The 288,358-nt window shown below is 45.9% G+C and overlaps 3 protein-coding genes across 3 annotated transcripts; all 3 read left to right on the top strand.

Moving 5' to 3' along the window:
- The first annotated feature begins 54,549 nt into the window (after window positions 1–54,549).
- Hephl1 (hephaestin like 1) lies at window positions 54,550–124,518 on the top strand. Its single transcript, XM_059266664.1, has 20 exons — window positions 54,550–54,719; window positions 71,919–72,163; window positions 83,718–83,930; window positions 84,516–84,695; window positions 86,908–87,162; window positions 90,280–90,448; window positions 91,516–91,655; window positions 91,782–91,913; window positions 95,736–95,947; window positions 96,429–96,579; window positions 99,043–99,255; window positions 102,438–102,651; window positions 107,472–107,611; window positions 110,672–110,812; window positions 114,582–114,688; window positions 115,815–116,037; window positions 117,817–117,956; window positions 122,921–123,083; window positions 123,622–123,693; window positions 123,787–124,518. Exons 1-20 carry the CDS (start codon window positions 54,550–54,552, stop codon window positions 123,987–123,989), a joined length of 3,483 nt encoding a protein of 1,160 aa, XP_059122647.1. The 3' UTR covers window positions 123,990–124,518.
- Window positions 124,519–132,800: 8,282 nt separating this feature from the next.
- Panx1 (pannexin 1) lies at window positions 132,801–170,382 on the top strand. The gene is given in 6 exon segments (XM_059266662.1): window positions 132,801–132,932; window positions 132,934–133,034; window positions 149,988–150,127; window positions 165,112–165,332; window positions 166,928–167,586; window positions 168,703–170,382. Coding segments are annotated over 6 exon segments (1,278 nt in total). The 5' UTR covers window positions 132,801–132,855; the 3' UTR covers window positions 168,783–170,382.
- A 101,622-nt stretch (window positions 170,383–272,004) lies between these two features.
- Window positions 272,005–274,208, top strand: Izumo1r (IZUMO1 receptor, JUNO). The gene is made up of 4 exons (XM_059266661.1): window positions 272,005–272,142; window positions 272,755–272,943; window positions 273,686–273,821; window positions 273,940–274,208. Exons 1-4 carry the CDS (start codon window positions 272,005–272,007, stop codon window positions 274,206–274,208), a joined length of 732 nt encoding a protein of 243 aa, XP_059122644.1.
- Window positions 274,209–288,358: the final 14,150 nt, after the last annotated feature.

The following is a 288,358-nucleotide window of genomic DNA, read 5'->3' as shown; positions in this document are numbered from 1 at the left end:
TCCGGCGCACACAGTTTCCCTATTGTTGAGAGGGTACATGCCTCATATGCATTCAAGTAAATTATAAGTGATTGACAGACGAGCATTAATGCCATGCTTCATTGGTTGTCCTCCGCATGGAGCGTAGGCCTCAAAATGCACAGGAAGCTTTCCGAACACTTACTTTTAAAGAATGCTAACCACATTTTTATTTGTTTACCGTATGTATGCATGCACAAACATACACACACACTGTGTGGAAGTCAGAAGACAGTTTGCAAGAGTCTCTTCTCTACTTCCACTGTGCGGTCTGGGGATTGAACTCAGGTCATCAGGTCTTTAGGTTTGGAGGCAAGCATCTTTACTCACTGAGCCATTTTGTCAGCCCGCAAACACTTTCCCATCTGCTTAGAGAGTGAACCAACCTCTACCCACAACTCTTTCTTTCTCCTTTTTGCCCTCACCTTCCTTCTGTGACCACACCATCTTGGGTCCTGGATCACTCGGTAGAAGAGGGAAAAGAACGATGCCGGAAGAGGTCCTTTTCAGGATGCAAACAAGGGTAAATCTCCCAGGACCCCTTGCAAGGGTCACTAGGCTCAGCAGTCACTCCTCCACTCGGAGTGACAGGTTGTTTGTGGGAGCTCCTGGGCTCAGTTTACCCACGTGTGTACTGAGTTAATAGCACCCTCCTCTCCCTCCCACAGGAACAACATAGGGTGATGCTGGAACACGCACCTTGGTCTTCAGATGAAAGCCACATATAAACCCCAGCTGTTATTATAGGCTGTGGCCTGTGGGAGGGGCCATGGAAGCCACGGAGTTGGAAAGTGCAATGCTGGACCCAGGGACTTCTTGGCACCAGGACCTGGGGGCAATCTGTGGGAGTCAAGATCTGTACATTAATCAAAGGACTTTAAAAAGAAAATCGGCAGTCACCCCAGAGAAAACCCTAGAATCCCTTGAAAAATTAAAAATGAATGCATAAAGGAACTTCTCTTGTTTTTGTTTTTGGTTTTTTTGTTTCTTCAGTTAAAATAGTACAGAACTCTCCCGATAAAAAGCTACATGTCCTAACTCCTGTCCCTCCCCTCGGGGCAGGCCCTGTCAATCTCGTGTCCTTTGATGCTGATTGCCATGTCTCTACATACACATTTATGTAGGTAACTTTTGAATGGTCCAGTTTAGATATTGGCTGTTGAACCTCCGCCCTTGTTTAGTAAGCATTTTAAAGCCGTATTATCCTGTCCCCTCAACTATTTATTTTGATTAGGTAATTTTCATTTCTTTTTCGACTTCTTTGAAGTTTCCAGTCATTTCTTGTTCAATAGTTAGCAGTTTTTGTTTTTGTTTTTTTTTAAATCTTGAGGGATGACAGCATGTTCATCTCAACTTGCTCTAGGCGCTCCTTTTCGCTTTCTGCCTCCCATCATCCATCACTTGGACTACTACACTGTCAAGGATGATGACAGTCACATCCTGCTCTGAATCCTAATTGTGTTCTGTGCTTTGACTAGGGGATTGGTCTAGGAGCTGCAGGGCACTCATTTGTTTTGTTTTGTTTTTTATTTCACCCTGGTCTTTCTTTTTTTTTTCTTTTTCTTTTTGTTAATTCTTTTCTCATACAATACATCCTGACCATAGCCTCTGCTCCCTCCACATCCCCCAGTTACCTTCCCCAACCCCCCCTCTCCCCCAGATCCAGTGTTTCTTCATTTCCCTTTAGAAAAGAGCAGGCTGCTGAAGAACATTTTAAAGAATTTAGCAGGGTCTAGTTTTGTTCCACAATCATGTTTTCTTTGGGGGGGGGGTGTTTCTCACAGTCTCAAATTCCCTTTTAATTCTGGCATTTAAATTAATGATGACAACCATGATGACGATGACGATGATGATGACGATGATGATGATGATGATGATGATAACTATTGTGTTTGGGCGTGCATGCCACATGCCATAATGTATGTGCAGAGGTCACAGGACAATTTTATGGAGTCGATTCTCTCCTTCCCCCTCTCATGGGTTTCAGGAATGGCACCCAGCTTGCCAGGCTGGCACAAGTGCCATTTCTAGGCAGTCTGGCAGGTTCTGGTACTGCTGGCTGTTTTTATTATTTATTTGGAAGACTAGGGCTCAACAGGCTTCCTCAAATGTTCTTCTTTCTCCCTGATGCTGCACCAGAAACTGCAGTCATCCAGAATTTTCTCACTACTTCAGTATTTCAGAATCCATATTTCTCTCATTCTTAATTTTTTCTCCAATAGCTTGCAAAAATTTCTATTAAAGATAAATTCTTGGTTTTGAATCTTCAAATTTTATGTTCAAACTTTGTGATAATTTTTCAGGGTGAAGAATTCACAATTGCAAATCCCTCCTCTTCCAGATGCTGGAGGCTTTGTAGATCCCCTCCAGATGCTGGAGGCTTTGTAGATCCCCTCCAGATGCTGGAGGCTTTGTAGACACCATCTAGGTGCTGGAGGCTTTGAAGACACCGTCCAGATGCTGGAGGCTTTGTAGACACCGTCCAGATGCTGGATGCTTTGTAGACCTCCTTCCAGATGCTGGAGGCTTTGTAGACCTCCTTCCAGATGCTGGAGGCTTTGTAGACCTCCTTCCAGATGCTGGAGGCTTTGTAGATCTCCCTCTAGATGCTGGAGGCTTTGAAGACACCGTCCAGATGCTGGAGGCTTTGTAGACCCTCTCTGAATGCTGAAGGCTTCATTGCACTGTCTTTTAGCTTCTGGTTTCATTAGTGGGCAGTGACCTGCTTTTGCACTTTCTGGACTCTAGGGCTTGGCTACTGTTTTGAAACTTTACATGGATGGGCCTTAGTGTGAGCGCTTTGTTGTACAAACTTAGACGTTTTCTTCTATCTCTCTTTCTCTTTTCCTACCTTCCCCCCTCCCTCCAGTACCCATGTTGGCAAACACTGTACCATCTCAATTTAGAAATGTTTAGTTTTTAGTCTGTGGTAACTTCTTTCACCACTTTTGTTGATAATTTTCTCTTTTTATGTTTCTTAACTCTTCTTTTACTCATCAAAACGAGCAGATTGTGTCCCACCAAAATCCACTGGTGAAAGCCTTAACCTCAGACCATGAGAATGTTTGGGGCAAGGCCTCTGGAGAAGGGACTAAGTTAAAATTAGTCCATTAGGGTGGGAAAAATTTCAATTGGATTGCTGTCCATTAGGGAGAGAAAAGTTTTACACATATAGAGAGACAACACACAGACAAAAATCATGCATGAGGACACAGTAAGTAGATAGCCATCTGTCAGCCAAGCTCAGAGTTCCTAGAAGCTAAGGCTGCCAATATCTTGATTTCAGAATTTTGTAATGGTGAGAACATAAGTTTCTTTTACTTAAGCCCCCACTGTATTATTTTGTTTTTGAGGCCCTAGCGAATAGTCCACTGGTCAATCAAGTGATATAAGCAAACCTAAGTCAGCTCATCTTACATGGGAAACTTGCTGGCTTCCTGTGCTAGCTAGTTTTATGTTGACTTGACACAAGCTAGAGTTATCTGAAAAGAGGGAACCTCAATTGAGAAAATGTTTCCATAAGATGCAGCTGTAAGGCATTTTCTCAATTAGTGATCAATGGGGGAGGGCCCAGACCATTGTGGGTGGGGCCATCCCTGGACTGATGGTCCTGGGTTCTATAAGAAAGCAGGCCGAGCAAGCCATGGAGTGCAAACGAGTAAGCAGCACTCCTCCATGGTCTCTGCATCAGCTCCTGTCTCCAGGATCCTGTCTTGCTTAAATTCCTGCCCTGTGCTGTGAGATGTCTTTCTGTATGCTGTGAATATGTGTTGCTCTGATTGGTTCATAAATAAAGCTGCATTGGCCTGTGGCAAGGCAGCTTAGAGGCAGGCAGAAATCTAAGCAGATAGACAAGAAGAGAAAGGAGAGGTAGGGAGATGTCATCCCACCGTCCAGGGAACAGCAGGCAATGGCACACAGGTAAAGACACGAAACATGTGGTGACATATAGATTAATAGAAATGGGCTGAGTTTAGTTATAAGAGCTAGCTAGCAAGAAAATTGAGCCATAAGCCATGCAATTTGTAACTGATATAAGCCTCTGTGTGTTTATTTGGGTCTGAGCAGCTGCAGGACCAGGCAAGACACAAGAAAACTCCCGACTACAGTCCTGGCTCCCTTCAGTAATGAACAGTAATGTGAAAGTGTAAGCCAAATAAACCCTTTCCTCCTCAGGTTGCTTTGGTCATGGTGTTTCATCATAGCAATAGAAACCCTAACTAGGACATCCCATATCCAAGAGGTCAGGGTTGGAAGAGCTGGCTGTCACCACTGCTTAATTTAGGGGCCTAAGCAATGTCACTGGGGTGTTGTTTCCTTCCAGATCTCTGCTCTGTGGTTCACTTTCCATCCTTACTCACAGGATCTAAGTGTTGTACCCAGAGTCCCCCAAAGACCACCAAGAGACCAAATCTGATGCAAAAGTAAAGAGTCTTTTTATTGTTTTGAGTTAACTTGGGCCTCTCTGTCCATCTGATGCAGCAGCAGAGCAGAAAAGACCCCAAGTAGCAATGGGGCAGGGTTTTTATGGGGGCAAAGCAAGGAGAGGTCTTGGGGTCTACAGACTACATAGGAACAGACTCAGGATTGGTTTATGCGAGTGGCAATCATGTTAGTAACTTTTAATTGGCTAAGGTTAGTTGGGGGTTATAGTTATCCATTTTTGGGCAGGCCTGGACAAGTCCCAGGCTTTGTCCTTGAGCTGCCATGGAGGCTGGCTGGCCTAGCACATAATGACTGTGGGTGATGGCTCAGTGGCCCAGGCTTGGTGCATCCTATCTCCCTGTCCCTGCTGGCAGGGGCATCAGTGCTTAATTATCTTTTGTTCATGGCCCTTCCAGAAACTGCTTGCTTGCTTAGTCTTAAGAAACTGAGATTGAGGCCTGATCTCTGAGAGAAGACTGAGCAGCCTATTATAGTGTCTGCTTGGTCCTTTCATTCCCCCCTTGAGTAGTATATCATATCCAATCTTAGAGATGTTTCTTTTTGGTAAAAGATTTTATCATCAGGGTCGTAGAATATTTTGGAGACTAATTGGACCAGGACTTAAGGGTTTCTTTTATTTTGATCTAAAACTTGAACATTAACATAGGGGGTCAAGCCAGAAGTATATGTACACCAGGTATCCTCCAGTGGGATCAGGAAGCCAGCTCCCACTGGATTCTGAGTGAGATTACAGAAGTGAGAATAGCCATGTAGAGGTTGTTCCAAACAGAGACCATTTCCCATCATCAATGGCCAAGTGAGCTTCCCCTTACTCAGTTGTTGCTATCTGCAAGTGTGTCATGGGTTTGGTCCAGGGGCTGATATTGGGATTATAGCATCCTCAGTTTAGTGGTACCCAGACGGGAATTATCATCTAGTTAAGGCATCAATGACACAAGAGCCAACAGCAATTAGCAGAAGCGGAAGGGCTAAAAGCCCTGTGATGGCTGACAGAATTCCTTATAGTGAAAGAACTCAGAAATGAGAATGGGGACCAGTTATTATTTTATCTCAATTTCCCTATGACAAGAAATTCCCTTTTGATCTGACATCCTGGGAGGAGGGGGTAAGGGTGACGTTTTTATTTCTGTAATTATTTCCTGCTGACATTGGGATGTTGTTGTCAGGGCCCTGGAAAGCCAGAATTTTAGTCAAAGGCATGGAGAGAACATAGAAGCATCTGGTTCATTGACCAGCTGAAGGGATAGCATTTACATCACCTGGATTGGTCCATGCCGTGGGATGTTCTGTATGCTGTGAATATGTGTTGCTCTGATTGGTTGATAAATAAAATGCTGATTGGCCAGTAGCCAGGCAGGAAGTATAGGCAGGATAAGAAACAAGGAGAATTCTGGGAAGAGGAAGGCTGGGTGAGGAGATGCCAGCCCACCATCCAGGGAACAGCACACAGGTAAAGCCATGGAAAACATGGTGACATATAGATTAACAGAAATGGACTGAGTTTAAGTGTAAGGGCTAGTCAGTAGTAGGCCTGAGCTAATGGCCAAGCAGTTTTAATTAATATAAGCCTCTGTGTGTTTACTTGAGTCCAAGCAGCTGCAGGACTGGTGGGTGAGAGAGATTTGTCCTGACTGCAGGCCAGGCAGGACACAGGAAACCTTCAGTTACAGGTCCATATCAGACTTCAGTGAGTTCAGGACTTGCAGTCATTTGGAGTAAGTTGTCATCAGCAAATGATGCTTGTATGTGTCTGTCAGCCAAGAGGAAACCTGTTGAGACAGATAGAAACTAGCAAGAGAAGTTAAAATTTATGGACTTATTTGGGACTTTGAGACCCATAGTCTCAGTAGTTGAGGAAGGGGAGGAGTCCCAAGTCCAAGAGAGAGAAAAATATCATCCTCAGGAATAGACAGGCGGGGAAACTTAGGCTGTGTTTATCTGGAATCCTTTTGACCTGTGAGAAGTGGATCCAAGTTTTATGGCTTTCCTGATTTTTTTGAAGTTTATGTGAATTCCCATTTCATGAAAAGACATAAAAATTCCAGATATATTAGTATTATCAATATGCATTGAAATCCATACTGTAGAAAAAGCAGGTAACAGGTATCTGTAAAACAGCAGGAGTATTCATATCTTTGAATCCTAGCAAAATCTACAGATTTCGGTTTAAAAAAAATGTGTATTTTTCTTCTGTCCAGAGAGCCAGGTATAAATTGGACTGAAATGTCTTTATCCTGATGAAAAGCATCTGTAAGTCTATATTCAAAAGACAACCAAAAGAAATCTAAAATCTTAAGCTCATAATCCAAACAGTAAGCAGTCATTGCTCTATTAGATTGTCAGAATTCTGTTAATGTTAAATTCTGAACTTTTGAAATTTCAATACAACGATAGTATGGTGAAGGAAAGAAATTTCATAATATCTTTTATATATCTTTTTTAGGTCTTTATATTTTTTAGACTCTTAGAATTTATTATTTATTAGAAATATAAGCAGTTATTATTTAAGAACATCCATTTCAAATTATCTTTGAAACCTGTTTATTCCTTAATATGAATCTTATGAGTAAGGCAAACCTGTTTGTTTTTTTTTTTAAAGAGGCCTAGTAGCTCTAATTAATTAATGCATTGATCAATTAATTAATAAGATGGCTGCAAGCTGTGGAAGATTCTGGTTGTCTGATGTTGCTAAGCTGACAAAGCTGTAGCTAGCCTATTGTCAATGCCATAAGAGATCTGAGAAGAATAAATTTTATCTGAGTGCAGATTAAGCAGCTTTCAAGTCTATTAAAAAATGACAGACTATCCGTTACCCAGACCGCCATCATCCAAGGCTCCTCTGGTCTTCATAGCATTGGCAGGACATGTGTCAGGACAGCATCAGTCTTGGCTGCTGGGTCTATAACGTGAAAGTTTTTCCTGTAGAGGAGTAACTTGGGGAAGACTGATCTTATTTTGTTAGTGTCTCATTTGTCATTCTGGGCCAGATCCCTGGCAGCAGGTGTTGAGTCAGGGCATCATGCCCACTGGTCAGTATTGTCAACAAATCAGGTGGCATCATCATGCCATTATTCCATATCTTCTTTGGAGACCTTGGGAGTCATTGCTAGGAGCTGGGCGTCTCTGTTTGTTATAATAATTTTTTTATTAACTAATTTAAACACCATATTCATCAGATCTTTGACAGGTTTGAGGACCATTATTTATTAAATATATCTGAGCTAAATAAATCTAGGCCTGATCTTGAAAACATCTCTAAGTATGATAACAATAACCAGGCCAATTTGTTATCCTGTAGATATATTAGTCCAATGGACCTCTCAGGTTCTGCTTTTTTTTTCTTATAGGTATATTTTATAAGCATTTTTCTACTAATAGGCATTATAGTTGCAGTTAAAATGCAGCTTTCATTTATAGACCATAGATGTGATGTTGACAATTTTTAAGAAACAGGTTTGTACTTCTCTATGAAATTTTGAATTTGTCATTTCATAGGAGGCCAAACATATAGAGAATCCTGTAACCCAGAGGGCTGTATTATAATGATTAATTATTAACTCATATTTTGGACCTCAGTCCTCCTCTCTCTTTTAAAGAGCATGATTCCATTTTTAATATAAACATTCTGCAGTGAAGAATCATTGGGTTGTTTTTTTATTCTAAATGAAGAAAACCAACCAGAATTAACCCAACATGGTTAAATTCCCAACATATTTTATAGTTTTTCTTTAAAGTCAGCATAGTTCATATTCCTTCCAGTCTTTTATAATTTTCCATGTATCTTTAGGTCAGGTCTTTCCCTATTTTGGTATAGTCAGACATAGATAAATTCCTTTTTCCCTTTCCTTTCATATTCCAGTCTTTTGTCTTCTCTTGCTTTTCAGACAACATGCAAATTTCCATCAAAGTCTTTTCCTGTGGTTTCTTCCCAGCAGTTTAGAGCATTGCATAAGTACAATATTTTAAATAAGAATAGAAATATATATGCATATGTTATAATAAAAATTATATTTGCATTAATATATAAAAACCTGTATCAATGTGAAACATTTGATATTAGCAGCAGTTTTTTTATCCTAATCAATAGTAATTTGTAATCAATTTCTTTAAATGATGACAAGCATTTGTAGTCCATTGAATCCAAATGACCAAAATCCATGTGCTTTTTTCTTTTCCTGTGGAAAGAAAAGCATACTTTTTCCCAAATATAATGTATCTTTGACTTTTATTCTAAAGTCAAAGCTTTTTAAAGTATGCAGGCTGGTAATTTAACATTTTTTTTTTCAAGCAGTATCAGGACAGAGAAGGGTTAAAATGGAAAGCTGCTGGCTAGGAGAAGAGACCTTGACTTTATCACAGTGAAGAACTTGGTTTAGGAATGAAGGGAGGAAGATATGGGCCCAGAGCGTGTCCTTGGCTGCCAATGTTCCTAAAAAGAAAATTTGTTAACTCCTCTGACTATAATAATTAACAATTAATCCCAGATTGTCTGTTCGGTGTTTGAGCAGCTTGTCAATTGTAGGTAGTAAAGTCCCTGCCACCCATAGTTCCCATCTCTGCCCTCCTGCACAGAGAGCAAGTACCCCCACCCTCTGTGAGAGCCATTAACTGGCTGCAGGCCTCTCCTGCAGGCCAAGACCAGCTCTGCCTGTGCTGCTGGCCAGATAGCAAGAGAGCTATGGAGGGAGGTGGCCCTTGCTGTGCCTCTCTCTCCTTTTCCAGGAGAACGAGGGAGGTTACTAGACACAAACAAGTAACACGACGTAGACGTAAGTACCAGTACATCAGCACTGAGACAACTGACAGGGCTCCGTTAGCGAGCTCCTGTCTAACAGATGGCTTCTCTTGCAGTACACAAGCCCCACCTGGCAGGAGCTACCTGCTTATCTCAGTTCAGTCACGGGGACCTAGTCCTTTTAAATATGGAACAGAACAGTAACATAGTAACAGTCAGAACATAGGCCAAGACAAAGACAAAGAGCCTTCATTTATCTATCGGCCGTGCACAGATCTGAAAATGAGTCACTGGACTCTTGGCTTGCAGTTGCGACCCTCTTAGATTCTCCAGAGAAACCAGGGGAATCCAATCCCCCTCAGAAGGGTCTCCTGATTCTGGGTCTCCTGACCCACCAGAGGAACCCTTAGATGTCTCCTAGGACCCCAACCTGTGATCCGTTGATGGGTCCACCATAGAGCTTATGTGGGCTTCACAGAAGGCGCTCCCTTTGCCATAAATGGCTAGAAACAGAAACCAGAAACTGAAAAAGCTTGCTGGGCAAATCTGAAAGTTACCTGATAGTAGGCACCATAAGACTCAACGAACCTCCAAAATGTTGTGCCCAGAGTCCCCCAAAGACTACCAAGAGACCAAATCTGATGCAAAAGCAGAGTTTTTTTTATTGTTTCAAGTTAACTCGGGACTCTGTCCATCTGATGCAACAGCAGAGCAGGAAAGACCCTGAGTAGCAATGGGGCAGGGTTTTTTTAGGGGGTAAACAAGGAGAGGTCTTGGGGTCTACAGACTACATAGGAACAGACTCAGGATTGGTTTATGCGAGTGGCAATCATGTTAGTAACTTTTAATTGGCTAAGGTTAGTTGGGGGTTACAGTTACCATTTTTGGGCAGGCCTGGACAAGTCCCAGGCTTTGTCCTTGAGCTGCCATGGAGGCTGGCTGGCCTAGCACATAATGACTGTGGATGATGGCTCAGTGGCCCAGGCTTGGTGCATCCTATCTCCCTGTCCCTGCTGACAGGGGCATCAGTGCTTAATTACCTTTTGTTCATAGCCTTCCCAGAAACTGCTTGCTCAGTCTCAGGAAACTGAGATTGAGGCCTGATCTCTGAGAGAGGACTGAGCAGTCTGTTAAGGCATCTGCTTGGTCCTTTCATAAAGGTGTCAGTAACTTCTCATTGCTCTGACAAAACACGTGGCAATGCAGCCCCAGGAAGAAACGACTCATTGGAGCTCTGTGTGTGAGAAGGAATGCAGCCCAGCAAGGCTGGGGAAGCGTGGAGATGGAAGCAGATGGGAAGTGGGTGGGGCTACAAAACCTGAAGCCCCACCCCCCAGTGTCCCACTTCTTCCAGCCAGGTTCCGTCAGTTCTACACATTTCCGGCAGCACCAACAGCTGCGGATGAAGTAGCCAAACACGTGAGCCTATGGAAGGTATTTCCCATCCGAATCCCGACAGTTGGTCACATGCTCCAAAGTCTAGGCTGAGTGGAAAAGAGCCTACAGATTTAGGAAGAATAAAAAATGGCTCTTGATTTTCTTGGTTTCATTTCAATCAGCTTTAGATCTAACAACTGAGACAAGAACGCATGCTCTGTTGGTCAGTCCTGGGTGTTAGTCTCCTGTTTCCAGCTGGGTGGATAGGGTCAACACTGTCCTGGCTGCAGTGTGAGTGGGAAGAGGGTGGTTGTCACCTAAGATAATAGCAGCAAGGGTTTACACAAGCAAGGTTAAAATTATTAACTCTTATTTTTAAAATATGTGGTAACAGGAGCATAGAGGCATTTAATTAACATAAACCTAGGCATAAAGATGTAATCAGGTTAACATTCAGTGAGCGTGTACTATCTATCTTAAAGGTCAGTATAGAGGAGGACTAAGTATAATTTTGTCTAATCTTCAGCTAGTGTGTGGTCAGCGGAGTGTCCTTGTGTGAACACCTAGATCATCACACACATTCTGTAATCTCTGCCTTTGAATGGGATGGAGCAGTCAGGTGCTGGCTATTGCTGACTGCTGCTATTACTATTTGTTACACAGTGTTGGTGCTGGGGTTGAACCCAGGGTCCCTCAAATCTAAGCATGGCCTCTACCACCAACATCTAAGGCTCCACAAGAGTGAAGTAGGGAGAGAAATACAATGCACGGAATTGTAGTTCGAATAACCATTGTGAATTGCACCATCCTTACCTCGCGGCTTCTTTCTAGCATGATCAGTGAACATGCCCATGCTCCTTTCTTTGCCTGATGCCTTCAAGCTGAGGCTGGAGAAAGAAGGACCCTCGCTCCTTAGGAAACTCACAAGGCTTGATGAGATCTGAATACCCCCTGTAACTCCCCCTAAGACCTCCATTTCTGGGCTTGCTTCCAGGTGCTTTTACTGACTCATCAGGTGACCTTTGGTTGGTAATTCTTCAGCTCATTGCCTCAGTTTCCCCATTTGAAAACAGGCCCCAGCCAGACCTGCTTTAGTTTTTGCTTTTTCTCCTTTCCTGAATGTGTTCTCACTACTGACTGATCTCACGAGGGACGCGGTAATAACAATAAATAATATGAACTGACGGCAGTGGGTGTGGCTTGTGCCACTGCATGCTTTCTACTCACCGAGGGGTCGTTTCAATGTCATGGCAACGCTCAGTGGGATTACCATTGTTTAACATATAGGGAAACTGAGGCCCAGAGAGGTTGGCCTGAGTTGGCTTGACTATGACACATAGTTCTTTTTCATTTTTTAAAAAATTTTATTTTGTTTTGTTTTGTTTTGAGACAGGGTTTCTCTATGTAACAGCCCTGGCTGTCCTAGAACTCATTCTGTAGACCAGGCTGGCCTTGAACTCACAGAGGTCTACCTGCCTCTGCCTTCCAAGTGCTGATATTAAAAGCATGCACCACCACTACCTGGCCATAGTTATTAAAAATTAAAACATATTTTTAAAAAATTAGTTCTTTGAGAATATTTTAAGAAGTGTTTTGATGATATTCATCCCCTTTCCTAACTTCTTTCAGATCCACCCCACACACATCCAACTTTGTGTCTTCATCAAAATTCCAACACAGTTCTTCACAGAAATTGAAAAAACAATCTTCTATTTCATTTGGAAACACAGAAAACTTAGGATGTCTAAAGTGATTTTGAATAATAAAAGAACTGCTGGAGGTATCACTATCTCAGATTTCAAGTTGTACTACAGAGCTTTAGTAATAAAAACAGCATGGTATTGGTTGTAAATTAGACATGTTGATCAACAATAGAATTGAAGATCTAGACATAATTTTATATACCTATGGACATCTGATTTTTGACCAAGAAGCCAAAAAAAAACCACACATGGTAAAAAAGATGACGTTTTCAACAAATGGTGCTGGTCAAACTGGTTAGCTGCATGTAGAAGAATAAAAATATGAGCCGGGAGGTGGTGGCACACGCCTTTAATGCCAGCATGTGTGAGGCAGAGGCAGGCAGATGTCTGTGAGTTTGAGGCCAGCCTGGTCTATAGAGTGAGTTCCAGGACAGCCAGGGCTGCATAGAGAAGCCCTGTCTTGAAGAACCAAAATATAAAACTAAAAATATGTCCACATCTGTCCCCCTGCCCAAAACTTTTGTTTGAAACCCATCAAGTAGTTTGTGCTGTCTGTATACTCTTAGGCACATGACCTTCCACTGGCATGCGCTTGACCTACCAGGAGCCGCACTGTTAAAGCCAACTGACTCTCCCTCTCCCGCGGTCGTCAGGTAGCAAAGCTCCTTGGCTGAAGGTAGGACTTCATGCCCACATCCACTTCCGATACTGGGCTTCTGTCTGGCTTGAGCTTCACAGGCCTTGTGTCACAGCCATGTCTGTTCATACATGCAGCTGCCTCGCTGTGTCCAGAGAACACTGTTTCTTTATAGCCACGCACTGCCTTTGGTTCCTACATCTTTCCTCCCCTTCTTCCACAGTGATCCCTGAGCCTTGGGAGGAAGCAGTGGGATACTGATGCGACATTTAGGAATGAGCATTCTTCAGTCTCTTTCTCTGCACCTTGACCAGTTCTGGGTGTCTGTGTCAATCGACATTCACGCTGAAAAGAAGCTTCTCTGATGAGGGTTGAGAGATGCACTAATGATGAGTCCTTAGGAATCAGTGTGATGCTTTGCTCACTTAACACAGAAATAGCAGCAAGCTCTCCTGGGGGGCCTGTGTCCTGCCTAGCCACAGGCTCTTGGCCCCTATAACAGTGCCTGTATTAGATAGGGGTTTCAACTTGTGGGATTGTCCTTAAATCCAGCAAGAAAGTGGGTAGTTACTCCCATGAAGTTCTTACCCATTGGTAGGCATGTTTTGACAAGCTAGTCTGGAACTTAACTGCTCTATGTTGCTACTTTCCTGAATAGCATGAAGCCACAGACACAATACATTGTCCTAGTCCAGGGCTTCCCAACTTTGATAGCCAGAAATCTAGAAGGGCTGGGAAATTTGAAGCTTCAGAGTCAGAGGGCTTAATCCTTGGTTTGTGAAAGGAAAGGAAATGGAGGTTAAGAGTCGAGTGCCTTTAAGCTCATGTATAATAAGACTTCTCTGTTAGAAGGGGTCTTTTCACACTTTTTCTAGTCAATATCATTCACACATTGTTAGTGAATGGAATGTCCTGCTTCTGTGCTATGGGGAGTCCAGAGGAATGTTACAATGCTTCCTTTTCCTATGTGTGTTTTCCATGTCAAGAACAGACATCTGCCCTTCATTGCAGTATCTGCTTCCCTCCCCCAAGAAAAGCCCCAACAGAATTAACAGAACGTTGGGGAATATTATTTTAAGACATGTTACATTTGTTTATGCTGTGGAACACTTGTTTAATGATGCAAAGATGTATTGCATTCCTTTATATTGCATTTGTTAAACTCTGTGAAGCTGTGTTACTTTGCCTCTCTAAAACACCTGATGGTCTAATAAAGAGCTGAATGGCCAATAGCAAGGCAGAAGAAAAGATAGGCAGGGCTGGCAGGCAGAGAGAATAAATAGAAGGAGAAATCTGGAGGAAAGGAAGAAGCAAGAGAACAAGGAGAGGAGGATGTCAGGGGTCAACCACCCAGCCACCTAGCCAGCCATGGAGTAAGTGTGAAAGTAAGATATACAGAAGTAAGAAAAGGTAAAAGCCCAGAGGCAAAAAATAGATGGGTTAATTTAAAGTGAAGAAAAGCTGGCTAGAAACAAGCCAAGCTAAGGCCAGGCATTTATAATTAAGAATAAGCCTCCATCTGTGGTTTATTGGGGGAGCTGGGTGGTGGGCCCCCTAAAGAGTAAAAGAGAAAAAAAAAACACCCAACAACGGGACACAAAAATTAAATTCTTGTCCTTCATAAACTTTATTAAACGTTTCTCTTAAAAAGTTCATCTTTGTGAAACATAATTAGAAAAACTTTATAAATAACATTTTTGCTATAGCCACCCTATTTACTTATAAATCTTTCATGGTAAAATTTATCTTCTATAAGCCTCTTGAAACTAGATAAAACTTACATAATTCATCTAGACTTTTTAAACATAATCCTCAAGACCATTGTATGCTTCAGTGCCCCTCATATGATTTGTATTTCTTTTACAAAGTTTTGGCTTGAAAGAAGGAAAAGAAATAGCAAGTAAAATTAGGTTCTTGAAGTTTAAGAATCCTTTTTAAAAAATACATTATTATTATTTTTTGAGACAGGGTTTCACTGTGTAGCCCTGGATGGCCTGAAACTTGTTATGTAGACAAGACTGGCCAAGAGTTCAGGATCCATCAGCTTCCGAGTGCATCCTGAGTGCTGGGATAAAAGGTGTGTGTCTCTAATACCCTGCTGTGTTTAGGAATTCTGATGTTCTATTTCAAATAACAACTATAAAACTCTTTATAACTTTGGCTCATGTCCAAACTTGGGGTGTAGCCTCATATAAATATTGGTGGGTGAATTAATATTCTTATAAACTTATATCTATATCTCAGAGAAATTATGGGTATTGTTTATGGATGTGATCATTGTATTTATTTATAAGGGTAACATATTTGGGGGGTTTGAAAGTCTTAGCTTTACTTTTTAACCTCCAAATCTTTTTGTCTAGTGCTGTCTGATAGCATGCAGATTTATGTCACACAAAGAATTATGTGTTTATATACAATTATGGGAAAACAATACAAAGAATAATAAATTTAAAGACATTTCTATTGTGTTTCATCTGTTAGTAAACTATTGTCATTGTATTACATTATGCAATGTCTACACCAGAAGGGTTTGTGGTACTATAACATCTATATCTATATCATCAAAAACATTTCCTGTTGTACATTATAACATAAAATTAAATCCACTGATTAAATGAACCTTTAGACTCTAAAGTTAATACTGTATTTTTGTGAATACTAGTTAATAATTTTAAAATAAATACATACCAAATTAGACATTAAAATGTCTAATGACAAATCATTGTAACAAGATGTATCACATCTATTAGCAGTGAATTAATAATGACACAAAATATGTGGTACTAGACTTCTCACAGGGTGGACTTCCTGTTTCAGGTGGATTAGCAAGGTATTACCAAGGTCTCCATGGTACTAGACTTCTCACAGGGTGGACTTCCTGTTTCAGGTAGGGTTAGCAAGGTATTACCAAGGTCTCCATGAAGACTGGCACACTCTCCATGTTCCAAACTGCTTGATTTCCTGTTGCTCTGTTCCTTTCTCAGGCAGGTCACATGGGTCTCTGGCAAGTCTATGCAGCCTTGTTCCGAATACCCACTCCAGGGCGGGAAACTGTGAGGAGGAGTCAAGAGTGCTTCAGTCCAGGTCTATGTACTGTTGTTGGTTGTTTTTTCTTACTCTTTGACTCTTTTGGGTCTTTGGGAGCCTGCCACCCAGCTCCCAAATAGATCACGAGGGGACTTATTATTACTTATGAATGCCCAGCCTTATCTTGGCTTATATCCCATCTACCTTTTGCCTCTGGGCTTTTTCCTCTTCTTACTTCTGTATATCTTACTTTCACTCCTACTCCATGGCTGGCTGTGTGGCTGTGTGACTGTGTGGCTGTGTGACTGTGTGGCTGTGTGGCTGTGTGGCTGGGTGGCTGGGTGGCTGGGTGGCTGGGTGGCTGTGTGCCTGGGTGGCTGGCCCCTAGCGTCCTCTCCTTGTTCTCTTGCTTCTCTCTCATTTTTTCTCTTTTTCTTCTTCTATTTATTCTCTCTGCCTGCCAGCCCAGCCTATCCTTTCTCCTGCCTTGCTGTTGGCCATTCAACTCTTTATTAGACCATCAGGTCTTTTAGACAGGCAAAGTAACACAGCTTCACAGAGTTAAACAAATGTAACATAAAAGAATGCAACACACCTTTGCATCATTAAAACAAATGTTCCACAGAATAAACAAATGTAACACATCTTAAAATAATATTTCACAACAGTATACTAGTTTGTTGTGTATGGAGCCTTCAGCGCCCGTGGTGTCTGATGTCAGTCTCTGACACAGTTTGGGGCTCTGTGTCTATGAGGCCGCCTTGCCTCATAGACAACAGAGCCCTCACATCTCATCTCTATCCTGAGGCTGCCTTGCCTCCAAGAGTCCCTCACATCTCATCTCTATCCTGAGGCCGCCTTGTCTCTGAGAGTCCCTCACATCTCATCTCTATCCTGAGGCCGCCTTGTCTCTGAGAGTCCCTCACATCTCATCTCTATCCTGAGGCCGCCTTGTCTCTGAGAGTCCCTCACATCTCATCTCTATCCTGAGGCCACCTTGTTTCCGAAAGTCCCTCACATCTCTCATCTCTATGCTGAGCAAACAAAATGTGGTAAGGCTGATTCTTGTTTGCTCATTTAAAATAGTTCTCTACTGGGCTGGGAACTCACAGGGTTCCCAATAGGGTTCTTCCTTGTTTTTTCTGACCTTAGCAGAGAACCTGGCACGTTGTTGGGGGGTCAGTACATCTTTTTGGAACAAATAAATAAAGGTCTGTATATGTACTAGAGACTGAAAACAGCATTTTGGAAGACTTATTTTTGTAGTTTTTTAAAAAATTTATTTATTTATGTATTTTTTTAATGTACATTGGTGTTTTGCCTGCATGTATGTTTCTGTGAGGGTATGGAATCCCCTGGAACTGGAGTTACAGATAGGCTTGAGCGGCCATGTGGGTGCTGGGAATTGAACCTGGGTCCACTGGAAGAGCAGCCAGTGCTCTTAACTGCGGAGCCATCTCTCCAGCCCCTATTTTTGTAGGTTTTTTGAGTGCTTCAAACTCACTTTTTAGGAGTATGACCTTGAACTTCTGGTCCTCCTGCCTCCATCTCCTGAGTGCTTGGATGACCAGCAGTTATCACCATCCCTGGTTTATGTGATGCTGGGTTCCAACCCAGGGCTTCATGCATGCCAGGCAGGCACTCTACCAACTGAGTTACACACCCAGCCCTTGGTCTGAGATTTGTAAGAGACCTCAATCTAAAGCCACATTAGTTCAACTTTTCCATTAAGAATCAATCTGCAGAAACCTCCTGCAGGGAAAAGCAATGGCTTTAGGAGCACAGTGATGGTACCTAGTGAAGGGCTGCTTCTGACCTGGATGAATGTGGTTGAATCTTGGGTAGAATGTTGGTAGCATTGTTTGGATAAGTGGCTGTTTCAAAACCAAGGGGCTCTTATTATGAAATGCTTGGGTAAAAGAAGCCTTTGATGAAGGTGTCTCCTTTCCACAAATGGCATGAAAGATGACAGGCCAGATGTGGTCTCACACCACATGAAAAACATCTGTAGGAAGAAGTATTAATGTATGAAAACCACATTCTCCGTCTATGCACCTTTCATTAGGGTTTATTGTGGTATCGCTTACTCCCAAGCCTTTGTGAAGCACAGCACAGGGGCCACTGGGGGCCATGAAACACAGCAGACTCCAGGTTCTGCAGGAGTGGCTGCACAGATGAGTCCTGGTACAGGGCAGCCCAGTCGTACCTCAGCAAGCAGTCAGGCACACAGTGGGGGGACACACCAGGAATCTGAGGTTATTGCGGGAGGTGCTCCTGGGAGAGCTCGTCAGAACATGCACCCCAAAGGAGATGGATGCGGGAGACTAGAGGAATGGTGAGCTTTGAGGGAAAAGGCTCCGTGAATAAAAGCATATAGCATTAAAATGGAACTGGCAAAGCATTTGGCTAGCACATGGGCAGGATGGTAGGGTGTAGACTACAGAGGTGCGGGCTCTAGGAGATGCAGGCCGTGTGCAGCTGGGACGGTGGAGAATGGTGACCTCACTGGACAGTGTAGACAGAAATGATAGTCCCCTTGGGAAATGCTGAGTACAAACCCCACATGGGAAACAGTTTGAGAAGAGACTCTGGTAGCAGTGGTGGCGATGTGGGATTGCTGGCGGTTAAAGACCACCATGATTGTTGGGTAGTGTGTCCTAGAGAATACAAGATGTATATAATTTTGTTGAATTCATATTGAAAAAGAAACTAATTTAAATAATATATTTATGATTAAGTTCCAGTTTTATTCAAATATATAAACTTATGGCAGACAACATTGAGTCCATATGAAGTCATTAATAAAATATTTAACAGTTTTTCTCATATTAAGCCTTTGAATTGCAGTGCATTAATACTTAGAATACTTTTTTAAAAAACTGAGTCTCAGGTAGCCCAGGCTGCCTGGAGCTCTGTATGTAACCACGAGTGACCATGAACTTCTGATCCTACAGTCTCCACCTTTCTAGTGCTGGGATTGCAGGTTGCACTACCACACCTGGTTTATGTGGGACTGAGGATAAAATCCAGGGCTTCATGCATGCTGGGCAAGCTCTCTGTCAACTGAGCTACATCTTCAGCCTTGATCCATCCTAATTTAAATGTTAAGTGTTCTGTGGAAATACTTGATTTGTGCTTGGACATTTTATAATTAATAGCTGGAAAGTCTATTCACCCAATGAAGTTTCCCACATTTCACTATTACTGAACAGAGAATCACTTATTAAGTTTAATACAATTGAAATGTAAAACTACAGCTTCTCCATATGCTAACCATTCTGTACGTGCTCAAGAGCCTCCTGTGCTAGCGGCAGCCGTGTTGGATGGCTCATGTCTAGATACTGGGGAGAGAGTAGGGGAAAAGATAAATGAGGGAATATTTATTTGCTTTTGGGGAAATAGGAAGACAGCATCTCACTCTGTAGCCCTAGCATTTACCATGTAGTTCTGGCTGCCCTCAGACTCAAATGACACAGTCTTCCTGCCTCATCCTAAGTGCTGGTATTGCAGGGTTGAGTGAGCTTATCCAGATTATGAGTAGAGTAATTTTCCAATTTGAATTATTTTGGATACACTAAAGAGCAGAGTGAGAGTATGTTCATTATAGAGGGAGGGGGGAGAGGGAGAGAAGGAGAGAGGGAGAGGGAGAAGAGAGGGAGGGGGAAGAGAGAGGGAGAAGAGAAAAAATGGCTTCCACACATGTTCTGAAATGTTACCTAGCATGTTCCCTGAGCCCTCTGCTCATCTCCTCAGACCCTAACCCAACACAGGGCCTGGTGTAGGGGAAGCACTCACTTCAGTACTGACTGAGGAAATCGTCTCTGAATACTCTAATTCTATTCCTCCTTCTCAGAGCACAATGGTTTGGTCACCAGTGTCTGAACTTAGAATCCACAGTTACCTTGTGGCCATCATCGGCCTCCAACCACAGGAAGAGGCCCCAACACTGACTTCAGTGTGACTCTGAGGCTCAGCTGGAGTGCTGAGCAGATCCAGGACCAATGAATGTCATTGGAGATCCTTCATCTAGTGATTGATGGAGGCAGATTCAGAGACCCAAGTACAAACACTGGGCCGTGCTCCAGGAGTCCTGTTGAGGAATAGGAGGAAGGATTGTAGGAAACTGGGGGAATTCGGAATATTGCAGGAAAATCCACCAGCCTGGCTCATGGAAACTCAGGAGTCTGAACCAACAACCAGGGAACCTGCATGGTACTGACCTAGGCTCTCTGCATACATGAGACAGTTGTGTAGCTTTGTCTATATGTGGGCCTTCTGGCAATGGGAGCAAGGGTTGTCCCTGGTGCTTTGACTGGCTCTTGGGAACCTATTCCTCATGCTAGATTGTCTTGCCCAGACTGAATACAGGGGGAGGTGCTTGGTCTTATGGCAGCTTGACAGGCTGTTTTGCTGATGCCTAGGGGAGGCCTGCCCATTTCTGAGTGAATACAGAGGAGGGGTAGATGGGGAAGGTGGAGGGAAGTGGGGAGAGAGTGGGAGGAGAGGAGAGGGAAAAGATGTAAAAAAAAAAGAAAAAAAGAAAGCAGGACCTGGCTCAGCCAGTTAATTCCACAGACAGCTGTGGAATATTCCTTTACACTGTGTGAATATATGTCATTGTGATTGGTTTAGTAAAGAAGTGACTGGCCAATAGCTGGACAGGATAAGGTTAAGCAAGAGAGCCAAACTGAGAATGCTGGGTAGTAGAAGGGCGGAGTCTCTGGAGTAGCGAGCAGACACAGAGAGAAGCAAGATGAACATGCTGTCCTAAGAAAAGGTACTAAGCCACGTGGCAAAGCATAGATAAGAAATATGGGTTAATTTGAATGTAAGAGTTAGTTAGTAACAAGCCTGAGCTATTGGCTGAGCATTTGTAATTATTATAAGCCTCTGTGTGCTTAACTGGGACTGGAGGCTAGGAAACAAAAGTCCACTTACAAATGGTACCCAATGTAGGGGCCAGAATTTCCACCTAAGACCTGACAAAGTTTAAAAAGGGATACTAAACACACAAAAATGGAGTCAAGCGTGGCTTCTTGGTAACTGACATTTCTTAGGTAGACTCTGTTTGCTAGAGATAAGCAGAGACATGGCTCCTTTAAGAGATGGCTATCTGGTTCAGTGCTATTGGCAAAAATGGGCATGGCTCTTTTAAGAGACCCTGCTACTGAACACTTAAATGAGGTTTATGAGTAGTGGGCTGTGCACTACTTGATGTCAGCATGGACTCAAAAACTCTCCAGAGTTGGGGTGGTAAATGTGATTCACTCTTGCCATTACCTCTGCCATGAAGCTAGGCTCCCAGGGAACCAAGTGGGGTGGAACTAGCTGCCAAAGCATAGGCTTTGGTTCTAGCCACACTGATTAACAGTTTAGGGACACATGTGGTCAGAAAAAAATTATAGATACACAATAAAGAGAGATTCAGGTGGAAACAAAACCTCTAAATGAGTTTCAAAGTGTTAGAAAATATACATAGGCTTGGGAGAGAAAAGAGAAGATATAGACAGTCATAACAAAGAAATATATAGTTTTAAAATAATAGTAAAGTCCTTAAAAATGGAGTAAAAATAAAACCACATAAAGATAGGAAATACACAAAGAGTCTGAATTCTATATGTTTTTGTTTTGTCTTTAGATTTTTTTTTGGCTGCTGAGAGACACTGATTATGAAAGCTGATAGATCAAACCAATCTGTATATTTTAAAAATATCTTGACTTCAAAATTTAAGTCAAAAGATTTGTTACTCTCCAGTTTTGCTTTTATTTCCACAGGAAATGAGAAGCTGTGGATTCATTCTAGATTAAAGAAAATCAGGTTTGATTAAGGAAGACCTGCCCCCTAAAATCCTGACACAGACATAAAGAAATAAACCTAAAAAAACCTATAAGACACATGATGTATATTTTACCTGCTCAAACACATAACAAAAAAATCATCTTTGGCCGACTTATGTTCAATGCACAGTCTATACTTGTATTAATACAAATATGTATGTTACCTTTGAGAGTTTATGCATTTTCAGAGCAAGGGGACCAGACACCAATAAAAATAGATGGCCCGAATGATCCAGCATCCAGAACAGTTTAAAAGCTGCTGGCTGAGATGGTTCAGCCTCTCAAACTATTCCAGCCAAGACCTAACAATTATCCTGATTTTCTCATGGTTCCCCCAAAGATTATCAGTGCCCCCAAACAACAGGAAGTAGTCTGGAGAATGATACCCACATTCCCAAATGATGGGTTATGGATATTTATTATCATTAAAGGGAGGTTGGTTACAAGTTGTTGTTGGTAATGGTTAGAAAAAAAGCCAAACAAAGGAGATTAGGTTCAAAGAGCTCTTTCTGAAAAGAAAGAGGGGGGATATAGAAATGATAGGATAAAGGGGTAGATTATTGAATCTACTTTTAAACCAAAAAGACCTACTAGTCTTAAATATTTTACATTGGTATGGATTTTTGTATATTGATACAAATTTAAAATTAATTTTGCTATTTTATATATATATATACATATATATATACATACATACATATATATATATATATGTTTCTGCTCTTATTTGGAGTATTGTGTTTATGCAGCTCATTTAAAAATGTAATGTATAATTAAGAAATACAAATTAATAGTTATCTATAATAGTCAAACTTATAGTCATATTAGGTATGTTTTCAAGGTCATATATAGGTACATTTAGATAGATAGATGGTCTTTAAACACTTCAAAGACCTACAGAATATGGCATTTAATATGTTTAATAACCTAAGGCTTTTTATGACAGTTAGACACATCTACTTCTGGCAGCACCAATCTGCTTCAGAGAAGGTGATAGGCATCAAAGAAACTCCGTAAGGAGTTTGTTTTCTTTATGGTAAAAGCTAGCCATTTGGGCAAAAAAAAAAACAAACTGCCATTGCCTCAATTGCTGACAATATACTGTCTGAACTGGACCAGCAGGATGCAAGAGAAATGGGTTGCCAAACTTTGCCAAGATAAGGTAGGACAGGCCTTCAACATTCTCTGCTTCTCAGAAAAGTCTGTCAGATATACTAGGCCTATGGGTCAAAGATGGATGCTCCAAAGTTACAAAAGAACTTTGGGTGACTGTCCAGGCAGCCAGATGTCCCTGTTGTTAGGTAACATTTTACCCTTCTGAGGTCTTTGACAGAGTTGAAGACTAGATAGTCATAGTTAACATTTTCCGTATTTATGTTAAAAGGTAAATTAGGTATAAAACTTTAGAGTCACAAAGGTAAGATAAATAATAGAGTATTTTCTCTAAATTTGCCAAATACAAATATACTGGATATTGTAACTATAATTATTACTTAATAACTATTTTGTTGTATATAATTTTACTATGTTAATATTAAAACCTTCATTTTTAATTAGAGAAAAAGGGGGAAAGGTGGAATATTCCTTTACACTGTGTGAATATATGTCTTTGTGATAGGTTTAATAAAGAAGTGACTGGCCAATAGCTGGACAGGATAAGGTTAAGCAAGAGAGCCAAACTGAGAATGCTGGGTAGAAGGACAGAGTCTCAGGAGTAGCGAGCAGATGCAGAGAGAAGCAAGATGAACATACTGTACTGAGAAAAGGTACCAAGCCATGTGGCAAAGCATAGATAAGAAATATGGGTTAATTTGAATGTAAGAGTTAGCTAGTAACAAGTCTGAGCTAATGGCCAAGCATTTGTAATTAATATAAGCCTCTGTGTGGTTACTTGGAATTGGTGGCGGGGAAAGAAAAGTCTGCCTACAGACAGCCATGGCCACTGGTCTGTGAGAGGACATTGGTGGAAGCACAGTCTTGGGAGGTCCCTCTACCCTTCTCCATGACTACACAGTATGTCTGGGTGTCTCCCCTCTACTATTCAGGTCATTCCAATCATCATTAGGCCTAATCACATGACCATATTACCTGGACCTGGATCTTACTGTCATACTAACTGGCTTCCAAAGCAAGCTTCAGGTTTGGGTTTTACACTTTTTTTTCAAGATTATTTTATTTTATGCATGTGAGTGCTTTGCTGTACATATGTCTGTGTACCATGTGTATATCTGGTGTTGAATGAGGTCAGAAGAGGGTATCAGGGCCCTTGGAGTTACAAGTGGTTGTGAGCCACTATGTGAATGCTAGGAATTGAATCCAGGTCCTTTGTAAGAGCATCAAGCACTCTTAATCACCAAGGCATCTTTCTGGTCCCCATTTTTTTTTGTGTTTATTTTGAGACAGAGTCTCATTTCACAGTCTAAGCAAGTTCAAACTTGTGATCTTCCTGCTTCATCCTGGGTCACAAGCATGAACTTCCAACCTACCTTTTATACTTTATAAAGACTTATTTTTCAAAGCACAGTTTTGGATTTACAGAGTAGTTGAACAGGCAGTGCGCGTTTTTGCATGCCTACCTCTTCCACCTCTCACCCAGTATCTTCTCTGTTAACATCTTACACTGGTGTGACACATTTGTTAAAACCGATGAACCAATATTAATACATTTCTATTAGCTGATGTCTATTGATTGTGTTGGGGTTCACTCTGTGCTGAGCAGTCCTGTGGGTTTTGTAAGTCTTTGTGGTGATGGCTGCCTACTATTGTGTCTTATGAGGAAGAGCTGAACCACACTCCATCCCATGAGCTTATGTTAATCAAGAAATCACAGGACAGTGGGAGCCTTCCATGGTCTAATAAGGAGTAGCTGTACCTCCCCCCAGCTTAATTTAATCAAGAAATCAAAGGACAATGATATTTCACAATGCATGGATATTATGCAAATTTCGAATTACAGTAGTACCCATTTATTGGGACTTGGTCACCCCCTTGTCTGCCTCTTGTCTATGGCTGCTTTCATTCCACAACAGAATGGAGCATTACCATGGGAACTCTTTGTTCTGCCAAACTAAAAACATTTACTATATAGCCTGCAGGAAAAATTTGGGGTTCTCTGAACACCTGGTGTCAGCCCTTCTGTGCTCACTCATAGCTAGGAAGTCCAGGTCAGCCACACTTCATACTGGATATCCATATCAGTGCCGTATTGTCTAAACCTAAACTGGCCTCGTGTCCTGTTCTTAACAGGGAGTGACCCATACCTGAATTCCTGAAGGTTCTGGGCCATCTATTACCTCCCTGGATTGGGTTATTATAGTTTAGATTTTACCTTAATCACAGGATATGGTAACACCAAGAGATGCCCTGAATGATCTTCAGGCTTACCGACAGTTCTTTCTTAGTCTGTCAAATCAATGGCATCAGAAGCCCAAAGTGGCCTCGATCTAGTGAGCTCCTGCCTCTGCTCTTCAGCATATCCTAGGATGCCACCGCAATCAACATCCATATCAGTTATCAGTCAAGATGATCCATTATGAGAGGTTTATTTCTTGTGGTCTTGAAGCCTAATTAAGTGCTCTCTGGCTCCCTCCATACAAGCCCGGGCCTGGCCATTCTCCCTTATGACTCTGCCTTTCTCTCGAAGCCCTCCCTGGGACGTTCAGTAGTGAGAATGTGAGACTCTTTTGTGGGAGGACTTTATGAGCTAACCCTGGGAGTACTGCATTGCACTTCTGCCCACATGCCATTTGTCAGAGCTTGCACTGAGGCATGCAGTCTTGCTGTGGGTTGAGAGGGAGGAGGGGGAAGACAAAGATTTCATGATCGGTTAATCAACCTGTACTGGAGTACCAAGAAGACTGAGTATCTACTCAAGTTGGCCTGTGTGTGTGGACTGTTCTCCACTCTTCATCCCTTTCATCTGCATGTCTCACTGGCTTTGGTACACAATTTGATTGAAAGATACTAATCTTATATAAGGTGGCATCTGCTCTCTGTGGGAAGGTATATATGAATATATTCCGAACCAACCATGGTGGCCAGAACATGCTTCCTGAGGTCAGAAAATTGGAACCAAGAAACAGTATGAGCAGTCTAATCACCCCTAAAACTTCCTTTCACATACTCCACCCCCACAAGGGGAAGAATTGCCCTCATACATTGGGGGAATGCAAGCTTGCTACTTAGTCAAGCTCCTGTCAATCAACCTAGTAATACTCGGACACTTCTTAGAAATGCAGAATTTCAGGCTCCAGCCTGGCTGCACTGAATCAGAAGTTTAACAAGATCCCAGATGATTTGCATGCACACTGAAGTTCGGGAAGCAGGAGTGTCCTCCCCAGAGTTAAGACTTTGCCCAGCTGGAATCAAGCTTCCAGCCTGTAACTTCCGCATGTGAGTCATGCCTTGTCTACGTGTAGGTATGTGCACATGGTGCTTGTGGAGGCCAGAGGTGACCGATACCCCACAGCTGGAATTACAAGCAGGTGTGAGCCTCCCAGTGTGGCTGCTGGGAACCAAATTGAGGCCTCGACAAGAGCAGTACATGCTTTTAATCATGGAGCCATCTTTCTAGCCCCTCTCTTGACTTCTTAAATAAACTCCGAAATTGGACAACTGGATCATGACCTTGGTATTTCTAATTACAGCAGGAAAGAGGAAGGAAGCTAGGAAGGGGAGACAGAAAGTTGTGATTGAGGGGAGAGAAGGGAAGAGGAGGGAAGGGAAGAGGAAGGTCAGCTTCCTTCACTTCTAGATCTTCCCAGTCTCTTGTCGGACAGAGATCACCAGCCCTGTTCAGCATTAGAGGGAAATGCTGCCCCAAAGCCAGAATGCGCTCTGTGCTCTGTGCATCAGATTGCCTGTCTTGGCTTTCACATTTAGAATATGGGCAAGGGACTAATCATTGTCAGCGTCTGAGATGACCAAACTCTGATTTAATTGTTTCTTATCTCGATGCCTATATACTGATTCCTATTTGGCTCCAATGTGAACTCTCCTCTTTTTTCAGTGGGAGGCAGTAATAGAGATTGAACCTAGGGTCTCATGCATGTCAGATAAGCACATTACTACTGAGCTACAGCCCCAGTCCTTCAAATGCTTGTTCCTGAATCCAGAGCTCATCCAGGCTATCAGTCCTTGTCTGGACTGACCCTGAAGGCCAGACGCCCCTTAGCTCTTCCACTACCTGCTTCTTCCTCTACAACATGTTATAACCCAGGCTGACCTCATACCCTATATTTTCTTCACAGATGTGGATGCCGTGTGGATCCTAAGCACGTTCAGGGGCTAGCATCTGAGGCTTCCGGGTTCTGATGAGTCCCGGAAGAGTCTCATGGCTGAAGTTCTGCTTAGGTAGAGATGCAATGGGACAGGGGTACAGGATCTCATTTTTGTGCTGCTGGTGGCCATGGTCTTCTCTGTGGACTAGCTTTTGCTACACACAAAATCAATTTTGTGGTGGCTTGGGTCTCTCTCAACCAACATAAGTCGATTATTCTGTGGTGTGTACATCCACAAGTCACCTGAGGATCCGATCAAGTCGGCCTGTCTGTGCAGATTCCTCTCTGTCTAGCTCTCCCATGTGCCTGTCTCACCTTGCCTTGTTCATACACAGCTCAATTTAAAGACATTAACTGATCTAGTACAGTGGCACCTGATTTCTGAGGCGGGAGAGGTGGTATATATAGGAATATTTTCTGAACTGACCAGGGTGGCCAGAAAATGCCTCCTGAGGTCGGAGAAATTGGTACCAGGAAGTGGTCATTAACAGATGGACGATTCCTAAGCCATTCTTTTGCATATTCCACCCATGAGGGGAAGAACCTTTCCCAAGTCCTTTGGGTAATGTGTGCTCTGCTGCCCACTTCAGCTCTCAACCTAGGGGATTCGTGAGTGCAGCTGTGTGTGTGTGTGTGCATGTGTGTGTGTGTGTGTGTGTGTGTGTGTGTGTGTGTGTGTACTCAGTTATATGTTCTAAGTCCAGGGGCTGGTGCAGAAATATCAGCGGGTATACACATTGTTTTCTCTAACTCACTTGTATGTTGACTGTCTTAGAATTTAACGTGATCAGTTTCTTTTATTCCCTCACCCAGCCGACTGAGAGATGATGTGCTGAACACATTCAGAGTAATAAGCTCTCCCTGCGTGCTTCCCCTCAGGAATTCATGAATTTGAGCCACTCTTGCCCACCCCTGCCCTAGGGAGACTCTGAATCCCCTTCCTTTCTATTTTTATTTTTTAATTAAAAATAAAATGGATGGTCAGTGGATAAGCAGGGAGAGTCAGATTTTCTGCCACTTCCCCATTCTTCTGTAAGACTATCTTCTACTTGCTTTTTGCTAATTACATTCACACTTACAACATATTTTGATTCTATCCAGCTCTTAGTACCTCTCTCACCTTCCCCCCAATTTCCTTCCACCTTCAGATCGTGTATGTGCGTGTGCGTGTGCGTGTGCGTGTGCGTGTGCGTGTGCGTGTGCGTGTGTGTGTGTGTGTGTGTGTGTATGTGTGTCAATCTAGTTAGTGCTGCCTAGTGGAAAGCCCAATCTTGTTGGTACCTTGAATCTTGTGGTGCCTTTATTGCAAGTGATGAGTCATTGTGGGTTAGAAACTCCCTCCAGCCCAGGGGTCACAGTGGGGTTCCCGTGTCCCCATCCTGTTGTTGCATTTTTTTACTTTTTTTTTCTGTACTCTTTGGGGGCCTGCCACCCAGCTCCCAAATAAACTGCACACACAGGAGTCCTTTTCTTACTTACAAATGCCAAGCCTTAGCTTGGATATTTCTAGCCAGCTTTCCTTAACTTAAAGTATCCCATCTACCTTTTGCCTCTGTGTCTTTTCCTTTTCTTACTTCTGTATATTTTACTTTCACTCTTACTCAGTGGCTGGCTGTGTGGCTGTGTGGCTGTGTGGCTGTGTGGCTGTGTGGCTGTGTGGCTGTGTGGCTGTGTGGCTGTGTGGCTGTGTGGCTGTGTGGCTGTGTGGCTGTGTGGCTGGCCCCTAGCGTCCTCCTCTCCTTGTTTTTACTCTTCCATTTCCCACCCACCCCCAGATTTCTCCTTCCATTTCTTCTCTCTGCCTGCCAGCCCAGCCTCTCCTTTCTCCTGCTTGCTATTGGCTGTTTAGTTCTTTATTAGACCATCAGGTGTTTTAGACAGGCAAAGTAACACAGCTTCACAGAGTTAAACAAATGCAGCATAAAAGAATGCAACACATCTTTCCATAATTAAAATAAATGTTCCACAGCATAAGCAAATGTAACACATCTTAACATAATATTCTGTAACACCATCCTACAGGACATACAGTGGTCCACCACTGGTGGGCTCCAAGAGTGCTTTACTGTCCAGAAACTCTCTGCTGTCACCTCTCTTTTTGGGTTCATTTAGTTTTTAAATTCTCATCCAAAATAGCGGGTTTGTCATGACATTTTCACTAATGTGTAGCATTGTACCTTGTGCTGTATCCCCCCCCCATTGCCCTCTTCTTCCCCTCCTCCCTCCTAATGGCTCCTCTCCTCCCCAGATAGTCTCACTGCTATGCCCATGTCATATATGCACACGTATTCTAAGTCTAGATTTCACATCTTAGACAAAGCACTGATGCTTATCTTTCAGAATCTCAATTATTTGGCTGAACAGTTCTGCCCATTTTCCTGAAAATCACATAACTTTGTCATTTATAAATGAATACAATTCCATGTTGTGTCTGCACCTGTTTTCTTTATCCGCTCATCTGTTGACAGACACCTAGTTGGCTCCATCTTGGACACTGTGAGAATACAGCCACGGTTAACATGGGTGTGTGAGCATCTACTCCAATGCTGGCTACATTTTGTCTGGACCCACAGCCAGGAGTGGGGCAGCTGGACCGGGTGGCATCTCTGCTGTTGGTCCCTCCAGGAGCCATCACAATCATATCTTGCTGTTCTGGGCTCCACCCTTGCCTCCTGAGCCCATGCAGCAATAAGGTGAAGTCACGTTCACTAGGCTACAGTCAAGACGGGGTGGAATTTAGGTTACCATGCCCTGCCTCAAGGATCTTGTCCAATCTATCATCCAGACAACCCTAAATCTCCACCATACTAGAAATCGATCCTGCCTGCCTTATGGAAAGGGGCTGTGTCTCCAGATCCAGAGTTACAAGACACAAACAGAGCAAGTGAATGCTTGGCTTGATTGCCTTAGGGAATTTCTCAAGAAACATCAGGTTTTAAAAAGTGGCTTTTCTTTAATGTTAGTGACTCATTCCTCCTGGATGAGCCAGAGTCCTTTAATGGAGCATTTTGTGGATGTAATTTTAGTGGTGTGACTGTGTATCTAATGAACTGATAATTTATGGATGCGCAGAATATATGAGGCAACACTGGGGGCCAGTTTGGTGATCCCGGAAGCAAACCATGAGTCTGATTTAGATGCTGTCTGTCCCGAGGTCCTATTCTAACACTCTGGGCTCTGGGCTCTGGGCTCTGGGGTCTCTGTGCTTATGAAGAACCCTAAAAATACATTTTGTCTTTTGGAAGGAAGGTAGCAGGGCAGCCAGCCAGCAGTCATTCCAGCTGGCCAGTTTGCCCCTGAGATGCTGCCTGCAGGTTCCTGAGAGCTCTGCTCCTTAGGTGGGCATTGGTCATCACAGGCCAGGACACAGTACACTTCTGCACAGGCTGAGGGGCCAACCCAGGCAGCAAGGAAGTCAGCCTAGCCTTGGCTGTTTTCTGGCAGCTCTCTGCCCATCATAGGCCTGTAGCTCCCCTCGTGCCCTGAGATCTCAGCCCCTGCAGTACCAGGAAAAGCTCCAGGGGAGGCAGATAGACAAGGAGCTGTTATAGTGGCCTGATTCTTACTTCCTCTCTCTTCAGTCCTGTGCCTTCCATGTAATCACTATTAATTCTGACTCTCCAATGTGTGCAGGATCCTCTCCATGTCTCTGCTGCTCTTAGACTGGGAATGTCTCTTGTCAGGACTGATGATAAAGACACCCAGGTAACATTTCAGTGTCACAAAACCAAATTAACTTCTTCATGTAAAAGCATCCCAAATATCACATGGGTCATATTTACCTGAATTTCAGGTGTGGTTGGGTGGCCTTGTATTAATAATTTTTTGTCTCTCTTGAGCCCCTTCCTATTGGTATCCTTTTAAATTTAGTTAATGTAGTAAAATACATGTAATATAAAAATTGCTATTTTATTTGTTTATTTAAACATTTTAAGTTACATTTATGTATGTATGTATGTATGTATGTATGTATGTATGGGATGTACACGTGTGAGCCAGGGTGGGGTGTGGAAATCAAAGAACAATTTGCAGAACTCAGATGGTCATTGATTGATCCATCACACTGGCCTGAAGATTCCATATTTTAATAACTTTCTGATGAACAATTCAGTGAGAGTAAGTGTATTATTGCACAGCTCCCAGCACTATCTATTTTCAGACCTCTTTCATCATCTCAGACAGAAACTGCATGCTCCTTAAAAATGTCTCCTCCCTCCCCTAAGCAAATCTACTGATTTCCCCTTTATTCTAAGTAAGTTGGCAGAAATATGGTCATATGGTATTTGTGTTGTTTTGGTTTCCAAAATGATCTCAAGGTCTGTGTTGCAGCATGCATCAGGGTTGTTTCCCTTTTTGTGGCTGGTTGCTGTTTTTTTCTATGTGTGTAGGGCATTTGTTCATCCACCAAATTGTTCACAGGTGTTGGGATACCTCCATGTTGTAGTTATCTCCAGGAATGTTGCTACAGACATTAAGACATATAAATCTGTTCCAATCTTGTGTTCAATCTTTGAGGGACATCTAGAAATGGAATTACCAGGTCACATGGCAGTTTTACCTTTGACTTTAAGTGGCCCTGACAGATTGCTTTCTGCATTAGTGGCCCAAGCCCTGGCTATTCTGATTTTTTTAAGACCTCATCAATTCTCCTTATGGGTCCCTTTAAAAAATAACAGCCTCTTAATGGGTGGGAATTAGTATCTCATTGTGGGCTTTTCCACAAGTAGTATCTTCCTTGTGTTGCATTTCCACAACACTTAGTGGTGCGGATATTTTTATGGGCTCCCTGGGCATTCATACATCTTTGGAGAAGGACCTATCCAAGCCCTTTATCCAGCTTTTAACTCAATGGCTTTAACAGTGTTATAGGGGATCTTGACATGCTCTGAAAAATCAATCCCTTATCAATGTATGACTTAGAATATTGCCTTCAATCTGTGAGTTGTTTAGGGGTTATGTAATTTTATTTGTTAAATCTGACCTCTCAGTGTGGTTGGATCCTTCAACACTACTGATTCTCCGTCAGATTTGTACCAAAGGGGCATCTAGAAATGTCTGCAGGCATCTTTAAATGTTTTCATTTGGGCAGCAAGGATGCTGCTAAATACCCACCAACCACAAAGTGAAATTCTCTAGTCCCAGTGGGGCCAGTGCCCAGGCTGATGCTTCTCCAGAATCAAGTGGAGCTTCTGGGTTCTGGGGTGTCCCTTTGCCCCAGAACTCCTTTTATATCTTCTGGGTTAGGTTCTCCTGGCTTGACATAGGGAGGAGAAACCATGGCAGCTGTGGGAAGCACGTTTAGAAAAATGCCTGTTCTGGGGAGGTATGCTAACTATAAACACATTTTTGTAACTTGTTAAGCACTTCGTAAGCTGCACTTCTAAGCCTGTGTTCTTCCACATTCAGCTTACAGACTAAGGAGCAGGACAACGATAAGCAGCATTTGTCAACAGGTGAATCACACAGCAGCCGAGTGGAACATCAAGGCTTGCCTTTCCAGTTCCACTGTGAGGTCTCTGGGAACTGGGCTCATCACTGTGCTCAGTAGTGGTTTGTATACCTGAGCATGCTGGCAAGAATGCTTCGGGTGTTCCAAACTCGATTATTTGGACTAAAGGGAACTGAGTATCATTTGGGGTCAAATAACTCCCTGGGACATCAATGTCTTGTATTGATCTTTGTACTTTGAAGGTTTTTAAAAATTATTATTATGATTTTCATCATGTATCATCACATCAGGAGACCCTCTCTGGCAGTGGTTCTTAGTGTGTGGTCCTAGGATCAGCAAAGCCAGTCATGCCTGAGTATTTGAATTCCTAGGTTAGTGCAGATGATCTGAGTTTCCTGTAGACTCCCTACCAAATCAGAAACTGTAGGATGCGGCTGAGGTCCTCAGGTTTGCATCAGAATAATTGCTCCACAGAAGTCCAGATGTGTCTGTGCACATTCACTCCTTCCTGGACACACTGCTGGTGTTACTAGACCATCCATTACATTTCCAGACAATTGTAATTATTACAACATATACTTAAAGCCATGTCCCCTTATTTACAGGGGACATCGCCTAAGATTCCCAGAGAACACCCAAAAGCAAGAACTATGTTTAAACTATGTTCTTTTCTGTTCATATGTACTTATGAATTTAAATTATGTTATATATAACAGGATATTAGCAACAACCGATAAAAAAGAGCTACATACTGTAACAAAAGCCACAGGAATGTCATCTCTCAAGTTATCATTCCAAGCACTCAGGAGACAGAGACATGTAACACAAATTTTAAAAGGTCTTGTAATAAAAAAAAAACCTGGAGCCAGATATTGGGGTGAAATCTGAGAGATCAGAGAAGCAGAACAAGCCAGCCACAAGCTCTTAACCTCTACAAAATCCTCAGTCTGAAGAGAGTGAGTTCCTGTTTCCTCACGCCTTATATACCTTTCTCTGCCCTGCCATCTTACTTCCTGGGATTAAAGGTGTGTGTGCTTCCCAAGCAAAGGCATGAGATCTCAAGTGTTGGGATTAAAGGTGTGTGCCACCATGCCTGGCTCTGTTCTTAGTGTGGTTTGAACTCACAGAGATCCAGATGAATCTCTGCCTCCCCAGTGATAGGATTAAGGATGCGTACCATCATTGTCTGGCCTCTATGTCTAATCTAGTGACTGACTCTGTCCTCTGATTCCCATATAAGTTTTATTGGGGTACACTTTATATCACCACAGAGACAGGCAGATCTTTGTGAGTTTCAGGCCAGCCTGGACCACATATCAAGTTCCAGGCCAGCCAGAGCTACATAGTGAGAACCTGTTTTTCCCACATAAAAGAGATACCTTATTGAACTATACTCTTCCTTCTATGTGACACCGTGAGATTATTGATGTAAGTGGTGTCCTCTAGAATTGTGGCTACTTTGATTTTTTTTTTATTTTATTTTACAATATAGTTTAATTCTACATATCAGCCACGGATTCCCTTGTTCTCCCCCCATTCGCCTACTTTGATTTTTTTATTTGACACAGGTACTCACTCCCATGACATTCTCATCTGATAAACTGAGGTGGTATAGACTAAAGGGAGGGTACCTATACACTATGGATACTCTGGAAGAAGGGATGATCAGGATGGTGTGAGTTTCATCAGACCATTCAAGCAGTATATGGCTTTAAACTAACACATTGTTTTATATTAATTACTTGCCTCATTGCAACAAAGTACCCAATGAAAGCAGCCTATGGAAGGAAGGGTTTATTGTGGGTTATAGTTCTGGGAGATATGGTCCATCATGGCAAGGAAGGTGCAGTGTAAGGAGCAGGAGACTAGTCATGTTGCATTCCGTCAGGGAACAGAGCAATGCACACTTATGTTTGGTTGCTTTCTCCTTTTCATTTAACCAGGACCCCAGCCCATAGAATGGTACCAACCACATTTAGGGTGAGTCCTTTTTACTTCAATTAGCTTAGTTTAGAGAATCTCCTGACGTGTGTAGAGATTTGTTTCCATGGCGTTTCTAAATCCCATCAAGTTGACAAACAAGATTAGTCAGTACGTGTTTGTCTCTATAAATTTTTATTTAACGTGGCTGACTGGGTAAAGCTGAAACTGCAGATGGAGGGGTATGGGTGACTACTTTGAGGCAAGATCTGTCCTAATTCCTACCCGTTGGCCTACTTCTTCACACTGGAGCCAGTCGGAATGAGGGTTCACCCTCCAGAATTCTCTGTGAAGACAGGCATTCCTTTTGAGACCTTGCTCTGGTGTGAGTGAGATGAGGGGAGGGCAGGCAGGGGCACCAGGGCTGCAGCCAGATGCTTTGCTATTCGCCTGGTCCTGGACCAGACCAGCTCGAGCATCGCAGGTAGAATTCAGTTACTCACTCCAAAGCCTTGCCTTCTCATCTCCCTCCACTCAACTGAGCTCAACCTCAAGCGGCCCTGAAAAGCTGATCTCTATGTTTTTTGCCTCTAATTTTAATAAAATCTCATATTCTCAACATGGGAAAGAATCTTAGTGGCCACCAAATGTCCTTTATGGATATTAAACAGAGGCTCATAACCAAGTTAACTTCTGACCCCAAGATAGGTCTCCTATACCAGCTTTATTTACTGCCCTAAAAGTCATTGCTCAGCTAATTTGGGGGTTTCTGCAGACACTCGTGTCAACAGAGTAACGACCTATGTGAGGCGAGAAGGAAATCTGGTTCAATACGACATATAAGGTAAGCTGGTGTTGTTTTAAATTGCTGCAGTCTGACACTGGGCAGTTTATTTTAGACATATTTAAGCACAGTACAGCTTTGGAAAAAAAAGTTTCCTGGTGGCAATGATCACAATAAAGCCTTAGGAGTGACTATAACTCTTTTGAAAATCACATGTGACCTTTTCATAAGGATGGGTTCTATTAGCTGAGAAACAAAGCTAAAAATGAGGATCTAGGGAGTAAGAGTCTGGAATAAACACAATAGTCTGGGGGACTCAGGTGTGGCCTGGCCCTACAATAGTACAGATCGCCAAGCTACTAACTACATCCATTCCCAGCTTTCCAGGTGAAAACGAGGTATACATCTCCATTGAGGAGATAATTCTGCATGTCTAATATTCCTGGTTTTCTTATTGCTTCTCTGTGGGCACAGGGACCTCATGCCCTTTATACCTAATGAGATGTTTAGCAGCTTTACTGAGATATACTCACAGGTTGCAAAATTCTCACATTTAAAATGCTTCTTACCCTCTTATATATTTTTAAACTTTTTAAACTTTCTTTTTTTACATTTCTCCTCCCTCTACTCCTCTCAGTCCCCCTCCTCCCCTCCCTTCTGGACACACTCTCTCTGCTTCCTGTTAGAAAAGAACAGGCTTCCAAGAGGTAACAATATAACATAACGAAATACAATAGTGGAAAACAAGAACCGTCACATCGAGGTTGGACAAGTCAAACCAACAGAATGGAAAGAGCTCTCAAGAGAAGGCACAAGAATAAGAGTCCCACTCATTCACATACTCAGGATTCCCACAAAAATACTAAACTGAAAGCTATAATATATAGGCAGAGGACCAGGTACAGACCCATCCATCCAGGCCCTGTGTTTGCTGCTTCAGACTCAGAGTTCATATGAACTTTGCTCATGTAGATTTAGAGGGCTTTGCTTTCTTGGTGTACTCCATCCCCTCTGGCTCTTACATTCTTTCTGCTTCCTTTTCCATGGGGCTCCCTGAGCTTTGAGGGGAGGGATTTGATGGAGACATCCCATTGAGGGTTGTGTGTTCTAAGGGTCCTCTCCATATATATAATGTCTAGCAGTGGGTCTCTATATTTGCTCCCATTTGCTGCAGGAGGAAGTTTCTCTGATGATGGCTGAATAGACACTGATCTACAAATATAGAATATATTGGTACATTTTCTTTTTTAAGGCCAGTCATATTTGATTTTACTCTAGGTCTCTGGGCTATCTAATTTCTGGTTCTTGGTCACCTAAGCAGTGTTGAGTATGGGTTCCATCTTGTGGAGTGGGCCTTAAGTCTGATTCAGATGTTGGTTGGTTACCCCACAAATTTTGTGCCACCATGACCCTAGCATATTTTGCTGGTAGGTAAGTATTGTAGATCAAAGGGTTTGTGGCTGGGTTGGTGTTTACATTTCCCTTTTGTTAACCTGAAGAGTACCTTCCTGTACCAAAGACACTAGAACATAGGAGTGAAGGTTCTATGTAGGCATCAGTTCAACCTCACCATGTTCAACGGGTTGTGTGGGTGTTGTCTTCCCCAACAATGGGGCCTGGCTGTCAGTTTGTGGGGAACAACTTGTTGTCTTGGCAACAGCCTGTGTTGTTTGAGAATTGCTATGGGTTCCTTCTGGGCAACAAATCAATTGAATGTAACCCAGTCCAGTACTGGAAGCTTCATTTGGTGACAAGAGATGGCCAGTTGGGACCCTGCCTCCCCCTTTATTTGGAGACTTCATTAGAATTGCCTTCAAATGTTTTAGGAAGTTTCCACTGCACTAGGTTTCTGTACCACCCCTCAAATGCCTCACAATTCTAGCTGTCTGTCCTCACATTCCCTCCCTCAACCCCATCTCTCCTCCCCTCCTGAACCTCCCATTCTTGTCCCCTCTCACCCCTACTCCACCCATAAAATCTATTCCATTTCCCCCTCCCAGGAAGATCCGTGTGTTCCCCCTAATCCCTTCCTCTATACCTAACCTCTCTGTGTCCACAGATCATAGCTTGGTTATCATTTCATTAATAACTAAAATATCCACATATAAGTGATACATATCATATTTATCTTTCTGGGTCTGGGTTACCTCACTCAGGATGATTTTTTTTTCTAGTTCCACTCATTTGCCTGCAAATTTCATATCATTTTTTAAACAGCTGAGTGATACTCTGTTGTGTAAATGTACCACGTTTTCTTTATCCATCTTCTGTTGAGGGACATCTAGGTTATTTCAAATTTCTGGCTATTACGGGTAGAGCAGCAATGAACAAGGTTTCCTCTATTGAGAATTCTCTGTTTAGAACAGTATCCAATTTCTTTTCTTTTTTTTTAACTTTCTGTTTATTTATTCTTTGTGTCTTTCACATCATGCATCTCGATCCCCTTCAGTTCCCCATCCCTTCATATCCACCCTCTGCCTTTGCAACCGCCACCCCAAAGTAAAATAAAACTTAAGAGAAAGAAAGGGAAAATTTTTGTCATGGAAGCTGCAGTGTGACACAGTGAGTCATGCAGTAAACACTTTTATCCATATATCTTTACTTGCGAGTGCTCATTGCAAAGAGTCATTGGTCTGGTTCAAGGCCTCTGGTTTCTGCTACACAATCAATGCTGGGCCCTCACTGGGACTCCTCTTGGATATCATGTTGTTGCCCTGTGTCATGGAGATCCTGCAGCTTTGGGTCTGCAGGACGGGCCCTTGCCTGTGCTCTGGCAAATCATAGATGGGGTGGATGTTGGGGTGCGCCAACTCATAATCCTGGTTCTGGGCCTCGGTGGTTGCAGGGTTGGTCAGCCCACCAGCTCTCCCCTGTCCTCACCCCCAGGGTGAGCTCTCCAGCATTTCCATGGCTAGTTCACCCTTTACAGCAATGGGCAAGGGGTGGGGCCAGTTCTCCTGCTCCTCCTTTAGGGTCAGCACTCCCACACCTGGACCATCAGAGGCAGCTCTACTGTATTGCCCAGGCGAGGTGTAGGGGACACTCTCCTGAGTGCTGGGTCAGGGACAGCTCTCCTGCTCTTATGACCTCCGGGCCAGCTCTCTCACCTGCCTCAGGCATTGATGGGCATATGGGGGTGGGTCAGCGGGTGTTGGAGGTTCTCTCCCCATCCACACAATCATATGGCTGATGAGGGCTGCGACCAGATTATAGGAATGATCACATTCTGGGGCCGGTTCACCCGTACTGGTCAATAGGGTCATCTCTGCTGTGCTGCCCAGGTGAGGTGCAGGACCCCTCTGTTAGTTTGTCATCCGTGGCAGGCATCAAGGAGGAGGGGGAGGTGGGGCAAGAGCAAACATCTCTACCCTGCCCCTGCTGCAGCATGACAAACAAGTAGCAAGTGGTGGGACCAGCCCTCCCCGTTCACCTCTTCGGGGCTGGCTTGCCCACACCTCCGCCAACAGGGTCAGCTCTGCTGTGCTGGCCAGGCAAGGTACAGGGCCTGCTCTCCTGAGTGCTGAAGCTGGTGAGGGGCAGGGGAAGCTCTCCCACTCTCATGGCCTCAGGACCAGCTCTCCCACTCAGGAGTTGTGGGGGCAGGGGGGCATCTCTTCCCCGCCCTTGCCTCCATATGGCAGATGAAGGGCAGAGTCAGATCTCTCATGCTCAAGCTCTTGGGGCAGTTTCACCTGCCTCCTGGTAAACAGAGATAGCTCCCCTGTGCTGCCCAGACAAGGTACAGGACCAGCTTTTCCGAGTATTGCAGCTGATAAATGTCCCCAATATCTTAATTGGATTGTTTGTTTTATTGATAGTTTTTTGAGTTCTTTATATATTTTTATATATTTTATATATATTTATATATTTTGGATATTAGTCCTCTACAGGATGTGTAGTTGGTAAAAATCTTTTTCCATTCTGTAGGCTGCTGCTTTGTCCAAATGATGGTGTCCTTTGGAATACAGAAGCTTTTCTGTTTCTTGAGGTCCCATTTATTATAATTGTTCATCATAGTGCCTGTGCTAATGGTGCTCTGTTCAGAAAGTCTTCTCCTGTGCCAGTTAGTTCAAGGCTCTTTCCCACTTCTCTTCTGTCAGATTCAGTGTATGTGGTTTTATGCTGAAGTCTTTGATCCGTTTGGACTTGAGTGTTGTGTAGGGTGATAAGTGTGGATCTACTTGCATTCTTTTAAATGTAGACATCCAGTTTGAACAGCCCTGTTTGTTGAAGATGCTGTCCTTCTTCCAGTGTGTATCTCTGGCTTTATCCAATATCAGGTGTCCACAAGTGTGTGGATTTATGTCTTAGTGTTTAATTCAGTTCCACTGAGCAACATGTCTGTTTTTGTGCCAATGTCATGCTGTTTTTATTACTGTAGCTCTATAGCACAGTTGGAGGATGGGGATGATGAGACCTCCAGCAGTTCTTTTACTGTTCAAGATTGTTTTAGACATATGAAGCTGGAAATTGTATTTTCAAGATCTGTGAAGAATTGTGTTTCAGTTTTGATGGGGATTGCATTCCATTTGTAGAATGCTTCAGGTAGAATGGCCATTTTTACTACATTAATCCCAATGATCCATGAATGTGGGAGATCTTTCTATCTTCTGATATCTTCTTCAATTCTTAAAATTTTTGTCATACAAGTCTTTCAATTGCTTGGTTAGATGGAGTTACTCCAAGATACTTTGTATTTTTTGAGGCTATTGTGAAAGGTGTTGTTTCCCTGATTTCTTTCTCAGTCTGTCATTTGTACAAAGGAAGGCTATGGATTTTGTGAGTTAATTTTGTATCTAGCTACTTTACTCAAAGTGTTCATTAACTGTAGGTGTTTCCTGATGGAATTTTTAGTCTCTCTCTCTCTCTCTCTCTCTCTCTCTCTCTCTCTCTCTCTCTCTCTCTCTCACGCACACACACACACACACACACACACACACTTTCATAACATCTTCAAATAAAGATACTTTTACTTCTTCCTTTCCATTTGTATTCCCTTAATTTCCTTTAGTTGTCTTAATGTTCCAGCTAAGACTTCAAGTACTGTATTGAATAGTTATAGAGAGAATTGACAACCTTGTCTTGTTCCTGATTTTAGTTTCTTTAGATTGCTTTGAGTTCCTCTCCATTAAGTTGATTTTGGCTATAGGCTTGCTGTAAATTGCCTTTATTATACAAGGAAGGTATGTTCCTTGTATGTCTAATCTTTCCAGGACTTTCATCATGAAGGGTTAGATTTTGTCAAAGGTCTTTTGGGCATTTGATTATTTTTTTATGTTTGTTTATATGGTGGACTATATTGGCAGAACCATCCCTGCATCTCTGGGATAAATCCTACCTGATCACATTGGATGATCTTCTTGATGTGTTCTTGGATTCAGTTTGCAAATATTTTATTGAGAATTTGAGAAATTGATATGTAATTCTCTTTGTTTATTGGATTTTATGTGGTTTGGGTATCAAACTGTGGCCTCAAAAAATGAATTGGGCAATATTCCTTCTGTTTCTATTTTAGGAGTATTCACATTAACTATTCTTTGAAAGTCTGGTAGAATTCTGAACTTACAACCATTTAGCCCTAAGCTCTTTTGGTTAGTAGACTATTAATGACTTTCTATTTCTCTAGGGGTTCTATGTCTGTTTAAACTGCTTATCTGATCTTGATCTAACTTTGGTAAGTGGTATGTATCCAGAAAATTATCCATTTCTTTTAGATTTTCCAATTTGGTGGATCACAGGTTTTTAAAGTATGTGCTTATGATTTTCTGGATTTCCTCTGTGTCTGTTGTTATGTCCCCTTTTTATGTCTAATTTTGTTAATTTGGACATTCTCTTTCCACCTGTTAGTTAATCTGGCTAAGGGTTTGTCAATCTTATTGATTTCTCAAAGAACCAACTATTTGTTTCATTGATTCTTTATGTTGCTTTTGTTTGTTTGTTATTTCTTCTCATCTACTCCTTTTGGGTGTAATTTCTTCTAGATCTTTCAGGTATGATGTAAGTTGCTGTACGAGATCTCTTATTTTATTTTATTTTATTTTAATGTAGGTACTTATTGCTATGAACTTGCCTCTTAGAACTGCCTTCATTGTGTCCCATAAGTTTAGGTATGTTGCATATTCATTTTCATTCAATTTTAGACAGCCTTTAATTTCTCTCTTGACTAATCTTTCATTCATTAGTGAGTTGTTCAGTTTCGACGAGTTTGTAAGATTTCTGTTATTTTGATATCCAATTTTAGTCTGTGGTAGTCAGGTAGGATGCAGAGTGTTAACTTCAGTTTCTGTGTCTGTTGAGACTTGCTTTGTGTCTGCATATGTGGTCAATTTTGAAGAAAGTTCCTTAGGTACTAAGAAAAAGGTATATTCTTTTGTGTTTTGGTGAAATGTTCTGTAGATATCTGCTGAGTCCATTTGGTTTACAATGTCATTTAGCTCTAGCATTTCTCTGTTTAGTTTTTGTCTGGATGACTTGTCTGTTGGTGAGAGTGTGGTACTAGTCTCCCACTATCTGTGTGAGTATCAACATGAGGTCTAAGCTGCAGTAGTGTTTCTTTTATGAACTTGGATGCCCTTGTGTTTGGTGCATAGATGCTAAGAATTGCAATGACTACCTGGTGGATTTTTCCTTTGATGAGTATGTAGTGTTCTTCCCCATCTCTTCTGATTAGTTTTGGTTTGAAATCTATTTTTATCAGATATTAGAATCTACAGAAGCTTGTTCTCAGGTCCATTTGCTTGGTATACCTTTTTCCATCCCTTTACTCTGAGGTGCTCTTTTTCCTTGGTGTTAAGGTGTGTTTCTTGGATGCAGCTGAAGGATGGATCCTGTTTTCACATCCATCCTGTTAGTCTGTGTCTTTTTGCTGGAGAATTGAGACCATCGATGTTGAGAAATATCAATGAGCCATATTTGTTGATTCTGTTATTTTGGTGTGTGTGTGTGTGTGTGTGTGTGTGTGTGTGTGTGTGTGTGTGTGTGTGTTTCCTCTCTTTTGATTTGCTGGTTTGAGATTACTTATTCCTTGTGTTTTCTCAGGTGTGGTTAATGCTTTAAAGATTTATTTATTTATGTATTTTTATGTATATGAGTGCCCTATTTTGCTTGTATTACTGCATGACAAAAGAGGGCATCAGACAGACAGATGAGAGCATGTTGTAGAATATTATTTTAAGATGTGTTGCATTTGTTTAGGCTGTTGAACATTTGTTTAATGTTTCAAAGATGTGTTGCATTCTTTTATGTTGCATTTGTTTAACTCTGTGAAGCTGTGTTACTTTGCCTGTCTAAAACATCTGATGGTCTAATAAAGAGCTGAACAGCCAATAGCGAGGCAGGAGAAAGGATAGGTGGGGCTGGCAGGCAGAAAGGATAAATAGAAAGAGAAATCTGGGAGGAAAAGAAAAAAGATCAAGAAAACAAGGAGAGGATTACACAAGGGGCCAGCCACCCAGCCACTCAGCTATATAGCCAGCCATGGAGTAAGAGTGAAAGTAAGATTTACAGAAGTAAGAGAAAGATAAAAGCTCAGAGGCAAAAGGTAGACAGGATAATTTAAGTTAAGGAAAGCTGGCAAAAAACAGGACAAGCTAAGGCCTGACTTTTATAATTAAGAATAAGCCTCCATGTGTGATTTATTTGGGAACTGGATGGCCAGCCCCCAAAAGAGCAGAAATAACCAACAACAAGGGCAGCAGGCAGAAGGGACATCAGATCCCCCTATAGGTAGTTGTGAGACACTATGTGGTTGCTGGGAATTGAATATAGGACTTCCAGAAGAGCAGCCAGTGCTCTTAATGGCTGAGCCATCTCTCCAGTCCCGATTGTTAACCTCTTTAGGTTAGCGTTTTCCTTCTAGCATCTTCTGTAGGGCTGGATTTGTAGACAGATACTGCTTAAACTTGGTTTTATCATGGAATATCTTATTTTCTCCATATATTGTGATTGAAACTTTCGTTGGGTCTAGTAGACTAGGCTGGCATCTGTGGTCTCTTAGAGTCTGTAGAATATCTGTCCAGGTCCTTCTGGCTTTTAGAGTCTTCATTGAGAAGTCAAGTGTTATTCTAGTAGATCTGCCTTTATATATTATTTGATCTTTTCCCCTTGCAGCCTTTAATCTTCTTTCTTTGTTCTGTACTATTAGTGTTTTGATTATTACATGCTGAGGGAAATTTCGTTTCTGGTCCAGTCTATTTGGTATTCTGTATGCTTCTTGTACCCTAATAGGCATCTCCTTTTTTAAGTTAGAGAAATTTTCTTCTATGATTTCATTGAAAATATTTTCTGTGCCTTTGACCTGGGTTTCTTCTCCTTCCTCTATCCCTATTATTCTTAGATTTGGTCTTTTCATAGTGTCTCAGATTTTCTGGATTTTTTTGTGCTCAGAGCTTTTTAAAGTTTTAACATTTTCTTTGGCCGATGTATCCATTTCTTCTATAATGTCCTCAATGCCTAAGACTCTGTCTCCAATCTCTTGTGTTCTTTTGGGAAAGCTTGCCTCTGAGGTTCCTGTTTGAGTTCCTAAATTTCAGTTCCGGATTTCCCTCAGTTTGACTTTTCTTCATTGATTCTGTTTCCACTTTCAAGTCGAACTCTTTTATTCATTCGTTTGTGTTTTCATAGATTTCTTTAAGGAATTTGTTCATTTCCTCTTTAAGGACCTCTATGAAGACTATTTTAAGGTCTTTGTCTTGTATTTCAGCTCTGTTGCAGTTCTCAGGGTCTACTGTGGTTGGGTTGCTGGGCTCCAGTGGAGACATGGCTCTGGCTGTTATTGATAGTATTTTTATGTTGGTGTCTAGACATCTGGGTAGGGAAGATTGTAATTCTAGGTGCTGATTTATGGTCTTGTCTTTATTAGGTGGATGTTTTGTTCCTTGGTTTCTGTTGTCCTTTCTGATTCTTAGTAGGGTAAGGTGGATGTGTGTTGCCTGGTAGGGAATTCCTCTGGGATCCTGTTAGGTGTGGCCACTGGGGATTCTGGTAAAATGTGTTTCTAGGTATTGGGAGCTGACACTTAGGAATGGGATTGGGCTAGGAGAGGCGAGATGATGCGGCAGGAATCCACAGGAGGGAGGGAAGGAGGGTATTCCACCAGAGTTTGTTCAGTCCCCCCCAAATGAGGGCAGAGAGTGAGGAGAGGTCAGAACAGGTGGTCTGCTGCAGAGCTGGGGATGAGACAGGGGCAGGAGAGGAGAGAGAGTTAAGATCCATAGTGCGGCAGAGCAGTGGATGTGCATACACCTTTAATCCCAGCACTCAGGAGGCAGAGGCAGACAAATCTGTAAGTTTGAGGCCAGCCTGGTCTACAGAGCAAGTTCAGGGATGGCCAAGTCTACACAGAGAAACTCTGTCTCCAAAAACCAAAATACCAAAAACAAAAACAAAAAACAAACAATACAACACAACAACAACAACAACAACAACAACAACAACAAAAACCCACCTTAGTTAGGCTACCTGTTTCCCCAGCTGAAGTGGCCTGCGGGTTCCCAGGGAATGCCTGCTGATGTTGGGGGGCTGGGATAAGTGACAAATGGGGGGAAGAAGTTTGGAGGGGAAGATCTATGTGACCCACTGGAGGAGGGGAGGGTGCAGGGGGTGGTCTGCCACAGAGCTGGGATGATGAGACTGGATTTGATGATGGCATTGGATTTGAAAAGGTGAGGACCAACAATCAGCCTAACTACTTCTCTGGCCGAGGGTCAGTATGCACTTCTTGATGAATGTACGAGTGAATGAATGGTAAGCCAAGGATTCATGATGATGAAACACTTTTTCATTGAGTGGAGAACTTATTGGAATTCAGGACTCACAAAAATACATACCTGCAGGCCAGGCGTTCTGAACTGGTGATGCGGACTAGCACATGACAGGCATTGTGAGGTCTGTGATGAGCTAGAAGAAGCATGTCCTTGATGGAAATCCAGTTCACATTCTTTGTTGGACACTATTTTAAAGCAATTGAATATGTTGGAGTCAGCCTGTGAGCTGACAGTTGATCTTCTGAACTCGACAGTCTTGAGTTCCCTGTGATTTGAAACTGTCTTAATGGGCGCCTCATGCTCTCTCAGTCCCTCCTCTTAATCTAACCCTGTTCCTGGGAAAAGACCTAATAAAGCCATCCATTCGCTGCAGACACACCAGTGAGATCAATACCGTGAGATACTTAAATGTTTTACAGCATTCATCTTATTGCAAAGAAAGAGTGCTCTGATGGTGGAATTCAGGCCTCAGTGAGGAGGCCAGGCAGAGTCTTGGCTGTGTTTCAGACTCATGCTGCGTGTATCTACCTGCCCACACCTGGAGTTGGGAGCTGAAGCCCTGCAATAAAGCCCTTCTCCCTGAACGGCTGGTGCTTTGATGGCCAAAAGTGTTTCTCCTGGGAATCTGCGTCCCTGGGAGATCTCAGCTCAGACAGCTTCTACTTGCTGCTAGCCCTCACTATTAAAGAATATCTCGTGTGTGTGTGTGTGTGTGTGTGTGTGTGTGTGTGTGTGTGTGCGTGCACGCGCGCGCGCGTGCGCGCGCACGCGTGCGCACACACATAATCACTCATGTTCATTTGGATGTGCATGTGTGAGTGTACACACATAGGCCAGAGACTGAACTGTACCCGAGGCTCATAAATTTGGCTAAACTGACTGGCTGGAAAACCCCAGGGATCCTCCCTTCCTTGCTTCTCTCTCTTCAATAAGAAAACAAACCCTACAGCCTGGACTCTGGGGGCGAGTGGGAAGCCTGAGCCCAATGTTACCCTTAGACCCAGATGATGAGGGCCGGTGCTAAGCAGAAGTCCTGGGAGTCCCTTGTTCTGAGTACTTTCCTCTAAGAAGGCTCCCTCTGCTTTCTGGACCTGACTGTGCCATCCAAGCAAGCCATTCTGAGTCCAAGCGGACTTAACACTGGCCTTGGGCTCTGAGGAGTCCCTGTCTCATTTTCCTCTCTGGAGTACTTGTGCCCCAGGGTGGGCAGATCGGCACTCAGGGACTAGGGTTACAGGCTCGTTCCAGGGCCTTCTGGCTAACTCCAGCTCCAGCGGGTGTTCACAAGGACTGAGAACTGGTTGTTCCTTCGCAAGGGGATGATGCTTTTGTGGGACCCTGAGATTGGTTTACTGGGACAGTAACTGCAACGGTGCTGATACTCCATGGTTTACGTGAGGCCACTCCGGCCCACACACCTGATGGTTGCACTGCTGAATTCCTCAAGATCAGGCCTCACAGGGCCGTGGGTGCTCCCCAAGCTGAGGTGCTTCCTCTGAGAGGAGACAGGGAAGCAGCCAGGTCCTGTGCTGGTCCTTTTCGAAGCTGGAGTTCTTTAGTCTCTTGCTGGGCTGTTTGCCTGAGGCTTATAGAGTGTGAGGTACTTCCAGGTCCTTCCCCAGCGTGAGAAACAAAGATCCTCACTTCATAATAAAAGCCCTGGTGACTCTGTGTACTGATATTGGAGCAGCCTATTTTGTAACTTTGCAAAGTGAGGTGTCAAGCCAGAAGCATAAGCTCCACGACTGAGTACAGAGAGGAACTGTTTACTTGCTTGAAGATTTATTTATTGTATTTTATGTGTATCTCTGTGCCTGCTTGACTGTGCACTACACGAGTAGCGGTGCCTTGGGAGCCAGAAAAGGGCACCAGTGTCCCTAGAGCTGGAGTTACAGGTGGATGTGAGCAGCCCAGGGTGGGTGCTAGGAACCAAATCCAGGTCTTCTGCAAGGGCAGCAAGTGCTTGTCATTGCTGAGCCACGGCCCTAGCTCCGGAGACGAGGTTTTAAACCCCAACAGCGCAGACCTTCCTCTCTTCTCACCACTTCTCACTTAGCTGAATGTCTTCATCACAGGACTTCATCTGGTGGGCAGTTTGCCCACGTGCTTTGCAGTTCTGTTCCTTTAAACGTCACGGTTCTTGCTTATGTTGGAGCAGACTCACACAATGTCATTGTTTCCTTCCGTGAGAAGGCCCCAGGCCTTGGCTTTCAGTATCACTCAGAACTAACTATGTGTGGAGGGCCGTGATCCTGGATGTGGGCTTTGGATTTGCATCCTGACTCAGCCATTTTCACTGTGTGTGGAACCTTACAAGATTCCCCTCCCTGGGGTTGATGTGTGGTCTTTTCCTTACAGGCTGTTACATCTTCAGAGGATAAAAGAGATGAGGCATGTGAAAGCTAACTCACTGTCTCACTCATTAAAAGTTCCACTAGGCCAGGAATGCTGTTTCCTTGGGGTTTGCTGCATGCCTGGCTCTGTGCCAATCACCCACCATTCAAAGATGGCCGTCTGCTCTCCACATCCTGGTAAGGCAGCACCAGCCATGGGTGTGAAGATGAGGCAAAGCTGCCTGTCAGTCCTCAGCCTGGAAGAGACACAAATGAAAGGCAGAATCATGCAGTCGGGTGGGGAAGTCAGCTCCTCCCCACATCCCGGGGGCGGGGTGGGGGCGAGGGGAGCCTAGGGAAGTGGGAGTCTAGTTAAGAGCAAGAGTCCAGTCCCAGGGACCAGGGGCTGGCAGATGGAAGCTGGGTGGCCCCTGAGACCTCCTGTGTAGGAGGGCAGTGCCAGAAGGCTGGTGAGATGCTGTTTCCAAGGAGATGCCAGTGTGTCAGGGAGAGTGATGCTTAAGCCATCAAGAGGATAGACAGGGTGAGCAGGCCAGCCCACCCACTGCATAGGAAGCCAGGGGAAGGAGTGATTAAGGCAGGTGGAGGAGGCGGTGTGGTGGGTGTGGCAGGAAGTTGAGGAAGCATCTAGGAGGATTGGAGAGGATGGGAAGGAATTTCCTGGGGGTGGAGGGTGGGGCCGGGTGGAGGGCTGGGAGTGAAGTGGAAGAATGGAAAAGAAGGTATATTTGAGAGCTTGTGGATTTCTGTGACCCTGAGGGTTTTATCTGGACTGTCAGGAGTGGATGGGCTGCACTCGAGAGGCAGTTTTGGGGTCCTTCTACAGCTTATAGGAGTGTGAATAGCCTGGGCCCAGTTTTCTTTACAGAGAGTGGATTTCCATCAGTGGTCTGAAAGGCACAGTGGGTACTCTGTTACCCTGTTCTCTTCACTGGACACCTTTGTAGGAAGGCTGGCTTTGGAGACTAAAGGGAGTGAGGAAACCACTTGACCATTCTCAGCCTCAGCATCAGCCCTTGTCAGACAAGGACAAAACTGGTTCACACTCTAAGGGTGGTATACTAAGTAACTGAGATAACACGTATGAGCATTGCCAGACTCAAAATGGAGTTACTTCTATTACTCTAGAGAAATAAGTAAAGCCTGGAGACTATAAGTGAGACTCATGAATATTTGCCTGAAAACAAGAACCGTAACCCAGCAGGAAGAGTGCTTCTGCTGGGGCACCAGCCCAGCAATGGTCTGTTCTCTCAGAGCTGAGCTTCTTGTAGGATGACATAATTTCCTTCCAGGAAAGGGTATGAGACAAGTAACTCCATTTGACTTGCCTTCTCTCTTTTATCCTGTCTATGGTGGCTTGAATGAGAAGGTCCCCATAGGCTTGTGCATTTGAGTATTTGGTCCCCAGTGGGTGGAACTGTTTGGAAAGGATTAGTAAGTGTGGCCTTCTTAGAGGAAATGTGTCACTAAAGGGTGGGCTTTGAGTTTTCAAAAGTCCACAGTGTTCCTAGTTAGTTCTCTCCCCCACCCTCTCTCTGCTTTGTGATTGTAGATCAGACGGATGCTCTCAGCTACTGCTTGTTCTTGTTGTCATGCTCCGCACCATGATGTCATGGACTCTAACCCTCTGGAACCATGAGACCCCAAATTTAACACTTTCTTTCACAAGTTGTCTTGGTCATGGTGTGCTGTCACAGCAATAGAAAAGTAACTAAGACACCATGCAAACTTAATAGCCTGTGAGGGAGATGCTGCACACTAAATCTGAGGGAGGTGAATAACCATTGAAGGTTGTAGATACAGAAAAAAGCTGAGTTAGGATTCAAATACGAGTCCATACCCCAGACCACCACACTCAGTATATAGCAGAGGAACTGGGCTGAACAGAAAGCCAAGGCCAGGCCACCCTATCACAGGAGGAAACAGTAACATCACACCAGAGGTGGCACTAGCATGAGGGGGACTAGACCACTTCCAGGTAGATATCCCTGCAGAAGGACTCTTCCTGCTAGGCTGTGATCTTGGCAGTCTCCTGTCATCTGTCCTTGTTATCAGGCAGACTGCATGTGGCTGTCCCTGCTAGTCTACAGACTTAATATTTCTACGGTTGATACAGGGAACTTCATTTCACATACTTTGAGATGAATTCTTGTTTGTGGTTTCAAAATAATTTTTGTAATCTTCCTCATTTTTATTATTTAAAGGGCTCCTCCTTAGATACCTAGATAGAGCATGCTTAGCATGTGTAAGGCCTGGGTTCAATCTCCAGCACTACTGGGAATAAACAGAAAATGAGGAAAGAGGGGAGGGAAGGAGGGAGGAAAAGAAGGGTGAGTATCCCTTGATTCTGCCTCAACCTCAGCCTCATACAAGAGCTGCTGTGGCCTGTCACTACACTCACATCACAGATTTTGCAGGTCCATGGATGTCCCTTGTTAAATCCATTTTGAGTGTTTCTATTTGTTATTTATTATCTAGGCTAACTCACATAAAAGGTTTAGTACAGAGATTGCTATATAACATGTGGTTGCGTTTCTGTAAGTACCCAATGCTCATTCATTCACACATGCTTGCTTTTACCATGTTACCAGTGTCTCAGGGTTAGATACCAGAGACACAGGGATGAACAGCCCCTGTCTCTGCCCATAAAAAAACCATCTGTGCTAAGATTACTGTGCCCTGGAATAAATGTGCCCCCAAAAGACTCTGCTATGATTGGAGCACAGATGAAGGGCACAGTGGTTGCCATTGCAGTAGAATGAGAGTGAAAAGAAATCCCCTTGTCCCTGGGAAGCATGTCAAGATCAGCTGTAGACTCAAGTCAGGCCCTGTAGCCTTTGTCCTGAAGGCCACAAGGGGCCACTGAAAACCCTTAGGTGTAGCAGGGTCCTGTGCTGTTGTTCCCTTTGGGGAAGGGAGCCAAGTAGGTGCGGAGTCAATGACACAGACTCTGGGAGAATGTCAAAGCAGCAAGCTCGTACCTGTCATTGAATACCAGCCCTTGAAGAACATCAATCCTGGAGAGCTAGTGGGTGGGGGGCTTTAGGCAGTAGCCTTCTGTATCTCAGTGAGCCATATGCACATTACCTTTCTAGGAGGACTTTGATCTAGGTGTCTGAGAGCCAATAAAATCTGTAGGGTTGCCTTTGAGGCAACCCTCTGTTGGTGAACCTGTTGCAGAAGACATTTCAACAGGAGAAAAATTAGTAAAAAATTCAGTCTCAAGGACATGGGTGGGACCCTAGTCATATTTCTGGTGATGCATCAGTGACCTTGTAGGGGGTGAGGCAATTGCTTGATATTTAGGGTTGCATGTCAGTGATGACATGACCTTTATTAATGCTGCAGTAGTGGAGCAAATCATACATTACCCCTCTGAAGCTTCTTCTTTGGCCAATGTCTCTTGGTCTGTTGCTGGGTACTCATCTCTGAAGGGTATCTGTATTGGTGTGGTGGTATTCTGGGGGTAAAATGCAAGCATACCCTCACCCTTGGGTTAATAAGAGAGCAGGGGGTTCCCATTGAAGGGTGATGGGATCCCTCCAATGCAGCAAAGACAATGGTGTTTCTTGAGGCAGGTAAATAAGTGTGTTGTCCAATTTGGGCTTATGTGACAGGGTTAACATATGATCTTTGGCCCATGAGCATCTGAAGAGAAACAGCAATGTTGTACTGTATATTAAAAACAAGCCTGAGTCTTTGCCTGGTCATCATAGGCAGCACACCAGTTAGGAAGACCACAGGCTCTAACACAGCCTTCATCAAATGGTACCAGTCATAATAAGTCTGTAAACACATTGCCCATTGCCATAGGACTTGCTCAAAATATGGCAAGTCAGGATTCAATTCATTAACAGCTTTATGAACCAAAGATAGGTCTATAAGACTTAGGTGGTGGAGACACCAGGTTCTGTCCACATTGGGAAGCTGACTCTGGCACCAGTAAAAGAAGGTAGGAAGTTGGGGCTCCACATAAGAGATAAAGAGGCTCCATCAAAAATGTTAGGGTCCTGATGAGGCTGGACAGCCATGGTCTACTATAGCACTTCAGTGAGAGGGCTGGGTTGATGGAAGGTCATGGTTGGAATTCAGGATGTTAGGACTCTCTGAAGCAGAATTAATCTATTTCTTAAAAGTAGTCTCAAGACAGGTTGTTATAATTATTATTTTAAAATGACACATCAGACCGGGCACATGGGAGGCAAAAGCAGGTGGGTCTCTATAAGTTAGAAGTCAGTCTGGACTACATACATAGCAAGTTTCAGGCCACCCAAGGCTACACCTTCTCTCTCTCTCTCTCTCTCTCTCTCTCTCTCTCTCTCTCTCTCTCTCTTTCTCAATCAATAAATCAATTAATCAATCAATCTAAAAAGGACAACTTGGCCAAGGCTACTTAGAATATTACTGGTCTGATTTGGCTTCTCTTGAGCCAAATGTGTTATTTAATTTCCCTGAGTTTTAGGATTGTACTGTCAGTCAACTTTCAATCATGGGTGGGGGGAGGGGAGGCTCCACCCCTTCTTGAGGAGCCACTGCCGGTTAATGGCTACTGGGGGAGGGGAAGTCATTTTCTTCAATGCTGTAGCCACTGATTAGTTGCCCATGCTCCATTAAATAACCTACTATTTATGCACACGTAAGCAACCCTAATTAAACCCAGGGCTCACACTGAGAAATTAGGCACAAAAAGGGAGGAAGACTTGATGGGAAGAAAAAAGGGTTCAATGGGACTGGGGGCAATGAGAGGGCAATGGGGGTGAACAAGATCAAAATCCATTCTATACCTGTGTAAAGTGTCAATAAATAGATAAAAATATGTGTGCTGTATTTCAGAGAGATGTATGGTATCGTATCACCGTAGCGCCACCCCAGTGAGTTTACGGAGATCAACGGGGTTACTCCATCTATCTGAGGACAAATGGCAAGGTTCCTGCTTTGTTTATGCCATGCAGTGCCAGGTGGAGCTGAAAGTGAATGTTACTCACAGGCTTCCTAATTGAATTCTTGACATCCATGGTAACCACATCTTGTCCTGTCAATCACATTACATGTTTTCTTCTGTGCTCTAGTAGCAGGGAATCCTCTCAGGCCAGATTCCTTTCTTTGGGGCACTCAGATGCCATTTGAACAGTATGTTTACTGCCCTGGGTAGAGAAGTTTTCAAACTTCCAGAAAGTTTTCCAGGAATCCCGTCATTCATAAAATGCTCTTTCCCCTGTCATTTGCCCTTCAGTAACTAAGTTCTGTTCTACAAAGGGGCTCAGTCTGTCAATTATATCTACTACAGCAACTCTGGTTTATCCTCATGTAGCTCAGTTTTTTTTTTTTCATGTAACCAGGCTGGCCTCAAATTATCTGTGTAGCCAAAGCTGGCCTTGAACTCTGTATCATCCTGCCTCTTGGATGCTGGGATTCCAGACATGTCCCATGACCCACTCTACAGACCTGGCTTTGAATCTGAGACAGCATCACAGCAGCTCATGGTGAGCAGAAGCTGGAAGGGTAGCTCTTCTCTTCTTGATACATGTCATTCATATTTCTTGTTTCTGTTATTTGGAAGAGTTTATCCCATTGGAATTTGCTTTGAGAAGGTTTTTGGTAGGCCCAGAGCAATCTGATTTCCTGGATTATAAACAAGAATTTGTTTGGCTAGGATATTCCATTTTCCCAAGGCTTCCAACTCTTGTCAGAGGTATGCTCACAGGCCACCCTGTGAGTTCTCAAGAGTGGCTGGAACTGTCCCAACCCCACGGAAACTTCTGGAACCATAAAGTCAGAAGTAGATTTGAGTGAAAGGAAAATGTGCTGTGGGAATTATTCTACTGGGGGTGGGTATCAATAAATTCAAGCCATGAAGCATCTTGCTGTGGAACAGTATAAGCAGCGTGTATTTTATTGGGAGAGGTAATATATAAGACATGTGCTAAGGAATCGCTATGGTGCATGTTCAGTTTACAGAAGGCATATGGGTAGGAATTTGGGAAGAGCAGAGAGAAAAGAATTTTTTGGAGAAACAGAAGTAAAGTGAGAGCTAGGGTGGTAATGGTATAGTCTCTTAGTGCTGTGGGGATGAGGACTTCAGTGGCTACTGAGCTGTGCTAGTGAGCTAGTGCGTGCTGTGCTGGGGTGGAGGCAGGCCCTTGGCGGACATTGTCCTCTTGAATCTTCTGGAGAGTCCCTCCATCTTATTTCTCAGATAGAGTCTTGTAACAATCAAATGATTCCTCAATGCTGTGAAGTTGGCAAGCTCTGGGGCTTGGGTTCAAACCGCAGTCTGTCCAGCTTCAGAGCCCTGGGGCTGTTCGCTTCACACCAAGGCAGCTGGCTCAGGAACGTCTCTGTGTGACGCTCACACTGGCTCTCCTCCAAGTTGGACACAGTCTCTTTCAACACGGAGATTCCAGGTCACAGCTCACAGCATATGGAAACAAATGCTTGACACCTTTTTATTCAAAGATCTGCTTCTGAAATGTATCCCTGTGGTCTGGAGGGGACCTCCTCCTCTGACATTGTCAGTCATCTTGAGGAAAGATGATTGATTTAGGGGTGGCAAGGTCTAAGCTCTGGGTTGACAGGGAAGCCAAGCCCCTCAACTTTGCTGGTGGGGTCCAGGAGTATTTGGGGGAGATGAGTGAGCTGATGGGTCGGTCAGTGGTGGGTTTTATGGTGCTGTTGGGAGCTTTATACTTTGACATGAGTGTTTCCTGTAGCCTCATAAAACAAGCTAGAAGGCATTACATCATCCCCCCTGCTTTCCTAACAGAGACCAAACCTTTTTCCATGCTTGGAATGTTTCCTGATGGTCCACTCTGGCCAGCCCACTTTTCCAATTTACAAAGCTCTGTAATAGTTGTGGAGAAAAGGCGAGGTGGGGAGAACCCTTCAGCTCAGGTTGTTTCCTTGCCGTTCCCGGGAAAGACGAATGACTCACGTTAGAGCAGAGTACCCAAAACTCTCAGAAACAGGCCCGTTTAGCTTGGGCACTAAATGAATAAGCCAGTTATGCATCTCTTGGGTGGCTGGCAGGTTTGTCGTCATGGCAACTCTTGCACTGAGGGAGGTCTGCTTGCACAAGTTGTCAGCCTCTGTCCCAACCCCAAGCTACCTGAGGAGGAGGGGCCAGGCCAGTCCATTCCTTATTTATAACTCGCTCTGAGTGAGGGGGAGGGATCACCGGTTGACTCCCTTGGAGGCTGCCTGCCAGAGTTTCATCCACAAATGTCGGAGCAGCAGCCGACTGCTGGCTGCATCCTCCTCTCCTTCCTGGGTCTGCTTGGGCTGGTTGGTGCAGTCACTAGAACATACTACATTGGGATTGTGGAAGAATACTGGAACTATGTGCCTCAGGGGAAGGATGTTATTACTGGGAAGAGCTTCTCAGAAGACAAGTGAGTGAACATGGGGTCCTCACGGACTCCCTGGGTTGACCTCTTTTTAGCTCTGTGCCTGGGAGGTTGTGTTCCTTAGGTGGCTATGATGCAGGTGAACTGACTGAGGTGGAAAGGCAGGTTCCGCTTCTGCCTGAGGAGCCCTAACTGAGGTGGATCAATAACTTGTGAGAGAAATTCTCCTCTGTGTATATCCATTGAGCCATCTGCTACCCTTAACTGTGACGAGATATCCACAACCAGGTGTTTTGAATAGTAGCTTTTCTTTGGCAGCTTCTAGACTCTAAAGGATTCTGGGACTCTATTAAAAAGAAAAGCAAAGGCAAACTTGTGAAATTTGAGAATTTCCAAGAATTAAGTGTCAAAGCTGCTGTCTTAGTTCTGTTCGTGGAATGTGGCGTATTAGCCATACTGTACATGGGCATGCTTTTCTTTTGTGGTGTAAGATGTAAAATGCGGTGGTTAAAATAGAAGTGGTTGTATGTGAAGTGTCCTTGAGTCTACTTAGGAATGGGTCTTCCTCTGCTGAACAGCTTGTTCCAGCCTTGATCCCTTCATCCCACAGGGCTGGGGCTCACGACACAGTTGGAGAAGATGGTTCTGGAGTGTCTCTGGCTTTTAATTTTAGTGGAGAGCATCCCTCCACTCCAGGCCCAGCATCTCAGGTGTCTTTCTTGTTCCATGGTCTCCCTCTGAAGTCACCCACTGGCTCTGGAAGCTATGATGGTATGCTTTCAACTTCATGGTTCTCAGAGCACTTTGGATCTAGCAACTGTTAGGAAACTGAATCCGTATTCCTTTCTTGAGGGACAGAACCCACTGTATCCAACACCCACATTCTATTTCCTACAGATGAGCTTATTTGCTCAAGTTCAGGAATGGCATGGGGTCCGCCAGTAACTCTTCTAGAGCCCGTTCTCTCTGCCTAGAGGGAAGATCTAAGATCCAGTTTGCTTTGTTTTCAACTTCCTGCCTCCTAACAGCACAATTGTGCCAGTCATGCCCTGTTTTCTAAAAAAAAATAAAGAGGGTCCTGCCAATTGGTGGCTACAGATTTTTCCTTGAGCTTTATATTGAACAGCTTTTTGTAGGGTTATTTCCAAAGAAAGTACTTGATACATTCTAAGACCATGGTCACAGTCTTTAACACATGAACAAGACATTACAAAGTACCCTAACTGCAAGAGTCATCTCTGAAATTAGAGCTTTGCCGACAGAGAAAGAGGTCACTGGAAAATGGCTAGTGTGAACAGATATAGGACATTAGAATGTTCAGAATATGTACATGGGACATGGATAATATAGCTGTGATCATTTTTTTTTTTTGACCCAGGACTTGTATTAGGGACTTTTAATCCACTTGTGCCCACAGATGTTATTATTCCCATTTTCCCAATCAGGATGGAGGCTCTGAGGTTGAATACTTGTTGTAGTTTACCAGGCAAATGGCCTCATCAAACACTTGGCTTGGGTCCCAGGGTTCATGTGTCCTCTTTCCATGCAACCTATTTCTTGGAAAAGTTGACCATTTCTTACTGAGCTAAATCCAGCTTTGAAGGAAGGGAGAGCTCTCAGTGGTGTGAATCTTCTAGGAAAGTCTTAATTCTGACCATGGGTGTATTTACTCTCACCTTCCTTCCTCTCAGAGAAAAGTTGGAAATGGTCCTGAGTTGGTCACTGGCCACACTGACTTCCTGAATTTGTTTAAAACTTCCAGATAACTTAAACACTCAAGACTCAAATGCTATTTACACAAAGCCAGATACAAGATCTTCTTTGAAGAAAGGGCAATACCATGGATGAGAGTTCATAGGTGAAAAAGAAACTAGACACGTGGAAGCCGTTTCTGTGGACCAGATCTGAGTGAGGCATCCTTACACCAGCTTTGGCTCCACGTAACTGGGTGCCGGCTTTGGAAGCAGCTGGCACAGGTGATGTCACATTGATGATAGCTGGATTCCAAGGCTTCCCTTTTCTCAGGGGGACGTCTCTTGCAAGGAGAGTGCAGGTTAGCCCACGGTGCTTACTGGAAAGTTGCAGGCTGTGGCGGGTGGCCCAGCAAGAGCCCCTCAGGAAGTGTCGTTGTAGTTGGCAGATGTGATTGTAGGCTCCAGTACATACCCAGCTGCACTGGAAGAGGCCACGATGGTGGGACATAGATGAGCCCCCATGTACACTCCGGAATCACTCAAGCACCAGGATAACACAGGAGAAGGCCTGGATATACTGAATAACCTTTCTTCCAAAGAACCTTGTCAGTGGCAAGATCCCATGGGAGACAGAGAAAAAGGCAGGTCATTTGGATCTTTAAAGCAAAAATAAGTCACTTTATTGGGACGGACAGACTACATCCTGGCAGGCCATTGTTTTGGGCACTCAGACAAATATTCAGCATTCAGAAGACCCAGGGGTCCAAGCACCCAATGTTCCACCAGAGTGGAACAATCTTGAAAAATAATCTAGACTTCTAGTTCTTGCTGCCTCAACTTGCCATGTGGTGCTGAGCATGCTGCACTGTCTATTGTGTTTCTAAATGTGGCCAAGGAGGGAGATTATATCATCCCTAACATCATGTCAGCATCAGATTTTATTTTTGAAACTAAGTGAAAAAATTCCTACCTGGTTTTCTAGTTCTAGAGAGGTTCTCACAGAGATGAGTGAAACAGAGGTGTGATTTTCAAATGTCCAGTCTTGAAATTGAAGCCACAGAAGACATAGGAAGGGGAGTCTGCCTGTGTGACTGTTTTTGGAGTGTTCTGTATTTTATTTTATCAATTCCCCCAGCATTAAAAAAAGATTAAAAGCAATGTGTGTCTGTGTGTGGGTGTGTGCATTGGATTCCCTGGAGCTGGAGTTACAGGCAGGTGTGAGCTGACCACATGGGTGCTGGGAACTGAACTCAGGTCCTCTGCAAGAGCAGTATATACTCAACTGCTGAGCTGTTTCTCAGGGGCCCCCTTCATCTTTTGATACCACTAACTCCTCATTTTATGTTTATAACATTCTCTCCTACAACTCCAGGTGAATCTAGGCTGTTTCCCTTTTAACCCGACTGATACACATAGATGGGCTCTTTTCCTTCCCTTTGAATACAAATACTCTGTGCTTGTCTAAGGCACACACTTACCTCTCAGGCCAGAGTCAGAGCTCCAGGAGGACAGAGGGGAGAGGCCCAACATATTAACCCTCTTTCACTACACAGAGCCTTGTCATCAGCCAATTGCATGTGGAGCAGACCAGAAGCCAGACACTCTGAGCCTCTGAAGCCAAAGCAAGTCACTTTGTCTATGTGGCTGTTCTGACTGCTTTCCCTTTGGATAAGAGAAATAGAAAATAATAATAATAGGAAAAAATAATAGGAATAATAGGAGAAAAGAGAGTGAGCGTCAAAGTTTCAGCAATGCAGACTTTCAGAACCCACAACTCAACAGAGTGGAGACCCTTGGGGTCCTACAGAAGAAGAGATGGGAAATAAGTGGAGATTCTAACAGCTGGACAGTGCAATTTAACTTCCCAGTGTGATGCCTTTGCTTGGTCATGGTGTCCAAACATGTACCTGGGAGTGTCAAGCAGTAACGTTTCCTAGAAAGTATAGAATTTCAGAAGTGTGTTCTATTTAGAATCATTTTCTCTGTGTGCTCCTCTCCCTCTTCACTGGGTGGGATGGGGACACCAGCCTCCTTTGATTTGCCTGGGATCTGTGTCAGCATTTTGATCCATTTATGCCAGGCCTGCTGGGGCTCATAAAGAACTTAATAAGGCGTGACTGTGCTTCGGTGGTAAACCCTGCTCTTTAATGGAGCTGAGTGGGTCATCTTAGTTAAAGCCAGGGTTTTACCACAGACCTTATTAGGCAAGTGCTATACACACAGCTTCTTCCCAGTGGGATGCAAGGCTGCCCATGGATGTGAGATGCCCTTGATCCTGATTGTGGATGGTTTCTGTCAAAGCCCCTGCATCGGAGGGGCTACTAGAGAAAGGTCCCCTCACCATCACCGCAGCAGCCCATTGGTAGGGCAGAGCTTGAGTCTCTAGGAGGAGGGTTTATGATGCGTATGAGAGAGAGAGAACTTCATCTACCTCAAAGAAAGGCCGATAGAGGGAACAGGATGGTGGCAGAGATGATCCCATAAGATCTAGAACAAAGGCAAGGGTTTCATTTCATTAATGTTTGCTCTTAGATGAACAGCAACTTTCAAGTTTTAACTTCTTTCCTATTGACATCAATTGCAAACTTGGACTGCAGAAATGGTTCTGCGGGTAAAGACTTGATGTGTGAGCAAGAAGAGCCGAGGCCAGATCTCCAGAACACACAGAAAGGCAGATGTAATTATGGTAGTGTGCACCCAAAATCCCAGCACTCCTGTGGCGAGATGGGAAGAGGAGACGGCGAACCCTTAGGAGCTTAAAGGCCAGCTGGTCTCACGTATGTCATGGTCAACAAAGGGGGATCTTCCCTCAAACGAGGTGGAAGTTCAGGATGGTTGTCTTCCATATGCACACTATGGCATTCTCTCTCTCTCTCTCTCTCTCTCTCTCTCTCTCTCTCTCTCTCTCTCTCTCTTCACACTGTGGCATTCTCTCCTTCTCTCTCTCTCTATGGACACTTTTGCATTCTCTCTCTCTCTCTGCACACTGTGACATTCTCTCCCTCTCTCTATGTACACTGTGACATTTTCTCTCTCCCCCTGCCCCTCTCACACATACACCACAAGATTTCTAAAAGCCGTTAATATCTTGGAGCTGCTGTTATATCTATATTTATAAGTGCTTGGCTACAGATCCCAGAAAAGAGCAGATTGAACAAATTAGGATATTATATTTGCTAAAAAGCAGTCCAGATGTGAGCAGCCTAACGTTGCTAGACAGTCTGCATGATGGAGATTTAGATGCTGTCTGTATTTTGGGGTCAACCATCCTTAGCATGAAGCTTCTTCTGGGATATTCATGCTGCATCAGCCTTTAGAAGACTGTCATGGAGACCTCACCTAAACACCTGGGAATGGAGCTCAATGGTAGGGTGCTTGTCTGGTACCCATGGGGCCCCAAGTTCAATCCCCAGTACATGGCGTACATGAGGCCATCCAGCCAATTCTGCTACACTCCCTGGATATTCATAGGAAACTGGAAAATAAGATCATTTAGCATGTGCTTTCTAAGATGGATTTCAATTCTGCTATGAAGCAAAAAGGGGAAGGAAGCATGGACACTGAGAGGATCTGGAAGCCTCTGTCTCCTCTATTTCCCAGCAGTCAGGGGCATCTTATGGTCCCCTCTCCCTCTTCCCGCCTCCAGGGCAGGGCCCCTGAGATCTGGAGAACACACAGTGTGACAGTTAAGGGTCTAAGAATCCTTCCTGCACATATCACACAGATGCACATGATTCTTGTCACACAGACCCACATGGTCCTTGTCACACAGACATACATGGTCCTTGTCACACAGACACACATGGTCCTTGTCACACAGACCCACATGGTCCTTGTCACTCAGAACCACATGATTCTTGTCACTCAGAACCACAAGATTCTTGTCACACAGACCCACATGGTCCTTGTCACACAGACCCACATGATTCTTGTCAAACAGACCCACATGGTCCTTGTCACTCAGAACCACATGGTCCTTGTCACTCAGAACCACATGGTCCTTGTGAAGGAGACTAGTAGGTATAGGTAGACTTTCCCCAGTGTTACTTAATTTTGCTCTTCAGAAAAATGGGCACAGCAATACTTGGAGGTGTGTTGGTTCCCCACGCCCGTGACCAAATGGCTACAAACCAGGAGCATTCAAACACCAGCAATTTACTCTTTCCTAGTTCCAGAGGCCACAAGTCCAAAATGAAAGCCACACTCCTCATAGGATCTAAGGGAGAGAGCATTCCTGTCTCTTAGAGTTTTTGAAGGAATCTTGTATTCCTCAGCTTGTGACCACATCTTTCCAATCTAGATCTCCATTTTCACAAGGAATGGTCATTCTTTTATCCCAAGGACTTCTGGAGACCAGGAAAGAGCAGACTCAAGTGGGTATGTGCCCTTTTAATCTAGGAAAGCCCACTAGAAGTGAACACAGTTAACACTGGGTGGGCTGTGTTCTCCCAGACATTCTTGTGAACAAAACTTTGGGGATTTTCTTTTGTTTAAACACAAGTTCTGTGTACTCTGAGGTGCTTCTGTGAAAATCAAGGGAGACAAAGTAGGACCCATGCTTTAGGTGACACTACAGGAATCATAATAAAAGAATTATATGGGAGCACATAACCCAGATGGCTTTTAGAAATTACCCATCTAATTAGGGAAGGCGTGGCTTCTGAGTCCTCGTGTGGAATCTGCCTCCACCCTTCTCGCCCAGTGCTGCTTGTCGTGATATGGTCCTGTCTTTATTTTTGTCTGTAGCATCCTTTGCAGGCTCAGATGACACTGTGCCCTTTTTGTGACTCTGAGGAGCCTCACTCACGTCTGCTCTGGTCACATATCCTGCTAACATTAGTTTGTGACTCATCTTCCCCCCATATCCACATGCCTCTGATTCTTAGGCTCTGTACAGCAGAACTTGCATTGATATAGAAAACACTGTGTGTAAAACACTGTGTATTTACCAGTGTGTAGACTTCCCAGCCAAATATAACTCTCTTGAATACAGGGACTGAGAGTGATATACTTGGCCTCCATTTATAGTTCCAAGGCTCAGTTGCTTCATGATGAGTGATGGAAAAATAAACCCAAACTGTGCAGGGGATGGACTTCTGGTGGGGTGCACACACCTTGTGAGCCATGAACTCCTCAGATCCTAGCGTGGACACCTGTCTTAGCTCTGATAGATGGTCTCTGACTACCGCCAATCTTACTGGCTTTTGGAGGTTGTCTGCATCACAGTATGGCCCCTTGGCCTTGGCAGTGTCAGCTGAAACCCCTACCTTGCCTTTCAGACAGTTGCTATTGGGGAGCTTCTGGGATACAGTGGACTCAGATGCCACTCTTAGTGTCCCAGCTGCATGCTCTGCTCAGCTTCCCAGTGAGCCTCTGCTCTTTGCTTGGGGAGGATTGCTGTCTAGAACTCACAAGAGGGGGCTTCTGTCCTGTGACTTCATGCACACACTGTGTGTTTGCAGATGTTTGCTGTGTAGATGCTCAAAGAACTCTTACTTCTAGTTCCTTGCTTTTCTTTCTTTTTTCCTCCCCTTTTGAATGTCTTTTTAAAAATACTATTTTAAAATTTATTTTTGTTTTTTGAAATGGTCTCATTTGTTTTTCACTTTTAATATTTTTTCAATTAAAAAGCCATGTGGTAGTGGTGCACACCTTTAATCCCAACACTCGGGAGGCAGAGGCAGGCAGATCTTTGTGAGTGACAGAACAGTCTGGTCTACAGAGCGAGATCCAGGACAGCCAGCACTATATAGTGAGACCCTGTTTCAAAACAAACAAACAAACAAACAAAAATAGTCACTACAGATTTTGTTCTATGCTAAGGACAACAGGGATGATTTCTAACTTTGGCTACACACTGGAATCATGTTTTCACCGTAGGCCAAGTTCCAGGGCCAGTGACAGCCTTCACATTTCAAGGGCTTCCCATCACAATCCCTCAAGTTCATGGAGGGCCATGTGCTCCAGGAACACACTTTGCTCTGGAACCTGGAAGTCCTGGCTGCTTTGATCTAGAGCTGTGACTCTTCACAGATGGCCCCTGGTAGCAGAGGAGCAGGGGTCTTACAGAGACACATGCCCTGACCCAGAAAGTCTGTGTACCACTTCTGTCCACGCCCTGTGTGCTGGGGGCCCAGTGTTCCGACTTAGTGCAGGAGCAGGACCTTTGCACCCACAGGCACATAGGCCATCTCTGCAAAGTGCTACCAAAAGAATAATTTGGTAAGACTGGGAAAAATATGGATGCCATGGCTTTGCCAGGAAGTCTGATTCAGCTGTCCTGAAAATGGAACGAATGTCCCTAGTGATTCCAATGCAGACAGTGCCCGGGTGACCTCAGAGAACAACTGCTAGAGAGAGCCCAACCCCTTCCCTGGCTGACTGTCAGCCATGCAGAGACAAGCCTGGACTGACATACATCTAAGAATGTGCAAAGCAAGTCACCTTGTCACCCCGTGGTCAACTATGTGGCTCGATACTCTGCCTAGGAAGCTGGCCACACTTCCCTCTATTTGGTGCTCGGCTCCCTCTCCTTGGTGGTTTGCCAGGCCAGTCATAGCAACATCTGTGATCCTAAGGGTGGTGGGGAAGACTCTGGTGGGGTTTGGGTCAGGATCTTCTAGATGCTGTAGTGTGCACAGAACTGTGTGAGCATGCCTGCTCAGCTCCGGCTACGTGCAGACACACTCATCGGCTCTCCTGTGTGTTCCAGGAGACGGTGTGGAGAAATGTGGAGGATCTGCCATCGAAGCCTGTTGGAGTGGCCAGGACTTTTGTGCAACCTCGTTGTAGCTTTTACCGGCAGTCTGAGCCCAGAGGCAAGGCGGGGAGGTTGTCACCACCCTACTGGGTGACCCAGTGTCAGTTGTTAGTAGGCAATTCTGCCCACACTGGTGCTGCTTGGCAGCATGTGGGTGACTCATTCATTCCTCTAAGAGCCTGTTCAATTAGGAGCTCTACTCACCTGCTGCTTAACAGGAACCCCCCACTGCCACCAACACAACAAAACAATCCCCACCCCAAATAGTGCTTTAAGTGCATTGAGGAAATTCTGTTTTCATGTACACAAAGCAAAGCTGAAGTTTGGTCATAAGAATCTTTTGGTTTAAACTTTATCAACCCTAGGGTATAGCCATAAGCCTAGACCCTCTTTTATAAGTAAGGTGTTTTTACATTTTTTTTTATAATTTTCTTTTAACCATGGAAGTGAGTACATATGTACAGAATAAACATTCCCACGTGATGGATAAGTGATCCCACTCCCTACTCTTGCCTGACAGTCACCCAGTGGTAGTACTCTTGTGACTTTTAAACACTTTTTTTTTGCATGTACTGATGTGTATATTGTTTAAAAAAAAACCCAAGTGAATGGGCTGTACTTTATACGTTGGTCTGAAATGTGCTGTTGTTAGTATTTTGGTGACAATGTGGCACTGGCACCCCTCGCCCCAACACATAATGTGATATGGCTTTGTCACCCTGTTATTTACCAGACACTAGCTGAGGAACACGTCTGGCCTCTAGACTTTCCCTATCACAACTATTCTCTATGTTCCAAACAAGATCGCTGCTTCTGGGGGTCTGGCCCTGTGGCTCCTCTTCTCTGAGGGGGCTCTGCTTCCTCCAGGGTTGGTCCTGAACCCATTGCTTCTGCCTTCGTCACTGTAGTTCTCCTGACTGGTTTACATCAAGGACAGACAGGGTTGGACATCCCAGGGTCCAGGGAAGAACAGTGAGGTAGTGCCTGGGCAGCCAAGTGGTTTGGGGCTCAACCAGCTGACAAAGGCATGTGTTCAGCTCTCACTTGGAGGAGAGACTGATCCCTGAGGAGTGGAAGCTGCCTGGTGTGGAAGCTCCCAACCTCCCTTCAACTGAGCCAAAAGATGCTCATCCTGAGGTCCACAGGCCAGTCCTCCCTGGAGTAGGTTGTAGTGGCCACAACCCTTGGGGTCTCCCCGACCTGTCCCCTAATTTCATCATAAGCAACTAATCAAAGCCTTTTTCTCAGCCCTGAACAGTCCTCATCCCAGAGAACTTTTGGAAGTTGGAATTCTCTTTTTTTTTTCAAAGTCATTTCCAAACATTATCCTCCTGCCCCATGGTACCTCTAGCTCCCAAGTGATGTTGTAGGCTCTTTAAGGTGAGACTCGGCAGCTCTGACCTTTCAGAGGACTCAGTTGAGAACCCACAAAGGTCCTGGTGTGTTTGACCTGAGGACACGATCATATTAGATGGTTTAGGACAGGCTGGAGAAATAATCATGTTTTTAAATGAATTAATAAGTGTGTGTGTGTGTGTGTGTGTGTGTGTATGTGTGTGTGTGTGTGTGTGTGTGTGTGTGAGAGAGAGAGAGAGAGAGAGAGAGAGAGAGAGAGAGAGAGAGAGAGAGAGAGTACTCACGTGAAGGTCAGAGCGTAGCTTGTGGGAATCAGCTCCATTTCCACCTCGTGGTTTCAGGGACCCAGCCCCAGTCTTCAGGCTCACCAGCACCTTTGCTTGCCAACCTGCTTACTGGCCCCAGTGCTTTAGCTTGCCTTGAATGTCTTCTTGTACTCTGTTTAAATGGTTTTCTTTTTTTATTTCGCTCCTGTTTGTAACTGATAGAAAGGCAAGGTGACTGTAAGAGGTCAGCAGGCTTTGACAGGCAGACCCAGCAAGCTAAAGCCAATGACAATGTGTTGGATTTCTGAGATATGATGGCCACAAGGTGTACCCTGGAGCCAGGCATCATGGGATAATGTCTGTATCATTTGAATAGCAGAGGCACTGAGTGAATGAGCGTGGAAGGATTCTTCCCTAGACATACCATTCCAGGAAAACGACTCAAGTGTGTGCCAGATATTATGTCATCCATGTGTAGGCAAGCCACGCTTAAAGGTCCTGAAGCATAATGCTGTCCCCTGTCTGGCCTGAGCACCGGCAAAGTGCAGTTCCACAGCAGACACCCTTGTGTCTCCCTAATTTTCTCATATGATGCAGCTCAGCCCTGCCTCCTTTTCTAAGCAGTCACTACCAGCTGCTCAGATATCAAGCAGAAGACATGCCGGCCATTCTTAAATATCTGGAGGATATTTAAGCTCAAGCTGTTTTGCAGATATAGCTTGCAACACTCTCCCAGCTCTGACTTGCCAATTAGTGGCAAATTCATGAAGGTTTCATTTGCTAGTTTGTTTGTCTTAGGTCCCAAAGCAAGCAGCATCCCTTCCCAGGCATTCGCAGTAGAAAACTGGGCATTAGGAAATTAGTGTAAGTTAGGGATAGGAAAGCTATTTCTCTTTAATAGGCTTACCAGCCAAGGATAGGCAGAGCATGTTTTGGAAAATGCTATTACTGGTCTGATGTCTGAACAGAGCACTGAATATAGGGAGAAATGAGAAAGGAAGGATTTGGGGCTGGAGAGATGGCTCAGTGGTTAGGAGCAGTTGTTGCTCTTGCAGAGGACCTGCGTTGGATTCCCAGCACCCACATGGTGGTTCACAACCATTATAGCTCCAGTTCTGGGTATCTGATACCCACTTCTGACTTCTGTGGGCACCAAGCATGCACACGGTCTACATACACACATGCAGGCAAAATACTCTCCCATAAAATAAAACATATACATCTAATTTTTACAAAAGGAAAAAATTTGAACTGACCTTGAACGATGCTTTGAAAATTAGACATGGAAAAACAAAACAAACAAACAAAAACAGTGTGGAGAGGGAGGATTTATTTAGAATCACCATTTAAGGGCTACTGTCCACCACTACAGGGAAGGAATGGAGGAGGGAGCTGGCTGTGACTTGTTACATCTTGCTGAACCAGGAAGCAAGCAGGATCCCCAAAATTCCAATGTCTGCCAGATTCATCAGTCTCCAAATAGCACCACCAGCTGGGGACTGAGTGTTCAAACATGTGAGCCTGTGGGGAAATTCACACTCAGACAGCTGTGTTGTGTGCCAAGAGCCGTGAAGGAGACGAGAACTTGGAGCAGAAAGGGAACCAGACAGGGACGGAGCTGGGGCCTGGTTTCCCCGAGGGGGACTTAAGTAGCCCAGACCGAGCCTCTGGGTCCTTGGCCTCACTCAGAGGTCTTCTCTGTCTGCCTAAATGCTCTGCCTTCTAGGAAGTTCCTCTTCTGCTCACCAGAGGTTGGGGTCCTGGCTACTGGACATGACCTGTAGTCTCATCACCCTGAAATACCTCCAAGGTGGGCAAAGCCACTATTTAGAATCAAGACTGCTGGGAGCTTGCAGCTAGCCAATGCTGTGCTAATATTTAATAATCCCTTTAAAGAAACAGAAATGAAGCCGGGTGGTGGTGGCACACGCCTTTAATCCCAGCACTCGGGAGACAGAGGCAGGCAGATCTCTGTGAGTTCGAGGCCAGCCTGGGCTACAGAGTGAGTCCCAGGAAAGACGCAGAGCTACACAGAGAAACCCTGTCTCAAAAAACCAAAAAAAAAAAAAAAAAAAAAAAAAAGAAAAAAAGAAAAGAAAAGAAAAGAAAAAAAGAAGTGAAAATGAAGTCCCCAAGTTACCTCTGGTTGTTGAATCTCAGTGAAGCTGATGTCACGGGCATCAGACTTGGTGTTGCTCCAGCAACAAAGGGATGCCTCTGCTTGGATGGGGCTGTTCATGGGCAGAGGGGAGGAGAGAGGAACTGAAGTAGATAACGGTGAAGTAGAAGGAGATAGTAAATTCAGCCCAGCTGGTTAAAACCAGACCTATACCTGGCCAGGCAGGCGAATGCCACATCTGGGCCGTTGAGAGCAGGGAGCTCAGCTGGGTCAGATGCTATAGAATAAAACTCCCAAATCAGGCCAGAGCATGAGCAGAGGCCTGAGCAGCTGCACGGATGTCCTGGCTGGATACCCAGAGGTGGAGGCATAGGAAGGCTTGGTCTAACAGGCAGAAAGCAGATGGGAAAAAAATGATGTGGTCGGGTACGGTGGTGAGAAGCCAGAGAGAGGAGTCTTGCCCAAGCTGTCATTTTAAGATACATCTGGCCAAACATCCCCATCTGAGAGCCTCCAGAGACGCTTATTACAGATGTTGTGCCTACTAGCTTTCTCCCAGCACCCATCAGTTCCCCTCCCACCAAGCTTCCTGGCCATATAAATCTTCTTTTTTCCCCCTGAACTGACCTCTGACCCCTGACCTTGACACCTGGCTTAAACAACCTCTTCCGCTTGGCATGGCCATCATCACCTCCTTTCTGCCTTGTCTTCTGTTCAAGCCTTAGAGCTCCTGTCTCTTCCTGTCCATCGATGCCCTCATCCAGGGACCTCGCTCATTTTGGTATCCTAAGCACCTAGGCCAGCACTTGTATGTACTATGTCCTCAGTCTGTTCTTGGAAGTGGACAGAATGGCCTTCAAGGTCATCTAAGACTGACATAGAGACACGCATGTGACGTGCTGGGGGTTCTTGGAGCAGCATGCATGCTGATATGGGAAAAGACAGAGTCTTCCACTGGTCCTCATACAAAGTGACCTTGTCTCTTCAGGGGCTTGTCCTCCTGTGTGGACACAATTGTATATGGCTATGGACTTTATCTTGGCTTAAGGAATCTGTCTCAATCTCAGGAGAAGCATGGTCTGTCGTTGAACAGAAGAGGAATGTGGGGAATTCTGGCTAAGGGGCATATAGATTTTATAGCAAAGGTTAAACAACTGGAGAGAGAACAGAGAACATTCAGGTGAACTCTTCTGGGGACAGTTATCTAGTACCAAAAACTCTACCAGGCATGGCTAGCCTGTAGCCAGTATGGCTATAAATGTGTCCTAACACAAAAACATAAACTCACTTAAAACATTTTCAATAGTTTGCTAACTCGATCGCACTATTCTCAAGTGTGAATTTTGTAGGTGGAAAGGCCATATTCATCAAGGTGATCCTTCACAGATTCCCAGATTCTCTCAGACTAGGCCAATTGGCCACTCTGTCTGTCCCTGGACGCTGTGGTTAGGGTGGTCCTGGTCTGGGTCACAAGTCCCATCTGATGATGTGCTCACAGGGGAGTATGATATACTCACAGGGGAGGCTGTCACCTGCTCTGTCACTGGGGCCCCATCTAAAACAAACAGGGTGAGAACAGGCGTGTGTGTTCTTAGACCAGAGAATGGAGTGTGGGGCTATGCAGGCAGAACTGCAGACCTCCAGACCAGCCTTTCCTTCTTTCTGGTCTCCGTGACTCTTCTTTCCTAAAGCTCCCTGAAAAGAAGTTCAGCGGGAGCTTATTTTAGGCATCACCATGTGTAGAAAACCTCTCCTCACCTCTTCCACTCAGTACACAATCTCTGTCCTCACAAGTCTCCCTCCCCAAATGGCGCTCCTGCAAGGCAGGGGCCGTCTGCCCTCTGAATCCTGAGTACTGGGGCCAAGGCATGTCACAAGTGGTGTGTGTTGAATGAGTTTGGGAATGAATGCATGAACATTTCAGGACTGTGTCCCAGGCTGGCCTTGACCTCTTGCACCCACAAAACATCTGCACTTAGAAACGCTAGAGTTTGGGACAAAGCCTGTGCTGTTGGGGGCCAGGGCTGCTGGGGCTGGAGCTCCAGGTCGCTCATACAGACTGAGTGTGAAGTGACTTCATCTTCCCTGGAGAAGCTGCCATGGCCCTGAAAAGTGGCCTCAGCAGTGCTCCCAAGTGCTAAGGATGGAGTCCCCAGGAGGCTCTTGTCAATCCAGTGCTAGGATCCTGGTTCTCTTCCCCCTTCCTCTGTCCTCACAGCCTCTTGGCCCCTCATTGTGTTCTTCCCTTTACCTCTCTCCTCTGAAATCCCCACACCACCGCCATAGGCGGAATCTTTAAAACCCGATTTCCACAGCACTCATACCGTGAAAACCCCAGGGAGTTGTCAGTGCTTCCCAGGTCAGCTGTAAGTTCTTTAGACTGGAAGTGAGCTTTTCATCTCTGTCCACCCCGAAATGCATGCAGCCAGGTGGACCCAGCCTCTCAGGCCTGTACCCGGTGTGTGACCCACCTCCCACCGGCCGCTTGAACCTCTCTTCTCATTGCTTGCTCTGTCCACAGCCTGTGGGGACCTTCTCACGTTTTCTTTCCTCATAAGCATGCTCTTCTTTGAAGTCTCCGTATTTCTGGAAGAGTTTGCCCGAGCTCTCAGACCTCATCAGAGAAGTTCCGTTGTGCAATGCTGACAGTTAACGGAGAAACTCACAAGTGATCAAAATGTAGAGTGTTTGTGGAGTGCTCAGCCAAAACCAGGATATCTGTATCATCCCTGCACGCGCGCACACACACACACACACACACACACACACTCAGACACACACACGCTCAGACACACACACACACACTCAGACACACACAGAGACATAGACACACACACATACACACACACACATACACACACACACTCAGACACACATACACTCAGACACACACACACACACTCAGATACACACACACACACACACATACACTCAGACACACACATAGACACACACACATAGACACACACACATACACACACATACACATACACACACACACTCAGATACACACAAACACACACACATACACTCAGACACACACATACACACTCAGACACACACACACACTCAGACACACACACATACACTCAGACACACACACACAGACACACACACACACCAACACACACACATACACTTAGACACACACAGAGACACACACACAGACATACACACACATACACACACAGATACACACAGACACACAGACACACACACACACCAACACACACACACATACACTCAGACACACACAGAGACACAGATACACACACACTCAGACACACACACACATACACTCAGACACACACAGATACACACACACTCAGACACACACACACAGACACACACATATACACACAGACACACACACACAAACACACACAGACACACACTCAGACACACACAAACACACACACACTCAGAGACACAGACACACACACACAGACACACACACTCAGACACACATACACATACACACACACACAGACACACAGACACACACAGCCCAGGAAACATCACGGGGGAGGGCATGAGAAGACTGCGAGCCACAGGTCAGGAATTCCAGTGTTGAACCATCACAGCAGCTGTGGTCGCCTGTCTAAGACTCACGCAAGATCAAGCCAGTTAACATTCCTCATGAAGCAGGAAAGGCTCATGAGCCCTCCCCTGAATGGAGGCTCTAGTTACAGTGAGTGAGAGGGAGGGACAGTTTTTCTTCAGGGGTTGTGGCCTCAGGTAGTCAGCCATGCTCCAGGGCATGGTCCCAGACCCAGGGGTATATGGGCAGCATAAAATGGATCTGGTAAGCTATACATTTTTTAAAAGAGGACATGAATTTGGGAAATGGAATGGGGGTGGGTAGGGCTGGATCTGGGAGGAGTTAGGACGAGTGGGGGTGAATATGATCCAAATACAGCAAATGCACACTTGAAATTCTCAAAGAACTAATGAAAACATCATACTAAAAAGGAAAAGCTGTGCCTGTGTTTGTTTTACCAACCACTCAGTTAACATTGGCTTCCCACTGCTTCGTCCAGTACTTCATTTCCCCATTAGAATCCCTTCGCACCCACAAAGTGCTGGACACACATCCAGAGCACAAAATGTGAGAGCTGAGCGAAAACTGGAGGGAGGGGCTGGGGAAACGGCTCATCAGTAAGTTCTTACCGCACGGGTGGGCTGTGCTGGGAGGGGAGACTGGCAGATCACCAGGGCTCACTGTCAGTTCTTACCACACGGGTGGGCTGTGCTGGGAGGGGAGACTGGCAGATCACTGGGGTTCACTGTCAGCTTCTTACCACACTGGTGGGCTGAGCTGGGAGGGGAGGCTGGCAGATCACTGGGGCTCATCAGTAAGTTCTTCCCACACTGGTGGGCTGTGCTGGGAGGGGAGGCTGGCAGATCACCGGGGCTCACTGTCGGCTTCTTCCCACACTGGTGGGCTCTGCTGGGAGGGGAGGCTGGCAGATCACAGGGGCTCATCAGTAAGTTCTTCCCACACGGGTGGGCTGCGCTGGGAGGGGAGACTGGCAGATCACCAGGGCTCACTGTCTACCAGCCTGTTTGAATCACCAAGGTTTAGATAACAGCAAGAGACCCTGTCTCAAAAAACAGTGGATAGTGACTGAGGAAGATACCTGAAGCTTGGCCCAGGTCTCCATACAAATGTGCACATATGTGTACACAGACCAGCACACGCATGTACACCTGAGCACACTACACAGACACACACAATAAACAAGCAAATAAATAAAAACTGGAGGAGATCCTGTGGTCTGGAAGGGGTGAGTGGACAGTGCGGCTTCAGAAGGCTTTGCTTTTTTTTCAGTTTGGCTGTGGGTACTGTTTATGTCTTTTGACTTGTCAATCAACTGAACCTCATTTCCACACTAGCAAAGTAAACGTAACCTTGCTGAGTCTACAAAGGTCAGTGATTATGTGAACACCACATTAGAACTGGGCGCATGCATTTGATGACCTTTGAAGGACAAACTGTGCAGGGATCTCCTTGAACTGCAACTTAAACATTCTCCTTCTCACTTCCAGACTTGCAACCCTATTTCTCGAACGAGGGCCCAACAGGATAGGCGGCATCTACAAGAAGGCAGTTTATAGACACTTCACAGATGGCAGCTACTCCACGGAGATCCCCAAGCCCCCCTGGCTGGGGTTCCTGGGTCCCATCCTGAGGGCGGAAGTGGGCGACGTGATCGTTATCCACCTGAAGAACTTCGCTTCCAGACCTTACTCTTTGCATCCTCATGGTGTTTTCTACAACAAGGATTCAGAAGGTGATTCTTCCTTTGAAGTGCTATCCTAATTAGTCTTATTAAATAAAAACCTGGAGTCAGATATTAGGGTGAAAACTGAGAGATCAGAGAAGCAGAGCAGCAGCCACTAGAGACTTCTTACCTCTACGAAATCTCAGACAAAATGAGGCTGAGATCCTATCTCCACCTGCCTTATATTCCTGTCTCCACCTCCTGAGTGCTGGGATTAAAGGTGTGTGCACCACTGCCTGGCTTCTGTGGTTAACTAGTGGGTAGCTCCACTCCCTGATCTCCAGGCAAGCTTTATTTGTCAGATCACAAACAAAATATCGTACATTTTCCCCTTTTTGTCTAAATAAAAAGCAAAGGTTTTAACTAACATAGAAAAACTATATACAATAAGTACAATAACTATATACAAATATATAAGGCAATGATTACATTAACAATGTGTAGTCCATTAGAATTAGACAAATTCAAAGAAAATACTCCATAATCTCTGCTATCTTGGTGAGTCCAAAGTGTTGTACCTAATTTACTTTCTATCCTAACTTGCATTACCAACCCAAAACTATCTTTTTATGTCTCTCAACCTTATACACGTTACACCTCTTTAGTGAGTTTCTTTTCTGAGTCTGGTAACAAGAAAAACTATAACTATCTGTTCTTCAAATCCATCAGAGACCTGAAAAGGATATATTACCTGAGTAAACAGGAAGTGCAGAGCAAACAACTTCCAAAACTAAGAAATGATAGAAACAGCTGGCTGCCTGGACAGTCACCTAAGGTTCCTCTGAAACGTTGGGGCATCCCTCTTTGGCTTACAGGCCTAGAATATCTGATAGACTTATCTGTGAGGCGGGATTTTTGGAGGTCTGTCCTGCCTAGTCTTAGCAAAGTTTGGTAGTCACTTTCTTTTGTGTCCTGCTTGTCCAATTTGGACAGCATACTGTCAGCGGTCAAGACAAGGGCACTTTCTTGCCCAATGGCTAACTTTTGCCACAAGGAAAGTAAACTCTGTATAGATTTTTTTCAATGCCCATCATCTTCTCTGAAGTAGATTGGTGTTGCCAAGAGCAGACATGTCTCATTGGCATAAAAATACTTATGTTATTAAAATATCTTAATTACCATATTCTGTAGCTCTCTGAAGTATTTGAAAACCACTTGTCTATCTAAAATATATCTCTGTTTGACCTTGAAAACATACCTAACATGACTACAAGTTTGATTGTAATAGGTAACTAACTACTGACTTGAATTTCTTTATTATCCTAAATAGTTTGTAATAATAACTTTCAAGGACTAGAAATTTACATTATATTGTTAAATGAGCTGCATAGGTACAATACCTTTAACAAGAGTAGAAATGTATGTACCATATGTTCTAAAACAATAACCTTAAATTTGTATCAATATACAAAAATCCATATCAATGTAAAATATTTAAACTAGTAGCTGCTTTTTTGGTTTAAAAGTAGATTCAATAATCTACCTTTTATCCTATCATTTCTATAACATAAATACAGTATAACAAAAATAACTTCAAATTTGTATCAGTATACAAAAATCCAAGCCAATGTATTATGTCTAAAGCTAGTAGTTGCTTTTTAAAAGTAGATTCAGTAATCTACCCTTTTATCCTATTTCTATATCCCCCTTTTTGTTTTTAGAATGAGATCCCTGAATCTAATCTCCTTTGTTCACCTTTTTTTTCCTGACCATTACCAATAACAACTTGTAACCAACCATCCTAAACAATAACAAATATCCATAACTACTAAACAACCAAAAACCACCCACTCCAGCTCTTGGGAACATGGGCATCATGGTCTTAAAATTACTTCCTGCTGTCTGGGGGTGACGGCATCTTTAGGCAACCCTGAAAAAAATTGGGATAATAATTGTCAAGTCCTGGGACAGCTAGTTATATCAGTTGTTGTCCAGTCTCCTTGTAATGGGAAAGTGCAGGGCTTATCAAGTCCTGGCTAGAGTAGTCTGTGAGGCTGGATCTTTTCAGCCAGCCATCTTGAAATTGTCCTGAGCAGTTTGTAGTCCAAAGCCAATCTTTAGGTGATGTTTGTCAGCTTAGTGGCATTATCATAATCTGGTGAAATCATTGTTGTGGGGCCTCATCATCTTTGTGGAGACTTCAGAGATCCCATTAGGTCAGATTATTCCCTTTCTTGGTAATTTTTTCCAGGTAGTTCTCTCTTCTCCTTTGGATGCTTATTTGTCCAAAGGTCTTTAAATTCCTCAAGATGGTTATTTTTATTTTCCTGGAAAGACAAAAACAAAACTCTGCCCCAACCCTAACTTTGGAGAGGTTCCCTTTTGGAAGTTATATCTGATCAAATGAAAAGAATTTGTTAGTCTTATAAATTAATTTGGAATTAATGGTCACGCTGGTTGATAAACTATCATCTCTTCTAATCAAGATATCTCTCTTGTTCAAATCTAATCTTTATAATATTTGCTTTATGGTTTCTCCTGAAATTTTTGTTTTATCTTCTAAAGCTGTTCTATCATCCAGAGCAGTATGACTTTTTTTACAATAGGCATTAGGTCCTTTAATTGCTCTTGGAAGGAGTTTTCCCCATGGTGAATGACTGAACCAAATTTGACATGGGGGCCTGAGAGAGGCCTCCCGAGGCATTTCCCAATGGCAAAGGGTGACCCTGTCTGTCCCTGGTTGATCTGCACTAATTGGTCCAATGTCTGCCTTTGCCACACTGTCTGCATACTCCAGAAGGGAAGGGCATTCAGTCTGGATTATTCCTAGAAAAAAACGTTGTTTCTAGGAATGCCCTGTACAGTCTCTTTTTAGGTGACCTTGCTTGTCACAGTTGCAACACATAACATTTTGATTTTTCTTCAAGCCTCTGGAAATTACTTCTCCTATCCAAGCATCATGATGGTTATGAGATTCGTTGACTGTATCTCAGATCCATTCCTCTATGGGTGCTGATCTTGCATTTAAAGGCATAATTACCCTTTTGCATTGTGAATTAGCATTTTCAAAAGCCAAAGATTCAGTTATTATTTGCCTAGTTTCTGAATTTGGTATCATTCTATCTACAGTTGAAGTCAATCTTTGTAAAAAAAAATCAGGGAAAGTTTCTTTTGGGGCCTGTATAACTTTAGTAAATGACTCAGTTCACTTTCTGACTTCTTCAGTTCTGTCCCAAGCATTCAAAGCTGCTGCACGGCATAGAGCCGGGGTGTGGACATCACATAGAGACTGTTTTTGTATATCAGTATCCCTTCTCTGTTGCTGGGGCCTTGTTTCTATTTCACCAGCCAGATAATTCCAATTGACACCACACAGGATACAAAGAGCATGCTGATCTAATGCTCACTGTCTCCCTCTGCTCTCTCCTGTTTCCTTTCTGTTTCTCTCCTTTATTCCCTCCTTCTTGATTTTCCTTCCCCCTCCCTTTTTTTGAGGCAGGTTCTCATAAAGCTAAGGCTGGCCCTCAACTCTGGTCCTTCTGCCTCCACTCCCAAGCGCTGGGGTTCCAAGTGTGCAACATCACACCTGGTTTATGTGGTGCTGAGGACTGAACACCAGGCTTCACACATGTCAGAGGAACAACTGAGCTACTTCCCCAGCCTCCTTTCTCCTTTATTATGTTGACCCCGAACAGGGTTCTGAGCCCACCACACCCCCTGAAGCTGACCAGCTTTCCTCCATGCCCTTCAGTAGTATCTGGGAAGCACGGACAGGTTGCAGGTAGCCTTTCCTGTCTGTAGTCACAGCGTAGGCTGTGGGGTGACTGTCTCAGCTGCTGCCTCTGGAGTTTCCTTTGTGCAGCATTCCTGTCCTTCTCGACCCTCAAGAGTTTCTTAAGTCCTCATTAATTTAAAAATTGAAGCAGTGTTGTGCTGGACTTTTGAGGTACAAAGATTTTCCATATATATATACATATATATATGTATATGTATATATATATGTATATGTATATAGATAGATAGATAGATAGATAGATAGATAGATAGATAGATAGATAGATTGTGTGTGTGTGTGTGTGTGTGTGTGTGTGTGTGTGTGTGTAACTGTGTTAGTTTTTCATCATGGTAACAAATACCTAGGATGAACCAACTCCTATAGAGAAAGAAAAGATTTATTTCGGCTTCCAGTTGGGGAGGTTCAGTCATGATCGACTGGCCCCGCAGCTGTTGGGCCCATGGGGAGGCTGCACATCCCCATATGGAGCACATGGCCTAGTAAAACCACTTCTCCACGGGCAAGAGGGGGAAAGACAAGAAGGAAGAACTGAGTCCACTGTCCCCTCCAGTGACCTGTGACTGTTCCGTCACAGTCCACTGTGACCTCAACACCTTCCATTAGACTCTACCTCAGCTACACCAAAGGAACGTCACCTTCCCTCAGGAGGACAAGCCTTCGGGGGCATTTCAGGCCCACCATGAAATGGTGCCACCCACTTTCAGGTACCTCAGTTAAGCCAGTTAAGATAATTTCTCATAGGCGTGTCCACAGGCATGTCTCCCTAAATTCTATCAAGTTGACAATGAACACTGGCCATACCATCTACCACACCACATGGCCAGGGAGGTAGTTCAGGTGACAGAGTACTTGCCTAGCATGCATAAAGCACTCTCTGATTTCTAGCACCTCAGAAAGGTGATGTATACCTGTAATCCTAGCACCTTGGAGGTAGAGGTAGGAGCACCAGGAGTTCAAGGCCAGCCTTAGATAAATGGTGAATTTGAGACTAGTCTGGTCTACATGTGCACTATGTGTGTGTGTGTGTGTGTGTGTGTGTGTGTGTGTGTGTGTACATATAGTAAAAATATATTTATATCACAAACCCCTAAAAGCATCTGTGAAGATCATGAGCCCCTGCCTCAGAAAAATAGATTTGTTTTAACTCAGTTCAAGGGATTACTAGAACCACTGAAATCCTCCATAGGTTCCTTCTTCAGGAAGCCTTCTCTAGACCATCTTCTACGTTTCCTATATTGGGGCCCATTGGCTTATTCCATAACACTTACCAAACAGGTACAGTAAAAGAGACCATTTGTTCTTACTTGCTGTTTGTACCTGTCTCTACCTTAGAACATAGGTTTCCCTGGGGGCAGACACCAAAGTCATTGTCCCCAGATCCTGACCCAGGACTTGGTAAGTATTCTCTTAATACTGCAAGCACCTCCCCGACACAGGTAGGTATCACCATTTTAAAAATAAGAAATCAAGATTCACGAGGAAAAGTGTGTGGACCAAGTTCTTACAGCTGGTGACAGTCGAGTTATGTTTGATTCGGGTGGCCTGTCACCTAACCCCCACCCCCATCACTGTACACGAGTCTCTTGCCTTGCCCTTCCTGTGTACAAACGCATCGGACTTGGCCCTTAACCCTGCCGGGGCTTTTGCTAGAACTCAGTGCAATGGTCAGGCCAGGCCTCTCTCCATATGATTATGGGCCCTTGATTGACTCTTTTTTCTTTTTAGATAGTGTTGCTTGGTAGCCCAGGCTAGCCTGCACTGGCAGGATCCTCCTGCCTCAACATCATGAGTGTGAGGGTTATAGGCATGCACAAAATCACTACCAGGCTCAGTTCACTTTTGCTCACAACAGTACACAGTTTATTCACAGATGTCTGATCAAGTACTCAGGAGGTCCAAGAGACTGACTTGGTCTTGGGGAGAAGAGATGAGTGAGTCACAGACTACCATCAGTGAGCTTAAGTGAAAGGAATTTAATTGAGGGTCTCAAGATGCTCTATTGATCTATGTTTATCTTTACACCAACCTTATTCCTCTCTCTCTCTCTCTCTCTCTCTCTCTCTCTCTCTCTCTCTCTCTCTCCTTGTTTTTTGAGGCAAGGTTTCTCTGTGTAATCCTGGCTGTCCTGGAACTAGCTCTGTAGACAAGGCTGGCCTCAAACTCAGAGATCCATCTGCCTCTACCTCCTGAGTGCTGGGATTAAAGGTGTGTGCCAACACTGCCCAGCTATAATCTCTTGATTATTGAGCATTTATAGTAAAATTTAAAATTGAATAACATAACTCCTTCAACCTGCTGTATCTAAATGTACAAGGAAAACTGTACCAGTCTGAGATGCTGGCTAAATGATGCCATAGGTATAACTCCACACCATTATGGTGTCGATTCCTTCGTCTTCCTAAATTCAGAACTCTGTGTACAGAACAGTTAAACACAGCAAGTGCAGCAACCCACGGACCATGATAGCCCTCCGGCAGCTGTTGCAGCTCAGATAAGAATCCAGATAAGTTGGATCCTCTCCAAAGGTGCCAGTGGGGGTTGTCAGACAAACTTCCCGCATGGAGCTCCAGTCAGCAACCAGCTGCTAAGAGAGCAGAGATGGAAGGAAAACCTTCATAAAGCCCGCTGAGAAGATGCCACTTTCTTTACAGCTCCGTCTGGTGCTGGTAGTGGCTGTGTACCTCTCGGCTCTTTAAAAAGAAGAGCTCTGTGGAGGATATTCTCCGGGTGACTTGACCAAACATATATCTAATCTGAATTTTTCTTAAAGATGCTTTCAATTTCTTTCCTTCTCTCAGTATGATCCACTTCAGACTGTTTACTGCTTTCCCCTCTGATGCCATGTCTGTCTGTCTCAGAGGGAGTTACTGTCTTGTGGTGTGTAGAAGCCAGGTGGACCATCACAGTGAGAACTCTGGGAGCTAGTCCCTCCAGCTTCATACTGGTCTCCTGCAGGATGTCTTTCGTGTTGCCATAGGAACAGAAACTGAGGCCCAAGAGCAGTTCTACCCAGGAGCCCCTGCGGGTTCTCCTTCTGCAGCTGTGGGACCCACACTGCAAATCTGCAACCAAGCCTGTGCTGTGGTACAGAGGGATGCACGCTGCAGCAGCCACTTGACACCTCTAAAAATTGCTACAGCTCTGGACTGCGATCCCTCCCCTCTTCCACATTGCTGTTTGCTCCCACCCCACCCCACCCCCCACCTCCCTTGTTTAGAGAGCTTCCAGGCCGAGTCTGTGGAATCTGTTTGCCCTAGAGAGCTGCCAGGCCGAGTCTGTGGAATCTGTTTGCCCTAGAGAGCTGCCGGGCCGAGTCTGTGGAATCTGTTTGCCCTATACCGTATGTTCATTATGCTTCATTTAGTTTTTGTTTTTATTTTAAAGACTGGATTCTACCGTCTGCTTAGCTTAGTGGCCAAGCAAGTGATTGGATAGAGGGCATGCTTGAGCATCGTGAGCCAGGGGGTCCTGTGTTGTGTCAGTGGGTCTGACAATGCCCTTCACATTCAAGCTGTTTTCATCTGCCTTTACGGTTATAAGTATGTGTGTGTGTGTGTGCGCGCGCGCATGCCCAAATCAGTCAGAAGAAGGCATCAGATCCGATCCTCTGGAGCTGGAGTTACTCAGTTGTGAGCTATCTGATATGGTTGATGAAACAAAACTTGGGTCCTCTGCAAGAGCAGCAAGTGCTCTTAACCACTGAGCCATCTCTCTGTGCTTTTTCTTTTTGTATGCGGATAGTCTGTGTCAGCCAGGAGGGTGTCAGTGACTCAGGTCCTTCCTAGTCTCTGCTGTCTCAGCCGGAGATATGTTAGCTCCACCATAACTATCACCTAGAGCTAGGACAGACAAATCATTCCTTCTAAATACATTGCAATGAGTGTAGGCAATGCCCACCACTCCAGAACAAACAATTCCTTCATTTACCACGGCTGCAACAGTTGGATCTTGTTTGGGACCATTTTGAGCAAACTACCTCTCCAGCAGAGCTGAGTGTCGATGGGAAGTGAGACAGGAGCCGCTCCAGTCAGGAGGGCTGCAGAGCCCCTGCTCTTCTCCAATACTCAGCAGCTGCTCCAACACCAACAGGGCTAGGTGCTTTGACTCAGTTTCCAGAGCACTGAAACCAGTTTGTTTTTCTTTGATCGGTTGTTACCTCCAACCTCCCCACCCTACCCCCATCCTGGGAATAAAGGAGGCCCTTGCGCACTTGAGACTAAACATTCCAGCAGCTCCCTGCATCTCCAGCCTTAGAGTCCTCTGGATTTGCTGACATCCTAGCTGTCCTTTGATCAATTTTCATCTTGGTTCTGTGAACAAGCTTCATAGTCTTGAGGTCTCAGCTCAATGCCGCTCAGTACTCACTGGGAACCAGACACCGCTGGGTGGATCGTAGGGCTGCAACGACTAACCACACAGTCAGCACCTCTAAGACTTTCTTCCAGGGAAGGAGTAGAGAAAGGAGCTTGGAAGATGATCAGTGCTTGGACCAGCATCACTTTCCTACTACGTTTTCACACTTAATTTTGGATCCCGAATGATATTCTTCCTCTTGAAAACAGGCACCAAGAATTTTGGGGGGGCCCTGGCCCCCTCATTTCGGTGACAGCCACCAGAAATTCCCCATTGGGACAAAGCTCACACAGTGAATCAAAGAATTGTGATTCATACCCGTATGTGTTACATAATCAAAGGGAGACCAGGGATCCCAGCTGAAGCTTCAAGACAAGTTCCACACCTATCAGCTCTCTTTACATCTGCTCCCATGTCTGTCCACATGTAAACCCTGTCTTACTTACAAGGCTTTGGATAATGACACCACAAGGCAATGGCGTGGACTCATTCTTTATTCAAAAGACATGTGTTGAGTAGCCCTCATAGTGGGCACTGGTGTAGATCCTGTGGGTATAATCATGAGTGAAAATAAACCCTAATCTATGGCTCTTAAAGTCTAACATGAAGGCTGTAAATAAATCAAGTGGTTACGTGCTGTATGTGCCATTTATACATATATTTTAAAATGAGCAATATTAGGACTAAATGTCAGGCACAGTGACAGGCTCTTTTAGATGTTTCGTCAACAAGCCTCTATGACTTTATGTGGTAGGTATTTACTTTTTATTATTTTACAGTCTGAAATTCTTTTTAATAAGGAGTTTGCTGGATCATCTAGCTAATATATGATAGAAAGGGCTTGATTCTAGGCTGTTTAAGTCCCGTGGCTTTGCCGCCCTCTCTCTGAATGCTTTCGAGAACTGGCCTAGTTGCAGGGGTTCAGGGCTTCATCTCTGCACTTGAGAAAGGTTGTGGGATGACTAAGTAGGGAACAGTAGCATTGGAATCAGGGTGGAAAAGAACGCTCCCCACAGAGACAAAGACGCGGGAAAGCCAATAGGAAGTGACTGCAGAAACACACGTGACAGAGGGTGACAGTTTGGGTGAGTGCTGGCATGGTGGGGGCGGCAGAGGGCTCTGTGTGCTTCAGGGAAGAGTAGGGCTTTGCTGCAGACCTGTGACTGAATGCTGGTGGTGCCTTCAGAGGAGGCTGAAGAGCAGGCGTGGCCACTGACGCACCCTGGGAAAGGCTCTGTTTGAGGAAATTTACATCAGAAATGTCACACCGGAAGGTGTCAGTACAAAGTGCAAGTGTCTTAAAGCAGAGGCGACAGGTGGCCGGGTGGATGGCAGGGAGGGCGACTGTCGTGCCGGGCTGCTTGCTGTGCTGGGCTTAGGAAAGTGGAGCCAGCATTGTATTCTGAGGAGCTCTCGTGATGAATGGCAGGTAGAGATGAAAGAGCTATGTTGACTGAAGAGAAAGCCCAGGAAGATGATGAGTCTGCCGGACGTGTCTAAGTGGGAGGGAGCCAACACCATTGAGGCTGCCCTTACAGGGAAAGTGGAGGGACTCTTTAAAATGACTCCGGGAATTAGTGGTTGAGAATAGCTTTCCAGATTTTTTTTTTTTTACTTTATTCCTTTGTAAAATTAAATCCTTATCAAGTTAAAAGTAGTAAGTCACAGTGGTTTAACTTTGAATAAAAACAGCCTTGTCAAAATACCCTTACCTCCTATTGAAAGATGATGCAAAACTCATCTTTAAAAGAAGGGACGTTTTACATCTATTCTTGAGAACACTGAAAATGTATTATGTTGCTGAATAATGTCCATATGATCACCTCTTACATGTTTTTTTTCTCAGAACCTCTCACTAGCAATTGGTAAGTTCCTTTTGCGAAAAGAGAAATAATATAACTTATTTATATTCTCTAATATACACCAAGTCTATATCTAATAGTATAACCCAAATACAACCTTATTCCTGACAAGATCTAACTAATTGAATTTATTTCTTGCTTTTTTAAAGAAAAATTTCTCTGGTTCTATCAACAGATATTTAGGTATTTCTAGCTTTTTTTTAATCTTTAAGTATTATGTAGCATATAATTAATTTCAACACTAAAACTTATTGAAAGTTGATATCGAAAAGAAATTTAGTTGAACGAATAAGTATAAAAGAGGTCCACAAACTCTTCTCAATAATTTTGGTAGAAAGTCAGACATAAATTCACTCAAATCTGACTCACTCATGTGGGGAAAGTGCTTATGAAATAGTACTTTGGTATGTACTAGATCAGGTTACGCTGAAGAACAAATGTCTGGATGAAGATGTAGCTCAGTGGTAGAGCACTTGCTTGGCATGCGTCAGGTCCCCAGTTCCATCCTCAGGACCACTGTACTTGGCATACAGTAGGGTTAACTATTGTTTTCTTCTAGTATCCTTCTCCAAATATCAAATCATAATTTTATGGTAAAATGTGTTAAGAAAATAACATTAGATTTGGATCCTATGTCTTCTTAGGCTTGCTGTCTTATCTGAATTTGACTTGTAATATGAATCCCATCCAAAAGTATGTGGTCTATATCCAATTCATGCTGGTGAATGAGCAAATGGGTGTGTGAGTGATGAGGATAGACCTGGAGCATGTCCATGTCCATCCCACCCTCTGTCCCTAAGAGTCCTCCCTGCTTTTCAGTAATAGAAAAGTCCTCCTGGTCCTTCGGGTCCCTTGAGTCCCACCTCCATTATGAAGCAGATCTATTATCATCTGATGATGATAACATGCTCAGATTGGTCACTTGCTTTCTGCATGCATTTTCACATTGTTCCATGCAATATTTTCCTTAACTGAATATTTCCATGCAGGAATCTTAGCTTTAAAATGTAGCTCAGAGAAGCTCTACACACCTTAACCACTGTGCTGTTGACATTCCTAGGTCTCTGCTTGTGTATTCTGATCCAAAATTACATTCTTCACACTACTTTGCTTTATTCTCCAGCTGTCCATGTGTCCATAATACAAACCCCAGTCTGTCCTACAAGATGGAAGCCTTTGGAAGCCAGGAGAAATCCTAACCCCCCTTTCTTATCTCTCATGATACCCACATGGGGGATGAATTTGTAATAAGTCCCCAAGTGGTGCTCATTATTTTCTTCACTGCTTGTCTGTCTTGTCTCAAGACAATGGCCAAGTGAGGAGAACTGAACTCCTTTGGACTGGTACAGTAGGACCATCAGCATCTTTATTAGGAAGACTGTGGTTCTGGGAGAAGCAATCTGTATGCATTTCCTCACTGAGTTCTCCTGACTTTGCAGAGGTATTCTGGCTTTGCCAGTGAAAACCGGGGCATGAAGAACTCAGCAGGCTTCACCTTACATTCCACAGCAGATACATTTAAACCCATTCACATTTGATTTGAAAGTTCTGCCCTCTCGATTGTAACATGAAATCTCTGGGTTTTAATAGCATCTTTTCTTTTCGGTGAAAGGAGCCTTGTACCCAGATGGGACATCTGGAAAGAACAAGGATGATGACATGGTCCCCCCTGGCCAAAACTACACCTATGTCTGGCCGGTGAGAGAAGAATATGCACCCGCCCCAGCGGATGCCAGCTGCCTGACCTGGGTGTACCACTCACACATTGATGCCCCGAAGGATATCTGTTCTGGGCTGATTGGACCCCTACTGGTGTGTAAGGAAGGTAGGCAGTCTCTCCACCCACAAAAGCTTCTGTGCATGAATGGGGAGGGTGTTGAAAGTGTGCATAAGATTCAGGTCTTGCTTTGTTACCTTCCTTGTTTCAAATTGGATGTGAGTCTTCCACTAATCTTCCTGTAGGCAACATGGAAGGTCATGCTGACACTATAGCAGAGCAGACAATTCAGACACTCTTCACAAATCATGGCAGAGTTCTGAAATTCATGTATATTGTTTAATAAAAATAAAATTCCGTAAGACTACGTGGAGGAGAGTGAACAATGCAGTCAACTGCCCAGCGATGCCTTCGGTTTGCTCTTGTTGATTCCACATGTCTGTACTGTCTATACTTGCTCCTCGGGAAGTGGCCAGGCCTCCAAGTCCTCATTGCTCAAGACTTCTGCCTTGTGACTTTTCTACAGTTCTGTCATTTGCAACAGAGCAGGCTCCTGCTTGTATGTTGTAGGATGTGGGTTATTCTGACTTATCCCTGTCAAGCCTACTGAACGCTGTTGGCAGGAGAGACTCTTCACTTGGGTTTAATTTACCTCTAACTGCCTTTTCTTCACTCTCTTGGTGTTCCTGAAAGGTATGCTGAACAGATACTCAGGGACAAGGATTGATGTAGATCGAGAGTTTGTTATCATGTTCACTCTTGTGGATGAGAACCAGAGCTGGTACCTGGATGAAAACATCAGGCATTTCTGCACTGACCCTAATTCCGTTGACAAAAGTGATGCCGTTTTCCAGAGGAGCAATAAGATGCATGGTGAGTGTGTACCACGCTCTCAGAAGCACAATGGAGCTTTCTGAATGATGAGGTATTTCAGAGAAGCAAGACATGGAAACCCTGGACCTTATTCTGCAAGATGTGTAGATTCAGAAGACAGTGGTTTGAAAGTGAATAAGATACAATACACCTTGAATCCTAATCATCTGAGACAGGGCAAGGCCGTGTACGCAAGCTACATTGAGTAGGATGGACAAGACAGTGGCATAGAAAACAGAAGGGAAACATTATCATCAGGAAGGGACTAGGCACTGAAGTAAGCCCAGAGGATGGATGGATTTAGACTGCCAGAAGGGAGAATAAAATCTCACCACATAACAACTTTCTGCTTATCCAGCAAATGCCTTCCAAGCCTTTGCCAAATTCTCAGAACTATGTTGTACATGGAGTTGAAAGGCATGCTTGTGAATTTGTTGTCTCCTGTGTATTCTTTAAATCATCAAGATTTAGTGAGCACTCACTATACACCTTGTGTTCACTATGAACCTTGTGTTCACTCAATTGTAGAAATCATAAAAGAAAGAGAAGGAGCGGCAGCATGTGATGCGGGCAGAGTCTGATGTCAAGACCATCAATGACAGACTGAGGCCAGGGGGTAATCTGTACCAGAGAGCTGCCTGAGAGAGCCTGAGTGAGAGAGAAAGCCCACAGTCAATGCATTTCCACTTGGCTGCCTTTGCTTCTAACACACAGGCCGGCAGGACCATCAGTCAGAACACACACCATCTCTTATATAACATGCCCTCCATCTTCTCTCTGGTGATATTTCATCAATCTTGTATGTAGTGGTGCTTGGCAAGTGTTTTAGGAGGGAAGGGAAAGGAAGGAAAGAACAGGAAGCAAAGAAAACAAGGAAGAGAGGGGTGAACAGGACCTGAGTGGAAAGCATTGCTGGGACCAGTTTTCTCTCTGCTCTTCAGGATGTGGGGATGAGACCCCAAACACTGCAGAAACCCAGAAAGTTCAAGACTCAGCTACCCATGCAACCCCCTGCCATTCAGGACTTATTCTTTTGTAGTGAAATGCACCCCACAAAGAAATAAATTGTGTAAGCAGAATTAACTTACTCTTAGAATAAAAAGCAGTGTGTGTGCAGAAGTAGCAGTTTGCACATAGTCAGTCCTAGCAAAGGAGACACACCAGTTATAGAAGAAATAACTTGACAAGAAACTGATCTATAAAAGGTGTTAAATCAATATAAGGTTTATTGATCAATTAATGTAAATTCACTAGAATGACTTAGAATAAACAGGGCTGTCTGAGTCAATACCGTATTAGGAACAATAGCTTTTTTAAAAAGTGTATATGTATTTTGCGTGCATGTATGTCTGTGCCTGGCACCTGAGGAGGCCAGAAGGAGGTACTGGATCCCCTGGAACTAAAGTGACACAGTGTTGTGGGTGTTGGGAATGACATCAGGTTTTCTACAAGAATAGCAACATCTCCTAAATGCTGAACCATTTCTCTAGCCCCCAAATACTACTTTAATTTATTCTTTGAAATTTTCATAAACATATACAATGCATCTTGATCATATCTACCCCACTCTCTGCTCTAAGGACCTCTGTCACATCTCTGTCCCAGCCTCATATCTTCATTTTACATTTTATTTATTTATTTTTAACCTTCTGAGTCCAATTAATACTGTCCATATGTGCCTCAGCATGCTATGGCCACTCACTGGGCCACGGACAACCTATCAATGACTATACTTCCAAAGAAAAGTGACTTTCTCTCCCTCAGCATCCATCAACTGTGAGTTAAACCTCAGACACCTGAGTCCCTACCCTTATCTATGCTGGACTTTTTAACTGACTTAATCTTGTACAGGTAACCACAGATGCTGAGTTCATGAGCACTACAGCCACACCATGTCAAAACGCCAGCACTTCACAGCTCCCTTTCTCATTCTGTCACTCTTAAAGTTCTTTCTGCCCCCTCCGTCACAATGTTTCCTGAGCCTTTTCAGGGGAGGTTGATAAGATGTCCCGTTTAGGGCTGAGCACTCAGAGCCGCTTGTTCTCAACACTTTGAGTGGTGAGACTCTTTCATATTGGAGATTGCGACAGGAAAACATTATAGCAATGGCCCACACTGATTGTCCAGCCTTGCTGGTGGGTATGTTGCCAAGGCTTCGGTCCTGCTCACATCTGCAGGGGAGTGTCTTCCACTGGTGTGTTTGTGTTTGCAGCCCTCAATGGATTCCTTTTCGGAAACTTCCCCGAGCCTGAGATGTGTGTTGGTGAATCTGTGTCCTGGCACCTGTTTGGGATGGGGAATGAGATAGACATCCATTCCATCTATTTTTATGGTAACACCTTCATCACCAGAGGGCACCGGGCAGATGTTGTCAACCTGTTCCCAGCCACCTTCCTCACAACAGAAATGATAGTGGAGAATCCAGGGAAATGGATGATAACCTGCCAAGTCAGTGACCATCTGCAAGGTAAGACAGATAGAGACTGTGTGGAGAGGCTTGTCATTGTGCTCTGAAGTAGATTCCCACATGCATTGCATCTACTTAACTATTTAGCATCTGCAGGACACAGTGTACATTTTTTAGCATCCTCTACAGATGTTTATTAATGGTGCTCTTAAGAATAATCTGAAACCTTAAAGAAACTTAGGAGCTAGTAGTTAGACATTTACAAAGTACACAGAGTGTGCAACATTAATTCCCCATGGGTGTGCCTGTAAAGCAGTCTATGGTACTTCTGAGGAGTGAACTCCTAAGCTGAGCCCCTCTGTGAGGGGAGGAAATGGATAGATGAAGGGAGGAAAGACCACACCCACTGAAAGTGTACATATTCTCTTCCAGTGACTGGAAATAGACATGGAAAAGCCCTGACAGAGATCAGGACTCATCCCTACCCAATCCTTGAGTTTCCTTCTGAGTATCATTAGTGCTGTGTCAGCTCAGCTCAGCTCTGAACTGCTGTTAGAACATTCTTTAAATTGAGACAAAAATCCATTGGCTTACACTGTTCTGTGTTCAGGGTAGGTAGATTTAAAAAGATAAAGTTGGCTTATGTGTGCCTGTCTTTGGGTAGGTAGATTTAAAAAGAAAAAGTTGGCTTATGTGCCTGTCTTGGTCTTGGTTCTTTGAAACAACCCAAAGTACATCTTCACTTGACATAAGATTTGTGGCAAAGAGTGATGAGAGAGACTAGGAAGGCAGATGGACCCTGTAGGAAAGGATTTAAATGGCCAGGCTGAGAAGGTGGCAGGGTGTCTGCATGGAGGTGTGATATCCACACCTTCAGGCACTCTGGTGCTGTGCTATGGTCAGTACAGTGGCTTGGAGTAATCAACATGCACATGCAGAACTACCCTGTGTGTGTGTGTGTGTATGTGTGTATGTGTGTATGTGTGTGTATGTGTATGTGTGTGTATGTGTGTGTATATGTGTGTGTATGTGTGTGTATATATGTGTATATGTGTATGTGTGTGTATGTGTGTGTGTGTATATGTGTGTGTGTATGTGTGTGTGTGTGTGTTTGTGTGCATGCACGCGTAGGGGGACTCTGACCACTGTGCCAGCCAAGGAGCAGTAGCAGAGTTATAATGCACAAAGGGTCTGTTCTTAGATGGTGAAAACAGGAAGAGAAAAAAGATGCCAGTGACATAAACTTGGAAGAATAATGTCTGGTTAAATGTGGATGCTGCTACTACACGCAGATGCTAATAGAGTCCTGGCGTTCGGGTGATGTTGATAACACTTTCTTGGTTCCATTACCTTTCTGTAGCTAGTCCTGGTGTCAGTCAGCTGGGTTATTCCGACTAAACTCAACCCAGTTAATATGTTCTGGACACTAGTATGCAAAGACCAGATGAATAAGACAGGTTCCTATCTTTTAAAAATTCTTTTTAGGTTTATTTATCTTGTTTGTGTGTATATGTGTGTTTGCCTGCATGTATGTCTATGTACCATGTGTGTATCTGCTGCCCACAGAGGCCAGAAGGAGTAGCCATATCCTCTGGAATAGGCTTTAAGGATGCCTGTCAGCCACCACGTTGGTGCTTGGAATTGAACCTGGGTCCTCTGCAAGAGCAGTTAGTGCACTTAACTGCTAAGCTATCTCTCCGGTCCCTAGGTTTCTAGTCTTAATGTTGCACACGCTTTTAAGTTTGGGAAGAAACTTTCTGATGTATGAATTCCAAATTTAGATTTAAACTAAGATAACAACAGTCATTTGAAGCTAATATGGCAGCTTGATCTAGCTAGTAGTTGTAACCATAAATGAGTATTTATACATGACCAATATAAAATATTTCTTGAATTGCCCATACCCTCAGAAAACATTATTATAAAACTATAAATTTATGCAAATGTATTTTTTAAAAGATTGATTCATATTTTATGTGTATGAGTGCTTGTCTGCCTGTATGTATGTGACTAATGCATAAAATGCTCATGGAGGCCAGAAAAGGGAGTTGGGTTCCTTGCGACAGGAGTTATAGACAGTTATGAACCACCAGGTGGGCGCTGGGAACCAAACCTGGGTCTGCTGCAAGAGCACCAAGTGCTCTTAACTACTAAGCCGTCTCTCTGGTCCCTGTAGTTTGATTTTAAAAGCCAACAATCAGCCTTTAATCCCAGCACTCGGGAGGCAGAGCCAGGCGGATCTCTGTGAGTTCGAGGCCAGCCTGGGCTACCAAGTGAGTTCCAGGAAAGGCGCAAAGCTACACAGAGAAACCCTGTCTCGGAAAAAAAAAAAAAAAAAAAAAAAAAAAAAAAAAAAAAAGCCAACAATCCCATCTAGAGATAGCTCCGTACTTTATGAGACCCAACAATCCCATCTAGAGATAGCTCCGTACTTTATGAGACAAAGCTGATGTAGTCCACCTCTCTGCAGCCCACTCTCCTACTCATCGACATCTGCAGCAGTGTTTCCGTGTGAGCGAGGACAGAGTGACTTTATCAACGTTGGTGCCTCCAATGTCACAGACCACACTGGCTTCACCAACGCTCTACTGCTTACCGCTCCCGCTTGGTCTCCTTTCTGTTGGAACAATTTACAGATTCCTTTTCTTAAACTCCTGGATTCGGAATTCTTGGATCAGAATTGGATTTTTTTTTTTTTAAGCTTCAGACACACACTGCTTAATTCCCTATCAGACATTGTTACTCATCCACCCACAGCATGTGAGCATGTTCATCCTCCATCTGCCTGATAACCCTGGGAATTAGGACTTGTAGATTGTATCAGTCCTATTAATGAACAATGGAGCTGCATAATTGTAATTAAGATAGAAACCTTTCCATTTGTTTATCGACTGGTGTTATTTCTTTTCTGAACAACCCATTTTTGTGCCTGTCCCATTTTCTATTGGAGATTTACTTTTTAAATTTATGTTTAAAATGATTAACTTTTAATTTGTTAATATTTGTTGTGTTTAAATATATTAAAACTCCCCTCCACACACACCATTTATCCTTTCTTGTTAACTTGGTTTGTTGTCCAATTTTCTGTATAAATTTTCAAATGCTGATGAAGCCAAATTTGTCTGTTTCCCTTGGTGTTTTATCCACGCCTTGCCCTGTGTGTTTCCCCGTCTGCAGCTGGTATGCTGGGACAATACAACGTGGGTAACTGCAGAAGTGATGTTCCTCACCCAAAGATGCAGGGTCAGCAGAGGCACTACTTCATAGCAGCTGAGAAAGTCCTTTGGGATTATGGTCCCCAAGGCTACGATAAGTTCACTGGATTTCCCCTGAATTCGTCTGGCAGGTAAGAACTCTGCTGGTGTTTCCAATTTCTCTCCAGAAAGGTGTGCAGTAGGCTATTCCCTATGATCTACATCACTATGTCTCTGATGGCAGATATCATGATGTCATAGCTTGTAGACTCCTTACTTTTCATTAAAATTTTTCATTCATTTTACATACTGACCACAGTTTCCCTTCCCTCCTCTCCTCCTGTTCCCTCTCCTCACCTCTTATCTACCCCCCATCCAACTCCTCCTCTGTTCAGAAAGGGGCAGGCTCCTGAGAAATAGGAGAGTGATTATTTGTGATTGTTGGTTAGATGGAAACTCTAGAAACATTCTATCACTCATTCACTAACTCTTCATTCATTCACTCACTCATTTATTCATTCACTCACTCACAGATTCATGGACTCACTATTCATTTTATCCATTCATAATTCACTCATTCATTTACTCACTCACAATTCATTCACTTATCTATTCATTATCCACTCATTAATTCATTCACTCACCCACTCATTCTCTTATTCATTAACTCACTCATTCATTCACTCACTCATTTCTTTATCAAACATTTCCTGAGACCCTCTTAAGTGCAAACAACAGTGGTTAGGGTCATTTGAGGCACTGCGCTACAGAATAGAAGGCCTTTGCCCTTGTGGAGCAGTATCAGAGAGGGAATAAGATGACTCTGGATGGAGATAAGCTGTTGAGGTCTAATGGGGTTCTTGTGTAAACTATACAGCCTCTCCTTCCTTTTCCTCCATGTCCAGTTAAATGCCATTGTTTTGAAACCCAAGCCTAGTGTTGCTTCTTAAGTGAAACCTCTCCTTCCCTAGTCTTGAGTCTCTGGGCTTTCACAAGACATAGTATTTTTCAAGTTGATGTAAAAATAATTTTATCTTACATGTATAGGTTTTTTTACCTATATATATATATATGTTTGTTTACCATGTGCAAGCCAGATGCCTGTGGAGGCCAGAAGAGGGTGTCTGATCCCCTGAAACAGATGCAAAATGGGTTCCATGATGAATGCATTTGGGAGATGAATCTGGATATATTCTCAGATTCCCACATCTTTCCACAGTGACTCTGCAGTGTACTTCACACAAGCTGAAAACAGAATAGGAGGAAAGTACTGGAAGGCTCGGTACACGGAATATGTTGATGCCACTTTTAGTAGAAGAAAGACACCCTCTGAGACTGAAGCCCATCTTGGAATCCTTGGTACAGGACATGCTTTCTGATGTTTTAAAGGGGATGTGTTCACCTGGGAGCAGACATCTCTGCAGAATGACTTCTGCTCTGATTTATTTCTCCCATCTCTTTTCATCCTCTTCTCTGGCTTCCCAGGTCCAGTCATCAAGGCAGAGGTGGGTGACACCCTGCTAGTGACCTTTGCTAACAAAGCTGACAAGGTCTACAGCATTTTACCCCATGGTGTGTTCTATGACAAGGCGTCAGACGCAGCTCCGAATATAGATGGTGAGTCTCAACCCAGCTTATCAAGGAAATAGGATGAGTGAGGAAAGGATTGAGAAAGAGACAGAGGTCCTGGGAAGATGACTCAGTGGGTAGAATACTTATTGTGCCAGCGTGAAGGCCTGAGTTTGGATCCTGAGAATCCATGCAGAAGCTGGGAGCAGGATGGAGCATGTCCACACACCATCGCTGGTGTGTGTGGGGTGTGTGTGTAAAAAGCAGATCCCTGAAGCTCATTTGTAACATGAATTGCTAAATGGCCTTTTAATAAAAAACCTGAAGCCGGATATTGTGGTAAATGCTGAAAGATCAGAGAGACAAAGGAACAAACCGCAGTCACCTCTTACCTCTAGGACTCCTCAGCCTGAAAAGGTTCTCCAGCTGAAAAGGGCTTCTGCCGGAAAAAGCTCTAGTTCCAGTCTCCTCACGCCTTATATAACTTTCTCTGCCCAGCCATCACTTCCTGGGATTAAAGGCGTGTGAGCTTCCCAAGCAAAGGCATGGATCTCAAGTGCTGGGATTAAAGGCATGTGACTCCCAAGTACTGAGATTAAAGGTGTGTGCCACTACTACCTGGCTCTGTTTCTCTCCAAGACTGAGTCAATCTCATGTAGTCCAGGGTGGCTTTGAACTCACAGATCTCTGCCTCCCAGTGCTAGGATTAAAGGTGTGTGCTACCACTGCTTGGCATCTATGTTTGATCTAGTGACTTGTTCTGTTCTCTGATCTTCAGGCAAATTTTATTAGAGTACACAATATGTCACCACATTTCCCTCTTTTTGTCTAAAATAATAAAAGGTTATAACTAATAAAAGAAAAACTATATACAATAAGTACAATAAGTATATACAATACATACAGTTAAGAATTAATTAACAATGTCCAGTCCATTAACATTTGACAAATTCAGAGAAAATACTTCATTATTTATCCTATTTTGTTGAGTCCAAAATTTTGTACCTAATTCACTTTCTATCCCAACTTGTATTACCAACCAAAAAAATGTCTTTTGATGTCTCTCAACCTTATACACTTTACATTTCTTTAGTTTCTTTTCTGAATTTATTAATAAAGAAAACTATAACTATCTAGTCTTCAATTCCCTCAGAGACCCAAGAAGGAAATAATATTACTTAAGTAAACAGAAGGTGCAAACAAGTGACTCCCCACCCCCCAGAAAATGCGAGAAATGACAGAAACAGCTGGCTGCCAGAACAGTCACCCAAGATTCCTCTGCAATGTTGGGGCATCCATCTTTGGCCTACAGGCCTAGCATATCTGACAGACTCATCTGTGAAGCAGGATTTTCTAAAGAGCTTCCCTACTTTGTCTTGGCAAAGTTCACAGTCCTTTCTTTTGTGTCCTGCTTGTCCATTTGTACAGCATACTGTCAGCAGTTGAGGCAAGGGCATTTTCTTGTCCAGTGGCTAATTTGCCTTCGATGCCTATCATCTTCTCTGAAGTAGATTGGTGCTGCCAGGAGCAGACATGTCTCATTGCCATTAAAAAAAAAATCTATGTTATCCAAACATCTTAAATGCCATATTTTGTAGATCTCTGAAGTGTTTGAAGATGACCTGTCTATCTAAAATATATCTGTTTGACCTTGAAAACATACCTAACATGACCTACAAGTTTGATTGTAATGACTACTTTTATTTCTTTATATCCTAATTAGTAGGTAATAATAACTTTCAAGAACAAGAAAATTGCATTACATTTTAAATGAATTGTATAGGTTCAATACCTTAACTAAGATTAAAAATATATGTACAGTATATTCTAACAAAAATAATCTCAAATTTGTATCAATATACAAAATTTGTATGCAATATACAAAACCCAATCCAATGCAAAATATTTAAAACTAGTAGTTGTTTCTTTAAAGTAGATTTAATAATCTACCTTTTTATTTTATCATATCTATATCCTCCCCTTCTTCTTTTTAGAGTAGATTCAATAATCTACCTTTTATCTTATCATATCCATATCCTCTTTTTTTTTCTTTTCAGAGTAGATTCAGTGTAGAAATCAGTGAGCTACATGTTCAATGAGAGACCCTGTCTCAAAAACTAAGGTGGAGAGTGATGAGGAAGATGTGCAAAGTTGACCTCTGACTTCCCAATGAATACACCCACACTGCATCTCCCCACATGAACAAGTACATCCACCATAAACACAAAAAGGAGACAGATTTGGCTCAAGTTCCTGGTCCCTTCTTTCCCAATTCCAATCGTGTGAATGATTTTTTAAACTGTGAATGTTGTTCTTCTTGCTGATCAATTACAAATATTAACAACAACCTTACAGGGCTGAGAGCATTTAGGGCTGGGTTAAGCCCACAGTCATCTCTTAGAAAACGTTCATTTCTTTACCCTCAATGGCAAAGAGATTCCACAGTCTCTTCCAGTTCTCCGACATGGAGAGCATGTCTACTGCGAGTTGAAGGAAATTCTGCCAGTGAGAGCTGAGGCATCATTTTGTTTACATAAACATCTCACACATGGGCTCTGTTGTATCCACCAGCAGATATTTATTGAAAATCAGTATTGTGGGCCAACATCTACAGCCTCTGTCTCTCAAAGAGCAGGGAGTATAGGCTCTCTGCTCACACAAGGGGCAGTGGGAATGATCCTTGCATTGCTGGTATTGCTCATGGGAAACTCCAGTTTTTTGGTACACATCCCTATTCTACACTAGACATCATGGCTGCCTGGGATAACTCCTTGTGATCTTGAATGAAGCCAGACCAGTGGGGAGCAGGCTTTATAGTGATGGCAAAGGGTTGAAACAGAACAGAGGAGGGAGGTGCTCCCTCAGATCCACCCCATCTCCTACAGCAGAACTTCTGTGCTCATCGTACCCCCTGCCTGCCCTCCTCACCCCCAATCCAAGATGGTCAGAGTAACTGTGGTGAGGTCAGTTCACAGGAAATACGAGAGACAGTGAGAATGTTTGAATTTTCCACTATTTTATTCAGAAAACTCACTGGGCACCTTTTTGAAAAGCAAAAGTCAGATGTAGAGTAAACTTGTAGCCTTGTTCAAGTCAGAAAGACCAGTGTGCTTGCCTGGGATTTGGAATCTTAATTTCAACCCAGGCTGTCTGTTTAGCAGCTCTGAACCCTGGGCACTTGCTCATAAGCTCTGGCTTTTGTTGTTTGATTTATTTGCTACATTTGCCTCCCGGATTTCAAGCTTGTTAAAGATAAGGTTCTATTTTGGTGATTTATTTTTAAATTCTTGTGTGTGTGTGTGTGTGTGTGTGTGTGTGTGTGTGTGTGTGTGCGTGCAGGTCCCTACTGAGACCAGAAGAAGGCATCAGATCTCCCGAAGCTGGAGTCACATGCTGTTGCAAGCTGCCTGATATGGGTGCAGGGAACTGCTCTCAGGTCCTCTGCAAGAGCAGCATGTGCTCTTAACTACTGAGCCTTCTCTCCAGCCCCCAAAGGCAGAATTCTTGCTTACTTTTCAGGGCATCTTCTTCAGGACTGAGTATGATATATTTCACATAGAAGATATTTAGTGGTATCTTACAGACTTGTATTTAATTGTGTGAATGCAACACTATCATTTGTTTAAAACTGGCTGGCTAAACATGGTATGAGAACAAAATAGGATACAATCTGCAAATAAAGAAACACTTCTATTTTAGCTTCTATCTCATAAAATGGCATCTGAGGTCCAGGGTTCTCAGAGTAGAATTTGTAAGAAAAAAAAAACAACTTTCCTTTTGTAAAATATGTCATCAGAGAGAGCCAACCAGGACAGGAAACCCAGGCTTAATGTTCTCGGCTGTGTGCAACTATTTCATTTGCATCCTCAGGATTTCTGAAACCAGGGGCTCACGTCAAGCCAGGTGAAACCTTCACCTACAGGTGGACAGTGCCTGAGAGTGTCAGCCCCACAGATGAAGATCCCCCCTGCCTGACCTATCTTTACTTCTCAGCAGTTCAGCCAATCAAGGACACTAGTGCTGGGCTTGTGGGGCCTTTGCTGGTCTGTAAAAAGGGTACCCTCAACGCTGACGGGACACAGGTAGGCCATCAGTGCCACCACATTCTCCCCAGGGTTGTAGGTGGGAGGGACCAGCAGTGTACTGGAGATTAAGCAGCAATGGCCAGTGACAAAGCAGTGTCTTTTTCTTCTGAAACTTACTTGTGTGGTTATGAGGGTTTGTCTAATTTTTGAAAAGTTAAGACCATGACCAAAGACAGAAATATGTAGAATACAGGAAGAACAGGTGGGTAGGAAGGGGACCACTGAGCTTACATAATATCATTGAGAGAGAGGCAATTGGATAGCATTGCTAAGGATCCCTGTGAGGCAAGCTACAGGATAGAGACTGGCTTGGATAGCACACGTTAGGCATGAGGACAGCAACAGACAGACCACACTCAGAATCCTGACTTAGGAAGTGATGGGTGAGTCTACGCTAATGTTGATGACCCACTTTGTGTGAATTTTAGGACTAATTCAAGCTGTATGTTGTATGTCTTTGTTTCTTCGTTTTCTCTAGAAAGGAATAGACAAGGAATTTTACCTACTGTTCACAGTCTTTGATGAGAATCTCAGCAGGTATCTTGATGAAAATATCCAGAAATTTACTTGGCATCCCTTCAGTGTTGACAAAGAAGACAAGGAATTTGTGAAATCCAACCAGATGCATGGTATGAAAAGCTGAGGCACTCTGGGAAATGTGGTGGTGCCCGCCTGACTTCCTAACTTTGGTGTCTTTGGTATTGTTCATGGTCGGAAGGTAAATCATTTCATGCCTTCAGCTCCATGAGCTCCCAGAGATACTGTGAATCTGACACTTCTATAACATCATGCCATCCTTAGACAAAGCAATACAGAGTCTGAAGTAGCAAAGAACACAGAAGATCCAAAGTGTGGAAATGACTGATGGAGTTCCCACATCTAGACTCCCACAGGAGACGATGGAGAGTAATCATACTAATTATTATCTAATCAATTAGAATGAGTGACTGCTGCAAGGATTAATTCCTCAAACACTGGTGGTTCCCACCTCATCTTAATGTGGGAGAAATGACTTAATTCTTTTTCAGTTTCTCTTTATATCATAACGGCAAACCACCCAGTGATTGTGACTAACAGGGGATTCTATTGGTCTCAGCTATGTTGCCTAATGCAGCCAGGCAGCGCCAGACACCAGAACCACAAGAGTGAGCAGCTGGCCACTTGCTAGCATACTGTAACATGTCAGTGTGGGGCTGTGAGGGCTCCCATTTCAGCTCCAAGCATAACATTTTTATTACCTTTTAAAACAGTATAGAAGAACACATAAATAGACTCTCAAATCCCTCCCTTGTTCCCAAAGCCCAAGGTTACAATAACCCGCAGCACTCAGGTCACAAACTCCCATGATCCTCAATGCTCAGGTCCAACAGAGCCCCCGCTTCTTGGAACTGTGGAATTCAGGGAGCAATGACCTTCAATTTCAGCTTCCAGGAGAGCTTTGCTATAACTGGACGTGAATTTGTTTCTGATGTTTGTTTGTTTGTTTGTTTGTTTGTTTGTGAGACAGGGGCTCGTGTATCCCAGACTGGCCTCAAACTTTGAACGCCTGATTCTTCTGCCTCCACCTCCCATGCTGGGATTACAGGCATGCATCGTTATGTTTTTTAGTTGACAATAAAAGGGAGAAGCTAAGCTGTGAGTGAGGACATGGTCATGACATAGAGGAAAACCAAACTTTAAAAGAAAGGTGTCCTCTGAGACGCCCTGTGTAGAGAATATAACACAATTGATGGGTATGTCAAATCCAGCCTAAGCGTAGTTTGGACCACATGACACTCATATTCCTACATCATCAAAAAGCACATTTCAGGAAAAGTAGTATTTCTAGGTTCATATTTCATGTTAATTATAAACTGGGTTCTAGTCCCAATATTTTTTGTATGGCAAGAAAAGGAGAAACCCAAAAAACTTATTTTATAAGCTGTATTCAAATGGTATTTGATAAATGAATGAGTGAATAATGAATTAATTAATTAATTAAAGGTCTAGAAATGAAAGCATTAAATATATGTCTAAAGACAGAAAAGATTCTTTTCCAACTCATCCAAGTGCTAACATGAGAAAACTCTAGAGGAATATGGGAACGTGGAAAAGTCAATTGATATTATTTTGAAATTTATTTTTATTGTTCTATTATATGAATGAGTGTTTTGCTTTCATGTCTGCCTATGGACCATACAGCCTATGGAAGGCAGAAGAGGGAGTCAGATTCCCTGGGCCTAGAATTACAGATGTTTGCATCACCATGTGGATGCTGGGAATTGGACCTAGGTCCTCTGAAAGAGCAGCCAGTGCTCTTAACCACTGAGCTATCTCTTTAGTGATTTTTGGAATTACTGTGTTAGAATACGTATTGCTAAATTTTATAATTTTAGTATATTTTTAGATTAATTGTTAATTCTAGACACCATGTGTCTTTTTCCTAGTAGCACTCAACCTCTAGTAACAAGATCTTATGGGAAGATCACATGCTTGAGATTCTCCACGAGCACACTGATAACCGCTTTGTGAGATGATGCTTTCAGTATGACTGCAGAACTGCAATGGGCACTTCTAGTTTTTCTTTTTTAACTCTTTTGGGGGCAGGCCACCCAGCTCCAAAGTAAATTTATTCTATGCCTGGCTTTAGCTTGGCTTGTTTCTAGCCAGCTTTTCTAACTTAAATGATCCCTCTTCTCTTTAACTACATTTTGCCTCTGGGCTTTTTAACCTTTCTTTATTCTATTTATCTTTCTTTCCTTCTTACTCTGTGGCTGGCTGTGTGGCTGGCCCCTGGCATCCTCCTCTCCTCCTTTTCTCACTCCTCCCTCTTCTCTCAAACCCAGATTTTTCCTCCGATTTATTCTCTCTGCCTGCCAGCCCCACCTATCCTTTCTCCTGCCTTGCTATTGGATGTTCAGCTCTTTATTAGACCAATCAGGTCTTTTAGATAGGCAAAGTATCACAGCTTTACAGAGTTAAATAAATGCAACATGAAAGAATGCAACACATCTTTGAATCATTAAACAAATGTTCCACAGCATAAACAAATGTAACACATCTTAAAATAATATTCCACAACAGGCATTCATCATTTTCTTCCTTCCATTTAGCTATTAATGGCTACATGTATGGCAGCCAGCCAGGCCTCAGCATGTGCAAGAAGGACAGAGTTTCCTGGCACTTGATTGGAATGGGCACTGACACAGACATGCATGGAGTTTACTTTCAAGGCAACACCATCCATCTACGAGGGACTCATCGTGACTCCCTGGCTCTGTTTCCCCACATGTCCACAACGGCATTCATGCAGCCGGACCATGCAGGTAAGCCTGGCAGGGCCATCTCAGGTGATCAAATCCCAACTCGTCCTCATACAGTTCTCGTCCAGGAAAAACTGGTAGACCTTGGCACTTCAAAAACTCCGGAAGCAGATATAGTTTTGATTCAAATCAGAATTCTGGCTATTTCAGTGCAAACACATAAAGTGAAAGATAGAGGGATTGTTAACCAAGACGCACAGTTGGGATCCTTTACATGGCTTTGTCCACAAATCCCAGATGAACCACATTCACACGAACCTAGGAGAATCCACATAAACCCCAGATGAATCCATGTGACCCCCAGATTAACCCACATGAACTGTGGGAGAATCCATGTGAACTCCAGGTTAACCCACATGAACCCTGGAGGAATCCATGTGACCCTCAGGTTAACCCACATAAACCCCGGGAAAATTCATGTGAACTCCAGGTTAACCCACATGAACCCTGGGGGAATCCATGTGACCCTCAGGTTAACCCATATGAACCCTGGGGGAATCCATGTGACCCTCAGGTTAACACACATGAACCCTAGGGGGAATCCATGTGAACTCCAGGTTAACCCACATGAACCCTGGGGGAATCCATGTGAACTCCAAGTTAAGCTACATGAACCCTGGGGGGAATCCATGTGAACTCCAAGTTAAGCTACATGAACCCTGGGGGGAATCCAGGTAACCCTCAGGTTAACCCACATGAACCCTGAGTGAATCCAGGTAAACCCGGATGAACCCTATGTGAATCCACGTGAACCCCTGATGATTCACTCTGGTGAATTCCCATGGATTTGAGACAAATCCTTGTGAATACTAGGTGAATGTGTTAATTCATAGCCATGAAAAAAAGCTCTGTAAAAAACAGATACTTCTTGCTTTCATAAAGCACAAACATAGCTGAAGTTATTCTTTGAAGCATCTACCTGGCATGGACAGCCTAGTGGATGCTTTGGGCTACGAAGCTGTGGATGTGGCTGTTAGTGGAGCCTGGTCTCCTTTCCCTGGGGGTGGATAGTGGTTTGGGGATGAGTTATTTGAGGACGTCTTTATTTTCATTCCCTTGAGCACCTTGCTTTCCCCAGAAGGTAAGTTGCACTGGGTTTGGAGTCCATGTTGCCCCTGGAACCTCTTCTCTTAGAGATTCCCAACTAAAGAGACAATTAGGACATTTTTACAAAAGATACAGAGAAATACATAAGAGCACGGATGCTCACCAGAGAGGATGACAACTGTGATGGGCATTCAACATGTTTCCTTCTCAACATCATCATCAGTCTGAGCAAGAGCCCAGACAATGGCCCCTGAGATGAGCCCCTGATGGACATCTCCCCTAATCATGAACTTTCTACTTCTTGACTTCCCTTTGGAATCACAGCAGAGATGGTTCTGTGTGATCAGTTAATAGCTTGAGGCTGGGGCTTCAAAACCTTTGCCCAAGAACTTCCTTCCGTAGCAAATAGAAACTCTGTATTCTTTGTCTCGAAATGCTCCTACAGTGTTCCACCTGTCTGCATGAATATACTCGATCGATTATGAATCACCCAAACCAAGAGCTGCCTTGAATGTAATGCAGGTTTTCAAACACACACCAAAAAGGAGCATGGACTGAGAACAGCCAAATTGTTCTAATCCATAGAATCCGGGACTCAAAGACAGCGCTGGCTGCCATACACTTAGTGATCTGTTTCTCATTCCAGTGCTTTGGTATTTACTCATACACCCCATGGGCTTGTAAGGATCATCACCTAGTGATGTTTCTGGCTTGTGTTTGGTGGGGAGCATGTATCAGTGACTGGCAAATGGCCTGCTTATTTCAATAATTACCAAGGTGTCTTCTCTATGGTGTAGAGAGAGGTTTTCCCAAGGTGTTTTCTCTATGGTTTAGAGAGAGGTCTTCCCAAGGTATCTTCTCTATGGTGTAGAGAGAGGTCTTCCCAAGGTGTTTTCTCTGTGGTTTAGAGAGAGGTCTTCCCAAGGTGTCTTCTCTATGGTGTAGAGAGAGGTCTTCCCAAGGTGTTTTCTCTGTGGTTTAGAGAGAGGTCTTCCCAAGGTGTCTTCTCTATGGTTTAGAGATAGAGAGGTTTTCCCAGGTATCTTCTCTATGGTTTAGAGAGAAGTCTTTTCATGTGTCTTCTCTATGATTTCATATTATACCTTCCTAGCGTCTATAACACTAATAATACCTTTTGTATTTACTTTATTGGGATTCTGTTCAAAGTGGGTGCAATGGACCCATTGAACAAACCAATTCTTCTCATCCAGAAATGACAGTCAGTATTTAGACAACAGCTCCATATGGAGCAAGAGCAGAGCTCTCTCTGTACATCATAGGTAGTTATGGAAAACTAACCAGTTGCCTCTAAGAACAGCCTGTTAGAGAATGGGAAGATTAATCCAACAATTTCATTGATAGTTAATATCTCCAATGATTTTATTTCACATATTTTTATGGTGAGTTTAATTTGAATCTTTCTCTATATATGTATACATATGTGTGTGTATGTATTCTAAACACACACACACACACACACACACACACACACACACACACACATCTCAGATACCAACATAGCTAGAAATTCAGTTTTTAGATTACATAAATCTCCTTCAGATACCATTGTTGATACTCTGTAGAGAGCTATAATTGATCTCTTTCTTTCTCTGTTCTCTCCAGCATGATACACAGGAGCCCTCCCTGGCTCAAGGCTGTAATGAAGTAATCCATTTGACTTTCATGCTTACTTGCTTTATAATTTATGAAATCCTTCAGGGAAAAATCCCTAACCATGGCCTAATTTGAACATTGTCTAGGTCTTTCATCTCATAGGTAATTAGTTCCCTATAAACTGGGCTGGGCTGAGAGAGTCATAAGAATCAGTAATTTTCCAGGAGTGACTGTAAGCAGGTGTGTACTAATAGGGATGATCCAGAGAAGTCCTTTCTTGGTAATAATATTCTGATTTTTCCCCCTACTACAAATGAATTTTATGTAGCATTTTCCCTCCAAAAATATTATAATCAAAGTAATTTATTCCTCACGAGCTCTGCTTTAAAAACACCATGAGGTTGGTATTCTAAAAGTCCACATTACTGGTTACTGATGTTGGGATAAGATGTGTAAGTTTGGTAAGATCATCACCACCATAAATATCAAGTCGTGGGCACAATGCCAAGCCTTTTCTCCTCCAGGTATTTTCAAGGTGTTCTGTTCCACTTTGCACCACTTCGTGAGAGGCATGGGTCAGATCTATGAGGTCAGCAGCTGTGGCAACAGGGACCCTTCTGAGCCGCCCTACGGGATGCTAAGAACCTTTTTCATCGCCGCTGAAGAGGTAGAATGGGATTATGCCCCTAACAAAAACTGGGAGTTCGAAAAGCAGCACTTGGACGCAGGAGGGGAAAGGTACCATGGGCGAAGCCACGGCTCTTCGGTGGGAATGCGCGTGCTCTGTGGGCCTTAGCACCCTTGGAAACCAAGTGGCCGGGTTTTCTGTGCACAGTTCTGCAGGCAGAGACTTTTCCTTATGAGTATAGAAAATTAGTGACACTCTGTCTCCTCACCTGGAAGCAGGTCACCCTAAGGGCACCATAGTGGATTCCTGTACCTCTCCTAGTCCCCTAGCTTTGATTGGTCTACTTCATGCCTGAGGAGAATGAATGGATGAATGGATGGATGGATGGATGGATGGATGGATGGATGGATGGATGGATGGATGAGTGGATGGACAGACGGATGGATAGACTTTTGAAAGAGAATGCAGATGGAAGTATTTAGAGGAAAAGGGGGACCCACAACAATGGTGGGACTGGGAAGAAAATGAACCAGATGAGGCAGAGGAGGTGTGTGGATCCAGGTGAGAAGACGGGCTACTGTAGACCCCATTAGTGCAGGGAAGGGGAGTGGAGGAAATGCTTCTGGCAAACATGGATCCAGGTGGGGACATCCAGGGATGATCTGAGGCTACTGCCTTGAAAGAGATTCCTGAGTCAGGGTGGGAAGAGAAGACCTCCAAGGCACCCAGGAAATTGGACAGACTGACACTTTGTTGGAGTGACACCAGCCAAGATCACATGTCGAAGCATCGGTGATGCTCAAGCCACACAAAGGTTATGAGTCTTGGTCCTCTACTGTCTTATTCTGGAGTTCGGGGACCAAGCTCCTTGGGGCCCACTGGGAGAGTCTGGGCACCAGGAAGGCATCCTGCACAGACTGTAGACTTCCCCACCTTAACACTGTCTGCTTCACAACCTCCTGCTGCTTGGATACAACTGCCCTGGCATGCAGAACACCTCCTGCTCCTTGGATACAACTGCCCTGGCATGCAGAAAACCTCCTGCTGCTTGCATACAACTGCCCTGGCATGCAGATGAGGGAGCCTGGTAGGAAGAGTGGGGGCATCCAGCTAGTCTTTAGCTGAGCAGGAGCTGGATGCAGATCGTCCCAGGGAGAATCTGCATTCTCTCCACCACACCACGCTGTCTCCCTACTGCCTTCCCTCCTGGCTCTTAGCACCGATCCCAGGCTCTGGTTACCACCGATCTACAAATCCTTATGTCTGCAGCACACAGGCACCTCCACTGCTGCTTTCCTTGCGCTCAGCACGTCTGTTCTTTTCTTATTTGCCAGCCATTGTTTTGGGGAGAAGCTACTGTAACACTGCCACCTTAGAGATAAATGAAAAAAAAAAAAAAAATCAAAGTGACTATGGAGAAGGTTTGTCCTGAGGGCAAGAGCGTTTAAAAAGCTACTCAACTATTCACGAACAATTTGCTAATCTACACATGCTGCTTTGGGACAACTCCTGCTGCCAGTCCAAGTTGAACACTGATGCTCTCTGTGGAAAATGAAAACTAACTTGGCCGTCTCTAAAGCGGTTATTTCACTCTGCATCACTACAGAAGCTCCAGTGGGTCTGAATGAATGGTGAAGTCTAGCTTCGGGCCCTGGGACTCAGCGACAAGCGGTATAGAATAACAAGAGCGTGCTGGTGGGAAGGATGGACAAAATGAATGAATTCCCCACTGCTCTGGTTATTGACCATAAGTCAACAAAAGTGAGGTGGGATACGGACCCTGCCACACATTCAAAGTGTACTGAAGTCTATAGTTTTATCGGTTTATATGAGGCATGGGGACAGCAAAATAGCTCAGTAAGTAAGGGACTTGCTGCCCAAGACCCATGACCTGTGTTCAGTCTGCAAAACTTGTCCTGCTCTGACAGCACCCATAACCCCACACATGATGGTGTGTGCATGCCCTGTGGCACACATCCACAGTGCCTCCAGTGATAGGAGCTGAGAGGCCAACGCCCTCTACATGCCAGCTTTCGTGCCTAGGATTTTTTTCAGTACTGGGGATCAAACTGAGGCCTCCTACCTGCTACGTAAGCACTCTATCACTGATACCAACAGCTGCTTGCTTGAGACAGGATCTCATTGAGTTGTCCAGGTTGGAATTTCTTCCTCTGCTTCAGTCCCTGAGAAGCTCGAAGGTGTATCCGGCCACACCTCCGGCTTGTGCATCTGACTTTGCCCCAAGGCTATTATTTTTGACCCACTTTCTGGCACTAGTCATCTCTGAGACATTTGTTGTCCTGATCAGCATAGACCCTCTTGGTGCCTGACTTTCCTCATTGGGGGTTTCTTTAGAGTGTGGTGGGAAGGCAGCCGGATTCCAGAAAAAAGACACATGGACCCATCAGCACAACTTCACACCAGATTTGTGCAACAAGAGGAAATCTGAGAAAGTAGATTAAATTGTTAAAGACAAGTTACGGTGCTAGCACTGTCGAGCTTGAAGACCAGTATGTGTATAATTTAGCAATTCCAGGAGTCACCATAATGAACATCTACTGAACAGTAATTACACACCAGGTAATGCTAAAACTTTTATAAACAATGCGTCATACTGGCCTCACAGCACACTTGACTCATTCAGTCAGCACCTGCCCAGCCTCGGGTTTGATAAAGTTCTCATACAGCAATTTATGTGTGCCTCTTCCAGCCGAGGAGAGCTGGCGGCTAGTAAACAGAGCACAACCTGGGTCTGTGCCGGTCACAAGCGTGGCTAGGACCCACTGGCTACAAAAGCAGGCTCTCTCCCTTTGCCACAGCCAGGGCCAGAGGTGCTACTGCATCTGCTGAATTTCCTCTGTGTGAAACTGTGTGGAGAATAGACTGGGGCTTTCCCACACAGAACATGTCCCCAAGGATAATGCTGGAACAAGCAGCGGGGGCCACAATCTCTAACAGACAGGAGGTTAGTGAGAACTCACAGTGGAGCACACAGCCCCATCTGGGGGATGGTGCGGGAGGGGATAGTTAATGAAGACTTCCTGGAGGAAGCAGTCTGTGAAATGAGATGTGGAGAGTAAGACAGTACAGAAGAGGGAAAGAATTCTTGGTAGAGCAACTAACATATCCAAGGATAGGATAGGTCAAGGACTCACCGTGCTCAAGAGAGCAAACATTTAAAAGGACACAGTGTCTGGGGGTGGGAAGTGCCAGCCAGTCAGGTTCAGGAAAAACAATAGTGCAGGGACTGAGCCCAACTGAGAAGGTTTGCAGAGAGCATCACTGAAAGGTTTCCCACAGGAAGAGAGGGTCAGCCTCAGAGCTGGGGACCACTGTGTGTGCAGAGAAGAGAGCAGGAAGGAGGCTGTGTGGGTGGCATGTGGACTGTTCTTGGATTAGAGCACAGGTGGTTAATTTGGGAGACGTGGAAGGACATTAGATTCACCTTACTTTGGAAGTGAAAGTGATTTTTGTTTTCTTGGGGACAACATCTCACTGCGTAGCCCAGCCTGGTCTTGAATCAGCCATCCTTCTGTCTCAGCCTCCGAGCCGCTGAGATTATAGTTGTGCCATGACATCTAGCTGTTTCTGAGTTTTCTTCTTCATCTTTTGTGACTGACTTCAGTGACAGACACAAAGAGCTGGTCATTAATTTTCACAGGCTTCACATTTACAAATGTGCCTGTTTGTTAAAATATGTTTGTCACGCCCCACTCTTGGAGAATGGTGTCCAGGAAGGCCCTGGGGACACACAGGAAGGGAGCACCCCCCAGAGTATTCCCACATCACTCAGAAACACTTGAAGTTCCTGTGATAATCTGATGATATCTGAAGAGCTGTGGAAACCTCAGAGGCCTAGTACGCACATCCACAGCCAATGGTAACTGAGGCAGATCTCGGAGTCCTGTCTCAGGCCTGCCATTGTGAAGAGGTGTTCTTGGCCTGCTTCATGCCACAGCTTGTGCATGTGTGTGCTTTATGTCACTCTTGGAAAGAGCGGGGGTGTGGAAGCCCTGTCTCGGGTTCCCAAGCACAACAGGGCTGGGATATGTTTACGGAGAAAATAAAGCGGAGAAGCTGCTGCAGACTGAGGCCAGTGCTGTGAGCTGAGGCCAGTGTTAGCACACACTGGCATCTGTTAAAGCATCTCCAAACAGGGACACAAATCCACTGTTTGGGTGGGTTAATAGAACATAAAATAACAAGACCACACATTTGTACATTCACAGTACACACCCTGCAGGCTTGGTCTTCAGAGGGGGAGAATGACCTGGAGGATTTCAGAGCTGAGGAGAGAGTGTGTGTGTGTGTGTGTGTGTGTGTGTGTGTGTTTATGTGAGAAGGGTGTATGTGTGTGAGAGTATATTTATTGTGAGGAGTATGTGTGTGTTTGTGTTTATGTGAGGAGAGTATATGTGTGTGAGAGTATATTTGTTATGAGGAGTGTGTGTGAGGAGGGTGTGTATGTATGTGTGTGTGTTTATTATGAGGAGTGTGTGTGTATGTGAATATGTGTGTGTGAGTGTGTTTTCTGTGAGGAGGGTGTGTGTGTGTGAGTGTGTTTTCTGTGAGGAGGGTGTGTGTGTGTGTGTGTGTGTGTGTGTGTGTGTGTACCAGGCAGAGAGGCACAGCTGCTCTTGCCCGTTAGGACTCTCTAAGGTTAGCCCAGTTTAGAGCCCTGCAGCGGGTGACAACGATGGTCTCCAAGGGTGGCCATGGGTCCGCGCTGGGTTATTTTTATGAGGACATGAGCACTCTGAGGTGCTGACTGCTGACCCTGTTCTCAGAGGTGTTGCAAAGGCCAACTCCCTGGGAGACCCTGTCCCAGCTGGGGTTGGGGAGCACCACCCCAGAGCACCCCAGATAACAGAGACACTCTCGGTCTTCCTGCCTTCTGACAACCTTGATTTCTGATGCTTCTTCTTTGCAGACATGGGGATATATTTATGAATCACACTGAAAACTGGATTGGCTCTCAGTACAAGAAGGTGGTTTACAGGGAATACACGAATGGAGAGTTTGTGGAGATTAAAGCCCGGCCACCGAGGGAGGAGCACCTGCAACTCCTGGGTAAGGCACTGTCAGCCCCAGCAAGCCAGGGAGCGTGGGCAGGCCTCTCCCCTCCGCTGCCCAGCTCCACCTCTCACACACACATCAGGATCCCTGTCATCTACCAGGTGTCTCAAGCTCTTGAGCCTCTTTCCAGCCTCTCTACTGAGCTGAGAAATTTTCAGTTTAGACAGTTTGATGACTCAGCACATCAGGCAGTGTGTCTGTGGGACCTCCTCAAGGTCCTGGCTCAGTGCGCACAGTGACATGGAACACTCTGAGTGCTAGCCGAAGGGAGCTCCCTTGTGGAGGTGGACTGAGAGTGACAAGTCTCAACCTGGCCTGTGGACCTCAGAACTGACCATGCGTATGCATGGGCTGGGCTGGCTGATGTCCCAGCTGTGTGGCAGCCATCAACAACGGCCTTCCTGCTCTTCTTCCTCCTTCTCCTCACCTGGAGTCATTAGACCCACCCCACTTGAAAAGAGTATTTTTAAGGCAGAAGCCTAGAGGATTTGGGAACTACGTTTGTGCTTTTTACACCACAGGTAACTTTGTGAGTATGGGTTACACAGTATTTTCAATATTATAATACTGATGTGACAACAGCCTGAGGATGATTACGTGCTCCCCTCCCCCACACCTCCATGGTGACTCACCAGCTTGTTTGTTACTTCCACATGAGTAATGCATGAGTCACTCATTAGAACTGTAAGGGCACACAGAGCTCCAAAGAAAAGGGTTGGGCTAGCGGAGGGCGCTGGGCGTGCTCCTGAAGAGCCTAACTTGATTGGCAGCAGAGGGAAATGAGTGACTTCTATCAGGGGCAAGTTAGCAGCCATCACCCAGTAGAGAGTGAGGCCCTTTCACTCATCTGCAGCTTACAGTGGCCTGGACTTCCAGTAACTCAGTGGGCACGTGGCAGGTCCACCATTGCCCCGTGTCCCATCACGTTGCTCTGTCCGCTGGAAGGCATCATTTTAACTAGTATAGCTTGTGTACAGGCTTGTGCAGTGGAGTGCTAAACAGTAATGAATGATGATTTTAATGCGTGCAAAGTGTCTGAACTATACCCACGCTGACTGCTTAAACACATAGCAGTTCCTTTTTACTTCTGGAGATAACTATAGTTCAACAGATTTTAGATGGATTAATGGCTTTAGCCATGTTTCTCAGAATCCAAGCTGGAGCTTGCTCCAGTGACAAATGAATGGGTGTTGCCACACCATTGACCATCCAAGGGCATGTCTCTGGATGAATGTAGAACACATCAGATGCCCAAGAGGGAACCTTAGGGATCAGGTGGGAGATGCTTCTGCAAAGAGTCTGAAGATGGCTGTGAGCCCCACACCCTAAGGTGTTGGGGTGTTTCCCTAGCACTGCAAAGCAGGAGGCACTGGCATGAGGAGGGCATCGCCGTCAGGCACAGCCTCTCCGGCTCCAGCAGATGCAGACTCTTCTGCATGGACACAGAAGCTCACAGGAGAGGCCGGAGAGCATGTGTGCGCTCAAGGCATCTGGCCTGGTTTCATTTCTGTTGCTGTGATAAAACAAACAAGCAAATAAAAAAAGCTGGCAACAAGCAACCTAGATAAGAAAGTTTATTTTAGCTCACAGTTCGGGCTACAGTCTACTTGATGGAGAAGTCACAGCAGCGGGAGCTTGAGACAGTCCACACTCAAGAGCAGAGAGGAAGGAACGCATGCTTGATGCTCAGGTTGCTTTCTGTACTCTCATACAGTCCGGGGCCCCAAACCAAGGAGCAGAGCTGTCCACTTTCAGGCTGTGTCTTCTTATATCAATGAAGGCAGTCAAGAATGTCTCCAAAGACAAGAGCGCAGGTCAGCCCCATCTAGACAATCCCTGCACTAAGATGCTTCTCAGCTGATTCTAGGTTGGATCAAGTTGACAGTTAAACTAACTATCACAATATGCACATACTGAGAGTCTGCACCAGACATGCAGTAGTGACATGCCTGTGCTGTCCTGAGTCCCTTTACTACCCATCATTCCATGGGAGCCTCGTCATTAGTGCCAACCCCATTTCCTAGATGATAAGCAGTTTGGGTCCCTTAAGGTTTCACACAGGTATTGGCATTTGTTAGTTTTCTGTTGCTGTGAAAAACACCATAACCAAGGCAACCTGTAGAAGGAAGGGTTTTCCTGGGTTTACTGTTCCAGAGGGATAGGAGCCTGGCATGGCACGGCATGGAGGCATGGCAGCAGATAGGAGCCTGGCATGGCACGGCAGGGAGGCATGGCAGCAGATAGGAGCCTGGCATGGCACGGCAGGGAGGCATGGCAGCAGATAGGAGCCTGGCATGGCACGGCAGGGAGGCATGGCACGGCAGGGAGGCATGGCAGCAGATAGGAGCCTGGCATGGCACGGCAGGGAGGCATGGCAGCAGATAGGAGCCTGGCATGGCACGGCAGGGAGGCATGGCACGGCAGGGAGGCATGGCAGCAGGCAGGAGCCTGGCATGGCACGGCAGGGAGGCATGGCAGCAGGCAGCAGGCGGCAGGCGGCAGGCGGCAGGCGGCAGGCGGCAGGCGGCAGGCAGCAGGCAGCAGGCGTGGCAACAAGAGCAGGAAGCTGAGAGCTCACGTCTTTTAGGGCAGGCACAAAGCAGAGAGAGCAATCTGGAAATGTGTAGATTTTAATCTCAAAGCCCATCCCTCCTGACATGCTCCAGCAAGGCTATACCACCTGAATCGCCCAAACAGCGCCACCAACTGGAGACCAAATATTCAAATGCCCAAGACTCTGGCGGACACTTCTCATCCAAGGGATCACAGATTACAACTGAAACTCTGTTGCTCCGGAGCAGTAAGAAGTTCAGCATTCACTGAATACCTGGCTTCGTTGGACAGAAATAATCCCTACAATACACACGCAATGCTATTTAATAGTTCTATGGGAACAGTCCTAGTGAACCCATTCTGCAGATGAGGAAAATGAGATTCGGATTACATGATTCACCCAAGGCCTTCTGTTAAGGGAAGGTGGAAGAACTTGAACTCAGGTTGGCTCCACTGCTGAGCATGACATATTTGTGATGTCCTGTTGTGTTTTGCCTTTAGGCCCAATGATCCACGCTGAGGTGGGGGACTCCATCCTCATCATCTTTAAGAACAAAGCCAGTCGGCCCTATTCCATCACAGCCCAGGGTGTGGAGGATTCAAACAGTGGGAAGCGTCTTGAGGTGCCTGTTACAAAGCCGGGTAAGTCATACACAAGGTCTGCTCCATCCTGATGAGGTCACCAGGATCTCCTCTTCTGGTCTTTGAGGGTCTTGGATAGTTCTCTTAGGTGTGTCTCAGCCGCTGCCTAGTCTCCAGGGCTATGAGCTCATCATGTATCCAGTGACCCAGAACTTGAAATTCTTAGGTCCCTGTCACAAACCTCACAGGGTAGTCAGGGACACCAATGACGAACACACCCAGTGGTACCTTGGGTCAGACATCATATTCTACGTTTGAAATAACAAAAGAACAGAGTGGCAAATAACTAGGCCAGGACCTTGGTGGACGGCAGTGGTGACTCTGTTCGACCCCTTCACCACACATTGCTCTGAAGTGAGCAAGTTGAGCTGAGGGAACAGAAGGGGACACAACGAGCAATTTCAGGAGGAACATGGATTATACATAAGTTCTAAATGGTAGATAATTTTTTGAAATATTCACGTGAAGGTTTTTATGTAGTCATAAATATTCAACTCCTTTGAGTACATACTAAGGAACACAATCACTGGCTTGTGTGGTGAGAATATGGTAGTTTTTAAAGAAACTGTCAAACCGTCTTTAGAAGTGGCTGTACTATTTTGTATTCCCACCGTGAATGAGAGGGCCTTCTTGTCCCGTATCCTCACCCGTATTTTCTGTTTTAGACTTTGGTCATTCCAACAGGTCTATGGTGGCATCAGCTCACTACCTTAATTTGCAGTGCCCCAATGACATATGACTTTGATCATCTTTTCACTACATGCTTGCCCTCTGCATGCCTTCCTTGGTGAGTGTCTGGTGAGTCTTCCCTGAGTTCAGTCCCTGGAAGAACTCATGTGAAAAGTTAGATGTGGTGGCGTGCATCTGTTATCCCAGTGCTCGTATGGTGAGATGGGAGGCAGACAAAGAAGAATCAGCAAGAAACTATAGTCCAGCTCAAGTATGTTCCACAGCAGAGACAGAGAGAGCCCCAGCCTCAATAAAGTGGAAGGCAAGAACTGACTCCTGATAGTTGTCTCCTGACCATAGGCATGCCATGACACATACCGCCCATACTCACACACATCATCATCATACACATGTACACGCATACAGTAATAATAAATACATTTTGTAAAATAAAAAGTAAGCAGCCCCTATCAATTTTGGCCTTTTAAAATCAAGTCATTGTATTTAGTACTTTTTGCTGCTGTGATAAAACACTGTGTCTAGGGCAGCTTAGAGAAAAAAGCATTGATTTGGGCTCACCGTTTCCGAGGGACAAGATCCATAATGTTGGAGGAGGCGTGGCATCAGGCAACTGGAGTGGGAAGCTGAGAACTCACATCTTCAGACACAAGCACAGAGCAAACTGAAAGTGGGGTGTGGTTATGAACTCTCAAATGCACCTCCAGAGATGCATTCTCCAGCAGGGCCCCACCTCTAAAGGTTCCTTAACTTCCCAAACAGTGTACCAACTGGGGGAACAAGGTTTGACTACATGAGCATGTGGGAGACACTTCTTATTCACACCTCCACAGCCATCATTCAACAAACATTTACTGAACACCTTTACTTTGCTACTGGATAAACAACAGGTTATTCCAATTTAAAGAACACCACACCTGCAGCCACTTGCCTTTCTGAAGCTAAATACCAGCTGTTTGTCTGGTCATTCATACGGCAAAGGAGCTTCAAAGAGACATAATAGAAATCACACCTCAAGTTGTATCCCTACCCACTGTTACATCAAAAAAAAAAAAAAAAGAAAAAAGTGAAGTTCCATGGATGCATCACTTCTGTTTTGCTTTGTGTACAGACACTAAGGCAAAGGTTCATTGTTCCGATAGGATGGAAATGGGGTGTAGATGGTTCCAAGAAGCTAATGACTGGGAACAAGCTCAGTTGAGTCTTCTGCAATGTGGCTATCGTGCTGGTTAATATGGATATATTGACTCGGCAAGATCCTGGGCCAGCCACAGTGATGTGTAGATATGGTGCCTACTCATAGGGGGTGTGTACACTTGTTATTAAAGCATAAAAAAGTCAACTGGGTGTGGTGGTGTGTGCCTGTGAGTACTCGGGAGGGTCAGGTGAGAGTCCTCAGTCTGAGGCCAGTTTAGTCTGTCAGCAGCAGCGGGAGATACAGCCGTCGACCTCTTACCCTCTACCTGACGCTGTTGCCTATGGGGCTCAAGGAGGAGTTCTTTCCAGTAGCCTACACATGGGTGTAGCAGGGATCATGACTTCTGCATGGAAAAGAATTTCATGATCAGCATGGAGCAAAATTGGAGTTCGTTAAGAAGAGGACCGCACACCCAAGGGGTTGGGATGCGCTTCTCAGGGGGCTACAGAGCCACAGCTGTGTACGTGGCTCTGTAGCTTCTGATGTCACGTTGTGCAAATGATGCAATTTACAGCCAGGTTCAAAGATGGAGCAAAGTTTAAAGATTCAGTTTAAAATGAAACTTACTTAATTGTCTTTCTGTAAAGAACTTCCTCTCGTTATATAGGTGAAACCGAAACATGGTTTATGGTGTGCTGTTGGAGTTTATGAGGGGTACTGATAAGGATATTCAAGGGTCACGGGGTTTAAGACACCCTTAAGCCTGGCTCTTTACCGTTCAGAGTATGGACTCCACCAAGGCAGCCTACACAGTGGGTTTTGTTGTTTGTATGAAGCATGGAACTGAGGGACTTCATTCCCTTCTGTGACCCCGGTTTCCTGTTATTTTGTCTTCATTTGGTGCTACATTGGGAGACTTTGTTTCAGAAACAAAAACACAAACAGAAAGTTAACATTTATTGACCACTGGTAGTGTGAAGCATTGCCTCCATGTATTTAATTATATAATTTCAATTAATCCTTTAAAAAAATCTCAAAGCGTGAAGACTAACCCAGTTTACTGGTAAGGAAACTGTAGACCAGTGAAGTTAAGTAGTTTGTCAAGTATCAGTTAAAAAGTTCCAGCCAGATGTGGTCATACATGCTGAGCAGTTCAGAAGCCGAGGCAAGAGGATTGTGAGTTTGAGGACAGCCTAGGTTATATGGTAAGACTTCCCCCTTGCCCTGCCCCCGACAAAAATAGTCTGGGGAAGAAACTTAAGGAAGGAGGAGCTCCAGGTCACAGTTCATCATGTCAGGGAAGTCATGGTAGCAGGAACATGAGATGGTGGGTCTGCATCAGTGGTCAGGAAGCAGAGAGAAATGGATGCTGGTTCTCAGCTTGCCTTCTTTTTATTCTGTCCAGGATGCAGCCCATGGGACAGAGCCACCCAAAGTGACACTTCCCACCTCAGTTAACAAGCTCAAAGTGGACAAGCTCAAAGGTTACCCTAATCTGGATAACCCCTGTTATCTAGGTTGTATGGCACAGGTCTAACTAGACTAGATGCTGTAGACATGCCTGCAGCCTGTCTGCTAGGCGATTGGAGATCCTCTCTAGCTGGCAATCAGGGTTAATGAGACATCATGATATTAGAGACAAAGATGGAGATCCTTGAGGACAAAATGTGCCAAATTCAAGCAGGATAAACAGTGGACTGTGAAATACATCTTTACGTCCTGAATGTTAGTTGACAATAGAAACATGGAAGCTAAGGGAAGGCAGGACCCTGAAATCACACAGATGTGCCCTACAGTTTGAACCCGTGGGAATCAAGGTGTGAGTTTAGTAAGAACATGTCTGGAAAATGAGAAATTATCTCCACTAACTAGAATATATAAAGATCTGCTTGGAGTTCTTCAGGTAAATCTAATAACCAATTTCAATTTTCTCTTTAATTTCAGGAGAAATAAAAACTTACAGATGGAACGTCCCCAAGAGATCGGGTCCCGGGCCCTCTGATCCTAATTGTATCCCGTGGGTGTACTATTCAACCGCAAACTTTGTCAAGGTAAGGTGGAGAGAGGAACCGGGGTGGTTGCAAGGTGACTATTGAAGCCATCCCCGTTCTGTGGGCACATGTAAAAGCGGTATGACTTAGAACAGGGGTCTCAAACGATCACCACTGGCCAAATCCAGCTGCATCCATCCATCAACACCATCCACCGGTGTAGCAGAGGCAGTATGACCCACAAAGCAAAAAAAAAAAAAAAAAAAAAAAAAGTTTAATATACAGTTATAAAGCATTATATACTTTATATAATGCTTTACAACTGTTTTAAATTTTATAACTGCTGGTATAGAAAAATAAAAATGAAAAACTATTTAATTTCCAGCTACAGAACCTTCAAGATAATTTGAATCACATGAGAATTTGCCAGTTTGAAAGGAAACAAGTGTCATCTAGTAGAATTTGTTTATGGTTTTGGGAGGCAGGAAATCTTTTCCTTTCAATTACATTTATGTCTGTGTACATAAACACATGTTGCATGCCACAACTCACATGTAAAGGTTAGAACACAACAGAGAAGTAGGTTCTCTCCTTCTGCCATGTGGGTCCCAGGGATAGAGCTTGTGTCATCAGGCTTGGTGGCCAGTCTTTCCTGGCTGAGCCATCTCACACTGCCAGGGCTCAGGGACAGAAGCACACCCCAAGTTTAATTAAAACTACAGAACCTTTGGATCATAAATAGTCTGAGGAATAAAAAGATTCAATGCCGACTTTGAGTTATGTACCCTTGTATGTAAAACTACAGTGATGTTTAATCATGTGACATAAACCAAAGCCCAAACCACAGTCATAGCCTATGCAAAATGTAATCATTTCTAAAGTGAGGCGTTATCTTCACCTTCCTCTCTCTCAGTGGCACATTTCATATTAGGAATCAATGACCTAGAGTTCAGGAGATAAGCGCACACAGGTAATTTGGAAAAGTACATTTGTATATGAGGAGCATGGGAACCTTATTTGTTATTCCAAGTATAAATCTCAAACCTATTGAGTACTGGGGATATGCAAATTACAACTGACGTGGAATCAGCCAGGGCCAGAGGAGGCAGTGTCTACACTAGAATGGCGGCAGGTGGGACGATGTCACATTTAACCCCTCATTAACCTTGGTTACTTTTTCCTCCAGGATACGTACAGTGGTTTGATGGGGCCTCTCATCACATGCCGAGAAGGGATATTGAACGAAAAGGGAAGAAGAAGTGACGTAGACTACGAATTTGCTCTGTTGTTCCTGGTGTTTAATGAGAATGAATCATGGTATCTGGATGACAATATTAAGAAGTATCTCAATAAAGATCCACGGGATTTCAGGCGCACAGATGATTTTGAAGAAAGCAACAAAATGCACGGTATGCAGGCCTTTAAAGAGAGGCTGGTGTTGAGACAGGTCACTGCTGAGACCCCAGCCCCCTCCTCTGAACCCTCCTCTCCTCCAGGGACAGGGGAAGAAAGCCCTTTCCAGAGTGAACCAACCTAACCACTGAGCCAGTTTGGGGAAAGCTGTCGCTGAGACCGTTAAGCTGTGAAGAAGTAATTTTTTTAAAGATCAAATTGTCACTTGTTGATAAGTTTTAATGTGAATCCATGACAGCTTCTGTGCAGTCAAAATTAAGGGTTTGGATGAATTCTCTGGAACATGAAATGTCACTCGTGAACTTTATTTAGTGTGTGTATGTTACTGAATTGGGTGTCATTTAAGGAAGTTTGAGTGGTGTGTTTGCATCGACACACTCACACTCACCATGATCTACATTTAAACCTCCAGGTTTATGAGGATTAGAACGTGGTGGTGGGATCCCCCATCCAGATGTTCTTTCTTACCCATCTCAGCAGTTTCTCAGCAGGTTCTCAGTTTTCAGCAAATGGAACTTACTTGGTTGTGCCATGACACACAGACTTAAAGGTTGGTAGGAAGCGGAGGTGGAGTCACCACTGTAGAATCCAGCCTGCTTTGCTCACAAGGAGGATTGTTTAGCCTGCCTGATGCTCTCTTTTTAGAGACCCAGTTGTGCTTATTCTGGTTCTTAGAAAGTGAAGCATTAAGAGTACAATGGACACAGATCCAAATGGATTCATTTTGTGTGTGTGTGTGTGTGTGTGTGTGTGTGTGATTTATCTTTTACATATACATATGTTTTGCATGCACATACATGTGCTAGATTCTTTGTGGCTTAGTCTACTCGGGTATAGTATGGAATAAATCTTACTTCTCATCAGTACATTTGCAGTCTACTTCCTAAAGAGGCATGCAGAATAAATGAATAAGCACCTTGTTTGTAGTTGGAAGATTTCCTGTGTCCTGCCTGGCTGTGGTAGGGACAAATCTCTCACTCACAGCCCTGCAGCCTTTTATAAAATAATTACACAGAGACTTAATATTAATTATAACTGCTTGGCCATTAGCTCAGGCTTAATACTGACTAGCTCTTACACTTAAATTAGCCCATAATTCTTATTTATGTTTAGCCACATAGCTGGTACCTTTTCTGAGTTCTGCCTTGTCATCTTGCTTCCTCTGTGTCTGGCTGCGACTCCTGACTCAACCGTCTTCTTCCCAGAATTCTCCTTGTCTTCTTGCCTATACTTCCTGCCTGGCTACTGGCAATCAGCATTTTATTTATCAACCAATCAGAGCAACACACATCCACAGCATACAGAACGACATCCCACAGAACCTGTTATTTGAGATGTAGCTCTGGGAAGCTTTTTTTTTCCCCCCAGATCCCTACATGCAAAGATTTCCTGGTTATCTGAATTTTGGATCTAGAACGGTGGGGCCATTGGCAAGCATGAGTGAGGCTGGCTCCTGTCTATCAGGCAGATTAGAATACTAGTAGTGAGCTGGAGAGATTAATCAGCAGTTAACAGCTCTGGCTGTTCTAGAGGAGCCGGGTTCAATTTCCAGCACCCATATGGCAGCTCACAACTGTCTGTAAACTCCAGTTCCAGGAGTTCTGATACCCTAACGTAGACATAGATGCAGGCAAAAAAATATCAGTGCACAAAAAATAAAAATAAATAATTAAAAAATCAGAATACTAGTAGCCTAGACCTTGAACCATTTCTACCACTGGGGTAAGCGGATTGTCCTCCACTGACCTGAAGCTATTTTATTTTCATCTTCTTAGCCATTAATGGAAAGATATTTGGAAACCTCCCTGGCCTCATAATGATGGAAGACACAATGACTAACTGGTATCTGCTGGGAATAGGAAGCGAAGTGGACATCCACACCATCCATTACCATGCAGAGAGCTTTCTGTTCAAAGTAAGTGTCCGTGAAGTGTTCGAGGGCGACAGTTAAGGCCATTCAACAGGAAGGGAGTTAATTGGCTATAAAGCCTATGGCAGGCTCATATTAGAGACTAGAACAGGGTGGCCACACCCTTGCCCTGCTGTGTATTTCTCAATGTTTATGCCTATATCATTTCTCATAACACACCAGCTTCTCTGAATTTCAGATGAGAGTTTTTCCGTCGGTGGTCTGGCCATAATTGTGACCACCGTGGAGTATGCTGCTAACACTGTATGTGAACTCCCATGGTGTTTGGGGGCTTTCCCTGATCCTTCCCTCTGCTCCCCTTCCTTCTCCTCCCCTTCCCTCTCCTCCCTTCCCCTTCCCTCCCCTCCCCTCTCTTCCCTTCCCCTTTCCTCCCTTCCCTCTCCTCCCCTCTCCTCCCTTCCCCTTCCCTTCCCTTCCTCCTTCCCCTTCCCTTCCCTCCTTCTTTCTTTTCCTTCCCTCTCATCTCTATTTCCTTTTCTCCTCGACCAGTTAACAAAGCAGCCCTATCTAGCAAAGGAGATATGTGAGCTGGGCGTCATCTTGACTTCTGCTCGAGAGCTGGGCTGCACCACACGTGAACTTCTGCTGTGTGGGCAGTGACGGCTACACAGTAGAACCGCCTTCGGAGCTGTTTAAAGAACACACCTCATCCCAGACCCGACAAATCTAAAGTCTAAACACTCTGTCATCTTGGGTGCTGTTTCTTTCTACAAGAAAGTGGAAACAGAGCCAAATCCGATGCACAAGGAAGCAGGACCAGTCCCACACTAGTGTACAAGAACCAACAATAAGCCACTGAAACATCCATGTTTCAAAACACATCAGGTGTTAGCCATCAGTGATTAGAGTGTCACAGATTAGTTTTCAGAAAGTGCCTTTTTCAATATACATTTCTAATATTAAGTTAAAAAATCATAAAATTATAAAAAGTTCATCTACACATTATATATGTTTAAAATGAAGATTTAATTCACATTGCATAAAATCCCACTTGTTGTAAGATTCTTGTTTTTTTGTTAGCACAGTGGTCTAACCAGCAATCGAAGCAGAGAATCTCCATCACCACCCACCCCACTCCACCCCCCGCTACCCCTGCAGGTCACTTCAGCCAAGCCTGAACATTTGACAGCACCATTCTGTTTCTATCTCTGCTATAACCTGGATGTGTTTCCCCAAAGTCACGTGTTGGAGACTTGATCCCCACTCCTATCATGGGGGCAGCTGGGGCCTGATGGAAGATGACAAGTTTCAGGGTAGAGTTCTCATGAATGGAGAGATGCCAGTCATGTTACTGAGGCTACGAATTTGACCTGTTGCTCTCCACATTGTATCCTTGTGCCTTTAGCCATGGGACAGTGCAGCAAAAAAGCACCTACCAGGTCAGGCCCCTTCACCCTGGACTCCCACCCTCCCAAACTGCAAGTAAGAAATCCCTGTTCCTGGGCCTTTCAGATGGCTCATCAGGCAAAGGTGCTTGTCCTGCAAGGCTGATAACCTGAGTTTGACCCCCAGGACCCACAGTGTAAGCAGAGAACCAATTCTTCCCTAGAGCTGTCCTCTGACCTCTACACATGCACTATGGCATGCTTATGCATACACACAGACAGACAGACAGACAGACAGACAGACACACACACACACACACACACACACACACACACACACAGAAAGAGAGACAGACAGACAGATGTTAAATTCTAAAAAGAAATTAAAATAAGAAATTTCACAGATTATATATGTAGAGTTCCAGTATTCTGAATATTGTATAGAAGCCATGCAACTTGCAACATATGAAGTCTGGCCTGTTTAGTTCAGCATAGATGTTTGGTCTCATGCATCTGGCATATGTGGCAACTTTGTTTTACTTGATGACTGAGTCATAACTCATCATATGGATACAGGGCAGTTTATTACTTTTCCCAATAAGAACTGTGAGAGTTTTTTCAAGGAGGGTCAAAGTCATTATAAACAGATGCACACATTTTTGCACGAGTTCAAGGTTTTATTTGCTAGAGAAAATGTGCTAAATTGCTAAACCATGTGGTAAATGTGTAGTTGGAATTCTCTTTGGGCCACCAACCAGTTCCCAAATAAAGACAAAGAGAATTACTATTAATTATGGATATTAGGCCTAGCTTACACTTGTCCCACTAGCTCTTTTAACTTAATTTAACCTGTTTCTATTCATCTACATTCTGCCTTGGGCTTTTTACCTTTCTTTCATTTGAATGTCCTGCTTTGCTGCTTCCTCCATGTCTGATTGGCCCCTCGCATCTCCTTGTCATCTCTTTTTCTTTCTTCTTTAAGCCTAAATTCCTCCTCCTCCTTACTTTTCCTGCCCAGAAGTTCCACCTATACCTCCTCCCTCGCTATTGGCCATTTAGCTTTTTATTAGACCAATCAGGTACCTTAGGTAGGCACAGTAATACAACAACACATCTTTACATAATTAAACAAATGCAACACATCTTTGCATAGTTAAACAAATATTCTGCATCATTTCCCCCTTTTGTCTAAATAAAAATAAAGGTTTTTAGCTTTAACACATTAAAACTATATACAATAAGAACAATTATCAAGTAAGAATTACATTTACAATATCCAGTCCATTTGCATTTGGCAAATTCAGAGAAAATACTCCATTATCTATCGTATCTTGGTGAGTCCAAAGTCATGTACCTAATTTACTTTCTATCCTAACTTGTATTACTAACCCAAAATTATCTTTTTAGACCTCAAAACGTTTTCTTAGATAAACAATTTAAGCTTTTATGTTTCTCAACTTTATAAACTTTATATCTCTTAGGTAAGTTTCTTTTCTGAATTTGGTAACAAGGAAAACTATAACTATAACTATCTCATTTTCAACTCCATCAGAGACCCAAAAAGGATATAATATCACCTGATTAAATAGGAAGTGCAGAACAAACAACTTCCAAAACTATAGAAATGATGGAAGCAGCTGGCCACCTGGACAGTCACCCAAGCTTCCTCTGTACCATTGTGGCATCCATCTTCAGCCTACAGACCTAGAATATCTGACAGACTTTTCTGTGAAGCAGGAAAATTGAAGGACTGTCCTGCCTTGTCTTGGCAAAGTTTGGCAGTCTTTTTTCTTTGTGTCCTGCTTATCCAGTTTGCACAGTACACTGTCATCAGTTGCTTTATTTGAACTGATGCATAAAAGCATAAATAATGTACATTTCTAGGGTACAGTGTGGTATTCTCATTCATATACACATCGACTAACGTGCAAATCAGGGTGGGACCATCTGTCTCCTCAAACAGCACTTGTTTTGGCAAAACATTCAAGATCCTCTCATCCAGCTTTTTTACTATGCAGTACCTGGTTATTGTCTGTAGACAGCCTGTTGAACAAGACAACACCAGCACTTCTTGCTTCTGACTGTACCTCCCTATCAACCCTCTCCGCTCCTGCCTTCCTCATACTCTTCCAGCCTCTGATCACCACCACGCCACACTCAGCCTCTGAGATCAGCTTCTTCACCGTCCACTAGTAAACACTTTTTCAAATCAGAGTAATATCAGTTCATAAAGGGAGTTTGAAAGTGTTCTTTTTGCCTCCAGCTTCTGGAAGAGTCTGTTTAGGATTGCTGGTACTCTTCAACTTTGTGATTGAACTTGTCAGCAAAGCCATTTGGACTTATTGGAAGGTGTTAATATGATTTGTATTTATTTTTTACAATCAGTACTACTCAGGCCACCTACTTCTTTTTCTTTTTCAAAAATCTATTTTATGAGCTGGGGGTGGTGGTGCACACCTTGGGATTAAAGGCAGGAGGATCTCTGTGAGTTCAAGGCCATTTTGGTCTATGTAGTGAGTTGTAGGGCATCTGGGACTACATAAAGAGACACTGTCTCAAAAAAGAAAAAAAATGTGTATGAGTTTTTGCCTGCAAGTATGTCTGTACACCATGGGTATGCCTGGTGGCCACAGAGGTCAAAGGCGGCACTGGATCCCCTGGAACTAGAGTTGCAGATGATTGTGAATCTTCTTTCTGCAAATGGTCTTAGTCACTGACCATCTCTCCAGCCCCCACCTATTTTTTCTTGAATGGTCACTGATAGCTGTTTCCTTTAAAGTTGTTGACAGCCTATAAGTTGTAATCTGTGAACACAGAGCTGTTTGTTTGCAGTTCTTGTTTTTCATAGTAAGATCTTAGTGGTGTTCTTTTTCCTTCCCCATAGCTGTGGTTCTGTCTTCTCCCTCCTTCCTGCCCTTCCTCTTCTTCCCCTCCCCTGGGTCAATATCTGGAGATTTGCAGTAATGCTTTATTGCTGTATAACAAATCACTCTAAAGCTCAGTGGCCCAAAACAATAAACATTTACTATCTTGGTCTCTCTGGGTCAAGAGTCTGGAGGAGTCGGGCTAGCTGACCTGTATTTTGTGTCTCTCATGAGGCCCAATAAAAACATCTAGGCTTTAGTTATTAATGGTTTGACTGGAACCGCAGAATCCATCTGCAAGCTCACCTATGTGTCTGTTGACTGAAGGCTTAATTTCCCATCACATGGGTATGATGAGGGAGCTGGCTTCAGCCAGACTGACTAAGAGAAAGGAGAGCTAGAGAAGAACTAACTCATCAATATGTCTTTTATGGCTAATGCTACCATGTACCACATACCACACACACATGCTAACCTCCTGCGACTCAAGAGGGAACTGTGAAGGTTATATGAGTATCAGGATAGGAGGGGTGTTAAGGCCACTGTGGATGTTCATCACTGCAAGTTTATTCAATCGATCTGTTAAGAGAACAAAACCCAGCTCTACCTTCCTTCATCTCTGTTGTGTTCTGCTCTTGCTTTCATTGATTTTTGCCATTTTTTCATTCCTTCCTTCTGCTTACTGTGCCTCTTCACTCTTCTTTTTCTTCTGCCATGCTGAGGAAAAGAAGCCATGGGCTACGTCTTTTGACTTTTGCAGATAGATAAGTCCTACCGAGAAGATGTGTATGATCTCTTTCCCGGGACCTTTCAAACCATTGAGCTGTTTGCTGATCACCCAGGGACGTGGCTGCTGCATTGCCACGTCTCTGACCACATTCACGCCGGCATGGAGACCACCTACACTGTCCTCCGGAACATAGGTACTGTCTGTCAGTGATGCCAGCTCATGGCATCAATCTTCCCATAGACCTGGAAAACAGGAGGCATGAGAAAACCACAGGTACAGACCCCAAGGGGCTCAAAGTCAAGTAAGAGAGACAAATAAGTGAATATGTAACCACAAGGGAGAAAGATGTGCAGAAACAGAGTGCAGAGAACAGGGTCCAGAGGCAGTGGGAGGAGGGCATGTTTGATAGTCTGGGGTGTTAACAAGGCATAAGATGCCATGATCTAAAGAGGGATCTCAATGGATGAGCAGACACCCGGGAGGTGGAGGGAGTGGTACTTGATACTGCTGTTAAATGGCCCGGTAGGAATTCAAGAAGGATGGCACAATTGGGGTAGGGGTAAAAAGACACAACTTTCATGTGCCATGAAAAGGGTCTCCATTTCTAATTGGTCAACTCATATATATAAATATATATTATATTATATTATATTATATAATAAATAATAAACAGTATATTATATTATATATAATAAAATATTATATATAAATATATATGTATATTTGTCCAGACAACAGGATTCCATATTCCACCAAGTCCCCTTCTGGAGCAGGGTCCCATGCTGTCACAGTGCCCTCCAAAGGTAATGACATCCTCTCCCAACCCTGTGTGAGTGCCCCCGTGTTTACTACATAAGGGAGGCAAGTACCTGATGCTCCACTTTTCTTTCTCACAGAACAACCTGGCAAGGAAGACCTCTATTTCTTTGGCAAGAACTTGCGCCCAAGAGGAGCCAAGGCAGCCCTGGTCATCCTGTTCATCCTGGGACTCCTCCTTCTGGTCGCCACTGTGATTCTCTCCCTCAGACTCCGCTCTTCGAGGAGGCAGATGGCTTACAGGGAAGTCCAGTCCTGTGCACTCCCCACAGATGCTCTGTGAATGCTCTGGTCTTCCTCAGCGGGAGGGGTCAGGTTCCATGACTGGCCACACAGTGGCTAACAGGGAAACTGGACCAATGCATTGTTCACCAAGGAACTTTGACACTGTATCCTAGATCAGGCTTCTGAGCCTCTGGAATGTCATCCAAAGCAATGTGCTTTTATTTATTTATTTTTTTAACTGGCTGTGAATGATTCTCAGGTATAAAGTACATGAAAAAGGAGAATGCACTGAATTGGGATCTACCAACCACCAGTCTGTTGGGTGAACAAGTCACTCAGGGGGTACCTTCTGAAAGATGTTTTTATAGTTTGAAATCAAACAGTGCTTCCTCGGCTAGCCACCACGGTTTCCAGATGAGTGGCTTCTAGAAAATATCAGGGTGCCTGGGACAACTGTCTGTCTGGAATCACACTAACAAGTGAGATTGGCCCCTCAGTTGTTCAGGGTGAACAAGTTTCTGAGGAGTTCGTGGGAATGTCCCAGTCAGTATGAGCTGATGGAATGGACCACATGAATCTTTCAGGGGCTTCCGGTAGCTCTCCTGGCCTCGCCCCCTTGGATGCAGAGACCCTGTGCATTGTTCGTTATACAAGCCAAAGTTATATGGTTATTTATTTCATTGCTGCTATTTTCAACTCAACCTGTAGGAATACTTGAATGTTTACAATTCACTTCGTGCTACATTTTCACCATGTGCCTCCTTGGCAACGTCTGTATTTTCAAAAATCAACTAGAGGATTTTTGTTTCAGGAAGCCGGAGGCTAGAAGCAGTGAAGGAGCAGGCTTGGCTTCCTCACTGTAAGCCAGAGACTCACTGTCTGGGCTTGAACCCTGAGTCTGACTTTTCATTCATTTAGGGGGCATTTTTCCATATCTCCATGGTCTGTGAAAGTTACAATTTCATCAATGCAACTGATTGGCCGGGGGGAGAAAGGATCTCTTAAAACCCTGCATTCCGCGCTTGTTAAAGACATAGTCTTGAGAGGAGGGAGGGCAGCTAGAATTGGGGAGTCCTGGTGGATTTCAAACCATTCAATCAGCTTCGGAAATAAGGGTTCTAGCTGCCAAGGCTCACAGGCAAACACGGAAGACTGAACAACAAAGCTAAGCACCTAAGGACACAATGCATCCTCTCTGTAGGTACCCTAGACATTAGATGAAGATTGATAAAAGCAACATTGTTTATTACTAGACTGGGAAATCTACCTTAGCTCAGGACAAGCTGCCCTGGGATGCTGTGGCCAGACACATGATGTTAGACCACTGCCTCAGCAGTGGGTCACTTGAATGTCCAGGTGAACGAGTAGGACCTAGTAAATACTCTGGTGAAGGGATCGCTCATGCTTTTGTTTTCTTTAATCTTCTTGGTGAAGGGAAATGGATAGAAACCACAGTCTTAACATAAAACAGAAGCAACTGCTAACCGTTCTGTTTGTAGTTTGCTTAAGCGCCTTGTCAAACAGGGTACCACATGATTTTGAATTCCAGCCTGCTAACCACTGACAATGTGATTTTGTAGCTTACTGAAGTGCCTGCTCTGTGGAGCTCATGCATGGTAGGCTGTACGATTACATGAGAAGTATGGTGAGCACCTATGACTTACCTTTAGTAAGTCAAAAACTTGTTTGTTGTAAAAGTTCTCTTCTCCTTTTTCACTTATTTTTTTTTAATGAAAACAAACCACAAAGTAGTTTTATCGCACTATTTCTCTTTTTAATAAAGTTTCATATATTCTAAAATGGCAAATTTGCTTTCTTTGTTTTCACTCAGGATTACCTGTCATTTAAAAAGTGGTTAGAACAGACTATTGGAGCTGGAGAGATGGCTCAGTGGTTCAGAGTACTGGCTGCTCTTCCAGAGGACCCAGGTTCAATTCCCAGCACCCACATGGCAGCTCACAACTGTCTGTGACTCCAAGATCTGACACCCTCACACAGACACACATGCAGGCAAAATACCAATGCACATAAAATAAAAATAAATATATTATTAAAAAAGGAAAGAACTATCTTAGATATTTATCCTCTATAACTATGTCAGTTGTACCTATTAAAGGGAACAAAATCATATATCATCACAAATACTAAAATGTGACTCATTCTTCTGAGATAATCACCATTTCCTTCTCTCACCATAGAGGAGGTGTCCTTGCTTCTGGCAGGGCCAGGCTCTCTCTACTTGGCCCTGGACCTCACCCCCTTTTGCTTTCTCAAAGACCTCCATTCCCTCTACCATCAGTTTTTTCCTTCTACATCGTTCTATGAAGTAAGTTGCCATCCACGGCCACCATTAAGAATGGAGAGCAAGGAGAAATTTTCCTTAACTTATAACTCAGTGTCTCTCTTTAGTGCAGACTGTAAAGAACTGCTCACACCTGCCTCCTGTACTGTTACCCCAAGCACTCTTTAGGCAACATCAATGGCCTCCTGTATATTAACCCAGGCACTCTTTAGGCTACATCAGTGGCCTCCTGTACTGTTACCCCAAGCACTCTTTAGGCAACATCAATGGCCTCCTATACTGTTACCCCAAGTACTCCTTAGGCTACATCAGTGGCCTCCTGTACTGTTACCCCAAGTACTCTTTAGGGTACATCAATGGCCTCCTGTACTGTTACCCCAAGCACTCTTTAGGCTACATCAGTGGCCTCCTGTACTGTTACCCCAAGCACTCTTTAGGCTACATCAGTGGCCTCCTGTACTGTTACCCCAAGCACTCTTTAGGCTACATCAGTGGCCTCCTGTACTGTTACCCCAAGCACTCTTTAGGCTACATCAGTGGCCTCCTGTACTGTTACCCCAAGCACTCTTTAGGCTACATCAATGAACTAAAATCATCCAACCAGTCAGGAAGCCCAGCCTTGCATCCCAACCAGGTGTCATCAAGAGGATATCCCCAATACTGTTTCCAGAGGCTTCTCCACTTGTATCTTACTCTCAGGCACGAGGAACAGTTCCTGCCTTCCGGACAACTTTCTAGTCCTCTGTCTCTGCAACATGGCTCCCCAGCCTTCCATCTTCATTTCCTCTCATTCTTTGGCTAGCTCCTCCCCTGACCTCTGAACGCTGGCATCCCCCAGAACTTGACACTGGGCCCTTTGTGCTCCTACATCTTTGAAAAATTACAAGTTTACTATCCTTATTAGTGTGTGTGTGTGTGTGTGTGTGTGTGTGTGTGTGTGTGTGTGTGATGGCGTAGGTGTGTGGATGTGTCATGGCATGCATGTGGATGTCAGAGGAAAACTCTTGAGAATCAGTTCTCTCCTTCCACCGTGGGTTCCAGGGGCTGGACTCAGGTGTTCAGGCTTGCGACCCAGTACCTTTCTTCACTGAGCCTTCACACTGGCTCTGTTATAACTCAGTGTCTCTCTTTAGTTATCCTCACAGTCAGCAATGCTCCTTAAGATTCCATACCCTCATCCCCAAAGCTCTGAATGGGATCTTGGAAAGGGTTCTGTAGGTGTGTGATAAGCTAAGGATCTTGTTGATGATGGAGAGTTTGTCTTGGATTATCCTTAAATGTAACCACAAGTATCCTTATAAAAGAAAAGCAGTCAGTGGGTCTGTGGCTCAGTGGAAGAGCTCTTGCCTAGAATGTACAAGGCCCTGTGTTCAACCCCCAGCCCTACAATAAAATAAAACCATCAATCAGGGTGTGGTGGCTCACACCTTTAAACCTAGCCCTTGGAGTCAGAGGTAAGGGAACCTCTGAATTTGAGGCCAGCATGGTCTATATAGTGAGTTCCAGAACAGTCAGGACTACACAGAGAGAACCTGGCTCAAAAATAAATAACTAAAATGATAACATAAATTTAAATATAAGATAATAAAGCGGAAGGTGGATGTGCATGACTACGCAAGACCCTGCACTCCTGACTCCGGGAGGGACGAAGGGCCAAGGGATGCAAGCACATAGGCGGAGAAACTGTAAAGGGCCCAGATGCATCCTCCTGAAGGCTCCTGAGACATCTGACCTTAACACCTTGACATTTGGTTCCAACTTGAGAGGTCCAGGGTGCTAGAAGAAACACGATCACTGAGTTTGCTGTGTCTGCCTGCCGTCCTCACTGTGCATCATTCATCCACCCCATGGGTCTGAAGTTCATCATACGCTAATAAATTCAAAACCTTTTCTCCAACCCTGGCTTTGATTGCAGGCCCGTGGGTCCCGTTTGGTAGGGTGTTGCAACAGCTCCCTGCACAATGCCATTCTCGTGCCTTCCACGCACTGTCCACAGAGCTGTCTGTTGCTATGCTCTTCCAAATCCGGTCAGCTCACTTCCTGGTGAGCACTCTAACATCTTTCCATTACACTTTTAATGGCTCCAGACTCTTTACCCAGGTCTGTGAGGCCCAGCCTGGGGCAGGGGGGCCATGCCCACCTCTCTAGCTTCTTGGGTTCTCTCCTGCTCCTGCTTTTTATCAGTTGCTGCTCCTGGGAGTTCTTGCCTCAGGGCCTTTGCACATGCTCCTTTCTGTGACTTTTATTCTCTTGGCTCTCTCCAGGATCCTATTCCTCTCTCTTAGGTTTTCACTTCAGACACGAGTTCCCCAGACTGCCTTCTCCACTGTGGTCCCTATCTCTGTTATGTCCCATCTCTGATGTTCTCCTTTGTGGCATCCTCATGGTACGTAATCATTTCGTCTGTTAGCTTCAGTTTTCTCTGTTGTCTTTGGTGGGCGTGGAAGCTCCCTGGAAGTGAGAACTATTGATCTGGTCTGCTTGATGCTGCACCTACAGAGCAAACATCCATGCACTGCACAGCAGCTGCTCAGCAAATATTTCTCCAAGGAGTGCGTGACGACGTACACAGCTCAGGCAGCCCGGTGAGTGGGACTGTTTTGGCTTCGACGGTTTTCATTGCTAAAGATCTTGTAATCAAATGCCGAGGATGTCAAGCAAGCACACCAGTTTGCGGGGCTGGCTGTAAGGCCACACCCACCCTGGGTCACTCTGCTGCCAGGAAGGGGTAGGGGCAGGGCAGACTTGATGTCATTTACTCTCCAAGTGCTCCTTATCATTATCAGAAGGCAGTGCCATCACAAAACAAAGGACATGAGAATCTCTCTCTCTCTCTCTCTCTGTGTGTGAAAGACACACACACACACACACACACACACACACACACACAAAATATTTCCATAGTGGCTCATTACTGGCGCCAACATACAATTCTATTGCAAGATGGAATACTAGGAGAATTTGAGTACAGGAATGAGGGTGTATAAGAACTCTGAGTCCTTTGACCGCTTTTTCTGAAAATCTGAAAATAAACTAAAACCAAATTGAAATCTGGGCTTGGGGAGATGGCTCAATTGGCAGAGTGATTGACCCACAAATATGAAGACCTGTGGTCACATCCCCAGCAGCAACAAAAGGAACCAGGCATGGTGGCACGTGCCTATAACGGCAGTGCCGGGGAGGCAGAGACAGGAGGACCTGGTGCTTCTTGGTCAGCTGGTCTTGCTAACCCAATGTGCTTCAGCTTCAGTGGGAGAACTTGTCTTTAAAAATAAAATAGGGTGGGGAATGAGAGAAGAACATCCCTGACTAGACCTCTGCTTTCCACACACAGACACACTTCAAAACCTAAAGTCTACTTTGAAAAGAAGAAAAAAACCAACACTGCCCATGTTTTCACTTGACTTGTTCAAAGTCCTGAGATTGTTAATGTTAAGGGTGTACAATTCAGGAGAGGTTATTAAGAAATGGCATCCCCTCTTTGGATGGTCTCAGGTAGTCCAGGCTGCCCAGTGTTGTTGCTTGTTTTACTTTTTTGAGGGACCCACCACCCAGCTCCCAGATAAATCACACATGGAGGTTTATCCTTAATTAGAAATGCCTGGCCTTAGCTTGGCTTCTTGCTAGCCAGTTTTCCCTAACTTTAAATTATCCCATCTACCTTTTGCCTCTGGGCTTTTCCTGTTCTCTTACTTGTGTGAATCTTACTCTTACTCTGTGTCTTGCTGTGTAGCTGGGTGGCTGGCCTCTAGAGTCCTCCTCCTTATCTCACTCCTTCTTTTCAATTATCTCTTCCCAGATTTCTCCTTCTATTTATACTCTTTGCCTGCCAGCCCCACCTATCCTTTCTCCTGCCTCGCTATTGGCCACTCAGCTCTTTATTAGACCATCAGGTGTTTTAGACAGGCACAGTAACACAGCTTCACAGAGTTAAACAAATGCAATGTAAATAAAAGTAACACACCTTAAAATAACATTCTACTACAGCCCAGAATTCACTGTGTGGACACAGACAACCTTGAACTCTGGTCCTTCTGCCTTCCCCTCTCAAGCGCTAGGATTGCAAGTTTGTGTTCCTACACTCCTCTAGATCCCATTTGATTCTAAGGACAATCTTGGAGGGAACCTACAGGACCATCCTTATTTGGGTGACAAGTTCAGGCTTACAGATCTCTAGTGAAACATCCCTGGTCACACAGCATGTAAGAGACAACCAAGCACTGGGCTTATTGTTTTTACCTTCTGGTTTCTTCCCAAGAACGCTGGCCCAGGCTAGGAATTTTTTCACCCGAGTTTTTGGAGTAAGAAAAATGGTTCCCTCAACTATCATGCCCTGTGTACCATTCATTTCTACCATTGGTTGAAGGCTTTCTTTACTTCTCATGTACACATTGAAAGCCTCTTCACATCAATTCCCATTCCAATCCTCAGCACAGTGTAGGAGCATGAGTGTTTTAAAGTAGAACTGTCTGTATTATTTCCCTCTATACACTACCTCCTGTCTATTGACAAAGTTCAGACTATGTGCTGGTCTTTTCACCTTTGACCCCACAGCAGTGTCAGGTGTCTCTTCTTCCTGGTTTTAAGTTCACCGATCTTTGATTGATGCCTTAACCAATGCACAGGAAAGAAGGCAGTTTATAAAACAGCCAAGACTCAACCTCAAACCTCAGAAGTTCATATGTGATTTCAGAGCAGATATCCAAGCCACCACCATCACCTGCCCAGAGTGAGCTGGATGCCAGAGAGTTAGGAGGCAAGTACCAAGAGAGTGACCAGCTCATTCCAACTGGGGGGAGGGGCCATTTCCCTTCTTGGATGAGTTGATCCTGCAGGAAGAGGACAACTGCCTTTATGACTGCGTGTATGACTTACTGGTTCCTTGAAAACAGTCACTGCAGCTCGGCCTGCCCCAGACAGACTCATCCTCCCAGGCCCCACCAGCCTGGCCTATCGCTGTCCCCACATGCCATGAGAGGACTAGACAGAGGAGTGGAAACCGGGCCACGCAAAAACATTCTAGTGACAGATTCATTTTTTGACTACTTGAATGAAATTAATAAAAGCATGCCACTTTTATTCCCAACACTTCACAACCATTTGGAGAACGGCTTGGAGGGTCTGGAGGATATCTTCCTGTGGGCAGTTAGACATTGGTGGGGTAAACTGGGGTGCTGGTTGCTGGGTGTGCAGGTGGGGAGCTGTGCTAAAGAGAAGCCCAACAATTCAGGCTTAGTTGGGGCAGCTATCAAGAGTGATGGAAACGCTAAAATTGTAGCTCTAGGCTTCTATCTTGGGGCAAGCGCCAACAGCAATGGTTAGGGAAACGTTGAAGACTGTTGAGGTTGAGGTAAGGATTGATCGTCTGTGAGCTTCACCAGTGCAGGGCTGTGGAGGTCTTCTGAGGGCCTTAGGACTAGTTCGGTGGAGAGGTACTCGCAGGCCTTGGATTTACCCCCTTAGGCCCTGCTGATGTACACAGCCCAGAGAAGGTGTCCGTGCCTGGCCCTTCACCTTCCAAGGCAGCATTCTTGACTGTCTCATTATCTACTTCCAGTGAGGTATTCAGAAGCAACTCTGTAGCTCGTCAACCACACATCCACCAGTTGGTACTCCTTTGCGGCCTTGACCACTGCTTTGGACAGAAGGGTAGAGGAAAGAGCAGAGGGCTGGGCTTGAGACCAGTCACACACTGCTCACCCCATTCTCTGTCTCTCACCCTTACAGAACTCTGGAAAGGTCCAGGGCCCCCTCTCACATACTTTCGGTCAACACCAACTTTTTATGGCACAGGCTGTTCCTTGAAGCTCTTACAGAACCCGGATTGCATCTTGGGCTATGGCACTCTGGTAGAGCACTTGTCTAGGCGGCAGAGGTGCACAAGACTTGGGTTCATCTTCAGCATCACACGCCCACACAATGGTGGGCGAGGCTTAGAAAGGGGCTAGCTCGTGCTCAGGGGAAGGGACTGCCAGCAGAAATGACTGAAAAAAAAAATTTTTAAATCCTGTATGTTAAGAGTTAGGAGCGCAGGGATGGGAGGGGCGCGACTGTCCTGAGGGCGACAGGGTGGGGCGATCCTTCATCGGTCCGGACTCCAGGGTCGCGGTGCAGCCGCGCCCACCCGGCCCGCGTAAGCGCGCTTCCGGAAACTGCTCGCCTGGGAACCCGGTTTCCCGGAGCAGGTTCCGGAAGAGCTCGGTTCCCTGAGCCGAGTGTGCAGTGCAGCCACGGGCTGCTGTGGCCGCTGGGGCGAAGTGCTTTGTTCCTGGCTCGTTGTTGCCCCTGCGCGCGCAGAGAGGCCGAAGTCCTGGTGGCGCGCGCGCCGGGGACCCGCGAGGGCTGAGCACGGGGTGCGATCGCTGCAGCCGCAGCTCGGGAGCTCGTGCACCCTGCGCAGCCCGGGGCGGTCCCAGGCCGCTGAGGCGCCCGTGCGGTCCCTACAAGGCGGTCTCAGCAGCGCCTGCCAAGGCGGTGCGATGCTGGGCCCGCCCGGGAGCCCGGGAAGGGAAAGCGGAAGCCGCGCGCCCGGTCGCTGACCGCGAGGACTTGGCGCCTGGCCCCGGCTGCCCGCAGCACCCGCGCCTGCCCTCGGCTGCCAGTCCCGCGGCGCGTCGTGACCATGGCCATCGCCCACCTGGCCACGGAGTATGTGTTCTCGGACTTCTTGCTGAAGGAGCCCACCGAGCCCAAATTCAAGGCTGCGGCTGGAGCTAGCGGTGGACAAGATGGTCACTTGCATCGCCGTGGGTCTGCCTCTGCTGCTCATATCGCTGGCCTTCGCTCAGGAGATCTCCATCGGTGAGGCCAGGGGCGCAGGGACAGCCTAGGCTAGGCTGGCATTGTCTGGGGTTGGCAGGGCCTGCTAAGGGGAGACCTCATTGCGCACAGCCGGCATTTCCGCACGCCCCTTCTAATGTAGCCACCCTGGTCATACGGGATTTTGAGTGCAATCTGGGTACCTCTGTTGACCCTCCTAGCATCCTCCCAACAGTTCCTTTGTCTCCTGCGCCCCATGATTGTGGCTTGGAGTTCATGTCCAGCCTGTTGCCTCTAGACGAGCCAAGAATAATTGTGCAGTCACCTACAGTTTCCAGGGAGGATGTAAAAACAAGCATTCCCTGTACAGGGTGCTGTTTCACTGTCTTGCTTCTGAGTGATACTTGAGTTCCGTCTTAGGGCTGTGTGCAATGGGGAGTAACTGCCCTTGGAGGTAGAAGAGGCCCTCCACCTAGGCCTTGCTATGAATGAAAGATGAAGAGATGACCTAGTCCCTTTCATAAAAACTCTCATTTCATCTTGATGGTTATGTGAGATCCGAAGTCTAGCGTTTGGGGCGGGATCGTGAGGCAGAGTGAGTGGTCTTATTTACCAACTATCCTGACTTTGATAACCTGAGTGAGCATGTGAACTGTAGGTTAGTGTAGGGTACTTGCAGGTGGGGCAGGACCTTGCAGAGTATCTGTGTCGGGGTGGGTGGAGTGTGGATAAGCCCAGATGAGACAGTTGCCAGGATTTTGAGATGACAGTTACGTTCTCTCAGAAGGGAAGCTCAGGGGGCTGTGTGAGCCCAGAGCAGGGGACTTCCTGGGGGGCTCTAGGAGCTGAGGGTATATGGGCCTGGGTCAGATTACTTACAGAGAGACAAATGCTCACTCACCTGGGATTGGGAGGCTGTTGATTGACAGAGTGGTCACAGCAGCACTCAATAAGTAAGAGTGAGGCACCTGGGTTCTGGATGTAGGAGGGGACATCAGCACTCAGTAAGTAAGAGTGAGGCACCTGGGTTCTGGATGTAGGGGGGACAGCAGCACTCAATAAGTAAGAGTGAGGCACCTGGGTTCTGGATGTAGGGGGACATCAGCACTCAGTAAGTAAGAGTGAGGCACCTGGGTTCTGGATGTAGGAGGGGACATCAGCACTCAGTAAGTAAGAGTGAGGCACCTGGGTTCTGGATGTAGGGGGACAGCAGCACTCAGTAAGTAAGAGTGAGGCACCTGGGTTCTGGATGTAGGGGGATCTGGGCCCGTGAATGCCCTGAGCTGGGGCAAAGTTGAGGTCTCGTGCATGGGTGGGGGAAGAATGGAGGAGGGAAGAGGCGGGGTCCTTCTGAGAGATGAGGGAGCAGTAGGAAGCACCTGGGTACCTAGATTTTAACAGGCTGTGGAGAGAAGACAGTGGCCTTACACAAAGGCAGCCTGCACACCTGAGTGAGCAGAGGTGCTAGTGAGGCAGGGCTTGGTTAGGAAAGCGCATGGTGAGGGTGGTTCTGTGACACGTGGCAGAATTGGTCAGTGCTGCAGAAAGTTGCTGGAGCGATGGTGTAAAGTAAGCTTTTGGTTTTCCTGGTTCTTGGGCGGGGTGATCCTGCTAAAAGGAAAACCACAGAGTCGCTTGGGGGCTGATGATAGTCTCTGCCTTCCAGCGTGGGCTGAACCAAGTGCCAGGCATCAAAACCCCGGGAATAAATGTCCCTGTGCTGAAAAAGCAAGTCTTGGACACCTGGTGTGGGCAGAGGCCAAGAGGGAGGAGCTGATCCCCCTACTAGAAGGACTCTGGAGGCCCCTGCCCCTGGGGTCTGTTATGCAGGTCCAGGTGGATGCAGTGTGTGAGAGGCATCCTGGGGGGCATGGAGGTGGGTCCAGCCAGCAAGGCTCTGTGGGCTGTCTGTGCGCTCTGCTGTGCACTGTGGGAGATAGGGAGGGGTTTCGAGGCATGGTCCTCTCTCTACTCGTGGGAATTTACCATTCAGCTGGACACTAGTCTGCTACCAGGTGACACCTGCTGCCGGTGTGATGTCAGGATAAGGCAGCAGGAACTCTTGAGCACCAGGCTGCCTGACTCTTAGGTGAATACTCAGGCAGACGCCCTTGTCTTCTGAAGGACTCAAGAGTTTTAAGGGGAAGACAGGTGTGTGTGTGTATGAACTCAAGTGAAGTCCTAGGAGATTAGTGTTCACAATCCGTGATTGATTTTGTGTAGTTTAACTGTGTGCCATCAGGGGCAAAACACCCCCTCCCTCCCAAAGAAGGAATGAGAATGAAAATTGTAATCATTGTAATAACCCCAGTGTGCTGGCTGGTTTTATGAAACTTGGCACAAGCTAGAGTCATTGGGAAGAGGGAACCTCAGCTGAGAAAATGCCCCCACCAGATTGATAATTGATGTGGGAGGGCCCAGGTCCCTGGACAGTGCTTCCACTGGGTGCGTGGTCCTGGTATATATAAGGAAGCAGGCTGAGAAAGCCATGGGAAGAAGCCAGTAAGCAGCACTCCTCCATGGCTTCTGCATGCATTTCTGCACTGATTTCCTGCTCTGACTTCTCTCAGTGATGGAGGGGGCATCAGAGCTGTGACCTGAAATAACCCCTTTGATTCCCAAGTTGCTTTTGGTCACAGTGTTTATCACCCTGAAATGGAGCCATTTCAATGAAGCAGGCAGTTTGCCCACCACACTGTCCGAGAGGACAGTCCCAGGAGTGTGGGGCAGGACTGGGTAGCTCCAAGCATGGCTGAGTGACCCTCTCCTTGCACTACCCCTCTCTCTGTTGTCTGGAATCCTGTCACATAGCCTGTCCCTGTGCCTGTCTCACCTGTTCTATGCTTAGTCTTGTGTTGATCGATTCCTGAAGGCTGTAGAGGGTGCCATGATCCAGGTGGCTTTGGTAGCTTTTGCAGACACCTGGGGCTGGGGCTGCTCTCTGGTCCTAACTGACCATACAATGGGGACAATGACAGACACAGACCCTCTGGAAGGAGCTTTTCAGGGATGCTCTTATCTTCCAAATCCTGGCTCACGTTTTGAAGATGAGTTGGATGGAATGTAAGAACTCAGGACTCAGTTGGGCAACTGCTGTGGTTATCCTAATGCTTCCATTCTGCAGAAGGCAGTTGGAATGGGATTGTGAACCGGGGGTGGAGAAGGGAGCGTCGGCACCCAGTGCTCTACCAGCCGTCACCTTGCCTGTCTCTCACCTAGCTGTCAGTCTTCTGTGTGTGCTGGATATTCTAGAGAAGGCCTTGCGGTCCATGCTCTGCCTTCTCTCCTGTCTGCTCTGATTTTCAGCCCACTGAGATGTCAGCAAGGAGCTGCCACTGCTGTGGAGATGCCTGCTGCCATGCCTCTCCTACCAGGAGGGTCTGTGATCCAATAATCCTGTCCCTTAGGTAGCTACAAATAGCTGAGGCTGTGTGTGTAAGCATGGACTGATATCAGCTTCCCAATAACAGCGCACCCTCAGCTCACACGCAGAATCAAAGAGCCGGGAAGAGGCTGTGGGGTCAGGGAGGGCCTCCTGCAGAGGTGTTTGACTTCATCTGTGTTTCTGGAGGATAAGTAGTCAATTCATAACCCTCTTCTCCTCTGCGTCCACGTGTGTACATTGTGCTTGTTAAACAGGCCCCCCTATGCCACAGAACCTGTTTTCTCTACTTATACGTTTTGGAGTGCTTTTTCTATCGTAACACAAGTGTCACCTCACCGGGTTTTTTATTGTTGTTGTTTTGTTTGCTTACATGTATCTAATGCATCTGTGTGGGGGGGGCACATGCATGCCACACCACGTGTATGAGTGTTGGTAAGAGGACAGCTTGCAAAAGGGGTTTCTCTCCTTCCTTCATGTGAGGCATCAGGCTTGGGAAGCAAGTGCCTTTACCCGCTGAACCATTTCACCCCTCCCTGGCTTCTTAACGGCAGAATGAACGCAGGAGCATAGTATGGTCCAACCATACATCATCTGGGCAGTGTCCGGTGACAGACACTCAAATTCTTTCCAGTTTCAACTCTGACATGTACAGTTTGCTTGTAATGATCTCCACAAATGTTTCCTTTCTCCTCTCTCTGAGGGAAAGATGAGAACAATATCAGTTTCCAGAAAGATGAACTCATCTCCCAGAATGACTTTGCATTCCTCAGTTTGTGTTTCAGCCAAGTGTAAGAAAACACACACTGGGCCTGTCTAGGCCTGACTTCTGCACATTCAGCTATCAGGTACTCGGCCTCCATATGAGTGCAGAAGCACACCACCACCACCACCACCACCACCACCACCCTGGCACACACACACGGGGGGAGGGGGGAGGGAGAGAGAGAGAGAGAGAGAGAGAGAGAGAGAGAGAGAGAGAGAGAGAGAGAGAGAGAGGAATGTACAAATCTTTTAAAAAAGAAACCTATTTTATTTTTTCAACTCCGTTATTACTAGAATGCTATCTCACCCTGGTAGCAGGTGACGATTTCTTTTTTTTCCTAACCATCTTCAGTGATTTTATTTTACGTTTACCACTTGGTCTGTTTTGTCCTCTCAATAAGACATCAAGACTGTTATTGATGTCTCTCCACTGTCACTGGGAAGCCTCGGATGCTGGCTAGTTCTGTGTTAACTTGACAGAAGCTAGAGTCATTGGAGAGGGGGAGCCTCAGTTGAGAAAATGCCTCCACAAAATCAGCCTGTAAGGCATTTTTTAAAATTAATAATTTATATGGGAAAGCCCAGCCCATGGTGGGTGGTGCCATCCCTGGGCTGGTGGTCCTAGATTCTGTAAGAAAGCAGGCTGAACAAGCCATGATAAAAAGCCGGTAAGCAGCACTCCTCCATAGCCTCTGCATCAGCTCCCGCCTCCAGGTTCCCGCCATGCTTGAGTTCCTGTCCTGACTTCCTTCGGTGATGAAAAGTGATGATGAAGCGTAAGCCACATAAACCCTTCCTTCCCAGCTTGCTTTGGTCATGGTGTTTCAGCACAGCAGTAGGAACCCTGGCTAAGACACTATGCCGTTGATGTACCGTGATTTTCCTATAGTTATCTTTGGGTAGATGGTTCTGTTTTAGGTCCCTGTTCTTTGGATAGATCTATTCATTCCTATACAGGACCTGACTGTTCTGTTGCTGGGTTTATGCTGGTTTGTCAATTAAATGCATTTCACATCAGAATCAGAAGACTTGGGAAGCATGAAAGAGGACACCAAAGCTCGGTAGCTGCTGCACCTGGCATGCATGCCACCTGCTTAGATCCGTTGCTCACAGCATGTCAAGCATCTGAAAGGCAATGAGGTACAGGGAGAAGCCCTCAGTGGGCCATTAAAGTTGCCTGCTTATTGGTTTTGTTTGTTTGTTTTTCTCCAGTGCTGGGGATTCAACCCAGGGCCTCATGCATGCTAGGCAAGCACTTTACCACAGAGCTATATAGCTCCAGCCTCTTTTTTCTTCTTATTTTGGTCATGGCTGTTACCAGCCACTACCAGTTACTATGATTAAATTTTTAGCAGTCTGTCTTGGTTCAGGTTTCTATTGCTGTTATAAGCATGACCATAAGTAACTTGGGGACGAAGGGGTTATTTTGCCTATACTTCCACCTCACAGTCTGCCAGCACAGGAAGTCAGGGCAGGCACTCAAGGCAGGCACCTGGAGGTCGGAGCTGAAGCGGAGGCCATGGAGGAGTGCGGCTTGCTGGCTTGCTCTCAGGGCCTCTCTGCTGTGCTTTCGTAGGTCATAGCCCTGTGCACTGTTTGTGTGCAGTGCAGGGCTGGAGTCTGAAGGTCACAGTCACAGACGGCCTGGAGGCTAGCAAGCTGCTTCCTCAGAATCTACTAGAGGTTCATCTGTGGAAGGCTTCCCCCTACTGGGCAGGGGGCACAGATGTGAAAGCCACTCCTCCAAATGCTCTTTTCTTTCCTTTGGACAGGTCAACAGGTTTAATTATAGTCCGGCCCTTAGTTGCTCTGGCAGGAGGTGGAGGGTGCTTTCACAGTTCAGATGTGAAGCTCTCTTCCTTATGCCCCTCCTGGTTCCTTAGAGTGTCATTGATCCTCTCATCTGTGTGGGTGGGCAAGGTGACCTGGCTCACTGATTCCCTCAGTTGGCCCTGTTACCGAGAGAGGGCTCACTGGGTGTCTCTTTCCCCATCTCCTCTGAGCTTTACAGAAGACCTCGTGGTCTTCCCTCTTGTGGTGGAGCTGGCCTGCCCCACTGCTGCTTCTGCTGGTTCTGACACCTAGAACCGTGTTTCCACACTTTCCTCGGGGTTGGACTAGCCACTCTCTGGGTCTTTCTGGGCTCGGGACACCAGACTGGGACCACTGAGGCACCCTGGACTGAGTGACAGCAGGTAACCGCTCCACAGTGAGCAATTCCAGGACTCTTCTGACTGTTAACGCTCCCAGTCTCAAGGACCAAGCACCATGTTCTCAGTGTCTCAGATGTGATTTTTGCCATCGTTACAATTTTAAATTCTGACATATATTCACCCCCTAGAGGTTCTGTTCCCCTAGAGAACCCTGACTAAGACAGTTCTCTCAAGGAAAGTACGATTTCCATGTTAGCAGATGCTGAAGACTGATTGGAAGGGTGTGCAGTCAGTGTGTGGCCTGTGTGGCCTGTGTGGCCTGTGTGGCCTGTGTGGCCTGTGCTGCAGCTGGTGGCAGGCAGTTGCCAGTGCAGTGCGACTGGCCCACTGTGTCCTTGCTGTGAGCCCCAGCAGGCAGGTCCCTGCTGTGCCATGCGGTTGTGGCAGTTCTAGAAAGATTTTCCAGCTCTTGTGCAACTTGTCCTGGGGAGAGGTAAACAGATTTGTTGCCTCTGGATACAGGATTGTGGGTGACAAAAGCCTCATTCCTGGCCTGTTGTGCTGTGAGTGGGAATAGCTCCCTGTCACGTGTGATGGAACTGTTTGGGAAGGATTAGAAGGTGTGTCCTTGTTGAAAGAGGTGTGTCAGTAGGAGTGGGCTTTGGGGTTTCAAACCCCATATCAGGCTCAGTCTCTCCCTTTCTGCCTGCTGCTTGTGGGTCAGGATGTAAAGCTCTCAGCTACTGCTCCAGCACCATGCCTGTCTTCCTGCCATAATGATCATGGACTAACCCTCTAAAACTGCCAGCAAGCCCCCAGTTAAATGCTTTCTTTTATAAAAGTTTCCTTGGTCATGGTGTCTCTTCACAACAGTAGAACAGTAGCTAAGACACCAGCTCGGCTTGCAGATGTTCATTGCTTATAGCTCTCAGGGCAGGGCCTTCTAACTTTATCGTGAATCCCCCTTGCCTCCCTGATTTACTTCTGGAGGAAGGGCTTCGGTCCAGAGGAAATAACTACACATCAGTTAACTGCACTTTGCCAAAGGCTGTGTGTCTGTATGTACTGAGGTGTGTTTGTTAAAGAGCCAGCCTTGGTGTGTGTACACACCCGAATCCCATTCTCTTGCAGGGGTAACTACTCTGTCGAGTAGGGTATGTTACACTTCTTTTTGTTGGGAAAACATCATTCTGGTAGCATTTTAACACTATTATAAAATTTAAACAGGGCCAGGAAGACAGCTCAGCAGGTAAAGAAGCTTGCTGCAAATCCTAAAGCCTGAGTTCCGTCCCCTTGACCCTCCCGGTGGAAGGAAAGAACTGAGGCCCTCAAGTTGTCCTCTGGTCTCCACATGTGTGCAGTGGCACACACACACACACACACACACACACACACACACACACACACACATACACACACGATAAACAAATGCAAAAAGTATTAAAGACTTAAACAATAGGCATGTAGACTGTTGCTGATTGTTCATTTATCTTTAATGAGCCTTGGAGATGGTTTCACACTCATGCCTGTGTGTGTGTGTGTGTGTGTGTGTGTGTGTGTGTGTGTGTCCGCGTGTGTATACGTGTGTCAGGCAGGCATATGTGAGCCTCTTTCATCTGTGCAGGCAGGCTATTGCTCTTCCTGCTCTAGGCTCCAGCTAGCTGGGCCTGCAAGCCAGGCACTTTCCCGTCCAACTCAGGTCCTCAGGCATGTGCAGTGGGTGCCCACCACTGAGCCGCCTCCCTGGCCCCACCTCATTCTTTTTAAGTGGGCTAGGACTTTCTTAGAGGGACTGTTCCTCACTCTCCTTAGCTGCTCTGTCGGATGCATCAGCTCAGGGCGGCCTTGCCCGCGCCGCCTTGGCCAAGCACTTCCCTGGAGCAGTGGCTCGCAGAGTCTCTGGTCACGTGCACACTTTACCCTCAGGATTTTGTTAGGATTCTAAAGAAGCTGTTGTTTATGATTTATAGCTTTTGACATTTTACAAGAAATTTAAAAGCTTTGAAATTTAATAAGTAATAATACTAGCACCTTTGCTTGTTAGTATATGTGATATATAATACATTTTTATAAAAAGTAGCTTCAAAAGCATGAATGGCATTAGTTCCCATTTGTATAAAGCCCTAGCAGACCAGATGCTCCTATCTCCTGCCGCTCATCCCTCTGATGCGCATGTCACAAGCCTCTGGGGACCCCCTTCACATATGAGAAAGTAGCCCTGGAAAGTCAGACGCCAGTGTAGTGTCTCTGCAAATACGTGTCAGGGCTCCTTCTGGAAAGGGGCCCTGGGTCCCTTCCAAGGTTGCCAGGCCACTCTTTAGGGCAGTTGCTCTGGGGCAATTCAGATTTTAAGGAGCACTTCTGGAGCCCTTCAGAATCCCTTGTTTCCTGTCAGCAGGTTAACGGCTGTCCAGTTTTGTGCTTTTCAGACTTAAAAGTTTACGTTTTTTAAAAGGTGTGTGTGTGTGTGTGTGTGTGTGTGTGTGTGTGTGTATGTGTATGTGTATGCACACGCATGCCCCTTGTTCATACTTATGGACACTTTAGGGAGTCAGTTCTCTGTGGTGGTATTGTGTTCCCCAAAATATTGTGTACCCTAATAAACTTATCTGGGGCCAGAGAACAGAAAAGCCACTAGATACTTAGGCTAGAAAATGATGACACACACGCCTTTAATCCTAGCATTCCAGAGGCAGAAATTCCTCTGGATCTCTGTGAGTTCAAGGCCACATTGGAAATAGCCAGGCATGGTGACACACGCCTTTAATCCCAGAAACTGAACCTTTTAGTCCCAGGGAGTGATGGTAGAAAGGAAAGATATATAAGGTGTGAAGACCAGAAGCTAGAACATTTGGCTGGTTAAGCATTCAGGTTTTCGAGCAGCAGTTCAGCTGAGATCCATTCGGGTGAGGACTCAGAGGCTTCCAGTCTGAGGAAAGAGGACCAGCTGAGGAACTGGCGAGGTGAGGATGTGGCTTGTTCTGCTTCTCTGATCTTCCAGCGTTGACCCCAGTAACTGGCCTCAGGTTTGATTTTATTAATAAGACCTTCTAAGATTCGTGCTACAGTTCTCTCCTTCCTGGGGTCTGGGGATCCAGTTCAGGTCGTTTGGGGTCGTGGCCTTTACCCGTGAACTGTCCCGCTGCCCAGCCCCGTCCATTTTTAGTTTGTTCTTACAGTTGAAGTGGCATTTCCAGGTCTGTAGTTCCCTGTCACACCATTGCACTGAGATGTGGCTGTCACTCTTGGCAGTGTCAGGGGACCGTCCCTTCCCTTCCGGCTGGCACCATTTCAGACTCTGCTTCTCATTCCCTTGTGAATTCTTTCCCATCCTTCGGAAATCAGTCATCCCCCACCTCTGTCCATCTGTCTCCACTCCCCTCCCTGCCTCCCTGCCTCCCTCTCTTTCTGGCTTTTTTGAGACAGTTTCATGTAGCCTAGGCCAGTTTGAATTCACTATCCTCCTGCCTCTGCCTCTCAAGTACCAAGATTGCAGGTGTACAACACTATTCCTGCCTGAACTTCAGTTTTGTTTTCAAGTCAGGGTTTCTCCGTGGAGCCCTGGCTGTCCTAGAACTTGCTCTGTAGACCAGGCTGGCCTTGAACGCAGAGATCTACCAGCCTCTGCCTCGCAAGTGCTAGGATTAAAGGCATGCACCACTACTGCTCAGTGAACCTTTTTTATTTTAAAACCAAAAGTCTTTTGAGAGGGAGAGAGAGAGAGAGAGAGAGAGAGAGAGAGAGAGAGAGAGAGAGACTTTCGCTTCCTAGCCCTTTTTCCTGTCTACGTTTAGTCAGCTCTTTGTAAAACTACTACATGAACTTTAATAGGAAGTTAGAAAATAGCTTTGAAAGTTTTCCTTTAAGTGTAAATTGGTCTAACCTGGGCTTCCTGAGAGCTCACAGGGCTGGCAGCTAGCTCCCCTGTGGAAACCCAGAGCAGCTTCTCCTAGACCGTGCTCTGGCTGGGAGGCTGACCTCCCTCTCTGACAGCAGACCAGAAGGAGCACCTGTTCAGCGCTAGAACCAGGAACCAAAGGCAGTGGTAGACGGTGGAGCCTGCCACCCCGGAGGGAGGGAGATGAAGGGCACACAGTGGGGGGTGCTTGGTAGACCTGTGAGCTGCCACAAGCCGACACTCCAAGTTTCTACTCAGGCTCAGGCCACTGAGTGGGATCCCTGGCTCTGCTGAGGGGAGACCGGGAAATAAGGACTGGCAAGTGCCTGTCTCCCCTGGGTGACCTTACAGGGAAGAGAGCCCACGGACTATTGCTCCCCACACTCTCCCCTAGTAAGGCTTCACTCCTCTCCGGAAAACTGTTTGCTCCTGGTGCACACTTTGGAGCAGAAGGTGAATCCCCTCTTAAGAAGCAAAGGAACGTACTTAAGGTATTTATTCCCAACGGCGAGAACCGGCTGTGTGGCTGATGAGTGGCCAGAGGCGCCTCTCCTGAGGTCAGTCTCGCTCTGTGAGGGCACTGCACTAGTGTTAGTGAGGAGAGGCACTCCAGGCCTTCCCGCGGGAACTGTGGTTTGAGCAGGTTCTGGGCTGCCTAGCTACTCATTATTTCTCTCTCTCGTTGCCGGTCTCATGTGTGGACATGAGCCACCTCTGCTGCATGCTAAGACCTAGCTGCACTCTGGTGTCTAGACACAGGAAGAACACGGCCCTCAGAAGGCCCCATCCCCAGGCTCTGGCTTGTGTAGCGTTGGCACGAGATCTTGGGAAGGGTAACTACATCTCATTTGGATGCAAAGCTTGTGAGTCCCTTTTCTATATCGGGGCTCCTTGAAAATAGCGTTTTTCATCTGAGTGTCTTAATCTGTCCTGTGAGACCCATGTGATCTGTGTAGAATGTCCTTGGGTTTGCCGGAGTCTCATGACACTGTCCTCACAATGGGGACAGTCACCGTAGCTTCTTTTCATTTGGTCATGGTCATAGTCTTCCTTTCAGTACGGAGTGGAGATGGTCAAGGCCTTCTCCACAGGAACTGTATCAGGAATTATAAAAGCTAACTTTTAGACAGCATCTTTGAGGGAGAAATGATGAAGAGGGGCTTACTTAAGCCTAGTCTTACTCCAACCGGGGCATTTTAAAAATCCACCTTCATGGTGGTGGATTTGCTACAGAATTTAAAAAAATAAAACCAGTAAATAGATGAGAAATTAATCATGTATGCACTGAAGAAGATAATACAGCATGACTCAAGAAGCCAGCATCCTCTTCCATGCTGCCTGACAGAAATAAAAATTAGCTGCCATTGTGTGTGTGTGTGTGTGATTTACAATAAATGAATTATAATTATTTTTGTTTTGTGAAATGAAAACATTTTGTTGACTTTAAAACTGCAGAAAATAGCTATCAGCAATATAATCATACTTACGTAGTTTTCCTCTTACGCCTCCCGGAACAGCAGCCCCAGCATGTCTTTCCCCTGCACAAACTCTTTCCCAGTCCCCTGTCTCAGACCCAGTTTTATCCAGTAACCTGTGCCTTCTCGTTCCTCTTTCTTTGGTAAAATGGGGAGGGTGAGTTTCTGTCTGTCCGTAGTCAGGAGTCTTTGTGGCTCCCTTTCCTCGTGGGTGAATGGCGTGAACTGCTAACCACGAAGACCACTTCCCTAGGCCTCTGCTGCCCCCTGTGGTCTCTTCCGTGTGGTACTTCCTAGACTCCTACGCCTTTTTGAAAGTTCTCTGAAGATCTAGCTGACTAGATTTCTCTACTGATGTTTTAATTTTTGTTACATTCACTGTTTTTGATGCGTTTCCTTAGCTCCTCAGGAGGCCTGCTTCTTACGTCTCTGTACAGCCTCTCAGTTTGCAGCATAGCAAACTCACCTCCCTTGGGGAGCCAGGAGGGACACCCTGCACCCCACTTCCCATCTGGCCCTTGCTCTCCTGTCATGTTCAATGTCAGTATTGTGTACAAACTAAGAAAGAGGGGAGCAGTAGCAGAAGTAGACCAGCCCCCCCCCCCCCCGAAGATGGAGGCAATCCCAGCTGGCGTTAGTGTCCCTGAGAAACCTTGGCTGGCTCCGTTTGTCCCCCTGCCCTGGACCTGCTTCTTGGGCCACACTGCTCCCTGTTTTTTCATAAGCGAGTGCTGCTGCAGCCGCGGTAGATGTAGGTCTAGACGGCGGTGGGTCACTGGGCTGGGGCAGAAGGTGTGATCGTGCTCTGGGCTTGAGGTGGAAGCACCTGCAGGGCGATGGGAGACCTCTGTGGCTCAGGCTCTCTGCTTAGCAAGTGAGACTTCCTTCATGGAGCCCCAGCAAGCACACATTCAAGACCTTACCATATTTTGCCAGCTACATGAGTGCAAAGCCCATAGCTGTCCCTGCATTTCAGCCAATCAGAAGGAGTGGTTTTCATTCTTCCTGGCATAAACCTGAAACTCCTGACTTTTCCCTGCGTGTGCTGTAGTAATTCTTTCTCAAACGAAAGAACCAATGACCCAGTTCCCTCAGAACGGATGGGTGTAATTGGACTCATAGTCTCACAGATGCAGTCTGTGGGTGCCTGGCTAGACCCTCTGGCTGTGGGAGAGTGGCGGGGAGAAGGCAGAGTGAGACTGGAAGGGGCAGAGAACCCGTTACATCCTACAGAGGCACACTCCAGTGACCTACCTCTCCACAAGACCCCACAACACCAAGTCCAGAACTTCCCAAAAGAGTACCACCAACTGTAGATTAACGGATACCTGAGCCTGTCGGGACGTTTTCTGTTCAGATCGCACATTTATGCAGAGTGGCGGACATCACACTACTGCCATGCCGTAGAGACTGCAGTGTCCTCTCCAGCTGAATGTGGTGTGGAACCTGCAGGTCTTGCTGAAGGGCCTGTGTGGGGCTCTTTAGTCGGGTCCCAGGTCCCAAGCTGCTCAGCCCACAGCCGAGGCTGACCTGATGGGCGCCTGCAGGTCGGACTGTCCCCAGGGGAAAGATGTAGGCTGCAGAGCTGGGCGCCCATCAGTGCTGCTCCTTGGTGGCCCTCCTTTTGCTCTGGCTTTTCTCTCTCAGTCCTCTGTCGCCCCAGCTTGACTTTTGGCTTCTCGGACTTAGTTTCTGGGTCCTAGGCAGAAAACACCAAGTACTGGGGGCTGTATGCATTCATTTCCTGGAATGTCCTCAACTCTTGCTAGAAGGTTTTCTGCTTCCTGCCGAGGCCAGCCTATTCTAACAGGCCCTCGTGGGGACTCCTCTGGAGGGGGCTTGTTGGAGTAACTGAGTTCAGAGGCGTGTGCAGAGAGGGGTGAGCTTTAGTTCCCTCTAGGGTAAAGGAGGATTGGCTGTTTCTCTCTGTATGACTGAGGCTTAGAATAGGGGACTATGGAAGGACCTGGTGGTGTCCTGCAAGTGCCTGTTGTCTCTCTACTCCAGATGAGGGGTCTTCCTTAGGACCTCCAGTTCTCCTTTCTGTGTTATAAAAGCTTTGCTGCAAAATGTCTGGATGTTTTTCTTTTTCAAGAGTTTCTGCTACTGCCGTGGGGAAGGCCCCTGAACCCCAAACTAGAGCTTGAAGCAGTTTCCTTCAGGGAGAATGTTCATAAATGTTGGAGATGAGTGCTCCAAAGGTGATGTCCAAGGAGTGTTCTGAGCCAGGCAGGCCTCCATGGACTCCTAACAGCACTGTCCATTTTCATGAGCATTTGGACAGATGATCCCAAGTGGGTAGCTTACCAGCAAATTTAAGAGAACCTGGGGACTGCTCATCCCACCTGTCCATCATTATGTCTCGGTAGGTAATGGTGCAGGAGGCATTAGCAAGGTCACACTGCTGCAGGGACAGTGTGGGGAGACCCATGCACCCCGACACTCTGGTTTATAAATGCAGGATCCGAATTTAATGGGGTCAGGGGAACCTAGGAATGTCCTACCCATTCCAACTCACACTTGACACCCTCACTTGATGGCAGGAACTGCCCTCCTAGAAAACACTCTACAATGGCTGCTGACTTCAGGGTGATCTCTCCCAAGCCGTGCTGTGAAGTTCTTTCTTGATGTCTGGGTATCAAGTCACCTGCTGAAGAAGAAGGGGTGCTCAGGGCCTTTACCGTGCACCCCATCACCACCTCCAAAGTCCACCCTCTTGACACTGTAGATTTCTCTTCCTTTTCTTAATACAAATGTGTGGGTCATCCCTTCCCCAGGGGCTGGTGACCCCTGGAGGCCTGTTACATTCTAGGGCATAGGGAGGTCCTGCTCACTCTCTCTGCCCCCTTTCCATAGAGTAGAAGAGACCATGGTGGGCTGCTGTAGTCTTTGAAGCAATGCCGGAAAAGTCAGCCCATCGCTTCCTGGCACTCACAGAGCAACCAGTGAGAACCAGGCACGACAGTAACCACTTGGCTGCCTCTTTTCCCTCTCTTCCCAATAACAATGTGCAGTGTTGATGTTAATGTCATCCCCATTAGAGACCCAGGCTTAGAAGGTTAAGTGAGTCACCAGCAATGAGGCACCCAGCACCACTCACCCTGCGTGGGATGTGGGAGAGAGCTTGCCTCATCTGTGGGGGGACTAGAGAGAAAAGGGGGAGGCAAGGGGAACCAGGCAGCAGCTGGTTCTTATGCCTGTGACGCATCCCTAGTCCAATAAACACTTGATGGGGACAAGGGAGTGAGCTAGACCAGGGACTCAGCTCTGCTGGACCCCAAGGCCACATGAGTTGAGTGAGTACTGCTCAGAGTCCAGCACACATGACAGCTGTGTGTGCAGAGCAATGCATTTCTCATTTTGCTGTGGACAAAGCCTCATCTCACAGTCCCTTCCCAGAGGAACACATTCACAGCAACCCCTGAGTGGGACCTACTTCTTCTGTCCTCATCCCCACACAGCCCCATCTCCTGTTGGGAGACCTGTAGTCTTGGGCATTTGCCTTCTAAATCTAAACCATTTAGACAACCATTTGGTTTATGCCATTTTTTTCTTTAGAAGAGATGGAAAATTACTGCTTTGTGTACTAGTCATCTTTGACCAATGCCCCATTAGACTTCTCTTTCTTGGGACAAAGAAGTCCTTTTCCCTAGGGCCTGGGGAGAAAGCTCACTGGGGAAAGCACGTGCTGTGTGGGAATGAGAATCTGCCTTTGATCCCCAGAATTCACATAAGAAGCAGGCATGGTACATGCTTGTATTCCTAGTGCCAGGGAGGCAGAGGCCAGTGTCAGATCCTTGGCCTCGCTGGCCAGCTAGCCTAGCCTAATCTGTGAGCCCCAGTTCCCAGTGAAGGTAGATGGTACCTGAGGAGGAGTATTCAAGGTTGACCTCTGACCTCCACATGCATGTGTGAACCTGCATTGAATCGCTCTTGTAGCCTGCTTACCCATGGGATGCCCTTCTCCTTAGACCTCCTAAACACAGCGTTTCTGTCCATGGTGACTGGCTTTTTCCTGTTCCCTGTTCTTTTTATGATCGCTTGATTGCTTTCTAGAATTTTCTCCCATCTGAGACAAAACTGCTGTCAGGGCCAGTGTCGGTGAGATGTACCTCCACGGGGCTCAGTTTTAGTATGTGCTGGGGTGTATCCTACTTCCTTCTTCTCCGTCATCCCCTCCTCTGCCCTGGTGCTCCACAACCTACATCAAGCTTCTTAAACATTCCCCACTTGTGGCCATTAGGAGGACCCAGGTGTGTAGGTATGTAAAATGTGTGCATAAATTAAGTATTTACTCATAAACTATACATTTATTTAACACCATTCATATATATATATGTATATATATATATATAAAATCTTACTACTTATTAAAGATGGCAGCAAGTTGTATACCAATGGGATGGATGTGCTTGTTGCCTTAATTCAACCCAAACATGTGCTGATTTGATCCTAACATGTGATAGTAGGACAATACTTAGTCTGTTCTCCATAATTTAGCCGTGATGCTTCCACAAGAGTAGAAAGCGTTGTATGCATGTTAAAACACTGCAGTTCCTAACTTCCAGTTTGCTTTGTAGAGCTGTGATAAACACCATGACCAGAAGCAACTTGAAGGAGAAGGTTCATTGGATTTACTTCTACATCATAGTCCATCACTGAAGGAAGTCAGGGCAGGAACCTGGAAGCGGGAACTGAAGCAGAGGCCTAGAGGAATGCTTCTTACTGACTTGCTCCTCCTGGCATCGTCAGTTACCTCTTACTTATGACCCAGGCCCCCTCTCCGGGGTTGGCACCTCCCCGGTCTTCTGTATCATTAAGACTGGGTCTTCCCGTATCATTAAGAAAATGCCCCAGAGACATGCCCAGAGGCCAGTCTGTTTGAAGTAATTCCTCAACTGTCCTTCCTCTTCCTACATGACTCTAGCTTGTGTCAAGCTGACAGAAAAACTAACTAGTACGATGACATACAGTCTTGGCTGTGAGCTGAGGCGCTTCAGGCAGCGTTCAGGGCGCTGTGTGGTGTGGAGTATGCACTGTGCGTTCAGAACTCAGGTGGCTGGGAAAGCATGCGGCACTACATGGATGAGCACTTCCAGAAAGTCTTGCATTTGTTACCCATGGGAGTTGGAGTTTTTGGTCATTGCATATTCAGAAACCTTTACTGTCAAAGGTTTTCGATGTCCGTATTCAGTTGGTGTGTGATGTTGTGACTCAGTACAGGAAGCTTTGACTTGGACAGCGCTTAAGATCCCGGAGTCAGTGGGGATGGGGTGCAGGACCATGCTTCATTCATTTGGAACTATCTGCTTCTCTTCCCAGGTACCCAGATAAGCTGCTTCTCCCCAAGTTCTTTCTCCTGGCGACAGGCTGCCTTCGTGGATTCATACTGCTGGGCGGCCGTACAGCAGAAGAGCTCCCTGCAGAGCGAGTCCGGAAGCCTCCCACTGTGGCTGCACAAGGTAATGAGATAGGTCTCACCTGCCAGACTTGCTTTACAGATACGGAAGTGGAGGCCTGGAAAGGCTGCCCCCCTACAGCCATGCAAGTGTGTGTGGTCAGCACACTGGAGGAACCTCAGCAATGACTTCAGACGTCTCTGGAGCAGACAAGAAATAGGAGCTCTTTGAATTGTAGCTTTTCAGTGACAGGCATCTTGTACATCATTGTTTCCTTTGTGTCCTCATTTCCCCTGCAGAATGTCTGGCCCACGGTGGGCCCTCGGTACCTTTTGAACATCCAGATAAGCAGAGCTGGGGTTTGAACATTGGCTAGAGCCTTGTTTGTGGCACCTGGGGTCACTTAGAAAAAGTACAGACTAACATATGGTGGAGTTGCTTCTGGCCCTTGTGTTGCTGGAGCACCCAGAAGCCTGGCCATGAATCCTGGGTGCACAGCTCTTGATGGGTTTCTGGTGAGTGCATGTACTAAAAGGAAGGAGAAATACTACACAAGAGGCGTTCTTAACCAGGCTGTTCAGATTAGAGAGAAGGGTGAGGGCAGGGCACTGCTGGGTGGGAGTAGACAGAGATTAGAGAGTAAGAAACTGCAGCTAGAGCCAGCAAGTGTGTGCAGAAGAACACTCTTACACTTTCAGTCTTCTCTGGCAGTGGTGATGTGACATCCATGAGTGATTATGTGACACCTTGGATCTTCTCTGTGAGTGAGGATGGACACTTTGGGTCTTCTGTAAGTGTGATGTGACACCTTGGGTCTTCTGTAAATGATGATGTGACATCTTGGGTCTTCTGTAAGTGATGATGTGACACCTTAGGTCTTCTGTAAGTGATGATGTGACATCTTGGGTCTTCTCTGTGAATGATGAGACATTTCAGGTCTTCTGCAAGTGATGGTAGACACTTTGGGTCTTCTCTATGAGTGATAATGTGACATCTCGGGTCTTCTCTGTAAGTGATGATGTGACACCTCGGGTCTTCTCTGTGAATGATGATGAGACATCTTAGGTCTTCTGCAAGTGATGGTGGACACTTTGGGTCTTCTCTGTGAGTGATGATGTGACACCTCGGGTCTTCTCTGTGAGCGATGATGGATACCTTGGGTCTTCCTGCACATACGAAGCGGGGCTCTGCTTTAACCTGTCCTTCATCCCCTGGTTATTTTACCCTTCATGAAAAACAAGTAGAACATTTGTATCTTCTGATGCTCTCATCTGCTGTGGGAAACACGTGGTTTCTTCTGCAATGCCAGAGCTGACCATAAATCCTCTGACAGCCCGTCAGCATTCTTCTCCGAAGCAGACCTTGTTCTGCATGCTGTGACTCATGCTGGCTCTGACCCTATCTTCCCCCACACCTGTTTATTGCACGTTTGGCTTGGGTACCACACGGTGACTAGGTTAGGCTTTTCACTTTGATTTGCAGCCTGAGTGCTGGACAGGTCCTTGTTAGTTTTACGTGATTTATATATTGCATTGTAAGAGACCTTCAGCCCAAGTGGGCACACTTGCAGGGGATAAGAACCTTTGTTTGTAAATCTCAGTCCATGCTGCTATAGTTTAAGTCCATGTTAAAATGTCACTATGGAAATGCCAAGTTGTATAGGGTCTGGGTTGGCATTGGCTGAACCTCAGCTTGTAGCTGGGATTGCGTAAGGTAAGAGTTGGCAGGTGTGGTAGCCACTGTGGGACTGCTGGAGCAAGAAAATCCCAGATGTTTTTCACAAGAAACACTAAAGGAACCTTGAGAGATGAGGCCCAGGACCATAAACTAGTCTGGGCTATACAAACAGAATCCAGGTCTGCAGACTCCCGGCTCTGTGTTCCAAGTCAAGGAAGTGGTGTGGGTGGCTACCTGGTGGGATGAGCCACTGATACAGCTGAAAGTTTTCCTGTGTCCTGCCCAGTCCCAAGTTAACACACAGAGGCTTGTATTAGTTACCAACAGTGTGGCCTATGGCTTAGGCTCATTACTAGCTAGCTCTTACAACTTAATTCAACCCATTTCTATTAATCTGTGTTTTGCCACGTGGCTTTATGGCATTACCTGTTCTCTCACATCTTGCTTCTCCTGGTGGTGGCTTCCAGCCTCTTTCCCAACCCTGCCTTTCTCCTCTCTCTATCCCTCCTGGATCTCCCGCCTCACTCCATTCTGCCCTGCCATAGGCCAGTGCAGCTTTATTTATTAACCAGTGGGAGCAACACATATTCACAGCATACAGAAAGACATTCCCCAGCACTTCCCCTTTTCTGTCTAATCAAAAAGGAAGGTTTTAACTTTAACATAGTAAAATTACTTATAACAAAACAGTTATCAAGCAAGAATTACAGTTACAATATCTAGTCTATTTGTATTTGGCAAACTTAAAGAAAATACTCTATCATGTATCTTATTTTTGTGAGTCTAAAGTTTCATATCTAATTTACCTTTTATCATAACCAAGGAAAACTATAATTATAACTCTCTAGTCTTCAGCTCTATCAAAGACCCCAGAAGGGGCTCTCTTCTGGTGTTGAGAGACAATGTGTTTGCTTGGACAATGAACAGAGAGTCCTTGCCAGGCTCACAGGTCTGGGGGCAGATGGAAGGTCAAGCCTGCCTGGCTAAACTCAGCCTCGGTTGGACCTTTCTTTGGGAAAAGGGGCTCCCTCCGTGGGGTTAGAGTCCTGCTCTGAACACTTCAGTACCAGGAGAGTGAGCTGGCTTGGGCATTGACGATGTGTCCAGGTTACCTGCCTGCATAGTGAAGCTGAGTCCTCCCTGAAGGAAGGGGACATCTCCAGAGACTCAAAAGTGTGCTCTGTCCTTTCCATGCAGGGTGTTTGGCACTCAGCAGACATACCACAGATGCAGGGAAACTCCGAGAAAAGTCACAAACAGGAACAGGCCCATGGGAGGACCTGATCAGAAACAACACATCAGCACTTATTAGCAAGGGACTCAGAGAATTGAGGTCTACGGAGGACGTCACAGGGAACTAGAAGGATCAAATGGTGATTTTCAAGCTACTGACAGTGACACGGAATTCCTTCTAGCTGATGTTGCTCTGGGGCCCTCCATATGCTCGGGTGTGTGCCTGGCGGCAGTGGGCCACAGACGGTGTGTCAGACTCTCAGAGTTCACTGCTGGGGAAATGAATATGTGAGAGAGCAAGGAGGGAAAGTGTGGTTTTCTAGAAACCCAGGGGCAGGCTTGCAGAGGGCTTTAGGAGCTCTGCTGCTGGGGCGGAGCCAGTCCTGCCTGAATTAATCCTTGGTGCAGCAGGGAGTCAGTTAGTGGAGAAGGGGCAGCCAGGTTATCATGGGTGAAGAATGAGTGTGTGGGGAAGAAATGATACTGATGCTTAAAAACAAAAGCCGTCCTTTTTCTTAGAGAATCTGCTTTCCTTGTGGGCGGAGGGAACAAGGTGGTCGGAGGGAACAAGGTGGGCGGGAACCGGAGGGAAGGCCTCCTGTTCAGGAAAACCCTGGATGTGAGAGTCCTTATCAGGAGGAGTGAGAGGCTGGGGAAGAGCCTGCAGATGCTTACCCAACAAGCAGAGAGGCTCTGCCTAGGACAGCGGGTGGTTCTCAACCCTGGGTCGCCACCCCAGGAGAGCCTGAATAGCAGATATTTACATCAGGGTTCATAACAGTAGCCAGATTACAGTTAGGAAGCAGCAACAAAATAGTGTTATGGTCGGGGTCACCACACGGGAGGAACTGTATTAAAGGGTTGCAGGATTAGGGAGGTTGGAAACCACTGGCCTTGGAAGTCTGGGAGTGAAGCATGCCTGGGGAGTGTAGGGGTGAAGCATGCCTGGGGAGTGTAGGGGGGAAGCATGCCTGGGGAGTGGAGGGGGGAAGCATGACTGGGGAGTGTAGGGGGGAAGCATGCCTGGGAGTGTAGGGGGGAAGCATGCCTGGGGAGTGTAGGGGTGAAGCATGCCTGGGGAGTATAGGGGTGAAGCATGCCTGGGGAGTGTAGGGGTGAAGCATGCCTGGGGAATGTAGGGGGGAAGCATGCCTGGGGAGTGGAGGAGTGAAGCATGCCTGGGGAGTGGAGGGGTGAAGCATGCCTGGGGAGTGGAGGGGGGAAGCACTGTCTGGGGAGTGTAGGGGGGAAGCACTGTCTGAGGAGTGTAGGGGTGAAGCATGCCTGGGGAGTGTAGGGGAGGAGCGTGCCTGGGGAGTGTAGGGGTGAAGCACTGCCTGGGGAGTGGAGGGGGGAAGCATGCCTGAGGAGTGTAGGGGTGCAGCACTGTCTGGGGAGTGTAGGGGGGAAGCACTGTCTGAGGAGTGTAGGGGTGAAGCATGCCTGGGGAGTGTAGGGGAGGAGCGTGCCTGGGGAGTGTAGGGGTGAAGCATGCCTGGGGAGGGAGTGTAGGGGTGAAGAACTGCCTGGGGAGTGTAGGGGTGAAGCATGCCTGGGGAGTGGAGGGGTGAAGCATGCCTGGGGAGTGGAGGGGGGAAGCACTGCCTGGGGAATGTAGGGGGGAAGCACTGCCTGGGGAGTGTAGGGGTGAAGCATGCCTGGGAAGGGAGTGTAGGGGTGAAGAACTGCCTGGGGAGTGTAGGGGGGAAGCACTGCCTGGGGAGTGTAGGGGGGAAGAATGCCTGGGGAGGGAGTGTAGGGGGGAAGCATGCCTGGGGAGGGAGTGTAGGGGGGAAGCATGCCTGGGGAGTGTAGGGGGGAAGCACTGCCTGGGGAGGGAGTGGAGGGGTGAAGCACTGCCTGGGGAGGGAGTGGAGGGGTGAAGCACTGCCTGGGGAGTGGAGGGGTGAAGCACTGCCTGTGGAGTGTAGGGGGGAAGCATGCCTGGGGAGGGAGTGGAGAGGTGAAGCCTGCCCCTGGAGATGCTTGTTCTGATATGGAACAGGCGGTCCTGCAGACTGGCATGGAGAGGAGGTGATAGAGAGGAGGGGCTGATCTGTGACTGCCCAACAGGCATTGGAGCAGTGGGAGCCACTATGTGGTCCTGGACAGAGTGCTGGGTTCTCAGAGTTAGTCCTCAGCAGTGGTGGGAGGAGAGACTGGGAAAGCCTAGCCAGGCACAGAGCGGGTTCTGGTCTGCAGGAGGAGGCAGGGAGAGCCACTAGCCAGGCACAGAGGGGGCTCTGGTCTGCAGGAGGAGGCAGGGAGAGCCACTAGCCAGGCACAGAGGGGGCTCTGGTCTGCAGGAGGAGGCAGGGAGAGCCACTAGCCAGGCTCAGGGAAGGTTCTGTCAGGACAGAAGAGGAGGGAAGCAGGTGTTTCTGAGAAGGAAAAGTGCAAACAGCAAGCAGGACTTGCTGTCATGCGGCCATTACAAGGTGACACCATAGGATCATGAAAGGGGCTGGCTGTAGAGAACCCTGTGCCAGGGATCAGCAAACTCACTGCGGACAGCCGGACAGTGAGGTCACACAGTCAGTGTTGAAGCTGCCCCAGGGTGACAGGCAGTGTGCTCAGGATTAGTCACGTTGGTGGTAGCAGTTAATCAGCCTCGGCATAGCATGCCTGGTGATACAGGAGGAGGGCATTCCAGGTATCTGAGGAGCTGGGGCCAAAAAGATGTGACCACTGGACATGGGAGGCTGAGGGGAGGATCAGAGCCAGGGTGTGACCCGGGATTGGCATGGGATGCAGGAAATCTGAGGAGAAGAGGATGGCTCTGCTCAGCTCCTCACCAGAGCTGCTCTGCGGCCCCTGGGCCATAAGTAGATGGAAGATACGGTTCACGGTGCATTGGCGTCTACCAGGAATTTGGTGTGGAAGCTGGCCGACTGAACCCCTCTAGGGTGGGTGTAGAAGGGATGGGTCTGTTTTAGTTCCTTTCTGTTGCTGTGATAAACACTGACCAAAGCAGCGTGGGGAGGAGAGGATTTATTTGGCTCACACTTCTAGCTTGTAACCTGCCTCTGAAGGACCTGAGGGTGGGAACTTGAGGCCGGAGCCGGGAAGGAACACGGCTTGCTGGCTTTGCTCTCTGGCTCATGCTCAAGCTCGGGCTTAGCTACCTTTCTTATACAACCCCGGACCACCTGCCCAGGGAGTGGTGCCGTCCACAATAGGCTGGCTCCTCACACATTGATTAACAATCGTGACAGTCCCCTGAAAACATGCCTGCAGGCCGATCTAAGCTCCGTGGTTCCCCATTCAAGGCTCCCCCATCTGTGGACTGTGCCAAGCTGACAGTTAAAGGCTAGCTAGGACAGAATCTAAGGGACATCGAGCATGGAGAGTTGGGGCCTTAAGAGGAACCCACAGAAGTCAGAGCTGGGTGGAGAGACAAACAGAAAGGTAGACTGTAGGAGTAAAGAGGAGGTTGTCCTGTGAGATCAGCTGTCAGTACAGTAGCCTGTGCCAGATGCTGCCGGGGGTGTGCTGGGGACTGAGACCAAGATGGACTACATGGTATGCTGTCCTGGGTTGGACTGTGTCCCCCAAAAGATTATGTTGCTGTCTTAACCCTGTGTACCTTAGATATGACTTCATTTGAACAGATCTGCTGTACTTACAGTCAGTGACTTAGGAGACGACATCCTGGGGTCGTGTGTGCCACACCTCCAATATGGCAGGTGTCCTCTCAGAGGAGAAAACTTGGACATAGGCACGCATAGAGGGGAGACAGTGCCGGAACACGTGTGGGAAGGTGGCCTGTAACCCAGGCCAAGGGGTGCTGGGAGGGGCAAGGAGGGAGTTCCCCGGGCCCTTGGTGGGAACATCTTGGCCTATAGAACTGTCAGAGAAGATGCACATTGCCGTGGCCGTTCAGTGTGTGGGATTTGATTGTGATGGTCCTGGAAATGAGAAGGGCTGGTAGAGATGGATCTGTGTGGTTAAGAGTCTATTCTGCTCTTCAGAGGGTCTTAGCTTGGTTCCCAGTTCCCACATCAGGCAGCTCATGACTGCCTCTAACTCCAGTTCCAGGGGATCTGACCCCATCTTTTGGCCTTTACAAGTACCCACACATACCTGGTATATACACTCTCACACACATAATTAAAAATAAAACAAGTCTAATATAGATAAAAGAAATCAAGATTTTCTCTAACTGGGAAAGTAGCCCATGCCAGATGGGAATAAAGATGTGGCTTTTTGAGTTGGGCACAGATATGGTAATCATAGATCCTGTATTCCCACAATGAATGTTTTTCAGTTTTTTACCTTTTAAAAAATAAAATACAGAAATGTAGTTAACATAAGCCGGGCAGTGGTGGCGCACACCCTTAATCCCAGCACTTGAGAGACAGAGGCAGGTGGATCTCAGTGAGTTCGAGGCCAGCCTGATCTACAGAGCTAGTTCCAGGACAGCCAGGGCTACACAGAGAAACTCTGTCTCAAAAACCAAAAAAACAGAAAGGAGGGAGAGAGGAGGGAGGGAGGGAAGGAAGGAAGGAAGGAAGGAAGGAAGGAAGGAAGGAAGGAAGGAAGGAAGGAAGGAAAGAAGGAAGGAAGGAAGGAAGGGGAAGGAAAGGAAAGGGAAAGGAAAGGAAATACGGAAGGAATGTGGTTACTGTAAACTTTTTTTTAAAAGTAAACATACTTTTTAAACAGTGGTACAGTTTACACACTAAATAACAGTTCAATAGAATGATTTGATAGAGTTTTAAACAAGAAAAAATGGGGAAATTTTCAGGTTACAAAACCCTTTGCCCAGAACATGCTTTTTTAAATCACTTTTTGTAAGTGGCTCACTGTGGCAGATGTGTCCAGTGAGGAAGAGAGGCAGGGGCGTGCGCGCGCGCGTGCGTGTGTGTGTGTGTGTGTGTGTGTGTGTGTGTGTGTGTGTGTGTGTCCCCTATGTGGCTTCTCCAGGTGCTTGCTCAGGGACTAGAGTTTATTTAAACATGTCTCAATTCAATACCAGCCAAACCAGGAGACTCACATCCCCCAAAAGACATTCTTCAGTGTAATGTTTACGTGACTGTCCCGTGGACTGGCGTGTCAGTGGTGTAACTGTCCCTGCTGACTTCTCGCTCTCATCCCTTCCACCTTCCTCTCTGACTTCAGTCACTGCTGATGACTTCCGTGGCGCTGAGCGCTGAGAGTTTGGGCAGGCCACGTGAGTGCATCCGGAAGGCCAGCAGGGGGCGCTCTAAGACTGCTCGAACTCTCATTGTTCTCTTCATTCCCATCCAGAACGTCGGCAAAGATTAGTGAGGTTTCTCTTTGAAACAGAGCCCTTAAAAGAAAAAAAAAAAAAAAGAATAAAGATTATTTAACAAAGCGGGCAAAATACTTCTCTAAAGTGGAGTCACAGAGACCTAGTTGGAGGATTCGCATGAAGCCTCTGGCATTACCTGGAATATATACAAACAAGGGGTCTGAGCCCCACCCACACTGCTAGGGTGGACCGTCTAACGTTGGAGTTAATGCCAGGAATGTAGTTTTTTCTCAGAATCCTCCAAGAGTCTGATGCTCCTGGCCTGGCTTGGAGCACCACCAATTTAGACTGGTGTTCCTCACACAGTGTGTGCCTGCACATCATAGGGCAGGTGCTGACATTGTGGGCCTGCAGGTCTATGTCTGTTTTAGTTTCTTTTCTGTTGCTATGACATCTTGACAGAATCAGCTTATGGGAGAAGTGGTTTATGTCAGCGTACACTTCCAGCTTCTAGTCCATCACGGTGGGAAAGTCAAGGCCACAGGACTTGACGCAGCTGACCACATCACATCCACAGTCAAGAGCAGAGAGGAATGAACACATGCGTGCTCATTGCGTGCTTGTGCCCAGCTCCACTCTTGTGCAGTTTAGGACCACCTCCCACCCCCACCTAGGGAATAGTGCTTCTCACAGTGAGCTAGGTGTTCCCACACCAATTAACTTGAGGCAGTCTCCCACAGCCATGCCCACAAGCCAACTGTAGATGGTCACTCATTGAGACTCTTTTCCTAGATGATTCTAGAACAGTGGTTCTCAACCTTCCTAATGCTGTGACCCTTTAATACAGTTCCTCATGCTGTAGTGATCCCCAACCATAACATTATTTTCATTGCTACTTCATAGTTTTGCTACTATTCTGAATCATAATGTAAATATCTGATATGCAGGATATCTGATATGTGACCCCTGTGAACGGGTCATGTAGGCGTAGTTTTCCTGTCCCATTAGCCTGCTTCCAAATTATAGACACAGAGGCTTAATAAATGCTCGGCCAATAGCTCAGGCTTGTTATTAGCTAACTTTTCCATTTAAATTAACCATATTTCTTATCTATTCTTTGCCACGTGGGTTGGTACCTTTTCTCAGTATGGCATGTGCATCTTGCTTCTCTCTGCATCTGCTGGCAACTCCTCTGCTCTGCCCTTCTTTCTCCCAGCATTCTCAGTTTGGCTTTCCTGCCTAACCTTATCCTGTTCAGCTACTGGCCAGTCACCAATCAGAGTGACAAATCTTCACAGTGTACAAAATGACCTTCACAGCAGGGTCATTCAGCAACGCCACACCCCTCCCAAGGGGTTGTGACCCACAAGTTGAGAACCACTCTTCTAGGTTATATCAAATTGACAGAGCGAGCAATCACAGACTCTAGCAGCTTCAGGAATAGTAGTGAAGTCACTGGTCTGAGGACCACACTGCTCTTCAAAAAGCAGAATCCAGGTCAGGTTGGCAAACTGTGATGCCACATGTTCTCAAGCCACACCCAGCCTCTCTTCAGATAACATTTTAAACCGATAACAGATGCCTTTACCTATTAATCTACACACTGTTTTCACAGCCCTGGGGCCGAAGGGAATGGCTGCAGCTGGAACCATGTGGTTCCCAAAGTCTTGGCACTTCACAGGAAACCTGTGTCTGTCTTCAGTCCTAAAGTGCTCTCAGAGTACTGCATGGAGCATGTGGTCCCATGCAGAGCGTTACCCCTGGCATGTGGCTCCGGTTCTTCTGGCTCAGCCCTTTCCTTCTTCCGTGCAGACGCTTAACTCACCATCCTCTCCAGGACTAAGTGATACTCACCCTCAGCTGCCACCCGCCTGTTGACTTCCCCTTGATGTCTTTACGTCTGCATTCTGAAGGCTGCCCAGGGTGTGATGCTCCGTTCTTCATTTCCCGTATTTGGAATGGTCTTTATGTGAGTTTTTATCTGAACATCCCACAGCCAGGACCCGCATCCTTCACACCTTTGTATTTCATGTCCCCAAATCCAAGATGATCTTGTTTTGCCTGCTTCCTACTTTCTGACCTTCCTGTCTCTTCCAGTATTCATTCTCTGGCTGACCCTGCAGTGTCACATGTGTCGTCCCGTCCCATCCCTGACCCCCCCACCCCCTACCTCCCCACCCCCCCACCCACCCCCACCCCCACCCCCACCCCCCCACCCACCCCCATCCCCTGTTCTCTGGGGTCATTGCTGCCGTTATTTTCTTGGCTTCAGCTTTCTGTGTGCTGTCGGGTCCTGAGCACAAGCCAGACCCCTCCCTCGCTCTCAGCTGTCACAGCACCAAGGTCTTCTTGACTAGTGGCATCTCATGCCAGTCTCTCAATTTAGATCTGCCTCCCATGTCCCTCCCTGTCCCTCGTGTGTGGTCCCTCCTGTGTTTCTGTCAGCGGCCAGTGCCAGCGCCCCGGCCCCTGCACAGGCCAGAGGCCCGCATAGTCCTCAGGTTTTCTGTCTTTTCGTCTCACACGAGTGCCCTCTCTGTGCAGCTGTCTAACGTCCCTCCCGTCGCTTCTGCCTTCTGCCGCAGTGGACGCCTGCCTTGTCACCTCTGCCTGTTCTCGGGACTGCTTTGTTGCCTTGCAGGGCATTTTTGATCCTGCTCTCTGCCAGTGGTCTCCAGCTATGCACAGTATGGGAATTGGGGGCCTTCATAGTTCAGTTACTAGCTAACGTTTGGCGTTCCCTGGAGCCTCTGTGACAACCGCCACAGACCAGAACGAACTCCGCAGCAGGGGTTTAGTCTCTGGTTGATCCTTAGACCCAGGGGAAGATGAGAGGGGACACTGTCACACCTGCTCCTCAGATGGTAGGCACAGGTCTCCACTCTCTGCCTTCATTCACCAGACTCCGGCCTACGGCCTGTTCCTGCCGTAGCCTTTGGTTTAGGTCCTACCCTCTCTGTCCTCGGTAGAGCTAACTACTGTCGCTATCACTGCGACCGTATTTCTGAGCTGTTTCACACCCAAGGGCTCTTGGTTGGTTGGTTGGTTTCTTTTCTTTTTGCCTTCAAGTATGTTTGTGCACCACCAACAGGCCTGGCTCCAGAAGAGTGTCGGAGCCCTGGAACTGGAGCTGCAGACAGTTGTGAACCGCCATGTGGGTGTTGAGAATCGGACCCGGGTCCTCCTAACCACTGGGCCATCTTTCCAGCCCTGGCTCTTGGATTTTCAAGGGATTTTGTTCACCATCTGTCAACCATCCGATCTCAACTCCTTTCTCCTTCTTTGCCCATGGGCTTGTTGTTTATGTTGGTGGTGGTTGTGTTGTTACGTTGTTTATGTTGGTGGTGTTTGTGTTGTTACGTTGTTTATGTTGGTGGTGTTTGTGTTGTTACGTTGTTTATGTTGGTGGTGTTTGTGTTGTTACGTTGTTTATGTTGGGTAGGTGGGAACTCACCAGACATCAGGAAAGCTTCCAGGCAGAGGAAAGCAGATGCTCAGAGGACTACAGAGGAGGAGAACTGTGGCCTTAGTTAAACACAGTCTATTTCTCTTTTTGTTTGCTCTTTCTATAATAAGCAGTAGGGCCTGCCCCTCTTGTGAAGGTTCCGACATCTTTCTTTAGGGCCTTTTCTGTTTTCTCTGTGTTAAGCACCTACACTGCGGCTTTGCTGTGTTTTAATGGCTAATTGTTAGGCCATGTGACCTCCGAGGAGATGCTGCTGCTTGAACCTGGGGGTGGGGCGGCGTGCACCCTGCCACTGCCCGGCCCAGAGCAGATGCTAGAAATGTTCGGAGTCCACAGCCTACCACAGTTAGTCCCGTAAGACAAGTGGCACATCCCGTGGGGGGCATTGTTTAGCTGCTTGCGTGGATCTTTGCCTTAGATGAAGAAAGAGTTAGACCATGGAGGGAGGTTGTTCTGGAGGGAGGTTGTTCCGGATCACCTCAGGCTCCTCCCACACAGAGGTCATGTGACTCCAACCCCTTCCAGGAACAACACAAATTTGAAAGTGAACAGGCTGAGAGTTGCAGGTAGAGTGGCCGCTTGGTTCTCCAGGAGGGTCTCACTGTCTTGGGAAGAGCACAGTGCCAACCAAGTGGGACATTGTACCAAGGGGTGCAGTCCGAGCTTTGAATGACGCACACCCCAGACCTAGTACGGAGCGGGCAGCGCTGGCCACAGAGCTTCCCCTCATGCAGACACCTCGGTGATTCTCCATATTCTTACTCCAGCAAAAAGATTGTAAACACTAAAATTTAACTAACACTTTTTAGATTTCAGTTGAATCGATTTGACTGCCATGTTGAAGACACACAGAATGGTCCCTTTGTTTTTGATGGGCGTGGGAGAGTGTAAGTCTAGGGAAAACCAACAAACAAGACATTTCTATACATTCCTGCACAGGCAGCCAGGGTACAAGGAAATTTAGGAAACTGCAAACGCTCTCCGGGTAACACCCTTAAACATTCATTTTTTCTAATTACAGTGACTGTGTTCTACTGCCCGTTGGGCTACATGCCACACTCCTTGGGTGTGTTTGACAGATTGTACACTTGTTACATTAGGGGAACAGTCCAAGGTAAATGCTGTTATTCAAATAACCCCCAAAACGAGCATGACCCATAAAAATATTTCACAAGCCCAAGTTAGAAACAGTTCCACTGCCAATGGTTCCCAGGGAAAGTGCTTGGCTGTCTCAGTGTTGGAAACAGCATGGCTGCCAGGTTCACTTTCGTAGTAGACAGGGACTAGAATAGACAAAGATGGAATAAACTAACTGTAAACTAGCTCAGCCGCAGTGTGGTTCAGCAATGCCCAACCTGCAAGGTGTGCCACTGTGTGTCGGCTCTTTGCAGATCAGGCTGACATTGAAGGACCTGGTCCTGTGCAAATCCCAAAGCACGGCCTCATGGAGGGTGCTGCAGAATTTGGATCCATTTGGGTTTCCTTCTGTTTCTATTACATCAGGGATTCCAGGAAGGGCGCATGGGAGCTTGGGGATGCTTGTGAACATGATTGCCCTATTCCTCCTTAACTTCTACTAGAGTTAACGTTGAAAATTACATGTAGGACACACCAGCACGGGCTTTGTCACCCAGCGAAGAAATTCTGTCTGGGTTAATGTGGTTCCCTCATGTCCACTTCAGAGCTGTAGCAGCTCAGAGACTATCCACTGGACCCTGTTTCAGGGTTAATAATAGCGAAGCACATGTAAATTGACTTTTCCATATTTTGATAACTGCATCAGCACACCCATTTCTTTTGTGAACCTTCATGCATTTAAAACAAATGGAACAAAAATGCAAAAACCAAGGCGTTTCGACAAAACCTTGAGAACTATGGAGCCACAACAGCTGGAAGGGTGATGGGTGCCTTGGGGCCGGGTCTTTAGAGAGGGAAAGAGGACAGCCGTGCGAAAACTCATGAGGTCTGAACCAAAGCCTGGGGATTTTACTTTGTAGTCCTTGCCAGTTGATGTGTATGCTGTGGACATGTAAGCGTCCCTATGGGGAAGCTGGCGGGGTTCCAGGAATGCCGATAGTGCCTTCACAGCACCAGTGTCCTGCAGCAGTCACAGCACAGGCCTGGCACAGGTTCTGTGCTCTTAGATATGTTCGAGGAGAGGGTATGTGCCCAGTTAGAATGACCAGTGTGGGGCTGGAACAATGTAACGTAATGCTGTGTAGAGCTGTAGCTTGGGGGTCACGTTCTAACTGGGTCACTTGCGAGCTTTGGGACCTGGGGCCAGAAACCATTCCAGGCTTCCCCTCCCCTCTCCTCACAGGCCTGTGGGGCATCAGAAGGACCAACAGGAGGAAGCCCTGTTGTTAGTTTTTCCGGGGATCTCCAGTGCTTATCTATGGCAGGCCAGGCGTCAGTCTTGTTTAGCATCTTCTCTGGAGTGACCCAGCTTCATCTTCATGACACCTGTATCACGTGACCACTTCAGAGAGGGAAACTGAGGGTCAGAGGCTCTGTGACTCATGGCCCAAGCCACAAGGCCATGCTTCAGTGGAGCCCAGTGCTGTGGTCTTCCTGAGCTTCTAATTGGACTGAGTTTCAGGTCACTCTTCACTCTCCAGACATCCGAGTCCCCTTCTCCTCATCTGTGAGTCCACCAATCCTGGTGCCTCCCCGGGATTCTGTACCGTGGTTCTGTACCGTGGTGAGGCTTTGGTCTGTTCAGCTGGGAAGCTCCTTCCCTCCACACCCTACAGGCTTTAGGTGCTTATTCTAGCTGCTTTACAGGATAGTTACCAGACCACTGACTCCAGAGGTTTTCATGATGTTTCTTTGGCATTTTCCCAGACTCCAAAGAAGTAAAAAGTAAAACAAAAAACTAGAGCTTTAAACCAGAACAAATAAAAGGAAAAACAAGAACAACAACAAAACCTAGCAAAGGTCACTGTGACATTTACCTGTTTCTTAATTGTAGTTCTGTTGAGGAATCGCTGTATGGGATAGGGGAATGAACTTTCTCCTCCTCCTCCTCCTCCTCCTCCTCCTCCTCCTCCTCCTCCTCCTCCTCCTCTTCCTCTTCCTCCTCCTCCTCCTCCTCCTCCTCCTCTTCCTCCTCTTCCTCCTCTTCCTCCTCCTTCTCCTCCTCTCCCTCTTCTTCCCCCTCCCCCCTTCCCCTTCTCCTCTTCTTCTCAGAAGGAAATACTGTTCGTCTCCATGTAGTCACCAGTTCCATTTAAATTATGTCTGTTGATTGAAAAGGGTCACCTGTGGGTCAGAAATTGAAACAAGCAGTGATCAGCAGGCAGCAAGCTGGTGTCCCTGAGTGACATGGGAATGCCATGTGTCCCCATATGAGGAGAGAGCAGCTGCTGGCAGTCACGACAGCTTCCCAGCAAGCTGATGGCAGCTTCTTGCAGCTCTGAACGGGTGTGCTAACCATGACTGCCTCTTGCTCTCTAGTTCTTCCCGTACATCCTGCTGCTCTTTGCCATACTCCTGTACCTGCCCACGCTGTTCTGGCGCTTCGCAGCGGCTCCCCATCTCTGCTCAGACCTGAAGTTTATCATGGAAGAACTTGACAAAGTCTACAACCGTGCCATCAAGGCTGCCAAGAGCGCTCGGGACTTGGACCTGAGAGATGGACCTGGACCGCCAGGAGTGAATGAGAATGTGGGACAAAGGTAACAGCTCCAGAGAGCTGCCCATAGCCACCCTAGGACAAGTTCCCCGGCCTTTTCTCCTGCCAGGCTGGCCCAGAGTGCTGATTGCCAAGAGTGGGAAGGGGTAGGTAGGAGTCTGCCATCAACTGGCAGGGGACAACCTCACCCCCCAACCTCACTGTCCTCGGGTCGGTGTTCCTTTCCCTGTCCAGTCTCAGCCTTTGAAAAGCAGTTCTCACAGGGGTGACAGATCAAAGTCTCACATGTAGCTTGCTTGCTTTGATGTCCTGTAATGGGAAAGCCAGAGGATTCTGAGGCAGCCAAGCATATAGAAAGGATGAGAGAAGTGGACCCAGAAGGTGGAGGCCCTGCCTTCTCACGTTCTTCCTCTGGCTCTGTCTTTGCTAGTAACAACCATACCAGCAATAGTTGTCTTATTTCAAAAGTGCCTGCCATATTCCTGTCGTAGCATTTCTATTGCTGTGATAAAATACCACGACCAAAAGCAGCTTGAAGGGGAAAGGATTTATTTTAGCTAACAGTTCAACATTACAGTCCATGATTGAAAGAAATCAGGACAAAAACTCAAGCAGAGCAGGAACTGATGCACAGGCCATGGGGGAGTGCTGCTTACTGGCTTGCTCTTAATGGGTGGCTCAGCCAGCTTTCTTACAGCACCCAGAACTGCCAGTCCAGGGGTGGCCCTGCCTGCAGTGACCTGGGCCCTCCCACCTCAGTCATCAACAAGAAAATGGAGCACAGGCTTGTCCCAGGCCCGTCTGGTACGGGGCCTTCTCACCTGAGGTTCCCTCTGGTAAAATGACTCTAGCTTGTGTCATGTTGACATAAAACTGGCCAGCACAATTCCAGACTCGGTTTGAATGCTGCATTATTAATTAACTACATTTGTTTGCCACTTTTTCTACCCCCTTATTTGTAGATATTAGATAAACAGGGTCATATAGTCTCTTGTGGGAGAGCCAGAGACCAAAACAATGCCATTTGGGTCCCCTGAGTTTCCCCAACTCTCCCTAGTAGAAGCGTATGTGTTCTAGTGGGGCTTAAAATTTCTTTATTATACATGCTTAGTTCGAGATTGTGGTTTATAAACCAACAATACTAAGCCAGCTGCTATTCTGGATCTGATAAATTAACAGACATTGAGCCCTGGGTACTAGGCATTGCCCTAAAAATTGTTAAGTATTAACTCACATTTAATCAACCAGATTGTCTTTAAAATATTAGAAGGGGGCCTGGAGAGATGACTCAGCAGTTAAGGGCACTTGCTGCTCTTTCAGAGGGCCTGAGTGTGGTTCCCAGCATCCACATGTTGGCTTACAATTGTCTGTAACTCCAGTTCCAGGCAGCTAACACCCTCTTCTGGCTCCCAAGGGCACTGCACACACGCAGGCAAAATACTCATATAAAATTTTTAAATGTTTAAAATATCAAAGGAAAAAGAGGTTTTAAGCATGGTTTTATTCCCTAGTACCTGAGTGGACTTATAGTTAATGTGTTTGAAGTTTTCAGTGTGACGGTGTTGAACATGCCCATGCCTTTGTCATTTGAGGAGACTGGCAGGGGTCTCAGTTAGTTTTGTTTGCTTTGTTTTTCAGTCTGTGGGAGATATCTGAAAGCCACTTCAAGTACCCAATCGTGGAGCAGTACTTGAAGACGAAGAAGAACTCTAATCATTTAATCGTGAAATACATTAGCTGCCGACTGGTGACTTTTGTCGTCATACTGCTGGCATGTATCTACTTGAGCTATTACTTCAGCCTCTCCTCACTCTCTGACGAGTTTCTGTGCAGCATCAAATCGGGCGTCCTGAGAAATGACAGCAGCATTCCCGACCGCTTCCAGTGCAAGCTCATTGCTGTCGGCATCTTCCAGCTGCTCAGCTTCATTAACCTCATAGTGTATGCTCTGCTGGCTCCCGTGGTCATCTACACGCTGTTCGTCCCGTTCCGGCAGAAGACAGATGTTCTCAAAGTCTATGAAATCCTGCCGACCTTTGATGTTCTACATTTCAGATCTGAAGGCTACAATGACTTGAGCCTCTACAACCTTTTTCTGGAAGAGAACATAAGTGAGCTCAAATCATACAAGTGTCTTAAGGTGCTGGAGAACATTAAAAGCAACGGGCAGGGCATCGACCCCATGCTGCTCCTGACCAACCTAGGCATGATCAAGATGGACGTCATTGATGGAAAAACTCCCATGTCCTCGGAGATCAAGGGAGAGGACCAGAGGAGCCGGACGGGGGAGTTCAAAGGTATGGTTGGCTCTCTGGACAGGCACACCTTTGCAGCAGTGTGGGCTGTCTTTACCCTGCCCGTCACTTGAACCACTGCCCCAGTGCTGTCCTGGGGGAGAGTGTGGGAACCCAAGTTTCCAAACAAGGATGAATCTGTGCTTCTGCCTCTGCCTGCCTCTCCGCCCTCTGCCTGCTCTATCTGTGTCCTGTTCGCTGTCTCAGCTCCGCCTCTGTGTCTAGCACTCTTCTCGTTGTCTCTGTCTTGTCTTGTCCTCCTGTCTGTACCTCCCATCTCTTTGTCCTTCTCTGCCTTTCCTTCACTTTAGTGTCTGTTATTTGTTCTTTGACAAATTCGTACATGTTTACACTATATCTTGATATCATATCCAGCTTCTCCCAATCCATCCCCTTCTCCCCTTCCTATCCTTTCTTTTTTTTAATGACCCTGAGTCCAGTTAGTGCTGCCTGCAGAGGATGTTGATGACCGTGTTGGGTGTGTCTTGTGCAGGTGACCAGGGCTGCAGTGAGTTCATGAGCGCCAAGCCACATCGTGTTCAGATGCCCACATTTTGTCCCCCACCCCCTTTGCTCTTAATTTTCTTTCCGCTTTGTGGACATTCCCTGAGCTCTGATTTAGGGGCCGGGGGGTCAGTATTGATGTCTCATTTAGGACTGAGCACTCCGCAGTCACATTACTTCCTCTCAGCACATTCACCTGTTAGGAGTCTGCAATGACTGCTGCCCACTGCAGAAGGAAGGTTCTCTGGTCACGGTTGAGGGCCACACTGATCTATGGGTAGAACCATAAATGTTTAGAAGGGAGTTTGACAACATGTCCATTTAGCTTCTCTAGAACCTAGGGCCTCCTGAGCTATGGGCTTTGGATCGTGTTTACTGTACAGGTGTGAATGCCCTCCTCAGGGGCAGGCCTATATAACCCAGAGAGTGGTGGGTTACTCCCAAAGCCACCATTTGACTTTAAAAGGGAGTATATTGGCTCCTTGCCTTGACCTAACTTCACACTAAGCAGCAGACATGGTAAAACAGTGTGTGTGAGAAATCCTCCTCGCAGCTGGGTAACACAAGTGCTTCCTGCTATTCCTCCTTTCTAAATAATGGTTTCAATTTTGACAGATTTGGACCTGAGCAGTGATACTACAACAAATAATGGAGAGAAGAACTCTCGACAGAGACTTCTGAATTCATCTTGCTAATGGTTTCGTTCTTGAACTTCAAGTCCGTGACTTCTGTAGCTGTTGGGTCTGTGGTTAGTTCGCAGTAAATGTTTTTGGTAGTGATATGGTGTGTGTCTTACCAGTCTCGAATAGACATAATGGCCAGTAGTGTCATAGAAGAGTGGGTTAGGAATGTCCCACAGACAAAGTATGGAAATGAGTAAGTGGGCTTTGTTTGAAGCCCTCATTGAAGGGCAATTAAGAGCACTGAGCCTTCTAGAGAAACACCATTTTGGACTGATGGTGTTGGGAGACCTGGAGCTTCCAGAGAGCAAGCACTTTGAGGGATGTCTTATTTTATGAGATAATAATAAACATGCCAGGATATAATTTAATAATGCCCTTTGTGTGTCCTTACTAAGGCTGTTGAACAAGAAAAGCATTCACTGGCCTTCCGGCAAGGTTGGCCTGTGCATGGAAGCATCCTAAATTGGGTGTGACCTGGTGTCTCGGCTCTTGTACTTGCGAACTCTCCTGTCACTTGCCAGCCTCAGCTAATTGTTGTCCTCTAACCACTGCTCACTGCCCTGTGCCCTCTGCAAGGGCAGCAGGCTGAGGCAGTGCCGACCGAACGCAGCTAAGGAGGCAGAGTTGTAGTGTGTCAGCTCACGCCGTGGTGACTCTTGGAAGGAAGGCCTCAGAAATAGCCTAGTGGGAAATCTGAATTTAGAGGTCATTGGTAGATGCCATCAAGACATCTGAGACAGGAGAACAGCATTTTACTGAAGCGCATTGACAGACACAGGGAGGGGCACTTTGCCCAATGGGAGCCGAACACGGAGCTGACACCAGAGTGACCTTTGCCATGCGTTTGGAGACAGATTGTTTATATTTAAGCACAACTTTCTAAATTGCAGATTAATTTACAGAATTGAGTTTATTTGAGAAGAACATTCTAGCATTGATAAGAATTACAGAATAGATTATACACATGGGTAGTTAAGAAAGATATAAGCACTGCTTTGTAAACAGGTTGACTTTTTGTGACATGTTCTCGCTTTGTAGCTCATGGTCTGCCCTTGGAATTACATCAATCTTCCTCGCTCAGCCTCCTTAGTGTAGGGATCACAGGTGTGAGTCATGAGGCCTGGCTTTATAAACATGCGTGCTGACTTAGAAATCGTTAAAGCCTGTTCACATTCTGACCATGTGAACATGCTGTCCATTCACACTTTATATAAAAGAAAGCTCTTTAGTCTGCAGAGCTGCCCATTTTTAACACATTGTTTACATAAAAGTCCTCAGGAACCACCCAGTTTACTTTTGGCCAGTCTGAGGGACAATTGTTTACTTAATCTAATTGCTTTATGGTGAAGTGAGAAGTTACATTGGCTGTCTGCCTTTGGGAATGTACAGAGAAGCAGATTTTGCTTGTACTTCCGTGGCAGTTTCTGAGTTGGAAAGCTCATATAAATATCAAGAGTGTACTGGGTGCTGTGAACGGCACTGTTCCAGGATTCGTCTTTCTGTTGAGTTAGAGTATGACTGTGACATGGTAACTAAGGAACTGATTTCATACATTTTTATATTGTTGTGTTGGAGACATTTCATTACAATTCTCTACAGTATGTCTGTGGGTTTTGTTCTTTTTTTTTTTTTTTTTGAAATGACCTTTAAAATATTTTTCTAGGATATGGATTTTTTTTCAAAAAGCATCATCTTTCTTGTAGCATAACTTGTACTTTGAGGCAGTAAAAATTATATTTTATTTTAGGAGGTCAGGAACTCTCTGAGCTTAGCCATGTGCAGTCCTTTGGTTAGAATGTGTGCTTGGGGTCCTCAGCCTCTGTTTCAGTTCACCCTCCCATGCTCACTCTGAGCCACAGTAGGACCCACGGCATCCTAGGCATCACACTTGGTACTGGCTGTGCCATATATGAATAGGCAGGTCCTGTGTTGAGGGCATCAGAGCCTAGCAACATGCAGCAAAGACATGGGCAGGTACTAAGAGACGATAGAATTCCCACAGTAAAGACCCTTCCAGAAAGTAGAAAATCTTCCGTGTTGTCGGGAGGAGCCTTATTGTCTGGTCCCCCTGAGCATTCCCTGCCCTAAGTTGCATCGCTGGTGATTTATGGTGTCTGGTGTTTTCCTGGAGGTAGACGACCAACTTCAGCTGTAAATCCTCTCTGAGCTGAAGTTCAGATAGAGCAGCACCTATGATTTTGAGCAGTTGAGCTGCAGCTGGCTTCTCTACTTCCCTTCCAGGACGTGGGCAGAAGCCCATGGGGTACGTGTATAGCTCCAAGGGGCTGGTAGACTGATGCCCAGTAGTGCACTTTGCCCTGGAGTTAACCCTCCCTCTGCTGGCTTCCTGGCCTTGAGCACTTCTCTAGAGATGAGGAGGATGCTTTCGTAAGCACCTGTCCTTTTGTTACGGACAAAAACCAGGTCCTCAATGACCACAGTGAGGCCACTGACCTTGTTTCCGGTCTTAGTGAACCACTGAGGTTCCAAACCAGATCCACACAGTTGTGTGGTAGCAGAAGCAGCACTGATCATTCTGGAAGCAGTGTTCTGGCACATTTGCCATTTTACCAAGGGGCACGCAGAGCTCTTGAGAGGCCCCCCAGCTCTGGGTGGGGGCTATTTTTAAAGTTACAACAGAAACGTATCTTGTAGCTTGTACTTGCTGACTAGCAAGCCGCTCACTGAGTAGGGTGTGCCTTGCGCTTGAGAAAGCTGCTGCCTTCAGCCTGAGACTTGGCTGTATGTTCACTTAATTGAGTCATATTTTTGAACTTCTGAGAGAATGCCTTATTATTATTCACCTTCATTTCTAGACTCAGACACAAAGTCAGAGTGAGGTGGGCAGCCTCCGGCCTGGAGTGACCGGGCAACCAGCATTGATATTGTTTTCTCTGGAGTCATGAGGCTAGCACCTTCCAGTTTTCTTCCCCGTTGAGAGTCTCTGGAGTGCAGGGAGGATGGGCACAACATACAACTTATAGAACATCACCCTGCTTCACAGTGGCACTGTTTGTTAGGTGCTGAAACTTATAGAACATCACCCTGCTTCACAGTGGCACTGGTAGGGGCTGAAACTTACAGAACATCACCCTGCTTCACAGTGGCACTGGTAGGGGCTGAAACCCCTGCTTGTTTGGTAGGTCTGTTTTGCGTGTTTGTTTGTTTGGTTTGGTTTGGTTTTTTGAGACAAGGTTTCTCTGCATAGTTTTGGTGCTTGTCCTGGATCTCACTCTGTAGACCAGGCTGGCCTCGAACTCACAGAGATCCACTTGGCTCTGCCTCTGGAGTGCTGGGATTAAAGGCATGCGCCACCGCCGCCCGGCTGCATGTATGTTTTAAGGTGTATATTCCCACCCGAGACCTAGCTCCTGTGGCTTTGTTCCTGTGAAGGACAGGTGGCTACACCTTTCAGGACACACGTGCTGCCCGGTTGAATCTGCAAGTGTCAGAGCAGCACAGATAGATCTACAAAGGTCTAGAGTTTTGATTCGTAGCTGTATCACCAACTCTTAAGTCAGCGGCCCAGACACACCAGGCACTTGAGTGAGCGAGCAAGGGGACGGCAAAAAGCCTAGTTTCTTGGCATCTAGGATCTGCTTTAACGGGCATGCGGTCCTCCACAGAAGAGAGGGTAGTGGGAAGGCTCCTTCCACTGACTAGTAAGGAGTAGTGTGGCAGACAGACAGACAGCCTTTCCCTGGAAGCTGGCTTTTGATGTGGAATGAATCATGACCACTTTCCAAGTTCAGCATAAGTTCAAGGTTGTCCTGCAGTGACTAGGGAAGTGGGAGTTTTGAAGATCCTGGTCTCAGCAGTACAGAATAAACCCCTTAAAGAAGCCGTGGGTTAAAATATGCCATTGCCAATTAATGGTTTGTCTTCGGGCACTGAGATGAACGGGTCCTTTGGGGCGATCATTGGCATTTTGGCCTTATTTCTCACAAGAACGAAACCTCTTTAAAAAGATTGACAAAGAGGCTATTGTGTGAAAAGTGGAATATAATAGATGCTAATTTGTAGTTCACTTTCCTCCTGCGTTAAATTACACAATTGTGTTTCTGGATCTCTAGCTGTGGAGCACATTGTCACTGAAGCTTGTAGATTTGAATGAGTGATTGTTCTTGGGTTTCTGAAAGGTACCAAGTTTCTTGTGTCTTGGGGTACTTTTTCCCTTGCTCAGCCACAGGAGAAAACTGTAGGATTCTGCAGTGTGACAAGCATTCCCTAGAAAAACAGATACAATCAGCTCCACTTTTTAACAAGTTGGCCTTTTTAAAATGCCGTACTTTCGATTTGATCCATTCAGAACAGTGGAGTTCTATGTATAAGTTAAATTTCCGTGTGTGTGTGTGTGTGTGTGTGTGTGTGTGTGTGTGTGTGTGTGTTTGGGGGGGGGTTGTTGCGTCAGGGTTTCTCTGTGTAGCCAGGCTACAGAATTTTTTGTTTTTGTTTTTGTTGTTTGTTTTTGTTTTGTGGGTTTTTTTGTTGTTGTTGTTTTGAGAAAAGGTTTCTCTGTGTAGCCTTGGCTGTCCTGGAACTTACTCTATAGACCAGGCTGGCCTCCAACTTAGAGATCCACTTAGTTCTGCCTCCCAAGTGCTGGTATTAAACACTTGTGCCATTGTGCCCGGCTAAGTTAAGTTTCTAATGACTAAATTTTTCTGAAACCTTCCAAGAAAAATATGTACGTTCCTTTTGCTGTGTCATTTGGTAAAGCTGCTGAGCCAGTGAAGAACAACTTGAAACATAAGTTCATCTTCGGTTTTGTTCCACAAAGTTCAAAAGATAACGGTGTCAGAAAAGAGTCTTGTAAAGAACACATCAGAAGCTTGTCCCTCTGCTGAACTCCCTGGTGCTTCCGTGGCAGGTGCTTGGCCCCACTCTGCTCACGTTCATCCAAAGGGGGGGCTCTCAGTCAAGGCTGTTGTGTCTGCAGACAACAGCAAATGGTGCTGTAGTTCTGTGCTGTGCTGTGTCCCTAAATAAAACGTTTCTAAGTGACAAAGAGTCGTGGCCTTTCCTACCTTCTTTGGGAGTGCCTTCACTGAAGGTGGAGCAGAGGATGGCCTCCCAATGCCTTGAGGCTCATCCCTGTCTGGTGATGTGACATTCGGGAGTCTCCACGACACTTGCTCAAATCCAGCTGGCAGTATCTGACGGAAGTCCTTGATAAAAGGCCCACAGGCCGGGGTTTACAAAGTGTGACATTTGTGTCGTCTGGTTGAAAGCTGTTGGGACTGTGTACAGATGGACATGAGCTGGCCTGCTCAAGAGGAGAACATGTCTACAATAGAAATTAATACACTTTGCAGGTTTCATAAAGCACAGGCCTGCAAAATCATAGCAGAGTTCACAGCATTCTTAAGCACTCTATAAATGCTTCTGGGTCCCCAGCTGTTCCCCAGGGATCTGTACATTGCATTCATTTTCTGTTGCCCCATAACAAATAAGTGCATACTTAACAGCTCAGAGCACCTGTTGCTTGCCTTGCAGCTTTCTGTACCAGGAGTTTGGATGGAGCCTAGGCAGGCCCTCAGCTCAGGGTCCACAGGGTACAATCACTATGAGGATGATGGGTGGTGTTCCCTGGAGGCTGAGCTGGGGAAACTGCTGACTATACCCTAGCCAGCTCTGCCACCTGCTCATCTCTTCAGGCTTTTGGCCCAGGTCCCTCCTCCAATCTGAAGTAGCAGCATGCCCCATTCCTTAATGGCCTTTCAGCCTTGGACACTTTGCTGCTGTCTCCTGTCCATTAAACAATCAGCTCTAATATCCTCTGCAGGAAGTTCCCCCATGTTTCCCCTGACCCTCCTGTGCTGACACCCGTCCCTCTCACCAGCCTGAGAAGCCCACAGGCAGGTTGGTCCCTGCACTCCCAGCACCTAGTCCAATGCCCAGGTTCAGGGTTGCTAACCCGAACACCGAACTCTGAGATTGCTGGGTGCAGAGGGGAGCACGGATGAGAAGTGAACTCTCCCCTGGGCCAGTTACTCATCTCTACTACTCATCTGTTTTGCCCCGTTTTAGGCAGCCAGGTCCACACCCCTGATTCGCCCACGTTAGTGATTGAGACCTGGACCCGGAAGCTTTCTGAAACACTCCCCACTCCCCGGCCTTGGCAGTGGTGTTTCCTGTTCACACTTGTGCTCACTGCCCTGCACAGCCAGTCTCTCTTCCTTTCTAAGGGTTCCAACATCCCACATTACTACTTGAGAGTGTAGCTGAATGTTCTAGTGTCTTCTGTTTCTGTGACAAAACGTACTCAACAGGGAAGAAAGGGTTTATTTGGGCTTATGGGTCCAGAAGGACCGAGTCCATTGTCATGGCAACAGGCAGGGGAGGTGGTATGGCAGGAGAAGGAACCTGACTGATCACATTTCATCTGCGGATGGGAAACAGAATCGGGAGTGGGGTGAGGCTGTAAAATCTCAGAGCAACCCTGTTGTACTTCAGCAAAGATCCTCTTCCCAAAAGTTACATAACCTCCCTGAACACCGCCACTGGCTGGGACCAAGTGTGCAGAAACGTGAGCCCATGGGGGACAGTTCTCTTCACACCACAGCAGGCGCATCCCCAGTCAGAGTGCTGATGCCGTTACAGTAAGAAAGGGCGCCTGTGCTCAGTCTGTGTCCAGCCAGCCAGGCTTATCTGTGACAGCCCCTCCTGGCAGCTGCTGACCTGGGCCCACAGCTCTGGGCTCTTCCCAATGAAACTGAGTTATGGAAGCTAAACTGTAGACCTGAGAAATATTCACCTTACACCCTCAAATAACAGTCGTGTTCTGGCAGCCCCTTCATGAAAGCAAAGCCGAGGAAGAGCATGTGGCATGCCTTTGTGTTCTAGCAGAGATGGGGCAGGTAGGCCCTCGGGGAAGAGGGGGCAGGCCTGACAGTGAATGGCTGTCAAAACATCCCTTTCCAGAGCCAGTTTCCAAAGTTTCCGTGTGTCCTTTCTCAGACACACAAAAAAATGAAAATGAGGAACTAAAGTGCTGTCTGAATCACTTCCAACCCCCGGAAATGAGATCTGCAGTACCTGTAAGTGAAGATGGCCGTATAGAACCCAAGCTTCCATGGAAACTTCAGGAACATAAAAGGAAATGTTCTAACGGTAATTTGAGAGGTAAGGACACTCGGAGATTTTAGCATTCCTCTCGTTTGTTCTGAATATGAGAAGTGCCTGTTACAAAGGAAACATTGCCAAGTACAGAGACCCTCGAGGCCCTTCATCATCTGAGCACTTTACAAATACCATCTCCTTGAGAGGAGAAGTTTCATTTTAGAAAAAAGAAATTGCCCAAAACTCTGGCTGCTGCAAGAGGAAGCAGGAAGAAAATTAAAAAAAAAAAAAAAAAAAAAAAAAAAAAAAAAAGAGTAAGCTACAAGTATAATCCGTTTGGGAGAACTTGTCCAGTGTGATGCAATGGAAGACATACGTAGTTTTCAAATTAGCCACATAAAGAAATGAAATGAACAAAATGAATGTTAGCCATCATCCTAACTAACTGAATAACCCAGAATATTAGTTCAACATAACATTTAAATAAGAAATGCTGGGGTGTTTTACATCTTTTGCACCAAACTTGTTTAAGTCCGACATACGTTTTTGGCTTGCAATGCATCTTGTTTGAGGCTGGCCTCATTTAAATAAAGGGCTCAGCAGCACATGTGGCTGGTGGCTGTCATGTTCACAGAGCATGTCCAAATAGATTGCACTGTGTTCCCGCCTAGTGATACTACTACGTTTTTCTCCTTTCTGAAAGATCTGTCCCTGTCCGTGGATTTAGTTAACGGAGGCACGTTACCTTGAAACCTGACAATTGTCTGGGGACTTATACATGCTTGAGGTGAGATGCATATTAAATACCTACAGCAGGGGCTTCTAAGAGCTGTGGCTACAGCTGCAACCCCTTCACCATTTGCCCCAAGTGTTTATTTGTGTGTGGACTTCTTTCTCCTCTTCTCCTCTCATACACTATAAGTGCTGTTAGTTAAATCGTGGTGCCTTCATCATCTTTGACCATTAAGGCATGATAAGGCAATAATTATCCAGGGACCTCTGCAGTGAGTTTGGAAGCCTTGGAAATGGGACTTTGCAGGAAGTATTGAGCCCAATCCCAAGTACAGTATGGTCAAGTGAGTTAGATACCCAAGAAGTGGGGTAGACTCAGAAGTGGGAACAAGCAGGACAAGATGGGTCACCTTCCTACAGGGTGAGGGGATCAGACACTCCTGGTGAGAGGCAGATGTGGGGCCTTGATCGGACATGGAAGGGGATCAGGTACCGTGGAGGGTTCTTGCCAAGAGTAGATTTGACAAGTTCACTAAAGGGCCCTAGGGGAAGGTTCGGCAGGCTCATTGGCCAAGGGGAGAATCTTCAGCTACCCCAGCCTCAGACTGGTCATTTGCAGAGCACAAGCTAAAGGGGGACTTTGGGGAGAAAACTCACAGCTTTTACCCACTGGGGGCAAGCCACAGTGCCTGTCATTGTCCCCACGGGAGCCTGGGTGGAGGTGGGCAGTGGCACTAAGCACACGAAGAGGAGTAAGGTAAGGGGACCAATTCGTAGACACTGATTGAGTGATTGACTCCAAGCACTGCTTGGACTGCCCGTTTGCCAAGCTTGACTTGACTTGTCACCAGAAACAGAAAGACCTGGAGAATTAGCTGGAACCATGGGTAGTGGCCCTTAACAACCTGCAGGCTGCCCCACCTTGTGGTTTGGGGTAGAAAATGAGACTACAAAGTGGACCCAGGACTGAAGCCTTGTGGGAGCTATTCTGGCTTCGGTCCACCGGGGACAGGTCTCTTCCACTCCCATTGGTATTGCATGCTTATCCCAGAAAGACTCCCACAACACACCACAGCAGAGTCCTTCTCGGGGGAGCCGGTGCCAGATCCTGCTCCCGTAGGTGACAGCTGCACCCTATGGTCTGCCCTGGCAGGCTCGGAGACTGAAGGATTTAAGAGAACACTCTGAAAGGAGAAACTTGAGAGTGTGCAGCTGGAGACTGTTCTGGATTTCTGTGCACACACAAATCACTGACTGTGGTAGAGAGGGGCTCATGGGTTTGCAGTTAGACACGTGGCATCAAACCTCAGAGTGATGTGGCCTTGGGTGACCTCAGCGACCCTTGGTCTCTTATCTGTAGGATGGAATAGGCTCACAGGCTTCCTCCCGGTTTACTTCAACTGTGAACATACAGAAAGCTGAAAGAAAAAGAGAAAAAAAAAGCCAAAACAGCAAAATAGAGAAATGTCATGTGTGTGCTCCACACAGCTGTGCTCAGTGGTGCCTTCACATAGTGATATTGTTGTATCAAAACAGGAAATACCAACCCATTGATCCAATCTACACTACAGACTCCCGTAGGGCCTGCCCAGTTTGGGGCACATTTACATGCATGTGTACGCATGTGTGTGTGTGCCTGCATGTGAGTTCCAATGGAAATAAAGAACCATTCATGCCGCAAAAGGACTCCTTCACGCTACCCCTCGCAGAGTCATGCCCAACCCTGCCCCAGGTGACCGCCATCACTTCTCCAGCTCTGTCGCTCTTACTTGGAGGATGCCGAACTAAGGGAATCAAAGTCCATAACCCTCCGAGACTGTCCTTTCAATCAGTGTACTAATGCCCCTGAGCCCCATCTGTACACACACTAACGGGTCACTTCTTTTGTTGCTGAATAGTGTTCTGCGCAGGCTTCTTGTGAGCATCCCACGGAGGACACGAAGATGCCACCAGCATGGTGCTAAGGGCATAGCAGGTCTCTTTTCCTGGCAGCAGCTCTGAACTGTTGCTGGATATAAAGGCCAGCTTGAGAGGTCATCTCCAGAGCTTGGTAGTTAGACCTTAGCCAGTACTTCACCTTACTTTTAGAGCCAAGGACAGTAAGCCCAGAGAGGTGAGCAGGCCAGAAAGAGACTCCAGGCTGTTTGCTCGCACCTCAGATCTTTCTTCTACACTGTGTCTGCTTCTGGACCTGCAGTTGATACCAGCCGGCGAATCTGCTGCATGGCCCCAGCTAGTCTGCCAAGCACTTTGCTGGGCGGCACTCAGGAGCACTGATCAAGTTGTTGTGGAGAGTCAGGATGCTTGGCTTCCCCTAGACATCAAGACCCTATGAGGAAAAAACCTTCAGTACTTTAAACTCTGTTCAAAGATGAGATTAACATCCATTTAACAGATTTTTTTCAAACCCCTCCTGTACCAAGCCTCTGGCTCACAGTGTTTCCTAGGAATAATGGTAGGGAAAGTAAGGAAGCTCGGCTGCAGAAGCCTGGCCACCAGAGGACATTCCCCGGAATCCTTGTGAAAAGCCTAACCCTCTACCTTTCCCATTTTAGAAGAGAGGGAGGACTCAGAACAGGACACCCCCTCACAAGCTCACACACTAACTAATGACAAGACTTAGACCAGGCTTCATCCTCAGCTCAGTGTCTGCTGAGGGTCCGCCTGTACCTGTGGGTGATAGGGTGTCAGGAGCTGTGGTCCACGTGCACAGGAGAGGCACACCAGCTCTACTTTGCTGAAGAACATGGGTTGGAAACGATGATGAGCTCTGGAAAGCACTCTGATGTTGGCTGGATTGTCAGGGAGCAGAAAGGCATTGTTGGCAGCAGAGGCTGGAAACCGATTCACCGAAGGGGAGAGGAGGAGGACTGGAGGTCTCCTCAGACCTTGTAGACAGTAGCCCCCAACCTGGTGGTATGCATATGGGATCCCACCACCCCTGGGGCAAAATGGGAGCAAGAGAATCAGCCAACTAGCTGGGAACATGCAACACAGCCACAGAAACAGAGATCCACCTCAACAAGATGGAAGGCAAGAACTGACTTCTGAAAGGTCTGAACACTGTGGTTTTTGTTTGTTTGTTTTGTTTTGTTTTTTCTAGGTAAGAAGGCCACAGGAGGTAAATACTTGGCTTTCATCCATAATTTCACAGAGGGGTAGTTTTTCCAGTGAGCAGCTTGAACTACATCTCTGAAGTGCACTAGTCTGTGTTTCTGGAATCTATTTCTTCTCCCTGGACAGAGGAAAATAAGGGAACAAGCATTTCCCAAGCACTAACATACCAGGCATTTAAACACACAGATTAGGTCTTCACCATCTAGTAAGCACATTCTGTTCCTCTTGGGTGAAGCACCCTAGGAATATCTTCTCCCCATAGGCTGCCTGTGACTGCTGGGTGACCTTGGCTCCTGGCTCTTCTAGGCTTCCGTTTCTTCTTGGGTCTCATCTCACAAGACTCAAAGGTATTGTTGAGAATTAAAGTAGATCAAATAAAGACATCAAGCCCAGAGTCAGCATTCACCAAGCACTAAGGCTGTTATGTCAACTAAACCATATTTGATTTGAAAACTAAAGGATCCCCAGTTATGGGGACAGATTTCTCGTATAAGATCAGCAAAAGGAGGCTCAGTTTGGGTTTTGACACTAGAAAATCTGTTTGGGCTCTTCTCTCTAACATCTGAGTTGGCCTTGAGAATCACAGTGTGTTTTTCAGGGTTGTTACCTGGTGAGATGGTACACTTGATACTCAGAGAGAGCTCTGCAGATAGGAGCGGTATGCTTGTTTGTTTAGAGACAGGGTCTCAGGTAGTTCAGCCTGGTTTCCAATTTGCTATGCAGCTAAAGATGATCTTGGACTTCTCTCCCTGCCTCCACCTCTAAAGTGCTTAGATTACAGGCCTGGAACACTGTGCCTGGCTTATTCAGTGCTAGGCAGCAGATTTAGTGTTGTGCATGCTAGACAAGCACTATAGTGAGCTGCAGCCCCTGCCACAGAGAGTAGCTTCCTATCTGCATCAGAAATAACTGTAAATGCAGAGAAAGGCATTTGGAATTTCAAGGGTGGGAAATCTGTCTTGGGGAAGAGCCCTGGAAGGGGCAGTTGCTGAGAGAGGCATGACCTTCCCTGCTACAGAAAGTCTACCCTGCTTCACTGAGGGTTTTCTCTCCTGGCCTGCCCCAGGGGAAGCAAAGACTGGGCAGATGGGTGAGGGTGGTGTGGGTATTGGCAAAGCGACCCAGGAATAGTCTTGACTCAGAGAACCCTAGAGAATAAACCAGATGGGCAAGAACCTCCCCCAGCCTGAGATGGGAGGTTGGAGGAGCAGGAGGGAGGGACAAAGCCCCTCCCCCAGGCCTTGCACAATGCTGCCTAGATAATGCAGAGGACCTGCTCCTGGCTTGTATCATGCAGGGATCCAGGACCAGGGTCTCTGGGCATACTCTTTGCCTGGTGACTTTGCCAGGTGGTGGATCCCCAAATATTCACTTTATTTTTAGTTTTGAAGGATGAGGCAAGGATGACATATTCGCCACATAAATACTTTTTGAAGTGAAAGGAAATTCAGAGAACGTTGAAATAATTGGAGCTCTGAAGTCCTCCCTGTTGCTGTCTCTGCCCCACTCAGGTACAGCCTTCGAGAGGGACTGCTTGTCTTCTGGGTCACATGGGTTTCTCTCTCCACCCTAAGCAGGTACTCCAGACATCCGCCTTGCCTGGCCCTGAGTGACTTAAGTCTGGACTGCTTAGGATGGGAGAGAGTATCAGAATTCTCCATGCGCATATTAAAGGGCATTTCCTACCAGGGTACAGTGGTCCTGGACTGAGGGGGTCATGAGGGGATAAAGGAGGGGAGGATAAAGGAAGGAGGGAAAGATTGGAGACGGAAGGAGAGAGGAAAGGAGGAAAGAGGAGAAAGGAAAAAGGTGGGGGGGGGGGAGAAGGTGGGATGAAAAGATCACATGACCAGACGGGAAGCCAGATTGTAATTCAGGAGTCAGGCTCAGCTTTTCTGACAACCCATTCTTGTGAGAACCAACACAGGTCTCACAAGTCTAGCTGGTCCCTCTAGAAGGCAACACCCAAGTGACCTTAAGGGTCTTCCACCAGACCCACCTGGTGAAAATCCACCACCTTTCACACCACCACACTGGGGACTGAGCTCCCCACATGAACGTTGAGGGGATCAAACCCATCCGAGCCTCAGGAAGGCCCACGTTGAAACCTATTGTCAATTCCTCTCCTCCCAGGGGAAGCCTCAGTGGCCTGCCCCAGCCTCACTGTCCACCTGATCCTGAACAGGCCTCCTCCAAAACCCAGGGTGTGTCAGTATTACCCGTGACCTAAGGACCACCATTCCTGAGCATGTGGGTGTGCTCCTAAAAATGTTCCTGGGTCCTCTGCAGACCCAGAGCTAGACTCAGGGCCGAGGATTTGTGTTGTAAACTACCATCCTGTGCTGCCCCAAGGAGAGAGCAGCTGGGGGGGAGGGAAGGATTGTTCCAACCAGGGATCAGAGCTGCCAACGCCTGTTGATTAGAAAGAGCTCAGAGGAACAATGAGAGTCCTTGAGGACCCTTGGACTTCAACCCAGCTAGCTGCTTGGGCCCCTTCATTCAAAGGTTTCTGTGTCTTCCTTAGTCCTGGAGAGAGACAGATCTCCAGTGTTATGAATTATTATGTGTGTGGGGGGCAGGGGCATGATGGGACCCCAAGGGTACCAGGGAAACATGCTGGCATGTTGGGCAAATGGAGTAGCGGGGTGGCGGGCAACCCACTCCATGTGGGCATGGCGGCAGGTGGACGTCTACAACCCAGAGGCTGCATCCACGTGGAAATGTTTATTATAATAGAGAGAAGAGAAGATAGGAAAGAGCGAGATGGAGCAGGCAGGTCAATGGGTGCACACCTTGTGGTCATTGGGTGCACACCTTGTGGGAGTGGAGGGAGAGAAGAGGGAGAGAGGGAAAGGAAGAGAGGGAGGGGGAGGGAGAGAGAAAGGGGCGGAGTTTTCCTTAAAAAGACTTTTACCTCAGGACACAGGGTGGCATCAAGGGGCAGGATCAGAATATTAACATTTAGTCCCATCCAGGATGCATTCATTCACAGAAACAGCCACGCAGCACCAGCCTGGGTTTTCAGCTGCCTACCCCGGTCCAAGAGACAAGCATCTCGGGTTCGACACCCCTTCTCTGAGACTAGCCAGTCCTGAATAGGGCTCTGCCAGTGTGAGTTCTCTTCCTTAGTTACCAGTGAGCTGAGGAGTCAGGATTGGGAAGTCAGCTCACTCTCTGACCTCTTTGTAAGAACTGTAATTCCATTCATGACTTAACCACCTTCCAAATGCACACACTCAGATGCCATCACGTTAGGAACTAGGGCCTTCACTTATGAATACAAGGACACAATCTTCAGGCCACAACACTGATGTCACCTCATTTTATCCTATGAGTCAATCACACCATTTTACAGAAAGGAAGCTAGAACTAAGGCAGGGAACGGAAGTAGAGCAGGGGTGGGTATGGGCAAAAGAAGCCACTTTCTTACTTATATTGAGATGGTAATAGGACGCTGGTAGCTGTATCATAAATGGTCCATGCAGAGGAAAGCAGTCGGGCCTGCCTCCTGCAGTGCAGGTCTCAGAATCTGAGCAGAAGGCCGGCCGGGCCCAGCGCAGGGAAGAGGCCCCACAAATGATGCCGCTGAACCACTGTCTGGTTAGATGCCCCTTCCAATCCCCAAAAGACCAGATGCCTATGGCACCCAGTATAGCCCGTGGCAACTGGAGACCCGTGAAGGGTTGTAGCGGTAACACCCGCGCTACCACCACCTGTTCACCATGTCCGCTCGAGGGGCTGTGGATCAAAAAACAGAGACGAGAGACAGCCGGTCATTCACCTCAGCAGAAAGCAGAATGCCGTTTATTGAAGGAGGGAGGAGGCCTTAAATACAGGCTTACAGCATAATGGGAGAACCCCGGAGGGCAGAAGTTTGCTACAGATGTTCTACATTCTTGCATCTAAGCTGTTAACGCCCAATATGCAGGATACACAAACAAGGAACCTCCCATAAGCATTCAAGAGGGAGGAAACTGGCAGGGGATTAGCATAGGGAGGACATCAAGGTCAAGGTCAGCAAGCAAGGCAACAGCTACCCAAAACAGAGGCCAGGGCCCTACGAAGGTGTTCTGATGGAAGCTCCGCCTCAGCCCCTGGCACCCTGGCATCCCTATAACCTAAGAGTCTAGAATGTTTTGGTGGAAGATCCACCTCAACTCCCCTCCCCCATCTCTTTCCCCAAACCCGCCCCTTCAAAGTCTGCCAAACATGCCTCTTTCCCCAGAGATGCTCAAGACCACTCCCGCAGGGTATTTAAGCTGCATCCCAGAAAACAGACATGTGGCTTTCCCGTCTCTTGTCCCCATCTCTTCTCTGGGGCACTAGGGAATCACCCAGGGATGCTTTACCCATTAAACCGGGGCTTTTTCTAATTCAGTCTGATTTGGTTGCTGAGTTGGCAGAGGAGCCTATCGTGGTGCAAAAACCTTTCAAAGGGGTCACACCGAAGGCTCCAGCGCAGCTCTGGCAGAAGCCCCGAGGATCAAATGTAAGTCCCCGCTCCACCACGGTGACTTGCAGGCGTTAGGTGGCCACCGCTGCCCATGAAAGTGTCTTCTTTCCCTTTTCCAGTCAAGAGGATGGGAAGTAGGCATGATGCAAAGGCTTGCTGGCCTGAGAATCCACGCTTTCCCCGGTGCTGGAGAGTTCAGGTTCCAGGCTCACCCTCTGATTCACAAAGGAAACCTCTGTAGTGATCCCTGGAAAAGCTTGTCTCACCACTCTGCATGTAATTCTGAGTCTCTCATGTGCCTCAAGGCATATTAATACCCAGCATGTGCTGGACCTTTGTAATACACTTAGCAAAGGCCATGAACCCTAAAACTAATGGGACAAGAGCTGCCTCCATGGCTGTTATGACTAGAGGAAGGGACCCGACAGAGGACAAGATTGGCCTTTCCTGCTGAGAGTTTTGCACACCCTCACCAGAGCTGCCTAATGCTTATCCTACAGTTTAATCTTGATGGTTTAGCTGTGAGTATGTCAAATTCACCATCCTCCTTGGAACACTCAGATCTGTCCTATCTCTGTAGGGCTGATGACAAAGTACCATAGAAAGTAACAGTGTTGTGTGATTAAAACATCTTTTATGGTTGAAGTCAAGGGGAATGAGGCTTCTTCCCCCATAAACATCCTCAGATTCACCACTCCCAACAGTCCCATAATTATACCACAATTTGAGTAAAAGTATGCTGTAACACAAATTGCTAAACGGTCTTGTTAATAAAAAACCTGGAGCCAGATATTGGGGTAAAAACTGAGAGATCAGGGAAGCAGAAAGAAGCCAGCCACGTTCTTACCGCTAGAAATCCTCAGCCAAAGAGAGCCCTCCTTCCTGTATACCCTGCCTATGTGCCTTCTGTCCCTGCCCTCTTACTTTCTCTCTCCGCCCAGCTACATCACTTCCTGTCTGTCTGTGTAGACCTCCAGACAGCCATGGTTAGTGCTGGGATTAAAGGCGTGTGCCGCCATGCCTGGTTCTGTTCCCAGTGTGGCCTTGAACTCACAGAGACTGGATGGATCTCTGCCTCCTGAACGCTAGGATTAAAGGCATGTGCTACCACTGCCTGACTTCTATGTTTACTACAGTGGCTGGCTTTTTCCTCTGATCCTCAGATAAGCATTATTGGGGTGCACAAATAAAATACCACCACAGTATGCCCTCTATATAAATTCAGTTTCATAACAAAACTTTAGCCCATGCTTAACTGACAACAGCTGCTCCAAATTCTTCCAACAATACCAGGGGCTGCCGGGGTTCTGTTAAGATAGCCAGACCCAACGGGCCAGCCAGCAATGGCTGTGCAGTCCTGAGTAGCAGGTGGCAGCTGAGAGGGCTGTCTGCCTATCTAAATCACACTCAACTTGGGCCACTTACAGAGTGAATTTGTCACAGAGAACTAGCCACACCTACACCACACCAGTGATGCACCCTGGGTCACCTTCATCTCTGTATAACATCTCCACCCCCTGCTCCACTCTGATGAGCTCAGCTACAACACCAAGCTGAATTCACAAATGACACTCAGAACTCCTTGTTGATTTAGTGATTGATTCTGTTACTATGGAAACCACCAACTTCTAGTGTAACTGTGGGACTCTGACTTGATGCTGACTTTCTCAGTTTGTTTCTCTGTCTGGGTCAGAAGGAACAACTGGGAGCAGAAATGGTGGGAATGGTAATAAACCCCAGTGACAGTGTTCAGTGGCCCTGGCAGGGGGAAACCCATCAGGCACAGCCCTTTGGGTGGGTATAGGCACAGAGCACTAAGTTCACACTAGACATGGGTTCATGTCTTGGTGAGCCACCACATCAGGCTGTATTGACTGGATGGCTAAGCCCTCAGAGCAGTTGAGGGCACTGCTTCATGCACTGGTGGCTTTGAGGCATTGGTACACCTCTGCATTCATTAGGATGAGATCTTTACAATTCATTTCTTTCTTCCTTCTCTCAGGGCTTTGACCCAAGATGTTATCCACGCTCATCACTACATCTTCAGCAACATTTCTGATTCAATCATCCACCCACCCGTTCATTCATTCACATACTTATATACATAGTCATGTCTTCATTAAATAGTGTCTAAATGTTACTATGCCCCAAGGACTATGTTATCAGGTAGGAGTATAAAGATGGATAAAACAGTTATCTCTCCCTCTCCCCCATGTGACGATAAGCAAGAAAGTAAATATCCACAAACCAGGGAGTGGGTCCTCAGCAGACACCACATTGTGTCTCCTGGTGCTTTGATTTGGGGGTGCCCAGCATCTAAGCTATGAAAAATAAATGTTTGCTGTTTAGCAACTTGAACTAAGTAGATAAGCAAAGAGTTGTGAAAAAACACCATCATATAACACAAAAATGTATGTGCCAATGCTAGGAATTTGACTCCCTTTCATAGGAAAGAAAACCTTCAAGTGTAAAAAATATAATTCTAGTCTAATCCTCTTACTTAAAAACAACAACAACAACAACAACAAAAAAAAAAACAAGAAGTTGCTGAGCAAAAAAGTAGCCTTTCCCCAGTACCCTGCTAGGTGGCCTAGGTACATAAGGATATGACCTGGCCAAAAGCAAACAAAAAATAGTGCTTAGAGCCGCATCCCAGGCCATGTTTATCATTCTGGCTCTCCAAGGTCTTGTCTCCAAGACTGAATAGTAGGTTTCTGGGGAAATTAAAAAGCAAGGACCAGATTGATAGCTGAATAAGCCCAGGCCCCCATCTCTAAAGAGACACTCCTGAGATCTGACATTTTTACTGTATGAGTCAGCTGACCATGGGGTAGAGGAGAGATGGATGGTATGCATAGCTAGTCGGCACCTGACTGTCCTAGGCCCAGAATGCATAAGTATAGAAAGCGGAGCCAGCTGTAATGCTATGTGCTGGGGTGGGGCCAGGGTCAGGCCTTGATTCACTTGCATTCTCTGATCTTCTGCCATTAGAGCAAGCTAAAGTGATCCAGTAGGTGGAATTGGGGTCTGGTCAGGTATACTGAGACAACCTACATACAGCTGTTATTGGTTGTTTCTGCTCTTTTGCGGGGGGCGCTACCCTGTTCCTAAATAAATCACACATGGAAGTTTATCCTTAATTATAAATGCCCAGCCTTAGTTTGGCTTCTTGCTAGCCAGCTTTCCTTAACTTTTAACTATCCCATCTATCTTTGCCTCTGGGCTTTTCCTGTTCTCTTACTTTCTGTAAATCTTACTCTTACTCTGTGGCTTGCTGTGTAGCTGGGTGGCTGGCCCCAGGAGTCCTCTTCCTTCTCTCGCTCCTTCTTTTCAATTCTCTCTTCCCAGACTCCTCCTTCTATATATTCTCTCTGCCTGCCAGCCCCACCTATCCTTTCTCCTGCCTCTTGGCCATTCAGCGCTTTATTAGACCCTCAGGTGTTTTAGGCAGGCAAAGTAACACAGCTTCACAGGGTTAAACAAATGCAACATAAACAAAAGTAACACACCTTAAAATAATGTTCTACAACATATAGCACAGTGGCTAGTGCACGAAGCCACATGTGTTGCAGATATTATTGCTTCCAATAGTGATAACAGACACTCAGGTCACGAATGATCAACACAAATCATCCATGATTATTTTCATTATAAGTATTGTATACAGGGAATGACTTAAAAAGCCAGCTTTGGTAACAATATGGTAGGTAGAATGGGGAGATTTACTGCCTGCATCGAACCTCAACGGGACAACTACCCGTGACTAACAGATAGTAGCTCTACAGAGCCGGGAGACTAGTGCAGATGCTCTAGCACATCATACATCATCACAACAACAAACTTTGACAGCAGATATGCTGCAGTGAATAAGCAGGGTTTTTTCACTGGACCCACATCGTCTCTAAGATGGTGTATCAGCAGAGATGTTCTTGGCCTGAAGTTTCTATAGTGAATGGTGTCCAGCTCCCTCAGGCCTGCACCATGCTGCCCAAGAGACCTACTCCGTCTCACCTCACCAGATTACTTCAGCGCTCAGTGCAGATGAGAGGCTGGAGCAAGGAAGAGAGGCTGCAGATCTTAATTACTTCCCAGACTCCATCAGAAAAAGCCTCCTAGTAAGGAGGTTGGGACATCTCACCTGTTTCCCCACTCAAAATGACCCACAGATACCCTGAGTGCTCTGAACCTTCCCTTCAGTGATGCTTAATCTTGACTGTCAGCTTGAGGGGAGATCAAATCAACAAGACCTGCTTCTGGGTGGCTCTGTGAGGGCATTTTCAGGAAAGAGTCACTGAGGGGAGAAGACCCACCCTCAAAGAGGACAGCGCCTCTGGAAGGCGTCCTACAGAGAATAAGGGGTGCTGCTTGCTTGCCTTTGCTTCTCATTGGTGAGTGCATCTTATCCTGTGAGGACATTAGATTCCAAAGTCTCCAGCCTTCCAGTGGGGACTGAAGGTCAGCAGCTCTCCAAGACTTCTCCAGGTCTTTAGCACCAGATGGGGACTACTGAGGTATTTAGCTTTGTGGACCAAGCAGCTACTGGGTTACCAGTCTCTCCAATGTCTAGACAGCTGTTGTTGAACTAGCCAGCCTATCAGTTGTAAGACATTCTAGTAAATTCCATTTTGTAATATAAGGACATTCTGCTGGTTTTGCTCTTTGCTGATGATGCCTTCCCAGGCCATTTCATCAAATGTACCCTGTGATGGCATCTCAGTGTGGCAGAAGTGGAGGAAAGGTCACAAAATTGAGCACTTCAGAGCCATCGTCCTGAGGGACCAAAAGAGAGGCTCTCTATACTTTGTTTTGCTTTGTGGGATCAAGGGACACACAAACCTAATTTCCTTCCAAGAAGAAACATGCAGTGTGGACTGGGCAGATCCATCAAAAAGGCTTGAGAGTGCCTCGGAATGCTTAGCTGATGATTGGTGTGTTCCTCTATTGAAGACAGTAAAGACTGAAAAGAAGGGACTATTTCTTCAAATGTGCAGACAGTAACTCGACTTTCTAGGAACGTGAAGAAACATCAACAAAAAAAATGACACTAGCGAAGTAGCACAGTAGCACGCTCCGTAGCACGCTCCGTAGCGCACTCAAAGAAACGGAGATCTGGTGGTTAACTGACAACGAATTCAAAACAACTGCTTCCAGGTAGCTCAGCAAGCTGCAGGAGAACATAGGTGGACGGTGCGTGCTCACGTCACAGATCAGGAGCAGGAGTGGACAGGAGCCAGGGCCAGGCTGTACAACCTCAGGGCTGAGCCCCAGGATCCCATGGCCTTCAGCAACTCTCCTAAACTGTGGGCTTTCAGGTGTAAGTTTACAAAAATATTGACAGGGACATAGGTAGACGGGGCAACAGCATCAGGTAAACAATGTGTGAACAAAAATAAAGGTTCAAGAAAGGGTTAAACAAGCTCTGGAACTGAAGAATAATAAGGCATTGTCTTAGTTAGGGTTTCTATTGCTGTGATGAAACACCATGACCAAAAACAACTTGGGGAGGAAAGGGGTTATTTGGCTTACACTTCCAAATCACTGTTCATCACTGAAGGAAGTCAGGACAGGAACTCAAACAGGGCAGGATTCTGGAGGCGGGAGCTGATGCAGAGGCCATGGAGAGGTGCTGTTTACTGGCTTGCTAATCATGGCTTGCTCAGCCTGCTTTCTTATAGAACCCAGGACCACCAGCCCAGGGATGGCACCACCCACAGTGGGCTGGGCCCTCCCCATCAATCACTAATTAAGAAAATACCCTACAGCTGGATCTTTGGAGGCATTTTCTCAATTGAGGTCTCCTCCTTTCAGATGACACTAGCTTGTGTCAAGTCAATATAAAACTAGCCAGGACAGTCATAAAATGGAAAAGTATAATATTTAATTTTAATATGCACTTGGTGAAGAAGAAAGCAAGCCAAGATAGGTCATGTGACAGTACCCAGTCAGAAGAGAAAAAAGAAAAAGAGAAAAGACTGAAAACAATTGAAGAAAGCCTCCAAGAAGGACAGCTGTAATCAATCCATTGTGGAGGCCTCAGAGGCAGGAGAGAAGGGGTGCGGAGAACTGACTTAGAGAAATAATGGCTGAAAACTCTTAAATCGAGGGAGAGCTGTGAGCATACAGGAACTGAAGACCAAAAAGATCCAAATGGCTTTAAGCCAAAGATAGCAGTACAGACGTGATAACTAACACATTTTGAAAGACAGAATATTAGCAGCATCAAGAGGAAATAGCTGTGTCACATATAAAGGACTCTCCGTGGCTATCAGCAGGCTAGTCAGCTGAGACTGTACAAGTCAGTGACATATTCAGGGTGCTGAAGGAATCTCCTACTTCATAATGGTGTCCTCCAGAAACAAAAGAGACCCAGAAGCTTCTCCAGATGAGCTCTGCAGACTCCAGTGTGTCTCTGTTGGGTGGACTGCATGGCGTCAGGAAGACTGCCCCAGACACTCATGTGCGCAGAGCCTGTTAAATCAGCCAAGCACTGAAATCGAACGCTACAGGTCTGCTGTGCTTCAGAGAGCTCCAAAGCTCGGACTACCTGTAGAAATAATTTTGTATGTCTCTAATGTGTCCTATCACCAAGATAGGCAAATAAATTCAGGTAGTTCTATATCAGAACCAAGGGAACCTGGGCAGCATTGTCTCTCCATTTTAAGCCATGCATTGCCATAAAATGAGGGAAACACTCAGAAACAATCTTACCAGAAGTTGGGATTGTCTGCAAGGAAAAAGAGCCGATGATGTTTGACAGACCAAAGGCATTTTCTGTTGTCTTGGTTCTTAGAACCACTGTGCCACACCAGAGTGGTCCCTGGTTTTCTTTATGTCAGAAGCCCAGGGGAGACCAATGCTGGAAAGGAATTCACTGTTCTGTACCTGAGCCTTTCAGCGGCTTCACATGAGATGCTGTGTTGGGGAATATTATTTCAAGATATGTTACTTTAATTAAATACTGGCCAGGTAGATGGCCTCTGGCCCATACCCATGTTCCTGAGAAATGGCCTAGAATAAAGTATGGCAAGGGCTTAAGAAGGAACACCCATAATTCATTGTATTTCCCATCAGGTCCAGTCAAGGGCAAGCATACATCTTAGTATATTTCCTGCCTGAGAACCTCCCGCCCACATGTGATCAAGCACATCCGGTGCAGATGGGTCAACAAACTTGTTTAGGGGAGTGAAAACACTTGGCTGGATATCTCCCATAAACAACAGCCTCCAGCATTTCAGGAACTGTCTGTCCTAGGGCAAGGGGCTTGCAGATCAGAGGCATTTTTGTTTCATGGATCTCTGAGGCCTAGTCATTAAAACTTAAAATGTAACTTTGGCCCTCACACCAGTAATCCTGACTCTGTGACCCCCACCCAAAAATGTATAGCCGTGACTATCTACTTATGTTATGCTATGATAAGATCGCTTTTTTTTTCTTCTGTAATTTGCTTACACAGATTCCCAAAGATTGTTTTGAGTTGCCTTAATCACTTCACTTGGCTGAACAGAACAGTTTTTACTTGCTTGCATAGATATGGATGGTCTTCCTGTGGGTTTCCCCTTAAAAAAAAAAAAAGGGAGTACAGTCCTTCCCTATACTCCTCCTTCATGTCAATCTCAAATTTGGCTCAGAGATTGTTCATCCTGCTAGCAGCTAGTCAATAAATCTTTTAATTATAATTGGATTGAATCTATGGGCTTTTCCCAGGGAACAAACTTCATAACAGCAACAAATTAGAAAAAAAAATATTTTATAACATTTCTTTGGTATACATATAATTTTACTGTGTATTAAAAATGAAAGCAAATTTGTATACTAACTCCATGGATGTGCTTGTTTGTCTTAATGCAATCCAAAGAATACTAATTGGATCCTTACATGCTGAGGTGTGATGAGACAAAAATATTAAAAGTCTATGTTCCGTAATTAAATCATTATGTTTCTATAAAAGCAGGAAACATGGTACATTCAGCAAAAATACTTCAAAAAAGAGATCCATTATAGCATATGATTGTCTGGAGTCTGACCGAGGTGGCGATGCATGGGGTGATGGTAGCTCAGTGCTGTCTGGGTTGTATGTCCAGAACCAAGTCCACTGAGAAGTCAGTCACATGTGGCACACAGGGGAATGCGGCCGGAAATACCCAGACGCGTTCTCTGTGTGTTGCACATTGAGACAACTCCGCTGTCAGTTTTTTTGTGAACTCACATTTGAAGACCCGGCTTAGGAGAGTTGCATTAGGAGTTTCTCGGGGTCATAGAACTCTGGGGATCAGCCCTGAGGTGGCACAGCTTGGTCCTAGCTCCTGTTCACCCTCTGCTTCCTGATCTGTGACATGAGCAGTCTGTGGGCCCTCCACCATGAAGTCACCTGGTACATACCTTCCCCACCACGATGGCCTGTATTCTGTAAGTCAGGAACTGAATCATTCCTGCCTGAAGTTGCTTCCTGTCAGGAACGTGGTCACAGTGCTGAGAACAGTAGCCAGTGCAGGGGAGAAGGTGAGCTGAGACTCAGGTAAGGCATGTAGATGGGAATCCAGAGGACCCTGCATCACCTACCGGCTCTAAATCAAGTATCCAGCCACAGTGCCCACTGGACAGTGATCTGGAGAGGTGGCCAAAATGGCAAGCCAGGAAGAGAGGCTTCCCATGGAGACACAGCCAGTCTCCGGAAATGCCAACAGCTCAGAGGCCACACCAGGTATTTACCACTCTTCCGTTTAAATATAAAAATAGCCCAGTAATTTTTAAATGTCAAAAGAGAGAAATGAAGCCGTCCATCATTTCAAACATGACCTCGTGGCCACTGTAACTTTTTGACTGAGCTGAAAGACCTGGCCTCTTGGCTCTTTGTCCTGCAGGTTCCTTTATTTTAGCCTTATTGTTCAAGTGCTCTCCCTAGGATGCACCAAGAAAGCCCTGCAATGCTATCTGAGAATTATAGAACACCATTGTTCCATCTTCTGAAGGATTCTTACGGAGCTCTGCAGAGACGGACAGGCTCCAGGCAGTTCACACCACCCTTGCAATGATTTGTACAGTTCTGCTGTGAGAGTGCACATTTCTGTAGAGCTAATGATTGTCCTGTCTTACATTAGCATCTTAAAGCAGTTCACATTCCAGAGGGGTTAGCCAAGCCGTTATTTAGGACTGGTGTGGTCAGTTAATGGTGTCTTACTGAACTTGACAGGTTTGGGATGTGTTGGCAGCAGGGGAATGGCACGCAGACTGTCAGGTCCTCTTGAGTTATGCATATATACACCTGTAAATGCAGGCCTTCCTTCTGATATATATTAGCATATGTATCATGTATAATATCCATAGAATACAGATTATGTAATTATTCCTATACAATATATGTTCTAATAGAGCACACCTGCCAGCACAGAGCTGAGAAGTGATTGGCCCTTTCTCTGCTCTCTGCACACATTTCTCTCATCACACATTGTACTAAATGACATGAGAAGCATCTAATCCAATTCTAGATTCAGTATTGAGAAATCCACTGCTGTTAACTCAATGCCACGTTTCCAGTATCAGCTTATTGTCAACAAGAAGGTATTCCATCCCCCTTGCATGTCTCATTTCTGTTAACTGTCCCTGAACTTTAACATGTGTACAATAAATCAGCAATTCATGAATAAAAGAACAAATCAGGCTTAGGATTCGTGGTACAGGCCTGCCCTGCTAGCTACTCAGACTAAGGTAGGAGGAGGAGTTTAAGTTCAAAGTCACCCTAAGCTACAGAACTAGTTCAAGGCCAGCCTTGGTAACTTAGTGAGACTCTTTCTCAAATTAAAAACAAAAAGTTTAAAAAGGCTGGATGATATAACTCAATGGTGGAGTATTTACCTACATGTATAAGGTGCTGAGTTCAGTCCTCTCTCTCTCTCTCTCTCTCTCTCTCTCTCACACACACACACACACACACACACACACACACACACAAATAAATAAATAAATAATATAAGAATAAAAACAATATTGTGACCCTGCGTTAGACTGAACACCAAATGGAAAATCAATCCCTGCTCTATTCTTCGCTGCCAGGAGCATTTCCTGAGGGTGTTTTGTGCTTTGCTATTGCTCTCTCTAGAAACCCAAGTGTCCTTGTCTATTAAATTTTGAAGGGCTTCTAATACTTTGACAATTAACAGCTGATGCTTAGAGTTCTCCATGAACTGCTAGTGCCTTTAGCTCATTTGAGTCCATCAACAGGAAGAATAGGCATCCCTTCATCCTCCACAGGGAGAAAAACTGACCCGGGAGATTGAAGGATTTCTCTCTGAGAGGCAGAGCTGGGCCCAGGGTGTACCTGGCCAGAATGCAGCCTAGCATGGCCCCAGGCCAGGCCCAGTGTACACAGTACACACACACCAGCATCTCCTCACCCTCCACTTCCACCTAGCCCACACTCCCTACTCCCCCATCCCTTGACAAAGATGTCTAATTGGCTGTGTATGGTGATATTTTATTCATATTAAAATTTGTATGTTAATAAATAAAGTTGCCCAGGGGTCAGAGCTATTAGCAAGCCATAGGAAAGCAGGGCAGTGGTGGCATACGCTTGTAATCCCAGCACTTGGTAGGCAGAGCTGGGTAAGTCTCTGTGTGTTCAGGGATACAGCCATTATTGGATACACATGCCTTTAATCTCAATACCAATCATGGAAAACCTGGAGGCCTATACAGACAGGCCGTGACAAGGCAGTCATGTGGTTGGGTTTACAACCAATGAGAAGGCAGAACAGGAACTCTATCTAAAGACTTTAACACAGGGGTAGATCTGGTTTGGAGAGGTAGGACCACTGCAGGAGGAAGAGTGAAGTTTTAGCTCTTAGCTCTGACCTCTTGGCTTTCTTCTTTGCATTGGTTCTGTGTTTCTTATTTAATAAGAAGGTTGGTTACATCTACAGCTGTGGCCGATCAAATGAGAGCACAAAAGATGTGCAGGACTTCTTTGTCCTCTCTGCAGCTCTTCTTCTTCAGTAGCAGCTCCTAGTACCCAGAAACATCTTTTTATACGCAGGACCATAAGGCCTGGGTGGTGAGGCAGCAAAGGAAGTTCCGTCTGGTGAGGTGTGCAGTCCTGCACTAGACTTTGCTCGAGCAAGACTTTAGCGGCGGTCAGCTGCAGTCAGCCAGGAAGAGTGCAGCTGTGCCACAGTGTGACCTTGCCTGGAACTTTGTAAGCTTTCTCCATTTACAACTCTTTTCTGCCAAGAAATTTGTACATGATTCCAAGTATATAGTTATGTAAAATGGGTATACAAATCAAACATTTACTGATCATATAAAAATCATAAAGAAATTTATTTTAAAACAGTTCTTTGGCATACAAATAAATCATTTTAGCCTTTACTAAAGTCAAAAGCAAATTTGCATGCTAATGAATGGGTATGTTTCACTATTATTATTTGTTTGTTTTTACATATGTGAGGGTGAGAGTGCATGTGTGCACATGTGTAAGGTTATGTGGACACATGTGTGCACATAGGTGTGGAGGAGAGGTTGATGTCACCTGTCTTCCTTAATAATGTCTCTACCTAACATTTTGAGTCAGGGTTTCTCACTGAACCTAGAGTTTACCAGTTCATCTACACAGGCTGGCCAAAATGCCATAGGTTTCTTCCTGTCCTCATTTCCCCAGGGCTGTAGTCACAGGCATGCACCCCCATGACCCGACACTCACAGGCATGCACCCCCATGACCCGACACTCACAGGCATGCACCTCTGTGACCAGACACTCACAGGCATGCACCTCCGTGACCGGACAGTCACAGGCATGCACCTCTGTGGCCAGACACTCACACGCATGCACCTCCATGACCAGATAGTCAGAGGCACACACCACCATGACTGGACAGTCACAGGCATGCACCACTGTGACTGGACAGTCACAGGCACATACCTCCATGACCAGACAGTCACAGGCATGCACCTCTGTGACCAGTCACAGGCACACACCAGGACTGGATTTTTTACATGGGTGCTGAGGGATCAAACTTGGGTCCTCACACTTGCCCAGCAGCACTTTCCCCACTGAGCTATCTCTCCAGCCCCTAATTTATTGTGTTTGAATAAAGAATTAAATCTTAGCTGAGTATTTGGTGCTAAAAACATAAAGTATCTTCAATGCATTTCAGTGTATTGATGTTTTGGTTTTATAATCATCAATGCTCATACTACTGTTTCACATAAATACATAGTAAAAAGTGGCAGAAGTGGACCTGGGGGATAGCTCAGTGGTTAGGAGCACTTGCGGCTTTCCTGAAGGCCCACACCACACACTAGTTCCCAGCACCCACATTAGGAGGCTTGCAGTCACCTGAACTCCAGCTCCAGAGGATCCAACAGAGTATTCTGGAATATATTAACACAGACATATACATGCTCATGAATAAAAATAAATCTTAAAAAAGAGAAAAAGGAAAGAAAGAAATGGCAAAAGCAGATTTAGGGCCATTTCAGAAACCCTTGAAATTCTGTCCTACCCAAGCTAAAATTCACTAAACAAATCTTTATGAAACGCAAGTCAGCAACTCAAAGAGCAAATGTTAAGACCAATCGTTCTAACGCAGCACAATCTAAAAGCTATATTAATTCAATACATGCTGAAGAGGGTGATAGAAAAGCACCAGCCACCTTCATTTTCTGTCATTCAATCATTTTGTTTCTGCAATAGCAGACAAATTTGCACTTACCGTAACAGCACCGCAGTTCACAGGGTTGGTTCAGGCAGCCGTTGTTGGCTTTGCACCGTGCGGAGTCGCGTGCACTAAAAAGCTCACGTGCTGCATGTTCAGAATCCAGGCTGCACTGAAGTCATGTGGTGCAGCACGAATGACCTTGACACCATACACTTGGGTTCAAATTGATTTTGGTTACTGTGTGTTCAGAAGCCTTTTACTATTTCCACCTTTTCCGGTTGGGAGCTAAATCAGTACACAGACCCCAGGGGTCCTTTCCTTTCTTGATTACCTGTTTTGTGCATCCTGATCCCTTCAGGTTAACTCTGCCCTTGAAGTGACTTTGTAGGCCTTCACCCCTCCAGTGTCATAATTCCTGTAGTGTTCATGTAGACAGGGGACATACTTCACTCACCAACCAGCACACCTAGCATTTTTTTTCTCCACATTATGTCATACAAGAGGATATTGACCCAGAACCTGGGGGTTAATGCTTGATGCCCCATCTAGCTGGAGTGACAGACCTATGACTTCATCTCCCCCAGGCTCTGCTTCACAGTCTTAGGATTCAGTATTCCACACACTCGTCACCTGCTCCTCAGAGGCTTGGATCTAGTGGCCTCTTTTGCTCCTTGTTAGACCATGAGGTCCAGACTACAAACTGACCAACAGGAGGTAGCATACACTGTTGAACAAAAGGACAGTAGAGCCAAAGGGGCAAAAATAAAGGGACCCCAAATAAAAGAGTAAAACCCCTACCATCTAGCAGACAAACCCAGCCACTTGGAGCCTAGCGACGTCTTCTACAAACAACTCTGGCCTGACTCCTAATGGTCCTGGGCCTTCACCCCAATGGCCAATCTTAGGAGGACAAACAGCGTTACAGATTTACTGCCTCAAGATAATGAGCTCACTCTTGATTCAAATGTGGCTCCCTCAAGTAGCCTGCTAGGTAAGGCTAGATCAACTACTACAAAAGATCTGCATTTCCCCCCTAGGGATGCAATACCCTCTTCCTCCTCTTTTCTCCCCCTCCCTCTCTTTCTCCCTTTGCCACCTCACTCCCCCCCACTCCCCACCTCAGAATTTATTTCTGTTCCCATTGTCTCTTTTTCATTAAAACATTTTTTAGATCAATTCTGGTTTGGGCAAAACTTTGGCCTCCACATCTTGGGCTCTTCTTCCCTGCCACTAGGGCAGAGGTGTCTCACACCCAGGATGTGACGAGCTGGGCAGCATCTAATCCCATCATGCTACTCAGAATAGCATGCAATTAAAAGCACATGAATTATTTCTGAAGCTTCAGACCATGGTTGACCTCAAGTGACCGAAATTGTGGAAAGTGAAACTTCATGTTGGGGGCTCCTGTTCACAAGGTCTGTGCTCCCCTCTGAGGAGACCTCAAGTCCTCCTCCTCTCCCCTCCAGCGCTTTCCAGCCTCCGCTGCCAGCAATGCCTTTCTGCTCCCTGACAATCCAGCCAATATCAGCGAGCTTTCTAGAGCTCACCATTGCTTCCAACCCATGTTCTTCAGCAAGGTAGAGCTGGTGTGCCTCTCCTGTGCACGTGGACCACAGCTCCTGACACCCTATCACCCACAGGTACAGGCAGACCCTCAGCAGACACTGAGCTGAGGATGAGGCCTGGGGTTGGTCTAAGTCTTGTCATTAGTTAATGTGTGAGCTTGTGAGGGGGTGTCCTTCTGAGTCCCACCCCCCACTCTTCTAAATGGGGAAGTCGTTAGACTTAAGATGACTACCTACTCTAAATTTAAATGTAGAAGGCAAAGTATAAAGGACTCTGTGGCAGTCTTGGGGTGTTTGCTTTGCTGGCTTGCAGTCCCTTTTTCAATTAATCACTGGCTGAGAGCTATTCTGTAGACGTGACCCAAATCCACAACTGCAAGGTCCTATTGAAAGGACCAAGCAGATGCCATAACAGGCTGCTCAGTCTTCTCTCAGAGATCAGGCCTCAATTTCAGTTTCCTGAGACTTGAGCAAGCAGTTTCCGGGAAGGCCATGAACAAAAGACATAGTCCTTGCAGTAGCTCCCTTTCTGCACGCACTCTGACTGCTCAAAGTTCAGCCAGATGTTTACTTTCTAGGGCCCCTCACCAACTTAGAGTTATGTGCAGTACGTGCTTGGCCAGCCAGCCCCCATGGTGGCTCAAGGACAAAGCCTGGGACTTGTGCTGGACTGCCCCCAAAGTAATAAATTGTAACCACCAACAAGTAAATTCAAAGGTTACATACCCTCACCCAATTAAAAGAGAACAGAGATAGAAATAAACCAATCCGAGTTGCACCCGTGCAAAACTCCCCCAACCCCCCTGAAGGGCTTGTGGATTTTGCCTTTAAAAAGCTAGCCACACAAAGAAAAAGCAAGTTCCTCCTGGCCTCACGACTACGAGGCCAGAAATAAACAAACAGAAATAAACCATGCTGTTGCATTCTGAACCTAAGGTCTGTGGTGAAGTCTTTGGGGTCCCAATCTGTGCATAACATTATGAGCCAAGCTGAAATGTCTGTGGGAAAGAAAGTTGCCCGAGGGTGGCAGTGCTAGCCACATTTAGCATCCCCTGCCCCTCCTGGTGGCCTGCCCTCCTTGCTCCTTCCTGGCTGGTCCCCCTACTCACATCAGCCCCTTCCTTATAGCAAATCTCTTAGCTTTTATCTCTCCATGGTTGTATTTCCTTGGCTAGACTAGACACAAGCTTTAGATTCAAAGAGACTTAAAGTCCCAGCTCCAGAGGATCCAACCGAGTATTCTGGCATATATTAACATAGACATATACATGCGCGTGAATAAAAATAAATCTTAAAAAGAGAAAAAGGAAAGAAAGAAACGGCAAAAGCAGATTTAGGGCCATTTCAGAAACCCTTAACTATTCTGTACTGAACAGCAGCAGGGCTTTCTCATCTATGGCAAATGTAGTAATAATCACTCAAGAGTTAATTATAAAAACTATCCCTGTTCTCTCTCTGTCTCTCTGTCTCTGTCTCTCTCTCTCTGTCTCTCTGTCTCTGTCTCTCTCCCTCTCTCTCTCACCAACCTCAGACTATAATAACTCAACCCTGAACACAACCACCCAGCCTCTATGTCCAAATGTTTACAATGCCTCAATCCTCTATGGCACTCAAAATTTACTGCTGCCTACACACTGGGTTGTCTGGGACTTATGTTCTGGTGTTCTTTTTCCCAAAATTAGGGGTGACACTTGGAGAAGAACTCTTGTTGGTTGTCATCACAGAGTTTATTGGGCAAACATGACAAATGAGTGGTTCAGATCCTACTCCTTCTCAGTCCTGGGTATAAGCACTGGCATCACCCTCAAACAGCAAGACTAACTACTTCCCTAACTAACTACCATCAATTTTCCTCTCAGTTATCCAGGATCTCCAATAGGTGGCTGAGACCATCCTCACCCTTCAGGGCTAAACAGACTTGCTGGCCACCATGATACTACAAAATCTGTGAGGATTAGATATACCAACAGAAGAGAGAGGTGGTCTTTGTCTCTTCATCAGGGAGGAATGGTGCTTCTATGTCAACCAACCAAACCAATCAGGTATAGTAAAAGACAAGATCCAGACAGATTAACAAAAATGTAAGGAACAGCTCAATGCCTCTAGCTGATGGGTCAGTGACAGTCCAATGTGGAATTGGACACTGCCTTTCTTAACCCCCTTTCTGCTCCTTTTCCTAATCCTACTAATTGTACCCTGTCTTACAAACTTCTTGTCTAGATTTCTTCAACAACAAATTCAAAAGTTTGCTAATAAGGCCTTTAATCACTTGCTATTACGGGATTATCAACCCCTAACTACCAAAACCACCGACTTGCCATGACTTCTGTGAGTGACACCCTTCCAAAAACAGACCCCAGCCATCTCTTGGGGGAAGAGAACAAAGCAAGGTCTACTTGGAAAGAACCCTGGAGCTACTGCTTTGAGAGGACACGGGGGTAATTGCTTTAACCTTTGGGAAATTTTTGTTTTGTTTAGTTCCACTGTGCAAGTGTGATTTCTGAGGAGGCAGGGTCTGGAGGATTTCCTGGTAAGATACTGTCTCATTATTCTCTCTCAGAAACACATTGGCCACCTATAAAGTGTCTGCAGCTGCCCACTGACACACTGACTAAGTTTCTCACTCTAGAGTTGTGGATTCTCCTAAGGAGCAAGAGCAGGATTTGGAGGATGCTTTTTCCACTGCATCTTCACAGGGCAGATGTGGAGCGGTCACTGGGACTGAGAGAGGTTCTAGTCTCCAAGCCTTGAGTGTTTGGAAGGGTCTCCTGAATACCCTGGGCATACTGGCCACAAAGTATCCTTGTAAACAGAGTTTGCATTCAGAGATCAGTAAGCACCTAGAGACCGACAAGGCAGTCTTCATCATGTGCAGAAGATGTTTGGAACAGGAGAGACTGTGGGCATCTCTCTCAGGAGAGCAGAGCTAGGTCACACTGCTTTTGGTGAGACTTCTGTGGAACTTGAGCTCTTTGAGAGTAAGCAGGAGGAAAACATAAACCTCAACCTCTTGTTTCCAATTGGAAACTCTCGTTTCAGGGCAGACACACATTAAGGGAAGGTCCTATGGAGATTTTTCTTTCCCCAGAAGAAGGAGTTAACACAAAAAAGTGATGTCACATGCAAAAAAAAAAAAAAAAAAAAAAAAAAAAGGTAGCAATGCAGAGCATCAGGACACCACAAACAAACCCATAATCAAGAGTGAGAAGGTGGGAGGAGGGGGTAAGGAGAACAGGAAGAGGAGAAAAAGAAGAAAAGGAGGAGAAAGAAGAGGAGGAGGAGGAGAAGAAGAGGAAGAAGAGAAGAGGGGGAGAAGGAAGAGGAATAGGAGGAAGAGCGGGAGGTAATTGGTCCAGACTCAGAACTAGAAGCGCAGCCACAGTGGGCAGTTGCTCTGTCTCGGTGTGTGGATGGTAGCATTGGTGGACTGAGCACGGCAGTAACCAACCGCTTTCTGATTGGATGTGAAGCCTGCTCCACAAGACAAAACTCATGCTTGGTGCCACTAATTGGGCCAAATGCCTGTCGCTGGCTAGATCACTGACCCTAGAGGAGAAACTACTATTTTTATTCCACTAAATAGACATGATAATAAAGTGCCCCTAAGTTCCTATCTTTATACCTGTAGAAGCCTCTTTTACCATAGACATTAATACAGATTAATAACTGACCAACAACCAGAGAATAAGAGAGTATGGGGATGCTCAGCTCTAAATGGGACATCTGTATTACATCCTCTCTTCCCAAGGCTCAGAAGTCAGCACTGAAAAGAGCAAAAAGACTTTAAGAGCCAGAGACAGTGAAACAGTATCTGCCTGACATGCCAGGGCTGTTGTACACATGAGCTCACCAATGGCTGTTGCTCAGCACAAGACCTGCCAAAGTCTCAGCGTGAGTGTGGGGGGAGCTCATGAAGTCCTCTCCCATCTGAGGCTCCATTTGCAATTTATGGCTGCCGGGGGAGGAAGAGTCAGTTTTCTTCAGGGATTCAGGACATGAGAGACCACCCATGCTCCTGTAGATGTTCCTACACCCATGCACAAGTACATAGCACTAAGTAGAATTGATGGGTTTTAAAAAAGAGAAAGCCATGAAGTTGGAAGAGGAAGTGGTGGGGATATGAAAGGAGTTGGAAGGGAGAGGACAGGGTGTGTCTGATTAAATGTGCATTATATGCAAGTATGAAATTCTCAGACAGTAAGAAGGAAACATCTAGAGCAGTGGTTTTCAACCTTCCTAATGCTGTGACCCTTTAATACCATTCGTTATGCTGTGGTGACCCCCAACCATAAAATCGTTTCGTTATTACTTCATAACTGTAATGTTACTACTGTTATGAATCGTAATGTAAATCTCTGACACGCAGGATATCTGATAGACGACCTCCAAAGGAGTCGCAAACCACAGGTTGAGAACCGCTGATCTAGCATGTGAACGCTGAAGCCCAGCTGTTAAAGCACAGGGGACGTAAGAACTCGATGAAGACAATGTTTCTCTGGGTAGTTTGAACAATCAGACGGGAGAGGAGATTTTCTGGTATGGTCCCCCAGCCCGCTTCTGGGAAAAGCAGTAATTGGAAAAACGTAATTGCAAGAGCACACTCTGCAGGTACACAGACCGGCAAGCTGTCGTCTTCCTTCTTCCATACTGTTTACCCCCCCCCCCCCCCACATTCTGCCTCGAGGAAATGTGAGAAAACAAAGAGGTTGGCAGGGCAACCAAGGTCTTCATCTTGAAAACCTTTGAGGAGGCAGCTCAAAGCTTCCTTTCTTACTCCAGCAAGAAATGATAGGAGATGAAGAAAAAGGCTGGAGACAGCACTGAGTGTACCCCAGATGTTTAAGAATGTCTTATTTGTATTTTAACACAAAGGCTTAGTGTGAGTTATGAAAACGGATTTGCCTGGCATTGAAGAAGAGACAGTAATTGTACTAATTTAACTGGAATGATAACAAATGACTGCATCATTTATATACAGTTCTTCCTTGAAATTTTTTCACCACTAAACAGTATAGTAATTGTTCACAGTAGGCATTTTAAAGATTTATTCAGCCAGCATTTTATTTAAATTCTGCCTTCTTAAATTACTTGCACATTGAATCACAGCCACTGTTCACCTGTACAAGTTTTCAGATAGTTTTCTTTATCTCTGACCACAGTATTGATTGCTCAAGGTTAGGGATGCTCTGTCTTGGATTTCTGAGATCTTAGACACAATATGGCCTTCATAAATAATTTCTGAATGAAGTTTTAAGGAGCTATCCAGCATGGTCTGACTTCAAGGCCCTTTGAACTTTTATTTTCATTTGATGGGCCTTGTCTTAATACACTCGGAGGAAAAAAAGTATACGTGGTCATTTTGACTCAGTGTCTACAAACAAACACACCCTTGTAACAAGCTGTCAGTGCCAGAACTTACCTCTCCACCCCAGGAAACATCCTTTCCAAATCTCAGTCACCCCCAACTCCAGTGGTAACCGCATGGCTTTCCCTACCCCCAGGAAGTGTCCTGTCTGAATCCCAGTCCCCCCACCTCCAGCAGCAATCAGCAGTCACCGTCCTTGCTCCAGGGTCCCTTCTCCTGTTGTTCTCAAGTACTGCCTGCTCTTTGGTGTCTACCCGCCTAAGCTCGTGTTCCAGCGGCAAGCCCATCTGTGTTGTTGGGTGTAGGCAAACTTGGTTCATTCTCACTTTTGGTTGGGAACTCACATTGCAGGTACTTCAAGAGCCCAAGAGTATGAAAAATTATATATATCTATGGCCCATATGCACATTCTAAAGGTATTGGGGGACTCTTTGCCCTACATTCTCCCAGATATGGGAAAGAAGTTAAAACAGACCCAGGGATATGCATTCCAGGGGTGCACTCCACAGGCAATGTAAATCCCAACCTCAGCAATGGGCTCTCCTGTGCTGACCTCAGAAACGCACTCTCTGTAGCTGAAAATCTCGACCTCAGAAATGCACTCAGACCATTTTTCTATAAAAAGACATTTGTGGCCCCTTATCGGTGTCACAGGGCCAAATTACTATCTGTGGCCCTAACTAGTTAGAAGTTTTTGTACTCTGTGGTCCTGGAATGAAGTTGCTTCTGGTTTATAGACTGTGGTGGTCTGATTCCTACTGTTTGTGCAACCTCAGGACCTAACATACTGCACATATAATTCATACCATGACTCATTATATATTCCACTCCTGATGAATATTTGGGTAGTTCCCAGTTTGGGACTACTGACTGCTTTCAAAATTCTAGAACAGGTCATATGGTGAACAGGCATATAATCCCTACCGTATATCTAGGAGAGAAATTGTGAGTTCTAGACCACGTGTGCTCAGCTTTAGGAGATATGGTCGAGCTATTTTCCAAAGAGACTGTACCAACACTTGACATTTTCCTTTTCATCTTAACTGTTTAAAATGCATGTTGGGGGATGGAGAGATGAGTCAGTGGTTAAGAGTGCATTCTGCTCTTGCAGAAGACCAGTTTCCATTTCCCAAAACCCACAATGGGCAGCTTACAACCACCTGTAACTCTGGCTCCAGAGATCCAACAATCTCTTTGACCTCCATGGTTACCTGCACTTATGTATCTGTATATACACACATAATTAAAAATTAAAAGTGAATGAAAAAAAGAAATACAAAAGGAAAGGACATGACTTCTCCTAGGTATGGTGGAGGAGAAAGCTTATTATAGATATGTGGGAGAGCCAGAAGCAAGGACATCTGAGAGAGTCCAGAATGGACATGACCAGGTTGAGCTGGGCCATGTGGGGAGAAGGAGAAGAGAGAAGGGACGGAGAGGAACCAGGTGCAGCAGCCAGGAGGCCGAAGGTCCAAAGGGGGCAGGTAACCAAAATGTCTGGATTATATAGGGAAGAGCCTCTGGGGGAGGGAAGCCCAGCCTCTGGGCTACAGAGTTCAGGGTAGAGAGCAGGGTATGCCAGCCATACCCTGTAATGGGCAGGGACTGAGAGATGCTGGGAAAACCTGGCAGCCAGATCCAGCTTTGATATGTTAAATAGGCACCTCAGCCATTTGGCCTGGGTCTGAAACTTAACAAAAGCATATTTGGTTAGGGTGGGATGCAGGAGACTGTGGCACTGCCCCACATCTGTGAGGCTGCAACTCTGCCATTCAGTGACTCCTGTTAGGTTTTATGCATTCAACAAGCAATGAGAAGGGGCCTGTTGCTCTGCCCTTGCCCTTGGGGACTCCAGGTGGAAAAGAGTGCTCACAGCTGAATCATCAACTACACACACACCAAGTGCTCTGAGGACACGTTGGGATCAGCTGTCAGCTGGGGTCACAGAAAAGCCTTACAGACAAGAGAGCTTTTCAGTTTACTTCCAAGGTGAGTGACAGCTTATTATAGCCTGGTCCTGCCGTCACAGAGGACACATGTGCCTAAGCCCAGAAGCACAAAACAGGCACTATGTAGCCCATGTTTGGGTACCAAGAGGTCCCTCCTCGTGCAGGCTTCTAAGATAATTGTTCATTCTCTACTCAGAATCCTTCAGATTTCCCGCCTGTCTGCCCCTAGACCTTCTTAACACGCATGGCGAGTAACCACTAAAACTAGTAACAGTCACTTCTGGTGGTGTCAATCAAGCGCTCATCATATGTCAGATATGACACGAGACTCTTTCCAATTGTTGCAGTTGCTTCTCCAAAAGTCATGTGAGATGGGTGCTGCTGTTAGCCCCACTTTCCAGCCGGGAAACTTAGGTAAGGACATGTGCCCAAGCCATACCACGGAGGTCCGCAGAGGAACTGGCCCTTCTGATTGGGACTCACACTCATGTTTGCCCTGGTTTGAGGCCAATTCTCTGCCCTGCTGCCACCAGTCTGTAATCTCCTGCCAACCACGATCACTGAAAGGTGATTTTCAAGAGACAAATGTAAAACCGAGACTGTCCTCTGGATGTAAAACATCTGCAAATGTGAAAAGGTTTTATTCCGTTCAGGGAAAAGTTGGTTCGAATGCAAATCCAAAGAGCAGGTGCATTATGAATCAGGACTACAAAAGTGAACGTGTGAATGCAGGGAGGTAAGATGACTTGGGTCAGGGAAGGCGGAGGCTGGGCAGAACTTGCTGAGTCTGAGAACTATTTTGCATGGCTATGGCCCACAGACTTGTAAAGGAGTTGTTTGCAGTTGACAGTAATGGGAATCAGTGACATCTTCTAAGCCAGGGAGAGCTCCACAGGCACGCCTGTTCCTCTACTGGCCTTCATTCATTTGAAGGTGGTTGTGTTCTTTGACAGTCTTCCACAGTACAAACAGTTGAAGCTCCCCCTGGTGATCTCGAATGATATGCCAGCACCTCTCCTCTCTGTCCTGGTTCCTCATCTTAATTCGGCATCAGCTGGTTAAACAAGAGAAACATGTTTCTCACACTTCGGGGTATGGAGTCTGAGATCACAATGCTAGCAGATTCTCTGCTGAGGACACACTTCCTGCTTCACAGACCACTCTTCCTTGTATCTGCACCTAGGAACTGGGAGAAGCTGGGGGGTCCAGGGAATTTCACCCCAAAATATGGCACTCTGGTTTTATGGTTTGGATTTTAAATGTCCTCCCAAAGCCTATGCATCAGTGATAACTTTCTTGATGTGGATTTGAGGTGGAGAGATACATTTGGACCATGGCACTCATTTGTGGGTACCAATTAACATCTTAATGCCTCTATTAAGGCATGACACTGTTGTAAAATATTGTTCTAAGGTATGTTACTTTTATTTGCATTTGTTTAACTCTGTAAAACTGTGTTACTGTGCCTGTCTAAAACACCTGATTAATAAAGAACTGAATGGCCAATAGCAAGGCAGGAGAAAGGATAGGAGGGGCTGGCAGGCAAAGAGAATAAATAGGAGAAATCTGGGAGGAGAGAAAGAAGGGAGAAATAGACAGAGAAGGAGGAGAAAATCAGGGACCAGTCACCCAGCTACATAGCAAGCCATGGAGTAAGAGTAAGATTTACAGAAATAAGAGAATAAGAAAAGCCCAGAGGCAAAAGGTAGATGGGATAAGTTAAGGAAATCTGGCAAGAAACAAGCCAAGCTAAGGCTGAGCATTTATAAGTAAGAATAAGCCTCCATGTGTGATTTCTTTGGGAGATGGGTACTGGACCCCCCAAAAGAGAAAAAAAACTCAACAATATGACATCCTGATGTAGTAAGGTTCAGAGGCAAGGCCTTTAGGAAGTGATTGGATCATAAGAGCTCTGGCCTCATGAATGGCTTAGGCCATTTACAGTTCATAGCTGAAGGGCTTTCAGGCTTCATTATAAACCATTTCTTTCCCTTTGCTTCCATATTTTTATTTTTAAAGCTGTAATGTATATATATATTCCAGATAGGAAGCAAGCATGTTAAGCACTCATGATTTTTTTCTTTTTAATTTAAAGAATACTATCTAAATTAGAAGTCTCTTTACAATTTGCTGTATGTAAATTGGGTTTAAGTTCTTGTAATCTAGGACAGTAAACATGGAAAACAAAGCAAAACAAAACATTTAAAAGAACTTGGAAGGTGATCATATTAGTTTTGTTCCTATTGTTGTTGTTAAGTTGTTATGCTAACTCAAAATTAAACAAAGCCAAACCTGAAGAAAAATAAAGTAAAATAAAAAAACATCTTAGAGGCCCAGTGTCACCTCCTTAGTTTAACTAAAAACAACAACAACAAAAAAAAACAAAACCCCACAACTAGAAAATGATAACCAGAGGTCTCAGTAGGACTAAGAAGTTTTACAGGCGCTGCCTTCTCAGAGCTGTATATGATGCTCTGTGTCCTAACCAATCATGTTCCCTGATTAAAAGAGGCTGTCAGATACCCTGTTGCCAGACTTACAGATGCTGATGTCGGGTTGTGATTTCAACAAATGGAACCTGGATTTCACTTAGGTTTGGCCGATGTAGTCCCCTCTACTGGACATGCAGCTGGTGCTTAGGTAGAGGCATCTCTTCCTGCTAAGGCTCTGCCAGTAGGTCTCTACAGGACTCTGATAAAAAGTTTCTGATTCAGCCAGGCGGTGGTGGCACATGCCTTTAACCTAGCACTCAGGGGCAGAGGCAGGCGGATCTCTGTGAGTTCAAGGCCAGCCTGGTCTACAGAGCGAGATCCAGGACAGGCACCAAAGCTACACAGAGAAACCCTGTCTTGAAAATACAAACAAACAAAAGTTTCTGGTTCATAGTCCAGTCAGCTACAAAATTATGCTTCACCTCAATAACCATGATGTGGAGGACCTTTCCTCATCAAGGCTCCTTGAACTCTTGAACCAGACAAATGGCATCTCCACTTTGTGATCTTACAGTAGACAATAGGAAAAAAAAAATCATCGATCTCCTTGATACCTATGACAAAGCCTGCCAAGGAATCTTTGGATAGTTTTCTCTCCTATTCTCTTCCTCTAATAAGGGCAAAACTGCCTGAGCTATTTTTCTGACCGTGCTCTCAGTAGGAATTGCAGTACGACTATCAGTGTCCCTTCTCATCCATTTTTAGATCTTGCAGATGCTCCCTCACACACAGGACAAGCTCCAGCGATACTCAGCCACCACCAAATGGCTGTCCTATGCTCTGGACCATCGCCATCATTTGTGTTTCGTTGTGGCCCCATAGACAGACTCTCCTCATGGGCACTCTGACTGCTGCCCCTCCGTGTGGAATCTTTGTCAGCTCAAAGCAGCTAAGGGTGGTCATCACCCTGAGCCCTCTAGCAGCAGTTAGGGTGACCTCTGGGAGGGGAGTGAGAGATCAGGAGTTAGACAGACTCTCTGGTAGGCAGGCAGATAGGAAGAGGGGCCATGGCTAGGTTATAAAGGTGGTGAATTTCCAAGATGGCCGGCTTCTTCCTCACCCTCCTGACTTGAGGCAAAAGTCTGGTAGCTTAAAACAAAGGCCCTGTAGGCTTTTGCCTCCCACCAGCAGGCCCCTGCTAACGGACTGGCTCAGCAGGTTCACGCCTGCTCAGGACATGCTCCACAACAGTCTGAGGCTTTAAACCGCCAGCCCTTGAGTTGAGACTGGAATTTTTGTCTTCCTGAGCCCGACTCCGCTTTACAGAGAGTCGTTTCCTGTGTTCACTGAATGCGTATGTTTCCTCACCCCGCTCCCCATAAGTGCCTTTCTTCAGCTGCCCACTCTCTCTGCAGTACAGAGACTTTCCTGCTCATTGTGCTTCAGGTTTTTCCCGCCTTCTCATTCATTCTTTTTTTTTTTTTAATTTAAAATAGATTTTTTTTTCTTCTTATACAATATATCCTCTTTACCATTTTCCCTCCCTTTACCCCCTCCCCTCTGGATCCACTCCCTTTCTGTCTGTTATTAGAAAAGAACAGATTTCTAAGAGAAACAACCATACATAACAAAATTAAATTGTAGAGAGCCGTGCACGGCCGCGCCTCAAAGATGGCGTCGGCATCCGGCTTCCGCCTTCCCGATGGCATGTGTTCTCTGGGATAAACAACTCCTTATTTGGCTTGGGTGTGGTATCTGGCTTGCTTGCGTATGTCTGACCCTATCGGCATTGTCCACGTGGCACTACGGGGTTGGTTGCCCAGTGGCTATAAAGGGTGTGGGCTGGCTTTCCCGGGAGTCAGAAGATGGCTTTTTCCCGGGGGTCAGGAGAAGATGGCTTTCCCCGGGGTCAGAAGATTGTTCAAGGTTCCTGAATAAACGGCAGAAAGAAGAGCTCCGTGTTGTGTCTTCCTTGCTGGTCGAGGCGGACGCGACATTAAATAAAATAAGATGAAACCCATCACATCTAGGCTAGAGCCGGCAACCCAACAGAAGGAAAAGAGCTCCAAGAGCAGGCACAAGAATCAGAGACCCACTCATTCACACACTGACCAGATCAAGACTTCTATGCTGTGTAGTTCCAAGACCCCAAAGCCGTATCACTGTTACATTACAGGTTAAATCCAACCACATGTGTCTGTGGATGAGAGGCACATTCCAATCATGCCCTTCATATCTCAGGAACACCTTGAACTGAACAAAATAATTAAAGACCATCTTGATGAGCTAGCTTGAAGCAAACTGAGGCTTCAACATTAAAATTTGGAATGTTTCATTTTATTAATTTGTCTTTTTCTCAGCTAGCTTAATAATTTTGTCTAGATGCCTTGTCATATCAAACCCAATTTCCTGTTTTGCTGGGCACAGAACTAGGACACATTTCCTGAATTTCCTGTGGCTATGTGAGATCATGTGACTAAAGCCCATGAATGGCAAGAAGTAATTCATTGCTTCTGGGCAGACACAGGGACATGTACCTTTGTCAGTGTCTCTGTCTCTATCTACTAGTTGAATAAGAAAAGCTCCAAGTCTCAGGAGGAGTATGGAGTCCCGGTTGGAACACATGTCGCCTCATGCTGATGTGTAAGGATGTTGGGCATGCCATCCACCTGAACTGTATGAGAGAGAAAGGTGAAATTGTATTGTGTTAGCTGACAGAAGCTTCCATCACACCAGCTACAATGAGAAGAAGCAGTGGCCTCTCTGGTCTTGAATCTCTCATCTACCTACTTTCTTTGAGGTACCAGCAAAGGTTCTACAATTTCGTCCCCTTCCAGCATGGTGAGAAACATCCTGCTGGAAAAGGTGCATGGTCACTCAGGTGAATCTGAGCTCTCCTGAAACATCCTTAGATGTCTACAGCCTCTGACTAAGTTGGTCCTTCCATTTCTGGCTTGACTTCTTTTTTAGCAGAAGAGACTACACAGATCTGAGACTTGTGTGTTCTCTCTGCACTGGCAATGCTGTAGATCTGAGAATTATTCTTTTCTTTGACAACAAGACACTACGCATGTGTCCTCCATCCTGCTGAGTGGCATACTGAGCCGCCTACATGACACAAGTCTAGAACAACAGGCCTTTTCCATCTTCTCAGAAGATCCTAGCAGGATGGGGCAGGAGACAGAGGTTGGCAGGTGCCAACCCTAGCACCTGCATCTTTCACAGAGGAAGTCCAACACTAACCTGACCTGAGGTCCCCATGCTTGCTAATACAGCTGATAGAGTTCAAATCATTGCATTAGTGCTGTGAGTGACTCACATACCTTAATTTTCTGGTAGGTCACATTGACATAAAACTCTCATGATAGCTGGCCTCAGGAAAACCACTGCTGAAAATAGTCACTTACTAAGCACAGATTGTAATTAATAGCTATCGATGAAGCCAGTTACTTAGCACTCATCCATGACAACCTCAAGAATTGTTAGTCTCATGGTCATTCAGTTGAATGGTAGAAGCGTTGGGGTGGATGCCACAATACCTGGGTTTTAATTAATCCAACAATACTTTCCATTTTGTTTTTTTCCAGATCATTTGTTGTTTTCCCATATCATTTGAGGCACTTTATGTAGGTCACTTCAAATATCTCCTTTCAAATACAACCTCAATGTATATGTCTGTAGATTTTACATTGTCTTCTATTTTTTATAGGTAGTTTATTTTATATAAAGACATTAAGTTTCTAACTACCATATGCTCAACAGTATGCTACTCCTTCCTGGAAATAGACTACAGCCCTGACTTAAGTAAGTTTGAAATCTCCTAAAAAAGAGAATTTCCTGAACTAATTTGAGAACTGTAATCAATCAAAGGCAGGTGAGTCTTTAGGAGGATCAAGGAAAGATGGAGATGAAGGCCCTGGAGAGTGTGGCAGAGGTTAGAGGTCAAGCCATGATTACAGGGAAAAGTCAGCCCATTACCAGCTGCCTGGATGGACAAATGTGAGAGCTGATCGGGAACAGGCCACGACTAAGGCATGCATACAGGCGTCAGCTCGGGAGACTGGCATCAAGCATTTGAGGTGATGCTTAAGGATGGCTCTTTTGCTGAGCAGCCAACATAAGCTGTCCTTTGAGCTGTGATTCTCAACCTTGGCTGAGACACATAAGGACACTAAAAGGAACTTCCTGAAAACATCAATGCCATAGCCTCCCTGCCAAGAGGATGATTTAGTGACTTCATAGGGGTGGATTTGGATGTTGGGAGTTTTCAGAGCTGCCCAGGTGAGTCTGACATGAAGTCAAGATTGAAAATACTCATCTTACAGGCCTCATCTGCCTCCCACCCCACTGGTTGATGATTCTATTCTAACTCATAAGTTCTTTCCTAAGAAGAAAACATCAAAAGACCCTGGAGGTAGAAAGGACTGACTTCATAGAAAGGGAAGGTTCTGGTTAGTCTTGAAGGAACAAAGACTCTCTCATCACAAGAGGCTTATAAAGCAGTAGCGTGAAGAGGTTGGGGTGCCTGCAGGTTCTTTGCCAGAGGAAATGCTGCTCCCACCTAAGGGAGAGGAACCAACAAAGTGTTTCACTCCTTGATTAAGACTTGTTTGGGGTTTAATAGAAGAAGAACTTATATTGTCAGGATTAAATGAACACTTAAGGAATACTTTATGTTCTTCTAGGTTAAGTTAGATGATATGTCCCGTTATCCAATGTCCTGGCTGACTTCAATTGTCCATTTGACACAACCTAGAATTGTCTAGGAAGAGAATTTCAGTTGAATTATTACCAAGATCAGATTGGCCTATGGACATGTCTATGAGAGATTGATGTGGGAGTTCCCCGCCAACTGTGAGGAGCAACATTTCCTAGGCAGGTGGTCCTGAACTATATAAGAACGCTAAATGAGTAGAAGCTGACCTGTGAGCCAGAGAGCAGCATCTTCCGTGGGTTCTGCTCCTCTTCTTCGGCTGTGAAGTAAGTTCAGAAATAATGTTGCATGGAATCACAAGTATGACATCCCTCGGTAATGGACTATACCCTGGAATTATAGGTCAAACAAATCTTTCTCCCCATGTTGTTTTTGGTCAGGGTGATTTATCACAGTGACAGAAAGGAAACTAGATCATCATATAGAACATAGGGACGTTTTAAACTCTTTTCCTTTTCCTTCTTACATCCTTAGCACCTCTGCATAACATGGGACTAGCTAGATATGCAAGAAGGATTGGATGTACTCTTGGAGCTCAAGGGGCGGGTAATAATGGCAATGGTTGTTATAATTAATTCAGCATTTACAATGTCCTGAGCACCTGATGGTGCACTTTAGATTTTTTTAACTTTTAATTATGTGTGTGTGTTTGTGTATATGGTGGGAAGGTATGTGCACCTGAGTGCAGGTGCTCACAGAGGCCAGCGATGGCAGAGCCCTCTGGATCTGGAGTTACAGGCAGTTGCGAACTGCCAGACTTGAGTTCTGGGACTAGAACTTGGGTCCTCTGTCAGAGAGTTGAGCCATCTCTTCAGCTTGGCTGTGACTTTTGAGTCTTGATATTCCAATTAACTCTTATAAGCCCAGGCCCCAGTGGTTTCCTTCCATACATTACAAGAACAGATATCCAGTGGTTTAAATGTCAAGCCTAGGTCTATCAGGCCCAGAGTTCTGATCTCTCTGAGTCAGTCTGGCTGTTCTTATGCCCTAGGACTGACTTAGCTCTCTGTCAGAACCTCCACTCCTGTCAGAGGGTACAAGCCAGGCACTTTAAAAATAAATCCAACCAACCAGGGCTGGAGAGACAGCTCTGTGAGAAAAGAACCTGCAGCAGAGGCATGACCTGAGGGCATCTCCAGAACCCATGAAGAGCCCAGCATGGCACCAAGCACCTGTAACCTCAGAGCACTGGTGCTCAGTCACCAGCAGTTTAGCCAATCAGTGAGTTCCAGTCAGTGAAAGATCTGGTCTCAAAATATAAGGTAGAGAACAGCAGAGGGAAGACGCCCCGGGTCGACAGCAGGCTTCCACATACTCATGCCCAGCACACAGACATGGACGCATCCATATACCACACACACACACACACACACACACACACACACACACACACACACACACACACGCAGCCTTTTGCTTAGAATAATTTTAAATATTCAGAAAAGTTGCAGAGAGTAAAGAGAGAACCCACAAGCTCCTCAGCCAGTTCCCCTAGCTGTGAAGATCTTACATTTGCCAAAGCCGTGACGCCAACATGGACACATTGCTATGATTGAAATTCAGTGTTTGTAGAGTTCACCAGGTTCCCAGGCCTGTCTTCAGTCTGTGGGATGTTACACTTACCAATTCTCTGGTCTCCTCTCACCTGCTTCCTTCTCCCAACAGCATTGTATAGAATGTTCAGTGTGTGTCAGACGCCAAGAATGGTAGAGACAAGAGTTAGACAGAAGGTGGAAAGGAACTGTACATGACAATCACCGAATGTTATCTGATTGTAACTGTGTGGTGCCTGAAGGCTAAATGCACTGTGCCTTATGTCACTGATACAGGACAAAGGAACACAAAGGTGACTAGGTGGACCTAGTGTCACGGTGTTTGAAGCTGTGTAAAAGAACCCTGTCATCCCAGGGCTTGAGAGGCTAAGGCAGGAGGTGTGCAGGTTGGAGGCTATCCTAGGTTACAAAGTCTCCAAAAACAAACCAACAAGACAACAATTTAATGGGATGCGGTTAGAGATGGTGTCACAGCCCTTTGTGTTGAGCTTTGGAGGAAGGAGTAGCTTCAGGGAGGAAGGAGGGGCAGAGAGGGCCCAGAGCACCTGGATGTAATAAACAAGGCACAGCTGGTGACCAACTTGCAGACAAGTTTGGGAAAGGATATTGTTGTTCGAATCTTAGATGGTCTTTTAATAAAAAAAAAACCCAGATATCAGGGTGAAAGCTGAAAGGTCAGAGAAGCAGAACAGCCAGCCACTAGTTCTTATCTCTACGAAATCCTCAGCCTAAAGAGAGTGGGTTCCTGTTTCCTCACGCCTTATATACCTTTCTCTGCCCTGCCATATTACTTCCTGGGATTAAAGACGTGTGTGCTTCCCAGGCAAAGGCATGAGATCTCAAGTGCTGGGATTAAAGGTGAGTGCCACCACTGTCTGGCCTCTGTGTAATCTAGTGGCTGGCTCTGTCCTCTGATCCTCAGGTAAGTTTATTAGGGTACACAATATATCATCACAGGGTATGTTTCCAGGTGGGTCTGAAGTTTGGGCTCATGCTAGGAAGTGGAGGAAAGGTAGTTTGGAGTCAAAACTTTCCTGAGTAGCATAATAAAACGTGCTCATTAGAATGAACTGCGGCTCGAGAGAGGACCGTCGTTTCCTAGACCCAGCGGGTCTACTACTGGCTGAACCCCTCATCCTGATCTGCAGGGCTGGTAATAACATGCATGTGACAGTTCCTATCTACAACACGGAGTACAAGTGTGTCTTTATAACACAGGATCCGGGAGTGGCCCTCTGTCCCTACAGAAGGACCAGGAAGGAAGAGATGAAGGAAGGGGAAATAGGGGGAAGGAAGGAGAGAAGTGGGGGTTGGCAGTGCATAGGAGAGGAAAGGCAGAGGTCACAAGGGGGCAGCAAGGCTAAGGAACCTAAAGTCATGGACATCTTCTGTATCCCACTTTGAGTGATGCCACACAGTGTACAGCTGCCAAAGTCCCCACCTGAGAATCTGAGATCCATACATCTCAAGGTCTGTGTGTTAAACCAGGTAGGAGGCGGCTTCTAAATAGCCCTGAATCTTCAGAAGCCGTATCTTGGTGTAATGTCTCACTCTGAAATGCGGGCTAGACTTGGTGACTCACTTCCGGTGGTCAAACGCGGGAAAATGGACGACTTGCCACTTCTGGGATGAAATCACAGACTGACTCCCTCTCCCTCCGCCATTGTCTTCTTTGCTTGCTCTGTAACTGCTTGTTGTGAGCACCCTGTAGAGACTTGCACGGGGAAACTGGTGCCTCTGGACAACAGCCAGCATGAGCCCAAGCATGGAATGAAACTTGAGCCTTGAGATGAGGACGCAGTTCCCAGTGGTATTCCGGTTGCAATCTTGTGAGAGACCTTGAGCCATTTTGACCCAGCAGGGCTGTGCCTAGATTCCTAACAGCAGAAACTGTGATGTAAAAAATGCGTTTCTCAGCTCAGCAAATGCATTGTAGGACCATTTGTTCTGTGGCAAAGGATAAGGAGTGTGCAAGTGGAATCTTAATTATATTGATTTTTAAAATGCTATTAAAGGGCCAACAGGGCTCAGCAGATAAAGTACTTGCTTGCAAGGCTGACCACTTGAGTTCAAGCACTCAAACCCTCGTAAAGATGGGAGGAGGGAACTGACTTTACAGACTTGTCCTCTGACCTCCAGACACAGGCCATGGCAAGTGCGTCCCTCCCTGCCATGCATGCACAATAATAAATACATTAATTAAATGCTCTTACAGGGAAAGTGAAGCACAGCTCCTTGTGGCAGGTGCTCCTGCTCTTTTCCTGGCTCAGAGGATCTGCCTCAAAGAGCTTCCTACGTCACTCAGGTGCCTACCTCAGCTTCTCCTTGGAAAGCCTTCCTCCAGAACAGCGATTTGAACGTACAACGTAACCAGGGTTCTTGGAAGCATTCACAGAGCCTTTCATGGAGAAGGAGACAGGTCTCTGCACTTCAGCTCTGAGGGGTGGGACTATCTGATTCATTCTCCTTTGCCCCAGCACCTTCTTGTGTCCTCAGGTCCCTGAACTGGTGGATAAGGAGAAAGTACATCCTTCGCCAGCGTCAGCCACGCAATCCTGGCTTCTCTTGTTTTAATGGATCCTGAGTTCTCTTTGAGGTTTTTGGGATCTCATGTATGAAGCAAAGGTTATTCTGGCCTTGAGGCATCGCTGTGAGAACCAGAGACTCACACCAGCACAGATACATGTCTGCTGAAGGTCCTGCAGAGCTCACTCTCCAGCCTGTGGTTCCATTGCGGTTGTGAACACTTTAGGAAGTAACGCTACGTGGAGCTTTTGAAGTCACACAGGGGTGTGTGCCTCTGACAGGCTATAGGAACCCTGGCACCTCCTCTCTCTTTGCTTCCTAGTTTCCATAGGGAGCCCAGCTTCCTCCTCCACAGCCCCCTGATGACAAGCTACTTCTCCTCCGGCCGCAAAGCAGCCGTGCTGGTCAGCCATGAAACTTCTGAAGCTGGGAGCCAAAGCAAACCTCCCTCTTTCTAAAACTGATTCCCATCTCAAAGGCGGAGGAAGAGAGAAGTCTGATTCAAAGTGATACATTGTATGGTGTTCTGAAAAAGAAAAAGAGAACCACAAGGACATTAAACACAGCAATGGATGTGAGGTCACAGGTGGAGGAGGGAACCACAGCAGGGCATGAGAGAATCTGGGGACAGGTGTGAGGCTGTGTTGAACCTTGGCTATGCTGACAGCTCTGTGAATGCGCTCACCAAAAACAGCGCAAAGGAAGCTAGATTTTGCTGTATGGAAGCTGTACCTTAATAAAACTGCTTTTTACAGTAATAGAGGGTTGCATGTTTTCTCACCTACAACAAGAAAGTTGAGGGATAGTAACAAGTTTAAGGCCAACCTGAGCTACAGAGAAACTCTGTCCACACCCCCCAAAAAAATTTAAAAATAAAATATGGAAGTAAGTGTGGGGTGCTGAAATGTTAGGTCTCCAAGGCTCGCTCACCAAGACAGCTATATACATGTGTGTCAGAGCCCTGAGTTTGCCAAGATGAGGCAAGGCACTGTACAACCCAAACTTGTTTTTCCAAACCCCTCCTTCCCCAGCCAACCAGTCTGATGCGCATGCCTCCACCTGTGTAGAACTGTGGCTTTGGACACACAGACTCAGCCTCCGGAAGGGTAAGTGACCACAGTTAGCTTTAGGACACAAAGAGCCAGCATGGTTATCACAGTGCTGAAAGGCAGGGAACAGCCTACCCTGGGCCCCAGGATCATCATCAGCGAAGGACCCTGGAGAGCCAGTGTTTTTAACCATCATCAATGTCTACATGAGTCATGAGCACCTCCAAGCCAGTCCATATATGTTGACACACTGTGGAGCAATGACCCACAAATCAAATATATTCCTGCCATGTTGCCTCCCAACATAGTGAGGCACGTCCCTACCCTCTTACCAGGAAGATGAGGAGGTAGAGTTGTGAGCTTTTCATTGAACAAAAGAGAAACGAACAGAGCAGGGGAGGGAACCTATCAATCTCTTTGAAGTTGCTACAGGGATGGTCCCAGCCAGAAGCCTTCATCTCCATGGAAACCACAAAAAGCCGTTGGGACAAAAAAGATATGAAACCAGAGCAAAGAAAGGATTTGCTAAATTTTAAACAAGACTGAATTCCAAGGTTGGCTGTCTAAAATGTCTGGGGATCTTCCAAGCTTGTGGGCCAAGCCCTGAGTTACCCAGTACCAGCAAAAGCATCTTGGCTTGGGAGATGGCAGCTTGCCAAGACATCCTAACTTCTTCAGTCTTATAGTTTGCTGAAAGGATCTGAGGAGGATTGTAGGGGGGTGAAAGCCAAAGACCCAAGCAGGAGACAAGAAAAGGCAGAGGAAGGGATGTGGCATGCCTCTGAAGCTCCACTGATGCCCTGTGCTTGCCTCCGGCAGTGACAAGGATCATGCTGTTTCAATAGCTGCTGGCTTCCTGTGGCTGTCACAAGATTCTTCTTAGAGAATAATGGTGTATGGAAGTCACTGTTGGACACTCATGGCTCAGCCTTGCTACTACCATGACAGGGGTAGCTGACCTTTTTGCTGTGACAAAACATCAGACAAACGTGACTCAGGGAAGGGGGGGTTTATTCTGACTTACAGTTCGGGGTACACAGTCCATCATGACAACGGAAGCATGGCTCGTCACACCGAACCAGCAGCTAGGAAGCAGGTTCAGATGAATGCCAGAGCTCAGCTTGCTTTCTCATTTACTCAGTTCAAGACGCGTTGGAAGCTGCCGCTCACGTTCCAGGTGAGTCCTACTCAGTCAAAACTTCCTCTTAACAACCTCGTGGACACACCCAAAAGTGTGTTTCCATGGTGATTCTAAATGCAGCTAAGCTGACAATGAAGATGGACCATCATCTCTTTCTAAATTCTCATTGTGATTATTAGTGGAGTAATCTCTGTAACATGCCATTTACCTATGACATTTTTGGATTTTAGTATGTGTCTCTTGTTTGATGTTGTTCTTCCTGGTTGTATTTCTATATTTGTTTATGTTATTACCTTTCCCCTCTCTTGGACAATACTTGATAATGGTTCCTATTGTATATAGTTTTGTATTAGGTTAGAACTTTCTTATTTAGACAAAAAGTGGAGATGTAGTGGATATCTGTTCTACCTATGACCTTGAAGTACAACCCCTAGAGATGTAGCAGGTAACTGTTCTACCTATCTATGACCTTGAAGTACCTGCCCCTGGGGCGTGGCCTCCAGGCTACCCTTAAGACCTGAGACATGCTGGTCTCTTCTCTTCCTCATGGGCTTGGATGGCTGACTGACTGACTCAGAACAGCATGGGACAGTACTTCAGCATTCCAGGACCCTGCGGTGATTCTCCTATTTGGTTTTAGTGAATTTTCTTTTCTAATAAATCCCTTTTGCCCTTTAAGCAGACTTCACTGGATTTGTCGAAATAGCTTGTCACACAGAATCAGCAGTTAGATTATTAGATCTAGTTTACAGAAAAGGAGCCAGAAGCCGGGTAGTGGTGGTGCACGCCTTTAATCCCAGCACTCGGGAGGCAGAGCCAGGCGGATCTCTATGAGTTCGAGGCCAGCCTGGTCTACCAAGTGAGTTCCAGGAAAGGCGCAAAGCTACACAGAGAAACCCTGTCTCGAAAAACCAAAAAAAAAAAAAATAAATAAAATAAAATAAAAAAGGAGCAAGAGGTATAGAGAGTTCTAAAGGCTTGCCCAAGGTCATGCTCCAAGTAGGTAGCAAAGCTGGGATTTGAACCCAGGTCATCTACTCCAGACAATGTTCTTCAGCCAGTACTAACATGCTCAATAAAGGTCTGTTGAGTTCATGGTCTGCCACAGTCTGTTCTCATCCTTTCTTTCTTGTTATCTTGAGAATCTCACCTCCCTCCTCAGTTTCTGCTACCATGTGTCTGCATGTGGTTCTAGACCTGTATGAGGCCTGAGCAATTTCATAAGTGTCCATTCCGTCCTGGTGGCTGTCATCCCCGCCTTCTGCACATCTGTGGTGTAGGAGAGAGGGGGAGAGAGAGGGAGAGGGAGGGAGGGAGGGAGGGAGGGAGAGAGGGAGAGAGGGAGAGAGAGAGAGACTTTCTTTCTCTCTCTTTCACACATATGTGTGTATAGCTTTCAAGATTCTACTCCATATGTTCTCTTCCCCATAGGATACAACTGACCAGCAAAAATGTCCCTCTTCCTTGTCCCTCTACCCAAAGTCCTCCTAAGATTCCTGCATTGAAAATGAAATCAGATTTTTAGAACAAAGCCCTATGGGAGACAGACTGGTCAAGCCAGGCTTTAATTTTCTTGGCCAGCCACATAGGACCAAGTCTTCATTAATTCAGAACTCCAGTCCTGATATCTTTTATTTTCCCAAACTGATATCAGCTCTGCTTCAGCACCCACGGACTAATGTGGACACATTACCCGATAAGATTCAAGGTCTTAATGCCTCATAGAAATGTTCCTCCATACCTGAGCATCCTCATGTTGCTTCTCTCTAAAATCTCTTCCACCAGGAGAAAATACTCTTTGAAGGGTGTTAGAGAACTCAGTTGGCCAATAGCAGCATCCTGAGCATTCATGCTTAATGATCAACTTCTTCCCAGACACTCCTTGCTCTAAGATTCCTGAATTAAGTTCATTCATAATCTATAATTCGTGAGCTCAAGCTATACAAACCCACATGAATGTGCTGGAGACTGAACTCTGGGCCTTTCTGAACAAAAGTGGCTTACATTCAGTGTGGCAAGCATTACCATAAGACAAGTGATAGCAAGTGGGGGAGCGGGGAGCTGTGTGCACACAGCTACAAGCAAAGCCGTGATCTACCCTATGAACAGCACATAGATATACAGGGAGGAAAGCAAAAGATGTGCAGAGCTGGAGGCCCCTGAACACAGACCTTATGGCCCAGGACCACTCCTGGGAGCATACATTTGAAAATGCGTTCCATCGTTATTGTTAGGATTCTGCCACCCCTCCAGCTGCGTGACCACACATGTGCAGTTCAGTAGCTAAGTAAGTGGTCTTACACCTTATATCATCCGTGTGCTGTGTGATTACGTAATGCACGGGGCGTGGTCACACAATCTGTGCATGCGTGATGTAGCTCTGTAAGCCCACATGCACATGTGCGGGAGAATCCTTAAAAAGCCAGTCAAAGACTCCTCCTCTCTTTTCTCCTCTCTCCTCCCCCGCCCCCGCTCTCCCTGCATGTGTCTTTAACAGGCCTGCTCACTCTCTTCTGTCTCCCCCTCCCCAATAAAGCTCTGATACTGGGTTTTGCCATGCCTTGTGACCTTTCTCGCACAGTAACAGCACCATGTTTAAAACCAACAATTATAGTCTTTCCTTTTCTGTTTATTAACTAGCAAGTGTCCAAACCTTTTATATATATATATATATATATGTGCTGGGATTTCTCTGTAGATTGCTCAACTTTATTTTCTTGGGTTTATCTGTGAATATGTTGAAAAAATTTTACGTCAGGTTTTGTGCTCCCTGTTACCTACGACACTCTTTGCCACAGAGCTTTTTCAAGTTCAGCGTGATCAGATTTAGCAGCTCCGTGCTTTGCGGCAGATACCTTCTTAGTCTTAACTACCTTGGAACTGTCCATTGCAGAATACGCCTCATCTTCAACAGTGTCACACAGTGGCTTCAAGGACTTTTTTTTTAACCCAAAGTTCCTAAAACTTCCCACATTCTTCCAGTTCTAAAGGCTTAGGAACATCATCAAGTTAGTAATAACAGATACACTTCCTACTACCAATTTCCTGTCTTAGTCATTTTTCTTGTTGCTGTGATAAAATATCCTGACCAAAGCAACCGTAGAGAAGGGGGCTTTGGACTCCCAGTTCCACAGGAGCACAATCCATCGTGGCAGGAAGGCGTGGTGCGGGGAGCAGAAGCTGGCACCAGGAAGGACAGAGTGAACAGGAAGCCAGGCTGGGCTATGCAGTCTCAAGGCCCACCCACAATGACCCACTTCCTCCAGTGAGGTTACACCAACCTGTGGGTCTCGCCCGCTTTAGGGGTCCACTGGGCCTTTCACAGGGGTCACCATCAGAAAACACAGATATTTACATCATGATTCACAACAGTAGCAAAATTACAGCTGTGAAGTAGCAAAGAAAATAATTTTCTAGTTGGGAGTCACCACAACATGAGGAACTGTGTTAAAGGGTCACAGCATGAGGAAGATTGAGAACCACTAGAAAGTTCCACAACCTTCCCAAACAGTGCCACTAATTAAGAACCAAGTATTCAGATATGTGAGTGTGGGGGAAAAGGAACTTAAAAGAAAAATCCCACTGTACAGTATTATTTTATTGAACTGTTGAAGTCAATTGATAAAGTTCTATTTAGCATTGTTTTTCTTTTCCTTTTCTTTCTTTCTTTTTTTGTTTATTTGTTTTGTTTTTTTTTGTTTTTTTCAAGACAGGATTTCTCGGTGTAGCCCTGGCTGTCCTGTAACTTGATCTATAGACCAGGCTGGCCTGGAACTCACAGAGATTTGCCTGCTCCTGCTTCCTGAGTACAGGGATTAAAGGGGTATGCTACCACCACCCAGTTTGTTTCTATTTTTCAATTGTTTTTACACAGTAGGAATAATTTTACTCAATGCACAGAACTTAATGGAAAAATTCACAGTATTTTAAAAAGGTCCTTTTAATAGTTATTAACACAAATGTGAAATAAGATGGCTCAAATGAATAGCAGCCTGAGTAATAGTTTATACACAGCAATGACTTCTAACGTGCTCACTGAGTTTGTTTGGATATCATATCACTTAATAAAGGAGCAACCTTCTTACCTCAGACTCCAGAGTACACAACCCATCACTGCAGAGCAAGATTCCTATCTGCTTTAGACAAGGTCTACTTCAGGGGAAAGTTTCATTCAGGCTTTTACACACATGGATGTTTCCTGAGCAGGAAATGATGTGAGTTGTTCCAATGCAGCTGTCCCTGAGACATCAAGGGACCACAGAGCTGTTAATCATTACTTCAGATACCAAGTCTTTGGTTTCATTCATTTGGTTAATCAAAGCATGCTGGTACTCTTACTCACTGGGAGACAATACTGTGAAGTTCATGGCCACACAATTAATTTGACATTATATGAATTAATTCACGAGGAATAAAACACTTTTCCTAAATGTCAGTTTCTCCCTGGAGTGAGCTTCACTTATAATGCAGAGTGACTACTGACAGCTGTGTAGCGCATTTTCTACCCGGTACAAGCAACGTTGATGGGATGGATGCCACATAAACACCCGGTACAAGTGACGGTGACAGGATGGATGCCACATAAACACCCGGTACAAGCAACGGTGACGGGATGGATGCCACATAAACACCCGGTACAAGTGATGATGATGGGTTGGACTCCACATAAACACTGGCACAAATGTACTTGGCTTTGCTAATTTTGTCTTCAAGATAAAGAATTCCTCCAGAATTATGACTAAGGAAGGTAAGATGTTGTTAAATATGGCTTCTAGAAGAAAAACATTCCAGAAAGAATCAAATGTAGGATGTGGGATATTACTTCATTCTCTTTCCTTGTGTTTTTAATCTGGTTTGGGCTCTTACACTCTTTTGTTTTGTTTTGCTTTGCTTTGTTTTGTTTTGCTCAAGACAGGATTTCTCTGTGTAACAGCTCTGGCTGTCCTGGAACTCACTCTGTAGACTAGGCTGGCCTCGAACTCATAGAGATCTGATTGCCTCTACCTCCCGAGTGCTGGGACTAAAGGCATGCACCACCATTTCCGGCTTTCATACATTCTCTTAAAATATTCAAAATTTTAACTTTCACTCTATTACGTCTTTGTGTTTTCTTCCTTTCTTTACCGGGAATAATCTGTTTTGCTTCTCTTGGCATCTCCGTTTTCCCTGCTCACACGGAGGAAGTGATTCTGGGAATTCTCATCAGTTTGCAAAGATATAGTTTAAGTGACCACCTAGGTGAACGGCATGGCCTCATTGCTCACATTTGTCCTTTTTTACTGCTGAGAAGTATTCTGTGTTGTGCAGACATCACAATTTGCACATGGCTTCACTATGGATGGATATTTGGGTTGTTTCTATGCTTTTGCTATTATAAATAAAGCTACCCTGAAAACTTATAGCATGTGTTCCTGTGTTCATGACTGCTTATTTCTCTGGCAGCTAAAATTTCTCATTCATATCATAAATGTATGTTTAATTTTGTAAGAAATGCCTACACTGTTTCCAAAGTGGTGATACTGTTTTTAATCCTGGCTAGTAATGAGGCTTGCAGTTTCTCCACCTCCTTAACAACACTTAATGTTGCTCATATTAAAAAAAACAAAACAAAACAAAACATGGTATCAATACATAGACTAGGCTAGCCTCCAACTCAGAGAGTTCTTCCTGCCTCTGCCTCCCAAGTGCTAAGATAAAAGCCACCCCAGCTTGCTCATGTTTAGTTAAATCCTCACCAGCTTGCATGATGTTACATCTCAGTACAGTTTTAATTCATGTTCTTTGCTGATTAGTCTTGACCACATTTCCGTGGGGGCATTGGACATTCACGTATTTTTTCTTTACAAAAGGCTAAAATGCTCTTGTATATCTTTGATGAAATTTCTATCCAAGTATTTTGTCCATATTTATGTGTTGTTTTCTTGCGGTTGAGTTGTAAGAATAACATAATCACAATGTTAATTCTTTTTTTCTCTGTTTGGACACTTGTTTTGAAATGTTTCTGGTATCTGTGAATGTGCAGAAGACAATTTTGATGAAGGCTAATTTCTCCATGATTTCTTTCCTGTTTGCCCTACTTAGGAAAGATTTTTCACCTGCAAGGCAATAAAAGTTTTCTCCTGTATTTTCTTCTGGAAGTTTTATAACACACGCTTTTAGATTTGGGTCCATCATTCATTCCCAGGTAACTTTGAAAATTAAATTAAAGTTTTTAGAGTTTCATACCTGAGTGCTGTATTCATGTCATTTCAACCCTCTTCTCCTACTCAACTCCTCCCATGTTCCCCGACTCCCTCTCAAATTCATGACCCCTCTTCTTTAATTATTATTGGTATGTATGTATGCGTGCGTGCGTGCGTGCGTGCGTGCGTGCGTGCGTGTGTGTGTGTGTGTGTGTGTGTGTGTAAGTAACCTCCTGAGTTCCTTTAGTATTGCTCATATGTGTATGTGTTTAAGGCTGGCCATTTGGGACTGGATAACCTGTCGTGGTGCTCATCCCTGGAGAAGACTGCTTGTCCCCCTCTCTGCACCATTAATTGTTGTTGAGCTCGGTGTTGCAGGGGTCAGTTGAAGAAAGAGGGTCACTCCAAATGTAATCCATGCCTTAGCAACAGCAGCAGGGGAGCCAGCTCCGAGGCGAGGCACTGACTCTCTTGGCTTTGCTAAAGCCTCCTTTATTGTTACACAAGTTACATCTGTAGCAAGTCAATTTCTGCAAACCAAATCTGGAGTTGTTTGAAGGAACCATTTGCCTAAGCAGTTCTCAGCCATGAGACCTTTTGGGTTGCCAGGTACTCCCAAGACTAAGTTATGTAAAGACTGTAATTCCTTCAAAAAAGCAACTCAGATAACAATCGCTGACTTTTAACCAAAGGTAGTTCAAAGCCTAGGTGGTATCAGCCCTGAATTAAAGCCAGATGCAATGGCTCCGCGGAACCTCTCACGGCAAATCTCCTGTAGCTCTTCATCTGGCGGTGTGTGTGTGTGTGTGTGCGTGTGCGTGTGCGTGTGCGTGTGCGTGTGTGTGTGTGTGTGTGTGTGTGTGTGTGTGTGTGGCTAGGAGAGATCTCCCCCATCCCTATCCGCGTTGGCGGCATGTCAAGCTGTGCTGTCACTACTGTGAAATTTCACGGGTGCAACTTCTCAGCCTTATATGGAAGACACTTTCTCAAAGCAGAAATCTGTTGGGTCCCGGGAATGTGAGAATAATGGAGATCAGACCACCGAAGTCTATTAACCAGAAGCAAACTTTATTCCAAACACCACAGGGCACAGAAAACTTGTAGCTAGCTAGGGCCACAGAGTTCAGGCTCTGACAGGGTGACACTGAGAGGAGCTTTCAAGCCTCTTCTTACAGTAAAATCCAAGCACCAGGTGGTGGGTCAAAGGGTTTTACAGTCTTGAGGTTGGGCTTTGAGTCACGTGACATTCCGAGATTCACAGCTTTTGATTGCAGGGTATTAGTTCAGGTATTTGTAGAAGCCTGTGGCTGTCTTGACACAGCAGCTTTCCCCCATAGCTGAAAGGAATGTAGGGCAGAGGGTCACATAGTTAACTGGTAAGGGTCAACCTTTGTCCATAGCAATGGTCAGCTTCAGCTTTCCTAGAGTATGTGTATAGACTGTGGATAGGCATTCCTGTCTGCTGTTCTCCACATGTTGACAGCTGTGGGTTTCTGCAATTGTCTCCATCTGCTGCAGAAGGAAGCTTTGCTGGTGAGGCTACCGTGAGCACAAGGATAAGTTTTGAAAACGGAGTTAGAAATGACACTGGTCCTATTATCACTCTTAGGCACATACCCAATGTTTTCAGAAAGTGGCAGGAACGGGTTCGTCTCTAGGATCTGGGATCTCAACAGCCTGGAGTTGGCCAGATTCACAGTACCAGGCCAAAAGAAAATCTCTCCTATTGGTCAGCCCTTATGTCCAATTAGATAGTGTTTGATTACCTTCAGTGTGTAAGTGGCCCTATTGTACCATTGGAAATATCTTGGTGAGCTAGTCATTCTATCAATATATAATCCATACAAAATTATTGAGGCATGTTGCATTCTTTTATACTAGTTATTAAAATCAACATTATACTTAGTGAACATCTCAGTTTGGACCAGTCACATTCCAATTCCCAGATGCCTCATATGGACAGCAGCTATAGTTTTGAATAGCAGGAATAAAACTCTTGTGTGGAGAACGCTGGGCCAAACATTCTCAGTGTATTTCTGTTCACTGAAGTATAATTTTTTTTTTTGTGTGTGTGTGTGTGTGTGTGTGTGTAGTATGAAGTATAATTAAGTGTGTGTGTGTGTGTATAAAAAGAAGTATAACTAAGTAAAACTAAAAAGATGATACATAATGTATATTTCATGTTGCCCAGTGTGGTAGTTCGAATGTATTTGGATCCCATAAGATCATAGGAAGTGGCACTAGTAGGTGTGGCTTTGTTGGAGTGAGTATGGCCTTGCTGGAGAAAATGTGTCACTATGGGGGCAGGCTTTGAGGTTTCCTATGCTCAGGGTACTACCTAGTGAGTCAGTCAACTTCCTGTTGCCTCTGAGTCAAGATGTAGGACTCTCAGCTCCAGCACCACATCTGCCTGCCTGCCACCACGCTCCCTACCATGATGATAATGAACTGAACCTCTGAAACTGTAACCCTCAATTAAATGTTTTCATTTATAAGAGTTGTGGTGGTCATGGTATCTTTTCACAGCAATAAAAACTTAACTAAGACAGAAGTTAGTATGGGGAAAGGGGTATTGCTGTAATAGGCCTGACCATGTGTTTGTTTGGAGGAATTTGGACTTTGGTACTTTGGGTTATGAAAGCAGTGGAATGCTTTCAGTATACTTAATGGGCCATACTAGTAGGAGCATGGAAGACACTGGTGCTGAGTGTGATTTGATAAACTGTGGGGGATCATTCAAGAGGTTTTAGAGGAGAAGAATTTTAGTATGTTGCCTAGAGATCATTCTTGTGATGTTTTGGTGAAGAAAATGGCTGCCTTTTGCCCCTGTCCAAAAAGTCTGCCTGAGGCTAAAGTGAAGTGTTTTAGATTAATTCTGTTAGCAAAAGAAATCTCAAAACAGCCTAGTATAGACTCTGTTGTGTGGTTTTTAGTGGTAACTCTAATGAAGATTTATAATAAAAAGGAGCAAGCTAAACAGGGTAATTTACAAAAATGTAAATTTTGAGGCAAAAAAGAGCACTAGGAAATGAAATGGAGCTAAATCCTATGTTCAAGGAGATAAATGGATTAAGAAATGGAATAAAGGGAGTAATGACCTCAGGGCAAGATCCCACCCAGCTAAATTTACAATTTGTGAAAAGGAACTAAAGAAAAGCTTAGAGCTGGGTATGGTAGTGCACACCTTTAATCCTAGCACTAGAAAGGCAGAGGCTGGTGGATCTCTGAGTTTGAGACCAACCTGGTCTATGGAGCAACTTTTAGGCTTAGGCAGTGAAGGACAGAAAGCTAATAAAGATGTAATTGATTGAGGCAATCATGATCCAGGCCCTGTAATCAGCAGAGCTTGGCAGCTTCCACCATGTGATTCTGGCTTTAAAGTTAAGGATAGAAGAAGTGGGTTATGGAATTTTCCTCCACGCCTAAAGAAAGCAGGTGAGGCCAGGCATGTGTCAGGGGTATACCTGAATGGAGGCCCAGTAGAGAGGCCATTGTGTGAATCTGTAAAGTTGAAGCCTGGATTGCCTTGGAGAACCCAAGATGTTAGAGATGCCAGAGTTGTGTGATATCTTCTAAGGAGAGCTGCTAACAGGGAGTGGAACCAGTCCAAGAGAAAGACATGTTTTGCAGTCAACAAAGCTGAAAGGAAGGAATTGGAGATCTGAAGAGCATTTTAACACCAGACATTGAGATGGAGAGTTTGGGGTTTTCCCAGCTGGTTTTCAGTCTTGTTTTGATCCAGTATTTCCTCACTATGCTCCCTTCCCTATGTTTTAGAATAGTAATATATATCTTATGTCATTATTATGTTTGAAGTACGTGATCTACTTTTTTATTTGATTTTACGGGGGAGTTAAGAGATTGATTGAATCTCAGAAGAGACTTTGAACTTTTGAACATTGTTGAGACTGTGATAGACCATGGGGACTTTTGAAGTTGGACTAAATGCATTTTGTATTATAATGTTGTTAAAGGTTTATGGGGGCCAGGAGTGGAATGTGGTGGTTTGAATGTATTCAGCCCCTATAAGCTCATAGGGAGTGGCACTAGTAGGAGGTGTGGCTTTGTTGAATTAAATGTGTCACTATGGGGGTGAGCTTTGAGGTTTCCTATGCTCAGGGTACCACCCAGTTGACTTCCTGTTGCCTCTGGGTCAAGGCGTAGGACTCTCAGCTCCAGCACCACGTCTGCCTGCACGCCACCATGCTCCCCACATTGATGATAGTGGACTAAACCTCTGAAACTGTAAGCAAGCCCCCTCAATGAAATGTTTTCATTTCTAAGAGTTGTGGTCATGGTGTCTCTTCATAGCAACAGTAACTTCATTAAGACACCAGTGAACAGGAAAATGATAGGAACTGAAGAAGGAAGACTAGGAAATTCAAGAAAATACAAGTGACACATGAGTCAGAAGGCCATCCAATGGAGCAGGTTAATCTCTTCCTGTCTCTGAAGTTCTTCTTTAAAAATTTTGTTTCGTTCACATCTCTTTGTTTCTTTAAAAATTGCTCATAATTTCTCTGTAGCCTAAAGGACATGAGAGAGAAAAAACCTGGCAAACAGCCCCTGCCTGCAGTAACACACACAGCCCTGCCCGCAGTAACACACCTAGATGAAGGATTTCAAAAGGAACACCGGGATGATGAACATCACCCATAAATAACAAAGCATTTTAAATATAAAACAAACCAGTACCTGGCACCTCGTATTTAAAAGGAGACAATATCAGCTGACTTGGAGACCCAGGCAGACTTATTTCAGGAGACAAGCAGATTTCAAGGCTCATGCTTGCTTTGGGTTGCTAGTGCTACTCAAAAACGTAGACTTAAAACCCCTGTGTTCGTCTTCTCACAGCTCTGTAGTGTGCAGAGCTCAGTGGGAGTTCGTCTCTCTCTGTGGCACCAGTACCCTGGCTCCATGGGTACTAGAGGGTCAAGTTCCTTCTAAGCAGTCTCGTGTGACTGACAGCAGCTGTCCACACTCAGAGCTTGGTGGCTGCTGTCGACTAGGGGCCTCTCCTCAGACCCCTTCCACACAGCCCATATGGCTGTTCTTTCTCTCACAGAGTCCATAATTGTCTCTGTTGAGGACCACCAAATTTGGATTTCAGCCAATGGTTCCTGAAATACCTCAAAAGAGCTTTTCAGATATCACTCCCTACATGCCCCACTGATCTCTCCAGCTCGATGTTCTCTCAGTTCAGAAGGTCTTCCAATTTCTAGGTTTGTCCATCTTAGTTTATAACTAGCACAGAGGCCTGCTGAGGTCCAGCTCCTATACATGCCTCATTCAATCCGTCACAAGCTAAGTACCCACAAGTCTACTATTCCAGATTAAATTTGGTTCCCCCAAATATATATTAAAATCCTAACTCCTGGTTCCCGTGAATGTCATCTTATTTGGAAACATACTCTTTGCAGATATTATCACGTAAAGATGCCGTAAGCTTGGCCTTAATCTGATAAGACTGGCAACCTTATAAAGACAGGAAACTCTCACAGGAAGACACGCATGTAGAGAGAGCTCCCATGTGACAACAGATGCAGGGGTTGGATCACACCATTGCAAGCCAAAGGCCACTAAGTTCTGATGGCTGCCCACAGATACCAGGAAGAAACAAAAAAGGATTCTTGTTTTGTTCACATCTCTTTGTCCTGATTCTCTCCTACAGGCTTTAGAGGGAACCCAGATTTGCCAACACCTTGACTTTGAACTTCTAGAACTGAGAAACAATGGATTTCTGCTGTTTCTAAGCAACAAGCTTGTGGTACACCATTAAGGCATCCCTAGGAACAATGAACTTTATTGAATCCTTCCTCCCATTCTTCCTCCTCAAATGCTGCCTTATCATTTCTAATTTTCTCTTTCAAACATCACAATCATTTTTAAAACCTAAAATCAAACTCTTTAAGTCTAGTTATTAACATTTGGTGGTGCCCTTCAGTACTAAGGATGAAATGTGAATTCCTCAGCACGGCCTTCAAGGCCTTTCATGATTCAGATGGCGGCTTCTCTGCGGCCACATCCTTTGTGCAAGCTCATGTCTGGGGCTGTTGACACACCCTTTGCAGCATCGCGCCAGCATGAGATGCGCACTGTACTTGTCCACCTAGGGAGCTGCAGCTTTTCCATATCAACAACCGTGTGGGAGCTCACTGAGAAGTCTCTCCTAATCCCTTCCCTGCAGCCCAGGCAGGCTGTCCCATTTCCTCCTCCACTGTGCTCACACAGCACTGGTCAGACATCTCTGAACTCACGATGTCCTCCAGTGGCTTGATTGGCAGGAGACATGCCGCTTTCCTTTCTGTATCCTCAGGACCTCTGTGTTTGACCCATGTGGATGCTTAGTGAATATCTGCTGAGCGAGTGAACCAATGAGGAGGCAGAGAGTGAGCTTCAAAGTCCGCACTGGATATTCAAGTGAGAAACGCTCAAAAAATTCTTATCCAGCTAAGGTCACATCATCTTTGGTATTTAAACATTGTTGTAAAAAACAAATCAATATTTGTCATTTGACATAGGCGGGGAAATAAATAATAACATCATTTCAAGCACAATCCTAACCTTTTAGTCATATAATGAATGATTCCTGCTCACCTGAGATATCCATGAAATGTTCTTACTCTGACATAGAATCTGTTTGGAAATTTCTAGAACAAAGGGACAGAGACTTTCTCTTCATTCAAGCAATACCACCAGATGAATCAGACTTGACTCTGCCTTCAAAGAAGGAAGGAGTTTCCTCTGTGTCAGACCTAGAAGATGTCTGTGCTAACATATGGCATGGGGGAAGGGAGGGTATGGTTCTTGAGTACTGTACAGAACAGAATCAGAGTCACTTCCAGACAGATACAATGGGAGGGTTCTTTCCTAAGAATTAGGTGGATGGTACTTCAGAAGCAATGAAGTACTCACACACTCACCATTTTAACAGGTTTTATTACTTGCTTACTCAACTGTGTGGTCACCTATGTGAGAGGAATGCTTCCTGCCTCCAGGAAAAGCACCTGCTAGCATTTGTGCAGATTTGGGCATCAACCGACTTTCAGGTAACTTCTCCATTTATGAACCGACAGCTCTTTTGGACCCATCTCTTCCATTGCTGTCTTTAGACCTGGGCTGAGCTACTCCAGGGAGGTGATGGAAATACCTAATCTGTCTCTCTCTAGCTAGACAGCATGTTCTGCACAGTGCGCTGGTTGCCCCCCCCCCCCCACGGACCATCACCCTTCTCCTCCTTGCCTGGTCCCATCAACTTCTCTGTCTGTATTCCTCCCAGACCCTCTTTGAGACAGAAACTTCAAGGCTTTCCCTGAGAAGCAACTTCCTGGCTTTGAGTCAACTTCTGTTGAACCCACTGACTGGTCATGAACTTGGGCATGCAGCTAGCTTTCCAGATACCTCACTTCTCGTCCTTCTTAGGGGTATTTTTCCTTCCCCTTGTATGCAAGGATCCTCAGAACAAACAGCTACCACACAGTTTGGATACCAGTGGCTTTCAACACAGAGGTGATCACACGTGTTCAACAAAGAGGTGATCACACGTGTGAACTGTAGGTTGGTAGGGGTTAAGTGATCTCTCCCATGCACATGCTTCTAGTGGAGCTGGGGTGGCCTGAGCAGGTGGGCCCTTGGCAGTGTGCCTCTAGTCTTCAACACATTTCACCTGTCACTTTGCCCTTGGACAGGATGGGCACAGCACTGTGACCTGTGAACTCATCCCAGAGAAGATGTGTGTGAACTTGATCCTCTGTGAATCAGTCTAGTGGCAGAGGGCAACAGCAATCAGCAGTACTGGACAGAAGCTGGGAATGTCTGTGAGCTGTAGAGAAGCCACAATGTGAATGTCTCCATCATGCCTATTGGATGGCATAAAAGTGCCAGATAAGCAAACACCTGATCAGAAATTAGAAACCTGGGGCTGGAGAGATGGCTCAGCAGTTAAGGCCATTGGATACGCTTTCAGAGGACCTGGGTTCAATTCCCAACACCCATATGGAGGCTCACAACTGTCTGTAACTACAGTTAAGAGGATCTGACACCTTCTTCTGGCCTCTGGGATACTACATGCATGTAGTACACAGACATACATGTAGGCAAAAACACATAAAATACTAATGTGTAAAAATTAAGAAATTAGAAACCATGTAGAGCAATGAATGGTTCTCAATCTGTGGGTGACAACCCTTTGGGGAATCATATATCAGATATCCTGCATATCAGATATTTACATTACGATTGATAACTAGCAAAATTACAGTTATGAGGTAGCAATGAAATAAATAATTTTATGGTTGGAATCACCACAGCATGAGGAGCTGTATTAAAGGGTCGCAGCATTAGGGAGGGTGAATGGCCCTGTGCCAGAGAGAACCGCAAACGTGAGGAGGTCAGAACACGGAATGAGGAGAGATTCCAAGCACTGAGAATATCTATCCTGGAGGCAAGATGCTTCCGGATACAGGCATGACTCCCTGGGACAGATGAGTGGTCAGCACATGGGGTCCAGAGGCAGAAGCTGGCCTCAACCGAATGTTACAAGGAAGATTATTCTGGCTCAGTAGAATTAAAAACGTTTTGACAACTCAGGCTTAATAATAATCTCACACCAGCAGCTGTTTATTGAGTAGCTGTGATGTTGTGGACACTGAGTGAGGTCTTTTATATGTTTTATTAAATCTGCACTTTCAGTCAGAACAACAAATAGCTCTCATACTAAGCCCAGAGGATAACAGAAAGGAATCATCAAATAGAGTAAATTTCCAGTGCTCAGGCAGCCATGGAGTCTGGGGCTAGTGAGTAAACAGGGTTTTCAGGAGATTTCCGGAGGACACAAAGGAGGCGAGTGTGGACCAATGAATGCCCCAGAACAGAGGGCTTGGCCGGAAGGACACACTTGAGGGACTGCGGCAGCGGGGGTGGGGGGGGTGGGGGGGTGGGGGGGTGGGTGTGGGTGGGTGGGGGTCCCCCATGGGCACTCAGAGATGATTCAAGCTCAGAATTAGCAGGAAAGAGATTAGGAGAGAGATGTGGAACCTAATCACTGAACAGCCCAGCCACTCACTCAAGCACATTTCTGCTCTCTGCCTTTATGGGGACACGTCAGCTGGCAGCAGCCACGGACCTCAGTTTTGGGCTTTGCTGCTGATCGGGTAAATCTCCTATCTTGTAAAGAGAGCAGTGGTGCTCTTGTGTGGTTCCCACACACCATATGTGGTCACCTTTCTTCTAACATGCTCTGTACATGTGTAAACAGCTCCCAGCCAGCCCTGAGCACGGGGGAAAAACATTGCTAGAGAAATGATGGAGGACACCCATGTCAGTTGTCCCCCAAATAGCCTTCTCCTTTCTTTCCTTAACACACAGGATCATAGGCATTTTGAGGAGCAATACCCGATTAACAGAGAAAGAAGGACCAATATCAGAAAGCAAAGTAAAGAATGAACCAAAGGGTCTGGAAGGATGGCTGCAAGCCTGAGGACCTGAGTTCAGTACTCAGAACCAATGCCCAAAAGAGCCAGGCATGGTGAGGCAGAGACAGGCAGATCCCTGGGTGTTGCTGGCCAGCCATCATGGTCTCTGTGAGGTTCTGGCCAGTGAGAGACCCTATTTCAAAGCTCAGGTGGATGGTACCTGAGGAATGACATCCAAAGCTGTCCTTTAGTTTTTGTGTGCACCCACAGATAGGTGAATGCACACATGAATACACACATGCACATAAACAAAACAACTGTTCAAAGTTCAAAACAAAAAGTTAAAAAGAAAATCTAGTACCACAGGAAACATATCTGGGATGAGAGAAAAAAACTTAAAACTATTTTTATTAGAATCTCAGAAATCTGAAGTGAGATTGCTGTCTGTGGAACATGAGCAGGCTGCATTAAAAATAGGATATTCACAAAATAATTGCTTAGGAATTAGAATGTAATTTCTGCTATAAAAATTTAATAGCTGCACTAGATAATAGAATTAAGGAAAACTGTCAAGAGCATGAGCAAAAGAAAGTAGTTATAGAGAGAAGGCATGACAGGCCAATGGGGTCTCAGCATCTGCCCAGGAAAGCGTGCTAGGTAATAAAAAGGGCACATATCAAGGTGATTAAAAAATAGAAAAGAAAAGAAAAAAGCACTTGTATTTTTGGTATAAAGTGTCTTTATCAGAAGCTATACAAGTAGGGGGCCAGGGGATGACTGGGTGAGCAAAGTGCTTACTTCACAAGCATGTGGGCCGGAATCAAGATCCCCACCCCCACCCTCCAGCCAGAATAACCCAGCACTGGGTGGGCAGAGACAGGTGGGCAGCGTGGGGGCTCACTGGCCAGCTAAGCCAGCCAAAATGACAAGACCCAGGTTCAGTGAGAGACCATGTCTAAAAACTAAGGTAAAGAGTGATTGAGGGAGACATTCAGCATTAACCTCAGACCTCCCCATGCATATCCATGTGTGGATGAGTGTACCTCTCCCACATGTATATAGCACACATATGCACCTAAACATGGAAATAAATGAAGAAATATACAGATTCAGCTATGCAAATTCCCACCACTCCACTCCTTCCACAAGGGAAAACAAGAGCTTCCATAAAGAGAAAAATAAAGCTCATACAGAACAACACCCCTGCCCCCCCCCAATACACACACACAAAGGGCATGCCTTGAGCTGGTGGGACCGTGGAGCCACTGATGGAACCTAGCTACAGCACAGCAATCCCTTGGAAGTGCTAAGAAAAGGACCTGAGCTGCTACCCTCCCCTGCTGACCATCCCAACACGGGCTTAGAGATAAGCAGGAGGCTGCAGAGCATCTAAGTCCCTCCACACAGGTGAAAGCGACAACTGAGCAATAAAGAGGGCCAGATGGAGCCAAGGCCAGCATCACACTCACGCAGAATACAGGTTTGGGGTCTTCCCAGTTCCCCAGGGAACTGTTCTACCTGGCTCAGGTAGCACTCTATTCAAGAAACACTACTGATGTTCCTGCCCTCTTCCCTTCTCTAGTGTCTTTCCCAGAAGCCCACTCAGAACAAAGGAGTGGTCATAAGTACAGCATGTTCCAGAATGTTCCCTGAAGGGCTGGGTGAACTTGAGCTGAGGCTCCCATATGTGCCTGCTCTCCAACGTGTGTATGGCTCTTCCCTAAGCCAGCTCCACCTCAACACAGTAAGACAAGGGCTTGTTTGAGGATGCTCATGAGTTAGAGATGAGCTCCCACTGTCTTTCCAAAACAAGATAAATTGGGGATTTACTTAGATATTGAAAATTAAACCTAGAAAAGAATTTAAGAAAAAAATAGAATTATTCCAAGAAAGAAATGAAAAGGCCAGCCAGAAGAAGTTACATGGGAAGCTTTTGAACAACTGGTCCAAGATAGAACTTAAATAAAAAGACTCCAAGAAGCAAGTGGTTTTTACTCAACAAGTGGTACTGAAGCCTTGGAAGCATCTAGTCATTGGATGAGGAGGCCACATTTTTCTCTCAATAAGACAAAAAGAAAGATTCTTTAAAAACCATGGAAAACACATACAAGCAAGACCCACGCAAAGGAGTAGCAAAAACAAAACAAAACAAAACAAAAACAAAAAAACAAAACAAAACAAAACCATTGTGCTTCTGAGAAGGTGAGGTTCAAGAGAGTGCATTTGGCTGGAGTGTGTGAGAAATCTGTGAACCACACAAGGCTAGCAGCGGCATAGGATTTCCTAAGTATTTGTCTTATAATAAGCTTTATGTAACTGTAACATTGGCAGAGATATTTTGTTTTGGAATCAATCTGTAGACAAAACAGGAGAGACTTCATTCTAAGTGTAGGAAGGGGCCAAGGAGATGTCAGCAGGTAAAGTGTCTGCTTCACAAATTTTGAGTTAGGAAGTCAGGTGGGTGTGAGAGCAGCCTGTAACCCCTGTGGTCCAGTGGAGACAGGGAATTATCCAGAGCAAGTAAGAAGACCAGACCAGCTCAGAGGAAGAGTGAGAGACCTTGCCTCAATACATAGTGTGGAGAGTGACAAGGAAGACACCCAAGGTCAACCTTAGGACACACACAGACACACACATACACACAGAGACACACACATACACACACAGACACACACACAGCAAGCATATGTGCATACACTATACACAGTGATACACACAAAACTAATAATAAAAGTACAGACAGAATTCAAGTGGTACAATCTTATAAAAATGATTACTACAATTGATAAGAGTAGAGGCAGGAGATGGGATGGTGGTCGGCCCTGAAGTCTCATTTGCCCAGGAACTGCCAGGTGCATTGGTGCAGAACTAACATCTGAGTGTGCTAGTTTATTCTGCAGTTACTAAGTGCATTGCATACTCTCACCATGAGCCAGGTCCTGAGCGAGATCCTGCGTCAGACAAACATGCTTTCCCACCCTGAGCAAGATCATAGGAGCATAGTGGGAACAGTACCAGAGGCCAAAGCTAACCCTCTTTGGCAGAAAGAAGCCAGGGAATTCTCACTGCAACTGAAAGAACCACAGAGAGAACTGATATAGAAATACAGCATAAATGTTTTACATTGCTATAGATTTTAGTTTATTACAAATTTAAAGTTAATTTTCTTATACTGTATATATATTTCTACTCTCATTTAAGGTGTTATGTTTATATAATTCATTTAGATTGTAACGGATAATTAAAAAATACAGATTAATAATTAGTCTTCTATGATAGTCAAACTTATAGTCGTGTTAAGTTTTCTAGGTATACATAGATATAATTCAATTAGTTAGGTAATCTTCAAATACTTCAAAGACTTACAGAATATGGCATTTAAAATGTTTTAAAAACTTAAGACTTTTCTGGACAACGAGACACGTCTGCTTCTGACAGCACCAATTACTTCAAAGATGATGATGGGCATTGAAGAAACTCATTATGGAATTTGCTTTCTTTGTGGCAAAAGTTAGCCACTGGGCAAACTTTTTGACTGATTGACAGTATGTTGTATAAACTGGACATGCAGGATCCGTAGGAAGGTGACCACTGAACTTTGTAAGGTGAGATGGTCCTTCAGGTTTTTGCTTCACAGAAGAAACTGCCAGACACTCTACAGGACACAGAGAGAAGTGACTGAGAGACTCTAGGCATATAGGCTGAAGACTGATGCCCCAGTGTTGCAGAGGAATATTGGGTGACTGTCCAGGCAGTCAGCTGTTTCTGTCATTCTAGATTTTTGGAAGTTGCTTATAATGCTCTTCCTTTTTACTTAGGTAATATTATATCCTTCTGAGGTCTTTGATGTAGTTGAAGAGTAGGTAGTTATAATTTTCCTTGGTTATGATAAAAGATAAATCAGATATGAAACTTTAGATTCATAAATATAAGATAGATAGAATATTTTCTTTAATTTTGTCAAACACAAATAGACTAAATATTGTAACTGTAATTCTTGCTTGATAACTGTTCTATTATATGTAATTTTACTATGTTAAACTTAAAACCTTCCTTTTTGATTAGACAGAAAAGGGGAAGTGCTGTGGGATGTCATTCTGTATGCTGTGAATATGTATTGTTCTGATTGGTTGATAAATAAAATGCTGATTGACCAGTAGCCAGGCAGGAAGTATAGGCAGGGTAAGTAGGCAATAAGAATTCTGGGAAGAGGAAGGCTGAGTCAGGAGTCACCAGCCAGACACAGAAGAAGCAAGATGACAAGGCAGAACTGAGAAAAGATACCAAGCCAATGGCTAAACATAAATAAGAATTATGGGTTAACTTAAGTGTGAGAGCTAGTCAGTAACAAGTCTGAGCTAATGGCCGAGCAGTTATAATTAATATAAGCCTCTATATGTTTACTTGGGGGACACGAGTGGGAGAGATTTGTCCCGACCAACAGCCAGCTGGGACACAGGAAAACTTCCAACTACAGAGAACTAAGACAAGAAATGGTATTAGAAATGGAAAGTTCTTGGGACTGTTATGCCCAGATCATGGGGACTCCTAAAAGACCACCATAGAGACTGGATCTGTAAAAGCAAAGAGCCTTTATTTCAAGCTTGGAGCTTAGTCTCTCTGTTCAACGCAGCAGTGAGAGCAGAGAGCCCTGAGCCCAGGCAGGGTAGGGTTTTTATCATAGCAGAGATTGGGATGAGGGGATTTCCAGGGTTCAGGACCCTGATTGGTTGACATTTGTCTAGGGGTATAGGGAATGTTTGGAATGTTTCCTCTTAGACTCAGGCCTTCCCTGGGTGGGGTCAGCTCATGGCTTCTCCTGGATCTGGGTATTGCCTGACAGTAAGCCTGTCACAGAAGCCTGTCATGGCAGCTGTGTGGTCAAGCTGTTTTGCCTCTCCCCCAAAACCAGGAAGTTTCATTGTTCACTCAGAAAAATTTAAGATTCAAGTCCCTTATCTATATCCCACCCCACACTCTCAGAGGCTCAGGGACCATTGTCAGAGAGCAGGTGAAAAAATTGTAAGAGCCAGAGGTCAGGGAGGACCAGTACATACAGCGCCTACTCGACAGGACAGGCTCTCTGCACTCATGAACACACAGCCTGTTGACAATCCAGCATGGGGTATGGAGGAGCTCAAGAGCCCCCACTCCCAGCTGAGGGGCTATTGAGAACTGATGGCTTCTGGAAGAGGGGGAGTCAGATTTCTTCAAGGATATGACCCCTGGTAAATGGACCACACTCTGGGGGATGACCCTATACCCATGAGTATATGAGCCAAGTACAAATTGGTCTTGGTGAATTTTTTTTAAGAGGGGAGGGCTGGAGGGGCCCCTGGCAGTGAGATCAGGGTCTATTCCTGGTGCACGAGCTGGCTTTCTGGAGCCCATTACCTATGATGAAACACCTTGCTCACCCTTGATGCAGAGGGGAGGGGCTTGGTCCTACCTCAACTGAATGTACCAGGCTTTGCTGACTCCTCATGGGAGGCCTTACCCTTTTGGAGGAGGGTATGGGGAGGGTCAGGGGGGAGACTGGGGGGAAGTGGGAGGAGGGATGAGAAGGGGATCTGTGGTTGATATTTAAAATAAATAAAAAAATTTAAATAAAAAAGGAAAAAAGAACAAAGAGATCACACACACACACACACACACACACACACACACACACACACACACAAAGAGGAAAGGGCTGGAAAGATGGCTCAGCAGTTTGGAGCACTGGATGTTTTTCCAGAGACCCAGGTTTAATTCTCAGCACCCACGTGGTTGCTTACAACCATTCACAACTCCTATTCTAGGGGATTCGGCCTCTACTTCTGAACTCTGAGGGCACCAGGTATTCACGTGGTGTACATATAAACATACAGGCAAGGCATTCATACACGTAAGATGAAAAACTATTTTAAAGAGGGTATGAAGTTGGGAGGGGATTGAGGGTGGTTCTGGGATTTAGGAGGAGGAACGGGAGGTGAATATGATCAAAACTTATTGTGTGTATGCACAACATTCTCAAAAAACAAACTAGTATATTTAAAAAAAAAAACCTATTCTCAAAAAACAAACTAGTATATTTTAAAAAAAAAAAACCTAGTATCTTAACTCAATTTATACTATTAGGAACTTTTCCATGGGGTCAAGCAGAGGGATCAGGGTTTGAAAAGAGTCAGTTTCAGGGGGATTCAGGGCTGAGGGACCTAGGAGTCCTGGGGTGGGCCAGGAAGGGACTCCACAGACAGGACAAATAAGCTCAGGGGCAGTGAGGGGCGGGCTGAGAGGAATGGAGGGTCAGCTTCGGTGGCCGACTCGGCACAATGTAGAATTACTTGGGAAAGGAGTCTCAGTGAAGGATGTAAAATGAGGCTGGTTCCTGGCCTGTCTGTGAGGGATCTTAATTAGTCTGATTGTGATAGGAAGACCCACTCTGAATGGGGTCAGCACCATTTCCTGGGCGGGCTCTGGACAGCACAAAAGGAGAAAGCCAGATGGGAACACATGCATATTAACCCACTGCTCTCTGCTCTTGACCAGGGATGCTGAATCTGTTCTCTCAGGCTCCTGCCGCTGTCACTGCCTGCCATGATGGACTGTGACCACGAACTGAAGCTTTTGTCCAGGATTTATTGTAGCAATAAGATCCCCCAAGCAGGGCTAGGAACCAAGGGCCAGGAGACCGATGTTTCAGACAATGAGGCTGCAGTGGATTAAGGGCACTTCAGGGAGGCTTCTCAGGCAGGGGGCTCTGCTCCCTGGCCCATGGAGTATGTGGGGTATCTGCCCCCACTTTACCCTGGGTACTCTTGAGGAGAGGGGAATAAGAAAATATTAGATAGAGGACCTAGTTGACAGAAGAAAGACAGAAACACAGGATAGCTTTGGGAGGACTTGGGTCGATACCCAACGGCTCAGAACTTTATTCCAAAGGGCTTTTTATAACAATGCCAAGGGGTGAGGCAAAAGACCTCCCCCTTGCTAGAAAGAGCCAAATGCAGACCCTTCCAAACACTTGGTAACCACACCCGTGGTCAAATCATCTCCTTATGTAGCCTTAGTTTTCTGGGTAAAGCAAGCTCAGATTCTCTGACCTTGAGTAATTTGGGCCTCCACAGGAGCATGCTGAATCTGACCTTTGAGCAGGAAACCATAAAAGCACCCCACTGACCTATGACTGCTTCTTGGAAACCTCTGCTGTCCATCATCTTTGAAGCTGTAACACTCCGGGGGTCATTTCTGCCCTTAGGGGCAGCTCTGGTCCACAGCTCCTGCAAACTGAAGGGGAAATGTTTTCCAGACTTTCCCGTCTGAAGCAGGAACCTCCCCACTCTCCCCAGAAAGCCTCTGAGCTGCCATAGTGGCCCACACCTGCCATCCTGGCTGATGCTTAGGAGGTGGAGACAGGAGGATCAGGAGTTCAAGGGCATGCTATGCTACATAGCAAGTTCAAAGCCAGCCTAGACTACATGAAACTATTTGAGAACAGCAAACAAAGGAGCTCAGCTGTTCAGCACCCTTGTAGGACTGATTGCCCCCTTCCCTGCTCAGGTGGTAGAGTGCCTGCCTGGCATGCGTGAAGCCCTGGCTTTGATCCCCAGCACCACATCAATCAAGTGGGCTACCTGCAAAGAGGAAAAAAGAATTAACAAGAATATTAACAAGCATCTCACTGTGTTGTGATGGGGAATTATGACACAGGAAGTACCTGACAGCATGGGGCACACGGTACAGAAGTACATAGGTGTGATTCCCAGTAGAGGCATAGTTGGATGAAACAGTTTGCCTTTGTTTCCCAGCAGAAAAGGCTGAAACTCCAAGAACCAGCTGTCCCCACGGTGTTCAGTCCGGCGGGGTGTCTTGTCAACAGCTGTGTGTGCTCAGCAGACAGTGGCTTTCAGGGAGGTGACTCTCCTTTCCGTTACAAGACAGTTCATTGCAAGAACTTGGAGTCTCTTGGGGGCTCCTCTTCTAGCCTCCCCCAGTCATGTTCTAGTCTCTGTGCAGGCAGATGCCAGAGGCCGCTAGGTCCACATCATAATGGCTTTCTATCTAGCTCCAGGCTAGTTCCCCACACTACTTCATAGCCCCTCGCCAGCCCAGCAGAACCTGCACTCCCCCCCCACCACACACACACACACACACACACACACACACACACACAAAAGCAAGAACTCCAGCTGCTGCTTCTGCCTTCCTGCCCTGGGGTCACCTCCCCCCGCCCCAAGGCTTGTAGAGACCGCAGTGTGAGAGCAGAGAAAGCCACAGCTCCTCACCAGAATCCTGAGATGCTCGGGATAGAAGACACTAGGAAGCCTGCCTCTTCCTTTTTCTCTATTCTTGTGGCAGTCTATTTTTAGAGATGCCAAGATTTCAAAGACATGCTTTGGCTAATAATGCTGACAGTTTAAACACCACACAGTGGTTAAGATGAGATTTGAATTTGGACAGAACTTGATGTTAATTTGCTTCCACAACTTATCAGTTATGTGACCCCAGCTACTTAAATCTGTCTCTTCTAAAGTTTGTCAATTAGGTTACATCTAGAGATAGGTAATCGATGTTGTTGGCATAGGTTGTACTAACTATTAAATGTAATGATATTTGTGACATTTCTAGCAAAATACTAGACTTTAAAGTAGTGTTTAATAAACTATAGTCATTATTAGCAGTAAAATTTATACATTTCCAAGTTGCTTGTGAAATTATGAAATTATTTTTAAAGCCACGCTTTCAAAATTATAAAATTGATAGAATGTATCTACTGTCATTTCCAGGGTGTAACTCATTTCCACTAGCCCGGACTTGCTTCCACAGCACAGATATTCTTATAGTACTAACTGTGTACCAAGGCACAGAGATAAACCTCCTCTCTGACCACGGCCTGGGGGCGGGGGTTGTTTCAAACTGCAGAGATTTCATTTATGGCCATGTTCAGCCTGAAGGGACTGTCAGCCCAACCTTACAGAGCCATAGAGATGCAGGAGTCTTCTTCATATACCCAGAAGCCAGGAGGACAGTTTTTAACTTGCTGAGAACTCCACAATAAATTACGCTTAGGCTCACAACCTCATCTAGGGGTTTTGAGATCATCCTACTGGGAAGCTCAAAAGAGCTTCTAGAGAACTCCCCACAAAGCTCACACTTCCTGGGATGCACCAAATCAACAGTCCCGAGATCCTGCTTCTCATCCTTCCCGCCATCGGATGTGAGCAGAGTGGGGTTGATGCAGGCTGACCTGCCCTGTTGAGCTAGAGGATGTGAGCAGCATAGAGGCCCTGGAGCCAGGCATCATCAACCTCAGTGTGTTCCTACAGAGCTGCCCTGGCAGGAGAGCAGGGACAGAGAAAGCTACACAAAGATGAACACATGGAAGAGGCCAGGAGCCTGGAAGCCTGCAGGAGAAAAGCCCTCCATACAAGACTGGGAGAGGCAGGTACCAGGTAGAGGTCTATCAACAGTCACTGCATGGCTGGATGCTTTTTATGCTCTTCCTCAGCTTACTAGCCCACTCCCATTCTTACGCAATGTTTTCGTCTTGTTAATAAACTGTCTCCACTTCTAACCATGGTGTGCTCTTTTGTCATGTGACTCAAGAGCCAAGAATGGGGTGCCCTCTGAATGTAGTTTTCAGCTCAGCACTAAGCTGCTTTCCTTTTCTTTTTTCTTTTCTTTTCTTTTTTTTTTTAATACTGGCTAAAAACTATACATGCTTTCCTAGACGTGCTGGGCATTCTCGATGTCTCTCTGACCCCCATGCCTAACTGAAAAGGCAGGGTTTTTCCTCCATCTCCATCCCCCTAGCAGCTTCAGGGATTTTTAGCTTGCCTTTGTTATTGTTTTTCTCTCAAACTTTGATAAAGTTGTTTTTGAGTTTCCATCTGAGTCTACTTTATAAATTCTTTTACTAATAACAAGAAGGAGGTCTGTCCACAACACCAGGTCGTTTCTACACATTTTCTCGTTTATTCTCTATCAATTGCGGTCAGGCAGGTGGATTTTGCCACCAATTTACAGATGAAAACTTTTGAGGCCCAGAAGGGTAATTTATCAATGGTCAGACAGTCAAGGACAGACCCACACTAGAGCTTAAGCACCCAAATTTATCAATGGTCAGACAGTCAAGGACAGACCCACGCTAGAGCTTAAGCACCCAACCTCTGAGCCCACTGCTTCCTCCCTGGCCTATCACAACAAGCAATCTTTGAGATAATCTATCAGGGACGAGCCTTCCATGAACTGCAAACACACATATTATAGAGAAAGAGACCATGTTTATAAAACTGTTGGCTGACCTCTGATGCCTGTATTTTTTATAACTGCATGTGGAGAAGTCACCAAAGCACTTCATATTCCTACTGCAATTACACATTCATCCCTTTCTCATCCCCTCACCAACTCATATCCCTGTGACCTGTCATTGACATTTTGTGTTGCCTTTTGCCAAGGGAGAGGAAGCCATTAGAGAGCGTGCTAAAACCAATGACCAAAAAGTTACAGAGCATCACAAAGTCTGCAGGGCTGGCTACCTCAATGCAACTTTCTTCCCAAGGACAGATTACAAAAACACCGAAGATATCATAGCAAGTATTACGGGGGTGGGGTGTAGAGAATCAAGATAGAAACTGGGGAGGGGGTCCCTGCAAGCTTCATGACCTGCAGTGAAATGATCCAGGTGAAGTTAACAATGAAACTCGGGTCAGCAGAACTTGTCAGTGCTGGGTTAAAACCTCCAGAGTCTGACACCAAGTGATTTATTTCTTACACATTTCAACAATGAAGCATTGGAAAAATGTTTTCACATGACGACAATCACAGCAAAGCTTTAGGCATAGCTGCATCAAAACTCCCATGCAAAATACATCTCTTAAGCAAAGAACCTGTGACCTTTCCCACAATAATGGGCTCAATTGACTGAGAAACACTGCTCAGGAGTCTGCGCCTGGGGAGGGAGGGTTTGTAATAAGCATAATAGCAAATTCTCTTGCAAAGGGGGGCCTCTTTCATGAGGATGGGCTCTATTGACTGAGAGACACTGCTCAGGATTCCAGGGGATTCGGTAAAGTCTGGCTTTACAGATTAGCACACATCACCGGGTGTGAACATATCCTTCTGGATGGTGTCAGTTTCCTCTGTGGAAGACTCTGGTTTCTAGTGTTGTCTGTAACTCGTGCCCTCCACAGGAAACTGTGAATGACAGCCCGCATCCCAAGTCACACACAACAGGAATCAAGACAGGACACACCCTGGGTGGGAAGCCTCCCCGTTCACCCTCTCACGGTGATCATGAAGCAAGAGTGTCTGCCTCTTGTGACTCTCTGAGGGTCAGAGGAGCTGTGAGCCATGGGGAAAGGGATGACAAGGAAGTCATTGCTCACTAAAGTTCCAGGCCCACAATAAGCATTACTTTATCAAATCCTTAAAGGATCTTTTTAAAATTACATGTATCTGCTGGCCGGTGGTGGTGCACACCTTTAATCTCAGCACTCTAGAGGCAGAGCAAGGTGGATCTCTGCGAGTTCAAGGCCAGCCTGGGCTACAGAGTGAGTTCCAGGACAGGCTCCAAAGCTACACAGAGAAACTCTGTCTCAAAAAACTAAAAAAAAAAAAAGAAAAAAATTACATATATCTGTGTGTGTGTGTGTGTGTGTGTGTCTTTGTACATATCTGTGTATGTAAGCCTGCGCCTGAATGTGTGTCTATGTGTGTGTGTCTGTGTGCTTATATCTGTGTGTGTTTGTCTATGTACGTGTGTGTCTGTGGTTGTCTCTGTGTGTGTCTGTGTGATTGTGTGTCTATATGTGTGTTTGTGTCTCTGAATATGTGTGTATGTCTATGTATGTATATCTGTGTGTGTCTATGTCTATGTGTGTGTATGCTTGTGTATCTGTGTAGCTAGAGTTTTCCTGCCTGGCCCACAGTCAGGACAAATCTCTCTCACCTGCCAGTCCCACAGCCGCTCAGACCCAACCAAGTAAACACAGAGATTATATTGCTTACAAACTGTATGGCCGTGGCAGGCTTCTTGCTAACTGTTCTTACAGCTTAAATTAATCCATTTCTATAAATCTATACCTTGCCACATGGCTCGTGGCTTACTGGCATCTTCACATGCTGTTTGTCATCGTGGTGGCTGGCAGTGTCTCTGACTCAGCCTTCCACTTCCCAGAATTCTTCTCCTCCTTGTCCCACCTATACTTCCTCCTGCCTGACTACTGGCCAATCAGTGTTTTATTTACTAACCAATCAGAGCAACACATTTGCCATACAGAACATCCCACAGCACATCTGTGTGCATGTATGTGTGTATGTGTGTCTGTGTTTCTGTGTGCGTCTGTTGCCTGTGTGTATATATATACCCATGTGTAAGTGCACGAATACCACAGCACACAACATGGAAGTCAGAGGGTAACCTTCAGAAGTCACACCTTCTCTTCTTCCATGGGGGCCCTGGGGATCCAACTCAGGTTGTCAAGACTGGTGGCAAGCGTCTTTGCCTTCTAAACCAAATCCGTGCCCTTGAGGTTAAGTGGATTTTTAAGGCCAATATAATTAACTAAACACTACAGGTGAAGACACCAAGCTCAGAAAGGTCTCATAAATTTCCCAATACCACAAGTGGCAGACATGGAATCCAAATCCAGTTTGTGATACCAACACAGCCCAGGCTGGTGCCACTCACAGAACTGACGTGTGGGCTGAAGGCTGGGCTTACACTGAGCAGCATTTGTGTTCTTTAGCTGGAATCAGTGTGTTGGGGTAGATGACTGGACTTGTCAGTCATGCAGGTAATTCTCCATACAAGATCATACCATCTGCAGAGTTACAACCAAGGGCAGTCCAGGTAATTCTCCATACTAGATCATATCATCTGCAGAATTATAACCAAGGGCAGTCCGGGTAATTCTCCATACTAGATCATACCGTCTGCAGAGTTATAACCAAGGGCAGTCCGGGTAATTCTCCATACAAGATCATACCATCTGCAGAGTTATAACTAAGGGCAGTCTGGGTAATTCTCCATACTAGATCATACCATCTGCAGAATTATAACCAAGGGCAGTCCGGGTAATTCTCCATACAAGATCATACTGTCTGCAAGAGTTATAACCAAGGGCAGTCGGGGTCATACAATAGCAAAGCACATGGTAGCTGCCACGACACCTCTATGTTTAACTGTTGACAACATTTCCTTCATCCCTTGTGCCGGGTAGGTTGTCTCTTCCTCCTTGGTAGCTGGAAAATTAGTGAGAAAAGGTATCTGAGTGTACCAATTGCTGTAGCTGTTTCAACTCAAATTCACCATGTTCTCTGCCCAGCTGACCTGTGCCCTCCTACTCCAAGCTGGCCAGATTGGTTTCTAGAGTTCTTCCACTTTCCATCCATCCAGATGAGAAGCTCCTGTGCCACACTGTCACTCCTGATGTGTGTGTAAAGCTGTATCCTGCACACAGTCTCACCACATCCAAAAGCTTTGCCACACAGGCAAACAGCTTAAGCCAGTGTGAACATCAACACCAAAGCCCAGGGGGTCTTCTTACTCTCCATCCTCACCTAGAGATTATCTTCCTCTTGAAACATAATCCAAGTGTGTCCACCAAGGAAATTAAGTCCTCAGCCCATGGATGTTCTACTCCGTGACAGTCCTGCAGGCTTTCTGGAAGCAGAGCCAAGTACTGTCACCTCTGCTTCTCCCTAGGACAGTGCCAGGGTCTGCTTTGTCCATGATGGGCAGGGTGGGGGTACTGCTATACCTCCACGGAAATCTGAGGCCAGCCATGGAGCAAGGCTTGTGGACACATGGCTTTCGGAGAAAAATCACGGAGCATCCCTGAAAGTTCAGCTCAGATGAAGAAGCACATTTGGGGTATGTGGGTCAACGATGGTGAAAGGTTGGTATAGGGCCGACAGACCTGTGTGATGTGGATGTGGATGAAGTAAGACAAAACGGTGGAAAGGGGTGGACTGCTTAGCTTGTCCCAGCACCTCTAGTCTACCTAACTGTTCGTTCATTCACTTATCGATTCTCTTGTGAGCGCCCTCCCACACACATCCACTCATCCTTTCCTTCATTCCACAGTCAGCATTATCATCTCTCGGGAGAATCTGAGGAAGACCCATGATGTGCCTCTCTGTCCTAGTGAGAGCTAAGGAATACATAAAAGCCATGTCTGTCAGCTGCTCCCTTCTTTCTTTCCTATATAAACCCAGAAAGTATTCAGTTTATAACTTGCTTGAGCTTCACTCATCTATTCTGAGTCCCATTTGAAATAATGATGGTCATTGATAACACTTACTGAGCCTTTTCAAATGTTAAGCAGTGCCTAATATCTTAAATCATTTTACTCCTGTCTTGTAAGAATATGGAACGAGCAGACAGGCCCTGTTAATGCACTCTTTCTTTTCATATGAGAAATCTTAGACATAGGGGCTTGGCTTCTGCAAACTGCCTGACATCACAGGGCGACTGTGAGAGAGGGCTGAGATTTGGATACAGGTCTGTGGATCCAACGTCCCCTTCTTAGCGACTGCACTCCCTACATAATGAGGAGGCGTTGGCCGTAGAGAACATGAAATGTGGACAATGCTCTTCGCTGGCTCTGATGATGGGATTTTAAACCTCCTAGAGCGGTCTCTAATGGAAACTGCTGAAGTCATTCATTTCTCACCACAGTCATTAACGGCCATTCTCAAAGTCAGCTCTGCTCAGTCCCTGCTGGCAGGGAAGAAACGCATTTTGTCCAGAGGAGATGAAGGTAGAATCCTATGAGAACTGTGGGAAATTGGATGTTCTGGGAATAAAATCCTTTTATTTTCTTGTCTCTGGTAGCTTTTGTAAGGAGAGGGAGGGCTGAGCCAGTGCTCAGAAAGAAGCTGGGGTTTGCGGAAATGGAGGAGATGCTGAGCAAGAGGGCTGAGAAACAAGAAGGAAACTGGCAAGGATGGAGTAGGGAGGGGCTGCTGTGTGCACGGCCGTGAGAGGAAACCAGAAAAGGCAAACAGCTAAAGCTGCCTGCTGTGGAGTAAGAAGTAAGACGTCCACTGCGTGGGCTTGGAAGAAAGGCAAGTATATGGACTTGTTCACATCTCGCCCCCTTTACCCTCTCCTCTTTTTTCCTTTTTCTTCTTTTCTCTTTTCTCTTGCTCTCTGACCTCTCCTTCCCCTCTCTGCTCTGGACATGTTTTTAATATGATTTTACTCTGAAGTATACTGTAGTTTGAAGATTAGCATAATAAGTGGAGGAGCAAACATATCCCTGCTGAGTACCCTCATGGAGGATCAACAGCCCCTGGATGCCATGAATGCCACCCCTCCCATGACAGGGAGGCTTATGAGATGCATTGCATATGTGTGCCCAGGCAGAGTAACTGAAACACGGGGTGAAGAGAGGAAGAGAAGAGGAGAGATGGGCAAATGTCCTAATTACTATTGCTGTGAAGAGACATCATGACCAAGGCACCTACTATAGAAGGAAACATTTAGTTGGGGCTGGATTACAGTTTCAGAAGTTTAGTCCATCGTCATCATGGCAGAGAACATGGTGGTGTGCGGGCAGGCACTAGAGCAGTAGCTGAGAACTACATGCTGACCTTAGGCAGAGAGGGACTCCGGGCTTGGCCTGGGCTTTGGAAACCTCAAAGCTCATCCCCAGTGACATGCTTCCTCCAACAAGGCCGCACCTCTTAGTCCTTCTAATCCTTTCAAATAGTGCCACTCCACGGTGACTAAGCATTCACATATATGAGCCTATTGGGGCCATTCTTACTCAGATCACCACCATAAAGAGGGAGGAACGGAGGGAAAGCAGATTTAAGTGCCATAGCTGATAAGCTACTGAGGCCAATTTTAAGTACAGCATACAGCACACCATCCTGAAAAGCATTTATAAATAAGTCACTCAGTAAATATAGTTAAGCCACCACAAATCGGACAGGCATGCCTGTCTAACCAACAAGTTCATGCCACACCCTCCATACTAGTGATTAAGCCATGTGCGACCATGTGTTGGGTAATATTATGGGAAAAGCCACAAGGCTGCCTGGAGGAGCGGAGCCCTGGGGCTTCCATTGCAACCCACCCAGAGCATCTGTGTATGTGCTAAGCTTTGGGCTTCCCCTGAGATTTCATGTGAAGAACAGGGACAGCTCTGAGAGAGTGTTATGTTCCATTTGCCCCCCTTGCTACCATGCTGCCCCCTAAGTCTCTAAAATTTATGAGCTAGTTAAAAATCAATAGACATATTAAAATAAGATTGGGATTGATATTAAGTGTCTGAGTCCCAGGAACAGTCCACATCGCCTAGAAAACTACAGTGCACTGTGCTGGTGAATGCTGGGTTAACAGTATTGTTAGCTTATGTTCTCTGCACTTCCCCCTCATTCATGCTGCATGATGCTCCACATCCTGTCTGTGAGAATCAGCTCACTATCCCAGATGTTGTTCCCTTAATCCTGTGGTTTTTGCTCATGTCTGGTTTCCTACTCAGAGTGGCCATGCCAGTTTGCATCAGTACAAATTTCCTGCACTCAGCAAATGTGGCTCCCCTGGATGACACAGTGGGACCTCTATCATCTGGCCTGCCTTTCTGGTGGGTTTGCTGGGTTACTCTGCCAGCTCCTGCTTCATAACCCTGGATGAGGTGCAACCCTGGGTCTCTGTCCATGGTCCTGAATCAACAAAGCCCCACAATGGCTTCTAGCTCACACATAGCAAATGGAACAAAGACTGTCTCAATTCAAATACCTGATCCCATAGGCCTCTGTGGTTCTTTGCCGCTTCTGAGAAAGGGACCTGTGGGGTCCTCAAAAAAGGAAAATGGGGACATGTCACCTCCTTGCCCAACCCACTTACTGCATCTGTGTCTCCTCTATATGCCCCCTAGTGTGTGCATGTGGGTGCATGTTTCATATGTGTGCACATGTGTATGAATGTCAGAAGACATCCTCAGGTCTCATTCTTCCAATTCCACCTTTTTGTTTGAGGCAGGATATCTCCTTGGCTGGGAAGTTTATCAAGAAAGCTAGGCTAGGCAGCCAGTGAGCTCCAGGGATATGCCAGCCTCCACCCCACATCTTGCCATTGTTGAGAGCACAAGCGCATGCCATCTCGTAGATTACAGAGATCCAAATTTGAGTCCTCATGCAAGTGATTTACAACTGAGCCATCTCCCCAGCCCATGCGTCTCTCTTGTCACTGATGGCCTACAGTGTTAGGTCATGACTTCTAATCACCCTGGTGAGGGATTGTGCTTCATCTTGTCCAGCTCTCTGGTTCTTAATATACTGGGCACAGGGTTTTATATGTAATAAATTCTAGAATGGTCTTCTCTTAGACCATCACAGAGTTCAGTCCTGTTGATCTTATGTGTAAAAATCTCCTCCCCAGAGAGACCTTATAACCCCCAAATGGAATCAGCTGCAACACAATGACATCATGACATCAATGTCTTAGGGTTTCTATTGCTGTGAAGAGACACCGTGACCATGGAAACACTTATAAAGGTAAACATTTAATGGAGTGGCTTACAGTTCAGAGGTTTAGTCCATTATCATCATGGTGGGGCATGGCAGTGTGCAGGCAGACATGGTGCTGGAGAAGGAGCTGAGAGTTCTATGTCTTGCCCAGGCAACAGGAAGTGAACTAAGACATTGAGTGTGGCTTGAGCATATATGAGACCTCAAAGCCCACCTCCACAGTGACACACTTCCTCCAATAAGGCCATCTACTCCAACAAAGCCACACCTCCTAGTAGCACCACTCCTTATGAGCTTATAGGGGCCAATTACATTCAAACTACCATAATCAACTATTTAATCTTTCTTTTTTCAGTGCTGGAAGGTGAACCCAGAACCTCATGCCTGTGAGGCAAGCTCTATAGCACTGAGGCACATCCCCAGCCTTTCAACTGCTTAACATGCCACTACACATCATTATTTTTCTGTTTATTGCAGACCTTATCTAAAACTCCTCCACCAGCACACACATGCAGTGGGCACAGGTGCTTTAGTGCCTAAGGCAGCACTTGCTGCATGGATAGAATTCATGTAATTTTAATAATAAACAATCCATGAGACAACTGTGGGCTGCATTTTTCCTGCCCCTTCTGGAGAGAAGTAGGGTACAAGAAGGACCAGTGAGAACATGGGCTGGGCAGGGGGAGAGAAGCAGAGGCACCATGCCTGCAGAACGACTGGGCTGAAGTCTCTGTGGACAATGGCAGCCAGTCCCAAAGGCAGCCATGGCACACTGGGCCCTGCTGCACCTGACTCTCAATAGGAGCTCTCAGTGCTAACAAGTAAACAACATGTTTCTTATTGAGTGGATGCTTCTTCGGGCCAAAGGAAAACAACTCTACATTATTGATATGACTACAAAAACCTAGCTTAGGAGGGGTCATAAGGACAAAGGCTGGGGTTCTAATAAGTAATCCCTTACACCGGCTCAGCTGGAAACTTCAGTCTATAAAGATGGGGGTGTATTATAAAGAAATCGTGTCCCAGGAAGTGATGGAGCAGAAAGGCCCATTTCCAATACCTGAGCTCAAATGGAGGCCTGGGCCAGGCAAAGTGGCAGTGATGTCCACAGAGAACGCCAGTGACTCGGTGGTCTCATTCTCTATCTGTCCCACTGTGGGAGTTGCTTGCCACTGGGTCCTATTACTGTTCAGATCAGGAAGGCAGAGCCTGAGAATTTTCAGAGAAGCAGGACATTGCTGCCTTTAACTCGGAACTGGCAGAAAATTATTTAAAGAGATAAGCTGGGAAGAAAATAAGAAATGTAAAACAAAAAGTCTACTAGGATTGAAATTATGAGTCTTGGGGTCTTCAGAATGGGGAGCAGAGCTAAAGAGCTTCTTACAAAGTTGGGGGGTTGGAGGGGGGAGGCCGACAATTGTTTTTCTGAGCATTTGTTTCAGTGAAATATTGAACAAAGCCTTCAGCCATTTTATTAGGAGACTACGGCGTCAACCTTGCAGAGTTTTGTTTCCTGGATGTGATTCCAAAACTAAAGGGAGACAGTTGAGCTACAAAATGCTTCAGAAGGAGAAGGATTCTGGGAGCCTCAGGCCAGAGCGGAGTGTGCAATAATGGACTCTGTAAATACTACTTTAAGGAGATCTTTCTCTAGCTGGAACTTCTACTTGAGTTCAGACGGTTTCTTTCTCTTTTGCCTCTTTGTCTTGATTCTCTCTCTTGATTTCCTTAGCTCCGCAGAGCAACAGCTTCATCCAACAGATGTCCCGCCCCTCTGGGTGTGAACGATCTCATGCGGGGCCATTAGACGCCACTTAAATGGGGCTTATTCCTCTGGCCAGCGGCAGCCTGCACTCTAAATTCCACAGACAATTGTCCACCAGGGAGAGAAAGAAAATCAGAGAAAGTTTGCCTATTAGTGAGCCTTTGAATACAAATCAAGAAATCCAACTAGGAATTTAGTGGGGAAAAGAATTCCTTGAAGTACTGGATGTCCCAGGAGAGGGTTGGGAAACCTGAGGTGATTCCGGGTGTTGGGAGGTGACACCAGGAGCCAAATGCCCTCGGAATCATGTTCTCCTGTCCCAAGGCACAAGAGCTGATACTTCTCGATCTTTCATTCTCTATTGGCATATTTCCTTTTGATACCAGGCAGACAGGAACGTATTTAATGAAAGGTAGTGTCAGCCAGGCGGTGGGTGTCAGTGCCAGTGTGAGTGTGAGTGTGAGTGTGTCAGTCAGTGTGAGTGTGAGTGTCAGTCAGTGTCAGTGTGAGTGTGAGTGTGAGTGTCAGTCAGTGTCAGTGTCAGTCAGTGTAAGTGTGAGTGTGAGTGTGAGTGTCAGTCAGTGTCAGTGTCAGTCAGTGTGAGTGTGAGTGTGAGTGTGTCAGTCAGTGTCAGTGTCAGTGTCAGCCAGTGTCAGTCAGTGTCAGTCAGTGTGAGTGTGAGTGTGAGTGTGAGTGTGAGTGTCAGTCAGTGTCAGTGTCAGTCAGTGCCAGTGTGAGTGTGAGTGTCAGTGTCAGTGTCAGTGTCCGGCAGTGTCACAGTCAGGCCGCCATCACTTTGCACAGCTGTGAAACCGTCAGCCCTGGTCTTCAGTGACACAGAAGTGGTTCCTATCGTTTCTAGCTGGAGGATCTGGTGAGTGTGAAGCATGGCCAGGTTTGGTTTGGGTTTTCCGAGTTTATGGTCGGCCATCTTCTCACTGTGTGCTCACACTGGGGTGCAGAGCAGCACCAGCCCTCACACAGGCTCCCGTTATGAGGCTCACCTCACAACCAGACCACCCCAGGCAGCCTCAGCGGGGACTCCAGCTCACTGTTCAGGAGAGCATCTGCCCCAGTGGACAGAACAGAAACTGAGCTGACTCATTGGTGTCCAAAGGCTCGCATTGGCCCTGATGGGCCCCGGCTTGTCCATGTAGCCAAACAGCATGGCGAGGGGTAGCATCTGAGGGAACAGAGCAGTTGGCCTCTGTGAAGGGCACTGAGGGGGAGAAACCTCCCAGGAAGGGCTTCCCTAAGCCCAAGCAGGGAGCAGGCAGACAGGTAAAGCAGCAGGGACCTGTCAAGCGGAGGACAGGAAGACAGAGCAGTGTGGTTCAAATCTTAGACGGTCTTTTAACAAAATCCCAGAGCCAGGTATCAGGGTGAACCCAAAAGATCAGAGCAGCAGAGCAGCAGCCACGAGTTCTTACCTCTAGGAATCCTCAGCCTAAAGAGAGTGAGTTCCTGTTTCCTCACAGTGTATATACCTTTCTCTGCCCAGACATCACTTCCTGGGGTTAAAGGCATGTGTGCTTCCCAAGCAAAGGCATGAGGTCTCACGTGCTGGGATTAAAGGTGAGTGCCACCACTGTCTGGCCTCTGTGTAATCTAGTGTCTGTCTGTCTGCTGATCGTTAGGCAAATTTGTTAAAGTACACAGGACATCACCACAGAGCAGGGAAGGGGACACCTGGCTATCCTACCGTCTTATACTGCAGACTAAGAAATCAAGGACGAAGGAGGTGTGAAGAGGGACACCTGGTTTTTCATCACAGGAGCGTGTGTCTTAATGGACTGTTAGAATCCTGGACTAATTCTCTTTCAAACACGCACCAGTAAGAGAGTATCCACTGGGAGGAAGGGCAAGGCATGGAGACTCTGTTGTATCAGTAACAGGGTAAAGGGAAGTTCCTTTAAAAATGTCATTCTCCAAGCTGTTAGACAAGGGCATGGAATCCCCCAAAGCTAGTTATAGTTATAGGCAGTTGTGAATCACTCAATGTGAGAAACACGGAAAAAACATGGAGGATGAAGGAAGGGGATGGCATACGTGGGATAACAAAAGATTTCTGACTTGCCACAGGCCTACTGAATCAGAACCCAAGGGGCAGAGCCCGGGAATCTGCATTCTAACAAAGCTCCCCAAATGCTAGAGACATTCCACAGGCTGGGTGCCCCATCTCCTGAGAGGTGGATGGCTTTTATGGTGGCAGAATTTGATAGGTAGATTTATGTATCACAAGAGCAATTGAAGAATCAAAGGATGGAAAATTACAGAGACTTACAGAGAAATGGGCAAGGGAAAGACTACAAAAGTCCAGTTTTGAAGAATAAACAAAGTATATGACTAATTTACAAAGTAGCAACAACAATGATCATAATAAGAGCAAATACACTGTCTCAGTCACAGCTCTATTGTTGTGAAGAGACACCATGACCATGGCAACTCTTACAAAGGACAACATTTAATTGGGCTGGCTCACAGTTTCAGCGGTTTAGTCCATTATCATCATGGTGGAGAGCATGATGGCATGCAGGCAGACATGGTGCTGGAGAAAGACCTGAGTGTTCTACATCTGGATCCACAGTCAGCAGGAATATAGAGACTCTGGGCTTGGCTTAGGCCCTTGAAAACCTCAAAGCCCACCTCCAATGACACACTTCCTCCAACAAGGCCACACCTCTCAGTCCTTCTCAAGTAGTGCCACTCCCTGACTCAGACATATGAGCCTATGGGGGCCATTCTTATTCAACCACCACATATATGATTTATTAAAAGCAACATGTCAGTTGCTTTTTGGTGTAGTTTTCATACATAAATAAATGGTTCACAAAATCTTTCCATGAACCCCCAAGGATCTTCTCATGAACCCAATGTGATGAATGAAATCACAGACTCCAGACTTGTGAGGAATTTGAATAATGGACATCATAAAAAATGGGCACTCTCAGGATCCATTATGGCCATGAAACAAGATTTAGGCTTGCAAGCATGTTCACAATAAACCATTTGGAAACACAGACACTTAATTTTAAAAACACTTATCAACTAAGGGGTTGCTTAATGAGCGGCTAGTGTGACCAGAGACCACATGACATTTGGCTTAGCCAAGTTCTTCCTTCTTGGCGATGGCTCCTGCTCCTGGCTGGGCTTCCTGCTAGCTAGTCACAGCAACATTGCTATCTCTGAATTATGCTTGTGCTCTTTGACCTTCGAAGCAGGTCCCTGAAAAATATCTTTTTTTTTTTCTTTTTCTGATTTTGCCTTTGTTTTCTCACACTTTCTCTCTGGACTGAGGCCTCTTAGGTAGTAGTTGACGGCAGGAATTGTGGCTCTGATAGCCTCCTGGGAAGGGGAGGGGAAGGGAGGCAGACAAGCAGCAGCCACAACAAAAGCCACAGAGTAAAGGGCTAAGGGGGAAGCCACAGGAGGAACTAGGGCCCCTAATGATTTCTGGGAACACCAGGAATTATGAGAGCTCCATGCCCGCTGAGCTCTAGCCCATTCCTTGCAAGGACCAGGGCTGGGCCTGGGGAGTTGGCTCAGCTGTCAGGAGTGCTTCCTGCTCTTTTAGAGGACCAGAATTCAGTTTGCAGCACCCACATTGGGTGGTTCACAACTGCCTGTAACTCCAGCTTCAGGGGATCCCACACCCTCACCTGCTTCAAAGGTCAAAGAGCACAAGCATAATTCATAGATAGCAATGTTGCCGTGACTAGCTAGCAGGAAGCCCAGCCAGGAGCAGGAGCCACCACCAAGCTGGAAGAACTTGGCTAAGCCAAATGTCACGTGGTCTCTGGTCAACACTAGCAGCTCATTAAGCATGTTTGCCTGATCTTGGCAGGCATGCCTATATGCATGCACACACACACGAAATTAAATTTTTAATTAAATAAATACAAAATAAGAAAGACCAGAGATGAGCCAATGCCTGCCCCCTGGTTTAACTGTGAACTTTTGTAAGAATGTGAGGGTGAAGACAAAAATTACAGATGATTGGGCTAAACATTGAATTCTTCAGCTCAGATGCAATCTGCAAAGACTGAAAATACCAAAGAGCGTATTTTGATTTATTTTTAGTTCTAGGTATTTAAGGAACTATTTCTCAGGTTGCTGGGTAGCTGACAAGATAATAGAAGGAAACATGTGAGGTCACACAAGACAAGAAAGCTGACAAGGGACACTTGCAATACTGTTTGGAAAAGTCATAAAGCAAATGGGTTCCAGCAGTCCACAGCAAGCAACAGCAAATCACGACGGGAGAGAAGACTCAGACCCCAGGTATATGTATGGGAAAAATTCATGAGTTTGTGAGCACACTAAGAAAGAGAGAGATGTGGTTCATTCGAATGAACATAAAACAAGGAAGTGACAGACACTTCAGGGAAGCAGACACTGGGCTCACCAGGTGGCAGCTTCAATCAATTTTAAATGTGCTCAAATAACTCGAGTAAACTACAGGGAAAGAACAGACCGAAGACAGGACACTGATATCCTTGCATGGAGAAGATCAGCAAGCTGAGGATCACCAGAAGGAGACAAAAAGCATAACAACTAAAGTTAAAATTTCACCAGACAAGTTCAGCAGCTTTCAAAGGCAAGTCAGCAACTTGAAGAAAGTTTTATTAAAATTTCCGGTAGAAAATAACAATACACACAAGTGCATGGAGCCAGGGGTGCCCACTGGACTTCAAGAAGCTTTCTAGAAAGAGAGAGAAAGGAAGAAAAGTATTTGAGCCGGGCGGTGGTGGCACATGCCTTTAATCCCAGCACTCGGGAGGCAGAGCCAGGCGGATCTCTGTGAGTTCGAGGCCAGCCTGGGCTACCAAGTGAGTTCCAGGAAAGGCGCAAAGCTACACAGAGAAACCCTGTCTCGAAAAACCAAAAAAAAAAGCAAAGTATTTGAAAAAAATCACAGTCCGATTTTACAAATATGATTGAAGATGATGAAACCACACATCCAAGTCCAGTGACTCACAATAGAATGCTCAAAGGCCTCTACACAGAGATGCAAGGCTGTCAAACTGTGAGAGAACAAGGACAGTCTTGGGAGGTGCTGGGGAGAGCCACTGGTCATGTACAAATTGTCCTCAGTAAATTCAACCGCGATTTCTCATCAGAAACCCTGGATTTCAGGCAGTGAACAATGTACTTAAAGCATTAAAAGAAAAAAAAAGGTAAGGGCCAGGGAGATGGCTTCTGAGAAGTAGCTGCTGTGTAAACGTGATGGCCAAGGCTTGGATCTTCAATGCCAGTATGACAGCTAGACACAGCAGCACAGGACTTAACCCCAGCATGGATGGGTGGAAACAGTAAGATCCTGGGGCTCAGTGACCCCCAGATTCTGTGAGAGACCATGTCTCAGAAACTAAGATGGGGAGCAATAGAGACAGCTGAAATCAACCCTGGCCTTCCACACACTCATGTACAGGACAGTGTACCCCAACAGAAACATGCACACACATAAACACAACCACATGCACAACCAATAATTCTTCCATGTTTTCAAAAATCACTTGTCAAAACATAAAGAAAAATTCAGGCGTTTCCAGGAAAACAAAAACCCAGAGTTCATGGCTCGTAGAGCTAGCTGCCTTCCAGAAGATGCTCAGGAGTACCTCCAAGGATGAACAGAGAGAAAATTAGAGAATAATTCAAAACCATGCAAGGAGATAACACTGGTCATGACAGTTTGACAGGTAAACATGAGAACTGGGTTATTGTATTTTGTGTTTGCAGCTTCTCTTTCTTTTCATATTTAATTTAAGATACAAATGATGAAAAACTGTAAATTCACGCCAATAGGCACATGCCATATGAAGATGTAATTCATGCCAACAGGAAGGGAGACATGGGACTGGACCTGAGCAGAGACTTGGTGGGTTTGGTTTGATTTTTGTTTTGAGATAGGATTTCATGTGTTCTAAGTTGGTCTTGAACTTGCTATGTAGCAAAGAATGCTCTTCAACTTCCCTTCTCCACCTCCTGGGGTACACAGGCCTGTATTACCACACTCGTTCACATGCTGCAGAGGATGAAAGCCAGGCTTTCTGGGGACCAGATAAGCACTGTGCCAACAGAGCTCCCTGCCCAGGCCCAGGAGCAGAGTTTCACATGCTGTTGAAACTAATTGTTATCACCCCAACTAAATTGTTAGAAATATAAGATGTCAACTTGAATCACCAAAGTAACTGCTAACCTTAACCTTAAAAAAAAAAAAAAGCTTAAAAACATACAGAGCAGGAGATAGAGAGAGTGAAATTGTTTAAAACATACAGAGCAGGAGACAGAGAGAGAGAGTGAAATTGTTTAAAACATACAGAGCAGGAGACAGAGAGAGAGTGAAATTGTTTAAAACATACAGAGCAGGAGACAGAGAGAGAGTAAAAATTTTAATGTTTAAATTTAATTTTTTAATTAAAAAATATTCAAAATGGAGAGATTCTCTGGCTATTCTGAAAACAGATCAAGAAATGCTTTACACTGGAAACTGACATGGAGCTACAGACAAAACAAGGACCCCTCTGAGCAGAACTTCATCCTGCAGGCGACTTTGTTAAATCAAAACTGTAATTTGGGGGTGCGGAGCTTGCTCAGTGGCAAAGGGTTTGCCATGTAAGCACGAGGACCAGAATGCAGATGGCTAGAGTCCCACATAAGTGCCACATAGGTCTTCTGCAATTCCAGTCTCCGAAGGAGAAGGTAGGGGACCTCCCGAGCACACTGGCCAGCAAGACTCGCCATATCAGGGAGCTCTGGTTTGATTGAGAATCCTGGCCTCAGTGACTGAAGCTGAAGAACAATCAAGGATGATTTCCAGCATCAGACATCAACCTTCTTTCCTGTTTACAGCAAGTGTCACACTGTCCTCGGGAGATAGTGAGAGCAGGAATTTCCCAAGCTTTGGGGTCATGTCAAAAGACTAAAATTTGGGGGAACTGGATCTTCAGAAAATATTCTCCAGTGAGTATATATAAAAAGAAGAGCAGAGAAAAACAGGCATTTCAAACCTAGTTTCCTTTTGATCACATTTGGTTGGTAGCTTCTGGAATCAGGGTATGACAGTCTAAATGGCATACTTGGCCCAGAGCCCACCACCACATAACAGTCATATTCTTAGTGGTTTATCAGACTTTCCTGGGCACCGCTGAAGTAGACTCTCAACTCAGGGGTTTCCGAAGCTTTCTGGGCCACCGCCTGAGGGTGGCACCTTGGGCCTGGTGCCTGCAGTGGCACCAGCTTCTGAAAGATAAGCACGGCAGGTTGTACATGCCAGAGGATACCGATAAGGGAGGCACAGGGATGGTGGCATGGGGCCTGTGTACAATGTACGGCAGGTATTTGGGTTCCCATGGTACACTGATGAGCAGAACTCTTGCACCATGCACCTCAATATTACCTAGAGAGATATATTCAAGAATTTTCTTCAAACTCACTGTACCATTAGTAAAGAACAGAAAAGAATATCCAGAGAGAAGAATTATAGGATCTTCAGTGCAGAAAATCAGATATAATGTCAAGGAGATCCAGACATTGTAAACACAATCAGAACTGGGTTTCCTCATGTTTGGGAGCCATATACATCAATAGTAACCTTGGTAAAATCACATTTGGTAAAGGCATCTTGTACTGATGGGAACTTTTTTAATCATTTGGAGACTATTTGGTGTTTTAGATCAAGTCTTCCAGGCTATCCAAGGACTTCTGCCTCAATTTTTAGATGTCTTCTGAATTCTGCTCATTTCTGCACTCAGCTTGCTACATTGCTTTTTGATGAAGGTTAGACATGTAACTGGGTTTAACTCAGGAGGTGATTGAGATAAACACAAAAGGCGGGGGGAGGGTAAAATAACAGTAAGGATGTCTGAAAAAGTCCCAGGGAATCATACCATTAACGATCTACCTAAAATACCTATAGTATGTGTAAGTGGGTATAAATATACATATACAGAGTAAATGAAAATCTCCCATCTGGGCTAATAATGTGCCCTCCAAGACACAAGGACCATCTAACAAAAATCCCAACACCAGGCATGAGAGACCTCCTTTGAGTCAGGGTTGTCCAAGAGACTCCTCAAATATCACAGGCTATTGCTGCTGCCCTTGGTTGCTTCTCAGAGGTAGAATGGAAGTCCCTCTTGATGAAGACATCATGTACTTCAGACACAGGGCCCAGAGGCCCTCATCTGGAAATGACCTGAAAGCCTCCTCCCTGAGGACTAGCTTTCATGGTATCAGAAGGTGCCATGCAAGATTGCAAAGAAGAAGAGAAAGAACCAGCAGTCCCATGCAGCTGTAACACTACGAACCACAGCAATGACCACATGGCACAGTAACCCTAAGGGTGCAGTGGTGGCCCAGATGCCTTGGTGGTAACCAACAACTCTCTAATTGGACTTAGACACACTCCACAAGAAGGAAGTTATTCCTGGTACTGGAAAGCCAGCCAGTCATTCAGGGCTAGTGATGCCATGGATCTTGGAGGAGAACTTATAATCACTATGTCACTAAACCAGCATAATCTCTAACTACATTAGGAATATTTGTTCTTATAGCCACAGATAAATATAGTCCTCATCCTGCATCAAGGAAACTTCTCACAACAGACAGAGGTCATTACAAAAAACCACAACCAATCAAAGTGTAGCTGTGGAGCCCTGTCCCAATGGCTATATCTACAATACAGCTCCTGCACCTAAGGCTCAGGGATCATTGCAGAAGATGGAGGAGAAAGGCTATGAAAGCCAGGGAGTTTGCGATGAGTCTGTGTCTCAGGAAAGAGCACACCAGCTGGTTATCCAATACCAAGTGGTTAACTCTGAAAGCATCCACACAAGGAACGTTATGCAGACTGAGCAGCTTATACTTATATATTGGAAATATCTATATCTATGCCTACTTATGTAGATATGGACATAGATGTATAAATATGCTCATATACAACAGTAATTAATGAAAAAAGAGACCATGAATCTTAAAAGAGCAAGGAGACATATATGGAAAGGTTTGGAGGGAAGAAAGGGAAGGAGAGAATGATGTAATTATTATAATCTCAAAAAATAAAAGAAGTGATCATAACTTTTAAATGCTCAAGGAGAATTTGATGCACATTTCCTCCTTTAATACAGAATATGGAGAATATGAATTTTATGGAGATATTTAGACCAAATCCTCATTCCATTATTCATGACTAAATTAACAACACACAAAATATCTCACAGTAACATCCACAATACTGTTTGATTTTAAAATGGGACAAAAGCCTAGACAAATTCATAAATCATTAGAGCACGTACTTCTCTTTAAGCCATATTTAATATCCAAATAAAGACAACCAAGGGATATTTCCAGTTAGCATGACACAATAACCCAGTGTATATTGGGGAACACACTGGCCCCTTCTCAGGAAAGACACACAGACCCATGAGTGGCACCCTTTCCTCTGATGTCTCATAGCATAAACACTGTGATAGCAAGTTAACCATTACTAAAAACTAATCAACTTCTTTCACCTCTCCAAGGTCACCTATGAAATGCATTTATAATTCCTGTGCAGGGTTGTTAGCACATCCATTCATCCAGGAATCACAGTACCAATCAGTACTATGTTGTACACACCACATATCATTCATATATGACCTAATCTTTACCCCCAGCAAGCAGACAGGCAAGGACCTGAGACTTGCCCAAGGTTTGGTATAGGACCTAGAAGTGGACAGACACTTGAGACATCTCAGTCACCTTCCCTTTGTGCCTGACATGGGTAAGGCAAAGATGTTTGGACAACCACAGCCTTGCTCCCTCCAAAGGACACATTCACCCATTTCTAGCAATGGTTTTATCAGACAAATACCAGATTCAAAGCACACCACCATGCCAGAAAATTTAGAAGGTGAAAGACTTCCCACATAGCTGCAGATATGTGCCCATGCTTTGTCTTCAAGAATAGTTCAGCGAAATGACTCAATGGAGTCTCTTATGCCCAGTATCCATGGTAACCAGACATCCCACTGGCTTTGAGCAGAAACACAGACTCTTCAACTCAAATATAAGGGATACTCAGCGAGTGAAAAGTCTAGCTTTGTAAACTGGAGTCATTGAATATTTATAACCATTCACATTTTCTGGCATTTTAAGTCATAAAAACAAAGAGCTACTCAAGAGTTTCAGGTCTCAAAAGATGCCACTGAAGGGTCTAGGATCATAAGACTCACTTTTCTAGGAATGAAAACTACTTAATGATTGCTCTCCAGGGTGATTTACCCACAGTCTCTTAGCGAGTTCATCTTCGGCTAGCCTGTCATCTGTGCTTGCCAACAAACCTGATGAGCTGAGTTCGATCCCTGCAACCCGCATGATGGAAAGCAAGAACCAACTCCTTGCAGTTTGTTCTCTGACCTCCACACTCATGCTGTGGTATGTGTACACGTGCATACACACAATCAATCAATGTAAATTTAAAAATTATTCTTTACCATTTTATTCCTATAAACTACAAAATACATTGTGAAATTTCCCTGTCATTTTCAATGCATAACAGAGACATAAAGAATAAAAACAAATCTGAAAAGGTATATATTTACTTTCTTACCCATGAAATATAAACTAATTCCATTCTTCAGACTTGAAATCATGTATGTGCCGAAGAGGAAAAATGAGTCCCAGGTTGCATCTGCTGAACTGTGGGGACGATGAACCCAATAGCTCCTTCCAGGGATGGGGTTCATGGTGCACTGAGAAGTGAGGACAGACAGACAAGCACTTAAAACAAAAAAGCAGGAAGTCTGTAGTCTCTCTGTCTCTGTCTCTCCATCTCTGTCTCTCTCTGTCTCTCTGTCTCTGTCTCTCCATCTCTGTCTCTCTCTGTCTCTGTCTCTGTCTCTGTCTGTCTGTCTCTATCTCTCCGTCTCTGTCTCTCTGTCTCTGTCTCTCGGTCTCTCTCTGTCTCTCTGTCTCTGTCTCTCTCTCTCACATACACACACACACACACACACACACACACACACACACACACACACCACTTACTATGGCCAAATACAAAGGTTTGGCTTTCTGAGAATTTTTGCTGGTAGCTTCTTGGCTTAAAAAAAAAAAAAAAAGTCATAGGATCTTCTGCACAAAACAGTCTCTTGTCCGGTTAACAACCCCGCTGTGTTTGCACAGGTGAAGTTGCTTGTTAAGCTGTCTACTGCCCAGGAGAGCAGAGCCCAGAGGGGAGCATGTCCACCTGTGCTGTTCAAGAGCAGAGTGGCAGGTTCATGATAAAGGTAACACTGAGGGACAGGAGTGTCAGGAGGGACTCCTCACTCAAACGTGGGTCTCTCCAACTGAGTCCTGGAAATAAGGAGTCAACTGTAAAAAAATGTGTGGGGACATCCAGGACAAGGAAGGAATATCCCGCGTGAAAAGGAAGCACATGAGTGAGGCCCCAGTGCAGGCGTCAAAGACAATCCCATTTAGCTGCAGTGTGGGTTCCTGTCTCCTCACACTAGAAGGACGTGGCTGTGGCTTTGATCCTAAAGCTAAAATCAACATTAGCTCAGGTTCCTTCAATAGAAGAGAGGGGGAGTAGAGGTGGGGTGTGGAGGTGATAAGCGGCAGGCTCCGAGTGGCCATGTCTAAATGGGGCCACTGGGCTGCATATGCTGCACCCATTTGAAATCATTCCTGTCTGACATCACAAGTGTAGGAATGGTTCAAGGTCCCTGGGGAAAGGGGAAAATGTTTCAGTGGTGCCACTGATGCGTTAGTACCCTGTCCAAACACATTTTAGTTTTGAGTATACTGGAGTGGCGGAACAGAACCTCTCCTGGAAACTAACCTGTGTGGAAAGAACACTGGCCACACTTGGGCTGGAGCCCTGTGGCCTGTTGCACCAGGTGCCTTGCACGTACTCATTTGTTCAAACATTTAAAGGCCTTCTATGTACCAAGAACTATGCTAGCAGCTGGGGACAGAAGGACAGGACAAGTCCTCCCCCTCAAGGGCCTCAAAGTCTGAAAAAGGACATTGTAGGTATGCTGGAGATGCACTATCATGTAACAAATGCAATGCTATAACAAATGCAGAATGTCCAGGGTATCCACAGAGGAGGTCCGCATTAGCGAGGGACAAAAGCCGACTTTCTGAAGAGTATGGCACCAGAATGGAGCCCTGCCGGGCAACCAGCTGGTGAAGAAGCAGGGTCGGGTCTTCTTGGCAGACAGCCTTGTAGGGGCAAAGGCAGAGCATGGTGGCTCATTCAGAGAGCAGCATCATGAATGCATAGGATGGGGATGGGAAGGGAGGGGATGTTTCCATAGCAACCGGGGGCTGGACCAAGAAGAGCCTTATGTGTTCATTAAAACACTAACGTCCAGTGGGAGAAGAGGAGTCCACAGTATCTATAGGCTCCTGGCCCAGGGGACTAGAGGAAGGAGTCCCATTAGCACAAGAAAGAAGATTGAGTGGGAAGCTGAGAGCAGCTGGGTGTGAGGAGCTGGGAGAAGAGTGGAATGTCACTGGAGGTCTTGGAACATGAAATACTACGGGCCAGGAATGGAGAGTGTGGCTTAGGTACCCGTACACAGAAAATCAAGGAAGCCGTGCTGGAGGTCAGATGGTCCAGAGAGAAAGGAAGAGGCCCTGGGACAGCCAGGAACAGGTTCCTGGGAGAAAACGAAGCTTCTCAAGGAACAAAAATGCTGAGATGTGGATAGAAGACTATAGAGGCCTGTGAATCAAAGATGAGGCAGGGGGATTACCTTAGTCAAAAGCCACCGAGAGAGGTCTAGAGGGGCCAGGGTGAACAAACACGGCTTTAGAAGCATGGCTAGGAGAGGAAGATATTCCAGGGACAGATGAAGGTGTGGGGTCAAAGGTAGTCCTGGGTGGGATGCTGGGATGGACTACACACCGCAGACACCATCTGAACCCTATTGTCATGACCGGTGTGGAGAACCAGCATGGCCGGGTGTGAATGCAGCAGAGACGGCTCATGTGTCTAATTTTCAGTCCGTCTTTCCATTAGAACTTGATATTTTCTATCTGGCATCCCTCCGCTCAGATGCTCTCCAGTACCTGGTAGGCTTCACACTCATTTCCGCTGTGTGATTAGACCTAAACAGTAGCTGTTTTCAAGTGGTGGTGAGCGGGCCAGTGTGAAACAGCCGGAATCTCAGGCATCATCAGAGAACGAGAGTGTGGGGTGGGGCGAGGGAGAAAACTACAACAGAGGAGGGAGGAGGAGAAGGGGAGGGCAGGGGAGGTGAGGGAGAGTAGTCATGACGAACTGGGGGAAAGGAGAAGAGCGGGAGCAGAGAAGGACAGGAAGGAGACAGGACTGAAAAGCTGGAGAACAGACAAAGGAGCCTGGGGCACAGCTCAGTGGCGGAACACGGAACACAGAAAGGCTCTCAGTGCATCCTTAGCACTTCAAACAGACTAAGGAAATAAGTTGTCTCGTAGTTTGAATTAAATGAAAAAGACGGGAAAGAGGGAGGGAGAAGACAGGAGAGATCATTTTAAACTGAGGGGAGAGGCTGGCAGGAGGGTGGCTCAGACTGGGAAGAAGGGGAGAGGGATGGAGGGAGAGAGAAAAAGGAGGTGGGTGGGACATTAAACCAGGGAACTGTCTGAATCAGTGTTGCTGCTGTTTTTCTAAAGAAGCATCGTTATGGACGGTCCACTCTAGGTCAGCCTTGTCTGCCAGACTGTGTCCAGAAGAGAGGTGGGGAGGCTGTGGTCGGTGTTCATGGTGGCAGACGGCGGCTGTGAGAACAGGGCTGCAGAAGGAGACAGCAGACCCAAGAGAGCATCTCCCCCACCACAGAGACCCTGGAGCTTCCTGGCTGGCGGGGGCAAGCTGTCCCTTCTGGGAGCCAGAACTAAGAGGGGGTCCGCAGACACTGAGGTTGAGTGGGCTGTGAGAGCGTGAGCCTTGACAAGGAGCCACCTTTCCACCGCGGGGCAGTTACAGGTTTAGAACAATCGAATACTCTGGAATGTGGGGAAAGGAAAGGACTGGGGGCTGGCAGGATGGCTGGGAGGATACAAGTGTTTGCCATGAAGCCTGACAACCCAAGTAGAGGTGGAAGGAGAGAACCGACTTTACAAAGTTGTCCTCTGACCTAAACACACATCCACATATTGGCACCCTACCACACCCATCCACATCACACACAAACACTATAATAAATTTAAAATTTTTTAAAAAGAAAAAACGACCATGGATTAGAATAGAAAAGAAAACTGGGACCAGATTGAAAAGGGCCCACGTACCATGGAGACTTATCTTAACGTATGCAAAGATTTTAAATATGAGAGAATGGCAACCATCTTTACATTTTTAAAGTATCATCCTAGATAAAAGAAAAAATTGTGAGAGATATTGGACTCTGACTAGGGAAGTGCTTGAATTACTCGGAAGTACACCGATTTCCTGCTTTGAGATGCTCATGGGACCGATTCCTCAAAAACAAGATGCATGGGTTGGCTCAAAAATACCACCGCCCCCAAGGAAAACAGAATGTGTAAAATCAAAGTGGTAGGTGAGTACTCATTGTGCAATCCTCTCAACTTCCCTGACGTTTGGAAGATTTTGTAATAAAGCCCTGGGGAGTTTTATCCTTCTAGCTGTTGCATGGGGGGAACCAGGGAGTCGGGTTGGAGTACCCAAGCCTGACCCCAGCTGCAGGGGAAGCCTGACCCCAGCTGCAGGGGAAGCCTGACCCCAGCTGCAGGGGAAGCCTGACCCCAGCTGCAGGGGAAGCAGAGGTACTCAGGAGGGTTAGTCAACCCCACAGCATTTGGATGGACAAAGGAGAGTGAGTGGCATTGCTGAGCCTCATCCCAAGTTACAAACTTGTAAAAGAGCCTTAACTACTTAGAGGATGAGGAGGATGTTCAGGAGTGAGAACCCTGAGTTCCCGACAGGCCTTGCCACTGCCTCTGACTTCAAGTCTTCGGGAGGGTCCTGGCTTTTCTGTCTTCAAACTCACTGCTTTGGAGGACCTGATAAAGGGTGAGAGGACAGGACAGTCATCACCATCCAGCATTCCTTGTGACCCCAAAGGAGAGGTCTTCAGGTCATTTCATACGCCATCCCCCTCCCCATACCCTTCAGAACAGCCTGAACCCACCACCTCTTCTCCGGGCCGTTCAATCACTCTGTTGTTGTTTTTGTCTGTTTCAAGCAGCTCCATCCACAGCCAGCCCTGATTTAGCAGCCTTCGGTTAGAAAACAGATTTCTCTGGAAGACTCAGCCACAATAAGGCAAAATGAGCTCTGCTCAAGGACCTCAAACTACTTCTCCAGGGACAGATGTCGGGGCTGATGGCCCTCTTGAAAGGCAGCCTCTGCAGTTGTCCCTCCCTCCCTCCGCCTGCATCTGCGCTGGCTGTAATTTCCACTCATTTCCTACAGCTTTGTCCTGGAGGTGGCTAGCCAGTTCCTCTTTGTCCCTCTCCCCTCCCTGTGGAGGACAGTTTTCCATTTCAGTAATGACATGTGTGACTCATTTCTGGATTCTGGCTCTTGCCACATCTACAGCCATTTAAAACTGAACATTCAACACCAATCTCTTACTTGTCAAGGCTTGCTGCTCCCTGGGTGTCTATGAAGAACAGGACACTGGTACCTGCCTCTACTGTCCCTGTGGACTCCGATACAAAGAGACCCACATGGCAGAAATGCCTTTCCATATGGTGTCTGACTTCAGGAAGGGACTCTCAGCTCTGCTGAAGACAGTATGTGGAAGTTGGGTTGATGACCACACTGTCCCCTCCCATCCCCCAAAAAACCAGCACACACCTCCCACACGTACACAATCTGACTGTGGCATTTAACTTTTTTTTTTTTTTAAGAAGATTGAGACCTGGACGGTTCCTACCCCTCAATCCTGGAGCTATCCCCCTCACCTGGTCCATAAGCACGAGCTATGAAGTCAAACAAGCCTAGTTCAGATCCCAGTTCATTCTCTGAGCCTCAGTTTCCCCTACCTTTGAAAAAGAGTGCCCATTTGGGGGATTATTTCAGGCAATAAGTTAGGCTGTGTGTCAATGCCTTAGCCTCCAGTTCCATGACTAGTCTTTGCGGATGCTCAGTACCCAGTACCCAGGTGTGGAAAATGCCACCCCCACCCATCCCCACACATGATTAATATGCTTTGTATACTGACTGGAAGCTGAACACCATGGGCTGTATTTTGTCTTCCTCGGTGGAAAACACATTTATTTTTATTTTATTTATTTAGGATAAAACTTCAGTGACTTTGGCTACTTCTCCTTTGGAGACAGAACATAAGAAACAAGCAAAGATATGGACATGGCCTCCACCAGGACCTTTGAAACAGAGGTCACAGACCGTGCTCTGAGTGTAAATGCAGGCTGTCCCTGTGCGTGCTGAGAGGTGGCTTTTGGTTTAGCTTTGGTGCTTAAATCTCTGGTTCTCCAAAACTCCGCCTGTGTGCATCCTGTGTGCTTTGGAGCTGGCTCCCGCTGCTGTGAGAGGACACTGTCACTCAGGGCACCAGTGGCTGAGTGGAGGAAGGGACAGGGGAACAGAACATGGGTGAGGAAGAGAGCTTCAGAGAGCAGAAGATGAGGATGGAAAGTATTAGAACTTCCCTGTGCCAAGACCTTCTCATGACCTCTCTTTCCCAACGGTCCCTGTCAACTGCTCTCATTACAGAACGACAAACAGAGAATCTAGGCTATCCCCAGTTCTCACCGGTTACAGGCAGTGCTGAGAGTTGAACTTGCCTGCAGGGATCTCTGGGGCAGGGGTGTCTTGTTTCTCTACGAGACAAACTCTTGGATGCGTGGAGGCTGAGGCCGCTCAGCTCCAGCTGTTGCTGCTCCCTGCACCTGCATCTCATAGAAACCGAAGGTTCTAAAAGGGCAGCAGGTGGGGTGCCCTCAGCCTGCTCGCCTCTGTCAGGCCGGAAGGAGCAACAGGAGGGCCCTGCCTTGGAAGTAAGTCTGAAGAGAATGCCAAAGGGGCTGGCATCTTCCTCTCTCCATCCTGCCTTCCTAGTCTGAGAACATCTGTTCTCTGTGCAGACTTGGAGCTCGCTGTGGGGAAAATGCCTTGGGCTTAGACTTGATGATGGGTTCTGCAGTGGAGTCTGGCTCTCCAATCCCTAGGATGTCTGAGGTGCTCAACTCAGGCTAGACTGCCTATGTCTAGGGCAGGTTTCCACTAGGCCTAGGGGACAGAGGAGCTGTGCGGTCCTGGGTGGTGAGGGCTGAATGGGGCATTCCAGAAGCAGGGTGATCCTTTGCTTTGGCAGAGGGGGATCTCTCTGTCCACCCCCACCCCACCCCCCACACTGTCAGTACAACCTAGAAGAGAACTGGCAATGTAATAATCAACAGGCATCAAGGTACAGGCCAGCCTCCCTGTTCCTGTGCTAGGGTGAGGGCTTAGAGGGGAAGGCGCCTCACATCCTCATGCCTGGATGGGTCCCCAGCTCCGGCTCCGAGAGGCCAGCAGGGTTCCTAACATTGGCTGGCCCAACCTGATGCTTAGGGTGGCTTTGAGATAGACTGGGGCTGGCTGAAGTGAGCTGCTGCTCTAAGGAGAGGACAGGGTGGAGATGAGCTACTCTGAGGAGCTGTGGGCCTGTGTGGACCCTTCCTAGGGAACAGAACCAGAGTTGGCACTTGATGGATAAGGCTTGCATGGCCACCCCACCATGTCCTTTGGTTGCAGGAGAATCTGCTTACTGGGAATTGGTTACTTGGCCAAGAGGCTGGCTGTGGGCTGGGACTGACGCTCTAGACTCCCAGTCCGTGCATCACTGAGTGGTGCATGGCTTGGAACCATTCCCCACCTGCCCTCCTCTTCAGAACTGTTGTTTCCATTTTCCTTCTTTCCCCTTGTTGCTCAGTTTGGTTTCTGCATCTCTGCAATGGTTGGTACTGGGGTGTCAGATCCAAGTATTATTCTACCTGCCTTGACATTCTCTGGTGCTGCTCTATACAGAAGGTTCTAGGAGCAGCCAGAATGTTCCAGCAGCCTAAGGGAGCCTTGGAGCCCCTACTCCATCTTTAGTGCCTGGTGTTGTGGAGGAATTGGGGTGGATGTCCTTGATCACAGGCTCCTCTCTGCAGCAGGTCATGGCACAATGGTGGCAGATCCTCTTGGGATTGTGGACAGTCATGCCCACCTTGGCAGGGGACAAGCCGGTCAACGTCTGCATGAGTGACAAGCACCACAAGCGAGAACCTGGCCCAGAAGACAAGCTCTTCTTGGAGGTACAGGGACCAGAACTGGCCCAGGGGCTGAGGTGGCTTCTTAGACTTATTAGAGAAGGAATACCGGCAGGTGGTCTCTGTACCCCATCAGCCCTGATCATTTACTTCCTTAGTTTGCATTTCTTATTCAGGATTTTGCTCCTGAGCTGCTCTAGCCATTTGGGAAACAGGCCATGTGGTGATCCCAGAGGCTCTGTTGGCTAACCATGGGTCAGTGCAAGCCTTCCTGCCAACATGTACGGGCTAGACACAGCACTTCATTTGTTTACTTGGCAGTCTCCTGATGGCAATTACAGGGGGAGGGACATCCCAACTCTAAGTTCCTCCCTACCCTTCGTCATAACCCAGGCACCTGCGTCTCCCGGACTTCTTTCTGTTTGCTCTTCTGGATGTGTTACCTCCCTGGAGCTGACATCAGGAAGCTGTGTTCTATGGCAGGAAGTAAAGGGAGGGGGGTCAGTGGGCAGGTGCCTCCTGTTCTTCCGGTGCATGGTGATGGATCCCAGGGTCCCTCCTCTACAGAGGTGCTCATGGTGTCCCCTCTCCTGACACCCTTCTGCCCAGGACCCTCCACCTCAGCCTCTTACCCTCTGCCTTCTCCCTCCCCCTCAGTGCATGCCCTGGCGGGCCAGTGCCTGCTGCACACTCGCCACAAGCTGGGAAGCCCACCTGGAGGAGTCCTCATTCTTTAACTTCAGCATGATGCACTGTGGACTGCTGACCCCGGCCTGTCACAAGCACTTCATCCAGGCCATCTGCTTTCACGAGTGTTCCCCCAACCTGGGGCCTTGGATCCAGCCGGTGAGGAGACAGGAGGCAGACCCACTCAACGCCCCTCCACTAATCCTAGGCTGGCATCTACAGGAGTCGAGTGGGAATAGGAGATGCTGTCCCTCTAGAGATAAGAGCAGAGCCAGAGGCCTGGGAAAGGGACGAAGAGGAAGCTGTCTCTGTCCCTGAAGGATAGCACATCTGATGTGGCTAGTAGGATGAGGCTGGGTGGAATGAGATGCACCTGAGTATGGATTCCATCTCCCCCACTTACAAACTGTATAGCCTGGCAAATAGCCACTCAGCTTCATGGTTCTCACTTATCTAATAATAATAACTAATAATAATAATAATAATAATAATAATAATAATAATAATAAGTACCTAGGGCTAGGAGACAGCTCAGTTGGTAAAGCACTTGCCACACAAACGTGAGAACCCGAGTTCAATCCTCAGAACCCGTATAAAAAAGCCAGGTGTGGAGGTGAGCTGTTGTAATCTCAGCATACCGAGGCAGAGACAGGTGGGTCCCTGGGGCTCGCCAGCCAGCCAGCCTAGGCTGCTTCGTGAGCTCCGGGCCAGTGAGAGGCTCCGCCTCTAAACCAACATGGACAGCGCCTTCAGAGCAACGCCTGAGGCTGTCCTCTGACTCCACTCAGGCACACACACATTCCCTTGCACTTACAGAATGTGCACACGTTCACGCACAGAGAAAGCACTTAAGGACTTTATAAAGGATTAGATCTCTCCCTGTGTCTCTTCCTGCACCCAGGTGGTCCCGGACAGGCAGGAAGAGCGGGTTTGGGGTGTGCCACTGTGCCGGGAGGATTGTGAGGGATGGTGGAAGGATTGCCACTCGTCTTACACGTGCAAATCCAACTGGCACAGTGGCTGGGACTGGAGTCAAGGTGAGTGGGCCCGCCAGCTGGGGGAGGATGCAAACCCCCTTCTACGCCCCTGTGCTGGGGGGGGGCATGGAAGGGACTGGACAATGGGAAGGTAGGAGACCATCCTCAACCTCCACAGGGAAGAACCGCTGCCCAGTCCAGGCGCCCTGCCACCCTTTCCCACATTACTTCCCCACCCCTGCTGATCTCTGTGAGAAGGTTTGGAGCCACACATTCAAGGCCAGTCCTGAGCGCAGGAATAGTGGACGGTGTCTGCAGAAGTGGTTTGAGCCCACCCAGGGCAACCCCAACGTGGAAGTGGCCCTCCACTTCGCCAGCTCTGCCTCAGCCCAGGAGCTTTCTTACACCCTCTCAGTCTTCTCTCTGTACCTGCTGCTCCATTCCTGAGGGTCCCCTCTCCTACCCACATCCTGATCCTTCTGGGCCATGGTTATCTGCTTCCTCAGGCCATTCAGGTTAAGAGCAGGCCTGAACTTCCCGTGCTACCCAGGGCCCCCTTCACTGTCTGGCTCTGCCTCCACTGGCCTGGATGGCAGCTGGTACCCAGCAGTCTAAGGTGACTTGTTTCTCCTGCCTTTAGGAATGAGTACTACTATAGGATTTCAGGCACTTCTTATGTCTACATCCATCTTTTTTTGTGACAGAGACAATGTTGACAACCAAGTGACTGTCCTATCATGGTACCCTCAATAAAATGACAGGGAAACTCTCCTCTTCATGTGGCACTCTGTTCTAGTCCCATGGGTACTAACCCAAGATGAATAAAGAGGGAGCTGATTTGTCCTTATTGAGATTTTAATTTCCTTGATTACTAATGGGGGTAAGAATTTTTAATATTAATTGGCCATTTGGAATATTTCTCTCTCACACTGTGTGTGTGTGTGTGTGTGTGTGTGTGTGTGTGTGTGTGTGTGTCCATGTCCATCCCTTCTCTCCATCCCTCCCCTTCCCTTTCTTGAAAAAGACTCTCCTGTATCCCAGGTTAGCCCAGAACTAGATGGCCTTCATCTTCTGGCCCTGCCTCCACCTTCCTGTAGCTGGGATTATACACTAACGGCACTGCCCCTGGTTTCATGCTGTGCCAGGAGCTACCAGGGCTCCTACACGCCAGGCAGCACCCTTCCAACCGTGCCCATCCCGGCCCCTCTTCCTCTTCCCCACTGTCACGGCGGTGTAGTCTTGAACTCTGGACCCTTGAGCTCTGAGCTGACTTTCCCGCTTTCTGATACTGTCTTCTCCCCCAGTTGAGGACTAAACCGAGGGCCTTACACTTGCTAGGCACACACTCAACCACTGAGCTAAATCCCCAACCCCAAGGCCTTTCCACTTGCTCTGTAACACTTGAGAATTCTTTTGGTCTTGATAATTCTTTTTGTCTTCATGTAAGACTGCTTTGAATTTTTCCCCCTATGGAGACAAGTGAGAAATTGGATCAGAAGATTTAATTTACAGAAAGGAAGGAGATGAGGAAAGCCAGCGGCCCATTTACTAAATCATGGAAGGAGTAATATCCAACAGACTGAGACAGAAGCACAGATTTAAACTGTGGAAGGGCCACTGGCTTCAAGTCTTTGCTGAGAGTGGGCTCACAGCACCATCTGCACACCAGGAATCTCTCAGAGCCAGAAGCTGACCCTCCTCCAGCACTAGATGGTGACTTCCCTGTCACACGTGTGACAAAGGGACAGAGGAGGTGATTTTCTCAAGGATGCTGATTCTTGCCTCACACAAACTCTGCTCATCAACAGACTCAGCCGGCATTCTTCCTGCGCTCGCTTATTCATGAAACAAATGTGTCCCCAGGAGAACGCTAGAATCCCAAAACCAAGTGTGGAGCTCGGAGTCAGGAGGAGGGGACAGCTGGCAGCAACAATGGGGACAAACTTGTATATAAGATGTCTAGAAGAAAGGAGCCAGCTAGACGAGCATGGAGAACGCCTCACCGAAGCAAGGCTTGAATTCCAGCAGAGAACAGAAAGAATGTTCTCAAATCCCACTGAGGCTCCAAGGCAGAGGCCACAAGGAACAGAGCTGCCATGGCTTATAAATGAATCAGTAAACACACCTTCAAAATGACACACAGGGAGCCGGGCGTGGCGGCATGCGCCAAGGAGTCTGAGGCAGGAGAATTGCTGCAAGTTTGAAGTTAGCCAATATACAATACAGGAACACTCCCACCCCTGTCTTTCTCTTCAGAATGGAGGACCATGGGTAATGGAATCTGAGGGTGTTTCGCTCATACAGTCAAGAGCTTAATGATTTTTAAAGCGTTTTTAGTTAGAAGTGTAAAACTCGCCAAAGTAGAGTTAAAACTGAGGTGAAGAAAACGGGGCTCGTTCTGTTAAATAGTCAGAATCCATCGGCCTTCTATGCAGGAAGGGCTCTAAGTATGCAACACATCAGCTCTTTCATTTGAGTCTCATGGAAGCCTCGATGTGTGGCCCTTGTCTCTGTTTTTCTGATTAGTATGTTTGAAACCAGCCAGGTCTAACTCCCAGCTCCAGCAGACCCCAAAGTTCCATCTGATTCCACAACTTTAGCCTACACTATCAACCCTAGCCAACCCCTATCTCCAGCTGACCCCCACATCTCCAGCTGGCCCCCACCATCTCCAGCTGACCCCCATCTCCAGCTGATCCCCCATCTCCAGATGACCCCCATCTCCAGCTGATCCCCATCTCCAGCTGATCCCCATCTCCAGCTGGCCCCCACAATCTCCAGCTGATCCCCACCATCTCCAGCTGACCCCCACCATCTCCAGTTGACCCCCACCATCTCCAGCTGACCCTCACCATCTCCAGCTGACCCTCACCATCTCCAGTTGACCCCCACCATCTCCAGCTGATCCCCCTTCTCCAGCTGACCCCCATCTCCAGCTGACCCCCCATCTCCAGCTGACCCCCTATCTCCAAATGACCCCCATCTCCAGATGACCCCCCATCTCCAACTGAACCCCCCATCTCCAGCTGATCCCCACCATCTCCAGATGACCCCCCATCTCCAACTGACCCCCCATCTCCAGCTGACCCTCATCTCCAGCTGACCCCCATCTCCAGATGACCCCCACCATCTCCAGCTGACCCCCATCTCCAGCTGGCCCCAAGCTCCAGATCTACACTGACCAGCCTGGCCCACAGTGGCATGAAGTGGAACTGAAGTCCATAAAGGGACACGGGTAGAGGTGCAGTTGGATGAACCTGGGAGAGCTCATGGTGGCAAGGGAGACAGATTCCTGCCCCCTTTTGCTTTTGGGACAAGTGGCAAGTTTCATAAAAAGAGAAGCGAACTGTTGAGTTTCAAATTATTTTGACCAGAGCTAACACATATGGGCCCAAACGACTTCTGACACACAGCTCAGAGCCCCAGCCACCCCACCTTCTACTCCAGGAGAAATACCCTGTGACTGAGAAATACCCACTCACAACCATTTATCTACACAAAGTTAATTTTTAAACTGGTTTTTCTCCTCTGCTATACATTCAGACTACCTTTTTACACTCTGTGCTGATGGTTTCTTGAATTCATCTTCCAATCTTTTTTATTTCAGCAATCCATTTTTAATTATTTCCAAGAGATGCTTTCCATTCCCTTGTTTTTCACAGCCTGCTGTTTTGGGTTTTGTGGGTGTAATATCTTCTCAAGTCTCACTGAAGATCTAATTAAAATTTTTTCAAACACTTTTCTCTAAAAGATGCACTTCCCCCCAAGGTCGCTCTGTTCTGTTCTCTGATGTTTTCCATGCACAGCTAGTTTGCCAAGTCTGGTGACTCTGGCTATCTGTCTACATTTACGAGTGAGGCTGGATTAACTTTGTATAGCTGGGTTGGTTTCCTACATGGCTGTTTGTTTATATGCTGGGAAAGTCTAGATGTGGGGTGGGGCTGTCCACTGGAAGACTCCGCTTTAGAGCGTGAGAGGAACAAGGACCACTCCGATGAGTCCCAGCAAAGGCTGTTTATTCAGGGCACACTATCTACAGCTATTATGGCTTGCGTTTTGGCAGATAACGAAAGGCAGGGAAGAAGGCTTTGGGTCTTCCCTGAAATGTGTGCCTTGGCAGAGGACGCTGGACATGAGGTACTTGGAGTCCATATGACTGGGTAGAATAATATTTGGGTTTTATCACTTGGTCCTAATTGGAATCATGGATTTAAAAACTAGGGTAGGGGCTAGAGAAATGGCCCAATGATCATGAGCAGTCACCACACAATCATGGGGACCAGAATTCATGCCCCATCACCCACGTAACAAGCCAGACACTCTACAAACACCTTTAATCCTCGCTCAGAGGAACCCCAAACAGTTTTTTTCTGGCCTCCATATATTCTCACATGTATACATGCCCACATACATGTGCTCATACACTCATCCCCACCCACACAAATAATTAAGAAACAGGGCAGTTTACAGTTTTTTGTCTAGTTCTTGCTACGCATCGGACAGGAATGAAGATCTTCTGAAGAAACCTTTGTGTCTATCCCTTTGTCTCTCAGACTACTGAAAGTGGTCCCCACCAAGGTGGAATTTCCCTAGGAATAGCATGCTGGGAGAAGAAACAGGCTGGAGTCTGGTGCCAGTCAGAGGAGGAACTTGTCTCCTGGAAAGAGAGGTCCCACAGTTCCGACAACTTAGCAGACCACCTTGTAAGGAAGATCAGAGCAGAGACAAGTATGTGTGGGATGACTCCTTGACCATGACTTCGTGGTATGCATACCTCTGGCTCTCTGTGTAAACCTAAACCTCGTGTCAGGACTCCCATGGTGGAGTTGGTGGAGAGGTGTGACTAGACCCCTCTGCTCTTCCCATATAGGCACTCTGAGTGCATCTTCTCCCAATGTTTTAATGTATCTTGTCTCAAGTGGCCGGGTGAGGAAGCAGACAGGATTCCTGTCCTTGGAAATTGATATTTTAATGAAAGATAGTATAAAAATGTAAGAAAACATTTTTTAAAAAACACTTCAAGAATTATAGACAAGGCATCTGCTAGAAAAAGGAGCTCAGGGACCCCAGGAGGGTGAAGAGGAGCCAGTTCTGGGGTGTGTTCTTGGGCAAATGGAGAGTCCTAGTGCAGGTGAAGAAAGGGAACAGAAGACGGGCAGAGGATGAGTCCGGGGTTGAGCACAGGTTAGAGGGGACATGGTGCTTTTTCTATGGAAACAGACAAAGACAGGAAATAGTCAAAAGCAGTCTCAGAATAAAATGCTTCAGACATAAATCTCTGACTCAATCAGCACCAGGCTTTGGCCATCTGCTGAGCTTAGATACTCAAAACTCTCAGCCCTTGGGAGCTTTCTGGTCATGGCGTAGGGTCTGGGCAGCTGGTCTTCATGGCCAGCTTTCCAAGTTCACAGCCCAGACAGCTTATCTTTCCTCAGCCATATGGCGAGGATAAACTTTCCAGAGCACCAAACTCCACCCAAGGGTGAGATTCAGAAACCTGAGAGGATTATCTTCAGGGTAAGAACACTTTATACAGAACCTAAAAGTTGGCACTAACAGCAGAAAAACAAAGGAGCTTAAATCGTTGCTGCCTCTATGAGCCTCACATCTGTCCACAGAGATGAAGGCTGTGGCTGGCGGAGGAAGCTAGAGCAGCTGCTGGTTGTGAGCTGATGGCCTCAGGCCCTCTGACTGCTTCAGGCAGGAAGGACCTTGTACTTAGCAGGCTGTGATTACTCCCATTCAGTGACAGGCTGTGTGAGGGAGGAGCAATTTTTCCTAGGCTAGAATCTGGTGCCATAGCCAAAAGCCTCAGGGAGCCGGGTCAGATCAGAGACCTGAACAGACAGGCAGAAGGGGCTGATTTCTCTAATAGCTCAGTTCAGCTAATCTTCTGTGGACATAAGTCATGTGTAGCCCCCTCCTTCCAACCCCTCAGAGTGTCACAATGGCTGCAGGAAGTTGTGGGGTGCAGGGGGTTCATTAATCACTATGTTCAAAGCCCATTTCCCAGCTCAGGGAAGCTGAGAGTACTTACCAATATATTTTTTTAGTGTAATGATTTTAACCAGTACCCTTTCAATAACATAGAGCATGAAACATGAATTGTTATTCAGGAGAACGGAGCTCTGAACTCTGAAAAGTCAAATCTGACTAAGTAGAAAGAAAACAGGAGTGTTCAGTGATTGGCTAGATGTTAGCGGGCTTGGAGGACACTGGGAGTGGTCCACTTCCTTATACTCAAAGGACTGGAGCAGAAAGATTATAATGGCTAGTCAGAAGAATGGATCTCTGGCCCCAGAAAGAGGTGTGACACCATGAGTGGCCCTAAAAGTCACTAATGGATAACTCTCTAAGGCTGGATCCAGAAACCCTACACACAGCTGTGGCCAAACTCTTGCCTTGAGCTTTACACAACACTGTCACCTACTAAGTTCACAGTCAAGCAGAGAAGGGAGTTTGGTTTCCAACACCACCTCAGGCCTCTTCCTACAATGCCGCCTTCTGGCTTCCTCAGGTACTGCACTCACACGCACAAAACCACACACAGGTGCACATTTAAAAAATAAAAAATAAAATGTTTTTTTTTTGAAAAAACCACTCAATCAGGTTACAAAATAAAAAGCCAATAAACATAATAATGTTTTAAGCAACTTTAAGAGTCTGTGTTGGGCTACATTCATAGCTGTCTCTAGGTACATGTGGCCCATGGGCTGCAGGTTAGATGTGCCTGCTAGCAGAAGGCTTTCCTGTATAGAACAAGATATATTACTGCCTTCCTTAAGACACAATCCAGACTGTCAGTCACTGGGAAAAGACAAAGTCCTTTGTCTTTTGTCAGGAAAAACTGGTGGTTCTAAGAACTCTAGAGAAAAGTATAAGACCTGTTTAGAATGTAGATGGGTCAGGGGACTCTTTGGCCATTCAATCCAGACTGTCAATCACTGGGAAAAGACAAAGTCCTTCAGGAAAAACTGGTGGTTCTAGGAACTCTAGAGAAAAGTATAAGACCTGTTTAGAATGCAGATGGGTCAGGGGACTCTGGCCATTGTCCACTCTCTCCCCTTGCAAGTCTGCTGAACCATGCAACAAAATTGCCTTGTCTTCTACATTCCTTCTGAGTTCTTTCAACAAAGAGACATGGGAAGAGGGAGGCAAGTGGAGTACAGACAGAGACCCTGGGGGAAGATCATGGGTCCCTTCTACAAGAAAGGGAAAATGATGTCTGCAGCACCTCTCTCCTGTTCCCAAAACGTACAGCCAGAAGTATTTTCTACACGTCATTGAGCTCCACTACCACTCCCAGAGCACTGATAAGGAAAGGTTGTAGCCATCGGGGGGATTTCTTTCCACATCATGTCTTGGATCCTGAGTCCTGAGCCTACCACATTTCATGGTGCATCTACTACATGCTGAGAATTTTCACACACAGCATTTCTGCCCATCTGTGCACCTTCTGTTTTAGAAAACAGCACTCCACCCAGAGTACCTCTGTCAAAGCTGCAGGAGATGATAAGGGGCAAGCAAACAGGACAATACACAGGTCAGAGTCACCGGCTCATGCAATGAGGGGCAGGTGTTCCTCTTTCTATCCCACAAATCATGCTAATTGAGTGCCAGGAAGAGGAGGCCTCCATGGCACTTCCTCTCCAACAGGACCACTCTTCTATGAACACATCCTTCTCAACATCTTGTCTGTAATGAAGTCAGTTCCCCAGCCAGGCAGATGAGACCTGCTGAACACCTTATTCCTGTCTTCTTGCCTAAGTCCATCTTCCCTCCTTGTGGTGGTTAGTATTGATCCACTTGACAGTATCTCGATATTGAACTGCAGCCAACTCTCTCTTCTCCCTGACTGGTGCAATGTGACCATGTAGAGGGCACAAAGGTCCTTGTCCCCAGACAATCACTGGAGAAGCCAGGACATGTTAAACACACTGCTTATCGCTCCAGAATGGTGTGTGGGGTGGGGGGTTGTTACAACCTGGTAATCCTTTGCTACCTGCTGAGCCAGGCTCTGCCCATGTCCCCCAGAATGTTATGTCTGTTTATCCCAGACCCTTTCATCCTAAATCTTGAGCATTGCTTCTAAGTACATTAAACCTGTCCTTACGACGATATCACTTGTACTCTCAAACACCTTAAGTGGTTTCTACATTATCCTAGGACGAGGCCAATCCTGACTCCCACAGGCATGTTCACCTTAATCATTCTCCCTGGACCCTTATCCTGAGTACTGTTTCTGAATCAACAGAACCCATCTTTATGGAAGAAGCCAGATGTACTTTTATTTTCTTTAATTTTTTGATTTTTTTGAAACAGGGTTTCTCTGTGTAGCTCTGGCTATCCTGGAACTCCCTCTGTAGACCAGCACTGGCCTCACTGTAGACCAATACTGGGATTAAAGGCATGTACCACCACCATCCAGCCCACATACACTTTATAAAGAGTTTCAATACAAACATATCTTAAGCTTTGTTGTACTCATGGGACAGAGTTACTTGTTATCAGAAAACCTTTTTTCCCCAAAATTGGGCTGTGCTTAAACATGGCTAAAATAAACAAACTGGTGTCAGACTCTCAAAGTCTTGACCAGTATCAGTACCTAAGTCGAGCTGAACTGAGTTTCACTCCTGTCTCTTCATGGACCATTTCCCTGCCAGCCAGAAAGCCTGCAGGGAACCCCACATGACCAGGCACCTCACCTTAAACTCTGAGCCAAATCAACCCTTCCTTCCTTAAATTGCTTTTCTCAGGTACTTTGTCAGAGCCACGGACAAGTAGCTGATACACACCCCAAAGCCACACGGGTTGGAAATGGATGATATTAATTAATCAATCATTGATCTAGTTTGTCTTGGAATAGAATGAAGCTTATTATCCAGACCTTCAGATGCTTTTCTGTTGTTATCTTCCTCTCTTCCCGAGCACTAAATACCCCTGCCTGAGCCTCCCTTGGGGTAATCCCTCCCTCATACCCTGGCTGGGCACTGTGCTGTCATGGCTTCAGGCCATGATGACTTCAACCACTTTCTCTGGCTTGGCAGAAGTGGTTTTACCATCTGTGGCTCTGCTAGGAAACATGATGGGAGCGGAGACTTGAGACGTAGAACGCTGGGAGGAAATGACAGCGGGATTCAGATCCCACTCTGAGCTGCCCGTGATGCCAACAGCATCTGAGACAGAACACACTTTACCACCCAGAGGAGCCATGGTCTCCGTTTCCTCACTGTGGAGAAGTTAGTTTCTTCTCTGGGACTGCTTCTTAGAAGGTGGTGGCAGACACCACTCAGGTTACAACCCAGCATTTTCTCTCACTGTCTAACAAGAGAGAGGGTTATAGTTTCATTCTGAACCCATGTTTCTCTTTTGAGCACTCAGCTTTCAGCGAAAAGGACAGGTTACCTCACTCCACAGCCCTCCTCCGCTCTCCCCATTGGGTCAAATGAAGGCTCAGGTAAGAAGCAAGCTTTGTCCTTCTAAAATGACCAGCAAGAAGCTTTCCAACTCTGGGTGGGAACAAAGATCCCCACCCCAGGGGCAAAGGAGAACAAAGAGGCTGCATGGGCCCCAGCCACCACTCCTTGCCAGTCGGCAGAGATGCAGAATTAGGTAAAAGTGGAAAGTCTCACCATTCACAGACAAGGCTATGGGGACCACTTCAGCATGCTCGGATTGGAGTTTGCTGGGGAAGTCGGAGGCAGGGTGGTGAAAAGCGGGGTGTCTTATGTGATTGGTCTGGCTCTCTGGGTGCGGGCCTGCAGGGGACCAGAGAGGAAAGGAACTGGCATCGTCACCCTGGGACTGGAAGTAGTTTTGGAGGGTACAGTCAGCCATAGCATCGGATAACAAAGTATCCCTAACTGTTAGCGACTTAAACCATTGATTATGGTACATTTTCTCTGGGTCAGAAATCAGAATGTGGTTTAGCTGATCTTCAGTTCAGGGTCTCTGACAGGGATGTAGAGTCACCACGTTCTGTAGTCATCTTAGTGATGAAAACAGAGACAGAAATTAGCAAGACAGCGTAGGAGCAAGGACACCAAAGACCATAAATGTCCTTGGTTCTCCAGCCAGAGATGCTGAAAGGGAGTTCTGACTCCTCTCTTCCTGGATGGGCACCCTTGCTTGGGCTATATGTAGGGGTGTGACTGACACTCCAGTCCAGACACAAATCTCTCCTAGATCCCTAGATTCCCCCAATTAGAGCCCATCTCTTAAAGATTTTAGAGTTACCTCTTTGGAGTTCAGAGTGTTATCGTAGCAGAGGAGACCCATCAAGAGAAAGCTATGATGTCTGCTGTGTTACCATAGCAGTGGAGACTCGAGGCAAAGCTATGGTGGACTCCTGATGGTAGGGATAAGGCCATTCTCCCTTCCACGGTTTTCTGAGATTCCTTGACGGTAAAACAACCTCTTTGCTTTTCCAGTAATTCCTGATTTGTTGGCGCTTACCATGTTTTAAATTCAATTCGTCAGACGGGGCAAACAGTTTCCTATCTGGAGGACCATGCAATACCACAATAGGAGGAAATAAGCAAAGGAACAAGGGAAGATAATTACATAAACAGCATTAAGAGCTGTTTGGCCTTGGCTAGAATGTGACTCATTTGCTCTGCAAAAATCACTCACTGAAACGAGAGCCGAGTGCAGTACGGGGATAACACCCTCTCCTATTTTGCAAAGCCAGTTGTTTAGAAGCAGATGTCTATAAATTAACCTCTGTCTGCAAAACATCAACACACATTAGCGTGCATTGTAACCACAGGCCTCAAAGGTTGGTATTGTGGTCCCCACAGATGAACGAAGAGTTACCAAGCCAGAGTGGTTGGGAGACTCATAGTTCCAAGGTGCCTGAGTGGTAAAGCCTTCGAGAGAGCATGCAAAGTGCCCATGCACATCTGCTTCTATTCCCCAAAGGCGGGAGTCCGTTTAATGGTTAGAATGGCAGACTTATAGAGAGCACCTATCAGAACAGGTTCAGATGAACAGCAGCAAATCCACTAAAAGTCGTTCATATAAAATGAGGACTTCAATTCCCAGGTCAACCCAGCATTTCTGGGTTTCCTCTATCTCTCAGAACATTATCTTGGCCAACAAGCAGCGTTGGCCACTGGCTTCAAGGTCTCAGCTCTTCAGTCTATAGATTAAAAAATCGTAGTCCAGGATAGTTGAGTGACCTGACAAAAGTGTCCCCGGTAGGTGGCCACTGAGTTTCAAAGCAAACATCCCAATCCATGGCCTTCCCTGCTCCTGACTGACCATCCTCCCTCCCAGCAATCAGCTCTGTGCCAGTGCTGACCTGGGTCTAATGAATCTTTGCTCATCCACCTCCTCATCAACACGATAGGTTCGTTTCATCCAAGCCTGGGTTTTTAATGGCTCTGATAGTAGAAGTGACAGTCCCTGCTTTGCAGAGAGAAAGAGGAGATGGCTCAAGTCAGAGCTGACAGCATTCCAAAGTCACATGGGAAGCTGGTGATTGACACAGACGTCTAACTTCTGACAACCGGCCTGATGTTTTAAATCAAGATGTGCTGAGTGAAGTATCTGTCTCCGCCTCGGCCTGGAGCCTGCCATAGAGACTCTAAAACCCACAGAATTTCCTCAGGAGTGCTTTCTTCATGCTAGTAAAGTGCATCATGCCTACTAACAAGCATTCTGACATCCTAATGGCAGGTCTGTGCAACGGCAGCTCCGTGGAGCTTCTTGGCCTGCGAATAGGTTGATGTGCCGGGAGGGTGACACCCTGACTCCCCAAGGACAGGACACAGAAGCTCTGTGTCTTTCTTCAGCCTCACACTGCATATCTGTTGTAATAATGGGCTGGGGAGATAGCTCAGTCAGTAAAATGTTCACCTTGCAAGCATGAGAACCCAAGTTCAATCCACATTTTAAAGACTGGGCAAGGTGGTACACACGTGTAATCCCAGTAGTGGGGAGGCAGACAGGTGGGTCCCTGGGCACACCTGTGCACAGGTACTCACACACATACACCTCCACACAAATCACATGTATGCACAGGCATGTGGATACATACATGTGGACACCTATGTGCTCGCACACTAGCACATACGAAAGCCTATCTAGAGAGTGGAGACCCTCCTTGAGTTCTGGGCGGTGCTTTTACCAAGCTGTCCAGCCTGAAACTGTGGCCAGGCAGTCAGACACAGGTGCAGGTGGCAGGTGGCCTGGGGGTGCTGGAACTGGCACCTCGAGTCTAAAGTGGGGGTGATCCTCACTCCGTAAAGCTCAGTTGCAGTAAGCAGACCTGATGCTGGGTGCCTTGCAAGGAGATGAGGGCCAAGCCAGGTCCACTGGCTTGGGAGCCTTTCACTGCTGGGACAGGATAACCCCCCTCCTCTCCACGCCTGTCACACCACGCAGCAGGTGCTCATATCTCTCAACTCCCCAGAACTTAATCATCAGCTCTTTGAGGAAAACGACTGTGCCTTTTCGGTTTTACTGCCACCGCCATCCGTGGTGGGTGTAAGTACCCGTGCTTAATGAATTAATAGCTAAATGGCTGACTGCCGGGTGCTCATCACTCAGAGCGCGATTTCTGCCCCACGCCTTCCATCTGCATCCCTATTTCCTGCACAAAGAGGGTAATTGCTCCGCATAAGCGCCGCTCTCTCCCAGGTGCACTCTGTGTTCTGCTGAAGAACAGCGGCTGCCTGCTGCAGGGGAGATTCACTCGTTTACGCCCATCAGCCCCGTGCCTAAGGAGAAATGATCTATTTGACTTGATGCGACCAGCCGAATGGCTGAACTTCCCAGGCTTGGGGCGTGTCTCAGGAAGGAGCTGTTTCCTGCACAATTCTTCCTGTGCTTTCTGTCTGCTTTCCAGAAAATGGACCAGTGCTGTTTATAATAAAGTCAGGGACCACCAGAAATCAGTACGGACAGAATGCCTGGCACACAGCAGGGATGTCTGAGTGACAGTTAAGCAGTCCCTCACTCAGTCTTTTCTGCTTTCTACTCCCCTGCCACTCCCAGGACAGGAGTGCCTCTCTCTGGAGCTTGCAGTCAACTCAACACATTTCTGAAAAGGGAGAGCCCAGCTTGGACATTCTAGAATATTCCAACCTGCCTCCAGGTGACTACCTCCTGCCCCTTTAGGCTTTGGGGAAGAGGGCATACTTTAAGGATATTCTCTCTCTCTCTTTCCCCTCTCCTCCCTTCCTCAGTTCCTTCTACCCCCTCTCCTCTCTCCTCTCCCTCCCTCCCTCTCTCTCTTCCTGCACTGCAGTAGCCCCTGCCTTTCTTCTACTGGAAAGGGCTCCACTTTGTGCTCTGCCGTCCTTCACCTCTGCTCTGTGGTCATTTCTTTGAGGTGGTGTTGACACCCTCCTTTCTTAGGCGGTAAGACTCCTTTTCCTGATCTAGTCCAAACGTCATAAGAGCTATTAGAACAGTGGGGAGAGATCTTTAAGGAAAGAAACCACAGAAGTGTTTGTCAAGACTCTGTTGCAGACATTTAGCTAAGACTCCTTCCCAGTGATTCTGTGCTGCACACTCAGCAGGTCTTCCTTAAAGCACAACTTCCTTCCTCAGGCAGGAATGGACTTAGCAGGGGAGCCAGGAAAGGGGAAAGGAATCTACAAAGTGCCTCGGAAAACTAGGCATCCCTGCTTCCAAAGAAGAAGGCTCCTATGACGATCAATCTTCATGTCAACTTGATTGTAATACAAAGTATCTAGAGTGTTAGTGATTTACAACTGTGGGTGTGTCAGTGGGGGTATTTCCAGATGGAAGAAGATCTATTCCAAACATGGGCAGCACCATGCCATGCTAGGGGATCTTGGAATGAGTAAAAATGATCAGAGGGTGGCATGAGACACAGTCAGAGAGTGAAAGCCCTGGTCACATAGCCCGACAAGCTGAGTCCCCGCCTTAGAGCTCAGTGTGGAAGGAGAGGACTGACTCCCGACAGTTGTCCATACTCATGCTGTGTATGTACACAATAATAAGATACTTTTAGCCAGGTGTGGTGGTGCACACCTTTAACCCCAGCACAGGGGAGGCAGAGGCAGTTGGATCTCTGTTGTGGAATATTAGTTTAAGATGTGTTACATTCGTTTATGCTGTGGACTATTTGTTTAATGATACAAAAATGTTGCCGGGCGGTGGTGGCGCACACCTTTAATCCCACACTCGGGAGGCAGAGCCAGGCGGATCTCTGTGAGTTCGAGGTCAGCCTGGACTACCAAGTGAGTCCCAGGAAAGGCGCAAAGCTACACAGAGAAACCCTGTCTCGAAAAACAAAAACAAAAACAAAAACAAAAACAAAAAAAAATGCATTCTTTTATGCTGTATTTGTTTAACTCTGTGAAGCTGTGTTACCTTGCCTGCCTAAAACACCTGATTGGTCTAATAAAGAGCTGAATGATCAATAGCAAGGCAGGAGAAAGAAATGGGTGGGGCCACCAAGCAGAGAGAATAAATAGGAGAAGAGAAGAGCGAGGAGCGAGTAAAGGAAGAGAGAAGGATGCCAGGGAGCCAGCCACCCAGCAAACCATGGAGCAAGCCAGCAAGAAAGATATATAGAATAAAGAAAGGTAAAAAGCCCAGAGGCAAATGTAGTTAAAGAGAAC

Source organism: Peromyscus eremicus, chromosome 7, assembly GCF_949786415.1.
Source record: "Peromyscus eremicus chromosome 7, PerEre_H2_v1, whole genome shotgun sequence".
NCBI classification, from domain to species: domain Eukaryota; kingdom Metazoa; phylum Chordata; class Mammalia; order Rodentia; family Cricetidae; genus Peromyscus; species Peromyscus eremicus.
This window is presented reverse-complemented; position numbering and strand designations above follow the sequence as displayed.

Coding starts and splice junctions, on each gene's coding strand:
- Hephl1 (XM_059266664.1), top strand. CDS start 54,550: ATGTCGGAGCAGCAGCCGACTGCTGGCTGCATCCTCCTCTCCTTCCTG. Junction 83,931..84,515: donor CCTACTGGTGTGTAAGGAAG/GTAGGCAGTCTC, acceptor TGTTCCTGAAAG/GTATGCTGAACAGATACTCA. Junction 87,163..90,279: donor AGTCAGTGACCATCTGCAAG/GTAAGACAGATA, acceptor CCCCGTCTGCAG/CTGGTATGCTGGGACAATAC.
- Izumo1r (XM_059266661.1), top strand. CDS start 272,005: ATGGCACAATGGTGGCAGATCCTCTTGGGATTGTGGACAGTCATGCCC. Junction 272,143..272,754: donor AAGACAAGCTCTTCTTGGAG/GTACAGGGACCA, acceptor CCTCCCCCTCAG/TGCATGCCCTGGCGGGCCAG. Junction 273,822..273,939: donor TGGCTGGGACTGGAGTCAAG/GTGAGTGGGCCC, acceptor CAACCTCCACAG/GGAAGAACCGCTGCCCAGTC.